Raw genomic sequence first — 280,956 nt, forward strand, 5'->3', positions numbered from 1 at the left:
CCAATCACTACTCCAGGAGTAGTTTACTACCCATATTCTGAAAACCAACCCATGATCTGACCACAGTTTCAGTGGGGTAGTTATTAGCTTTCTCACTTGCATCTAAAATGAGACAAATCATTAATTAACATATAATTATTTGAATATTAATTGTTATATCTTCTAGAAAAACAGGATCTATTTATTTTTTTTAAAAAAGTTCAATATAAAAAGTATTTAAAAAACATTTTTTTAAGTTTAAACATGCTTAAAAAAACAGATCTGCAGCCGCTGATCCGGGAGCCCCACGTCTAAGCGAAGGAGCCCAGACTCATGTTTCACGTATACTTTCTTTGTCTTAAAAAGACTAATCTGGATAACTATGTCTAGACTGTGTTCCACGTATACTTTTTTTTTTTTTGTCTTAAAAGGCTAATCTGGATAACTATGTCTAGATTTTTTATCGTAGGTAAAGTCACGTAGCCACTTTTTTTTTTTTTTTACGGAGGGAGTGCCGTGGAGAGAGCACTGGAGCCCGGACTCTGCAGGGTCGGATCGATCACCGGTGACTGATCCGGGTTGGTGCGGCGCCCTGTGGCTGTTGCTTACTTGCTTGTGCGACGCGCGCGCGGGGCAACGGCGCAGCTGCGCGAGGCAAGAAAATGTTTGGCCAATTTCTTTTTCTTGTTTTTCTTTTTCTGATGAGCTGCACCATTGACTGGGCGGCAGATCAGCCAGTTGGTTGGAGGTGGCTTCACCACCAATGGCGCGCGGCAGCATGGCAGCTTGCCTTCCTCTGATGATGAGATGGTGATGATGATGATGATGATGCAGCCGGCCGTACAAGTTTAGAGCTAAGCAGAGTACATGGCGGATGGCTACTCCCTCTGTCCCAAAATATAAGTATTTTTTAACCCTGATATAGTCTTTAAGATACTATTTTGACTAACAATATATATAAAAGTAAGATGTTTTAAATTAAAAGAGTTGTATATTATGATAGTTTGTTTAATGATAAATCTAATAACATCAATTTTATATGATTGATTTTTTTTATTTTTTTATTAATGATCAAAGTTAAAAATGTTTGACTTATCACTATGCTAAAAATGCTTATATTTTTAGACGGATGGAGTACTTTTTTTTTTCCCTTATTGAGATTTTCGGAGATCGAGCATCTGCTCTGCTCGAGTGACGATGTGCAAAAGGACAAGGATCAGTAGCAGTTAAAAAATGCGAGAGAAGAAACAAATAGCACTAGATTTCGAAGGGAAAACCGAGAATTCGAATTCAGTGGGCAGCGGCAGGCTCGATCACGATCGTATGCTCATGTAGACATGTACTTAGTACTTTGTCAATGGTCATGATGGGGAGAATTTAAATCCAAGAAACGGAGGTATAGTACATTGGTACGCAATAACGCAATGGAGCAAGCCGATAAGGCCATGGCGTGGCCTTCCTTTTGCCAAAAAAAAAAAAAAAAAAAAAAAACTAGTCAACACAGAGCTACGTGCGGTCATCTTTTGGTTGCATCTGTCCTGCGAGATACTGACGGGCCGGCCAATCACCAATGTGACATGTCTGTACAGTGCAGCATGAAGAATTTCTCCATACAGAGGAGTACTCCACAGGGTATACCACTATAGCTTAGCACTAGCAGTCGCACAGCCACAGCTCAGTATAAACGCATTGCATTGCCATAGGAAAGTACCCAGAGATTAATGTGAGACCCAGAGATTGCCATGTCTCTCAGGTCAGGTCCCCGTCAAAGACTAATAAAATAAAATCCTGAGCCAGGTAGATCGGAGTTGTCGTCTGATCAAACCTGATTTTCACCATGGGTTCATCGTTTCGTCCACGGTAGCTGCAAGCAACAAACTGCTGTTACAAGTTCCCAATCCTCTCAAATTCAGACAGCCTTTTTTTTAAAAAAAAATTGCAGGTCAGGTACGCGTCGGCTCGCTGTTTGGGGATCACCATTAGCCTAGTCTTGCTGTTGCAGGTTAGCCATGGATGCACTGCACGCAGTCACCCGAGAACACAATAAAATTGCAAAGCATATGCATGCTCAAACTTGCAGGCAACGACATGCGCAGCTGGCTGGGACGCTGGGGTAGGCGCTTTGCATTCATGAAGCTGCAGATCCGATCGGCGTGCAGGGGGGGTATAATCCTTGCTGGTGATGAGTGACTGGCGTGCACCCAAACAAACAGTCCGAGGAAATTGAGGGGCGACGTGCAGTGCAGGCCGGGCATGATCTCACTCTCACTCCAGTACCTGTACTGCTCTGTGTGTTTATTGCCTGCGGTTACATGTCTGGATTTGTGGGTGGACTTGGCGTGGAGTGATTGGGAGAGATGAGGTCGCCCTTGCCTTAAAAAAATTGGAGGATTTTGCCGTAATGCCATATGGGCATGCACGGTGGATGCAGGCATGCAGCCCGAAATTAAGTACTCTCCGTTAAAAAAAACAATTTCTAAGAGTGTATCTGAAATATATTCATTTAGATTCATCTGTATAAGGTTTTTTTTTTTTTACATAGGAAGTATAGAACTATTTAAAGACTTGAGCAGGTTTTGTTGCGTGTAGATGGTCTAAGAACTCGAAATGACCAGAGGACTCTGTGATTGCTATTGGTGAAAAGGCACGGATCGATTCTCATCTATCTGTCGTATTTGTTCGGAAAATGTTTTGAAACCATGCATGGAAGAATATATGGTGCACGGTACAAACGCAAGCGCTCGCTTTGACGTGTATATCACCTATCACTGAAAGAATAATTAGTTAGCTGTAAATACAATTAACCGTGTCAAGTTTAGGACATGAACTCAGGTGGTAAATATATGGTTTAATTGGTTATCGTTTGCATTTCAGCTTATCATTCACACAAGCTTAATTTTGGACTTATGCATCTACTATTATTTACTACCTCCGTCCCAAAATAAGTGCAGTCGTGGAGATCCGTGTCCAACGTTTGACCGTTCGTCTTATTTAAAAAATTTATGAAAAAAAACTAAAAATAAATAGTCACCCATAAAGTATTATTCATGTTTTATCATCTAATAACAATAAAAATATTAATCACAAAAAAATTTCAAATAAGACGAACGGTCAAACGTTGGACATGAATAGTGCAAAACTACACTTATTTTGGGACGGAGGGAGTATGTTAGTTATATAAGTGTTAAAAAACTAAATTTAATTTTTTTCAAGCTTAATTTCATACTTAATTTTGATGTTATTTGTTATAATTTATTCTAGCATTGACTTTTAAGTCCATAACGACACACATAAAATTTTTATCTATAATTATTATTTTTCCTCCAATAAACGTTAAGTGTCTTATAATCAGTTGTAGGATGTCTTTTTGGAGAGAACGTTCACATACCTAACCGCAAAATATTGATTATAGTCTCGATTCTATTTTTTTCCTATTCTGAATTTCAGTTACAAATACGCTCTCATTGAGCGTCTTTAGCAGGACCCCTAAACACAGGTCTCAAACAAAACAAAAATTGAGGGTTAAGGTTTAAAAACTAGATCCATCCCTACTGAAGCCCCTAAATCATCTCGAAATTATTTCATGCCAAGCCCCTCAGTCTTAAGGGGCTGGCGACTGTGGATGGATCTTGCGCAACTCCGGATCCTTTGCCCCACTCTAGCCGCCGCGTCTCTCTGACCTGCTCCAGCGAGGATGGAGCCTAGTTGATGGATTGAGATCCTCTGCCTTCAAAGACACCATTCCTTTGTCACTGACAGGACAGGTGTATCCATGATTCATTGAACCCACATGTTAGTGACAAAGGCACCTATCTCTGAAGGTAGAGAAGCCTGATCCCTAGTCGATCAGCGTCGTGCTTGGAGCATTGGCCTGATCATCGATGAAGCATAGGCGTTCTCTATATGGACTCTATCTTCTTTTGGTTTTCATTTTTGTCAGGTCATGTATTTTCTCAAGTGAAATTGCAAGTATAGGTGTGACGAACACACACAATCAACCATGTACTTGATCAAGGAGCTCAAATCAACCTAGTCTTTGCAATTTCTGTAGCTAGCACTGGCATCATCACGAACTCCGGCACAACGATCAGCGCATCGTCAGGGTTTAGAGGGACAGGAGATGCAGAATCAGATAGCTAGGTTTGCTATGAGATCAGTCTGCTCTGAAATATTCATCGATGTATACTTTCTTGTTTTGAGTAAACCGGCATATGTCGAAATAGAAGAAAAAATAAAATGAAGACTGAGAAATGAGAGCTGTTACCGGACTTAAAAGGTGATCTTAGGGTTCTCACAAATGGGGTAACCCATATATACATTTTAACAACTTTAAAATATGAAATATTGATGGAGATGCTCTAGACTGGACTTCTTTCAAAGCCTTATATATCTCCTTCACAGGACTCCTCGTCTCTTCGTCTCATCGCCTCGACCTCTTGTCTCCTCGCTGCTGCCATGCCGCCACCCGAGCAGGCCGCCGGAGTGCCGTGCGGCTGCGAGGAAGGCGGCGGCAGGGCTTCGGCGGGACCTGCGACGGACAGTGGGATTGGGTCTGGGGTTTGCCCCCAGATCTGGCGGCGCGCTAGTGCGAGAGACGGCAGGGCCATGGGCGGCGGTGGCAGGCCAATACCTGGTTGCGCGTGGTAGCAGAGGTGGTCAGGAGAACAGCGCCGTGGCAGGTAGCAGCGAGCCGTCGACGACGCCACGGCGGTGTTTCTTTGGGAGGCGGTGGGCGCTGCGGAGGACGTTGGCGGCAGGTGCGACGGAGGATGGTGGCGGCGGATGCGGCGGAGGACGGCGGCGACCTAAGCGTCAACGGCCAACCCTCGGCAGGGAGAAGGCAGATCCGACGAAGGTGGTTCCGTAGGTAGCAGCGACCCTAGGGGTGGCGGTGGCCTGCGAGTCCAAGCAGAATACCTCCTCGGCTGTGGCGGCAGCGGCCTAATTGCCAGTGCAAGGATCTCGGCAAGGAGGAGGCGGATCAAGCGGAGGAAGATCTCATCGGTAGTGGAGGCCTGGGAGTCTGAGAGGCAGAGGAGGATTCCGACGATAGTGGCGGAGGCCTAGGAATTCGGTGAAGCGGAAGCGGATCCTTTCGGCTCGCGTTTGGTCGGCTAGTTCTGACTGAACGATGACGGATGAAGGTGGCCTTATCGGCGGAGCGTGGCATCAACTCACTTGAATCGGATGAAGATGATATGAACTGAGTTTTGCAGCGACAACGCACTAGGGACGGTGGCGACTAGACGTCCTCCACTCGTCAATTTTGGCCGTTTAAGTAGAGGATGTCAAGAAGCAAGGATGTGGCGAGATCGTAGGTTTTTCTTTTTTGTTGTGTGTTCTCCTTTTTAATGAGGTGTGAGTCTAAGTGCTCTTCTATCATTTTGACTGTGTATATCCCTCGTGTTTATAGATGCCGGATTAATGAATTTAGAATCCATTATTAGAAAAACATATCGCCTTTACAGAAGAACAAATTATAATGGAAAGAATTTTGGAAAAGGGACAATGACACTAGCAGCTTAATTTTCCTTTGTTTATCCGCGTGCGAAACGGATGTAAAGTTGATAGTATTTGGACATGTATATCCGTGTCGTGTCAATGGTTTTCAAATCATCTCATGTTTTCATTACTATCTGAATCATGCTTTTGAGATGGTGCATGCCGTCATGCGCCAAAAATAATATACTCTCAAGTTACCCGGTTCCTTTTCAAATACTTAACTCTATTGACCAAACACATACATATCCATCTAGCCAAACTATATATTTCATGTTTTCATTACTGTATTATTTTTACCATGCTTTTGAGATGGTGCATGCCGACATGCCGTCATGCGCCAAAAAAGTACTCTCAAGTTACTCGGTTCTTTTTCAAATACGTAAACATATAACCATGCAGTCATATTTTAGATCTACAGAAAAGAAAATAAAAGCTCCACAGTGTCTCAATCAAAAAATAACCAGGAGTGGGTGATATAAGCTGGGAAATGGAAATTTTAAATAAAGTGATTTTGGAAACACGCAATGGAAGCAGATCTCTTACTCATCACCTCAGCAAAAACTAGTTTTTCTTAGGAATGGACATGCCTAGGATGTAAGCGGGACGACCTATGAACCTATTTATATGTTAAATAAAGGGTAATCCGCGGGTTTTCATGTTATGGCTCAGCTTGCCGCGTTTGTAGAAAAGCAAGTGGGTTAATATATAAACCTATTTATAAGTCAAATTAGTAGGTAATCCACGAGTCAACCCGTGGGTTACTCACTAATTTTGTCTATAAGCGGGTTCTCGGGTTGGCCCACTTACATCCCTAGTCACAGTACAATTAAGGGATTTGACTAACATAACAACATAAGTCATGCCGTGTAACTACAGCAGACGTATCAACTCCAAAATGAAAATGATTAATTAGATTTATGCCACTGTAAATATTGAGGTTTTGAAATATGCCATTACAATTTACGTATTTGTAACAATGCCACGGTCACTTGTTTATAATTTCAGTTGTACCATTAAGATACGTATTTTACCTGTATTTGATAAAAATGTCCTCACCCTCCGGTGGTCGAGCGGGACAGGTGGACCGGCGGCGAAGCTCTCTCGAGCAGATCAAGATGATGGAGCTCGAGTGCGACAGGTGGACAATGGTGCAGCTCCAGCGCGGCGGCGCTTCCAGATCCGTAGTTGGGGAGGCGCGGGCTCTTTCTCTCCTCCCCCCTTCCTCTCTCATACAGACGGCAACCACGTTCATACCAGTGAACATTAGATACACGTGTTCTACCCAAAGGCCAATCCTTTCGATGCTCTATCAACTTGCTGCCATTATTCTGCTCGACTACAAGAAGAACAAGCTTGTCAGGATGTATCATCAATCCATCCCCCGCCGGCGACCCAAGGATTTGTCCCAACCCAGACTCGTCGGCATTACTCCCATTGATGCCATCCCCCCACCGAGGCCAAGCTAGATGCTGGAGTGCAGCAGCGCGCGCGGTGTAGCTCCGGTGACGGTGGTGGTGGGTCTTGGGCTCGCCACGTTCTCGCGGATTTGGCGGCGGCATGCCCCTGCCCCGCCACCGCCGCTCCTCCCTTGGGAGCCCATCGCCGTCAGTTCCAACTTCCACCTACTGCTTCGAAGGAGAATGAAGATGAATATGTGAGATGGGGAGAAGACCAGGAAGAAGACGTGGGCAATTTTATCCTAAAATTTTAGAAAATGGTTGAAGGGATAGGTAGTGAAAAAAAACGTATACTACACAAATTATAATGGCATGGATCCTGTTAAAAGTGGTGAATAAGATTGATTGAGCGAGAGGGATTGAGCGAGAGAGAATTGCACACAAGAATGTAGGGAATGAATGAGCGGAATCCTTTATTGATCAATGCGGTACAATATATAGATGGGGAAGGGGTGGCAACCGGAGACACGATGGTTGGGAACCATCACGTCCGTTGCCAAGGAGCGCCTAGGGAAGGCGCGGTTGCCTTCGGTTGCGATCCATCCTTTTATATGGATGAGATCACCCTGTTGTTTCATAACACTCCCCCTTGATCGAATCCAGCTTTGATCATTGCTCTTTCACTGTTCCAGATATCTGTAAAGATAATCTTAGAAATAATTATAGTTAAATACATCACGTAAAACTCCTCGAAAACCCAGTGGGAAAAATAAGGAGAGAACCGTGATATATATTATTGACTATTTTAGATCTATGAGTAAAGCTCATAGTATGATCCAAAATAGTATAATGTCTACGGTTATCATTTACTAAAAACTCTAGTGGGGAAAAGCCAAATGATAAGACATATAACTTATGTTGATATTACCTCGTTAAAAACTTTGGATGAGAAAACCTAAAGGGTAAAACTCATACAAAGGAAAAAGAGTATAATATGACGAAAATAGGTTATTTTCCAGAGGAAGATACTCCCCCTGAATCCTGCAAATTTTTAAGTCGTCTCGTACTAATTCCTTCGACACATTTAAAGAATGTGGAGTATGGTAGAGATTTTGTGAATAAATCAGCAATATAATCACATGACTTAGTTTGCAAGATGTTTATCTCTCCATGTTGCTGAAGCTCATGAGGATAAAATAATTTAGGAGCAATATGCTTAGTGATGTTGCTCTTAATATAACCAGTTTCCATCTGAACAACACAAGCGGCATTATCTTCATAGATAATGGTAGGTGATTCCAATGAACTAATACCACAAGATGTTAATATGTGGTTAACCATTCTGCGAAGCCATACACATTCACGTGATGCCTCATATAATGCAATTATTTCAGAATGATTTGTGGAAGTGGCTACCAGAGTCTGTTTAGAAGACTTCCATGAAATAGCAGTTCCACCTTGTAAAAATACGAATTCTGTTTGTGATCTAGCATTGTGGGGATCAGATAGATAGCCAGCATCAGTATACCCAATTAAAGTTGAATCATGGTTCTTTTTAAAGAAAAGTCCAAGATCTCTTGTGCCATTAAGATATCGAAAGACATTCTTAACTCCAGTCCAATGGCGTTTGGTATGAGCAGCGTTGTATCTTGCTAATAGATTTACCTGGAAAGCAACATCTGGCCTCGTACTATTTGCAAGGTACATCAATGCGCCAATAGCACTAAGATATGGAAAATCAGGATCAAGTACATCCTCTCCATCTTCCTTTGGTCTAAATGGATCTTTCTCCACGTCTAGAGATCGAACCACCATAGGGGTTTTGGAAGGATATGACTTGTCCATATTAAATTTCTCCAAAATTTTTTGGGTATATGCACTTTGGTGCACAAGGATTCCAGAAGGTAAATGCTCAAGTTGTAGACCTAAGCAAAATTTGGTTTGACCCAAATCCTTCATCTCAAATTCCGTCTTTAAATGATGACGTGCTTCATTAATATCTTGTGTATTGCCAATGATGTTGATATCATCGACATATACCGAGATAATACAAAATCCTGTGGGGGACTTTTTGATAAAGACGTACGGGCAATCATCATTTTTAGTGTATCCCTTTAGCGAAAGGAATTCACTTAATCGGTTGTACCACATCCTGCTCGATTGTTTTAAGCCATAGAGTGACTTCTGCAACTTAACACAATACATGTTATGATTTACCTTCTGATTCGGGATGTAGATTCCATTAGGAACCTTCATGTAAATATCATAATCAAATGACCCATAAAGATATGCTGTCACTACGTCCATCAACTGTATAAATAGACGATTTTATACTGCCAATGATATTAAATATCGGAAAGTTATACCACTCATAACTGGAGAGTAAGTTTCGTTGAAATCAACGCCAGGTTTTTGCGTAAAACCTTGTGCTACAAGCCTTGCTTTATATCTCACCACCTCGTTGTTTTCATTCCGTTTCCGGACGAAAACCCATTTGTATCCCACAGGAAAGATACCACGAGGAGTAGGCATTACAGCCGGGAATACATCTCTTTTGTAAAGCGAGGCTAATTCTGCGTCAATTGCGTCCTTCCATTTGTTCCAGTCAGAGCGCTTTTGGCACTCTTTTATAGACCTAGGTTCTGGATCAACTTGGAGGCAATCAACAATTTGTTCAGAAAAATTAATGTCGACAATTGTAGATCTTCTATTAAAAGATTCTCCAGTTTCAGAGTAGTTGATGGCAATTTCATCAACCCTTATAGACTCATCGTGATCTCCCGAAACAATGTGTCTATGGTCTTCCGAATTCCTAGTCTCAGCATTGTGCACCACCAAGCTAGGTTGCAGACTATCACGATCTGGTTGATATATAGTATCAATTTGGTGTGTACCAACTAATGGTTGGTTTGCATTTACTGTCTTTCTTTGCTTATTAGCAATTGTTTCTCGCTGGGTGGCCATACTTCTTCCTCTCTTTTTAGTGAGTGGAAGTTGAGTGGTTTTATTTGGTACCTCCACTCTTTCTGGCGCATTCTGAGTGGGAATGAAAGATTTAGTCACACATTTATAATTGGTAAATGCATCTGGCAGGTTATTTGCAAGTCTTTGCAAATGTATAATTTTCTGAACTTGAAGTTCAATTTCAGTAGTACGTGGGTTTGAGGCTGGAATACCCTGGGCATCCCAATCAATTTCCTGGCATTCTTTCTGGTACTTGAAGTCTCCCCCTAATGCCGGGAAATGTTCCTCATCAATGATAGAGTCAGCGAACCAGGCAGTAAATAGATCACCTGTTAAGGGTTCTAAATACTTTATGATCGACAGATATTTGAATCCCACATAGATCCCTACTTTCCTGTGTGGGCCCATAGCGGTACGCTGTGGTGGTGAGATCAGTATGTATACAGCACAACCGAACTTACGCAAATGGGAAATACTTGGAGGATTTTCACGTACTAACTGCATTGGGAAAGTTTCATTATATGCAGTTGGTCGTAGTTGGACAAGGTCAGCAGCGTGCAGAACTGCATGACCCCAACACAATGAAGGTAATTTGCAATTCATCAATAATGGTTGAGCAATAAGCTTAATTCTTTTGATCAATGATTCAGCCAAACCATTTTGTGTGTGGACATATGGAACAGAGTGCTGAACCTGAATTCCCAATGCCATACAATAATCATCGAAAGTATGGGATGTAAATTCGGCAGCATTGTCCATACGGATTGATTGAATCCTATGTTCAGGGTAATTTGCCTTCAGTCTTATAATTTGAGACATTAATTTGGCAAAGGCATGGTTTCGTGTCGATAGAAGACACACATGAGACCATCTTGTAGATGCGTCAATCAAAACCATAAAGTACCTGAACGGTCCAGATCTTGGCACAATAGGGCCACAGATATCTCCTTGAATGCGTTCAAGGAATTTAAGTGGTTCGGCTCTAATTTTGAGATAAGATGGTCTCAAAATCAGTTTCCCAGTAGCACATGTAGTGCATACGAAATCAGAGGATTTGAGAAATTTGTCAGTGATCAAATGATGACCAACAGAGTTGCCAATAATTTTTCTCATCATCCCGATATCGGGGGTGCCCAAGTCGATCATGCCAAGTGTGGAATGCATCAACATTTTGAAAAATTACTTTATACGCAACATGTGCAATGGGCTTAATGTATGTATAGTACAATCCCGATGTGAGAGATGGAATTTTCTCGCAAATGCGTTTGCCATATCCGTATTGTTTGGTTAAGAGAAGAAATTCTTCTCGATTATCCATATGGGTTTCAATGTGAAACCCATTTTGACGGATATCTCTATAACTTATTAGGGTACGGGTTGAATCGGGATACAATAAAGCATCCTCGATTGTAATTTGTTTACCCATTGGAAGTGTAATAATTGCTCGTCCTGAGCCAACTATCACAGTATCACGCCCAGCGATAGTCAAATCTTGGGTTCTCAGAAGATTTTTTGTCCTTGAGGGATTTTTGGTACAAGAGAAACAAGATGTTTCGGGATGCGGCAGTCTTTAGCGACATGAGTGTCAGATCCACACCTGTTGCAATGCTTGTTGCCATTGCTACGAGTTTGTGGTGTCTTACCCTTCCCTTTTCCTTTCTTTCAACCCTTGAATTTGCGCCTGTTGTTGTTGCGTTTGCGCTTTCCAGTCAGATTCTTAGGATTATTTGAAGAATTTCCCTTGAATCCTTTCTTATTCTCAGCATTATTCTGTACATTGAAGTGCACCTCAGGTAGTGGAGTAGAGCCCGGTGGGCACTGTTGGGCATTCTTTAAAGAAAGCTCATGGTGTCTTTCTGCCTGAGTCAATGTATGTATAAGCAGAGAATGTTTCTGGAAATTGTTAGCGCGATACTGTTGAGTCGGTATCCTATCCTCCGGAAGCATAGTTGATAGAGTTTTCTCTATCTTCTCTGCCTCAGTTGGCTCTTGTTCGCAAAGCTACAACCTGGAACAAATGTTATGAACAGCATGGTTGTATTATGCCACAGTTTTAAAGTCCTCTAGGCGTAAATGAATCCACTCATAATTAGCCTCAGGCCAAATGAGTTCCTTTTGCTGATCATAACGCTCTTTTAGAGCTTTCCAAAGGTTGAGAGGGCTCGTCTGATCCTTGTGAATGTAGAGTCTCAAAAGAAAAAGGGCTGTATTGAGCTTCCTGGGCTCAATTTCCGGGTCCCCATCATTGGGTTCCTCAATTGTATTTAAAATCCCCCGAGAGGCAAAATTGATTTTGATATCAGAAGCCCAGATGGGATAGTTAGTCCCATCGAGGGCGAGTTCGTCGAACTCTTTTGTTGCCATGTCCCTACAATCATGGTTAACATTAACAATTTACAGAGGTAAATTAATAAAAACATGATATTAAGGTTGTAATCTCAATGCGAAATGTAAGACTTCATATTTTGTAATGTTTCAAAAAAATGCAGGTAATGGACCTGACAATTTGAGTTAGAATTCGAAATTAGGTGGCACAATGTGGATAATCTCCAAGTAATTAAATAGTGGAGTAGATCTCTTAATAGTGGGCAAGTTATACTTACTGCCTAAAACACGGTCTCCAGGCAAATATATTCTGTTGAATATACCGCAGCCAATGTTTAGAACTCCACTACCTTGTGCTCAACCAAAATTCAAACAATCTCATTTTTCAAAACTTATTCTTGGACAATAACACATGTGGGTAATCATCGTGAGATGTAGACCTCTGTGAGATGGGCAAGGTGCTCGCAGCTTAGGTTATGACTAGTGCGGCCAATTTATAGGACTCCATCGGGTAATCATCTCAAAATGTAGACCACTTGATGATGGGCGAGATACTCGCTGCCTAAGTTATGGTCGATATGACCAAATTATAGGGCTCCATCGACATGTGATTAATTTTCGAGTCAAAATGTGAAGTGGAACATGCATTAAATCCTCCATTAATCATGTTGTACATAATTAAGAGAATTTACTAAATCAAAGTACAAAATTTATAGAATTTTGTAAATGAATAAAGCGAGAAAATAGAGCATGTCTTGAAATAAAATGCAAAAGGCATGTTATTAAGACAATAAATTTAGTGAAACAGGGTATTTGAATAAACACCTATGTTAATTAACACATAACATCAGCGGTCTGTAGGACCATTACATAATTGCTTGTACAACTGATGAACTGTTTCGACTAAATTATATAAAACACAAGGGACTAAAACGAAATTGCTGCTAAATTAGTAATTAAAACTAAAATTAAATGATAAATTAGGTGGTGGGCCGAAATCTAAAGGATTCGGCCCACCACCGTGTGGCACTAGGCCGGCAGGCAAGGGGGGGCGGTGGGCCGGCCCATCCGGCCCGCAGCAAAAGGCAGGGGGGAGCCGTCGGGGGTGTTAGGGTTAACCCTAACCGCCCCCACGATTTCGCCACCGCCGCCGTTTTCGCCGCCCACCGCCGCCATTTCGCCGCCGACGCTGCCAGTTCGCTGCTAACAACGCCACCGTGGGGCGCCAACGACGCCGCCGAGGGAGCGCCGAGGGGAGGGACCGCCGAGGGGGGCGCTGCCCTTCCTCCGCCTCCGCCGCACCATCTGCCGTCGCCATCTCCCCGTTGCGGCGCCGACGCGTGATGCGCCGACGTTGCTGCCTCCATATCCGCCATCGTCCACCACCGCCTGCATCCACAATTCGCCACCCACCGCTGTCGCCATCCACCATCCACTGCCGCCACGGCCACCCCTCCGTCCGCCGGCGGTTTGCCGGCCGGATTAGGCCAACGGCTCCCGATCCTCATCGGAATCGGAGGCCGGCCGAGCCCGGACGCCATTCCCCAGCACCCCGTTAGGGAGTGTACGACTAGGAGAGCCATGGGGAACGACGATGAAGGTATGGCGGAGGCCGGGACGGCGAGCGGCGGCTTCACCGTCATGACGACGAGACGAGGACGGATTGAAGAAGGGCGGCTCCCCCGTGCGCGCAGCCAGGGTACTGGTCCCGCCGGACCCCGGTGGCGCGGGAATAGGGGAACGGTGTCGGCGTCGACTTGGTGTCGGTGGAAGTGGTGAAGGAGCGGTTGGTGGTGGCGGCAGCGACTCCATCTCCGGGGAAAGATCGCATGGCTCGCCGGGCCGTCCATCTGTGGTAGGCGCAGTACTGCACCCCCTGCACACAGATACGGCGAGGCACGGCGGCAACCGGAGACGGAGGCGGAGGAGGAGCAACCGGAGTAGTGGCCACCACGATGCGTCGGCGAGGGTGGTGGCGACGACCACCAGCCCTAGCCCGACGTTCATGGTATTGGTGGCGACCGTGGTGGTGGCGGCGACTCCTCTCCGATCGACGGAGAAGATGGCGAAGGCGACGGACGCGCTGATTGCGAGAGAGGCCGAGAACGGCATCCATAATCCAATGAAAGGTAGGCATCGTACCTTCTTTGTTGATTCTTCTGTTCGCTTTTCTGTTAGATCAAAAGCGATGTTTCTTCCTTCTTTCACTTCGCGATCTCCTTCGCGAGAGCGAAAGTGCTGATAATGTGTTAAAAGTGAATAGATTGATTGAGCGAGAGGGATTGAGCGAGAGAGAGAATTGCACAAGAATGTAGGGAATGAATGAGCGGAATCCTTTATTGATCAATACGGTACAATATATAGATGGGGAAGGGGTGGCAACCGGAGACACGATGGTTAGGAACCATCGCGTCCGTTGCCAAGGAGCGCCTAGGGAAGGCGCGGTTGCCTTCGGTTGTGATCCATCCTTTTATATGGATGAGATAACCCTGTTGTTTCATAACAGATCCAAATGAAAAGGCACCTTCAAGCAATAAAGAAGACGCCCTACTTTGACTGATAGTTTAAGTGTTTAACCTTCACCCATTCCTAAAACTTGGGTGTTTAATGAGTTAATTACACCCTCTAACAAGGCTTTTAAAAACACCACCACTCCGCGAATCAAGTTCTAAACGTCTAAGCTAAGCTAGTGTTTTACGCCTTCAGAAAAGGTTTACGTAGGGCCTGTTTGACACAGCTCCAGCTCCACCCCTCCTGGAGCTGGAGCTCAGCCAAACAATTTCAACTCCACTAAAACTGGGAGTGGAGCTGGGTTGAGCTCTCTCACAAAATGAACTAGAGTTGTGGAGCTGGATTTAGGCAGCTCCACAACTTCACTCTAGACCCAACTCCTGAAGTTAAATTTAGGAGTTGGAGCTGTACCAAACGTGTCCGTACCACCATTATCCGCCTTCTCGCTGTACTGGCAACCGTATACCTGAAGGTAACACAGGTTATACAGCACAAAAACCGTGTTGTTAATTTCGCAATTACCCCCTTAAAAAAATCCGTTGACCGAATCGGAACGTGATTAGCGAAAGCGTTAACGCACCCCACCAACTTCCTCCCGTTCCCCACCGAATCGACGAATCCTACCCGTCCATCCCATCCGCCAGACAGAACGGACGGCCCAGATCGAACCAAAATTTCCCCAATCCAACCCTTTCGCCACGAAGCATCCTCCTCGCTGTCTCGGAGTTACGCGAGAATGAGAGAAAAAAAAATCATGAAAATTAGGTGGAAAAATTAAGAAACAAAAACCCGTAAAAATCACCAAACACACGCAGCCACCGACCGACCGATCGAAGGACCCCTCCTCCGCCGACGTAAGCAGCGGGGGGCTCCCAGATCTCGCCGGCGGCGGCTGCGGCGGCGGCGGAGGCGGAGGGGGAAGGGGGGAGATGGCGCTGAACATGAAGACGCTGACGCAGGCGCTGGCGAAGGCGTCGGCGGTGATCGAGAAGACGGTGACGACGACGGTGCAGGAGGTGACGGGGCCGCGGCCGCTGCAGGACTTCGAGCTGCTCGAGCAGGCCGGGTCGGGGGGCCCCGGCCTCGCATGGCGGATCTACACGGCGCGGCCGCGGGAGGGGGCGCCGTCCGCGCCCTACCCGGTGGTCTCCGTCTGGGTGCTCGACAAGCGGGCGCTCGCCGAGGCGCGGGCGCGGGCGGGGCTCACCAAGGCCGCCGAGGACGCCTTCCTCGACCTCGCCCGCGCCGACGCCGCGCGGCTCGTGCGCCTCCGGCACCCCGGGGTGCTCCACGTCGTCCAGGCGCTGGACGAGACCAAGGCCGCCATGGCCATGGCCACCGAGCCGGTGTTCGCGTCCGTCGCCAACGCGCTCGGCTGCCTCGACAACGTCGGCAAGGTGCCCAAGGAGCTCAAGGGCATGGTACGGAGCGATGCTGCCTCGCTTATTTTTTGTTAGGTTTCCGTGTGCCTAGATGTCCACTTTGGCGATTGCTAGTAATTAGCCGCTCTAGAGTCCACAAGATCTGTGATTTGGTTTATTTTGGGCATGGGATGTTTGCTAGCTCAAAAGTTCCTTCTAATTAACATGTTGAAGTGATTAGTGTTACTGACAGTGGTAAACTGGCAACTGTACCATTTGTGAGTTGGGATATTTAGTAACATTATCTAGATTTGTGCGTTAGAACATAATTTGAGCTGAAAATTGACATAAGGCTTTGTCTTTTGTATGCAACACTTTGCAGTGCCATATCCAGAAAATTCATTAAATGGGATCATTGGTACTTATAAACATTTGCAGCGAGCTTTCTTTGCAGTTAACTTTCTAATGCAATCAATCTGTCTGAAATCTGCCAAGTTTCCTGGGAAGGCATATAAATTGTTACGTGGTACTTAGAATACATTCATTTACAAAAAGTGCCGTGGGTTCTATAAAGCATGACGATGTGTTTCAGCTGTACTGAGATTTGCTTGTTTATTGTTATGTTTCAGGAAATGGGGCTACTGGAGGTTAAACACGGGTTGCTACAAGTCTCAGAGACACTAGACTTTCTTCATAACAATGCCCATCTTGCCCATCGAGCTATATCACCCGAGGTTGAATGCAGCACATTCTTCAACTCATAGTTTCTGCATGAATGTTTCATGTTATGGATGTGCTTTGTCATAAATCTGTTAGAATCCTTTTTCATTTTACCTGTTTTATTTACTTTAGTTAGTTTCTCAAGTTTTCTAGTACAACAATATAATGTTCTTTGCCTTGGAGTTGTCTCTGATGAATGCTTAGCCAAGTCCATTCATATCATGCTGTGATCTAGGCTAGCCGCTCAATTTTATCGTGCTGTTTTTTGCGCACTTAACTATGCATGAAATGAGTTCAAAAGAATCTGCTGCACGAACTGGTGTTGCGGGAACACATAATCTAACACTGCCTGCCAATGATCATGCATATACTAGTTAATTTTTGAATCTGTGATTTCCCCTGCTCTTGCATGATGCATTTAGCCTATTTGGTCTTCATCTGCAAGTCTTATGTTCTGTCGTTGTAATAATTTGATTTCTTTTGCAGACGGTCTTTATAACTTCGAATGGATCTTGGAAACTTGGTGGGTTTGGTTTTGCTCTTTCTGTCGACCAAGCCACAGGCAGTTTGACATCAACACAGCAATTCCACTATTCGGTTAGTAAGTAATTTATGCTTAGTTGTGCATTATGTGATAGCTTTTAAGCTGTGTATTTGTTTTACCATTTTGGATACACTAACTAATTGGAGCAATAGCATAAATATTTCTACTATAATTGATAAAGATTCTCTTAGCTGACCTGATTGCACTCCACGATAAAGCACATCATTCTTCTTGCTCTTTTTTGTTTAACTCATCAAGCATGTACAGCTACTGTTATCTGAGTTATTTCCACATTCAATGGAAGTGCTTTTCTTTATAATGGCACAGATCATTTCCTACTTAAGTACTTAGCAGTGAACAAGTAAACATTATTTACAACTTGGCTTCCCCTGTAATTATTTTTGCTAACACTGTTTGTCAATGTAATTAGCTGTTTGTGGAACCTGCTTTCTAATACCCATCATTGTATCATTTCCACAATTTGAATCATAATCTATTTGTCTGTTTGGTTCCTCTAAAGGACTATGATGTTGAGGATACAGCTTTACCTCTTCAACCATCTCTGAATTATACTGCACCAGAATTGGTCCGAAGTGGAGATTCTAAAGTTGGCTCGGCTTGTGACATATTTAGTTTTGGATGTCTAGCTTATCACCTGGTTGCTCGTAGACCACTTCTGGATTGCCATAACAATGTGAAAATGGTATGTAATCTGGATTTTGACATTTTACCTATTCTTAATGCTATTTTTTTTTTTGAATTTTAATTACCTGATCTCTGAACTGCTGTTGGTACATGTATGTAGTTTCCCTTTGGTATGCAAACAAACCATCTGTTAAGGAATTAAGGTTGCATCTGCTGCAATGTTAGCATTTTTAAAGATGTGTTGATGTTTCATTTTGTTTTGCAGTATATGAATTCCTTGACGTATTTAACAAGTGAAGCCTTTTCTAATATTCCTGCTGATTTAGTGGTGGATTTGCAAAGGATGCTATCAGTTGATGTAGCATCACGCCCTAGTGCTATGGCGTTCACAGGTAAAGTATCACTTATCATTTCTTTATCTTGGGCATAAGATCTTCCAGAATGGAGTGTTTGGATGTTCTATTTGACTGGAGATCACCAGGTTACCTATACTTACATGAAATTCTTTTGAAATGTTGCACCTTCTGTCTGATAGGCTCTTCCTTCTTCCGGAATGATACGCGGTTGCGTGCTCTTCGTTTCCTTGACCATTTGCTTGTATGTGTCTATTACTCCAGTTTCTTTTCACAGATAAGTTAGTTGCTTGTTTCATATATATGCATATCATAGCTTGCTTATTTTCTATCTGAGAATCTCGTTTGCCTGGCTTAAGTTTCAATTGTACGTGGGAAGACAGAACTAGGAGCTTTATCTGCTTGACTGTTGTTTGTCTAAACAGACAACATACTAATTTGTTACCTAGAAATGGTTATAATCTTGATCCAATATCGTCTTCAGGAGAGAGACAATATGCAGAAGACGGAGTTTCTGAAGGCATTATCGGATATGTGGAAGGACTTCGATTCCCGAGTTCTTCGGTATAAAGTATGAGCAATCCATTATCTCCACTTTTCATATCAAGTGTGGTCTTATGAAATTATGGCCACATTTTCTTGGTTTGTGTGCTGCTTCATAGAAGATGTTAGAACCTGCTAATTATCTAATTATTCCATGTTACTTATTCCCAGTTGTCTGATAAGTATTTTTGCATCGACAGCTATACTATACTCATAAAATTAACAGGAAGTCCATCTTAAATTTTCAATTCAATATCATTGCCCAATTCTTTGTGCTATTGAGCTCATCAAGATCACATAGCAAAATTTCAGTGTGTTCTAGTTATTTTGCCAAAAAAAAATGTTGAGACACTGAGAACTATTGGTTGTAATATTGAAAATAAAAAGATAACATATACACACCTCAATGTTCTAACTTCCATTCCTTTATTACATAGGTGAATCACGCCTCCTGTTTGCTTTTAGAGAGGAATCACTTTTGTTGATCCTTCTATTAGCATTATCACTTTCCTTTTTTGTCCTTATCTACAGTTTTGATTCAATGAATTAATGAGAAAAATCCAAGAAATGCCATTGACAAACACCCAAATCCAAGAAATTCCATCAATGAGGGCGAGTTCCATAAAATGCCATCGTACAAACGATTTTATCTCAGAAATACCATTGCTGTTAGGGTTCCCCCAATCCCGCGCCGTTAAGTGCACTGTTCATCCTTAGCACTTAACGGAGGGCTGCTAATGGAACCCTAACGGCAATGGCATTTTTGGGACAAAGTTGCTTGTATGATGGCATTTCATGGAACTCGTACTTGATGACATTTCTTGAAATTGAGTGCTTGTCAATGGCATTTCTTGGATTTTCTATTAATGTATTGAATTTGCGCAACTTACTTATGTTTGCATATGTGTGCATGCGAATTCTTTCTATCAGAAGGAAAAAAAATGCTGATTCACAATGTTACTTAATATATTGACTATCTGTAAGCTGACTCTGTTTGCAACCAGGTTCTTCCACCTCTCTGTGCTGAGTTACGCAACATGGTCATGCAGCCAATGATTTTGCCCATGGTTCTAACAATAGCGGAATCTCAGGTCATGTTCCTTGTGTTTTACGAATACCTTTTTCTTAAATATTTTATGAATTCTATTCTCTGTTCAATGATAGTAAGAACTTATCTCACTGATTGTTAACTAATGGGATGATACCATGGTTCTGTAATACCACTTTGCATAATGTGAAGTACCATATTTTATTTGACTGTTTTTCATCTGAACTTGCTTTTGACTGGAGTAAGTCCAATTTAATGTGGTTGTATCATTCTTGCTGCAACACAGAGTCATCCACAGTACTAACACTCGAACATTGTTATTTGTTTGTTATGCTTCAATTTCGTGAGTTCATAGAGTTTGTAAAGTGAAATACATTTAAAGCTATGTTATATGGTAATGTTTCTTTATGATGCAAATGCTATAATTTTTTTTCTGAAAATTTGTTCTCTGCTCTCTGGCAGGACAAAGGTGATTTTGAGCTTTCAACACTGCCGGCCCTTGTTCCGGTATTTACTTCAGCGTCAGGTGAAACACTTCTTTTGCTCGTGAAGCATGCGGATCTTATTATTCACAAGGTAACTAAGTTACTTTTATAAATACTGCACTGATTCATTGTTTTTGTTTTTGCTCTTTTTATCTCTATAGTAAATGCAATTATAATCTAAATTCACAATGGTACCAACACAATAGTTGTAATTACTGGAATTTTCCATGGCCAGATGACCTAATCAATTTCTTTACCATGCTTCTCTTTTCAGGCCACACAAGAGCATTTGATATCACATGTCCTTCCTATGCTGGTACGGGCTTATGATGACACTGATCCCCGACTACAGGAAGAAGTACTGCGACGGACAGTGCCATTGTCTCGTCAGCTTGACATGAAGGTTAGCATTGAAATATATTCTTAAAATGAGGATAAACTATATACTGTAGCTTCATTTTCTCCATCACAATTGAGAAAGCCACTATCTTTGTCTCTCGTTGAGTAAGGGCTCACTTGACAAATTAACTTCACAATGACAAAAGAATCAACAATTCCACATGAACCATTTTTGTACTCACTCAGTGATTTCTTCTTGCAGCTACTGAAACAGTCTGTTCTGCCACGCGTACATGGATTAGCCTTAAAGACTACAGTTGCTGCGGTATGCATAATACATGTTTTAGTTTTATAATTTGGGTACTTTATGTGTCAGATTGTACCATATTAATACACATTAAAACACACAAATAGCATGTATGATGAAACAACTTTTTTTAAAAAAAAGAATAATTAAAAGGGAAAACTCCTGTCTCGTTTGCACATAAAATAAATAAACAGAAATATAAGAGCCATGAGATGTTGAGTGTATGGTTTTTCTATGTAGCTACTCCATCCTATAGCTTGTTATTGATCAAGAGTGTTAAGATCTTAGATGTTAGTGTCACTATAGTGCTATTATATAATTCTTCTGTATTTTATCACCCCCTATTATAATCCCGCCTAATTACCAGGAAGGCAGCCTTCTGTACCTTATATTATTTTGTGTTTTATGTTTCTTTGTTCTGATCTTGATTTTGAATTGTGACTTGAAAATATAGGTGCGTGTAAATGCCTTGCGCTGTTTAGGGGATCTTGTTCCATCTTTGGATAAAGAAGGCATACTGGAGATCTTGCAAACTCTTCGGCGTTGTACAGCTGTTGACCACACCGCACCAACACTTATGTGCACCCTTGGAGTGGCTAATGCAATTTTTAAACAGGTTTGTTCTTGATATAGTTTGTTTCAGTATTGCTAAATCATGAACAATTATTTTTTATGCCAATTGATTTTTCCTTGTAAAAGATATCTTATTTTACTCATTTGCCAATGATCCAGTGTGGTGTTGAGTTTGCTGCGGAGTACGTGATTCCTCTCGTCTTCCCACTGCTCACAGCACATCAACTGAATGTACAGCAATTTGCTAAGTACATACTATTTGTCAAGGATATCACAAGGTACCTTTTGTCCCACCACACTTGCGATGCGTTAATCAATATGCCAACTAAATTAGTGCCTACTTCTACAGCAAGATTGAGGAGAAGCGTGGTGTGACTGTTACAGATAATGGGAATACAGAGGTAAAAGTATCATCCTCATTGGCTAATGGGATTCATTCTGAGCCATTGTCACGAGGTGTGGGACAAACTGAACAGATACAAGCTGCAAAGGGCGCTGCATGGGATGAGGACTGGGGCCCTACTAAGAAAGCAAGCACTCCATCACAGTCATCTGATTCCAATGCACGGATGAAGCAACCATCAGACCCTTTTGATTTCAGCACTCAAACAAAGCAACCCTCGGCACTTCCTTTTGATTTCAGTACTCAACAACCTAAGCCATCATCTGCAATCCCGCAAGTGACACCAGCTACAATTTCGCCTGCACCATCACTTCCATCACTGCAATCTCTTGCACCAAGCTCTGGACCCCAAACTTCTGGTTCATGTGTTCCTGTTGATATTGAGTGGCCTCCTAGAAAAAACACATCATCTGACTTTAATGCACCATTATCTGTTAGTGAGCAAAGTAAATCTGGAGGGCTATCTAGTGATGGTCTTGCTGATATTGATCCTTTTGCCGACTGGCCCCCAAAAGCAAGCAGTGGTGCCAGCATTTCAGCTGTTGGACACCTGTCAAGCACAAGCCAAAGTATTTCTGGACTAAGTACAGGAAATATTGGGTTCAGTGGCAACAGTGGTTCTCTGGGACAAATGAAAACCAACCAAATGAGCTGGTCAGCGAAACCGAACACTACTAATTTAATGGCCGTGAACTCAACAGGCAATTACTTGAATCAGGGCAACTCAGCTCTTGGATTTGGAAATCCAATTGGAGGACGGAGTACAGGGTCATTGTCAAGCAGCACAACACAGGGTCCACCCAGGCTTGCTCCTCCTCCATCTGCTTCTGTTGGAAGAGGGCGTGGTAGAAATCAAGGGCAATCGGCACTTTCACGAGCATCACGTACTCCTCATTCCAATGTTTCATCAGAGCAGCCACCTATTCTAGATTTACTGTAGCAATTGAGGGCCCTCTATCTTCGTTTTGCAAATGTTGAAGTTCCTATATGGTGAGCATCATGCCTTTTTCTTCCCAACCTGCTTGCGGCAGTAGTGTATTTACATGTCAGTTTTGCAAACTGGATGGTCTGAGACTGAGGCCCCCAAATGAAGCTGCTTCAGAGCCTTCCAGAGGTTACAGAATGTTCCCTTTCTCAGGAGTCAGGATGTCTTCTTCCACACTTGGTCCTAGTTGGACAGACGAAACAGGAGAAATTCTATTTGTGTATAATATATTTGTTCAGACGGCTGTAGATTGTAGAGTTCATGAATACAGTCAACATGTTTGTTGGGATGTTTTGAATGCCCAGAATGTGCCACCACTCCACCAGGTTTAATGGGCCTCGTGCAAATGGACCCAAGGTGATTTACTCAGATACTCCCCTCCCCTACATGTAATTCATTTATTCTGTGAAGGCCCCATGTTGTGTAGTCCAGAAGTATAGGCCCATCAACACAACAGTAACCGTTGTCGATAGAAACCCATGTCTTCTGTGAATTGTGATTAAAGTTGTTGAGGGTGAACGTGCATTTCTTTTTTTTGGGTCAGGTCACCACCTTGACCATTAGTTTTCCATAGCTTATTCTTCTTGGTGTCAAGTGCCCATGTTAGCGCTAAAACACTCTTCTCGTGTAGACAGACTAGCTTTGTTTGGGAAGCTAGAGATTTTAAGTAGTTAATAAATATACAACTAGTTGAGAATTTAGAATTCTGGGTACTAGTTTATTTTCTAAGGGCTTATTCGGTTTGGTGGAATTTTAACTCATAGGAACATGATAAATGGAGGAATAGAAATGCATGTACACTTTAATCCATAGGAATTTTCCAAGAGATTTGAATGGATGGAAAATTTTGTTCTCTCTTTTACAACTTGTTGGAAGGGGATATTTTCTCCTTTTTTTTTCAAGGGACAAAGGGGAGGATTTTTCTTTGGTTTTCTACACATAGAGATTAATCCTTATGAATTCAAATCCTTTGGTTTTCCTCCAAATCGAACAAGCCATAGTTCCTGTAATAACTATTGAGTTGGAGAATCAAGAGTTATGATCTGAATTGTTTGGGAGAGCCTGAGATTTTGAGTTGTTGCATCTACCAGAAGTAGAAGATCCCCAAACAGGAGCTATACCCGACTGTAGCCAACCATTATGTTTTTACTTGGTCCATGGACTTGATATCACGGAGCATCCGTCCATCGATGAACCATGTGAAACATTTCAGCCACATCAGAATGCACACACACTAGCGACTTAGCGAGCAGCTGGGAGCTGGCTGGCTGGCTTTCAAACTCCACTGTGACGGTCGCTCCATCCAACCATATGCATGCTCGGGGTCAACATCCATCCGGCCGGCGTGCTCCCATCTCCATCATGCCCTATGTGTCCTCCCATCCCATGATGGCCTCACCCTCAGAGCAGGTACAATAGCAGGCTATAAGCCAGCTACAGACATATTTTAAAGAGATAAGTGAAAGAGATAAGAGCAGCGGGCTACAGATTTGTAGCCAGCTATAGCACGGACTTCAAGGCGCAGTGTGTGTATGACAGATGAGACCATGTATTAATAGTGTAGTATGTAACTATAGTATAAATGAACTATTAGATTAGCTATAGATGAATTAGAGCTAGTAGTTGGCTATACTATTAAACTTGCTTTCACTACCCTCTTGCTCGATCGGTAGCCTGGGGGTGGCTAAAAGATGGGCGCATCGTTTGCTACACACGAGCCCGTGCGACCCCTCCAAACTGCAAGGCGAAGGTGACTACGCATTGATTGTGATATGGTGGCTCTTGTAGCCGGGGAGGGCAAGGCGCGGCGGGATAGGCCGCGAGCAACCGGCATGGGTAGCCTCCTGATCGGGGGAATACTGCGAGATAGGGTGCAAAGCGGATGGATGGATGGATCATGGCGTGCCGTGCATGTGATCACATTCATGGTGGGGGGGTAACGGATGAAAAAAGTAAAGGCAACGCACACGCATGCATATACATGGATTTTCTCTATCCAAAAAAAAAAACAGTCTAGTGGAAAAGTGATTTTACGTAAGACAATGAATCTGGACAATTTTTTATCGCATCCTCACATAGATTTATTTTTATGAGATAAAGGGAGTACCTACGGATAGGACTATAGGTGTAGTGTTTCCTTGTGCAGTACAACGAATCTCGGTTAATGGTTTTCTGCTGATCTCTAAACAGTGTGGTAGTACTTTGTAATTAACCACCTCATCATTAGATAAATATATAAGTTTGTTTAGGTAGGGATGAAAGATTCCTTTTTGTCATGTCATTGGTCAAATTCTAAACTTTGAATTGTTTGGATTCGTCTCCTAATAAGCACTTGATGGGCCAAAAATACATTGATTTACTTGGAATTAGTTTCCCAAGAATACTAATATTGCGTAGTTTGAGAACGGATGAATATCTTGTTTGGTTTGCTATCATTTTGAACCCTATAAAATTATTTGCAATGAAAAAATTTGGTAAGTGACAACCTGAATATACATATATATATATATATATATATATATATATATATATATATATATATATATATATATATATATATATATATATATATTGCTGCTCTAAAAAAAGTAGTTCCGGAAGTTTTCACTCAAATATTATAGAAATATGGCAAGACTTCAAATCAAGCGCATTGATCACAACACTGCCAAAATTTGGTACTCCACATAAATGTATGAACATCTAGAGCTTAAAATTTCTTTAAGAACTAGCAAACATATCCGTGTGTTGCAACAGGTGAAAAAACTAATGATAACATACGTTTTACATGTATAACCACGTCAATGACAAACAGAAAATTAGAACATCTTAAATGTAATGGCCCAACCTCGATGATGGCAACCTTACCGATGTCTGCTTTACCTAAAATAATTGGATTATTCATATTTGCTTTACTTAAAATAATTGGATTGTTCATATGACAACATGCATATAATCTAAAATATTCTTTTAAACTCATTCTTGCAACCAATCAAATTCTAGACTGCCTCGCATGGTCAAGTCTACACAAAATAGAGTCATAAACTGTGCACTATTCTCTAAATAACAATTAAGTTATGTTTATTTTCTAATATTATTTCCATATAATATGTTATCAAGAATAGTAGCTATTCTTCATAAAAATAGTCTGATAATTGCCTACAGAGATGTGCAGGGTCTCCAATACAGGAGAATAGATGACGAAACAAAAAGCAGTGTAGGAGATGGAAAAAATCGATGATCCTATACGACCAAGCATCCATCAATTTAGTTTTTTTTCTGACAGTTTTTTCCTCGTATGTTTTTTTTTCTTTTTTTACAGACGATGGAAATATTTTCTCACATGTTTTTTCGACTACGGAAACCTTTTTCTCTAGCGCGTTTTCTTTTGCGCTTTTTTCTGACATTTCATTTTTTAAACCATTTTTATTTTCTCGTGCATTTTTCTTTTTTAATATATGATGGAAACTTCTCTTTTTAAATAGTTAGATTAGATTAAATTAGAGATAGATAAGAGATATATATGGACTACTAAAACTGCGAATAGAAATTAGACTTTTTTTGCCGCGCTTTTTTCCGCCCTTTTTATTTTTTTCCTCGTGCGTTTTTTTACGAACAGTTTTTTCGCTACTCTCTTATAGAGTCTGACCTTTCTATATGTGTTTTGGTTTTTTTTATTTTTTGCGGATTTTTTTTTGTTTTTCGCTTTGTAGGAATCGGACTTTTTTTTCCCGTTGTGGGAATCGGATCTACATTTCTTTTCTCTTTTTTTTGCCAGGAAACGGATTTTTTTTCTGTTTAGGTGGGAATCAGATATATTTTTTCCATCTACGTTTCTTTTTTTTCGCCAGGTATCGGACTTTTTTTCCCGTTTTAGGTGGGAATCGGATCTTTTTTTTTCGCCAGGGAATCAGATTTTTTAGTTGTTTTTTCGCTGTTTTTTTTATGTTGACGGACGACGGAAACATGTTAAATTTTTTAAGTAGTAGAGATATAAGAGTATCACCGCCTACTTTCTCATTTGAGGCCTATTTGTTTTAGAGGAATTTCAAAGAATTTAGATTCCTAAGGAATAATTCGTATGAATGTCATTTGGTTCATACGAATGTAGATATAGGAAAACCAAAGAAAATTTTTCTTCCCTACAAGTTACAAAGAGAAAACAAAAGGAAATTTTCCATCTACACAAACTTTATGGAAAAATTCCTATGAATTGAAGTGTGCATGTATTTCTATTCCTATGTGCTGAAGTTACTCTAAAATGAATAGGCCCTTCAACCAGCTATTTCTTATTTAATTTTTCCTCATCTGCTTCCTAATCTCAACCATTGACCACAATCCCTCATCTGAACCATAATCTTAAAAAGAGAACTTTGGTTTGGGCAGCAAACTACAAGGCCCATATTATTATGCCACCGTGTCTAGGTAGTACTGTCTATATCCATTCGCAAGAAGATTTCTCTTCTTGAAAAAAAGAGGTGTGCATGCATATTTTATACTGGCTGTCTCGCCGTGATCTTTGGCCTGGCCATGATTGGGCAGCGGAACAGTGGAGGTGGCTCATCAATCCATCAGTACCAGCTCGCTCGTCACAAGAAAGTTACTCGCAGTGCACGCATGATTGAGTGATCACGCTGCAGTCGTCGGTCGAGAACAATGAATTTTAGAATCATCATCATTTTCTTCTACTTCTTCTCGGTGAGAACCAATGCGCTACATGTATATGTATACGTATACACATTCAAGTCTTTTAGATAATATTTTTTTATTGATCCGACCTCTATATACATACATGTATATGTGTATAAGTTGGCACGTACCTACAGAGCTAGCCACCATGGTTGGTCCAATATGTACTAGTACTACTTTGCCAATCATACATGGGATCGATCCCCGGGTACAGAGAAACACTGTGCAACGTTCGGACTTCGACGGCTTAGCCACTGTAGCGCATTGTGTTGCGCCACCATTCGCCTACTCTACTTTTAGCTACTCCTTCACTGGTTGCCGGACCATGATGCGATCGATCGATCGATCCAACTGCACGACGAGACGTTGAAACTGTTATAAGTACCTGCCAAAACGATATACTATCTCCGTCCCAAAATAAGTGCAGCCGTGAGTTTCCGCGCCCAACTTTGATCATTTGTTTTATTTAAAATTTTTTTATAATTACCATTTTTGTTGTTATAAGATGATAAAACATAGATAGTACTTTACTCGTGACTTATGTCTTTAATTTTTTTCAAAAAAATTTCAAATAAGACGAATGGTCAAAGTTGAGCGCTGAAAACCATAGCTGCACTTATTTTGGGACGGAGGTAGTAAGAACCTAGAATCAGATGTGATATTTTTTATACTACAAATCCAAAAAGGTTGAAATGTCTCATCCAATTCTAGATTCGTATAGTATTTTGGAACAAATAGAACACTCCGTGAGTCCCATAAAAACTAAAAAGAAACATTGTTCATAATATAACATAAAAACTAAAAAGAAACATTGTTCATAATATAATATAACTAACTGTTCAGATTGATAGTACTGAGATATGTCGTATTCGGTATTAGGTTCGTCTTTCGTGGGACGGATAAAGTAAAACTGATTTAGGGCATGTTTAGATCCCCTGGCAATATTTTTCACTCTGTCGCATCTAATGTTTGGACACATGCATGAAATATTAAATATAGGGAAAAAAAACTAATTACACAGATTGTGTGTAAATGCGAGACGAATCTTTAACGCCTAATTGCTGCATGATCTGACAGTGTGGTGCTACAGTAAAACTTTACTAATGACGGATTAATTAGGCTTAATAAATTCGTCTTGCAGTTTATAGGTGGAATCTGTAATTTGTTTTGTTATTAGTCTATGTTTAATACTTTAAATGTGTATCCGTATATCCGATGTAATACGTCAAAACTTTTGGAAAGATCTAAAGACAGCCTTAGCCTACTACTAGTCTTTAATCATTCCCGGATTACATATTTGTGTGGTCCGACCGATGTATCGATCGATCGATCGATCGAGAGGTACGCAGTATGCACACTGCTGCGCGCAGTACGTGAGTGAGTAAATCGCGTACGTACGCGAACGTACCTACCTGGGAAGGCGCGCCGGCCTATAGATTTTGGACACATAGTGGTGGCGTCGTATGACCGTAATAACAGCAGGCTGGCTCCCAACATCTGGACCACGAGCTATAGCTCCCTCACGCCGCGTCATGCATAATCTATCTAACGAGGAGAAGGAGATCGGGAAGATTGGAAAGATACACAAAACAATGTAAGTAATTAGCGTATAATTAATTGAGTATTAACTATTTTAAATTTTAAAAATAGATTAATATGATTTTTTAAAGCAACTTTTCTATAGAAAATTTTTACAAAACACGCACCGTTTTAGTAGTTTAGAAAGCGTGCGCAGGGAAAACGAGGTGTTTTCTCACCCTGTCTCACGAACGAACGCAGCATAGTGATCCCTCTATATCGTTTTGAGATAGTGATCACTGCATACTATGCTACGGTATTGATTTGCTGAGGGGGACAGATTAAATTCATCCATGGCAAAATCTGATCCGAGGATTTATTACCATGTGTGTATATGCACGTAATGTTGGATGTGTACATGATGAAGTAGCGATCGAGCAGACGATCAACGACGGCAGAGATGGGAACAATGGAATATCGATGCGAGGAAGAAATGGATAGTGGCATTGTGACATTGTGTGTGGCTGCAGAGAGAGAGGGGGAATCCAATGAGGAGAGACAGGTCCCCCTCTCCTCTGTTCAAATCTATTGGATGCTCTGCTTGCATTTGCATCGCTTCTGCTCATCGATCTCTCCAGCCATCTCTCTCTCTCTTCCCACTCTCCTGGGATTAGTTCTCATCATGGGTGACGACAGACTAGTGAAAGTCTGAAAGATAGAGGATGAGAACGTAATATGTGTTAGGTTTAGAAATGAAATAAAATGGATTAGGTCCATCAGTTGGAATGATTCTATCTACTTACTTCTATTTGATATTTGAGACGAAATGATCCTTTCTTTTTTAAAATGAGAGGGATTGCAGTCTTAATTTTTTCTTTAATAAATGAGAATTATGTGTAGCCTATATATCAGTGAGATAAAGGAGGTGAGTTGGATTAGTCGTTTAATTTTTTTTTATGGAATTGACTCAGATCTAGAGATAACATTTATTTTCAAAAATAATACTATTCTAACCATATTCCGAAACCAAACTTTCAAAAGATAGATTCATTCCAATCCGATCTATCACATCTCTCCAACCAAACACTATAAAACACCATGCATAAACGGCGTGTGCAGCCAGCTCACGCGCACGGTGGGGGTCTCCGCCGCCTGCCGACCGGCCCCGGCTGGTCGTCGAGCGAAGCCCCGCGCGCGCATGGTGGTCGGTGTGAGTCACGACGACGTACGCGACGTCGCACGTACGTCCGCCGCCGCGCCCGCGCGCGCCAAAGCGTCGCGTCGCGCGGCCGCTCACAGCTCACTCTCTCACGGCCTCACCTACGTACGCTAACACGCACGCCGCTACGCGCCGCGCGCGATCCGCGAAAATCCCCTGTGCGCGCGGCGGCCGTGCGTACGGAGGCGGAGGCAGAGGTAGGAGGCCAGATATTGTGCGGCGGCTACGGAACATGTGGGACTCACCTGTGTCTGCTGTCTATAGCTACTTACCCGGCCTCCTCTTTTTCACCCGTACGTGTTAGCGCGCGGGGGAGAAGATTAATTACACCTGTTCGATATGGTGAACTCTAGCTCATCGATCTTTTTGTCATATGTGATTACCTTTTGTTAGCCACTAGAACCACACAAGTAACATAACATCTCGCGTAGTGTTTATCTTTTTTGTTAAGAGTCGGACAAAAAGAGAATTGCATGGATGCTAAGTGTAACAAATTGTGTGGTAGGTCAAATTATAGATGCAGGGAAGTGCTTGTGTGTTTTTATTACGCTTGGTACGGAGAGATCAGCTAACCATGTCCAATGCACCGGTACAGTATACATTTATTTCTCAATTGCCGCACATGAATAATTCAGAGCTATTACCTGCTTTTGTTTGAAGCACGGAGCCAGGTAGAGAGGGCATAAAAGGAACGATTTTGCAAGTAGGCCCCACTCTGTGGGCTTTTGGCGAGACGAGTACACATGGGCTTTTCGTGGGCTTTTTTGTTCCCTTCCGCTGCAAAACGTTGGCATCTCTGGTTTGAGGCAGGCAAATGCCTCTGCTGTTGCCAACACCACTCACTCACCAGTCACCATCGGCTCAAAGAAAAAGAAAAACAACACTCACTAATTCACCATCCAATCCAACTATGCATGAGAAACATGGCCGAAACCAAAAAACCGAACCGAACTAACCGATACCGAAATAATCGATAATGAATATTTCGTTCAGGAATTCGTCGATTATTCTTACTAACTGAAATTAATTTGGTCATTAGCCTCGGCTAACTTAGCTAATCAAATAGAAAATGCCAATACGCCCTTGTAAATGTTCCAAAATAATGTAGCACTTGAATTTTGTAACAAATACTATAAATTATCAACAAAACTTTCTTTAAAAAAATTCTAGAAATATAAAAAACGGGAACTACCTTGTTGAGGGCTTAAAGTGGGGGATAAAATCTCAAGATGAAGAGAATATTTCTTGGGGACAGTCTTGAGAGTACAAAGAGGATGCATATGGTAGAAGGGAAAAGGACTTGTCAGGCCCGGTTCTGCTGTGTGACCACCTTCAATCAGATGTTGAGAACCCAGCCAACCCAGGGTGCTTGTGACTGGTTTGAGGCTACTCCCAACTTTGTCACAAGCCCCATTACATGGTAGTACATGTCAAGGAGAAGAGATCAAGGCAGTAGTTGCCATGAGCAAAGCCTTTAACTCTTGGTGGTTGGGGCTCATGTGGATTGGACGGATGCATCTCTCCTTCTCTCTTTTTTTTTTCTGCCTCAAAAACCACAGGAGAACAACCTATGCAGAAAGCCATATTTTGCTTGCCATCATGGATCTGTGAGATGCTCTCTAGCTACCTGAAAAGGTTGCAATTGGGGTGTGTCTTTTTAATGAAAAGGCTGCAGCCTTTTTTTCTTTTTCTTTGCCCTGAGCACATTATAGTACAGTTTAGTGGCAACTATCATCAAGAGCAAATAGATGCTGCACCTGCACAAGGGGGGTGTCAATGCAAGGATGGTTAGATTGGGTCAGGGAAGTGAAGTAATTGTAGCTGTCTGCGGACTAATGCAACATGCATGTATGTTTTCTATCTCCCTGTGCATATAATTGTGTACTTACAAGGCTTCAGATCGAAGGAGAGGAGACAATAAAAGCACTATGAATTTGGATCATGGTACAATGAAAATTATGTACCCTGGCCTCACCTAATGCTGTGTCATCTTATGCTTGTTATAATCCTTTTGTTCCTACTATGCTTTAGTAGTTTCAGTTTTCACTCTGACAGCATTAAAGCTTTGCTTGCCTGCATCTCATAACACCACAAAGAAAGAAGAAGCCCTCAACATAGAACAAAATTGAACCAGAACAGTGTGATCTGAACTTCTTTTCATGACACTGGACTTCTTAAAAATACTTGACTTCACAAACACAAGGTCTGCAATTAAAGGATTCAACATAATATTTCTTTATACACAATCCAAGTAATCAAATATTCTATTTCAGAAGGTTTGCAATTGGTTAATACTACTTAGGATTAGCAAAAAGAAGGTTACATAATCAAATACATAAATATCCACAAATAAATACAGTAAGCTGTTGCTTGACTGCTTGGGGATTGGACACTACGGAGTAGTTAAATTTTACAGAATTTTCAGATGAATTATTTAAATTCCCGCAAAAACTTCAGGAAATCTGACACCCAAAGGACACCTAAAGAGATAGCCTCATCCATTTTCTTAATGTTGAACTGACCTACATTGCTTGCATCCTACTACAAACCAACCATATCCTAGGGCAAGGACTCTGAACAAAAAAAGGAAGGAAAAAAAATATTACTCTGGCTGGCTTGGTCCATGAGGACAATATATAATTCCCAATCAATAACTACTGAATCCCGATCTAACATAGACCAATCACTCTTCCTGGACTAGCCAGTACTACTACTAGTCCTAAGCAAGATCTATCCAGTCTAATCTCCTTTTTATCTTCTCCTATCCTGCCAAGTTACCATTGCCACAAACAGCAGTACGGTCAAACAATTTTTACTGCACATGCCAAGATTTAATTGTGGGGGTGTTAAGTGAGCCAATAGCATCCAATTTAACTGTTCCATTGGATGCTTTACTCCCTCTCCTTGTTGGTCCTTGGCACATCTCTTCAGACCAAATCTAAGCTTAGTTACTAGTACTTACTAGTAGTACTTATTGCCATAAAGGATAACTATAACAATTCTTGTTTTGGGATCTTGAGACACAATGCAACATTTGACCCCCTAGCTTCATCTTCAGCACAACCATGTTATTTACTCATGTTTGAACATACATACAAAGCTCACAATTGACAAGTGTGTGAAAAGGGAAACATGTGAGGTTAATAATTCAGTTCAATTCTATGGTTTTTGTGCCATGTGACATCTGAGTCCAGCAGGCAGTAGGCATGGGGTGTAGTGGTGGTTGCAGGCTCATCAGAGGGTTCACCAAGTACAAACTCAGTTAGGTTTGAGTTGGAAGTGCAGATCAAATCAGAGGAGGAAAAGATGAAACAATGTGGCGGTGATTTGATCCAATGGGAGTACCAAGTAGGAGTGGTAGCTAGGTAGTGTGTGGTGTGCCATCATCCGTTGATTAACCTGTGACCCCAAAGCATAGATGTGACTGAGTGAAGAATCATCTGATCATCAGAGAGGATGAAATGATAAACAAATGTGGATTGATGCATCACACACACACTCACAGGTGGATGGTGATCTGCATTAAGTAGGACAGGTGTGCAATGTGCAACCCCATCTACTTTTCTCAACTCTTTAGTTTAGGGGTTCACAAGAGGGGTAGGGTAACCCCCTTGGCAATATTGGCTCTCTTTCTCACACATCTTCTCCTCTCATCAACATTTATGCCTTGGCCACTCAGCTCACATGCTGGGCTGCTGCTTGCTTCTGCTGCAACAACCACCACCACCACCACCATGGCCATAAACATCCCTTGCATTGCATTGCATTTCATTGCATGACAACTTTTATTGGCATTGGATAGATTTTGCCATGGCCTCAATCTGGGTCAAGCAGACCTGCTCCCTTTTAGTATGCTTGCTGTTGCCATGCTCCAATTGATTCACCTTTTGTGCTATCTATCTATCTGACCTTGAATTCAATAGTTTTCTGAACGTCCACTCTGCCAAGGTCAAGAACTGCAATGGCTTCAAATCCTCTCACACAGCACATATATATACATATATATATACATATATATATATATATATACATATATATATATATATACATATATATATATATACATATATACATATATATATATACATATATACATATATATATATATATATATATATATATATATATATATATATATATATATATATATATATATATATATATATATATATATATACACACACACAAGAATCTGTAGTGTGCAATAATAATAATGGGATGCAATGATTAAGGTGGCGCTTTATCTTTCCATGGAGGACAGACAGACAGGCCACAGGTAAACTATAAATATGCTCTGCACAAAAGAAGAGCTTCTTCATCAGCTGCATACACTGAACCTCCCACATGAAAAGCTCTGAACCTTATTACCATTGTGCAAGCCAAAAGCCACCAAAGAGAGGAGATACTGTCATCCCAAGCACACAACTGATCAAGGCCATCCATCTCTGTAATCACTTGCTTTTTCTCACTGATTAAGCAGCAGCCAGAGCCAATGGCTGGCCTGCAAACTCTGTTTCTTGTGCCAGGACGATTTGTTAGATAACTAATTATTTTGTGTTTCCTTTTGTGTTTTGTGAGCACAGCATGCACAGTGCAGTGGAATCTATGGAGGTCTCAGTTCTGGTAAGTGCACAGAATGAGGGTGCAGTTATCCCCTCTCTTTGCTGACAGGATGCACATGGCCTCTTGTTGGATCAAATCCATTTGTTTAAAACCTTGCAAATCTTGCAAACATGGTGGCTTGCATTGCCCACACACACAGGCACACTAGGAGTACTATATTGCTGGCACTCATACCATATGCCCAACTAGAACTGATCTTTTGGTTAATTAACTCGGGTGCTTTTCAAATGCTCACAGATCAGAGACAGCTTAATTAATTGGCTAAGAGAACACGTACAATGACTTCATCTTCCATGTGAGCTGCTATAGGCACTTGAAATCACCATTCACCAAGAGAGCTGTAGTGACTACTCTGATACAAGCCAAAATGAAACTGCTCCCTCAAGTTATAAATATATAGCATTTATGATAAGATTTGATCAAACTTTGAAACTTTGATCACCAATAACATCTGAAATGCTTAGTTTAAAAACAAGAAATAGTATTAGTAGATTTGCTTAAAAGAATTGTCATGATATCATAAAAATTATTACATTTTATAAATTATTGTAATGTCAAAATTTAAATTTCAAAGAAATCATGTTTTGAACATAAAAAATTCCTTATCACGGAGTATTAGCAAGACATGTAATTTGCTTTACGATTCGTGCAGTTTTCTTTAAAAGAGCAGAAACAGTAACTGTTAGGGACCATGCATGGGCTGGTGTGAAGCATTTGTTTTTCCTTCTTAATTATAGTACATTTCATCTGTCTGAGAGGAGCTTGATTATTGTAAACATCATGAGTTCAGCACCTAATCTGCAGCCCTAATTTAAACTCAGGGACAAGACAAGAACCGCACACCCACACACACATGATTCTCCTGCACTGGACACACCACTACAGCAGCAGTACATGCATGCATCATCCGATCAATGGCTCTCAACACCGATCTCGAGGAGCAACGGACGGCCCAGATCCATCCACTCACATAACTTCACCTCTAATCTCCATCAATGAGTGCCCTAATTAACTACTAACCAACTAATGAACCATCCATGCATGCACCTTGTGAGTGATTTGATTAATGTGAAGGGAGGAGATTATAAGAGCCAGTGTCAGCTGGACTGCACATGTGTAGTACTTCTGAATTTCTGATCCTGCCTGCCTGTAATATTCCATGCACCTATCTTGCATGCCCAGCCTTGTGTAGGCTCGGATTAATCAAATCATCAGATCGACGCTTTGGAAGATTTGTCTCATGAGAGAAGAATTAAGATTAATTAGAGAGAGGAGCTTGTTAATTAGCTTAATACGGCTTGCTAATTGAGGATTAAGGCGTGCTCATGTTTAATTACTGCAACAACCGACCAAACCGAAAGCAGGAGGGCCATGGGGGCTTGGAGATAATCTGTCTCCTCTAAACAAAACACGTACACGTCCATGGATGCGACAACCATATGTACTACGTACTCATGTGATTATTATAAATCAAATCACTGGATTTTAGATTAGATAGTCGCATTGTATACTGACTGGGCTAGCTACTGGCAGCACCTACTGTATTCCCTTGACTGTTTAAAAATGTGCTAAGTACATTACAAGTACATTACGTTGCTTTAACATTGGGCACCGTCGTATCGTTATAATCTTAATGGACCGGCTAGTTAAGTTAATCAGAGACAACAATACATTGTTCACACTCTAAATATGAGAACATAATCATGATAGCAAAGGTTGTCTTTTCATGACAACTAGGAAGATAATCCGCGCATTAGTTTGTTTCGAAAATAGTTCTAACAAAAAAAAATAAAATTAAAGTAACGTATTTTCAATTTTGAATTGAGTGTTCTTTATATATCTCTTTCGTGAAGAAATATCAACAAACTTTCATTGGTTTTTTTTCATTGGTTGAAAGCATTTGTACGGAGTTTATTTGATTTTTACTATATAATAGATAGTTAATATAGTATTTCTTATTGTTTATGTACTGAGCTGCTATCTAGAAAATTTGGATAAAGAAGTGAGCAGGTGAGATAATAGGAGATAAAATGATGGGTCCACCATGTTAAGTGAAAATCAATGATATGATGTTTTCCTTTTTTTTCTCAAAAAGTTTTAGATTTCTCTAATTTATTAGAGCGCCACGTGATGGCTTAGTAGCGTTTGTAGGAGTCACGTGACAGCTTAAAAGCATTTGTAGAAATTTAGTGGACTTTTATATATATTTGGTTTTTTCGCTTTATGCTTTTTAATTTCCGATCATACGATCTTACATTACGTTCATATAAACGTATATCATGTAATTTTTTTTTTGTTTTTTTAGGTAGTACATACGTACATTCCTCTCCTTCCATATGCATCGCATATGATTTTTTTTTTCTGTTTACAAATAGTACATCGTACCTTCCTCTCCATGCATCGTATCTATATTAGAAGGAATGATTTTAATAGATTTAATCTAATGTCCTGAAATATTAGGTCCACCAATTTAAGTGAAAATTAAGTGCTAGATGTTTTGTTTTTTTTCTCAGAATTTGTAGGATTTTCTCTAATTTATTAGAGTGCCACGTGGCGGCTTGAGAGCGTTTTTAGGAAGTCACGTGGCTCCTTAAGAGTGTTTGTAGGAAGATTAATGAACTTTTAGTATATAATAGATAGATAGATTGATACAAGTACCTTTAATTTCATTAGAGAGATCAATTTTGGATTAATCACTGGGAAAGTTTATACGCACGTTCCAAAAAGCCACATAACAATAATACTAGTACATTATTACTGTTCTAAATAGGAGAACATAACTAAGACTGCAACAGTAATTTCTATTCTCTTTTAATTACCTGCACGTTCAGGAAAGAGAATGGATGATGTACAGAGGGAGTGTAAGACTATTCGCTGGTTTAGGGAAAGAAAGAATTAGCTAATACGTGGTACGTACTACCTTTGCCAGCTTTTGAGTAGTACTCGTAATTAAGTACTCCCCTTAATTAGTTGTTAAAGCTTGTGTCTGGAAAAAGGTAGTTCAAAACTTGGGCAGTTTGGGTATCAGCACACAGAGATGGCTGGAAACCAGCGAGGCATTTGCTTAATTAAATTGTTAGTGGTTTCGTCGTACGTACTTAACAGTAGGGTTCATGTGTAGTAAGGAATACTCCACGAAATTAAAGCAGCTACGTATTAATGGCTCTCGTGTGCTTTATCGTATCGATGAGTTTAGGTTGAGACACTTGTCGTGTTCTCTTGTGCTGACTTTTCTTTCCTTTTTTTTTCGCCTGTCATGTGCAAGAGAGAAATATGTACCGGTGGTGTGTGGAAAAGTTTGTTGTTAATCGCCTGATTAATCATTGGCGGTAGGCAAAATCATCGTACACATCGTGCACAGAAAGCATCTTAGGCTTTTAGCAGTCTTGAACGCTTAATCACCCACCCCCTTTTTCTTGTTACACACCACCGTTTTATGATCGAATCGATTGGCATGCATGGAAAAGCATCATTAGTATGGTTTGTGATGGTGAAGTCGTGGGAACATATTAGAATTCGAATCTTCTTATCCAAGAATATGATAGTGTACATTTCAGTTTGTACATAGGTCATATAAAGGTTCAGAGTAATACTACCACTATTTTAAAAGAAATAAATTAGCATATACTCCCTCCGTCCTATAATATAAGGCGTACAAGTGTTTTCAAGATTCAACCTATAAAAGATTTGACCAATACTTAATATAATATGAAATAGATTTTATTTGTTAAAAATTATATCATTGGATTGAGATATAAATTTACTTTCATATAGTTATAATTTTGTTGCTACAGACCTTATAGTTTATGAGAAATTATAAGCTAGAGATTAGTTTTGGAGACCGTGCCAACTTTAACCGTGCCTTATATTATGGGATGGATGAAGTATTATATAGTACTCTGTTTCATATCATAAGCGTTTTGATTTTCTTTAAAGTCAAACTTCTGGTTGGGTTCATAGAAAAAATAGCAACATTTTCAAGATATATCAATATTGAATTCAATGGCATTGATTCAATATTATAGATGTTGCTATTTCTTTTCTATAAACTTTGTTAAAGTTAAAAAAAAAAGTTTGACTTTGAAAAAAAAAACAACTTACAATATTAAACGGATGGAGTCTTTGAATATTAATTTCTTTATTCTGCTGAAAATAACTATGTGTATAACATAGATGAAAAGTTACTCGTGCAATGTATACATAATTAATTGTGTTCATCTGAAACCTCGCTAAACCATTCAAAAAAACAAGAAGAAGAAGACTGGAAGAGCTGTTTGTCGAGAAGAAACGCCGATGTGGGTCTCCCGGCCCCGTGAAGGTCGGTGGCTGCATGCGCGCCTATCGCGTGCCGGTGCAAAACGTCACGAACGCACGCAGCTGAGCCGATGGGCAATTACGTTGTGCGGCGCCCGTCCCGTCCTCCCGCGCGCGCCACACCCCATCCATCACGCAGCCTTTCGAGTACCCGGCGCGCGCGTACGTACGTACCGACGCACACGCAGCGTGCATGTGGTGGGCGCGCGGTCGCGGCCGCCCATCACCCCGCATATATGTCGATCGGTCCGGTCGCTATACGTACGTACCCGCGGCCAGCCAAAGGCAGCCACCCAGCCGCCATGCATGCAGCAGCTGCAGCTAGCGCGCGTACCGCGTGTAGCGCAGCTCGCTCCACCTCGCTGGAGAGGTGGGTGGGCGCGCACGGGCACGGGCACGCGGGAGTAGTGACGATCGACGACGGCATTCAGCGACGCGCGCCATCCCAGTATCACCGCATCCAGTCCGCCATGATGCGCGCGCGCGCGGGCCGCGGCCGAGGGGCGAGCTAGCCTAGCAAGCTGCCGCGCGTGCGTGTGTGCGTGTGCGTTCTCGTCGTCGTCGGTCGGGGGGTCGGGGTCAGCGTTCGGCACCGCCGCCGCCACGCCGCGTATGAGCGCGCGGTGGAGGGGGTGGGGGGTGGCATCCGGTATGGCGCTAACCGTACGTGACTCGAGGTCGGTCGTTTACCGTGGGGGGGTTGTTGAGCCAGCGTTGTGTGGCAGAGTAGTTGGCCCCGCGAAACATATACCGGAAGAAACGCCTGTGTGCATCGGGAATAAACGAGTGTGTATATACTGGAGTACTGTACGAGTAGTACTACTAATTACTGAAGAGTATAGGATCACAGCAAATTGCAAATTGCAACTACTGACCGAGCGTATCATTTCTGACCGATATTTTTTACCACATAACGTAAGAGAGGTTTTCTAATTTCTATCTTATCATATTGATTTTTTAGATAATATCTTATCATATTGATATCAATACTAAATAGTTTAATTGATAAATCTGGTTAATTATTGATCGACGGAGCATTGTTTTCGAAAATATACCGTTTTTATCTCCTGGCCTAGGTCCTTGTTGCATCACATCGCCGGGATGCCTTCAGGAGTTTCGCATCGGTCCTCTGCTCTGTTCCCTGTCCGACACACTCAGTATCTGGTATTCCTAATTAATTAAAGGAGAATAGAAAGCTGTGGCCTGTGGCTATAGTAGCTCCATGCACGTCTGACGCCCAGAGTTTCATGGAGCTGAGGTGCGACATATCGACACGGTGATATGCACGGTACATTATTGATACCTTGAACACATGACATTTCCAAAGTCTAATTTAACAGACAAGCCATGTTATCTTTGATGTAAATGTAATCATGCAAGTATAAATAACGCACACTGCCCGGTTGAGACATGGCCGACCTATAATAATTCAAGACGAACATAAACATCTGGTCAAGCTTTTGGCACGTTGAGTGCCCACATTCTTCATAGTTCATACACCCCGGAGAAGAGAATATCAGAAGAGACGAAGGCATCCAATGAGATACATACGGTGCTTCAGGGCTTGTGCCTCCCTGGAAGAAGTGGGTGCTGGAGCCGAGGCTTGTGTCATGGCCTGCAGGCCAGTGAACAGAACAGCTAAAAAGGGGCAGCCTTTGTGTGCAGCCAAAGCGTTTTCCGTGCTCAGATCATGGCCTCTCTTCCTCTGCAAGACTGCAATCCAGAGCCCAGAAAGACAAACACGCACACACATACACAGAGAGAAGAGAGGAGAGAATCTACTACGACTCGTCTACGACCTCCAGGCACATGACATGGCCAATGTGACCTCCTTGAATTCTAGTATTCTTCTTTCTTGCCTTCCCATTTCTCCTTTTCATTAAAACCGCTCTCCATGTGTGTAACCTGGGGTGTATTTAGTTCACGCCAAAATTAAAAGTTTGGTTAAAATTGGAACGATGTGATGAAAAAGTTAGAAGTTTACGTGTGTATGAAAGTTTTGATGTGATGGAAAAGTTGAAAGTTTAAAGAAAAAGTCTGTAACTAAACAAGACCCTATCCTTTCTAGAGCTCCAAACAAGATGCACCAGGAGTTTTACAAGTACAGTTGGGAGAGAAGAGCAGGTTGGTTGCACCTCACCCCTTATTTCCACCCAAATAGATCAAATATTACATATAGTATTATTTATGTAACTAAAAACTGGTTTTATCCTAATCCGACAATGTTATCACTCCTATTTCTCCGACATTGGTCTCATCCTCAATCATCAGGCTAGAACTGATTTTTTTTTTCATCCCAACTTATCGCCAATAAAACAAAAGTTATAGAAGTCAATATTTTCGTATTAATTGCTATTGCGTAGTAGATAATCGAAGAAAGTTAGAACAAACCTGGTACACCCTTTTTCAGGAGAAAAAAAAGATAGTATATGGTACACGTCGTATCTCAGATAACGAAAGAAAATAATACCGGCACGGCGTGTAAACAAAGCCCAAAATCAATATTCTTCGCTCCTTTTTCCATGTGTGCACGACGACCTGGCCTTGGTGTCTCCATCATCATCCGACTTGGCTGGCAACAACACAATACTCCAGCTTTTTAGCTCTGACTTGCACGATACCATGCACGCCGCCACTGTGTGTTTACCGGCCATGGAGAGGCTTTTTAATTAGGATCCAATAGTTGTTGGTCAGTGGCGACCAGTCTCCCCTATATATGTGCGTGGCAAGGAAAGGACTATATATGTAGCCCAAGCACATAGCGTGGTCCGGCTTTGTTTTGCACTGTGGTGTCCTTTTTGAACAGATCAAACCCCCTCACGAGAGAAGAGAATAATATAATTATTGTCCCTCTTATGCTTATAGTGAAACTGTTTATTAGCAATAAAATTGATTTATAAATAAAACTATTTAACGCGTTTTTTTGTAACGCTAGAATGTACAATACGATGAAAGAAACACCCAAAAGTAACTCTGGGATTAAAATTAAAATTTTAAATTTCCGCTTATGCATATGAACTAAAGGCTAAATGATGGGATTGTAAACCACCATCCATGAGGGTTAGCTTCGCTGGTTTCAATATGTGTGCGTATGCAATGGTACGTGGTGGTGGCAGTAGTAGAATGGAAGCTAGCTTTATCATCATCATAGAAAACTTAAGGAATGGAACTACGGAAGCATTGGAAGGGTAGACATGAAGTCCAAGCTTAGGTAGGGATGGAATGATTTTCAGTGTTGCAATTCATCACCAATTAATTTTTAGTGGAGGGTGAATTTAAGTCAGCACAAATATCGTAAAACTTTAGCATGACAAATGCCAAATAGATGACGCGGGGTTTTAAGATATAACCATGATAACTTTTTTTTTTTAAATAGGATCACAGCATGAGCTATTTAACTGTGTCATCCTGAAAGTATTTCCAATGGTAATATACAAATATGGTTTTCGTTTATCTAGGTTACTTAATAGAAAATGATCGAAACTCAAATATTGAAAGTTTTGCTAAAGAAATCACCACATGTTATATAAGGGCATGACTGCATGACCATAAATGATATAGATATGAAATGAAAATTGTCGTTATATACGTCAAACCATCTATGTCATTTATGTTCCTTCCGTCAATGTTTTTGTCATTGTCATAATATTTGAAATCCCATATGCTTACAACTACTTTTCTATGATGGACGTAACATAATTAAGAACTAAAATCCGACGGGCACAATTTACAATTTAAACCGCACCTCTCCATCTCCAAAAACCTCACCATTTTGCAGGTGAATTGCACCGGGTTGAGTTCTGCTGTGCCCATCCAGTACCCTCTCCAACAAATTAAGCACGCACATAAAAACTTCTCTCGGACTTAAGCCACTAATTGCACCGAACATAGCTGGCGATATGATATGATCGGACACATTAAGTACTTGCTTAGCCGGAAATTCCCAGCCGGATTACAGCTAATTGCCGTGCAAAATTTCCCCTTCTCGCATAAAATTTCCGGTGGCTTCGCATGCAGTGTGTAACAAACCGGTAATATAATAAACTAATAATGGTAAAGTTTTGGCCTTTTTTCCCAGAACGGGTAGGCCGTGTACTTGGCGGCCGCTGTGGACGCTACAGGAGATCGCGTCCAGCTGGCACGAGGGCATGATCAAAACGCCACGTATGATGGCATGCACAGTTGCGAGAGTTGCCGGTCAAAATGTTAAAAATGAGATGTACGGACTCATCTTCTCCCTTATATTTATGTTTATATTTTATCAGTTAAATTTTAAATTTTTAACCTTAAATTTAGAGTTGATTTTGAATTTTTTTCATCGTAATTTATTTATCAGCTTTTGCTTTTAGATTATTATAAAGACGTATGTAAAAGTTATATTTACAAATTATTTTTCGTTTGCAAACTCGAATAAGACAAAAGATAGGGTTGTGGTTAGTAGAGGTGGCAGTATTGAGATTAAGGTAAATGCTAGGGGCCAACATGGGCATTACACCGGTAATATAAACGCTGCTGTTTATAATTCAATCTGCGTCGTGTTGCTCTTAATCCTAAACGGAAAGCAGCGGTTCACCTACCTAATTATTTTGTTGGTGATGGTGTTAACGTTTGGCTTGGGCACTTAAACAGTACTTAATCTTACCTATGGCTCACTTTCATAGTGGAATATTGTGTTATGCCATCCAAACCTTATCTCCATTAAAACACTAAAGTAATGGAGATCACTTGTGAACATACGGCCAAAAGGACACATTTAGCAACACAAATAATACATGATTTTCGTAGAAATAAGTTTAATACTCATAAAATTACTCCAAAATTTTATATTTACCCTAACACAAATACTAGTAGATTACAGAGAACTAGCTACTATATTATGACGTGCATGCTTGCAAGCCGTTAAACGGTGCAATTTTTAAAAGAGCTTTATGTATAGAAGTGCTTTTTTAGCAAGTAAATGCAATATTTAAGTTTGTATTATAGAAGTTTTAACATTAATCGTACGTTAATTATCTTTTTAGTAAGCCAAGAGGCTAATCTCTCAATACTCTGAAATGTACTCTGCTCTATTAATCTTTTCAGTTCTACAGAGTGAAAGTTGAAAAGTTGAAATGTGGTCGATTAAATCCACGGAGGCCGCTTAGTCAGGGGGCAGGACTTGCCACGTGGATGCGGAGGGAATATTCCGTCGGGATCTCCACTCCACGGCCGACGTGAAGGTGACGACCCGAGCCTACCCTGAGTGGGGCCCACTGCCCACATGAGGTGGACGTGCTTAGCTGGCAGTGCGGGTGTTCTCCCCGGACGCGCCACGCATGTCTTGCTGACTCTGTCCCGTGGGGAACGTCAATTTACCATACTGCCCTTCGCTCTCCTTTTTCCGTGTTTTCTTGGTTGCATGTATGGTTTGTTGGTAGCGGGTAGGTAAATTTTACAAACATCAACTTAGGGGGGGTGTTTTTGGTGGTGTTGATTCAGGAGTGTAAAGTTTTGGCGTGTCACATGTGATATTATATAGAGTGTTTCATGGAATATTCAGCACTAATAAAAAAACTAATTATAGAATCCGTCAGTAAAGACGAATTTATTAAGCCTAATTAACCCGTCATTAGCACATGTTTACTGTAGCACCAAATTTTCAAAACATAGAGCAATTAGGCTTAAAAGATTCGTTTCACAAATTAGTCGCAATCTGCGTAATTAGTTATTTTTTAGCTTATATTTAATACTTCATGTAGGTGTTAAACGTTTAACGTGATATGGTGTAAAATTTTAGGGTGAGGCTGTGTTTAGTTCCACGCCAAAATTGAAAGTTTGAAGAAATTAGAACGATGTGATGAAAAAGTTGAAAATTTGTGTATGTATGAAAGTTCGATGTGATGGAAAAGTTAAAAGTTTGAAGAAAAAAGTTGAAATCTAAACAACTCCTGAGATCTAACATGCCCTTAGGATTGAGGGCACGTTTAGACTACAATATTCTCACTCCCTCCCATCCTATAATACTGATCATTCTATACTGTTTAGTATAAATTAAAGTTTAAAAAGAAAAGACTGCAATATCTCTTATTGAAATGTAAGTGGGTGAGTAGTGGGGATAAAATGGAGAGAAGCTAGAATAGGAGATGATTGATGGGACAAATAGATAGGATGATATGAACTATATTTTGACGGGGGTTTTAACTATTTGTCACTTTTAGATTTGGCAAATAACTATTTGCCACCCCTATCTCAATGACATATGGGTCCACATGTGTCTATAACATATGGGTCCAGTGGCAAAAAGTTAATTGCCACATCTAAATATGGCAAATGGTTAAATATTCCTGTTTAGACCCAACACAAAGGAATTTCATATGATTTTTTTAACTATTCCTTTAATCCAAAGAACTATATATGCAAATTTTCTATAATATTTCAGGACTTTGTTTCAAAGGAGCCCAAAAAGCCTGCTGAAGAAAATAATAATAATTTTAGACTGAATTACATGCGAAGACCAATTTTTTTTTGTTTTGTATAGTGATACAGTTATAATGAGGAATGTTGTGTTGATGTTTCTCACCAGAACTTAGAAATATATTTACATATGATGACATAGTGCATAGCTTTTTATTTAGTTTTATACAAGGATAACATTGAGACACAGGAAGCGGTTAGGAAGGAATGTGTTCCGGTGTGCGTGGTTGGCAAGAACATGAAAGCGAAAAGCACAGTGTTTGTTGTGGGGGCAGAACGGTCATTTTGGCGTCCACTGGAAATCTATGGTGTGCTGTCTCTTCTCATCCCTTCTCTCTCTGTTTTTGGGAAGCAGATTCTCTGGTTTTTAGGGTATGCTTGCGTATGCAGTGTGAGAGAGAAGGCTGGAAAGCTTCGGGACCAAGCTCCATGCTTCCCTCTCTCTCTTTCTCTCATGAATTTTGATGGCCTCGGAAAATGCAATATGCATCCGTTTTTGAAGATTTCATAAATGCATATTTACATTTGTTTCCTGCATAAGAACAGTGAAAACAGAAGAAAAACATGATTGGTTTTTTCTTCGTTATCATTGAACTGTGTATTTGTTACCATATTATGAAATTTATATATCCCATATAACTTAGATATCTCTGATTAAAGTTGAGTCTCAAGTAAAATTGTGGAGCGTTCTAAACACAACACTACATCTCTAATTCATTTTGTGAGAGTTTCAGCCATCTCCACTCTCTTTTTGAGAAGAGCATAAACTGTTTGGCTGAACTATAGCTCAAGAAAAGTAAAAATGTAGCTGGCACTATGTTAAAAAGACCCTAATACGTGCGGACGTAAAATCTAAACGTGGGCGTAACTGGAAGATTGCCACTCCATTTCAGAAATTGTATAAGAAACCTTTGTGTTGATGAAATATGTTTTTTTTAAAACGTCATGGTGTTACCTAAAAGGTTATGGAAGATTAAGGAATCAATGTAACTAGAGATATGCACGCTTGTAGAAAGCTTATTGCCATATTATCTAATACGTAATTTTCAAAGCTTCTTTGATGTGATCAAACTTTTATATCCCCGCGGACATTGTGATATTAATTAAGGATGGAAAATTTCTGATCACATGATAATGTTAATGAGCATATATGTAAAAAGATAATCTCTTTACACGTATTTTGCTTACTGACTCATATAGACGTCGTGATGATAATAAGGGATAGAAAAATTTAGGACATATGTAATAAAAGATATACGCATACGTGTTTAAAGCTTATCACTATATCAACCAACAACACGACTACAAAACAAGACCAGAACATCATTGACCATGACTTTTTAAGAGCCAACGCTTGTCGATTTCTGCACGACCGACTTTGACATCAGTAGAACACTAGTTGCCACGTGTGATTTTTCAATAAAAACAACGCTAATTAATGATTATGGTTGAACATAGCTGTAAAGATACTCGAATAATGACGTGGCTTATACTTATCTGAGAAAATCCATTACTCACGATAAAATAAAAACGCCGACGTTACGAAAACAACATGAAACTAACCCTTTTTTTTTCCAAACAAACAACTATACCCTTTCGTCTAAATAAACAACTATAAAGAAAAAAAAACTACTAGGAGCCACTCAAACCCAGCTTAAAAGTTTTTACATAACAAGGAACAAATGAAACTCCAGCACCTAAAAACCCAAAAACGGAAGAAGGAAACCAGAAAAACCCTAAACTCCAATGACACTAGAGACCAAAAACCACAAAACCCACACCAGAGATGACCCAAATAACCACACAACATATTTTGCACTCTGCCCCCTGGATTTCTTCCATAATTCCAGGTTAGCCCCTCCCCAAGTCCCCCCACCCACTGCTATTTCTCCCCCCTGCTTCCCCCTCCTCCCCTTTCTTCTTCCTTCTCTTCTCCTCTCTTCTCCCCCCCCCCCCCCCCCCCCCCCCCCTTCTCTTCCCTTGACGCTATCCTCCATTTCTCCTCCTCACGGGGAATCCGCTCGCGCTTTTGCTCGGCGATTTATTGCTCGCAGTTCTTGCTGGGTGGTGGTGGTGGTTCATCTCGCCGCGGGCGCGCACAAGGTGGGGGCAAAAGCTGTGCTGTTCTTGGGGGGGTGTGGTTCTATGCCTGCTTGCTTGCTCGGGATTGGAGGAGGAGGAGGATTTGAGGGGTGTAGGTGGCGGCATTGCTGAGGCGGAGAGCGGGAGATCCGGCGATGTCGGAGGCGGACCGGATACGGGTGCGCGCGGCGGCGCTGGCGCTGGACGGCGGCGGCGGCGGCGCGGTGCGGGACAAGCCGGACGCGAAGGCGGACGTGTTCGCCGATCTTGGCTCGCCGGTGTCCCCGCTGCGGGCGCGGGCGAGCGTGGCGACGTCGTCGTCGTCGTCGTCCGGGTCGGCGAAGTCGCCGGCGCCGTCGAATGCCGGGGCGCTGGCGCTGGCGGGCGGGAGGAGCCACTCCGGCGAGCTGACGGCGGAGAGCACGCCCCCGCGGCTGCCCGGGCACCGGCGGTGCGGATCTGGCCCGTTGATATTCTCCGGTGGGAGCAGCGGCGGGAGCGGCGGCGGCGGCGGGGACCGCGGGAGCACGGCGAGCTCGCCGATGACTAATGCGCTCCCCGCAGGTAACATCTGCCCGTCCGGGCGCGTCCCCGTCGCGGCGGCCGCGCCGCCCCCGCCGCGCTCCCGCCCGGACGTGCTCGGATCCGGCACCGGCAACTACGGCCACGGGAGCATCATGCGCGGCGGCGGCGGCATGGCCCCCGCGAGGAGCAGCATTGACTCCTCGTCGTTTCTTGGACACGCTCCGAGATCTCCGGCGACCTTCCCGGCGGCGTCGTCGGCGAGCAGCGGGAGCCTCCAGGATGTGACCCGCCTGGGCAACGAGTGGTACAAGAAGGGCAAGCACGCCGAGGCGCTGCGGCACTACGACCGCGCCGTGGCCCTCTGCCCCGAGAGCGCCGCGTGCCGCGGGAACCGCGCCGCCGCGCTCGCCGGCCTCGGCCGCCTCGCCGACGCGCTCCGCGACTGCGAGGAGGCCGTCCGCCTCGATCCGGCCAACGGCCGCGCCCACAGCCGCCTCGCCGGCCTCTGCCTCCGGTGAGCTCTCCTCCTCCTCCCGCATTGCTTCTTTCTTGCTTCCGATTTCCTCCGACTTCTTCGTGCATGGTGCTGTTGCTTTCTTGGATGTGGATGCTAAGCTCTTTTTTTCCGCGAGCGAGAGCAACATAAATCTAGCGTCTTTCCTTTTTCCTTAAGCTAATCTGATTTCGATTTAGGATTGCTGCTGCTTTGTGCGGCATGCTTGATCGTCACTGTTGGTTAATTTCTTTTTTTTTTTTTACGCTTGATGATAGGATGATTAAGAATTCCATCTTTTTGCTTACGCAACAATTGATTGGTTTGATTTGTGGTTGTCGAAAGCTACAAGCTTGTGTTGGCCATGAAGTAAATGTGCTGTTAAAGTGGTTCCCCATCACACATTGCTGATGAAAGGGGAGCGTTTGCTTAGCTGTATTTTGTAAGCTTTCTTTAGGTGCATTGGATGTAGGCCACACAAAGCTGAAAATTTTGTCCTAGTTTTGTTCTGACTCGCAAGATGTCTGATTTTACAGTTGGAACAACCGGTGTGATGTAATTTTTGCTAGAATTGTAGATTAAACCGATCGGACCTTGCATTGTCTCAGGTTGGGGATGATTAGCAAGGCGAGGAGGCACTTAACGCAGGCTGGGCATCTCCATCAATCTGATCCTTCGGAGTGGGAGAAGCTGCAGGAGGTGGAGATGCATCAGGGAAGAAGCATAGATGCCAGGAAAGTCGGGGATTGGAAGAGCGCGCTGAGGGAAGCTGATGCTGCCATTGCTGCTGGAGCTGACTCCTCTCGGCTGGTAATGTCAAGCATAAGGTTGCAAGGAATTGTTGGTTTGTAGCAATTCACACTGAGTTTGCTCTTCTGTGCAGCTTCTTGCGATAAGGTCAGAAGCACTTCTCCGTCTCCACAAGTTGGAGGAGGCTGACTCGACTCTTGCAAGTTTGCTGAAATTGGACATCGTGTTGCTGTATCGGATGGGAGCCAACCCGTCAGGCATGCTAGCTGAGTCATATGTCTCTATTGTCCGAGCCCAAGTCGACATGGCATTGGGAAGGTGTGATTCTCTAACCCTAGAATAATGCTCAATTTTCCACATTGCGGTTAAAATAGATTAGCATGAATTTGTTATTCTGTATTCTACAGGTTTGATGCTGCTGTGGAGGCAGCTGAGAATGCTAGATTTATTGATCCTGGAAATGCGGAAGTTGGAATGATTCTAAATAATGTCAAATTAGTTGCAAAGGCTCGAGCCCAAGGAAATGAGCTCTATAAAGCTGCCAAGTTTTCTGATGCATCTATAGCATATAGTGAAGGGCTCAAATATGAGCCCTCAAATCCAGTGCTCTATTGCAATCGAGCAGCATGCTGGGGGAAGCTAGAGCGGTGGGAAAAGGCTGTTGATGACTGTAACGAAGCATTAAGAATACAACCTAATTACACAAAGGCGCTTTTAAGGCGAGCTTCATCCTATGCCAAGGTAAGCAGCAATCATATGCATTAAATGTTTATTTTTGATAGTGGAATTGAGTAATTGGATATTGTTTCCACTCTATGTACATTATGTTGACCTTGTTAACTATTATTTAGCTCGAGCGTTGGGCTGATTGTGTGCGGGACTATGAGGTGCTTCGTAAAGAGCTTCCTGCTGATACAGAGGTTGCAGAAGCACTGTTCCATGCTCAAGTTGCATTGAAGACAACTCGTGGTGAGAATGTATCGAATATGAAATTTGGAGGAGAGGTTGAGATGGTAACCAGTGTAGAACAACTCCGTGCTGCCATAGGATCACCAGGTGTGTTATTCTCTACTAGTTCTTTTTTTTCCCTTGATCTCATACCCTGAAATTAACTCATTGGTGCTGCTCTGGTAGCATCCTGAACAATCCGAAATACTGCCTTCTTTATATTCTTGAAACATATGTGTTTTACTAGGTTTATCATACCAGACTTGCCTATTTTGCAATTGACTGACTATTGAACAATTTGCTATATCTTCAGGGGTGTCTGTTGTTTACTTCATGTCAATCATGAATCAGCAGTGCACACAAATTACACCTTCGGTGAACTCCCTTTGCAGCGAATGCCCCTCGCTGAATTTCCTAAAGGTGAGACACTTGACATGTCTCCAATCAAATACATCCAACAAGTGCTTATAAATGACACTAACAAATCTGCATTGTGTGTGCAAAACAACAGGTAAATGTTGAAGATAGCCCTATGGTCGCGAAGGCGGAGAACGTGCGGATAGTCCCAACATTCAAGATATACAAAGATGGGGTGAAGGTGAAGGAAATGATCTGCCCAAGCTTGCATGTTCTGCGCTACTCAGTAAGGCACTATGCCGTATCTAGTTCTTGAGAAGCAGCTGGTACCGAAAACCCCGATTTCCCGATTTCATTGATGCATAGTGCTCCCCTTTCCCCCCTATAGCCTTTTACTGTCAAAACTTGAGATGATGTTGTCAGCCTCCACCAGTCCCACCTCATTTCACCAGCTGCACAATAATTTCCCCGACGAGCATGAGCATAATGAGCTAAAATTGGTATATGTGGAAGAGCCTCCCCAATTTTCCCCCCTTGCCCCCCATTCCATTCCCCATCTGTTGTTACTCCTTTTTTACCGTTCATATGCCGACCCCATTCAATTCTTTCACCTTCTGGGCTCTTTCACCTCTTGTATTTGATACATTTTGCTTTACCTTATAGTCCAATAGAACCAGCCAACCCTGCTTCTCAAGAAGGGCAAGTTTGTAATGTTGTTTAGATTAGTAGCATATTATCATAGAGGAGAGGAGGGAGGGGGAGAGGGAGTTAGAGAGGGATGATGGTTGAGATTTTCATTACATGTAAATACCATATAGCAAAAACATCAGAAATCCAATTGAAGGATTGCTTCCCTGGAGAAATGGTGGTATCAAAAAAATTTTGGAGGTTGGAGGAGGTTAGTACAGGAGAGGCTAGCTGTCATTTTAGCGAATCAAGAGAGCTTGTTAATTGGTGCAGGATGGGTTTAGGGGTTGGTGTTAAAAGAAAGATTGGTGTCATTTTGCTGCTTCTGCTGCTGGTTTGTGGTGCTGATACATAATGCTACCATTTCCATGAATAAAACAATCCAACATTCTTTTTATCTTCCTCTTTTGGAATTTTTTGCCTTGCTCTCCTTTGTGGTTGTGATGATGATGATAATGATGATGGTGATGTCAATCTCTGCACCTGGGGTGAGCATTAGTAGCACAGCTGCTGATTGTGTTGTGTTATCAGTTATAACCAGCATCTGTTTTTTTTTTCATTTTTGGAACTAGATTTGGTTCTGGGAGTGTGGTGGTAGCTGGGAGTGACACTTGTCTGTCACATCTCCCAATGTGCTTGGGAGTGAGAGAAACAAGACCTTTTCCTCTTTGTGCCTCCTCTCTCTCTCTCATCCTCTCTCAAGATTCTTTTTCCTTATTTATGGCTATTTTTCTCTCTTTTGTGGTGGTCAGATCTGTGGGGTGGGGCCCCAGCTGGTAATGATTTGGGCCCCAGGGCCAAGTCCCTCCTAGCCTGGCAGAGAGCTGGCCCCTCTTTTGAATGGGGTTGTTGGCTCATTCATTGCCTTGAAAATACTCCTACTGCTACTACCACCTCTCCTACCATTACATTTACCTCCCCCCTCTCTCTCTCTCTCTATATAGTACTCCCTCAGTCTAAAAAAAAACTCAAAAAAAAAAAAAAAAGACAAACCCTAGTTTTCGTGCCCAATGTTTGGCCGTCCGTTTTATTTGAAAAAATTATAAAAAAAATTAAAAAGACAAGTCACGCATAAAATATTAATCATGTTTTATCATCTAACACCAATAAAAATACGAATTATAAAAAAATTTCATATAAAACGGATAGTCAAAGTTGGACACGGAAACTCAGGGTTTGTCTTTTTTTTGGGACGGAGGGAGGAGATCTTAGTACTAGCAAGGCTAGCCCCTACACAACAGTACTTAAGCCCTCTTGATAACCATTTAAAGGGCTTTTAGCATTCTGTTTAGCTCTACTGGAGTACATGGGTTCTGATGATGGCATGTGAATATGATAGCCAGAAAAGTCAAAAGAAGGCCCCTGTCCTGCCTGCTCTGATTCTGGGGCTATGTAGGAATATAGTACACTTGTGGAAGGAAGGAAGAGAAATAAACAACGGTAGGAGGCTAGGGGACGGGTCCACATGCAAATACTAGACAAACGGAGGGGGTATACGGTAAGTATGTCGGTGAAGGAGTACTTGGCATTTTGGCTCGAAACAGTGTACACCCTCCGTAAAAATTCAATTCCATGTTCAGGTTTGTAACTAATGTCTCCATCCTAAAATATAAGCACTTTTGGATCTCGACATGATATTTAATATGCTACTTTGACTAACGATATCTATAAAAATAAGATGTTTTAAATAAAAAGAGCTGCATATTGTGATAGTTTGTTTAATGATAAATTTAGTAATATCAATTTTACATGATTAATCTTTTTTATTATTTTGCTATTAATAGTCAAAGTTACAAATATTTAATTTGGCACTATGCTAAAAATGATTATATTTTAGGACGGGGATAGTAGAAATTAATTTTTTTTGGAGGGAATATGTGGCTATTACTCCTATTTGCAGCTCCGTGAAATATTTCCATCATTTTGAATCTTGGCCTTCTTTGAAACGTAGGAATTTCACATTAATTTTAGAGAAATCGAATTGTTCCATGTGAAAATCATGTAAAATTTCTATATTTCAAAGGAGTCTTGGGTATGACACATTATCTCACAATGGTTTTAGTGGAACAATAGGCAATCTCAAACTAGAATGTCACAAATTTCATCTGAAATGCACTTGCAAGCAGGGGTGGATCCGACATAGGGGCGGTGGGGTCTCAAGCCCACTTTGGGAGCCCCACAAAGACCCCGCTAAAATTTCCTGCTATTTGTAGATGGGAGGGGGGGCTGTAAGTTTTATCAAGTTTATTCAGACCCCGCCTACTATCTCTTCCTAGATCCGCCACTGCTTGTAAGAAAATTCTTTTGGTTGAAAAGTATCAAAGAAAAATCTCAAGTTGAGATTTTTTTTTTCATTTCAGTATATATAATCCACAAATTACAAATCGAACAAAGTTTTTACACGAACCATACTCAGCATCTCCTCGGCAACAACAATATTTTGCCGTGTTGTGGCTTGTGAGGCATTGACTCCGTTGCTTACTCGCTAATCTCTGTGAAATATTATCTCTATTCTAAAATATAATAACTTAGAATCGGATTAGATATATCCGTCTAACCAACTTCGTAGTGATATATCCTAGTCCTAGTCCTAAGTTATATTTTAGGATGGATGAATAAGTAGTGGATGCAACATAGAGGAGAGGGCCGCTTGACCGTTGGTGTACTAGTCGCCGTAATGTACTTACCAGCAGCTAATCGTGCGTTGCTTTTTGACCAGGGTCATCCATCTCTTCTGCTGTGTGCATCATCGTCTTGTCGAGCCAGATGCACAGGCGGTGAATGGAACGTGAAGAAGGCCAACATTTGCACCGGCATCACACAGAAAAATATAGAGCGAAAAATATAGTCCCACCACCCACAAATATAAACATTTGTTATTAAGAATGGGAAGTAAAGATTTTAACATCCTTGATCTCTATTATCTTAAAAGCAGAGTTATCCTCATTTCATCTTATTTTCCCACCGCACGCAACGCGTTTGTATGTGAAAAGTAACCACCAGATCCAATGTTTTATTCTCAATCATTCTCCCAACCGATCTTTAATTATATGAGCATGACCCATTATAATGTAGGAGTATGTTACTAGTTAATCAAGAAACAAATAAGAGTGGAATAGTTAATCAAGAACAGATGGGAGCAGAAGGGTAGTGGAGGTGATTGATGGCAAAGGCAACCATCTATAATGCCTATATTTATTTACAAAATTTAAACATTTGGAATGCTAATATCTATGAACAGAGTGAGTATCGTTTGCTGATCAGTTTTGACAGCATTATACATATTACCATATCATATGATATGGTACTCCCCTTGTCTATAAATATAAGCATTTCATGTATTCCTATCTTCCTCAACCACTCTCTACACCCATATACTCCTCTTTTAACGAGAAGAACCAAAATATTTTCTCCAAATGTGCGAGATGGAAAAACAAACGAACTTACCGATCAAGAGCTCATCTACTAACCTGAATTAATTCATCTATCATCCTCGTTTAGTCAAAATGACAGAATTAATTGGAATTGGAAAAGAAGTTCAAGTAGCTATCTTATTCTTGTGTTGAGTTGGAAGTTAGAACTGCTACAATTGACGCTATCTTGATATTTTGTTGTGATTTGTTTTTTTCCCGTAAAACAGAAGATTGAACCAAATCAACCACGATCAAATTATTCTGTCGAATTTTCTCAAAAACAAGGCCGAACCAATTTTTGGCCAGATTGAAAAATGCATATCGTTAGAAAAGCTTATACTTCAATTGTGAATGGAGAGAGTACTCCATTATATACCGAATGCATATGACGAGTCTCGTAATTTAAAAGAGGCATTGTTGGTTAGAGAGCAATTGCATTGATATTTTCGTCACGAACACCATCATTCCCATCTTATAGTTCGGTTGGCTGACTAAGTCAAACATTGCATAAATGTCATTGTTGATGCTAATGATGTGTCTGACATGGCAATGGCATCAACCACAATACATAATGCCAACAAAATAAATCAACCCTCCTTGATGATGGGCCTGATACCAGATATAGGTGGTTGATCCCTTTGCTTCTCTCTGCACATAGCATTGTAATTTGGCGGTGGCAGATTTACAAACTGTTTAGAGGCTAAATGAAACCAACGTGCTTTGCTGAAGAATATATTATATGCACACAATATTTCCGTGTACATACCGTGCCAACAACTAATAAATTTTACCAAAAATTCTGGAACAAATTGTACATGTACTTCCAATAATATTACACTTATGTGTAATGTCTTAATCTCAAATTCATTATACTTCAGCCTAAAAAAGATAAAAATTCTAACAGTTTTAAGGTTATAAATATGTTAGAATTTGCTTTTCTCTCTTTTATATATATATATATATATATATATATATATATATATATATATATATATATATATATAGACACACACACACACAGATGGGGTGCGTTGTATTAAAACACAACCCACACCCCCCACCCCCACCCCCACCCCCACCCCGCTCCCCCACACATTTCTTGTAGTACTGATAGTAAAATGATTACTGTATGAATATGCATTTACCCTATAGTAATGTTGTTACTTCCCGCACATATTAGCCATTTTCTTTACACCTGCTTTGTACGGTTATACCCCGAATTTTTAGGATCTGGGAATGGGCGGCCAAGGGAGCGGCGTCGGCGTCCTCCAGCGGCAGGCAGCGGGAGAACGGCGAAATCGGCCAGCGACGGGTGGAAAGGAGTCGCCGCCGCAGCCGCCGGAGGTCAGAGCCGAGGGGAGGTGGGCGGACAACAACGAGCGACGCCTCGAGGGTATCTTTCCTCTTCTTGTTCTTCTTGTTCCTCTTCTTTTCCGGCGTGGCCCCGGCCGGAACCCCAAATGGGGGCGCGTCTCATTCTCCGTCCGCGCGTCCGCCGCGCCGGCGCCGGCGACAGGGTGTGATGCCGCGGGGGATGGGGGATGGGGATGGAGGCGGCCGCCGTGCCGGAGGAGCTGCGGCACAAACACTCTGACGGCAAGCAGTGGCGATGCTTTCCCATCTCCTGCAAACTCGTGTTCTCATTTACTCAGATCCTGTCTGGAAAGGAGGGCGGCGACGAGCAGCTGTAGCCCCTCACCCAGTTGTCGGCTCATCACAGCCCCACACGGTGGCCGGGGAGAAAGAGGATTGTGGAGGCTGATGTCCAAGAGAGAGGCATGCCTGCCTTCTGGATCCGAAGGCCCATCCTCTCCCCAGCCGATGACGCCATGCCGGCCTCCTCATTTGATTGAGGCATCCTCATCATCAGCCAAAGTGGCTTGCAGAAGGCAGCGAAGTTCAGATGGTATGCTTGGATTATCGTTAAGTTTCTGACAAACGCAACAATTTTGTGATGCTAATCTGTTTCTGCTGCCTGATGCTAGTTGGTTACGTCTGACAATATTGTCGATAAGCTTGCAGTTTCTGAAAATTTTCAATGTAGCAGAGCTATCAGTTGATTAGCCAGCAGTTTTCTGCAATTTTGAATTAGTTCAACAGAACATCACTAGATCAGTCAGCCACGCGATTAGCAGATATGGTACTAGTATCTGAAATTTTGTAGTTCATTTGAGCATTGTTGATCGGGTAACAATTTTTCTGAAATTCCCTGGTTCAGTAGAGCAGTACAAATGAATTTCCTTTTATCCTTCACTGAATCAGTTAGCCATATGATTTTGATTTTGAGATATGAATATACAGGTTTGTGATCTTTTTCGATGTACTACATACTAATTACAAGGACGTTTCCATTCTTAATTTTCTTTCATTTCTTAATACTTTATATAATGTTGAGGCTCTTATTGCTATTCTTCTTGTATCTACGTATTTGCCCAACAGTGCTTCGATCGGGTCATGGTGTGCTCCACTTCGCAGTAACATATATGTGTTCCTGAGGTATGTGAAACAATAAACTGTTTCATAATTTTTTATACTAACAAAAATAACTTAGTTCTTGCATATGTGGTGTTACTGTCATATATCTTTAATGAGTGGGGAAAAAATCAAGGTGAAAGACTGAAACAATGCCTATAATATTCCAAATTCACATTGCTTTGTATTCAGCTGTGCCTCATTATATTCTTCATGTATAGACCACTGTTATGCTAAATCTTGATGGATCTTGGACTTGATATCTGGAATAATCCTGTTATTTTCAAGTTTGTATATTTTCAATAGGTGCAATGTGGGATACTGTATTTGAGGCACGGGTTGATGGCATGTTGATGAGCCAATCCTACTGCTCCAATTGACAGCTTCAAGGGGTACATCAAGAAGAGGATTTTTATTAAAATGTGCTAATTTTTTGATGTCCTGAAAGTGACTAACAGTGATCTCTACATGCTAGGCACTTTCTATTTTATTGGCTTCTAATCTGTGTCATTTAGAGTCATACTGAATGTAAATCGAGACTTCTCGTTGAAACCACCTATTGGAGACACTGGTAAGGACACACGAGCAGGGCCATAAAGATTATTATGCGGCATGGCATAGGACTAGCAGCAGCGTCGGCAAGGAGGTGACTGAGTCTGGTGCCGGCCATATCCATCATTGTTGGTGGTGTTGTAATTTTTTATTTGTTTTTGTGCATTCTACAAATGTATCACATTGCGTGTGTGATCAGACAGCCGTTGTAATTCTAAATCCGTTCAAACATTTGTCGGATGTGCATAAATGTTTTGCTCCTGCAGTCTAAGAGTAATTTATTTACTCAAGGAAGGTGGATGAAGAAAAGCACAAAGTAATTCATTTACTGAGAGAAGACTGGACTAATATATGTTGCTATATCAAAAGTTTTTACTTCTAACTTGAGTGTAGTTTATTTAGTGATAGAACATTGGAGCAAAATTTTAATGTAAGGAGTAATCTAACAGAAGGGCTAAGAACTACCTGTGATAAGGGATGAGAATCTATTTACTAAGTAATAAATTTACTAAGATAAGGAGTGAGAACTACCTGTGAGTAATCCATTTATACTAACACAATGAAACAACTGAGAGTAAAACATTTACTGAGAAAATGACGTGGGAAGAAAAATCAGGTGTGAGATAAGGGTTGAGAACTACCCAGGAGTAACACATTTACTGAAAGATGAAAGAAGAAATAAACTGAGAGTAAATCATTTACTAATAGATGGATGTGTGAGTAATACATTTACTGAAAGAACAAATCAACTGTGAGTAAATCTTTTACTGAGAGAAGGACGTGGGAAGAGAAAATGTGCGAACTGGAGGGGAGGGAAAGGTGCGGGACGGAGAAAATGTGCGAATGGGAGGGGTGGTAAAGGTGCGGGTTGGTGGGTGGAGGGGGGGTGGGGTGGGGGTAGGGGAGGAGGGTGGGTGGGGTTTGTGAGGGGAGTAGTTTAATTATAACGCACCCTAGGTGCGGTTTAGCGCATCCCTATATATATGTGTGTGTGTGTGTGTGTTGAATTCAAGGATGGGACTTTACGAGATATAGTAGTAACAAAAGTACACGTATAATTTTTTTTCAAAATTTTTGGTAAAATTTGTTAGCTGGTGTGTACGGTATGTATATAAGAAAGCTTGTGTATATAGGATAAGTTCCGCTTACAGTTTGCTAACAACATCTTTAAACACCAACATTGTGGCATGTTCATCAGGGTGGTCACTAGTCAGGCCCTAGGTCTACTATATATATATTTTTAAAACCATTTAAACACTTTGTTATATAATTAAGACATAGTTCAGGGAAAAATCACCAGTACATCGTCAGGATGATATATAGGGTCCGTTTGGCACAGCTCCAGCTCCACCTCGACCTCTCCTGGAGCTAGAGCTCAGCCAAACAGTTTCAGTTCCACCTAAAATAGCAGCGGAGCTGGATGGAGCTCTCTCACAAAATGAACTAGAGATGTGGAGCTAGATTTAGGCAGCTCCACAACTCCACTCTAGATCCAACTCCTGTAACTAAATTTAGAAGTTGGAACTTTACCAAATAGGCTCATATATAGAACAAAAGCATAGAGCCACTCTTTGTTTCTAAACTTCCATATAGCATAAAACACATGAGTTCTTTTTTTTTAAAAAAAAAAAGAGAGCATAGAGCCATCCTTTTCAAAAGGAATGTGAACTGAACAAAACAAACCAAATGCAACTATAGATTAGGGATGCAATATAGTGTAAAGCACGTGAACAAATAGCATAGCCACTAGTAAACCTATATAGCAAGCTAAAGACAACTATAGGGAGATCTTTCTCGCCAAGACTAAGAAAAAACAAATCATATAAAAAATAGTCTTTTTCAAGATAAAATGAAGCACAACACACACTACGACTTTACAACACCCGTGAACTTTTATAGGGAAAGATGGACAAACATTTAATATTTTTTTAAAAAAATGCTAAGTTCAATCTCTATGGTGATAACACGAAAATTTTGTAAGTCGTCCACTAGCAAGCCCGAGAGGTTGCTACATGGTGGATACACAGATTATGGTTATTGTACAGAATTCTTAGCGGAGAAACTTAATACCATGATAACGATGGACGCGTGAATTTCTAAAGCCCGAGTGAATAACATGTGTAAATCACATCAAAGGCCCACGCTAGCATTGTGGCTATTTACAACTAATACCTCCTTCCAAAATAAGACCATCATTGTTTTTCCTTATTTGTCTTATTTGTTTCAAAATAGCTACATTTTCATCTTCTGCTTTATTAAATCATAATACACCTGTTTTCCACTCTATCTAGTTTCGATCTATGGCTCATCATCGGTGAGCCTTGGATCGATCGTACGCGCGTCCATGGCTCAAAAGGTCACTGTCCAAAAACGCTCGATCCATCCATGACCGTTTCCATCGTCATCATCTTCGCCATCGCTCGTCCATAAAGCGAGAACAGAAAGGACGCCCTCTTTAATAACTGCCACACAGTGCCGGTGACGTCACATCCAGTTCAGTAGCCAGCACAGCACAGGGGATGATCGCCAGATGCAGCCGCCGACCGGGCCGGCCACGCGGCGCAACCAACGGGCAGGCAGCCAGGCAAACGAACGGCGTCGCCACGCGTTATAGGCTCTCGGCCCGACCAGGCGATTGCAAGGCTGCCACGCGTTATAGGCTCTCGGCCCGACGCCGTGGGATGTAAAGGCGCCACTTGGGGTGCAAGGCGAAGCCGGTGCCCGTACGCGTGTACCGGCTGCGCCTGCACCGCACGCCGTGTGCCCGCACCGAGAAAATGGCCGCAGCCTTAGCCTTCGAAGGTGACTCGAGCTCGGACAATGGCCGTCGACGGTAAAGAAAGCTTTAGAGAGAGTAAAGTATGTCTAGGAGTTATCGCATCAGATTTGTGTCGAGTTTGAGAATAGAGAAAAAAGGGAGATGCGTATTAGACCCTATTTAGATGGGAGTTAAACTTGTCAGTCCCTATCACATCGAATAGTCCCTATCACATCGAATGTTTAGACATTAATTATAAATATTAAATGTAGATTATTAATAAAACTCATTCTATAACCCTGGACTAATTCACGAGATGAATTTAATGAGCCTAATTAATCCATGATTAGCCTATGTGATGTTACATTAGACATGCGCTAATTATAGATTAATTAGGCTTAAAAAATTTGTCACGCGAATTAGTTCTCATTTATGTAATTAGTTTTATAAGTAGTCTATGTTTAATACTCCAAATTCATCCGATATGATAGGGGTTAAAGTTTAGTCCTAGATCCAAACACCACCTTAGTCTTACATATTTATAACCAGCTAAAGTAAAAACTCTAACAAGCTTTATGAGAAAAAAAAATATTAAATCTATAGATAACTATTATATAGGTGAGCGACCAGATTTTTCTTTTAACCTATAAGCTACTAGATTATGGTTGTAGATGATGTGCTAAATTTTATAACTAGAAATCGACTATCCTATTAAATTTGCTCTTGGGAGCAGTGAAAGAATGAAGACGTCCACATGAACGCATAGTAGGTCTAATTTGGAACGAACAATTAAAAAAGAAACCACATAGATTCATTCTATTTTCATAGGAATAAAAAAATTGTTGTTCAATGATACTAGTGCATTTACCAATAATCTACTGCCAACTTCCTTTTCTTCTTTGTTCTACATATTCTCCACGGTCTCCAACGTCACCTTGAAAATTACTATACCTCTAAAAGAATAACGTTTTGACAATGCACGTGTTTTACCATTACTTTCTCAATAATATATATTTATAGAAATATAATATGAAAGAGTTGTTCATAACAAATCTACTAATTAAATACTCACATTTTAAATCCTTTTTTTCCCGACTATTAATGATTTAAGATTCAAGGTTTGGTTGCACACATTCAAAGAGTATATATTTTAGTATCCTTTTTGACAACAGAGGTAGTATATATTTTAGTTAGATATGCTCAACAAAGTCAATAAAAAAATACTATAGCATATGATGTCACCTGCACATGAACGCCCAAACCGAAAGGTGCATATACTCAAAATGCATCAGCTAAAACCACTAAATAACAGGGAATACATCAGATGCCACAGAGATCTACAAAGACGACATACCTACCCAAGTAGTGCGGTTTCATGTTTAATTCATATGCGAGGAATGAATAAGGCATGGATTTAATTCGGCCTTGCGTCAATATATTTGTCTCTCTTCTCAGCTCCCTGAATTCGACACCTTGGCGATAGCCTCCTGAGGGGGTGGGTGGTCGAACTTGCACTGCATACCAAACTTGCACACGCCAGTCTTCATGTAGAAGGCACATACCACGGCATCCTGCATATCAGCATATGCATTAGTTTAGGCATCAAAACAAATGCTATCCAGGAGGATATTCATGCATGACTACATTCCGAGAATGCATCTATGTAGCTAGATGAAAGGGTGAACAAGTGATAACACCTCTTCTTATATGATGATGAAAAAAGCAATCCAAGGAACATCATTAAGATCGTTACAATATGCAGGGTGACGGTTACGATATGCAGCTTACTATATCATCAAGATCAATGCTAACGGGAGAACATATGTAAAAATTGAAAGGACTGCAGCCCAAAAATAGTAAGATCATTGGAACGAGCGGAGTAGCCAAGGTATTACCGACAAGCTTTGAAATGTTACCTCTCTTCTTGGTAGGCCAGCAAGAGTAAGCTGCACAGACTCCTCAGCAGGCTCCCAGTTTGCAGAGGGATCGGGAGCAGAACGATCAATTGGGTGGTGAAACTTGCATCGGTCAGCAAACTTGCAAAATCCTGTCTTCATGTAGAACTGCATTAAGAAAAGAGCATAACGCTGTAGAGGCACACCCAGACTATATGCGTAAAGTAGTTGATATCAATCAGCTAGTTAATAATTCATAGCGAAGAGACTGTCATACATCACAAACAGTTGCTCCAGGCCTCTGGGGATAGGTGACTGGCCCAGGTCCAACCTGCATTTTACAAAAGAGCATATCAACTTGTGTATCTCACAGCACCTATTTCCAACTTTAATTTCCTTTGTTTACTCTTACAGGCATGTGTGCCGCATGAAAATCAAAGCCTTGCATGAAGTTTGCAGATGAATTTAGCAGCATGGATTCCGGAGTAGGGAGAATGGTTTGACCCAGTGGAAGTGGAAAATTTAAAACTGCATTGAGCACCAAATTACCATAAGAATACATGTCGAGTCATAAGATTCAATTCATGTAAGAATCATGAACACTATCAAACTTGTTTAATTTAGATGCAATAACAGATATGGCAGAAGAGTGCGGCTATCAGATTGAAGGTGTTAAGTTCAAGGCATGGACAGTTTTGAATGTTGAATACAATACAAGCTTGTTTGGTTCATATGGCAAGTTCTCTGCTTGTTTTGGCTTTAAAGGTACAGTAGAAAGGACACGGTCTTAAAAATAATGTGTCCAAAAAGAAGAAAAGAAAAAGTTAGTAAAACCTGGTTAGTATTTGTCTAATGTCTTCAGTATTCCAGTCAACCGTGCTGCAACTCATAACAAGATCTGATCATTTATTCATTTCATAATATTTACATCAGATATAAGTAGCTTTACATTGCCCCATACTTGAACTAATGAATTTTAAGAACCTTGAAGGTACCTAGAGAATGAATTCATTCCTTCTCTTATTCTTTAATGCATTGTATTCCTTCTGCCTCGCAGTATAAGAAACCATGCAGCGGCATAAGAAAAGGTTAATGGCAACAGATACCAATTTCTATTGTACTGCCACATGGACTTGGGATGAATAAGCTGAGGTTTGGTGGATAATAACAGATTAGAAGGAAGACAGGAGTCTGGATGGATCAGATAAAACAGGGAGAAATAGAAGTAGAGGTAAATAAACTTGTTTATTCCTTGCTGCCAACTAAGGGTTGTAGAGATCCTTTTTCATAGCCACATAAACAGATAAGTTCAGCCAATGCATCAGCTCACAAACTATATCTCCAACAGATAAGCCTAACAACGTATCTGAGAACTAACAAACTAATTGTTGAAAAACAGATAAAAATACTAGAACTGATAACACAACCACCACCACTCAAGCTCTTTTACAGCAGAGAAGTAGGGGGTGCAACCGAGTGGAAACTATGCCACAAGTACACCCTTGATTTCTGCAAAATATTATGAAAAAAATGATCCTAAAGAAAATGCACTAATATTATGAAAAAGAGGAGTACAAGGCTATTACATAAGTGCTCTATCCAACCAGGGCAAATTGCAAGTTAAATTATGCTATTAAATAGACGAGCAGCTAGATGATGGTTGCCACGCTCCTTCTGAGAAGTGGAAGAAGGCCAAAAGGATCTTAACTACCTCAAATTCATGTCATGATAAATTTAACTTTGTGAATATGGTTAGTTGTGACCATGAGTGACAAACCTAGACGATCAGGATGGTTGAATCGACAAGTAGAACCGAACTTGCAACTGTAGAGGGACAAAAGGAAATGTGAGATTCCAAGTATCTCCAAACTCATGCAGAAGTGCCAAAGCCAACAGAAAATAGTGTTATTCTGCTTAAGGGGATACCTGCCCATCTTCATGTAAAAAGGACAATCAACTTCACCCTGCCATGAAGGAGAAGAGAAGGTATTAAACAAAACAAGCAAAAGGTATTTCACCTAGAATCATGTAAATAGACAAAAAGATTTCACTATATACACCAGTATATTGATAAAAATTTCAGTCTTATCAATACCCCAAAAAACAGAACTTGTTGAGAGGAATTATGTACCAAAACCATGTACCAGGAATTGAGTACAAAATACAGATGTGCGGAATCTAAGCATAGAGCATCCTCAACATCGTTATCTTGCATTACATAATTCACAGGTCTTCTCAAAATGGTTTACGAATGAAACAAAGTTATCAGGCACTTGATAAGGACATACTGGTCTCATAGGCAGCCCTTTAGAGTTAAACTCTTGCGCAGCAGCAACTGGAGTTTGCATCTTCGCTGAAACTGAATCAGCTGCTGAACCAATATCCGTTTCTCCTTCAACAGTCACTGCACTTTTGGGTTCATTTTGACTTGAAGGTATTTCAATATCCTTGGGATGATTGAACTTACACATTGCACGAAATTTGCATTTGCCTGTTTTTGCATAAAACTGAGGTACAAAAGCACAACTGAAAATCGGTTTTTAAGCTTGATGCCATACAAAAAGGAAAAGAAGGTGCAGTAGCTTCTTACAGAACAAAGTGGCTCAGAAGGCCTCACTGGTAAGATAGAACTATCAGCAATTAGATGCTTCTGCAATTTCATAAAAGAGCATACAGGTTGAGACCTGAGCGGTTGAGATGATGACATGTTAGTAGTTTAGTAAGTAAATGGAAACAACTTACATCATTGGTTTTTCCAGACGCTAATGCATTAACCTTTTCCTTTGGATGATTGAACTTGCATTTCGATCCAAACTTGCATTTACCAGTCTTCATAAAAAACTGCATCATCAAGAACAACATTATGAGCATATTTGTCATATTGATTCTAAAATAGGGCTATGAACTGCTTACAGGACAATCTGGTTCCCCTTGTTGTTCTGGATAGGATTCTTCAACATTTGCAGCCTGCTAAGAAGTTTTAAGAAAGCAAACCAGAAGGGATGAATTTGGAGGATAAGAAGACACAATTACAACCACAAACATCACAATAAATATTTCGGAAACCTTAAAAACACCAAATTGCATAAGGTAATTAACCAGAGCCAGAGCATTTTATTAAAAGTGGTCTAGAAAAAATATATCTACTGAAAACTGTAGTCGTGTCTTTTTTATAACTATATACCCAACCCCCCAAAACACTCAATTCCGATGTTTATTGGCAGTTGAAGACTTGATGTACAGATGGGCATTCATCAAAAGATTAAAAGCCAACTACTATTAAACCTATGACTGTGAAGAGAAATGTTTAAAGGCAAGTGTGCAAATGTTTGCTGATTGGTCTACAAGAAAACAAGTTCCTCTAAGACACTGCAATGCCGGTACACCCTGAGTCCCACACCAGCAATACATTTGTCAGATGAGTCACAGCATGCTTCATTGCTTCAGCCAGATCAAACTATATATTCTCCATAAAAGGAAAACTAAGCAGATGTATGCAGTTGCAACTGCAAAGAAATTATATGTCATAGAGTAACCAAACAGTGCTTAACACTGACATATGCAAGAACAAGAGCCACCCCTAAGCTCAAATATATAAGCCACATGATCAACAAAGAATATCAATTCCATGTCTTTATTGTGAAATTCACACTTGGGATAGTCCTACTCACAAATCTTGGCTGGACTCCTAGTGCTGTAAGGTACCAAAAAACATGGTGTTGACACGAATTGCCAATATAGCCCTTATACAAGATCAGCGTGTTATCCAATGCTTCAAACAGCAGATGCTAAAGCAATGCAGCAACAGGAGCAGACAAATATATGCCACAAATGTTTAGTTCACACAATAATTTTTTTTGTCCAAAATATCCGGTTTCCTGTCACAACTGTTTTTCACTTAAGTACTGTCAATCCAATTAATGAAAGCTTTGATTCCTAAATTCTTTCTTCTAAGGTTCAAGAAACACACATAATTAACACCACCTGCACTCTTAGATTCTTTCTTTCCTTTTTGCTACTAGCGATGCTAACAGTAATACACTTTTGGTTTTCAAAGTAACATATACACCTTAAAAATAGTATTATAATATACATTACTATAAAATATAGACCTCTATAAATAATAACATTGACAGGTGATCACCTCTTTCCAATTTGGAATCCCACCCTCTGGAACCCATTGTGGATGGTCAAATTTGCAGGAACCTCCGAATTTACAGGTTCGGGTCATCATATAGAAGGCACAGTCCTTTTCCCCCGGTCGCTGTGGATATATAGGAAGGCTGCTTTCAAGCCTAGGGCGTTTGGTCATAGTATTTGAAGAATACAAAGCCTCAATCTGTTCAACAGTACTATGGCTTCCCATAATTGGCTGATGATAGAGAACTATAGTAGATATACAAAAGAACTTTATAAGCTACATGTATTAGACAAGAACAAAAGCAAGGATAATAGTAATAGTGAATAGGTAGTAATAATAGTAATAGTAGTATAGAGAAAAGGATCAAGGATGACAACTGATTACTGCACTAGTGCACTACATAAGAAAACAAGACAAGTCCAGTTAACCAAGGATTGAGAAACTATCATGATGGTAAAATGACAAACTGCACAAAGCTCTCACTGCTAGAAGCACACCAAGTCCAAAGGACTACCAAGTAACTTCCTCCAAGTTGGACGAGCAACAGAAGCATGTCAATGAAAACAACTAAGCTCAACCTACTCAAAGAAGATCTATCAGAAGCTTCTCCGACTGAGAAGCTAGTGAAGAAGATCAGTGGTGGAGCCAAAGCTCTAACTTTGTGGTGTCAGATGCATGAAATGTGGGACCAATTCCCATAGATTTAATAATGTTCTCTAGGCATATCCACTAATCCATACATGCTTTTGCTGTATGTTGCAAAAAACTGTAGGGGCATTTCATTTCAGTCGACCACACAACTTTAACATGGCTCCCGCAATGGAGAGGATAGGTTAGTGATCCTGAAACGCTTCCATCACACAGGAACAAAACAGTTCAACCTTACTTGCCTCAGCCTCAGCCATTTTTAATAATTTAAAACCGACCGACCACGAGACAGGCATGGGGATTGGTTAGTGCTAAATTATGCTATGATTTCCACGTAGCCATTCTCCGCTACATTCCAATTGAAATTAAATATCCAAATGGAGCGCATCTTGCGGTAAAACGAAGTAAATCGTACGTGTTGGGATATAATACAAGGTAACAGAACCCAGCCACAATTCTCTCTACCAACAAAATGAAATGATCTGCACTAAATGCTGCAAAGAATCCCCCCTCCTCCTCTTTCTTGTCAGCCTAACACCGACAACAAGCCGCCATAGCAAACGTAATCAACTCTCGAAATAACAGAACACGCTTTATCAACCAATCCGTGCACCTATACGATTCTCGAATCAGTGAGCATCATCCAAAGGGAACCACACCCGTCAACGGACACAAGGGCAGATGATGAAGGGGAGCTGGCTCTCACCTCCCATGGATCGCCTCGCACCGGCCAGCCGCGCGTCGAGGTCGGCGGCGGCCGAGGAAGGGTTGGCGAGCGGGCGGCCGCCGTAGCGGGCCGCGATGAGGTCGACCTCGTAGGACGAGTACCCCGCCGCGGCCGCGCCCTCGCCGCCCGCGGCGCCGCCGTGGCCGTGCGGGTAGAAGGGGTCCGACATCGACGCTCCCCCCGACGCCGCCGACGCGGCTAGGGTTTTCGCGGACGGTGGTTGCCGGCTTGCGCTCGCGGTGCGTGCGTGTGTGTGTGAGAGAGAGAGAGCAAGTGGATTCGCACGCCACTTCAGTGTCACGCCTAGTTGTCCGCACGCCGCTCTCTTTCATGAGATCTCTCCTCTCTTTTTTTTTTCATTCTAGGTTTGCACTTTACTTTCTTATATGATGCACATGCTTTTGGTCCTCGGTCAAACTAATTTATGGTGAGATGTAAACAATAGTACTCTAATATATTCTTTCTATCCCAAAATATAGAGCGTACCTGCCCTGGACGCGGAGACCAAGAATGCGTACATGTCTTGCTTGTCCCAACGCGCAACGCTTCGATTCACGCGCACCCTCGGCCTTCACAGCGAGTAGCCCGTCCCACGCTTTATTTTCGCGCGCGTATCCCATATCCCACGTCCTATTTTCGTGCGTTTGTGAGACTTCTCGATCGCTCATGCTTGTCCACGCGCGCGCGTTAATCCTCGGCCATGCCCGCTGACTATGAAAATTCGGAAAGCATCAACTAAAATTAGTGCCATGCATGTCAGTTTGATCGGAGATTTGGAAGGCGCCATCAACAGGCGAGATCCATCTACGCCTATTGCCGCATGTCGACGGCGTCGTCGCAGAGCACTTGGGCACGGCTGAGCTCTACTTGTACTTGCCGCCGCATGCGGACGGCGTGGATACAGAGCGAGCACGCGCGGTCGAACTCCATCTGTGCCTACTGCCGCATACATATAGTGCTTGCGACCATCGACTCGCCAACCTGCCGCCTCGCATGGTTTCGCATCTGGAACTCCTCCCGTGCAGTATGCTCTGTTAACACCATCGTCGGCCACCATGGTAAGAGCAAGATTTATTATTGAGAAGAAAGGCTCGCGCGTAGTGCTGGGAGAGAGAAGCATTTTTAACTAACCAAACTCATCAGCATATGTTGCATGTGCTGTAAACGGGAGTTGAGGAGGTAAGTCTTGAATGCTTGCATGCATATGTATTGGAACGAGCAAAACTTCAATGCTTGCATGCGTTTAAACGGCTGCCGAGGAGGTGCCGCCTTATATTGTGGGATTTGAGAAAAAATACAGGTGCGCCCTATATTTTGGGATGGAGGGAGTACTATAGTACTAGTGTCTATCTAGTTAGATGATATTCTCGAATACTGGTACATAAAAAATTTTGATCTTGTGCTCTGAGCGATGGCTAATCGATGGCAAAAAGTGGCGACATCATAAGGGTTGGAGGTAAGAAGATGAGCTCGACTCCTCATCACCAGTTTATTGTATAAAGATAGTGACAATGGGCTGAGAATGGTGTGAAGCTAAGCCAAGTTGGTACTCCAAAATCTCCAATTTTATGTTGTTTCATATCTTTCGTATTCTCGTTAAGTATGTGGGTTTAGTGGATGAAAATAAAGACAATTCTATCCTTGTTCAAATGAGCTATGTTCACAAGTTGAGTTTTATTTTGCTAATTTATTCGAGGCTTGATAGGATAAATTAATAAGACTGTAAAATGTTATTTTAATAATTATGACATGCTAAATAAATGTAAGACTTTTCATGCAAATTTTGCGTAGCATCTTATTTGCAGAATTGTTGCAATGTGGTTTTTGAATTGTGCCATGTGTTATTGGTCACACTCTGGCTATGACACATTTACAATTTTATCTTGGATCCACCACTCAATCAATATATGGCATATTTTTTCTTAAAAATTACTATGATCTAAAAAAAACTACAAGGACTATAGATTCATTTTTCTACACCAATTTAAAATAGAAACATAGCGTGACACAACATAACAAACCAATGCAATGTTTTGATGTAGCCACTTTCCAGTTTCTGGCTAAACGTTGAGATATATAACCATTCGTATCCTAGTGGCTCAAATTTTTAGCGAGGAAGCTTGATTAAGAAACTTAATTCCACAAAATATATGTAAAATTGGCCGATTAAATATGAAATTACTATACTACACTAAGAGTGTGTTATAGCTAAAACGTGACTCAAAGTAGTAAATTTTTAACTATGAGGGCAACCATCGTCAAATACCCCTATTGAGCCTGTTAGGTTTTGAGGACGATATAACTAGACTGTAAAAGTTTTGCTATGAATGCGCATAGTTAATGCACACTCAAGATACTTTTTAGTGCATCCGCTATTAAATAAACACATATTTTAATAACATTGATTTTGTAAATAATGCAAGGACAAAAAAGAATATTTGTTCCATTTTATATATTATAACGTTTTGATTTTTCTTTAAAAGTGAAACATTTTAAAATCTGTCCAAGTTTACAACATTTACAACCCTAAATTAGTTTAAGTAAATCTAATACTGAATATATTTTTGCTAACATGTTTGTTTTATATAAAAATATTAACATATTTATTCGTAAAATTAATTGTAAATTGTAATATGATAACAAGGCCCAACAAACCGTTTTCCAGGCCCATGATAGCACAGCCTACTCGCCCTGCCGCCGCCCGCTGATCCCCCGACTCCCCCCAAAACCCACGCTGCCGCCGCCGTCTCTTCCCTCCCCTCCCTTCTCCGCCGCAGCCGCCGTATCCCCCCTCTCTCTCCGGGAGCTGAAAGCGCCCGAGGAGGAGATCAGGTAGCCTGTTTATTCTCACCCCTAGTATCCCGACGCATCTTGTTTTCTTCTTCTTTTTTCGTTACATTTTGTGGTGGGTGTGGACGTTGTCGCAGGTTCTTTGGCCATGGTGGGCTGGCGGGCGGCGGGCGGCGCTCGTGTCGTTCTTCGCCGGCTCAGCGCGGCGGCGGAGGCGGCGGCGAAGCAGGACGGCCGTGTGTTCGCTGCCAGCTATAGCGGCAGCAGTGGCGGCGTGAATGCTCCGTTTGGCTTGGGTGCGTGCCCGTTTGTCTCTAGGTCTTAGCTTTTATTTAGTTTTGAACTTATACATGATCCGAATGCTCATCAGAAGTACAGACTTTAGGTGATTTATAGTTGATGTTGATAAGAATGCTGATTTTTTTAGGATAAATCGCGTTGTTTCTGTTAAACTCTAGTATTAATTTTGGATTCAGTTGTTATTACACCCTTCAGTATGTGTTTTTTATCAGTCGCACTCCGCATTGGTACTTGTAGCTTTGGTATTATCAGTTCTTTTTATAAGCTCTGATATAATTTGAAATGATATGGCGTGCTGTCAAGACTATGTATTTGGGGGGAATGGCTGAATGCATAATTTCATTTTGCTTAAAGCTCTTCTCTTTATTTCAGTAATTAGTATAGCGAGAACATTTTGGTCTTGATATTCTCGTTACGTGCTAACAATGACTGCCACCATGTAGGCCAATATGCAAACCTTTTGAGGGCACAAGCTTTTGCATCCAGGGGAGTCGTGCTGAACTTCCATCAGCTGATCCGCAATGCTGTAATGCACTCTTCCCCATGTGGCCATGCTACTTCATCTTCTTTTGCTTTTACATTTCTTATCTCTACAAGTTGATCTCCTGTTAGAACTAAATCAATCCTTTTACAATTGCCTATGTATGACACTGATTGAATTTTGAAGAGCACCTCAATAAGTAGCTGATTTTGTGTCTGTTCCATATTGGAGCCACATGTATATATGATCACATTGCGTTGCTTTGTAATGGAATATATTTTGCTTGTTCCGTGTTTGACAGAAAATTAAATTAACTGAACTTCGGTCACACTCTTATTTACATGGGTATTTGGCTCTTCTTTTTTTTTTCTGTAGGGAATATCTACCACAAGGAACCTGCTTGCTGCAGATGATGCTATGGTTCCTGTTTCTTCTCCTTTGACACCTCCACTTGGTGATGGAGAACAAACTGACAAAAAGGGAGCAGTTGTTAAGCGGCTGAAGGTCCAAGCCATCAAGAAGGATATCAAGCAGGTGAAGAACAATGAAATACTAACTATATTTCCCCCTAAAGTGATTACATATGCTGTCACCAGCAGTGAAAGTTTGAACGTGCAGTGTGTCATGCCTTTGCTGCATTAACTCTTTTATGTATCCTCTAACATGTTTAAATGAGACTTTCAATGGTTAGTGGCAAAGCACATTTAAAAGTAACATAATGAAAGCAGCAACATTTCAATGTCTGATGCCCCTTTTTTAGAAGCTGCAGGTATTGTTTAGTATATGTTTTTAGCTTCTCATTCATAACTTAATGTTATATAGTTGGTACAATTGTAGTGTTCACTGAGCTGTTTCCTAGTTATGATCCTGCTTGATTAGAGTAAGCATATGTTCATGTAGGTTATCAATATATCGAGATAGTAGTGTAGCACAGACTTTCTTTATCTTGTTTAGTGCACATATTCTTTTACTACTATCATCAATAGATGCTCATCTCTCTATTTTCCCTTTTTGGCTGTTTTAGAGCCCCAAGAAGGTGAATCTGGTAGCAAAGCTGGTTCGAGGAATGCGTGTGGAAGATGCCCTGTTGCAGTTGCAAGTGACAGTTAAAAGGGCTGCAAAAACTGTATATCAGGTTCTGTAGTTAACAAAATTTTGTCCTGCAACTGCTCCTTGTGGTAGATAGGGTCAGGTGTGACCAATATTTTTCATGATCATTCCTTTCTATCAATCACTGCAGGTGATTCATTCTGCTCGTGCCAATGCAGCTCACAATCACGGACTGGATCCTGATAAACTTATTGTGGGTAAGACCTTAAGACAACATCCATCTCCCCCTTAGTCCCTCCAATAGTCATTCGTAATGGTTTCAATCTCATTCCTTTCTTTCCACTTACCTATCATACCACAGAAGAGGCTTTTGTTGGGAAAGGACTTTACCTGAAGAGGTTGTCCTACCATGCCAAAGGGCGGTGTGGCGTCATGGTGAGACCGAGGTGCAGACTGACAGTAGTGGTTCGAGAGGCTACCGCTGAGGAAGAGGCAAAGATCGCGAAACTCAGAGTCAGCAACTATAAGAAGCTGACCAGAAAGGAGAAGCAGCTAATGCCGCACCGTCTTATCGAGGTTAGCCCGAGGTGGGCTCGCAAGAGGAAAGAGGAGGCTGGTGCTGCTGCGTAGCATGGCTTCCCATTTGCAGGATGTCTGCCTTCATTGGCCTTGAAGCGGTGAGTAGCCGCATATGCTGAAATTTACCCAAGAACAATTGTAGCTCTCTCAAGAATGAATTCAAAGGTCTCATTTGTCAGGCCTGTCTTTGTTCTGTTTGTTTCATCTGTATGAAATTTGTCTCATGAAGCATAGGAAACTGTGGCATTGCCCACGATTCTACTCAGAATGAATAATGTCACCTCTGATGTTTTGTTCGGCCTGCCTATTTTTATAGTTGTCTTCGCTGAAGATCCGTATTCAAAGTTAAACTATTGTTATAATCACAAGTCAGATTTGTTAATTCCGTTGATCTCGGTTCATGGAATATGGTGTGCCAGTTTCGGGCTCCTTTGGAAAAGAGGAATTTTCGCGGGAAATTTTGATGAAACAACTAATTCCTATAAAATTCCTTCATTCCAAGAAAGCCGTTGACCAATTTACATGACATCAAACTACAACAGTTACCGGAAAAGATTCAGTTGAATTTCAGTCCATCGAATCAATTTCACTAGTACGATGACTGACTTTGTTCAAGCAAACGGTCACTTTTGATCCACTGAATTGAATACAAAATTTCCTACACAAATATATAAGAGAAAACCCAAGAAATGTCATTGACAAACGTCAAAGTCCTACAAATGTCATCGAATGAGTGCGAGTTTCATGAAATGATATCGTATAAACGACCTTGTCCCAGAACTATCATCGCCGTTAGGGTCATTTCCATCTTGCATCGTTAAATGCATTGTTTATCCTATAACACTTAATGAATGGATGCTAACAAAATCATGCTAACAGAACCCTAACGGTGATGGTATTTTTGGAACAAATTCACTTATACAATGACATTTTATGAAACTTGTACTTAAATTTCTTAGAATTGTGCGCTTGTCAATAGCATTTCTTGAATTTTCTCAATCTGTAAACGCAAGGCTACAATATTTGGGCCGCAAAATAGACTCCAGGCCTCCAACGCGGGCCCGCCTCCTCCCAGGCCTCAAAATTCGCTCAACTCGCAATAAAATTTGCCAAAATTTGGCAAAACCCGGAAGAGTCGCGGTGCCTAAACCCTAGTACCAAACCAGAGGTCGATCCGGTTCCCAGCCATGGCCACCGCCGCCGTATTCTCCGCCTCGGCCCGCCGCCTCCTCTCCACCGTCGCCGGCGGCGCCGGGGCCGGATCCGCCGCCGAGCTCCCCGTCTCGATTGGCCACCTCCGCAGCCTCGCCCGCGCGGGCCGCCTCGCCGACATCGACGCCGCCCTCGCGCCGCACCTGGCGTCCCACTCCGTCGCGGCGGTCTCCGCCCTCTCCTCGGTGGGCCTCCCCGACCGCGCCTCCGCACTCCTCGCCACCATCCGGAACCCAACCGCCGCGCACCTCAACGCGCTCCTGGCCCCGCTCCTCCGCCGCCACCGCCTCGTGGGCCTCGTCCCCACCCTCCTTGCGGCGCACCCCTCCGTCCCGCGCGACGACGCCACGGAGGGCATCCACGCCAAGGCCCTCTGCATCGCCACCGGCGCCGACTCCGCGCTCCACCTCCTCCAGCGGGAGTCGCCGCCGCCGTCCCTCCAGCTCTTCACCAGCGTCATCGACTCCTACTACAAGCAGCGCAAGCCCCACCGCGCCGAGCAGCTGTGGCGCGAGATGGTCGAGGACCACGGCATCGTCCCCGACGCCGCCGCCCACAACGTCAGGATCACCTACAAGGCCGCCACCGGCACGGTGGAGGAGGTCAAGGAGCTGATCCGCGCCATGCGCGAGGACGCCGGCCTCCAGCCGGACATCGTCTCCCACAACGGGCTGATGCGCGCGATGGCGCGGCACGGGAGGGTGGACGAGATGATGGAGGTGTACAAGAGGCTGGAGAAGGGTAGCGCCTCCGCCGCGGCGGAGGGCAAGTCGGCGCCGGACTGCGCGACGTACACCTGCGTGGTGGCCGCGCTGTGCAAGGCGGGGCGGTGGTCGGAGGCGGACGACGTGTTCTACGAGGCGGTGAAGCGGAGGAAGCTGGCCGACCTCGGGACAGCGCGCGTTCTGGTGCGAGGCCTCAAGGAGGCCGGCAAGGGGCGGGCGGCGAGGCGGGTGGTGATCGGGCTGCGCAAGAAGTTCCCCGACCGCTTCGACGGCCCGTGGAAGGATCTCGAGGAGTTGGCCGGGATCGCCGGCGAGGATGAGGAGGGCGATGTCGAAGGGGAGGACGACGAGCAGCCGCCGGCGACGACGACGACCACTGCCGCGTGAGCTCTCGCAGTAATTTGGTCGTGTTCGTGGTTTTAGCAAATTTGCATTCGTGGTAATACGAAGACCATATAATGGTTTCGGATTTTAGGGCTGGATCAATAAGAAGCAGATTCTGAGGATGCGAGAATCACTCAAATTTTGTCAAACTAGCTTCTTGAATCACACCATAAAACTTCTTTAATGTGATGTCTCGTTGTAATGATTGATCTTGTTTCTACATCTGATGGCTTTGTTTTGTTTCCACTAATTTCACTCACAAATACTTTTGGATGCTGCTGGCTATTTGGTAATTGCCAATTTGATCAAATCATGCAGAAAAAGCTACTCCATCCGCACTAAAATATACTTGACCGGATTAGATAGGCTCCCTGTCCACGCTCTAAAATGTACAATCGATTTACGACCGGATTAGATAGGCTCGTTGTCCAGACTATTGTTACTGTCAAATTCGATAGTACTAGGATTCTAGATTACTGTCAAATTCGATACTAGATTGTCATTTACGGCTGGGTTGGAGTGAGTATTAGTTCGTTCTTAGGTTAAACACATCTCCCATCCTCGAACTTGGCACGGTAAGTTTAGTTTTGTGCCTACATTAGAGAGGAAGATGGCAAAAGCTTACGCAATCGACGCATAATTACAAGTTGTTGACGATGTGAGTGATAATGAGTTTTCTATTAGAGGAAATGCGCCATGTTTCTCACCTTTAAGCGCATGTTAGGATATCTTGCTTTTTAGCATAAGCTGCACATTGTTTTCCGGAAAAAGTACACCGAAGGTCCCTCAACTTGTCATCGAGTTACAAAATCGTCCTCGAACCACAGTTAAAACTGGATACAACACATCTCTCAACTTATAAAACTAGTGCAAAGTAGATCCCTCGGTGGTTTTGACTCCGATTTTATCCGATGTGGCAGCTGACTCAGCGTGGGTCCCACGTGCCAGCCTCCTCTTCACCCCTCTCCACCTCTCTCCCTCTCTCCTCTTCTTTTCTCACCAGCAGAACAGCGACAGCCGGCGGGTGGGGAGGTCCGGGAGGAGGCCGGTGGGGGAGGCGGGAGTCCGGCGGCGGCGGGCCCGCGCGGATGGATTTGGGCGGCTGCATCGGCTTCGCGGGGGGCAGCCTTCATCGCCCTCTTGGCGCGGGCGGGGCGAGGGGGGAACTGCGCGCCTTCTTCTCCCACTTGGCCGACGCCGCCGCCGCCGACGACGCGGCTTCTTAGCGGCGGCGGAGGGGCGCGGGGTCCTCTTCCTCTTGGCGCCGACGACGCCCTTGGCGGCCGGGCTGCGGGCAGCGAAGCAGAGACGGGCGAGCGCGGCGGACGAGTTCGCCGTTCAGTGAGGGAGGCTGCCGAGGAGAAGAAGGCGACGGCGGCCAGGTCCAAAGCCAAGACGGCCGCCAAGGCCAAAGCTGAGCAAAGCTCCGGCCGCGACCGCGAGCAAGATGACCATGGAGCCAAGCCGCTCGCGCCTCCCTCTCCTCCACCACTTCTCGCTGCTCGCCTCGCTGTGTTCCGCGCGGTGGCGAGACGACAGCCGCGGCTTCCTCTGGTACCCCGCCCCGCGCCCCCCTCGGCGTGGCCCGCTTGCTATCGTAGTCTACGCTCATGACGAGACGGCCATGTCGCTGGAGCAGGAGGTAGAGCTAGCAACTTATATGTTTAGTGATGCTGCTTGGAGTTTCCAACTTTCCTGAATTGATGTTGTTATGGTCTGGTTGCAGGATTGGGAGATCGATGGCATAGACAGATCGGGTTTGGATGCTCAGGTTGCTGAGGGTGCTCCTAGCCTGCTGTATTTGTTGTCTTGTGCTATGTTCAGCATACAGTGCTAATCTAGTGCAAATCGCCTCGCCGCGGACGCTCCGCCCTGTGCTGGTGCTCACGCCGGTCACCGCTGACGAGGTGCGCGCCTACGTCGTCTGCTGCCGCGACCACGGCCTCACCGTCCGCGCGCGCAGCGGCGGGCACGACTACGAGGGCCTCTCGTACTGCTCGCTCCGGCCGTCCGGCAACGGCGAGGGGGCAGCACGTTTCGCCGTCGTCGACGTCGCCGCGCTCCAGGCGGTGCGGGTGGACGCGGCGAGGGGAGTGCCGCGCACCAAGGCGGGGGCCACGCGCGCCGTCTGCCGCATCGGCGCCGCTGGACTCCCGCCTCCCCCACCGGTCTCCTCCGGAAACAGATCTTAAGAGGGATGTACTTCGCTTCATCAGCGTCCATTCCGAATCCTACGGCGACGGCGCGATTTCCTTTTTCGTCGTCCTTCGGCCCAGTAGCTGTCCAGCGTTCGGCCCAGTTGTCAGTTGCGGAGGCCGAAGGGGAAAAACAGAGCAGCGAAAATGAACTAGAAAATGAAACAGAGCAGGGAAAATGAAACGCCAGCGACCGCCTCCTGCGCCGACCACCTCTCGGCGCCGCTCGTCGCCTCCTGTCCACCGGCGCTGGCGCGAGTGGAGTAGGTACCCTCAGCCGCGACGCTCTCGCCTACCCTCAGCCCCGCGTCCTCCCCGTGCGGGAACTCTGCTGCCCCTCCATGGATGTCGAGGTCTGCCGTCTCCGTCGACGACGTCGGCCTCAACGCCTCCTGGTTCGAGGCCACCACCATGGGCCACTGCCGCGCCACCGTGGGAGGGAGGGCTGCTGCTGCTGCCAAGCTCACACCACCGCAGGAGGAAGGGCGGCCACCACCACCATGGGCATCTGTAGGAGTGCGACGGCAAAGCCACTGTAGCAGCTTGAGAAGCCAAGAGTGAGATTGAGAAATGATATGAATTGATGTTGTAAATTGATTTGAATTCATAATGTGGCTCAAAACTGATTGAGAAATTATATGAATTGATATTGGATGTGTTTGTCAATTTGGTATGGCAAAAGAGATTGATTCATTATAGCAGAAGAATCAAGAATGTCACTTGTGTTGCTGTTGCTGCATTGAACATATGTGATGGCTGAGTTTTTATACATATACAGATTTGGTTCCAGAATGTTTGCTTGCAAAATGGCAAAAGAAGGCTAAACCTGACTGTTGTGCTGTCAATTTGTGAGCAGATCTGAACATGCTTATAAACTAACTTCTCCAGGGCAGACTTTTTTGCTTGCTTGCAAAATGCCAAAAAAAAGAAGAGCACAACTGAACATGCATACAAACTAACTTGTCCAGGACAGACTTGTTTTCTTGCTTGCAAAATGACTAAAAAACATAAGTACTTCACCAGGACACAAGCTCTTCAGTAAAACCATCATCTGTGATTGGTCACTGTAAAAAAAACAAAAATAAGTAAGATTTTTCTAAACATTATCTCCTCTAGATTTGTAAACTAACTTACTGTCAACAGTTGAGTGAAGCTATCAATGGCCTCGTAATCTTCAGGCTCCTTCCATTTATCCATAGGAGCACTATCATCTGCAAGTTGTTCTTCTGCATCACCTACCTCTTCCCTAACCTTTTGTATCTTGCAGACATAGAAAATTTGAGGGTTTAGAGAAATAATGGACAGAATGATAACACTGGAAACATAATTGTTCTTCAGCAACATACCACTGATTTTTTTTGTTTTGTTTTTTCATTTTTTCCTCTCTTTTCCTAGTCTTCTGGTTTTTATCGAGCCAACCTCTTGTTCGTTTTGAACTTCTTGTTTTGACCTCCTTTTTCTTTAGACGTGCATTACTCAACAAGTCATTTGGTGGACTAACATCTGTCTGAACTGTACATGGATCCTCAGAAATGCTTGTACATGCACTGATTTTGTCTTCAATTTGCTTACCAAGGATGTCAAGTGCACTGTCTACTAACATGGTGCACTCTAGAAAGTTGGCTGCTCGATGTGCTAAATTGAGAAATTTGTGGGACATAAACCTGTAGCGAAGCATAGCATCCATGTTTGGATTTACGATTATATTTCTCCCCAAATTGTCTTGTATAGTTCCACACCTTGCTTCTCGTGTCCATCGCTTCAGCACGTAGTGTGGTGGTAATGACTTGATATTCATCAAATCAAGAACTTTCAGAGCATGGGCACACAATATCCCAATTCTATCGAATCGCCTGCAGCTGCATTGAACTGTTTGCTTCAAAGGATCTCCGATAACTTTGTACTCCTCCTCATAGGTGAAATCTCCTACTAGATATTCATTGTTACCATCCAATTCCTTGCTGCAAGCTGCCAAGGATTTTTCATATTCACCTTGAAAAGCTTCAAATATAATAGGTGTATACAACTTGCTAGCTTGCACCAACATAGTTGGTGGCCTTCGCATACAGATTTTAGGCAACTTTTTCCTTGATTCAAATTCTGAATTCAGTTTAGTATTCCTTTTTCCTTGCACCACCCTTTCAAAATGCTTAAAGAACCGGATGATATCAAAATCAGATTTAAAATGGTTTTTCAAGTCATTATTTAGACTTTCACTCAATTGTGTACTTCTCATTCCTAATGTGAAGACATCTTTCATATAGCATTCGGCCCATTTTTCTTTCAACTTGTATATACTATCCAACCAGGTTTGCTTGCTCACTTTTGCCCTCATGATGTCAAATTTTTGTTCAAATGCTGCCATGTCTTCGTACTCATATATGCATGCACTAAAATCTGACAGAACACTTGTGTCTTCATTGCTCTCCTCATTCTTCACTCCACCTAAATGTTTGATTGCATAATGTGGAAGGTGCATAATCCATGCCACGCTTTTGAAAACACTTCTGCAACTGCCTTTCCCATTGCCAAATCTTGGTCGGTATAGATTGTTTTAGGCTGCTGTCCATTATGAGCTTTTAGAAAGGTCTCAAACAACCATTTGAAGGACTCAAAATCTCATCATACATGAGAGCAGCACTAAAAATTACAGTTTCTCTAAAGTGATTGAACCCCACAAAGACACCAAAAGGCCTACTCTCATTGTTTGTTCCAAAAGTAGTATCAAAACTAACAACATCACCAAAACGTGCGTAGTCTGCGATCATTTTAGCATCAGCCCAAAATATGTTCGCTATTTGTTCTTCACAATCCATTTGCAATGCATATTGGAATGATGGGTTCTCAGCAATTTTGTCTTGAAAATACTTAAGCATGCTACCTGCTTGGCCATATGCCATCTCCCGTTGTCGCTTGGTCCGTAGATAGTTCCTGTGATCTCGGAGTGTGTAGCTAAGGTTGAGGGATCCACCAACTTGGCGACTAGCCAACTCATGTGCCGCTTTCGGTCCTATTCCTGCATCATCGGCTGTTTCAATTTGAAAAGCTTGCAAATCTGAAATTTTTCTTTGTGACACCATTAAATGTATGGTTTCCGGCAAGTGTAGTGCATGGTTGTGTTCCAATATCAGATCAGACACTATATAATTTCCCTTCTTTCTATTCATTTTGAGATTCATGTGGACTTGACAATCGGTTCTAGTTTCAGCTCGAGGACACTTGGTTAAATGATCCCTTTTGTCTTGCAATCGATGACCTTCATTTGCACAAATAAATCTACATGATGTAACACTGTCATCCGACTTGCTTCTGTTTGTATACCTTTTTCTAACCTCAAAACCTTTCTGCCCACTGTAGCTAAGCCAAAATGCCCAAGCCTCATATGAATTTGTAAATTCCATGCCAACCCGAGGTACCAAACCAGGCATCAAGTTATCTCTGTATTAAAAAAAACTAATGAGTATGAAACTAGTGCATACATATGCTGACCAAAAATCGCCAAAACCATGCTGTAAACATTGATTACATATTAGCACACATTACATGCTGTCCATGGCCTTGTATAATTGTATTACACACCTATGTGCTTCCATCGCAGGACTGTTTGACATTGTTTGATGGCAGGTCTCGACAAGATTTTCAGCTAGCTCCTTCTTCCATGAGAAAAGGGGAAACTTGATCGATTTCAAAGCAACCTAATGGTGGAAGTTTGATTCAGTGAGCCATTCATGAGAAGTAGAGGCCTAGAGGGCATAAGAGAGGGTTTAGACTTACAAGATTGAAGTGCAGAAAAGCTCCTGTCCGGCGATCACCTCCTCCACTCACGCCAAAACTTAACAAAACTATTCCATCTGGATACGGCGATCGCTGCTCATTGGCCGCTCGCGCCAAAACGCGCGAGTGTGTTTCTTCTCGCGCGCTTTGCCGCCAATCCCTTCCACTGACGCGCCTTTTTACCTCCCTCCGCATGGTCTGCAAATGGGCCGAAGGGAGCAGCTGGGCAACGCTGTTGGGCCGAACAATATAGAACCGAGCAGCTGAATGTACGAACAAAAAGGAAATCACGCCGTCGCCGTCGGATTCGGAATGGACGCGGATGAAGCGAAGTACGTCCCTCTAACGTAGATGAATCTACGTTAGAGGATCTGCTTCCGTCTCCTCCCCACCCAGCGGCTGTGCTGCAGTGAGCCAGTGAGAGAAAAGAAGAGAGAGAGAGGGGGAGAGGGGGAAGAAGAGGCTGACACGTGGGACCCACGCTGAGCCAGCTGCCACGTCAGATAAAACCGGAGTTAAAACCGTCGAGGGACCTACTTTACACTGGTTTTGTAAGTTGAGGGATACGTTAGTATCCGGTTTTGCGGTTTGAGAACGATTTTGTAACTCGATGACAAGTTGAGGGACCTTCGGTGTACTTTTTCCTTGTTTTCCACTGGCGCAACTTGTGTAATAAAACCGCGACATCTGGGACGTTGATCGCCGATCTGACGGCTCTGCGCGTGTCTGCAGCCACTCTACAAGACTACAACTACTGCCAATCCCGGCCCACGGCCCAATCCAGCCGCGCCTCTCCGTGGCCCAGAAGATGCTGCGCCGCCTACCGCTCCGCCTCGCGCCGACGCTCGCCGGCGGCGGCGGCGGCGCCATCCCCCACCGCGTCCTTCGCGGCGCGTGCACCGCCGCGCCAGCCTCCAGGCCCCCGCCCGACCCGCTCTCCCCGTCCGACCTCGACGCCGTCTCCGCGCTCCTCCCGCGCCTCGTCTCGGCGGGGAACGTCCCCGCCGCCGGCCGCCTCCTCACCGCCGCGCTCCTCCTCCCGGGCTCCACGGAGCGCCTCCCGTTCTCCCCGCTCGCCGCGCACCTCGCCTCCATGCCCACCCTCACCCCGGCCTTCGCGCTCCTCACCGCCATCCGCCACCACCCGCTCCGCCCCTCGCCGCTGCCCCTCGCCACGCCGCTCCTCGGCCACCTCCTCTCGCGCCGCCGCGCCCGCGAGGCCGCCTCCGTCGTCCGCTGGCTCTGCCGCCCGGACTCCCCGCAGCGGCCCGACAGCGCCACCTTCGCTGTCGCCGTCGCGGGGCTCTGCCGGCTCGAGGACCCCAGGAACGCGCTCGCCGCGCTCCGGGAGATGGCCGTGGACGGGATACGGATCTCGGGGAAGCTGCGGGAGTCGGTGCGGGACGCGATGCTGCAGGACGCGAGGATCGAGGAGGCGTGGGCGCTGGAGGCGGCGATGAAGCAGCCGGACTCCGGCAAGCTGGCTGAGCTGGTCCAGAAGCTTCTCGAAGAGTGGGAGGACTGAGACATTGCCGAGGTCGAAGGATCTTGGTTCTCCCTTGCTTCTCGATCAAGGTAGAATTTCCCAATGCATTTTTCTTCGATTTGTTCAATGTCTAGTGCAACTGAGCATGTGATGTTATCACTGAGAAATTAATTAGTGAAATACTGATATACTCCATGTGGTGATATGATCTTTGATAGCATCTGTAAATTGTTCGCTGAGCAGTCGATAATCGTGTCAATGCGATTCTCTAAATTTTCGCAAACCTGAAAGCTTCACCTGATAGAGTTTGCAAATGGGTTGGGAATAGCATATCTATGAAATTGTGTCGACATTAGTTCATATTGTTGCAGCATGAGAGCCCAGAAATTCATATGGTGGAGATTTTCGCAACAATTTTGCAGAGTTTCTTGAATCCAAATACGAGAAGCTGATTTTGCTACAGGTTGATGTAAAAAATGGATTTGCAGTTTGGTGTAAAACTGGATGTGGTGTTCAAATTTTGCAACCATACCAAAGCATACTTTTCATTATGAAAGATGGACACCGGTGTCTTATCTATGCACAATTCTTAAAAAGGAATAGTAAGAAAAAGAGGCAAATGGTCAGACCTACTAGTAGTTATATGAGGGTATCGTTTGTTGATGGGAACTCTCTGTTCATGGTCTGAAAATTAACACAGGCAAACTTTGCATTCTTGCAGGCACAACGTGTTGAAAAATGGACTTTTTTCAGAACAAAGAACAGACAGTTCTCCCTAAACAGAGAGTACAAAGCTTCGGGTTTATAAGAACTTGCAAGATTAGGATTACAAAGCTTCTAGTTTATAAAAACTTGCAAGATTAGGATTAGCGATTGATTTATCTATCAAAGAGATGTTTATAAGAACTTGCAAGATTAGGATTAGCGATTGGTTTATCTATCAAAGAGATGGTTTATAAGAGATGATAAGTCACCTGTACAATGTCGTGATTCTATTCTTTTAGGGTGTGTTTGGATAATAAAAAATGGGGGATGGGATTAGAATTGGGAAATGAATGAAGGGTTAAGATTAAATGAAAGAGGGAGAATGAACCGTTACGATTTAAAGATGTCTTTTCGTAGGTGGGAAATCATTTCCCTTTCCCATTAGCCGAACACTGCCTTAGCTGAAGTCATTTGGGTTCCACATAATTTATCTACATCACAGTGGCTAGTTTTATAACTGACTGGAACTTTTCGCTTAGGCTCTGTTTAGTTTCCAAAAAACATCACATTGAATCTTTGAATATATGCATGAAGCATTAAAATATAGATAAATGCAAAAAAAAACTAATTGCACAGTTAGGGAAAAAATCGCGAGACGAATGTTTTAAACCTAATTAGTCTATGATTAGCCATAAGTAGCCATAAGTGATACAGTAACCCACATGTGCTAATGATGGACTAATTAGGTTCAAAAGTTTCGTCTTACGGTTTCCAGGCGAGTTATTAATTAGGTTCAAAAGTTTCGTCTTACGGTTTCCAGGCGAGTTATAAAATTATTTTTTTCATTCGTGTCAAAAAACCCTTCCGACATCCGGTCAAACATCTGATGTGACACCTGAATCGCAAAAGCTAAATTGCATGGGCCGGAGTCTTGTCTTCTGAATTATTTTTTTCAACTCCTGGTTACCTTCTGGCTGACAAGGCTTTCTTTGAAGCAAATCACAAAAGCTAGGGTATTGATTTACAGATGCCTCAAAATCTGAGGTTTAACAGATGAAATTACCAGAGAGTGGCCTGCGCCGAGAGTGGGTAGTACCAGAACTTTTGGCCTGTTTCGTGAAGAATTTTGAGGTTAATTGGGTGTAGAGTTGTAATATGAACATCATTTCAACGTGCTAAGCCCTCATAAGAAGAGAGTAAAGCCAGGACATTGAGCAAGTTTCAGAATATCCAGTATTATGAGAATAATCACGCAAAATTGGCAGACAATCTGGTACAGTAATGCAAAAAACGTTTAACTTGTTTGCAAAAGCACAAAACTGCCAAAGTACAAACTGCCTAACATCAATATCCTCTGTTCCAGCGCAGCATTTATCAAGCAAAAAGAACAAAAACATCCAGCATTTCTTTTCTTTCCAGATATACAGCATGAGAACTCTTCTTACCCACTTCTGCCCCCCTTGGCTTACAGAAAAGGGTAGGGGCGAACACGCAAACCACAATCTCACACCTTCAATGAGATTCAGCCCGGTTCCTTCAAAAACCCACCGAACGAGCACCATCCTTCGCACAGTCCGCATCGAGCACAAGAACATTTTTTCTTCCTCGAGCGACCAAGATTAACGAGGCCAGCCACGACAAAACTGATGCAATTCAATAGAAACAGCAAAAAGGGAATGTGTAAATCCTTAGGCCACCTACTGAAGAACTAGGCATGCACGCCATTTCCATTGGGATAATATGTTCCATTGGAAAGACCATTGGCAAGCTTCTTTGCGTGCCCATTTTGGTGTACTGTAGATGTGTAAGCACCATTGCTCAGAGAATGTTTAGTAGAAACCACGTGGCCATTGCAGCTGCCTTGCAGCAATCTATCCAGTTGCCCAGATGAGGCAGCAATTAGTCCTGCAAAAGTGTAGTGATGATTAACATGTAGTTTCGAAAGCTTGTGTTTACACTTTACAACACAAAGTACAATTAAAAAGGTTCGTGAACAAGCATACTGAACCAAACTACAAGCAGAATATTATTTGGCATCTTACCGACAAAGAGTGGAGACGGTTTTGAAGGTCTTGACTTGAATTCAGGATGGAATTGTGCACCAACAAAATATCGGTGATTGGGGATTTCAATTATCTAGAAATAGCAAATCTGTCAAGAGGTAACAGTGGCAAAAAAGGAAAAATATTTAAGCAAGTCTCAGTTTTAGTCGAACCTCCATTCTCCTTCCAGTCTCATCTTTCCCAACAAACTGAAGTCCAGCATTTTCAAACTCTGGCACCATATCTGGATTCACCTGTGAAGTTGTAGATGTTTCAGTCCATGTTACAAGAAGCAAATAAATCGAAACTTATAAGAGCTTAAAGACCATACAATACATGGAACATTTCATAGCATTTAGATGTACATCTATGAACCGACACAATGTGATCAACAGACCTCATATCTGTGCCGATGCCTCTCATCTACATAACTGACATTGCCATACCTACAGCAGAACACAATTATTTCAGGGGATGCAACAAATCGCAAGGACTCTTAAGCACTGGGGCCATAATGGTTATGCAGAAAGGCCTATATGTGCACTCACAATTTAGCAGACTTGCAATCAGCAACCTCGAAAAATGTCCTCCTTGATCCTAGGCGCATCGTGCCACCCATATGTGTTTTAGAACCCTGAGTTAACATACATAAAGATTTAATTCAAGGGAAGGCAGTGGGAAGTTGACTTTAAATTCAAAGAGGTTCCCAAAATAATTACCTCAGGCATAAAAATAACACATGGGGTCTTGGCATTGGGATCAAATTCTGTGCTGTTTGCTTCAGGGAGATTCATGACACTTCGAGCAAATTCAACCACAGCAAGTTGCATTCCAAGGCATATGCCAAGATATGGTACATTGTTTTCACGGGCATACTTGGCAGCCAAAATCTTCCCTTGAATACCTCTATCTCCAAAGCCACCAGGTACTAAAACACCATTGGCACCCTGAGATGACAACCGTTCATAAAACCATGACAGGCAATAATTTATCCATTATAACTCATATATGCAACAGCATTACAAGTTTTTCAAAACGCCAAAATAATTAAAAAAAAAAACCTTACCTTCAGTAAATCCCATGCTGCTTTATAAGCATCAGGCGCCTAGAAATTTAGCAAGGAATGATTAAGAAAAGAAAACAGCTCAAATTGGTTTGAATTATGCTGCTACTGCCTAACCTCAATGGCAGTGGAGTCTTCGAGATCAGTAGAAGCAACCCAATCAACAACAAGCTTCCTGCGGCAATCAACAGAAGCATGCAAGAGTGCCTACACATATTACGCAGCACACTCAGATGTTAGAAAACAACTGTCAAATTTATAAAATACAAGCATATTATCACCATGGTAATCTAGCTCACCTTCAACACAGAGAGGTATGAATCAGATAGACCAGTATACTTCCCAACCATAGCAATCCTCACCTGAAATGAGAGCATTAGTCAATGGGAACTAAGAATAAAAAGACCAAATGGGAAAATTGAAGTAAGAAAAAACTAACAGTATCCTGAAGTGCCTCAAATAACGTAGCTCTTGCGACCCATTCATCCAACTTTGGCCCCCGAGCAAAGCTGCAAGTTTATAAATAAATATCCAATCACATCAACTGCCTCAATACACAATAATATAGGTTGGGGAAAATTTAAATGACTAGATATATCGACAAACCTATCAAGGTTCAGCACTTTAAGAATGGCTTCATGTGCCTTTTGGTCCTAAATGGCAGAAATGAGATATACACTGTTAAAACAGGATGTGGGATACGCCAAAAAAGATTTTTTTTGTAAGGGGGAAAAGAGAGATGTGACGTACCCGTAGCAACAAAGGAATACGCCAAATGTTGGAAACATCATACAGAGTGACAATGTTAGCTGCCTGCAGAATGCCAATAAATAATGAGCTAACAGGAGCAGTTTTAGCTGCCAAAGCTTATTGATCAATCCTGACAACATAAGTTTACAGTACATTACCGGTACATGGCAGAACTGAGAGAGTTTCTCCTTCACATTTTCTTCCAGTTCCTGATAAATAATATTGCAGTTCAAGAAATTTAGTCTTAAGAAAAGATTCAGGGACTACCAAGATACAGAATAAAGGTAAATGCAAATTTTCAGCTAACCTTAGTACTGCGACAGGCTAAAATATTTGGTGTGAGCCCAAGACCCCTTAATCCACGGACACTATGTTGAGTCGGCTTAGTTTTCTACAAGAGTAAATAGCATAGATGTAGAGGAAATTGTCAAATGTATTGCGACTGCACCAACTTACCAAAATAAGACCATAAAAGCCATAAGATGGATTAATAAACAGTACAACATAATAAATGAATCAACAGTGTGGTACCTGTTCACCAACAACATTCAGAACTGGAACAAGACTAACATGCACCAAACAAAAGTTACCAGGACCTGACAGCCAAAGTAATGTCCAACAAGAGATTATAATACCAGCTACATAGCAAAAGGTGAGCACAGTATATTTAGTATGCATGTAACTGTGCAAGGTCCTCACCAACACGATATGAGAATTGGCCCAAAGCTTCGATAAATGGCATAGATTCAATATCCCCTGCAGGAGTAACAACACAATCAAGCTACAAGAAACCAGTTCTAAATTTTCTATTAGGACAGCTAACAACCAAAATAAAAAAAAAAAAACTAATTATCTCATGCTCACCTATAGTACCCCCAAGTTCTATCACACAAACATCAGCTGGTCCCTCCTTGCCATCTACAGGTACCATTGCGACACGCTCAATCCACTCTTGTATGGCATTTGTGATATGCGGGACAACCTTGAGAAAGAATCATTGAATGATCAGAACGAAAAGAAACATACATGCAGAGGTTACTAGGACAGACAGAGATAAGTTCACATCAAATGAACCACACCTGAACAGTCTTTCCCAAGTATTCCCCCTTCCTTTCCTTTTCAAGAACGGACTGTCATCGAACATATAGAAAGGCAAAAATAAGTGTCAGAAAAAAGTCAAAGCAGTTTGTTATGCAGGGAGCAGCAACTGTATTTACGATGTCACATATTTGACACGATATTAATCTTGTATATCCTGGTGGTTAAAAAGTTCGCCTGAGCCCTTAATACAATCATCAAGTCACATAAGACAACAATGGCATCATTTTCCTTCCTATGTAAAATATAGTAACGTCGACATCAATTGAACCAATTTAAAATTATTCTGAATGTTTGTATACCAAAGAATGCCGTAAAATAGCAATATTTCCAAGCTCTTAGAATTTATAAAGAGAATTAAGTATGAGACTTTAAATTGGATATATTAGAAGTGCCAAATATAAAACAAAAGACCATGTAAATTAAGCTTTTAAGAGGAGAAACTAATTTGTTTACCTGGTAGATCTTTCCTGTGGTTATATTATTGTCCCTGGTTAGTTTAATGTCAAGAAACCTCTCGTAATTCCCAAGATCCAAGTCCACCTGCAAGATGAAAACGACAACACTCCTTGAGATAAGTAAAAATGTGCTAATCCTAGTAAAATCTGATTTGGCCACATCTCAATACCTCGCCACCATCATCAAGCACAAAAACCTCACCATGTTCAAACGGGGACATGGTCCCAGCATCTGTGTTAAGGTAAGGATCTGCACATTCAGAAAATGCAAAGAGAACATGTCAACCTCAAGAAGACAAAAGAAAGCAACTAGAGCATCTGAGCAAGTATTAGCTGGCTTGCCGCCACAATTTCTACAAGGCACAAGGTAAAGCCAAGTGCAGCAACAGTACAAAAGTCAGAAGGCTACAACAGCAAAAACAAAGCAGGGTTTAGGTGATATTGGATAAGAAAAACAACGAGAAAACAAACCACGTAACATAACGTTGAATTAAGTCAAAGATTCCAATGTGCTAAGGTGGCATCCTATGGTTTGAGAAATGATATCTAAATCATCATTCACAGCAGCGGATATCTAAATCAGCATTTGCTATCCCTCTACAAGGCATCTGATAGACAAGGATGGGAGGGAAAACCTAGTCTTTTCCAGCTACCTTGTTTTCATGGCACAGCAGGAAGGAGTAGCAGTCAGTCTAATCTAAACATGATACTTATAGCAAAGTATAACACATCCAATTAAAGCATATGTTGCCAAGTATCAGGAGCTTGCTCGTGCGACTTTCACAAATATTAACAGGTACCATGAGGTTAAACCCTTTAGGCCAATAGATGCCACAGGTAAACGTGTAAACCAGTAAAGTATAAAAGTCAGAAGCTAGTATAACATTAGACCCAATCCTGCATGGGGCACACCATTTCTTCAGACTTCAGACCTCTACCTTATTACAAGCAGATGATACCCAAATCACCAGCAGACAAAAAAATCAGCACAAAACCCCCCTGAAAATGATATCCTTCTAAGTGTAAACACGGGAGGGCATATCAACTTATCGTCTTCTAAGTGCAAACACGGGGACATGTACATGTATGCCATTAATCCGTAGTGTAATCTTTAGAATAGGTGACAAAGCTCTCTCTGTTGGCAGTGAAGAGAACTCAATCAAAAAGGCAATCACGAATCTGCCTCTCACAGCGCGAACGAGACAAGATTTCAACAAGCTAATCGACATCACATCCATTCCTTCTCCCTTCAGAGCCCGGCCGAGCCCTAAAACCCCTACAACGGGGGCCGAAACCGAATGCAACGGCGAGTGGAAGGTTCAAAAGAGGTACTTTTCAGTTTTCACCAAACCCAACCAATGAATCTCAGTCTCCCCTGCACCTACTCTCCACCCACACCCCTCACGCCCGCACGAATCGCTCGAAAGCCCAAATCTTCCGCCCCTGCCCGCCCGGATCGACCTCTCAGACCCCCTCCTCCCCTCCCCCGCAAAATCACCCGAATCTCAGGGGGGGGGGGGGGGGGCGGATTCCCGGCGGGGCACGTACCGATCTTGATGGAGGTAATGCGGAGCCCGCACGACTTGAGGACGACGCCGATGCTGCTCGCCGTGACGCCCTTCCCGAGCCCGCTCACCACCCCGCCGGTCACCAGCACGTACTTCATCTCGCGCCCCCGGGAGAGAGAGAGAGAGAGAGCCACGGGCGGCGAACCTTCTTCCCCCTGAATCCCTCCGGAGTCGAGCGCCGCCGCGCAGCCCGAGGAGGAGGGAGGAGGAGGGTTTTGGGGGGAGGAGGAGGAGGGCGCGCCGCGCAGCCGCCTCTCGACAAGGGGAGAGAGGAAGGGAGGAGGAGGGGGGGCAATGGAGGCGGCAGAGGGGATGAGGGCTTTGGGAGTATTTATAGTGGAAAAATCTCTTCTTATTTTTTTGCCCATCATTTTCATTTTCCTTTCATTTCCTTTTATATATATATTATTTTAATATTATAAATAGTTGTTTATTTATTTAGTACTACTATCTCTTGCGTTCTCTGCGGGTGTTTTTAGTTTTAAGTGGCCGTTGTTTTCGTGTTGAGGGGGAGGGGGGGTTGGTTTTTCTGTTTCGGCCAGATCTAGGGAAAATGGGAAGTAAAGGTTTTTTTTTTCTGTTTCATTTTGGTTGCCTATAAAAATTGTAGTACTCATTCCCTTACTGAGAACTGCTAAAATACATGTACTATTGCACATGTGCACATGTCACACGCTCTAGTGCATCACACTTATATAGTGTAATTTCAACCTTGTGGTTTGAAACGTGTATTACTTATTCTTTTTTTACTATGTCATAAATATTTAATGTTTATGATAAGTTTCGATTAAATTTTTAACCATTAGTACGTATGATATTCTCTCCCATGTGCTTTCTCATTGCCAATTTTACAATCGATTTACACAAGAGGCCCAACCTTTGTCATGGGGGTGCAAAGGTTGCGAGCCCCTACTATCAACCTTGGGACTATGGAAACCCCCCTCCCTCCCTAAACCCTATCTAATTTTCTTTTGTCATATATCTATATAAAAAGGGCTGAAGTTTTGTCTAGTTTCTTTGGTTCCACTTGCTATCTTTTACTCGATCCGCCATTCATTTCACTCTAGATCAAATCTGTCCGTAGCAAGGTATATAATTTTCAAGTACTTAAAGATATGTGGCAAATGTCGATACTATAGAAGAATTTCGTCATGAATACCAAATGTTCAAATGAAAAACTTTTTCAACAACAAGGTACCCAAAGTTCAACCAATCCAATACCCTTCTCCATGCATACTCTCTCATGATTTTTCAAGTGTCGAATCTCTACTAGTGAAAATTGAGTCCTACAATACTACCAGGATGAGCCACATCATTTGATTAATATCAACCGTTAGGTTCATGAAGTGACAAAATAGATAGAATAAATCTCAGCCATTGAATGAAAGAGGGTATACTAGAATTTTCTGGTACTCCCTCAACGTGGCAAAGAGATAAGAATAGTAGACATTAGAGAGAAAAAAATTGAATTACATGCTACAACACCGTCCATGTCTCACATCCCTACACCGAGTCAGGGAGCCTGATCCTATGCCCGGTCGATTGAGTTAGCTGACCGACAAATAGGTTTATGAATGTATATGAGATTTGTTTTTTATACGTACGATTGATCTGTCAGTGATATGGGCCTGGGGTATCAGGTTTTGAGGGAGGAGGCTTCCCCCGATGCCACGTGGCCCTCCCCCGAGGGAAGTCAGGCCCGAGGTGGGGTGGCGGCCACTCCTTCCCCAAAGACTAGTCGGAGGAGGCTGCCCCCCGATGCCACGTGGCCCTCCCCCGAGGGGAGTCAGGCCCGAGGTGGGGTGGCGGCCACTCCTTCCCCAAAGACTAGTCGGAGGAGGCTGCCCCCCGATGCCACGGACGCCATGTGGCTCCCCCCGAGGGGGGATCGGGCCCGAGGTCGGGCGGCGGCCGCCCCCTCCCGTGACTAGGGGTCGGGCTCCCCCGACCCCTTCTCTAGGTCACCACGTACGGTGGGTTAGGTGTCCGCCTCTAGGTACCCACCTACCCACATTTATGGTGTCCCGAGCGGTCGCGCCATGCGGCGTGCAGTGCACTCAACCGGTCTGTGACCGGTCGAATGACCGATAAGACTGGCTAGTGCGCATGTGCGCTGCTCGTGTGTCAGGCGGCGTGCAGCCTGACATGTCCCATCAAAAAATGATGGTGAGAGGTTCTCATCCTCTTATCCCAGCCGGAGTCGGTCCTCCCGCTCTGGTCAAATACAAGGCTCCCGTTTCCCGGTGTAATAGGAGCCCAGAAGTCTTCATCCATTAAATGGTGACTGACAGGGGCACCCCCCGTGTCAGGCAGCAAGATTTGACAGGCCCCATCATCAAGACGACGTGTGCTTGGCTTCCAAGCACAGAGACAAGACATGCATTTAATGCAAAGATTATAATACTTCTCCACCGGAGCTAGGTTAGGTTGTTGGGCCCATATGGTAACCCCTTGAGGTATAAAAGGAGGTCCAGGCCTAGTGGTGGAGGGGGGGGGGGGGGACTTCCGGGCGAACTGGGGCTTGGGTCTCGCAACCCCAAGCACTTGTGTTCTATATTCAATCAATCATGCACAGGAGTAGGGTATTACGCTTCTCAGCGGCCCGAACCTATATAAACCTCTCTTGTCTCATCGTTTTGGAAGGGCCTAACCCCCTCAAGATCACACAGCTCCGCTCACCAAGCCCTCGAATCTCACCCGCTGCCCCAGGCCGAACTCACGAAGGGGGGCCTCACGGTTCCCTGGTGGAGGAGTTCATTCTCCGACATGATCCCTAAGAAAAGGGCATACTAAACGAAAATCCCAGATCTCACATCAAGAAAGTTATTATACTATCTCAATGTGAAATAATTGGATACCACTAAAATTTACATACACATCTCTATTCACAACTGTCGTTTGAAAAGTGCTGCTTCTCATCTACTCCGTCCGTTTACAAATATAAGGAATTTATGAATGATAGGTGTGATCTTTACTAAACAAGGTACCAGAGTAATTCCACCTTAATCTTAAACTCTACTAAACAACATAGGACCAATTATATTTGTGGACGGATAGAGTACATAGCTTATAATCAAACGTGTGAACTGACCACATTACAACTTAGAATGTATATTTCATTATTACGACTATGCTTCTTGTTGTTCTAAGAACACCTATTTTAACTAATTACTATAAATAATATTTAACATGTTTCACGGAGGGAGACTATGGTCGCGCAAATGCGTGACCTAATAGGCTAGTTTAATAGAAAAAAAAAAAGATAAATGGATAAAATCCACAAAAGCTTTCTCTCGACACAGTCAGATGACCTAAAAAAACAGTTATAAGAAAGTACATTTGCAAGGATATAAAGAAGGCCTTCAACTTCAACGGGATAGGGAAATGATTTCCACTCACTAAAGGATAAAATTTTTAGTTTCAACAATCCTTTCTTTTGACCATCTCATGCTATCCTAACCATTCATTCATTTTCCGGATTCAAATCTGGCCTCTCAAAACCACATTTACCAAATGGGACCTCGTTGATTGTGGTTCCGGTGCATAGAACCTATAATTTTTCCAAGATTTATATTAATACCTCAAATTATCCACTAGGTTCTATTGCCATGCATGGAGCTTGAGAAAGTCCTAAAATTAATCTTATTCTCTTAGGACCAGTGAGAGCACGTTGTTTCTGCTCAAACTATTTTCTCTTCAACACGTACTGTGGCTCTTCGTCGGAATCCTCATCCTCTTCCTAGTTCCTAGTCATGGCCAGCACACATGCTGACATGCATATATTGGTAGCTTCACCAAATTAGCATCAATGAACAAAAGTCCACCATAGGTAATGTCGTAATTAATGAGTAGGAAGCATGTCCTTCGAGCCTAATAACAAAGGGATTTTACTTTTCTCAATCTAATTGCAATATATATAATGTCAATGATTTTCTTAATATATTGTTACACAGCACACTGTACGAGGGGAAATTGGCTTATATATGGTCAGATGACTAGGATACTAGTGCCAATAGTTTCTACCAGATTTAATACACAACTTGTTTCTGTACTACCTCCATTCTCTTTTATTTATTGTTTGGACATCAACACAATCTGCAAATCACATGTTTCACACCGATTAAAATCCTCTAACTTATTTCTCTTTAACTTATGCCACTGATATGTGAATCCTCTATCCAGCGAGTCTATATGTCAGACTTTAAGTCAGGTGGAAGTAAAGTAGAGAATACTCTCCCGTTCCACACAATTACCTTTTCTAACTACTCCCTCCATCCCAAAATATTTGACGCCGTTAACTTTTTTAAAAATATTTGACCGTTCGTCTTATTCAAAAAATTTAAGTAATTATTAATTCTTTTCTTTCATTTGATTTATTGTTAAATATACTTTTATGTATACATATAGTTTTACACATTTTATAAAAACTTTTGAATAAGACGAATGGTCAAACATGTTTTAAAAAGTCAACGGCGTTGAACATTTAGGGAATGAGGGAGTATTTACTTAAAAATATTAAAAATGCAATTATATGAAAGCATTTTCCATCATAAACTGCCAATATATCATTCAACATTTTAAATCATAATATTTTCTATAATATAATGATTTGCGATTTTAAGGTTTGACTGCATGTATTTTAGCACGTCGTCTATGTAACAGAGAACAACGCGTGAAAGTATTAAATCTGGGAGTACACAAAATATGCTCTACCTATATATGAAGATTTCGATGATTTACAAGGATGTATATATATATGTAATGCTTACGTCCCCTTATACCTCAAAACATCAAATTAAGCCCTCTCTCTAGAAACCAAAAATATTAGACATCACAGAATACGTACAAACTTTGATGTTTTATCCACATATTATCGGTTGTCGCGGCCACACAGCACCCGCAACCACGATGCCGCGCTAGCTACTTCTGTAACATCCAGGATATGCTTTTCTCTATTCTAGCTTAGGTCCCAGTAAACAAAGCGAATGCGACGTCTACCGTGCGAAGGAGTCCTCTTAAAATAAAACGCCGGTTTTTGGCGTTAGTTTGGGCGTGGCCAACGTCGTCCATGTCGCCTCTGAAAACCATTGGCCGACCAGAAAGAATAGCCATGTCTCTGCAGCCTTGCTTGCAGCTCGTGAGCTAGTAGCTGATAATTAAAGCAGTGGAAGCACTCAGCGTATAGCTAGGAGCCAATTATATGTGCATGGCATGGCCTCCCCGAAGTTAAGGGCAGAGGTGGTTTGCCCCTGTTCAAGTGTTCAGTTCAGAGCATGTGAGCACATCTTCAGAACGTGCGTGCATGTCGATGTGTGGAGAAAAGGGCGTCACTTAATTTGTTTCGTGTGGTACACTTGGTGATTGGTAATATAATATCGCCTTCATAGTTGTTTGATTTTTTTCCTAATCAAACTTTATTAAGTTTGACCAAATTTATAAAAAAATTAGCAACATGTAAAATATCGAATTAGTTTTATTAAATCTAACATTGAATATATTTTGATAATATATTTGTTTTGTGTTAAAAACATTATTATATTTTTCTATAAATTTAGCTAAACTTAAAAAAGTTTGACTAGAAATGTCGAACGACCTATACGAAACGGAGGGTCAAGGAGTAGTATATATAAGTATGTTTGTTCATTCCTCTTATTCAGGAATTTGATTTATACAAATATGAAGAATATAAATCAATCATATTTAAAGTATATATTTAATGATAAAACAAGTAAAACGTGATATATGTACACACATCTTGATAAAAACAAATACTCAAACTTATGTATAAAAATCAACAGAAATAATAGTTGACGAAAGTCACGAAATGACGAATCAGAATACCATATCAAAAAGCGGAATGACTTTTCGTACGCGACCTACTTCTGTTTGGTTTACTGCAGGATGTTTTATTTACACAAACATGCTGTGCCTGCGTATATTATTTGGAAGCGTGAGATCCTTGCACCGTGCACAGTATGATATATAAGGAAGGATACACGTGGGGCGTCTACTTGTTGTTTGTCTACTCTTTTTAAAATATCAATTTTGAGTGACTAAGATTGCTCCCATAGATTCCCATACCAATTTATAAGGTTGCCCCATTTCTTATCTTCCTCCCCTTCCAATGGTTGCCACCGCCAGCATTGCCTCTCCCTCCACTTGGCAGTGTTGCGAGGTGCTCCGCCCATCTTTTTAGTTCATCCACACAATAGCATGCTCTATATGGTAAATGGGTGAGTGTTCTCGCCTTTCCACGTTAAAGGTCGTAGAGCCATCATCTCGGGTGGAGCCATGCCTAGCCCAATAGAGAAAAAATGGTTTCAAGTGAGACTAAATGGTCCACGAAGAGATTTGGTAGTTTAGAGGGTGAAAAGGAGAGGTGACGGAGAAAAGATCGGTGGCACACGGATATCTAGCACCCAACGAGGAAGGTAATGGCATAGCCAGCCGAGACTGTCCGTCACTGTGAACGAGAACAACCATCATGGAGCAGATCATACTAGTGAAGGACTCTAGCGAGCAGATCCATTGTTAAAAGCAAATCAAGCCACCACCGATATGTTGTCGTAGAGGAGGACTTGGAAAGTCGCCACACCGGGTCATGCAGGACTTTACCGTCGTTACTGCCATTAAGAAGGACTTGGGCAATGGTGTCACCATGGTCAGGGGGAGGGAGAGTAGGAGGCTTGGATCCACAGCAATGATTCCATCGACAACGTGGAGGGTAGGGAGGAAGAAACCATGATTTGGGGAAAGTGATCGCCGGTGGGCGGGCGAAGGGTTATATGAAATTCTTTTGCATCTGTTTAGAATAGATAGCTCTAGAAATAATTGTAAACTAGAATAAAATAATGCCTAGTGTAAAAAATTAAAGGGCTGAAATGCACAATTTTTTTTTATCTTCCAACGAGAGTATACTATTTATTATATAGAGGGAGTGTCCTTCTTGGCTAGAGAACCTCTTATTACTGGGTTCACATCCCCTGCCTTTGAGGCCAAAGGCAAAGTTTGCCGTTGCTGCCATCCAGCCCATCCATTTCCTATTCAACGGTCGCATGTTTTTCTTTCCTCAATTAATGATGATTAACAGCCAATTAATTGATAAAATCAATTATGCTGGACCAATTTAAAAGACAATTAATTGATTAATATTGCTACATGTACTTACTTAAAAAAATCTACATTTTACTCACACCATGTCAAATAAAAAAATTTCCCCTATAGCCTTTTCTAAGGATTAGCAGTGTCTATTACTTTTATTTTTACAAATCAACAAAATATAGTCTTGTACAATGAACGGATACCAAATGGTTTCAAAATATAGTTCTTATCTTTTTTTCTTGATATTCTTTTTGAGAGTAAATTCTATCATTAAATAGCAGGTACTAGTTAGTCCCGGAAGGGGTCTTATAACCATGTAACAGTTGATCACAAAATGAAGGGTGTGGATGGCAGCAACGGCAAACTTTGCCTTTGGACTCAAAGGCAGAGGATGTGAACCCGGTGCAAAGGTTAGGAGTTATATTTCCTCTAATTTCATATATACCGTCATTTTGAACATAATCGTATTTACCGAGGAGTAATTAATTAGGAAATATATTTCTAGTTCTACCAAAGTTAAAATAACTTTGAACTCATCGTTTATCTTACACTGGAAATCAAATTAAGCAACAATAACTACATGGGTAAACTTATCCAAAGCGCTTGCAATCTCTTTAAGGGCAGTTTAATAGTAGACTATAAGCAAACAATACTTATGTAAATGAGAGAAAATTTAAAAAAATAAGAAGAGTTGTCTCTCAAATAAGAGCTAGCTAGTCACACACTTTAAAATGAATACATTAAATGCATAGGTGAGAGATTGAGAGAAAAGAAGAAAAATATAGATAATTTTATAGCCTCTCAACTGTATATGTTAACTCTAATATATATTATAAACATATAGTTAGCTCTATTATTAAACTTGCTCTAACGAAACTTTTATTGAACCTAGAAACACTAGTAAAAACAATTTTTCAAGACAGCTAAAAGTGATTTTTGCATACGGACCTCCGGCCTGCCTTGGAAGGGTTTGCGAAAATCCAAAATTTCCATGCAGGTGGCGCACCCGCGGGTGCTCATGTCGTCGCGTGAGAAAACAAAAATCCGAATAAAACACGCAAAAATCACCTGTTGGCCACCCGCCGCCCCCGCCGTGCTCCTCCCGCCACCGCTGAGCTTCTCCCGCCACCGTCGGATCCGCGCAGATGTAGGAGGGGACAGCCGCTGTTGCCGCCTTGTTCCTCCGCCGGCCTACTGTCGCATGCCACTCGCCGACTTCGACTCCCACCGCCCGCTACCGTGCTCCCGCCACCGCCCGAGCTCCTCCTGCTGCCGCCGAATCTACGCGAATAAGGGCGGGGGATAGCCATCGCCGCCTTGTTCCTCTCGTTGGTCGACTACCACATGCCCCTCGCCGGTTTCAACTCCCACCGTCCCACGATGGATCCCCGCCGCCCACCCGCCACCACCAAGCTCCTCCTCCCGCCGCCAAGCGGATCCGAGAGGGACAACTGCCGCCGTGTTATTCCTCCCGTCGGCCGACTGCAGCACACCCCTCGCTGACTTTGGGTCTGTTTGGGTGGAACTTCTAGCTGCAGCAGCTTCTCATAGAATCAGAAGCTCCTCCAAATAATCCAGCTTTTGGTTTAGATTCCGAGAAGTTACAGTTGTAGAAGCCAGTAGTCGGGAAACCAATCTTTTCTAGATTCTCAGAAGCTGGCTACCAACCAGCTGCACCTCAGAATTTTAAGCTCCCCCAAACAGGCCCCTTGAATCCCGTCGCCCCACGCCGGATCCCCGCCACCCGCCCGCCACCGCGCGCCCGCCGCTGTGCTCCTCTCGCCACCGCCAAGCTCTACCCACCGCCAGCCGGATCTACGTAGATCTACGGGGTGGGGGGGGAGAGATAACCGCTGGCCGACTGCCGCACGCTCCTCGCCGGCTTTGACTCCTCGTCGGTCGCCCGCCGTCGCCGCCATGCTCCTCCCGCTGCCGCCATGCTCTCGCTGCTACGCGCTCGGGGGAGAGAGAGAGAGTATGAGAAGGAGAGGATAGGAGAGGACGAGGTAAAGAGAGATACTCCCTCCATTCCATAATATCAAATATAAGGCACAACCACTTTTCTTAGATGTTCTATAATATAAGGCATGCATACAAGCATGCAATTAACTATGACATATTCTCCATTAAATTATTACTATTTTAAATCCTCCACTCACATGTTATCTAATCCTATTGGATGCATGCCTCATATTTATTAGGATGATCCAAACTACAAGATGATAATAATTATTTCTTGGTCTTTGGGTTAAAGGTGGTTGTGCCTTATATTTTGGAATGGAGGGAGTAGATAGGATGACTTAAAAATCTGAAGTGCTAAAGAGGGTAGGAGGAGGTAACTCAGACTTTTGGGCGAACCTTTAAGAGGCATGTCTGCGAAAATATATTTTTCCATACGGTCGTTTAAGAGGCTCGTCTGAAAAATAGCTCTATTTTTGCATAGCTCTTTAAGAGGACCGTTTGCGAAAATAGATTTTTGCATGCATGTCTCTTAAGAAGCCGTATGTGAGAATGTGAGTCGATTTTTGGAGACGCGTGTGGACACTTATGATCCATTTGCAACCTATTGAGATGTTTGTCCAGAAAAATCATTTGTGTAACAGTAAAAGGGCTTCAACCAATGAATTGAAGTATGGAATTGAGGGCCTGTTTAGTTCCCCTGGCAACAACTTTTCACCTTGTCACATCGAATGTTTGGATACATGCATGGAGTATTAAATATAAAAAAAAAACTAACTACATAGATTGTTTGTAAATTGCGAGACAAATCTTTTAAACCTAATAATTGCTCCATAATTTGACAATATGGTGCTACAGTAAATATTTGCTAATGACGGATTAATTAGGCTTAATAAATTCGTCTCACATTTTACAGGCAGAATCTGTAATTTGTTTTGTTACTAGTCGATATATTTAATACTTCAAATATGTGTTCGTATATCTGATATGACTCACTGGAACTTTACATCCATATATCTAACCAACCTCCTGAGGGGGTAATTCGATTGAGAGAGGAAAGAGCACGCCCAGAATAGTACTCCGTTTCATCTATGACCCTATTGAGTATTCGGTTGCTCAGTGTAACTGTACCTGCTATGTGAGTTGGCTGCACCACGGTAAAAATAAGCTCAGGCGAACGGAGACATTAATTAGAAACAATGAATATGGACATCTCCAGAGGTCTGAAGAGTCGGCGAGACCGTCCGTGCCGGCCGGCCAGTGGCTGATCACGGTCACGGAGCCGGCCAGTCGTCGGCTCGTCGCAGCCGCAGCAGCAGCATTCCCCATGCACACGCACCACCACCACCACACGAGCAGAGCAGAGCAGAGCAGAGCAAGCAGGACAGCAGGTGCGGTGCCGTCAATCTCGAGGCAAACCACGTGCCTGCCGCGTCCCGCCCCGGCCGGTCCATCCTCCCCCGCCCCGCCCCGCCCGTCAGAGGCGGCAGCGAATCTCTTCACCAGGGTAAGTTACGCCGCGCGTTTGCATGCCTATGCCAATGCGTAGCACCACCGCGCCGGCGACCCCCGATCGATCATGTGGCTCACTGCCTCTCGCCACTCGCCAGCACGCGCGGTCACGGACTTCTACGGAGTTAGGAGTACTCTACCACAGCACTTCAAAAAGGTACTACTACTGTTGGGAAGGTATCTTCCACAGTGTTGCCTCTGTGCAGGCCTGTACCCCGTCTTTCATTTGACAGCTTATATTTGAGTTGGGAACTGGCTATAGATACCGGTTCTATAGCCGATATCTATTGGTCGACACTTTTATTTTAAGCGTTGGTTTTAGAACTGACACCTATACTATTTAAAAAATAAATAAAAAGATGATGGCACCTACACTACCGCCGGCCGCCACCTTGCCCATGTCGGCCTTCTCCACCACCACCACCACATCGCCCGTCCTCCACGTTGCCACCACCACCTCACCCGGCCTCCGCGCCGGCCGCCACCTCGCCCCTGCCGGCCTTCTCCACTATCGCAATTACCGGAACTGGAGGAGGAGAAGGGTGGGAAGGACGGACACAGAGAACAAGGGAGGGGCCCCTGGGAGAGAGAGCCACCGTCGAGGGATCCGGCGACCACCACCTCGCCTGTGTCGGCCTTCCCCACCGCTACTGCCATCATCGTATCTTCGAGCTGGCTGCCATCATCGTGTGGTGGTGAAAAAAGACCCATAAATATCGGTTTTAAATGAACCGGTACATATGAAACCAATCTCAAGGGTTGTAGCAGTGATTCGAGTCGTAACATCGTAATTCTATTGTGAGTTCCACACCTGATCGTCTCGATCGCCGGCCAGACGCTGGATCCGCAAACTGTATTATGTGCATGTGCGATGTACTAGGTATATATCGTCCCGCCGGTGCATCGATGGATTGATCTGGTCAAAGAGATAGGAGCACACATGCTCGCTTGCTCTGCGTTAATCATGCGTGGTCATCGAGGCCGTGATCATATACATGGGCTACGTGCAAATATGTGCTACTCCCTCCGTTTTATAATACAAATCTTTCTAGCATTACTCACATTCATATAGATGTTAATGGATCTAGACATATTATTGCTCACATTTATATAGATGTTAATGGATATATCTAGACATATCCATTAACATCTATATTAATATGAGCAATGATAGAAAGACTTGCATTATAAAACGGAGAAAGTAACATATGCATGCAACAGGCGGATCCAATTAACCTGACCAACAGACCGGGCGAGATATATACTCCATCAGTTCGGGAAAAATATAACTAGTAAGGGATATGATTCATCCTAGTATAATAATTAGATAACTTTTTGTGTAAATTTGTTGTACTAGGGAGGATTAGTATTCCTTGTAATACTAGAAGATGTCACATCCCTTCCCTTCTAGGTTAAGTTTTTTTTAAACGGAGAGAATATATATGTGTGCATATGTCAGGAGATGATGTGCGAATCGGTTTATTCTTTTCAGGGAGCTACTACTCTGACAAAAAAGATAAACTCTAACTACAAAATGGATATGCATGTATTTAGCTTCGTAATTAGAATTGGAATTTTTTGGGCCGGAGGGAAGCAATTTGCTGGTGTTTTTGAGTAATAATTGAGAGCAAATCACATTATTGGCAGACAAATCACCAGGTGATAGAAAGCAAATATAATGGGACCTCTAATCAAATACACAGTACGTTGGCTAGCTAGTAGTACTTCTTTTTCGGACACGAAAATGGAACACAGATCGATCGATGTGTCTTCACAAGAGAATATTATAACTCTTCTTACAGTTGCTTTGTTCCAATTCAAGCGACAAACCGTACATATATCTGAGTGGATCTACGGCCAATGAAGGCATGCTTTTCTCGCAAAGAATTTCAAATGGAATACACCAGCGTACAGAAATGGTTGCAACTTAGCCGTCTCGCATAAATTAAATTGTCTGAGATGGTTTTGCAAGGAAAAAATGTCTCTAACTGGGAAAGTTAAGAACGGGATTAATTGCTGAAAATGATACAGCAACTCGAATCGCACTTAACGGCCCAACTCACATTTGTCAAGATGGTTCCGTAAGAACTGTCTATGGTTGGACTCCGTGATCGTTTTCATTAAAAAAGCATAACTGTCTCTGTAGAAAATATCTCATACCACTCAATTAAAACTGATTTGATTTCTTTTTCCTCATTTCGACAAAATTTTCTTTAGAGTGGTACACAAGGTCTTCTCCTCTTTATTCTCCTCAACTAGTTTTTCAACTCTTCTCTCTTATCCAAAAAATCTGAGCTTAGCTATAGTCTCCATCCGCATTCGGATTGATAATACTTGTCGTTTTGGTCAAGAGCACGGTCTCTAAAAAGTAATTTTAACAATTATTTTCTATTATAATATATATAGAGATATCAATAAATATATGCTTTTATTGAAGTATTTTTTAAGACTAATCTACACATATAGTTTACATATTTTTAAGATAAATATTTTAGAAATTATTTATAGTTAAAGATTTTAAAGTTTGACTTTACACTTATTCAAAACGACTAATATTATTAGCCCGAAGAGACTAGCTTTAGCACTTTCAAGTTTCAACATAGAAACATGAAAGATTGATTCCATTGCCCGTGTAACCAGTAGCAGAGACAAGAGGGACGGCCAGCGGCCAGGCCCCCTTTCAATATTTTTTTAAATAGTCAACTAATTAATTAGGTAACTAAATTAAGTAAAAATAACGTATTAGGCCACTCCAAGACTCTTGGGCCTATCCCATGTCTGAATTTTGACTCCGCCGATCGACTGTCAGAGATGTTTATTAACCTAAACCATCTTTGATAGTCCATTATCAAAGAGGTAGTATACTATAATTAAAAACCTATTAGTTAATTTACAGACGACTATAAGCTAGCATATTTAGGCCTTATTCACTTTGATGCTATTTTCAACCTTACCAAATTTTGGTAAAGTTATCAAAAAAAAAAAAGCTACATTTAGTTTGCTACCAAATTTTGGTAATTATATAAGAAATCCTACCAAAATTTTGGCAACTATGCCAAAATTTTGGCAATGACAAAATTTGGTAAGGTTTTTTTATTTGGTAAGGTTTTCAGAGACGGTAAAAAAGGTGTATGATAATGCTACATCATGGATGGAGATGGTTCACAAACCCGTATGTGATGACGCCTTCCATGTACTGATAAAAATAACACCACCATTTTTTATTTACAACGTAGTTATTGTTTTTATTTATTTAAATATTTGCATTTTCTTAAAATATTTGTGTAAGTGGGCAATCATTTAGAAAAACTCGACCGGTGGGGATTTACTGTCCCCACGACTTTTTAATTAAGAAAAGCCACAACCCCCTCCCCACAAGCTTATCCTCTATGAATCGCTACTTAACCCATGTTATATATAGACAATTATTCCATGTATACTTATACTTTTGATGACAGTTGTAGCAATTATATTTTCACTTTAATTAACTAGGTAATTGAATAAATATTATTAACCAAAGTTCATAAAAAAAATCAATTAATTGCATCATATATTAAAAAACAGAGACAACAATTTATAATGCTTTTAGTTGTTAAGAATAAATTGTAGTATACTATATCAAAAATTAATAATGAAAGGTGATAATATGATGTTTTTAGTTATTTGTTAGAATAAATAACTTTATTTTCGCTATCTGAACACAAAGGAGATGAAGGACAAAAAGACTAAAATATCACTTAGTAATAGAAAAGTAGTTTTGGTGGGTGGGTATATAAAGATAGAAAGGGGTATTGAGGAATAAAACTCATCTATTTGTGATTAGAAATAAGTAGAGGAAAAAAGTGAACTTAGTTTAAGATAGATAGTAGTATAGGTTAAAAATGAAGTTATTTTTACACGAAGTAAGTGTATACGATGATAGCAGTCTAAGTTCTGAATCATATCCTGCTCATAACTGGAAAAAGTACGAATTACCCCCCTCCCCCGAAGTATCGCGGTCGTCTGAATTACCCCCTGAACCATAAAACCGGACATTTTTCACCCCGAATTATACAAACCGGACAAATTACCCCCCTCGACCTAATCCGTGGTGGTTTTAGTCTACGTGGCGTACGCGTGGCAGTCCAGTCAGTATTCTATATTAAAAAAAATGTAGGGCCTACATGTCACACGCTCTTCTCTCTCTTCTCTCTCTCACTCTCCTCACTCTTCTCACTCCTCCTCTCTCTCTCTCACGGTCGGGCACTTGGGCAGGCGGGGGCAGCGGCTGAGGGCGGCGGCCTCGGCACGGAGGCGGCGGCGGCGAGCGGCGGTGCGCGGGGGCAGACGCGAAGGCGGCTGGCAGCGAGCGGCGGTGCACGGGGGTGGACGGGCGGCGCGGGTGCGCGGGGGCAGACGTGGAGGCGGCTGGCGGCGAGCGGCGGTGCGCGGGGGCGGACGGTTAGTGGGCGGCGGTGGCGGAGGTGGGGATGATGGAGACGGCGGCGCCCCCGCCTCTCTCTTCCCCTCTCTCTCACGGGCGGTGGCGCAAGCGGCAGCGGCGGGCGCGGCTGGTAGAGGGCGACGGCGGATGGCCGGACGGCGTGCAGGGACGGGTGGACGGCGCCTCCCAATCCACCTCTATCGTCGCCGCCCCTTCTCCTCCTCGCCGGAGAAGCTCGCCTCGGATCCCTCCTCCTCCTCGTCGTCATCGTCGGTGCTCGGCCCCCGCGCACCGCCGCCTCCGCGTCCGCCCCCGTGCACCCGCGCCGCCCTTCCGCCCCCGCGCACCGCCGCTCACCACCAGCCGCGCCCGCCGCCGCTCGTCGCTGCCGCCTCCGCGCCGAGGCCGCCGCCCTCAGCCGCTGCCCCCGCCTGCCCGACCGTGAGAGAGAGAGGAAGAGTGAGAAGAGTGAGGAGAGTGAGAGAGAGAAGAGAGAGAAGAGCGTATGACATGTAGGCCCCACAATTTTTTTATATATATAGAATGCTGATTGGACTGCTACGCGTACGCCACGTAGACTAAAACCACCACGGATTAGGTCGAGGGGGGTAATTCGTCCGGTTTGTATAGTTCGGGTGAAAAATATCCGGTTTTGTGGTTCAGGGGGTAATTGAAACAACCACGATAGTTTGGGGGAGGTAATTCGTACTTTTTCCTAGCAGTTATACCAGTTTGCTGGCAAAGAATTGTCTAAAAAGAAGTTGCTGGCAAAGAACAAAAATATCATCTCAGAATCCAAAACCTATGTGACGGGCACATCATAATCCGAGACTGACAACAAATTAATGTGGCCATAACATAACCATACGTTGTAATCATAATCTCAAACAAGGTCATGTTGTCCTCTGGACAGCTACGCGACTTATACAGAGAGCATGATGTGACCACCAAGTCCGTTAAATCCGTTTACTTACAAATAATCTCCAGTGTAATGTCCGTTTCATTGATATCCCCAAAACAAACAATAAAAATATCGCGTAGTTACATCATTACTACACATGTTGTGGTTGCATCATTATATACATATATTCTTTAAACGAACCGTATAAGATAGTGTGAGCTTTCATATGGATAAAGCATGAAAAAACAAAATCATAAACCTGGCGAACTATAATAATAATAAAAATAACCAAAACAAAACACTTCATGCGCCTACAATATAAACATGCACTACTGGTGAACAAACAGAAGCACGATATCCCGACGCACTCAACTTCATCCACGCCTGATTTGAGAGGAAGAGGAGCGAGTGATAATAATGGATCGATCCACTTTCCATCACCAAGGTCCACCAATGTGGCTAATGCCCTTCCGCAATAGAACATACAGTTTATCTGAAGAATAGATTGGGAGGAATTTGGTCTTCAAACGATGTCTCCATGGAGACTGCCATGCTAATGGCGTTTTCGTCGCCCTTGCAAGTTGCATCATTATATATTATATATAGTTGTCAAGCCAAAAACATTATTCCAGTGTTACTTGTTCATTCATGCAGTTAACCTCGATTGTTAATTATTTGTTTATACGTGGGGATTGATCGAGCGAAACGAGTTTTGACTTGATATCTTGTAGTTTAATTACTTTTTTAGAGCCCGGTCATTTTAATATCTTCCGTACGAGAAGCATTGTTTCTTCCATCGTCAACTCTAAAACCAAGCGTATATATGTTGTTGCAAATTGCAGGAGTACAATGGTGTAGTTTCATAAAACTATATAGACGACGGACACACTCATTGCCACGTGTGTGTGATCTTAATTTGAAATGTTAATCAAGCCAGTGGACGATATTCGGTAACAAAATTCCCTTTGCTTTACCAAACCCAGCCACATCTTGTTTTAGATGGACCCGATCACCTTTGTTTTGTCCAAGGTTTAGTTAATTTCTAGGACCCATAAATTATTTAGGCTGGACATTAACCAGCTAGCTAGCTAGCTGCTCGATTGACTGGAGCCCAAGAATGGAATTAAGATGTGAACGTGTTTCATATCCTATCTTACTATAAAGTTAACCCCCACTAACTCCTTAAGCTTAACATTGAAAGATGCCACATCATCATCCACTAATTAATAAGATGTCACATCATCATCCACTAACAATCATCACATTTCAACATCATGCAAACATGCAATATCTTTATAGTTTTTATAATTTAAGAGCTTTTCAAATACAAACATGTTAAATTATCATCCAACATAATTCACATAATGTTTCAATGTATATCTTCATGCAAAGATGCCACATCATCATCCACTAATTAACAAAATGCCACATCATCATCCACTAACAATCATCACATTTAAACATCATGAAAACATGCTATATCTTTATAGTTTTTATATTTTAAGAGCTTTTCAAACACAAACATGTTAAATCATCATCCAACATAATTCACATAATGTTTCAATGTATATCTTCATACTAAATTCCCGCAGCAATGCGCGGGGTTTCACCTAGTGAATTGATTATCCAGATAATCGAGACAAGTACACATTAGACAATCTCGCATTGTCTGATGCGTGTCGTTTAAAGGAAATAAGACCTTCATTATGTGCATCAACATACACATAGGAATTGTGATTGATTTCTGGACGTCCACTCTAATTACTATTCTCTACGATGACCATAACGTTTGCATTCAGCAGCACCGTTAATTTATTAATTGATTGATATGATTGATTGATTACAAACCGTGATGATATAGGGAGTATTATTTGTAATGCATCGAAAAACTGTTGTGACTAAGACACAACTCGCTATCCGGGCCGTAAGTATACTCTAGATCGACCACTAGGATTATTTTGGCTATACTCTCAGTCTCTATGCATACTACTCCCTCCATTTTAGGTTATGAGATATTTTGACTTTGGTCAAATTCAAATTGTTTTAAGTTTAATTAAGTTTATTGAAAAAATAATAATATTTTTGACCCAAGATAAATTTATTATAAAAATATAATTAATTATTAATTTAATAAAACTAATTTGGTAATGTAAATATTGCTATATTTATCTATAAATTTAGTTAAATTTGAAAAGTTTAACTTTGACCAAAGTCAAAACATATTATAACCTGAAACGGAGGAAATATTTATATTATTATGGTTGCAGTGTTTGCACTACTGTGTATTGTCAGTTAGCTTGTCTAGAAACCGAACAGTGTATATATACAAGTTGCACACATATTTTTGGATGGAGTAGGACATATATTGGATCAGATCCATGGATCGATCAGATATACCAATGACATTGCTGCAACATTAATTATCGATGACAAAACTGTATTATTCCGCTAGCTCCCATTCAATCTACATTTTTCTTTGGCAAAACAAATAAATGAGAATTATGGTAGGCACTGTTCATGTACAGTTCACACATTCCGATCAAGGTTACATTGCATCAGGACGTACGTACTAGCTGTGTCGTCAATTTGTGTCGTTGTTGATCATTCACATCCGGATGCAGTTATACCTAATAGGGAAAGTGATTAATAAGTTTAACCAAACAAATTAAACGACCCAGCCATACATTTATTTTAGGATGTGTTAAACCCCGCCATACCCTGTCATGATCACATTCGGATGCACTCAGTGTCTGATTCATTTGAAAAATTAATTCAATATAGAAAATTATGTAATCTGAAATCTTGAAGGTACAATTTGGAATGTGATGTCTAGAAGTTGATCTTCTCAAACAAAATGTAGTAGATGATTTCACACCTCATACATTTCATCGTCACAAATGAAAATAATCATGTGCTGCCATACCACCATGTGCTAGGGCAGGCGAAAATGGCTGACGTGAGTCGTGAGGTCACAACAAGCCGGGCGGCTGGGTCCTTCTCTTGCCACCTCTTGCCAAGGTAGTTGCGTCATCCACGGAGGCTACTGATAGGTGGAATTTGGATCCATGGTCTAAATTCATATCGGATGTTTATACATTAATTAGAATTATTAAACGTAGATTAATAATAAAACTAATTGCATAAATGAGAGCTAATTCGCGAGACAAATTTTTTAAGCCTAATTAATCCATGATTAGCCTAGGCTCAATATATTCATCTCACGAATTAGTCCAGGGTTATGTAATGAGTTTTGTCATTAGTCTACATTTAATACTTCTAATTAGTGTCCAAATATCCGATGTGGATCCAAACAAGGCTGTTGGATTTGATTTCGTTACACATTTCAAATTCGTGTTGCAATGAAGCTTTTCAAGTGTTGCAAATGATTTTATTCAGTGTTTTAACAAGTATACTATGATGTTTTACTAGTTTATCTTTTTTTACAATAGATCTTTGTTTGAATGTTGCACGTTAATTGTGTTATTTGGATCCAACAAATGTTCTATGTTGCTTCACAAGTTTATTTATAAATATTGCATTTGATGTTTTTTTAGATGTTTCAGGAAGTATTTTTTGTTATGTTTCAGCATTTACACTTTGTTATTTCAAAGGAAAAAGTATGAATTATCCCCCCCCCCCCGAACTATAGTCGTCGACCACATTACCCCCCTAAACCTGAAAACCACAAATAACACCCCTAAGCACTGTTTTGAGTTGTTTTCAACTTGAGCTTGTACACATGGCGCCAACGTGGCAATCCAATCAGCAAAGAAAATTAAAAAACTCTTGGACCCACCTCTCATCCCTCTCCCCTCCCAATCCCTCTGCTCTCTGCTCTCTCTGCTCTCTCTCTCTCTCTCTCTCGCTCGGGTGGCCGATAGCGGAGGCAGAGCTCGGGCGACAGGTGGTGGTGGCGGAGGCGGAGAGAACTCGGGCAGCCAGCGGCGTCGCGGGATGCTGCGGTGGGAGGAAGGCGGCGGCCGACAGCGGCTAGGGAGCGAGCTTTGTGCCGGTGGAGGAGGCGGAGGCGATCGGGCAGTCGGCGACGGAGATGGAGGCCACCCGCTTTGCCGACGCTTCCGGCTGCCGCCCGCCTCACCGCCATGGTCGTCACTGTGCGCGGAGCGCGCTCCCCTTCAACCTACCCTTCCACCTCCATTTCTTCCCCCATCCTCTCGACGTCCCCGCGCGTGCCGCTGCCCATAGTCCGTCCTTGCTGAAGCATCTAGGCCCCCGTTGTTAATTTTGGTAATTAATGACAAGCACTAATTGTGGACTAATGTTCTCTTTGAGATATGTATTTTGATTTAGGTTCACATAATGTATATGCATGGATGTTTCCCGAAGGATCAAATTCGAAGACGCAAAGCAAAAAGGATTGAAGCTGGTAAACTAGTGTTCTAATTTTAAATTGATCGAGGAGTTGGGCGATCAAAATTTGCTAGTTTATTTTTAGCTTTGCCGTACTATTAATAGGGTAATGACCTAACAAAGAGATTATTCATATTGCCACATTAGGTCATTTGCATTTAGACTCTATCTCAATATGTGCTTGCCTGCTGTATGACCAGGGTCGGTATGACCAAGCCCCTAGAGGCGGTCTGACTGGCATAAGTCGGTCGGTCTGACCGGCGGGTGAACCCTGGTCTGACTGGCTGGCCATGTGCCCTGGGTGGTTTGCTCTGGGGTGGCCAATCCAGAGCCGCCAGAGCTGAGGTTGGTCAGACCGAGCCGAGGCCGGTCTGATCGACCCCCAGTGATAGGTTCAAATTATTGCCTATAACGACTAATTTTCTAGCCGTTACAAAGTAGCACGGTCTGACCAGCCACACAACGGTGGTCTGACTGGTAGTACACTGAGTTGGGGGATTCTCCCCCAACGGCTACTTTTGGTGGGTGGGAGTATAAATACTCCCCCGCCAGCAGCAAGGGGACTCTCTTGGCACCCAGTTCAATTGCATACACCCCTTGCATCTCTCCCACACTCACTTGAGCTTTGTGTCCATCCACTTAGTGTGTTTGAGGGTTGTTCTAGCCAAGAGTCAAGTACATGCTTCCATTGTAGAGCTAGTGTGGCACTTGATCATCTTCGAGCTGGGTCATCGCTTATTACTCTTGGAGGTTGCCGCCTCCTAGACGGCTTGTGGAGGTGTTGTCCGGTGACCTCTCCGAGGAGATTGTGGAGGAGGCCCGGCGCCGGTTTGTGAGTGGTTTGGAGTTTATCACCTTCGAAGTGAAGGAAAAACTACCCCTAGTGATCGAGGCTTGGGTAGTCCTCTCCGTGGGCCGGCTCTCGCCTTGCCCACCCCTTGACGAAGGGGGTGTGCAGTGGCTTCGTGGTTGAGCGGTGGAGTTGGGCTCGCCTCAACAGGGATTAGGAAACCGGCGAGTTTCCGAATCTCGGTGAAAAATTCCTTGTCTCTTGTCTTATTTATTTGTTGCATTTACATTTGTGCAATTTACATTTCATGGAGACATATTTGAGCCACTATCACCCTAGGATTGCAAAACATAACTTAGTTGCTTAGTTAGACTTGTCCCTCACCGAGCCTAGCAACTTAGGCTAGTTTTGATTAGGTATCATTTAGTTTTAAATCACCTATTCACCCCCCTCTAGTCGACATCTCGATCCTACACCTGCACGATGCCGTGCGCGCCGACAGCCAGCCCGCCCCTGTGCGCAGCTGCCCACAGGCGCGGCCTACCACCCGTCTCCGCGCTGCGTCGTGCGCGCCACCACCCACTGACCACGTATGACATGTGAGTCATGTGGAAGAGAGGAAGAGGGGATATGACATATGGGTTCGACCATCTTTTAAAAATAAAATGCGAACTGGATTGCCACGCGTACGCCACGTATGACAAAACCGCTCTGGATTAGGTCGAGGGTGTAATTTGTCTGGTGTTGAAAGTTTAGGGTAAGCGATGTCCGGTCGGGTTTAGGGGATAATTCGGTCAACCACAATAGTTTAGAAAGGTAATTCATACTTTTTCTATTTCAAAAGCCATAAAAATGTTATAATTAGGAGTGCAATCATATATATCTATTTTATCATAAATATAATTAAGCAAGATGTTGACGTGAGGATTTAATGATAATATATATACGATATAATTATTATAGATCGGATAAATAAGGTGGAAGAAAAATAGTTTGGAGTTTCGAAAGGAAAGTGATTAGAGGAGAGAGTGGGGTAATGGAAGAGCATCTAGCAACCGTCTCCATGCAACAGTAGAGAAGCATATCTATCCATGCATATGCATCCATATGACTGCATATCTATCTTTCCATCCATGCACATTTAGGAGTAGGATATATATATATACATACATATACATATATATATATATATATATATATATGTATACATACATATATACATATATATATATATGTACATACATGTATACATACATATATATATATATACATACATACATATGTATACATATATATACATATACATACATACATACATGTATGTATGTATGTATGTATGTATGAATGTATATGGCACCATATATAAAAATTGCCGATCGATCTCGATCGTACGCTGGACCACGCCGCTGGCTCTCGTCGTGTAGAGCGACGTGATTGTACAAGGAGATTGGCGCCACAAAATATCTCTGCTAGCTTTGTGTCGAATTACCCCGCACTAGAGGCAAGACCACAACAGCATATATCTACGTGCATATTAGCCATACAGGTCAATGTCATTAAGGTGGTAAGGGTATATAGTTAAATGAGATAATTAACAGTGACAATATTAGATAATGACCACTGTTCAGTTGCAGTAACTAACCGTCCGTCTAACGGTAGATGCATGGCTAGTGGAATAATCCAGGGTTCAATTCGATCTCTCTTGATTTCCTGAGGGTGAACTGATCGATAGAGACAGTACAATCTGAATATTACTTCTAACAGAGCCGATGAGAATAATCAATTTTAATTATTTCCAAGAACATTTTGATAGCTAGACTACAGAAGAAAATTGACTAATTAAACGAGCTGTGCATCCGAGCAGGTACAATAGCAGGCTATAAGCCAGCTATAAACATATTTTAAATAGAGAAAGAAAGAGAGAGAAGAGCAGCGGGCTGCAAATCTGTAGCCAGCTGCAGCACGGACTACAAGACGTAATGTGTTTATGACAGGTAGGACCAGGTATTAATAGTATAGTAAGCAACTATTGTATGAATTAACTATTACATTGGCTATAGATGATTTGGAGCTAGTAGTTGGCTATACTATTAAACGTGCTCTCACACGCCATCACGCAGGCGAACCAATCAAAAGCCATCGCCTTTCGCGCGCGTGCTTCTTGATGACTCGCAAAATTAATTAAATCGCAATCGCCACCACTAAAGATAGGAATAATAATAAGAAAATTTCTATACATACTAAATTTTGTTATACTACATGTAGATTTTCTATATGTAACTTTTATCTATTTAAACTAAATGGTTGAGTTGACGATTTACAAGAATTTTGTTTAAAAAAAATTAGCACGTGTAGCAATGTTCAATAATAATCCAGTGAGAGCATCAAGCGGATGGCTATACGTGTGCTAACGGCATAGGAATTTGAAGGAGTACGTGGTCCATGTACGCACGTACAAACGATGGCGGCGCCTGGACGTCCTAGTCGGACCGTGTCGTGCCATTTGCGTGAGTGGGCCAGGGGCGGGATGTGTAGTGTAGCGCCGCCAAATGGATAAGGGGAGAACGACTCAAATGGCCATCTTGTTCTTCTTTTTTTTTTGGTGGGGGGGGGGGGGGGGGGGGGGGGCGGGGGTACAGTACCTTTAAAGGCTTTCTCAAGTCAACTAAATCGGTTTATATATGCGCGTTTGCTAAATTGCTAAACGATATGTTTATTGAAAAAAAATCTATACGAAAGTTACTCTAAAAAACATATTAGAATTTTTTTTAAAAAAAAAAGTTACTCCATTTAGCGTGTTTGGGAGGGAGTTCTCAACTCCCAGTCACGAGCACAACCTTATAATACTAGTTACACACTAGTAGCAGAGTTAAGGGTGCTATCGAGTCTAGACGATACGAAGAATGTTTTTTATCGGACCTGTAATTTTCTTTGAGTGATGTTGGGAGTTGATAGTAGATATATATATTAGCGGTGAAGCCCTACCAACAACCTAACCAGCTCAGGAGTTAGGTCTACTGCTATTTCGTACTAGCGTGCATTATATATTTTGTAGAGGTTCTCATCGCTTGTTGCGGTCGACGGTGAAAACCTGATGCGATTTTTAGGGTTGTGTTATGTTTAGAAGTTCAAAATAATATGTGAGCATAGTATTTGTTAGCCATTAGTGATAAGCTATCTCCAGATCCCTATCCTAGTTGTCCATGCCAATGCTGCATTTGTCTCAAGCATTATGCATCTAGATTGTTGATCTGTTGTTCCCTCATTTTCTCGACCATCTTAGTTTGGTAAATTTCACTATCACTAAATTTAGTTAGGTCTGGCTTGTAACCTTGTCAAAAATTAGTATGATTGAAAGTGGTAACAAACAAAGCATGCACTCCATAGTTCCACGTGTTTTCCATCTCAGTACATAGATGTTGCGTACATATATGGAAATGATAATGATCAACACATATTAGTTAGGCTAAAGTCCAATTCAGATTTACTGTTGCATAGCTATGCTGTACTTATGCAGAATCAATCCCAGCTTTCCTGTTGAAAACCCTTCCTGCTCAATTTACACCATATGAACTTGGACCACCAGATAGATAAGCATTGGCCTAAGTATACGTAGAATACTAATCATACTTTTTTTTTTATGCATCGCATAGATGTTTGAGAAAATTTTTCTGTCCCCCTGAAAATTTACCTAATTTCTTCTGTACCCCTAAGATTTGTTTATTTCCTTGCATACCCCGCTAATTTTAGTTTGGATTCCTTATACACTTTTCATTCGTTGACCGTCAAATTCTTATAAGAAAGTCCATTTCGCCCTTTGAATGAAAAAACATATAAACTTATGAAGTATATTATTGGAGTATTGATCTCTTTTAAATGAGACTATTATATTTATGAGTTTGTTGTGCAGTATATTATTTATGAAAAAGAAATTTATTAGATATGACATAAAAATTAATATTTATTTTTTAATTATTTATAAATATGTAGCATATTTTTGTTGATTGTACTATAAAATTTTTGTTTTATAAGACAAATTTATTTATATGCTACATAATAATTTTTAATGACTAATAAATAAATATTATTTTTTATTTCATATCTAAAAATAAATTATCATAAATAATTATAGCATAACAAACTCATAAATATAATAGTTTCATACAATAAATTTCTACACTCTAACAATATACTCCATAAGTTTATATGTTTCTTAATATAAAAGAGTAAAATGGTCTTTTAATGTCAACTAACAAAAAGGATATACAAGGAAATTAAAGGAAAATTAAAGGGTATATAAGGGAATGAGCAAAACTCGCAGCCATATATAAGAGATTGGGTATTTCAGGATTACATAAGGAATTTCCTTTATGTGTTTTGATAATGTGGAGGAAAGATAGAGAAGGAAACTGTCTCTTAGTGAAGATGCAGTTTATGTGGATAACACCGCTCGTCTTGAGCTAATGGGCTTGTTGGCTCTTCCTTCCATGACCTGTAGCACACATGCAAAAACTAAATACTGGAGATAACTTATAAAAGAGATAACCTATAGTATATTTGTCTTTGTACTAGTAATATGGAAGAGCTAGCTAGTGTGTTAAACATAGTGTTGTTGTCTCTCCTTCTGGACACAATGGGTTTCGCCGTATGCGTCTGTACTCGCATATACATATATATGTAGATTGAAAATGAGATTTGTAACAACCCGTGAAATTAAAATATAACGTCTCAAAACACTTAGCACTGTTTAGTTTGTAAGATCGACCGACTGAATGCCGCCAGCCCTCCACTACTGCTTATGAATGAAAACGAAGAGTTCACTTTCCTTTAATTGTACAAGTTGTTTGTACTAGTAGTATATTGTCCCTAGCTAATTCATAACACAAATTAAACGACGAGTTTAATTAATTATGTTACTTGCAAATTGCAATAGTCTAGCTTGGACCTTCGCATGAAATCAATACTCACTATATTTTATATTATAAGACGCTAATTAAACGACGAGTTTAATTAATTATGTTACTTGCAAATTGCAATAGTCTAGCTTGGACCTTCGCATGAAATCAATACTCACTATATTTTATATTATAAGACGCTTTAACATCAAGCTATCAAGTTTATAGAAAAATATAACAACTCCTACAACACTAAATTAGTTTAATTAAATATATTATTCACCCCATCTACTTTTGATAGTTATATTTTATCTTGGCACACAGACCAAGGATAAATAATTCTACTTATCATCCATTTAAATATATTACTAGTCATTCCTCGTAAACAAGCGATTCATTAATACTTACATTTCTCGATGGTCATGTAGCCAATCTTGTGTGGAAGAATGGACAGCCATGTATTAAATCCGAGAAATTCATTAAGATGATAGGTTATTGGATTAAAATATGCCTATGAAAAATAAATTTTTTAGATTTGGAAATATAAATATGACTATCAAAAGTAGATGGATGGAGTATTATATCGAATATATTTTGATAGTATGTATGTTTGCTATTAAAATTATTGCTATGTTATTTTACAAATCTGGTCAAACAAATTTGACTTAAAAAATAAAATATGAAACATAGCTAGTAGAATTAATTTAGTGGATAAAATTGTAAGCCGTGTGACACAATGTGAGTACGACTTGATATAGCTTCGACAAGAACAGCACCCCATGGTCCACTGCTATGCTACAGCTGGGCCGACAGAGGCAAAGCAAAAACACGTACGGCCGTTATAAACCGGGAGTATTAGATTAGAATAATCAAATCCCCACTGCCTCGACAAATATTGCACAAGCTAATCGACATGGAATCCGATGCCGGATAATACTGAAACATATTCGGTTCAATTTTAATTAAAGCCCTCGGGGGTTGTTTTTCTAACATCTTCAAATAGATTAATTTACAAGCATGGGAGAATGGGAGAGAGGGCCATCCTGTCGTGCCAGTCTAAGACAGAGGAAAACGCCATTGAGACTGGCTTAATGGACCTTTTTTTTTAAAAAAAAAAGGCCGGCTTAATGGACCTTAATAAGAAAAAAGAAAGATCGAATGGCTCTCCTTATTTTGATGACTAAAGTGTGTTTGAGAGGAGGAAAAAAAATATTAGAAATATAAAAAACGAGATGAGTCATAAGCATAAAATTAATTAAGCATTATTCTTTTTCAAATTTGAAAAGATGAATATTTATGACTTTTAAGCAACTATTTTGTAGAAACTTTTATAAAATAGTAATACCATTTAACAATTTAAAACTTGTGAGCACAAGAGATTTTTCCTCCCTTTCTCCTCTTAACGAATGCTGCATAAGGTTTGCCCTCACTCTCAGGACTGCTTTTAGTGCTTTACACTCGTAGTTAGTGAGTTATACTTATCGCAAATGATACGATGATGTGTACAGGAAGCTATACATAGCTAGCATTTCACTACCAGATTTGAAGATATCCTATGGACTACGGTGTTATATATTCTCCCTCCGTTTTTTTAATGAAAAACACCGTTATTCTGAAATACATATTTGATCATTTGTCTTATTCAAAATTTTTATACAAATATATAAGATATAAATTATATTTAAAGTATTTTGAGTAATAAAACAACTTATAATAAAATAAATTATAATTACGTAAATTTTTTGAATGAGACGAATGATTAAAACGTATGACAAAAATTTAACAACGTCATCCTAAAAACGAAGGTAGTTATATATTTTTGGTCCGAATAAAAGCATAATCAAGAACTATGGGTGGCCGTTGATGGGCCGTCGATCCTGGACGCTAATAAGCGACTGGCGCGTGTCTAAACACCACGCGCATGCACGCCACGTTCGTAGGAAGAGCACACGCAGGATGGCCTGGATGCCCCCCCCCCCCCCCCCCCCCCCCCCCCCCCTCCCCCCTCCCGGCTGCTTCTGTGATCTCCCAATGCTTGGCCTCCGGCCAGTTTTGTATTGGGATTTTGTGTTGGATTGGCAGCATCAGGATCTCTTTACTAAGTGAAGGGGATGGTGCTAAAAGGATTTATTTTTAGAATAAGATTTTTAAGATATATATTTATAAAATAAGCTTTCTAAAAGAACCAAAAGATAAATATTCAGAAAAAAAACAATGGAGGTTTTTTTTTTTTTTTGCAATTCTGTTTTATATCATACCATCCGACGTTCCAGCTAACTGGCGTCACGTCCAGTGAGTTCATGTGACCAGGTCTGTCCGATTGTCCCTAAGGGTGCGGGCCATGCAATCGCATAGGCCCCTAAATTCCAGGCCAATAGACAAATTTAAAAGTTTAAGGAGAAAAAACTGGAAGTTTTTCTGCAATTCCATTTTGTATTATACCATCCGGTGATCCAGCAGCTACCCGACATCACGTCCAGCGGAATTTCAGTGAACAGGGCCGTCCTGTTCAGGGCCCCAAATTCCAAGGGGCCTCCACTTTAGGACTCTACTCAATTAGCTGGCTAGCAGGCCCAATAGATAGAAGAAGACGAAGGAGGAGGTCTAAAATAGGAGCGGAAGCGTTCAGCGCGCGTCGTTTCGTTCTTTCTTTCTTTTTCTTTAAAAAAGAAGATGAGGCCCCCTAGGCTAAAGTTGTTTCGTTCTCGTCGATCTATTTTTGATCGACCAAATAGCCACAGCCCTTCGACGCGATGGTCGTTTGGCCCCGAGTCCCTAACGCCTGACGGCGGCTTGGCTGCAGTGCCTGATCGATGGCCCGACACAGCACCCGCCCACACGGCAGACTTCGTGCGGGATTTGCACCCGTAGCTTGTGGCTGTAGGGATGAGTTCACTAAATTAAATTTCGTTTTCCATCTTTTATCTACATGTGCTATATCTCTAATATTTCACCTTTCAAGCCATATCATCTTCAAATCGGATTAAAGAATATATCATAAACTTGTATAAATTACTGTTGTTTTATTTCACTGAAGTTTAGGATTTGATTCTCAAAAACACTCAGGGCTCTTCTGGTTAGCTCTACAAGATGGTGGGCTAACTGACTTGGGTTCGAAGAATTCACCCTCCTATTTATTTGATATTAGATCCTTCTCTAATATTCATGGGTTTTTTTATGATTCGGTTAGGAATTTTTGCACAAGGCCTTCAAATTTCATAGGATGGCGGCCCTGCCTGTAAAGTGTGTACAATCCAGTCATCCAGATAGTTCGATCGTGTGTGCCTGCAACAGCAGCACGCGAGCAAAGTTAGGAGGAAGTGTGAGACATTTGTGGGATACCGCCTGCACATCATCTCACGCGTAACGTTTCTCATGCGCGACCAAGCACGACCACCGGTGCTCTCCTCGATCGATCTGGCTCGCGATAGAGGATGGTGGCTCCCATCGGATGGCCTAATCAGTCAAAGAAAAAGCCAAATTTTAAATTTTCAAGCTTAATTTTGAGATTGATTTTGAGATATTTTCAACGTAGTTTCTTTTACAACATTGGCTTTAAGTCACGAATAACACATTTATAAAAGTTTTACTTATAAATTCATTTTTATTTTCTAATAAGCCGTTTTGGCTTATTAGATTGTTCATCGATCAGGTTGTTCATATATTCCCCCGTCTCAAAAAAACATAACTGATTTTAGGTGTTTTAAATTCATAATACTATGATGTATCTCATCCATCCAAATTTTCTTATATTTTAAGATGGAGGGAGACCGTACAATCATGACGTCAAAGGTTAACTAGTTATGTACTTACGTATCACAATGATTTTAAATAACACGCACATGGGGATGGGGAGGAGGAGCATTGTCTAATTAGTACTCCATCCATTCCATAATATAAGGGATTTTGGATAGATGTGGCACATCCTATTATGGGACAAAGGTGGATGCGATACATCCTAGTACAATGAACCTGTACAGACCATAGGGAGTAGAATAGACCAGCTGCTATATTTATGGGTGTAATTTTCCAATCCAGATTCGGTACTGCAAACTCACATGTGGACCCAAAGGTCTGTTGGGTCCGTGGACCATGTAAATTTGCCTCTTATCATCCCAAATTAAAACTTCAACTTAATTTCAGAGTTGATTTCAGGTGGATTTCATCAATAATCTATTTTCAGGCATTACTTTCTAAACACAAAAAGCACAGATATAAAAGTTTTCCGCAGCTTATCAGCCTATCTCAACCAATCAGAATATGATATAATCGTATTGCCCATGTAAAAACCAAATTAGCATTCCAGAATCCACGATAACATCCACAAAACAGCTCGACTGATTGATTGTTGCATACCCAACGTATTGCACACACGAAACACACATGGTTAACAATGGCCATTATTTGTCAGGACAAGGGGAATACAATATCAATGTCCCACACGAGTTAACTATTTTACAGCGCCAAGGATCAAAAGTTGCAAAATGAGGGGTAGGGCAACCCCAAGTACATCCAACTATTGCAAAGAACATATTCATGATATCACAAAAAAAAAAGTTTTTGAGATTATACCTGTTTTATGCCAAAATTTTTGCAGTCCAAGGAGAGCGACTGAAAAAACCAACCGTGCAACAAATTCAGGGTCCGCTGCTTCAAAAGAATGTCACGCCCTGATGTAGCCAGGCAGCAAACCCCGGCAAAGCCTCATGGGAACTGGAGATGAAAGGTTATCCTTTCACCATCTACAAGATGACAACGAAAGGTACAAGCTGGAACTCAGAAAATCACCAGAGACCGAAGAGATCTCAGCTCCCAATCAATAATATATTCCAAATGAAAATCATCAAGAAGTTCCTCTTTGCAGTCTAGCACTTCGCCTCTAGATCTCTCGTCTTCTGTGTGCACTCTTGGTTAATTAAGCACTGGCTCTAAAATGTGTTCTGTTCCAGCTGTAACCAGGTACCCTGCTTATGGCGCATTACCTAATGCTTAGATTGCTCAGTTCATCCACAATATGCACAGTTCCATTCAAAGTGCATGTTTCTCCGTCTGCTGATTTCATTTGCGCATTTGCTACAATTCCATTTTCTGATGAATCCTCAAGACTATTGGCAACAGAACAATAGGCAGCACTAGCACTCTTAATGCCTTCAAAGTAGGTTGAGTATGGGAAATATTCAGCGCATCGTGCCTTCCAACCTGTAGAGATAGTAGGGTTAATCCTGATAACTGCATCACTAGAGACGTTTCAGTAACATAATCAATTGGTATGGTATGAGTTTGTGTAACGTCAGGAAAATATCACATCAAAATATGTATTGTGCTGTAGCAGTTTAACAACTAAAATGTCCATTGGTATTATCATGATACAAATAGGCATCTCTACTACTTAAATCAGAGTCATCCGTCCAGCCCCCACTTCGCGCGCAGCGCTCAATCACCGCCACAAAAAAAAAGGTGGTTGGTTAATTAAAAAAAGGGTGAATCCAGTGCTTTATGATCAACTCACCCCCCCCCCCCCCAAAAAAAAAAAAAAAAAAAGTTCACCCCCATCGATGGACCCATGCAGCCCAGCATATTACTAGTTTCAATAAAATGATGATGGCATCACACGAAATTCTGACTCTGAGCCATGCCATCAAAAGAAGTATGTAATAAGTGGTAACAGAACGTCGCACCCAGTGATATGCAATGACAGAAGTAGCAGATTAATGCCAGCGAGCACTAATACAAGGTGAAATAATTTGGGTATGTCAACATTGGAACTTACTGTTTGCCACATCCTGGTCACCAAAGATTGTCTCCAGCAATTTGTGAACATCAATACAGTCTTGAATTTTCCATTCATTCACAGGACCAAGCACACTGTTTCTGCATAAAGTCCAAGTATTGTTAAAACTATGTAAGCAGGCAGATAGAATCATAGGTGCTCTTTTGTTTGTAACATCTTTACCCTGATGCTGTGCTGTTTACTGAATCTTCAATTAATTTGATTGCCTCAAGCTTCTTATCTGGTTCCAAGAGGTACATCATTTCAGCTGCTGCTGCTCTGTGCGTCAAAGAAGCTAGCAAAACACATAATTGTTGATAAAGTAAGACCTCTGTGCTTGTATTTGCTTTACTTCAACAAAGCATAAAAATAATAATAAAGGTATACCACTGTGCTTTTCAAGGAAACTTCTATTTACTTCAACAAGAGACTTCCCATGCAACTGCCTGCAATAACTTGCAAGTCAAATAAACCGAAAGAAGTGCATATTGGCAATGCAAAAACCAGCTTAACCTTAAATCTGGACGCTCAGCTTCCAAAACATTCCAAATTAGCTTTTCAGAATCTGTCCCTGGAGAGGGAAGATTGTTTATCTTGTGGAAAAACCTTATCTACAAAATCCAACATCAAGCAGTAATAAATTATAAACAACCAAGTTGAATGGATATAATTGAAATCGTTTTTAAAATATTAAAAAAGCAAGGAAAACTGAATAAATGTATGCACTCCATGCCAAATTCTTCTATTCCGATTTGACTAACTGTCAAATAGTATACCCTAAGCACCCTAAGAATGACAAACTAGGAGCACACAAAGGTTGTCAAGGTAGGATGTTGACATTCAACTCCCAAACAAAATACTTTTGAGCTTTGAATCAAAGATATGTGACCCTGATCTTATATGAAACTAAGAACTTATGAATTTCTCAACTTTGCAATGTTGTATTAGTTCCTAACTGGGTGTTACTAGCACATAATGGACAGTGAATTTTGCTTGTCAACTTCCACCTGAACCAACATAAACATGAGCAGAAGGTATGCTAATTGAAATGCGCCCAAGGTCTACAGTCAATGACAGTACATATAGCAACATGAATAAGAAATGCGCATTCCACATTTCCAGTAAAGAAAATATCTTGCCAAGCAAATGTAAAATTGGATCATATTTTTCTGTGGACCAAAGATGTCACTCAAGGCATTGATCTCAGGCCCATAAATAGACTTGCAAAGGAAAAATCACTCTGAAATCTAACTAGTAGGTACAGTACATAATTTACAGGTCGAACAAATTTTATCACGACTGACAGAATATACAAATGAATAGCTTAAGTGAAAACCATATTTTTTATACTCACCAAACAACGATGACTGTCAGGGCTATTTTCATCCAACTTAATGAGCTGCTTGACTGCCTGGAATCAAAGAAAGATAAAAACATAAATATATGACAAAGAAATGTCCATTTAAGATAATATAGCTATTCATTGTTCATTAATACTGCCTTACTTGTGCCAAATACTGTTAAAATAATTAAAGCTTCGACCAACTATGTAGGTTGCTACATGAAAGTCTTAAGTTGGCACAGTTGAACAATAGATGTATCACTCTTTGTATCAATAATTTTTTTTTTGAAAAGTATTACAATGTTATCGTAAGGGTTGAATGCGAAAAGGTGTGTATTAAAGATACTCTATGGCTGAAACAACAGTTAATTGCAAAAGAAAAGTAGTGTGTTAAAGCATTTGCAGCACAGAACTCACTGTGTTCCATTTTTCAAGCATCCTGCCCAAATTAATGTCCAGTGGTTTCAAATCAATGCCATATACATTTCATTTTACCATGACAGACAAAGTAAATATGATGTAATTTTTGCTTCAAAAATCAAATCATTTCTTGCATAGTTTATTAATATACACGCTGCTATAGTTAAGGCGTATTTAGTTGAAATAGCATTGCCAGGATGAACAATAAGTTCATTAGGCAATTCTGATATTTCATAAGCATAAAATGTAAATATACTTCAACTATTAGTTGTGGGAGTCCAGATATTCCACAGAGGAGAATTCACATCTCAGTATATATTTTTTGTCAAGGACACAGTTTTATGAGCATCAAAGATTTAGCTAAGCAAAGAGGCTTCCATAGTTACAATCAGAAAAGCGTATGCTAACTGGATAAGCTTGCCATCAGCAAGGAGAAGGGCAAAACCGCAAAACCGAAGCTCCAGATATTCCGAAATAATTAGATATTTTGTAATGGCCACATTTACGCAATAGGAAAGAAACTAAATACCTGAAAAGCAAGTAAAATCTTTTGTTTTCTCATGTTGAGTTCAAATGAAAGTGTATGAGTTTCCAACGAGTCTGATGAGTTATTCTGCAGAAGCTTCAAATACTTTGTTCCTTCAGCAAGTGGGTTTTCAATCTGCAAAAGAGGTACATAAATTACGAAAATAAGAATAGCAGATCCATCTTCAAGACTCTAGCTTGCATTATGCAGGCATGGATTAAACGAAGAACAAAAAAAGCACAGTGATAAAGTGACTAAGCAAAAGCATGAGTGATGAATACCTGCACTAACTTTTCACCATGTGGATCCAAATCAACTGGTCTTGCGTTTTGTTTCTTCCCAGATTTTGAAGTGTGAGATGAAGTTGTCTCATCCTCCTGTTTCTCTTCAGCCTCCTGCAAAAATTTGTGGGAAGAATCAAAATATGTAACAGCTATTGACTCAATACTGAGCTTTCAAGGTTTACCCTTTTGGCACGAGCTTCTGCCTTTTTCTGTTTTTGTCTCAGTTTCTTCCTCTGAGCAGGTGGCAATTTCGACATTTCATCATTCTCCTCAGTGGATGATTTTGATGGTGAATCATGCAATTTCATATACCACCTACAATATATGCAGCTCAGTTTTATCAGACTGCCAAATGAAGTACATAAAACTACTAAAAGGAAAAAAGTTCAGTGGCATCTCCTACCTGATAGCTCCTGCTGCAGCCTTGTGGAAATATTCATGAGCATGCAAGCGATCTTGAAACTTCAGCATAGAAACATATGCCCTTAGTGTCATTTTCCGTAAGCAATACGAATGGAAGTCAAATTGATCTTCAGTCATGTCAGCATAATGCTTCTCAACAGCCAAGAAATTTTTGAGAGCCCTGCCGAGATCACCTTGACGATAGTAACTCTCACCAGAAGCAAGCTCATACCTTCAAGGATATAAAGATCAAGAAATAAGATCAGACAGGGGAGGATAGAGAGGAGGGGGGATACTAGGATGAGAGCAAATACCACATGCACTGCATGTCATGGAGATTATTGTGCTGATCGCCGTCCTTAGTAAACAAAACAGCTGTCTTTTCAGCTAGACCAACCTTCACAAATTACAAAATAAGCAGTTGAAATATATACTATAACCAAATAACAGAGGACAGCTTGGAGCACACTGCAGTAGAAAAGGGTTTCTTTTTTTTTCAGAAAGGCTAGTGAGACTGTAACAGAAGAAAGTTCTGATACGCATATAATCAATTATTATTGTACCTGGTCAGCTTGGAGCATCTGCATAACACACTCGCTGTTTAAATAACGATCAGCGAGATCCATTGACCTAGCTTCATCCGCCAATGCTGCAGCCGCTGAGAAATTGCCAGCATGCTGCAATATCTTCCCCTAAAGTAACAGCATGCACAATAGCAATTGAATTAAGATAAAATTGTATGGATAATAGTATAGCATAAATTAACATAATGTGAAATGAAATAAAACAACAATTAATAAACCATCCTGAAGCTAGTAAGTACATTTAGATAAGGTAAAACAAAAGTATATGGATGGAAATGAAGAGGAAAGAGATGCTATGAGTAACATCATGGTAATGAAACCATAGAATTGAAATTAAGATTATTATGGCTTCATGCAACCGCAAAGAAAATACAAAGACAACAATATGTTAGACAAACTGCCAATACAAACATATATAAGGGGAAACTCAGGTAGTGTGATGCAGGAGGGTGTGAAGAAGGAATAGGGAGAAACCTTTATTGAGTATAAATCAATTACAGTTGGCGTGTGTGAAATAGCCTCATCAATTTTATCTAGAGCAATATCATACTGGCCTCTTCTGTCATAGTGCTGCATCATTCAACATGTGAAAAAAATTGACCATGTGAATTCAAAAGATAAAAAATAAAAGCAATTAAGGAATTCTAAAATTTTAGCTTGCAAGGAAACACGAAGTGCTCAATGCTAACCTGAGAGATCAAAAACAGAGTCCACAGGAGTGTGGATGGAGGTTCCGTATGCGAACTGCATGAAGAAACAATTCGATCAACTCCATACCAACATTTGCAGATTGAAAGGAGTACAGTAAGTTTCATGCAAAATTACTAGGCTAATTACAAGATAAAGAAACAGCTAATACTAATAACTCTATTACTAAAAACATAGCTATGACTAATCAAATCATTATTTTACAGTTTGGCATGTTTACACATGACACCTTTGGATAGGAAATCGCTTACACAGGAATTTCAACAATAATCTTTTCATACATTAGAAATACTCTGCTAATAAATCCATATTATTATCTTCAAGAATATTATGGCTAAAAGTATTTCACACACGTTGAATTGGAAAGTTACAAAAACAGACAGGGTAGTAGAAGTGCAATGCATTCTAAACTTCTTCAAAATAAAAATTTACATTTATTGTCAAAACAGTCAGGGAATCTGGTTCAACACACAGTTTTTGCCCAAAAAGATGCCAGAATTAATCAAAATTACAGTTTGAACAAGCAAAAACAACAGTAAGGATGGATGGTGCATATGGAATGACGGCCAGGCATACCTTCCTGGGAAGCATCCTGAAGTCCTAATTGAACGTTCTAGCTTAAGAAACAATTCCTCCAATATGTTTGCCTGTCAACAGGATTCATAACTGTCACACTACGAACAGAGAAAAATAAGCACAAAAAATGATTTTGAGTAGCATAACTGCTATTACCTTGCCAGGTTGCTCGTACAATGGGCTAAGATCAGAAAATAGTGATGGTACTCCCTAAAAATATGAGACATGTTAATCAATTGCAACAAAGAGAAACAGTATGCTGCCTGGCAAATTGTAAAAGGATATAAGGCTGTACAGTAAAGAGAAACAAATGATTACCATAAACGAGACACCTTTTAGAAACTAAAAGTATTTCCTAAAAGTTGCTAAATTTACCTTGGTTAATAGGGGTCTGACATAATTATCTGCTGCCTCCTGAAATTTCTCTCCTTCCAGGAAATCAAGGGGTATGCGCTGTTGCAATTAGAGACAATTTTAGATTCACAGCTTCTACAGTGCATGCCCCACTTACCATATATATGGATAGACAACTTGGAATTCAGCAAATTAGTGTTGCAATATAAAACAAATAAATACTACCAATATCAAGATACTGACGTGTGTCCGGAGAGCTCAACAATTTAACATCAAGGAACAAAGAAAAAATAAAAACAATTTGAGGTGGTTTACCTTAACAGCAGATGACCAACCATATTCTTCTTTAAGTGAGCTATACAATTCGCATAATCGGTCAACATCATCAGTGGAATACTGACCATTCTCTGAGTATAGACCAAGGCACTTTTGAACAGCTATGAAATACCTGATTAAAACCAGTGAAAATAAATTAATCCCTAGAGTATTAACAAGAAGGGGTACAATGTAAGTCAGAAGAGTGCTATAGACGCAAGTATCTATAATATTTCCCCTGAATACAAGGGAATTCCAAAATTGAGTTGATATTAAGTCATAGAGGAAGATTGTAGCACCAAAGATGCATCAAACTTATCCTAACACTTAGCCTTACAGCGTCACTCCACCTAAAGGATGAGCCCAGTTGGCATGGATGGTTCCGCAAGTTTTATATGCAACTATCTAGTGGGACTAAGCCAACCAATAAGAGCAGGCACATGGATGCCTATTGTTGTGACCTTGAGTTTGCGAAACCATATAAGCACCTGTAAGGTACTTGCACTGAAAGTTTGGACTCTTAGATGGATGCTTTGCTGACATGGTATACTAAGCACCTCCCTTCTTTGCCACTTCTTCCATTGTACAAGTCTTAGCAGACAGAAAATTGGTTCATATCGGGCCACATTTCTCATACCATGTTGCATACCAGGTAAATTCTGCAAAACCAGAGGCTCTCATCCTCACTTATCTTAAAAGGGCAAGCCAAGTTGGTAAGCATGATTTTCCCATTGTTTATATGGGACTATTGGGTTTAAACCCACCACCCACCACGTACCAACTAGAACTAAGAACCCTCCCACAGGCTAAATTTGCACCATCATGTTACAGAAATATAAATGGTATAGCTCCCCTGTCCTCCTATGAAGAGCATGTGATATACATATATCAAGCAAAGAGAGCACAAACACAAGAAATAACTTAAATCAATTCCATGCAAAGTTTTGCAACATGAACATTAAATACGTTAAGGACTGAAGGGTCAGAATCAGTCATGATAACATATGATTTCTGCCTCATGTATAGTTCATGTGGTTGCAGACCAGATTGTTGTCACGATTAACTACCAAATGCAAGTACTGATAAAATTGGTTGAATTAGCCAAATTGACCAACACTTATTTATAAAATAGAGCTAGATTATCATATAACTCATAAACTGGGAGAGAGTATTTTACAGAAGATCCTAAAGCATGCATAATTACAAAATTAAAGATTTAAAAATAACAATAATCTAAAAATAAGGTATTAATTGGAATAAAAATGGAATGTAAACAGCATATTAGAATAAGTCCATGTTGAAATTCAAAACCCATACACACTATTTTCAGAGTTTACCAGAAGACGCTAAGAAATTTAAGTGAGGAAAAAAAAAAGCAGCACAGGTGCCTCACTTGTAGTTATCAGGATTCATGAAAAGCAGGGACCTATATGTTTTCTCAGCCTCCTCAAAGCGGCCAAGTTTCAACAAAATGCAGGCCATTTGTTCTTTGAACGATAGCTTGTCAACCTAGAAGAAAAAAATAATTATGTGCCCCCATCTTTCTGAGTAATATTTTTCCTCTTTACATGATTGAGAAAGATAAGACTTACAATTTTGCTCTCCTTCTTCTGCATCTCCTCAAGAGCTCTGTCCAGCATCCCACATTCCTCGAACAATGAAATCTGTGGAACAGCAATAACATTACATAACAAGTAAAGATGAAGTGAGTATTAAAATAACGCAAATTCTTTCCACTTTCTAGTTTCCAGAGCATGAAAAGAACTTAATACATAAATAAAAGTGATGGCATAAAATCAGAACATAAGTAAAGAATCAATTTCATTCAGAAAGTTAGATTGTTTGAAGAAGAGATGGCCGGCAGCAAGTTTTCAACTAATATGAACCAGAGAGTGAATATAAATCATCATTCGAACACTTCGTATTTACAGACAGCATTCTGCAAAACCAGCATCAAAATACAAAATACAACGCTACACAAATTACAGTATGACCAACGCATATAATCCAGACAGATATCATATATGTCCTGATAATTCGTTGTTCATGAAAGTGTGAATGTGTATAAGTACAGCATTGCTACCGCAATCATATCCCAGAAATACAAGAGAATTTTGACAGGCACCTTATACAGAAGCATTTCACTGTGTTCATATCGCTCATTCTCTGGGGGATAATCATCTTCCAGTGTCCCCTCATATGCCTCCAATACTTCTATTGCCTTGGAAGAACTACAAATATGTGATGGAAACAAAATGACAAATACATTAAATGGAATTGTTTTTATACTATAAATGACTATTTTAATCCCACAAGTGCGGTACCAAGCAGGTAATGAATAAACAGACAAGTTAACCCTGCATGTAATACATAAGAAATAAAATACAAATAGAAACTAACACCGATATGCCAAAGGCATACGACAGTTGTGCAAAGAAGTTCCACCATAATATTGCAAAGTCAGTTTAATAGCCAGTGCAACACTGAAATCATAGATCAGCCCATATTTGACACTAAGTAGTCAGTAGTCAGTACTGCAACACCGTTGTTCACTGTGGACATGTTGTGTCTCATGACAGGCCTCAGATTTGATAAGATAGTCTGAGCAAGTCAAGTACTCAAAAAATATATTTTAATGACAATATCTAACAGAAAATAAGTTAGCATACTTGGAACTTAAATGGTGAGCTACAGCAAAACCAATCCAGTTCATGCGGTGATTTGGCTTCAGTGTTAAAAGTTGTTGCCTAGTCTCAACAAAGCCAGACAAGTCCCTCATTTGTGCCTGTGGAATAAAGATAGAATCATTTATTAGAATAAACAAAACACTTTCTGCTTGTAGCACACTGGAAAATGATGCTAGTAACAAAAAAGAACAATAATTGGTTATGTTCCTCGATGTTCAATCTTCTGATAGTAAAACTCTTGCAATATCAAATGTTTAAAATCCAAATAGGTGCTTGAAATTCAGCCAAGTGCAACTACTTGAAATCCAAATAAGGGCAAACACTTATGGACCAAAGCATGAATAAAAAAATACAGGAAAAATTACGTGAGCAATAGGTAAGATTAAACACAGCAACGTATTAGGTTGGACAAGTCTGTGTGGAGGTCAATGTTTTAAAAATAAAAACTAGCTTAAAGATAGGACAGGGGAAAATAATATTCATGTCCCACCAACCTGGAGAAGTGACAGGTCACGTAGAATTTCTATGTTATCTGGATCAATCCTCAGAGCATTTCTGTAACATTTTATGGCTTCTCTGTATTCTCTGTCTGATCGATAAAGCAAGCCATAGACATGCCAGCACACATGACTCTTCAGATCATTCTGCATATATCAAGTAAAATCAGTTCCATTTCTCGTACAATTGTAAGATTTAGACAAAAAAATACTCAAAACCGTATCACTCATACATACCTTCAATCCACGGCGAACAAGTTCATATGCTTCAGATTTCCGATCCATGCAATTTAGCGTCAAACCTTTCATTGATAAGGTTTCTACAGGGGAATAAGACACAATGTGTGAATGTGACTAACATATATATTGCAGGAAGTAAAGTAACACGAAAGGAACTTAAATATATCTTTCTGCATACCGCCATGCTCAGGGAACTTCTTTAAAATGGAATCTGCTGCCTTCAGGCCCTTCTTATATTGCTTTGTCTCATAGGATTTCTGTATGTGCAAACATGAAAACATCATGAATGCAGCACGTGAAATGATAACCAATTTAACAGAATGACACAAATACACACTGTTATTAAACAGAGCATATGATGAACCAATCTTTCACGAGCATCAAATGTAAGTGCAGGACATCACGAGAGTTGAGACTAATGTGAATGTTCAAGACTGCATATTGATAAATGCAAACAATCATCCAAAAACAATCTCAAATCTGCAAAGTGATGAAGGATAGTTCCAGGCTCCTATAAAATGTCAGAGACCATACATGCATCTTAGTCATACTATCACAAAAGCTCCAACCACATACACTAGAACAAACTGCATTCAGTCTGTGTATTACCATACTATACTAGTGGCCAATATTGAGATTTTAAGTCCCAATAGCCACATCAAGTCAATCTCCACATCCCAGCCCAGCAATATAATGCAGAGTCAATAGTGCACTCCATAGCATGGTAGATGATACTTAACAAAAGGACCTGACATCGCATTAGATGCAACATGAAACAGAAATCCCTCAGCTACAATTACTCCGATAGAACTCCAAATCCCAATCATCGGGTTTTAGCACCAGCAACTTCACCAGACTCGAGCAAGCACAGCGAAGCTAAGCTAACGGCCCAACTCAAGCACTTTCCACACCACGGGTAAAAAAAACCACTGCTCCCGTGGCTCCAGGCTTACCACCAAAATACCAATCTCACACCATCGCCGAACCAAAGCAAAGCTTCACAGTCGTGACAGCACAAAACCACACCGATCCTGGGGGAGTCACCAGGCAGTGGAACCCCCCACCGCAGGGCGGCGCACCTCCCAATCGCCAGCCCGCCCATGTCCAGAAAGCCGAATCGGGCGGAGCGCCGCAACGGGGGAGGGGAACGGATCGATTCGAGACGAGAGGAGAGGAGAGGCGCGAGGGGAGGAAGAGGAGGAGGAGGAGGAGCGGCGGCGGGGGATGCTTACGACGATGACTTTGAAGAGGTTGGCCTCCTTGGCCGGGAGCGAGGAGCCCATGGCGGCCGCGGCGGCGCGGGGCGGCGACGGGAACCCTAGGGGGAGGAGGAGGAGGATGGGAAGGGTTTTTGGAGGCGCGAGGCGGAGCGGAGGGTGGACTGTCTGTCTAGCGGTGGTGGGCGTGCGTGGTGTTGTGTAATGGTTGGGCGAGCGGAGCAGGCGCCTGTGCGTGGCCGCTTCCGTCGCAAGGAACCCTACCCGCCCGGCCCCTTCTGTCGCTAGGAACACAGAATCGCAGATGGATTTTCTCTTTTCCTCGGTTGGTTAACATGCCTTTAATAAGAAATTAATAATGCCTCCAATTTTACTCCTCCCTCCAGTTTCTAATTTGTTATATATGTACTAACGAGTAAATAAACTACTCCCTCCGTCTCATTTTAAGCCCATCCATAAGTTTACGTATGCAATATTGATGTCCATCTTATTTAAAAAAATAGATTAGTATTTCTGTTGTTATTATATAATAAAACATAAATATTACCTTATGTGTGATTTATGTTTTTAATTTTTTTTTAATAAAACATAAATATTACCTTATGTGTGATTTATGTTTTTAATTTTTTTTTAATAAAACATAAATATTACCTTATGTGTGATTTATATTATTTTTAAATGGATGATCAAAGTTGGACATAAAAACTTATGGTTGCGCTTAAAATGAAACGAAGGGAGTAACTAAGAATATAAGATATTTTAGTTTTATTATAATTTGAAGTTTTTAAGTTCAATTGAAGTTATAGAAAAATATAGTAATATTTAAACACAAAAGATATAATATAAAAATATTTAATGGTGGATTTAATGAAATTAATATGATATTGTAGATGTTGTTATGTTTTTTAAGTTCATTATTCCCTCCGTCCCAAAACAGCTCAACCTATGATGGGGCTTGTCGAGTTATTTTGGGATGAAGAAAGTAGGAGTATAACTTTAAGGGATAATTGTGTTCATGCCCCCACTATCAATTTCAATTACTATTTTGCTCTCACATTTTAATGTTTTGCAGTTTTGCCCCTATTTTGTTAATGAAGCAAAGTTTTGTCCTAGATTTGGACGGTTGGTTTATATGTACGAACTGCCATAGTTTGCTATTTTGCTCTCACATTTTAATGTTTTGCAGTTTTGCCACCATTTTGTTAATGAAGCAAAGTTTTGTCCTAGATTTGGACGGTTGGTTCATATGTACAAACTGCCATAGTTTGATGGAGCTTAAGATTCTGAAGAGCGGTTGGGTGGTAGCTAGCTTACGAGAATCTCCATCTTCTTCTCGCTTTTAATTTATTTTTCATGTTCTGTAACAACATTATCTTAGAATATGAATAAAAATATAAATGGATTGTGGAAGAAGCTGCAATTATCATAAGCTACCTCAAACACACTAATCTCTAGGGGTTTCGTATGATACAATTAAGTCACGGCGGTACATGCCCATTAACTAGCCCTTTATAACATTCACATATATGAAGGGCATAGGAGGACTGGAGGAACATCATTGTTCACCAACAAGTGCTAAACTATACGTTTTTTAAAAGAAAAGGCAAAGGGGGCATGCTTGCTGGTTCAGGGCTCACAGGCTACAACACTAAGGTGCTAAGTAAGAGCTAGGCAAGAGCTAGCCTAGCTAAGCAAGAGCTATCTATAGATTCAATTGTACCTTAAGAATGTGTTTGGTTGCCTATACGGAGCCTAGCTTGTACCCGCGTGTGGAGAAGAGCAATGTGTTGGTAGCCTGCATGTCTCTTCAACAATCTAGGCTTAGTCATGCAATTTGCATCACCACAAAGCAGGCTAACAGAAACACAAGAATTGAGCTTTGTTTGCGAACCATGCCCGCTCAATGCAGACGAGCGCGCATCCGCGGTAGCAGCTCTGCACCCGTCTGTGTAGCCTCTAAGCGAGGGTTCACCGCTCCCCACCCATTCACTCCTCATTTTGTGCTCCCTCCTTGTTGGAGCCTCTCTCCTTCTTTCACATCTTCTCCTCTAGTGATACCGCTTCTCCTCCTCCTCCTCAAGCTAGGTCGGCTAGATACGCCGACCGAAGCTCGTCGCTACCAGATCCGATAGTAGGAGCATCGGGGGAGCCAGGGGAACCACACAATAGGATGGTTTATCGGTGACCAGCTTCTCTCTGACTCGTCACGATTTTCCATTTTTCCTGACACAGCGACTGCAGTGGCTCAGCTCCCAGCTAGAGATTACGACGACAATGAGGAAGGCGCTCGCTTGAAGCAGCAAGGGGACCAAATGAGGGCTCGCTTGGGATGGCCACAAGCGATGGGCTTACCGCTCGGTGGACGACCAGATCCAGAAAATTTTTATTTCTGTTATCCCTTTTTCTTGGCTGATTCCTGGTAACATAAATATGTAAACAATTTTTTTTATGCGGTGAGTTTTCCTATAAACAATACACCTTTTTTCTCTTGCCTAGTTCCCTTCATGGTACATAAGCACATACTTCCTTCATTTCAAAATGTACGATGCTAATATAGGCAGCATAAATGATAGAGATGATGATATTTCCAGATATAATAAGTGCAATGTAGTGACCATATATCACCTCTCTTTTGCTCTGGATCATTCAAGAAAAATAGTTAGCTCAGTTCAATAGCAAAACACTGCATAATGGTTTGAGAAAAAATAAAAGGGGATATGGATTTGGCGCACAAAAGTAATCCTGTATGTTTTTTTCCATAAGAAGTAGCAACAACAAGGCAGATAGAAAGTAGAGGACAAAAGATATACCCGAAAATGATAGCAGTTACAAAAGCTGATAGAAAAGCTTACTGTCAATTGATTTAAATAGAGCGAGAGAGACCTGGTTAATATGTCTGTTGGATTGTGGACAACATAGATTGTTTCTGTACATTTCAATCTTCATCAGCACTTAACATCATAAATGAGGTTATGTTCGATTGCTAAACTAGACCTATATCCTTTAACCCATGCTGTCATCAATACATGTTACAAGAATAGACCATTTACTATAAGCATCTAATGACACTATCAAACAAAAAAATTTTCAGAAAAGGACATATAGCTAGATAGGAGGCACAAACCAGAACTAAGTCCCCATCACACAAGAAGGCCAAAATAAAAATGACAAGCACGATTATCTGGTATGAGCAGAGGATGGCAATGCTACTACTAGATGATATTACTTGAGGATCATAGTACTATTATTTGAAGGGAGAGCTGACCATTTCAGGTGGCAAGATGACAATAAGTTAGTTCAGAATTCAGAATAATTAAAGTATAATTGGTTGTTAACACTTAAAATGTACACAGTCAATGACATAAAATAAATCCTAAAACATGTTACTACGTACTCCTTCCGTTTCAAAATATTTGACACCGTTGATTTGTTAGTACGTGTTTAACCATTCGTCTTATTCAAAAAATTTAAGTAATTATTTATTATTTTTATATCATTTGATTCATTGTTGAATATACTTTTATGTACACATATAGTTTTACATATTTTACAAATTTTTTTAAATAAGACAAACGGTCAAACATCTGCTAAAAAGTCAATTGTGTCAAACATTTTGAAACGGAGGGAGTATTTAGTAAAAACATCTGCACAGCAGTAAAATGGAGTCCAACGATAGCAGCATATTTGGCAGATAATATCAGACATTATAGCAATGATGACATCACGTACTAATTAGTGGCTTCACAATATCACGCAAGTTGAAATTCAAAGGTTTCAAATGATATCTAGAAGAATGTCGTGGGGAAATATTTTAGCGTTCTGTTCCGGGTCGCGACAAAGAACAAATCCTACAGACTGCCAATTCATTACACTCAGCATTCCAATGCATATTGAAGAGTTGAAGTCTTTTACAACAGTGCATATGGCAGAGACAATCACAACTCACAACCACGACACAAGACATACCAGTAGGGGTGAAAACGGTACGGAAACGGACGGAAACCACCTTTATCGTTTTCGTTTTCATATTTTTTTCGAAATCAGAAACTCCAGATACGAAAACGGAATCGAATATTATCGAAACCGAAAACAGAGCAAAAATGAACCATCACGGATACGGTAACGAAAATTTATCGGAATAAAAAACCCTTCAAACTGATAAATCCAATTCTCAAGTCTCATCAGTCAACAATTCATCATAAACACAATCATATAAGACTAATTTTTAAGTCTCAACCGTACATCACAAAACACAATCTATGGAATAGATTATCTATGTTTAAGAGAGTAATGTTGTTGATAAATCTTAATGCAGGAAAAAAAATATTCTTATGTAACTCTAGATTTGCATAACAACTATTTTTTAAAAAATAATAGCCAAACACCATGGTATTCACTCTTCAGTGCTTAAAAAAAGAATCCAGGGTATTTCAGTCACAAAATTTCCGGAAATTCCAAGAAAATTTCCGGAAAGTTTCCGACCGATTCCGAGTTCCGACGGAAACTGCCCTTATCATTTCCATTTCTGTTTCCGAGAAAATATTTCCGAATTCGTTTCCGTTTCCGAAAAATTCCGACCGACAGATTCCGTTTTTGAAAATAGGTCCGGAATCTGGTAAGTTTCCGTACCGTTTTCACCCCTACGTACCAGCACTATGCATTTGAAATAGTGAGCAAGCTGCAGACCTCAATAAGGCATGCCAACTGCAGTGCTACATGAGCCTTCATCATTCTGTTCCAAACTGAATGGACTTTTCCTATAATATTTGTTTTCTGATTTTTCATCAATGTCTTTTGCACTGTGCATTGGTTGCCGTTTCAATCTGTACCATGTTCCTTCATTGCAGATATGAAAGCCATTAAGGTTACATTCACATCTGAACATTTGTTGTTTTGCATAGAAGAATCATTATTAATCAAGGGATTGCAAAAGTTCCGAACTTGAACAATGTTTTGAAGAACAGTCAAGCTGATTAGTTACTAAGTGAAATGAAATAGAAACTATTTTTGTTTAATCAGTCAGTTAATGCTGTTTACAACCATGACGCTCGGAATAGAAGTCCAACTATCTTTGGATAGTAAAGAACGCATATCTAATAGGTTAGACCTTCAGTCAGGTTAAACATTCTGAGAACTACAAAGCTGGCAGGTAAAATATGGTACTAAATAGTAAGGTTCAGCGATCACAAATTCACAATGGACAGATGACAACATGTCTGCAATGTATAGTTCATAAACATTGATTATGCATCAAATCATAGACAGATGCAATGATCCTTCGTTAACTATGTAGAAGGTAAAGCATAGTGCCTAGGCTAAATTCCCAGCACAAACCCCCAAAGCCAAACAGCCTATGAGTAGATACGACAAAAGGATCCAAAAGGCCAGTCTTACTTTTCCTTGAGATCAACTCTGCAAATTAATTCTGTTGGACTGTATTTCCAGATTTCTTAGCCAAGACTCAAGACATAGCAAGGAAGACATCAAACAATTAATAAGATTAAATATGATGTTGACATTAACACTGACATCAAACAATTCAGTTTTAGCTGGAGTTTCCCTGCAACACTTATTGCACAGAAAAGTTCAATTGTTTCTATACGATATATAAGAAATGATAGGTACTATAGTCACAGAATTTTGAGATGGCAATGCCAATCCTCAAGATATAAATACCTTTTAAGTGGAGAGAGAGAGAGATTCACTCCTAGTGTGAGAGACTGAGAGTACTCACAAGACTCAGTAAAAATTAGTCAGAACTCAGAAGAACGAGTGCTCAAAATAATGAAGGGTTTTCAGTTCTCATGCCTCTCTCTTTGTTCCTTCTTCATAAAACGGAGTGCAAAACAAAGATGCCATCCGACCATTGCAGTGAAGTTAAATGCCAACACCCAGAGTCTTCATTTGACAATATCAACAGTTTTAGCGCAAGATATCTCTCTAATTTTAGCCTTAGGATGTAATATCTTCTCCTCAATCAGCATTGCTGCATCCAACTGTTAATTCACCAGCAGAAGAAAGAGAGCTCATAGATGGTGTCGATACTTGTTCTAGAAGGCAAGCTTCCTTAGTTGATGTTTAGTACCACGGTATGATTCTGCTCCTCACTCAATGTAGAGTGACTCAACTCCCGAGTCATCGCCACTATCTCCACCATATTCACCATCAACCTTAGTATTCGTTCTCCGGTCACTCGCTTCACCAAGGAACTCCTCCCTCAATTCTGCTCCCCCACGACGACCGCCACCAAGCTCATCCCATCCACGACCCATGCTAGTGAACATTCGGTCCAAATTCGCCTTCTGCGGGTTCAACATGAGCAGCTCTTCCAGTTTCCGCCTCGCCGCATAAATCTCATTGGGCTCAACGAGTTCACCTTTGTAATACGCCTCCCGAAGGAACACGGTGTGCAACTTCCCCTGGTTTCCCCTCGTGGATATGTAAAATATGCCCTGGTACTTGAGCAAGAACTCTTTGATCTTCTTGGGCACGCCGAGAGCATCACGGAACAGTGCGAGGCGCTCTAGCGTGGTTCGCTTCTCAACTGTGAGAGATAGCAGCTCATGGACCGCAGCGACCGCGCGCTTCTCCATGCGCCGCCGCGCCTCAAGCGAGCGCAGGTCGTGGCCGGAGACGTCAGCATACGGCGACGCGTAGGGAAGCCGCTGCCATTTCCAGACCGCGATGCGGAAGTACTTGCCGATCTTGAAGCCTGGCGGGAATCGGGTGGGGAACGCGAAGCGCACGTCCTCCTCCCCGGCGCCAGGGTTGCGGTGCTCGCGGTAGTGCTGCTCCCGCGCGCGCTCGACGGCGGCGACGGAGAGGCCGGGCGGGTCGGAGGGGGAGGGCACGAACTCGACGAACTGGTCGGGGGTGAGGCGGAAGAGGGCGGGGTGGGCTTGGATGATCGACTCCGCGAAATCGTCGGGGAGGCCGAGATCCCGGCGGAGGAGGCGGATGTGTTCGAGGCGGAGGCGGTGGTGCGGGGGCGCGAGGAGGAGGAGCTTGCGGATGCGGACGATGGAGGCGGGCAGCGAGGAGGCGACGGCGTCGGCCTCGAGGCGGAGCGCCGCGGCGGCGCGCGGGGTGAGGCGGGCGTGGAGGACGCGGTGGACGGGGTGGAGGAAGAGGTGGAACGCGTGCGGGTGGCGCAGGAGGAAGCGGCCGGCGTCGAGGGGCGCGAGGCGGAGCTGGCGCCGGGCGAGCGCGCCGAGGCGGGAGAAGGGCACGGACACGGCCCCTCCCCCGCCGCCGGCGAGCGCGGTGGGGGCGGCCGCGTAGAGGAGGAGGGAGTGGAGGGCGAGGAAGCGGCGCACCCGCTTCTGCACCTCCATGATGCCGTCGAAGGCGTGGTCCCGCACGCGCTGCTGCTTCTGCGGGAGGGTGGTGGACTTGGATGCATATCCCGCCGCGGCCGCAGCCGCCCGCCAAGGCGACGGCGGCGGCGGCGGCGGCGGCCGGAGTGCGGCGATGCGGTGGAGCATTGGAGGTTTGGGGGAGGTTTTGCAGGGTGTGGTGTTGACTGGGGGCGTGATGTGTGTGTTGGATCGGGTGGTTGGTTGGTGTGGGCCTAATCGGCGTGAGAAATCTTTTGATTTGGGTGGGCTCGAGTGGTTGTGATGTGGGCCTCGTAGCATACAATTGGGCTCTTTGACCGTATAAGGCCCATTGCAGCAAGGCCTACAAGATATTTCATCTCATTTATGTGTTTACACTTTATACTTGTTATATTTAGGAATAAGTTCACCGGAGGTCCCTCAATTTAACAGCCAGATTTTTTTAGGCCCCTTAACCACAAAACCAGAAATATGTACCTCTAAACTCACACAAACCGTTTAAAGGAGGTCCCATAGCAGTATATGTGGGTGGTTTCACTGATGCGGCATCCTAGTCAGAAAAAAATTAAAAAAGTACATGGGGCCCACATGTCAGTAGCACTTTTTTTTTCTTCTCCTCTCCTTCTCTTCTCTTTTATCTCTTCTCTTTCTCTGAAATCTCCTCTTTCTCTTCTTCTTTGGTGAGTGAGGCCGGCGGCGGAGAGGGCGGAGCGGCGATGGGCGGGCGGTGGGCGAGCGCGGCGGCGGGTCCGCGCGGCAGCCGAGCGGTGGCAGGCAAGCACGGCTTGCGGGCAGAGCAGCGGCAACACGAAGCGGTGCCGGGATGCGGGCAGAGTGGTGATGGGCGGCGGCGGGCGAGCGGAAGGCAAGCGCAGCGAGCTGCGGGCAGAGTGGACGGCGGGCGAGCACGGTGGCGAGCGAGCGGACGAGCACGGCGGGCGGAGGAGGGGGCCGCAACGGCGGAGGTGGCCGAAGGAGGAGCGTGGCTGCGGTGGGCGAGCTCCGCCGGCCTACTCAGCCCACCATGTTGCCGAAGAAAGGAAGGAGCATGGCGACGACGGTGGTGAGGCAGACGAACTCTGAGCGCGAAGGGCCCCACACGGCGCTCCTTGGCGATGAACGCGCTGTCCGGCCACCGGCAGGACGCCCAGCGCTCGACGAAGACGAAGATTGGTTGGAAGAACACCTGGTAGGCGCCGACGAGGTGCACGACGTTGGCGACTTCGAGTAGCCAGAAGGACTCGTAGAACCCTAACCCCGTGAGGAGGTTGTCCGGCAACGCGTAGCCCATGCACCCACACAGCATGTAGAACACCGTCGTCATCACCACGCTCAGCCTCGTCGCGCTCTTCATCACCTTCACCTCCGACGGTGGCGGCGCCTTGATCGTGTCATGAACAACAAAACAAAGCAAGCAGCGGTGAGCAAACAAGGTTTGCTCAGAGAAAAAAAACAGCACAAGTTAACTTTGTAGCTAATGCCTAATGGTGTCAGTCTCACTCACTTGGATCTCGATGAGGATGTTGGAGAAGGAGTAGGCGAAGGCGATGTCACCGAATGCCTGCAGGCTGCGCCACACCTTCTGCGTTGAGCTGACACCGACGCTGATGCTGATGCCGGTGAGGCTGCCATGGATCCCGCCATTGGCTGCAAATTCAGAGCTCATCACGGTAAGCAAAGACAAATTAAAGAACCAGATTATCTGTATGTGACAGAAGAATTAATGGACGTTACTCGAGCTGCGGCACGGGTCGCCATGGCCGTTGTGGAGTAAGGGTTACTCGCGCTCGTCCGCTCGCCCGCCGTCGTGCTCGTCCGCTCTAACCGCCGCCGTGCTCGGCCGCTCGCCCGCTGCCGCACTCGGCCGCTCGCCCGCAGGCCGCGCTCAGCTGCTGCCGCCCGCTGTCGCTCGACTGCCGTGCTCGCACGCCGCCCGCCCATCGCCGAGATAAAGAGAAGAGAAGGAAAAGAAAAGAAAAGAAAGAAAATGTGCAACTGACATGTGGGCCCCACGTACTTTTTTATTTTTTTCTGACTAGGATGCCACGTCAGCGAAACCACTCACATATACTGCCATGGGACCTCATTCGAACGTTTTGTGTGAGTTGAGGGGTATACATTTCTGGTTTTGTGGTTAAGGAATCTTAAAAAAATCTCGCTGTTAAGTTGAGGGACCTCCGGTTAACTTATTCCTTATAGTTAAGGTTTGTTGTTGTTTAGTCAAATTTTGGCACGACAATAAACTGAACATGATTTCATCATTACAGCTTTACCGAACTCCATCAAAATTTGATAATTCCGAAACCTTCTATTTATAAAACTACACCAAATTTTGATAATGAATCAAACCAGACAACACATTTGCATCTTTATATTGGCAACATTTGGCATAGGTGGTGTTTGAATCTCCTGGAGATGAAGATGAAGATAAAGATTAAGTGTTTCACGCAAAACAATATGTTAATAACGTGTGATTAGTTGAGTTTTAATTACTATAAACTTAAAAAATGGATTAATCTTACATTTTAGAACAACTTTCATATATAAAGTTTTCACACGAAACACACCGTTAGCAGTTTAAAAAGCGTGGCACGAGTATCCAAAAGTTTATCCAACTTTTGTTGGAGAAAAGAACAGGGCCTATCAATCTTTCGCTTTACTAATAAATAATACTCCCTCAATCTAATTTTGATAGTCATATGTCCAAATCTGAAAATTTTATTTTTGATAGGCATATTTCAATCCAACAATTTATCATATTAATGACTTTCTTGGATTTAATGCATGACTCTTCATTCTTCCACACATGATTGGCTACTTGGGCATTGGGAAATGTAAATATTAATGAATCGCTTGTTTACGAGGAATGACTAGTAGCATATTTAAATGGATGATAAGTAGAATTACTTATCCTTGTTCTATGTGACAAGATAAAATATGACTAAAAAAAAGTAGATGGAGGGAGTAATAATGTTTATTTTAGCAATGAAATGGATAGATCCTCGGACCCTGAACCATTCGCTGCAATAAATAATGGTAGGGTTTATTTTGGCAACGAAATGGCCCATTGGCTGAAATGATCACATCATTCACATCGATTCGGAAATGGACGACGGAGTGATGAACAATGCAACATTAGTTCAGTCCTGTAAAAAGAAAAATATTACAGTGGTTCAGTCCTGTCAAAGAAACTGTAGCATACAGTTCAGCTTTGCGTAATCCAACATTGTTTAGCTCCGCGTAATGCAAGCTCAACAATAAACTGGAGTAGGAAGGTTTCTTTGGCGTGTAGGAAGTAAGATCAGATTGTTTAGGAGTAAGCTCAATGATAATATGGATAGAACCACCGAGTAGCATAATCCCTTTTGCTTAGGACCAAAATATACCGCTGCTGCTGCTAATAATAAGTTTATGACCGTCGTACCCGCACAGATATTCTCGTTTTTTTGATTTTCTTTTTACTCCTTGGATTAGCCGACACATTATTTTCTTTGGGTTAAGAGGAATTGGCAGCATGCAGTTTCAACGGTCAATACATTGTTCCCTATACTCTTTGCGCTCCCCTCGTGTCCGGTGTGGGAAACCAGGAATAGGCAGTTGAGGCATGCATGTAAGCCGCGTATATCCCTCATGGTTTTATAGAAAAAGGCCTAATATTCCGAGAAATCTAGAAGCAACCCTCCCACCACTTCTACGGAGGCAAGCTTTGATGGGCATGTTGCACGCATGGAGCTCCTCCTTGGTGAGGGGATGGTTTTAGGGTTATGGGTAGCCGTGGAAACGTAAGGCCACGTGCTTGGAGACCAAAGTAGTAGAGTGCACCGGCTGTGTGGCCGAGGCGATGGCTGGTTCGGTCGAAAAGGGCGCCAGTGATGTGGGGCTTCTCAGCTCTAGCAGAGGGGAAGGAGATCTGTATATTATCGAGGGGGTCTATCGAGGGGGTCCTGATTGGGACCTTGGACGGCCATGCGATGGCCTGGAATGAGCTAAAGCTACCATGGCTGGTGACGGCAACAGGTGAAAACGGTCGTAAACGATCAAATTCGGTAGCATCTTTTCAAAAAAGATGCTCGATCAGCCGGTAATTGACCATATTTATCATTTAAACTACTCAATATCGATATTAATAAGATGCAGAAAGAAATTAGAAAAAACAAAATTTAAAAATAGCTAAAAACGGTATGGTTAGAAACAATACCCCTTATAAAAAAGGGTGCTCGGGTGATAAGAAACTTTCCGTGACTGTTTTTACCCCAGTAGACGGCGGCAAGAGGAGGCATGGGTGGAGGGCAGGGCAGGCTTCTCACAATAGCTAGACCCTCTCTTGTGCCTCATCAAAGGCCAAGCCTTCGACTTTTTGTAACCCGTCTGCCCCGCCATGTGGCCGTGTCCCCTCGCCGACGAAAAATCTCTCGCAATCGCTAAAAAAGAAAAAAGAAAAAAAAACCGAAACCCCTAGAGATGGCAATGGGGCCCCGCGACCCAAAACCCGTTGGGTTTTTACTCTATTAGGGTGTATAAACGTTCCAAACATCATACCCATGGGTACGTTAACGGGCAAAACCTTCACCCATCGGGTACACGAGTGTGGGTACGTTCTCCTGTCACCCGAACCCATTAACCCGTGGGTTGAAAATACTCGTAGGCCTAGCCCAATATGCACATGGCCCAAGGCCCACAACCATCAAAACCCTAGGTATAAATCCTATTTTCCTCGCTCCTCTAAACCCTATTCCCCTTCTCCTCCTCTCATTTCCCTCCTGTCTCCGTTTCTCCACCGCCCCCATCCCCCAAGCGGCCAAGCCACGGCCACACCGCACGAGCGCACGCCACACGCCGGCACGCCACCGCGCAGGTGCGCACGGCCGCAGCACCAGCCGCTAGCCAGTCTCGGTCGAGCTGATGGAGTATGGGCGCCGCTGTGCGGGCAGCCGCCAGCGTGGAGGCGGACATCCACCGCGTCGGTCGCCGCCTGGGGCAGGGTCCAGGGAGCCAGGGACGCCGCCTCCTGGGGGCGGGATAGCCACCGCGTCGGTCGCCGCTTGGGGGCAGGGACGCCGCGCGCCGGTCAGCTATCGGCAGGAGCGTTGCCGCAGGTGCAGTGAGGTAGGTCGTTGAATCCGGCTGGGGCTGTGACCGTGAGTAGAGATGACTTGCTGTTGATTTTGCAATGTGGATGGCTGTATGTATCCCGTATGGTTTGTTTGAGCCTTAGTTTTTCAATCTTGCTGTGTACATATCATTGCAGCCTATAACCTTATTGAGTTATTGTTGTGCACAATTGAAATTGTTGCAACGGGTGTGGGTACGCAATGGGTACTCATCACCCGTGCGGGTGCGGGTATGGGTTTTTTAGTGGACAGATTTAGTTTCAATGTGTGTGGGTATAGGGAGTGGAAACCGGTTGGGTCCATACCCGTTGTCATCTCTAGAAACCCCCCGTTACCCCTCGCCATTTCGCCAACCTCCCGGCTCCCGCTGCCAGTTTCGATTTTTGAAACGCACACCACAGGGGGGCCAGTTCGTTCCAAATCGCCCCCATTCCCCGTTCCAATCCTCCATCCCCCACCCCACCCCCACGCTCGCTGGGAGCTCTCCGCCACCCCGCGCGGCGGCGAGATTGAGGCGCCGCCGCCGCCGTATGGCCTCGGCTGATCCCTTCCTAGCCGCATCGTCCCCGGCGCACCTCCTCCCCCGAACCCTCGGCCCCGCCGCGCCGCCCGGGACCGCCGCGTCCCCCTCCGCGGCCCGCGGGGCGCTGCTCGACGGCATCTCCCGACCACTGGTACGCTCCCCCCCCTCCCCGCGCTCTCTAGAACCGAACCGATGGGTGTGCTCGTGCGCGGCTCGATCTCGCTCGGAGTCTCCTCCGAGGGTTTTGCTGTTTTTTTTTCCTCCCCACCCCTTGTTTTTTCTTTCTAGTTTTTTTTTTTTGAGGATAATTCTTTAGAGGAGAAGTGACGAACTGCTGTTCTGTTTTTGTGGATTTTGCTCGAGCTAACATCACAAATGTGTCAATGTGCGGGGCAGAAAGGGTCCAAGGAGCTAGTTGAGCAGGCTAGAATGGCGATGAAGGCTGTCGGGGACATAGGGAAGCTCTATGGCGGCGATGGAGCGGGGGTGGCTGCCGCCGCTGCGGATGGCAAGAACAACCAGCTGGGGAGAAGGCCTGCGCCGGACCGCAAGCGGTTTCGGCTCAAGACCAAGCCCCCCACGAAGTAAGCTACTTGTTTGTTCTACTGTTGTTTCCCTCGGTAGCTTGTTCATTAGCTAGCTACATTTTGCTGTAAGTGGTGGTTCGAGCTCAAATTACTTGGTTCCTTTCTCTTGTTCTCCAGCAAACCGGTGCAAAATGTGGACTACACAGAGTTACTGAACATTGAAGATCCTGATGAATACTTTTTGACCCTGGAAAAGCTCGAAAGTAATCCATATCGTGGCATTCAATTTTGGTAGCTAGCAAAAGCGTCAACAACACTCTAACAACCGTCCATCAATGCAGGAGCTGATAAGGAGATTAAAAGGTTAAGGGGTGAGGTTCCAACTGAAGGAACATATAATAACCGAGGCATTGAACCACCTAAGCTACGACCTGGGCTGTTGAGGTTTGCTTCTTATTTCTTTCCAAAACTCGGGTGACTAAATAAAATTTATGAGCCACATGGGTATATAACTGCAGGAAATCTTACTTTCTTTCTGCTATATAGCATCTTGTGTTATGCACTTAGTTGATTCAAATGTGTTTCCTTATCATTTGCTCCTGCTTATTATTGCTACTGATTGAGACAAACAGTGGGAGTGTATTCAGCTTCATTGTTTGTAGCTACTTTATGCTAACTATCGTCACTCTACAAAGGTTACTTATTACTGTAATGTACTTGAAGCATCTGCCTGAAATAAAAAGGGAATTGATCCGTGTGTTATTGGTGGTTAATTACCAGGAGAAAATCAGTCCATTCTTACAAGTTTAGCGCCAGCTCTGATGCCCCAGATGCCATTGAAGCACCTGCTTCCCAAACAGAAACTGTGACAGAATCACAGACTACCCAAGATGATGTGCATGGCTCAGCTCATGAAATGACAACAGAGCCTGTTTCTTCAAGATCTAGCCAAGATGCTATACCAGATATCTCAGCGAGAGAAGGTCACTTATCTCCTCATTTCCAATTTGTTAGTCAATACTTGATTGTATATTTGCTTAAATATTTTCCTCTGTACAGATTCATTTGTTGGGAAGGATAACAGTTTCACCTTGAATTACTTACTCTCCGCATTCAAAGATCTGGATGAAGACGAAGAAGAAAATTTACTCCGAAAGACTTTACAGATTAAAGAAATAAGCATAGGAAAAGTTTGTCTCCCTGACTTCAATGTTCCAGGTGACACGCCTGCAAGCAACACTACTGAGCAGAAAAATCCCATGAGTGATCATGCATTAGAAAGAACTGCACCTGGAAGCAACCTTGCTCGAATTTCACAATTGGAGAAACGCATTTTTGTTGGAGATGCCCTGGAAGATAAACATGCAGATCTTTCAAAAGACGATGAATCTGATGGGTCTCCGGAAAGTCTGCTGTGTAAACAATCACCTGTGCGACGTTCATCTGATGCAGTGGGTTTGATGATCAATGAGGGCTCTACTGCAATGGAGACCCCAAGTCCTAGCATCAAATCTCCAGAGCATGTGCTTGAATCTGAATCGAACCCTCCAGATGGTGTAACAACAGATGAACAGCCAACAGAAAATTCACCAATTGGTGTGGACAGAGATAGTGAACTTGTCAAAGAGAAGGGCACATCTTCCAGGCATAGTGTTTCGTTAGAGGTAGTTGTTACTAAAACTTGTTCTTCGGACTTATATTTGCTATGGAACTTCTTCTAAACCGTTGACTCTGCTGCATATATTATGCTTTATTTTAAACCTCAGGAAGATGTTATGCCAATAGATTGCACGGTTTCTCCTCCCGATCATTTGGAAGGTGGCTCGACTGAAGTGTTGACGAACACTACAAGTAGAAATGTATCTCCATTGCATCATGGAGATGGCAATTCTGAACATCAGGTAAGTTCCTGGCTCCCTGCAGAAACAGTTATTGCCAAATTTAGATCCCAGCATGTGTAATGTATGTTAAACTTAGTGTGTTTAATGCGTACGGAACTTTGATTTCTCTATTGTGTGACAGGAAATAGTTGGAGGTGATGTGGCCCAAGGTACTCATTTCCCTTCTAATTTCAGAATATTACCTTGTAATACTTGCAACATTTTGTCTTCATACTGCACAGCCACGGCAACAAACTTTTGCATATAATTTAGAGTTTTAGACTTGATTAAAAAATCTTGAAGTTGCGATGGTCGACTCAGAATGGTGCTTTTTTTTTTTCGACATCTATCCCAATGACTTTTTATGCAATTTTCGATCTTTAATCTCTCTTCCTCTCAGTATTATCCTGTGGAATCGTTTTCTGTTGTAACCGTGAAATCATTCCTATCATAAATGCAAAAGTTGCTCGATAGTTGCCTGTTCTGTTGGAATTCTTTCTTGTGACTGTAGCAGTGGACATTGCTATGTTTTACTGCTTAAAGAAATGGATGGTAGTGCATATTCTGCAAATCAGCTATTTATTTTGTGATTGCTGAGATATTTAAAGATAAAGAATGATAACACGTTGCTGTTATTTTGTTGGCGTGTTGACATATTAGTGCCATGGAATGATGCTCTTCTGGAAATAATATGTAGAATGATATTAGTAGTTTATAGTCAAACTTCCTTCTTCCACTTGTTTATTTATTTATTTGCATATGCTTTCTGAAAATGAATGCCATTGGACAAAAACATATTATTTGCTGCATGGGATTGGAAGATTATTTCTAGCTAGTATATGGACCATGACAATTCATCCCCTCTTAGAAGCATCATCATCTAGAAGAATCAGCTTCATTATTTTGTTGTTATAATAATTTTGTACCATACTACAAACAAATCCTGCATTTATACCAGTTCATTCAGAATTCAGATTTGGTTTGTTCAATGTAATGCATTTATGTCTTCAGCAATATGTTTTGGAACCTAAGTTTGATAGCACTATGCTTACCGTTCTTACTAGTTGCATGAATTTGAAAATGTTTGCCTTATATAACCATGGCCTTTAGTTTCTTACCATGAAAATTGCGTAGCACCTGGTATTTGCCACTGTTTGATGAACACCCCACAATTCATTGTGTGGCATTTACAACTGCAGAAGCTGTCTTGCTCTGCAAAGTCCCCCCCTAGCATTACTTTGCAGACTCTAAATTACAAACATTTGAAAACTTAGGAAATAGACATAAACCGTCAGCCATAACATTTTATTACAAGCTAATAAAGTCTCTGTTATTCCTATATACTCTTGCTTTCATCTCTTATCGACAAACTCAATCATGGTATTCAAGACATTAAAATAGGATATGCTTTTGTCAAGCACTAATATCTTACTTCTTTTGGAAACTTGTTATGTTGTAATATCAGAGGGGACTTTGCAAGGAATACCTTATGGGGACAAATGGCACAAAATAAGTTGTTTTTCTTTCTTCTTTTTCATGCCATAACAACTGAGAATTCTATTTTCCAATTTCTAGTTTCTTCTTCTTTTGTTGAGGTTTAAAGCACATTTTTCTTCACAGATAATCCGATCCATACACTGGAAACACCCCCAGAAGATACTCCACAGAATCAATCTGAAATACATCGTGGAAGCATTGAGGTAAGTTTTTCATCATTGTAATTCTTTGCGTTTGCCATAGCCTTTGAAACTGCTGTAAATATTCCTACTCGAAGTTAGCAGCAGTAGTTGATCTTTTATCTCTCTCTACTGCACCAATATGGATGACATATCACTTTGTTGTCATGTACATAGTGCTGGGAAGGCAGGAACTGGCAGAGTTGCAATGATTTGTCATATTCCCTGCATCATGTGCATACTTATCTCAGTTTATTTTTGTTTGTCTTCTCCTTTTACATGTCTTCTTTGGACTTCCAGAAACTGGCAGTTGATAAAAGCAACGCACTCTCCCCAAGTCAAGGGAAGCAACATAGAGGCAAAAATAAGAAGCAGCCATCGAAGAGAGGAAAAAGAAAGACAGGTTTGTACCTATTCTACTTTGGGCTTATATTAGTAACTTGTAATAAATGTATGTTGAAGGATTGTTTTGACCTACTATCCAAATAGTTATGTCCACAAAGGACTATTATCCAAATAGCTATTTGGGCACAAATGACTGTTCTTACCTATGGTTGGCTGCTTCACTAGGCATGATCGTACTCATTACTTTGCAGAATCTAAATTGCATACATTTGAAAACGTAGGAAATAACCCTAAAACGTCAGCGAAAGCATTTCTGTCACAAGCCAATAAAGTTTCTCTTATTCCTCTTGTCTGTACTCTTGCTTTCATCTCTTATCCACAAACTCAATCATGGTATAGCTGAGAAGACATTGCAATAGGATATGCTTTCGTCAAGCACTAGTATCTCACTTCCTTTGGAAACTTGTTATCTTGTAATATCAGTGAGGACTTCGCAAGGAGAACCTTATGGGGACATAAATGGCACAAAATAAGCTGGTTTCTCTTTCTTTTTTCAAGCCAGAACAAGCGAGTTTTTTTACTCCCAAATTTTCTTTTCTTATTCTTTTGATTTTTAAAAGCATATTTTCTTCTCAGACAACCTGATCCATACACCGGAAATACCCCCAGAAGATACAGACAACACAGTACATACACCGGAAATTCCTCCAGAAGATACTTATCCACAGAATCAATCTGAAATACATCGTGGAAACACTGAGGTAAGTTTTCTCATCATTATTATTTTTTCTGTTTGCCACAGCCTTTGAAACTGCTGCTGTAAGTATTCCTACTCGAAGTTAGCAGCATTAGTTGAACATTTGTCTCTCTACTTTATTGATATGGATAACGCATCATTGTTGTCATTTACGTAGCACCGGTAGGCATGGGCTGGCAAAATTGCAATGACTTTTGCCATATTGCCTGCATCATGTTTATGGAAATGAGTTGCTTGTTTATTTGTCTTCTTTTTTTACATGCTTGACTGTTTTGGAATTTCAGAAACTGGCAGTTGATATAAACAATGCACTCTCCCCAAGTAAAGGCAAGGAACAAAGAGGAAACAATAAGAAGCAGCCATCAAAGCGACAAAAAAGAGCAGCAGGTTTGTACCTATTCTGCTTTGGGCTTATATTTACTCATGATACATGTATCTTGAAAGATTGTTTTGACCTAGTATCCATAGCTATTTGGCCACAAAGGACTGTTCTTAGCTACGGTCGGCAGCTTCACTAGGCATGACTACAGGCCTTCTAAGATGGGAATTCAGCATCCTTTGGTTCCATATAATGCTGGAAAGATTTGATGAGCTATCTCCAACTGATTCAAACTTTATTTGTCATTATGCTGTATTTTTGGTGAAACACTGAAACCTATACGCTTTCTGCTGGTTCTATGGGATGGGGTGGGACGCGACGGTCGAGCCCACTTTTGAGGGTGTTTGGTTCGGGGACAGGTGGAACGGGATCATCTGACCCCTTCCCTCAACCAAACAGATAGTTAGGACTATCCCATCCCATAAACAGGGATGAGTCTAACCCATCCCACCTTGTCCCCACACCAAAGACACCCTAAAATGTTTAGGGCACATATTATGGCATTAATAGTCTTATTCCGTGTGGATTACTGAAGCACATTTTCTTCACAGGTGAGGCAGGTGATTTGGAAACACACGCACCAAACTTTGAACCAGAGATTCAACCTCATGTGCAGGACACAGATGTTGAGGTAGATTTCTTTCCTTGAATATTCAGTGAGCATCTTGTTCTGTATTTCTGTAAAATATCGTATGGATAGCATGCGAATAGACAGCACAAAAGCATTGGATGACTTCTTGTTTATCATGTCATGCATATGTTATTGAAGGCCATAAAGGTACATGTAACATGCTTGAGCATTTAATACATCACCCATGTTGAGGTAATGAGGGATGAGTAGTTTCGTTTTATTCAGTAGGTTAAGATATGGACTTGTTTAGGCCCCTGAAGTCACACACAGCCATAAACAAGCATCACACAGACTGACAACTTCTGTTAGATAGACATATTCACCTTCTGTTACATGGATTAATTTCATATTTGCTTTTGGACTTCCAGCAACAGCCAGCTTGTACAAGCCAGTCACCATCACCGAGTAATGGTACGAGTAAAAATGAAGTTCGAAAGAGAAATAAGAAGCAAGATTTGAACAGAAGAAAAAGCTTGGCAGGTCTTACTTCTGCAGATTGCACCATTTTTAGATTTTATTCAGAAATAACAAACACAAATACACAAGTATAAGTAGGAAGCCTGATATTTCTATTTTCATGTGTTATTATTATCAGATGCGGGTCTTACTTGGCAAGCGGGTGTTAGACGAAGCACACGAATACGGTCAAAACCTTTGCAGCATTGGCTTGGTGAAAGATTTATATATGGGCGTATACATGGAAGTAAGTATAATGATCATGCCAACAGTTTTTTGAGGGGAATCAACATCAACTGTTTTTGTGTGTGTTCCTGTCTTTTGCTGCTTCTTCTAGGCAGGAATATATAACTGGTGCTAACCAGACCTTCCGGTTTGGACCATGAGGTTCCATACTGTCTGGAAAGAAGCTCTTTTATACCTATTTTAACAGAACCTTGATGTTAATGCTCACAAAATTAAATACTCATATTCCTGAGGAAAAGTATATGAAAACAATAGTGCAAATAGTAAACTGGAATAGGCCGTTAACAGCCTGACTACAGCCTACTGGCCTAACTCCAGTAAGTTCTTCAAAATCCCTTTTTTTTAATCAAATCTGCTGCTCAGAAAATGCTGCTAGTCGGAATAACTTTTTTTTATTAGTTACTATATTTTAGTTCAGGCAATTTTGTTATTTCCTTGGTTCCTCCAATGCCTCCATTCTCCAGCTGTGCTGGATAGTGTTTTAGCGACTTACTAGATCTCATTACGGTTAAGTACTAATGGAACTTATATCACGATATAGGTAAGACAAACATAAGTAAGCTAACTTTTGTCTTGGTGGCTATGAGAAACTGCCACATGAAAGCTCCATTTTTCATCCTGCTAGTTGTCTACTTGTCTGTACATTGATAACTTGTGGAGAGTAGAAAGCTCCTGCTTTGGAAGTGGAAGACAGTGGGGGAAGTCAGGGTAAATTACAATTGGATACTGGGCCAGAATCTAATACTGCTATAACAATGCTTAACTTCTCTTTGGGGTTTCATCTGCCTGTCTATGTACTATTTTGCATGCACCCTCCTGATGGTATTGTTAATAAAATAACATATGATACCAACATTAAGCAACAAAGTTTGATTTGAACTACATTCTTTTGCAGCAATGGCCACAGTCATCGGTGTTAAATCATTCTCTCCTAGTCAGGAAGGCAAAGGCCCATTGAGGGTGAAATCCTTTGTTCCTGAACAGTTCTCAGATTTGTTAGCCGAATCTGCCAAGTACTGAGGTCCTGGCCCGGGAAAGTCCCTATCTTCCTTTCTTTGGACAAGTTGCATTCTTCGACATGCATGGCTCGCGCAACCTGTGATCTGTTCCGTATCTATGTGTTACTTTTGCTGTTAATTTTTCGTCATTTGAGGTGCTTCCTCCTATATTGTAGAGCTAACTCTGTGTAGAAGTGTTTGTATCTGTGGAGTTGCAGTGTAATGCATACATGCTATGAACTTGCATACATGATTTATTTTTTTTTAAAAGGAAGCTGCTCGGAGTCGGGGCCCGGGACTGCCCATTTTCATTTGTAGCTGTTGTGTGTTTTCAAAAGGTAATTTCGCATGAGCGCTGTATATGGCGCTTAGGAACGCCCCGATTGAACAGTGTGTGCTAAAATCCTTCTCTGCAAGGTGTTGCGTGGTTCATGTCCTTTTTTTAGTTTGCAGACACGTGTTGAAGTTGTCGTCATGAAGCTTTTAACAACACATACGGAATTATCGTCTTGAAGATTATATAGATTAGATTGTTGACATGGATTCAGATTATTAATAACAGCTAATACCGACAACACAACATTGTAGATGCAAGTTTCAGTTGGAATTTAGGTATAATTTTATCTTGGAAGTACAATTAATTCATTAGATGTATGGCATGGACTCAGACTATCAGACAATTAAACAAATACATGAGTATTCGTGAACATTGATTTCAATGTATATGAAACAAAATCAATAACTCGGCTCCAAGGAACTAAAGGGACACGTATAGTCGTATAGATCAGAACTGGCAATACTGCTGCGCAGTGTATTCCCCAAGTAGGGCCTTGACATGCCATCATTTGGCCCTGACGAAAACAAATAATCCTAGCTAACCTCAGCATTCTACAACAAAATACAGTAGGTAATTCTGATATCTTGATGTCTGTTCTTCAAGCTGCCCTGGTAGTCTCAGTCCCATTCTGTAGCACAACCTTTCTGAAATACTAGCACAACTCCCTCCCCTTGGTTTGTCAAAGATGACAAGGATCCTAGTTAAGAACAACGATCTTCTGCCGTTTATTGGGCTTCTTTCCTTTTGATGCTTGAGCCTCCGGTTCATCCGCATCTTTGCTAGACATGTTTGTTTCATCACCGCTGTCTTCGTCACTACCATCACTATCATCTTCAGAGTCAGATGAGCTGCAAGCGAATGACCTTCCTGAAGGTGGGAAGCCGTTCATTGTTGCTTCAGCTACTTCTACAGCTTTCTCTGAATGCAAATCAGCTACACCAAGAAGCAAATCCTGGAGATAGAATTATGTGCTCACCAGTTAGTACTAGCTGCACCCTGCATTCCCCTCCATCATGTTACTAAGAGAAAATCTAACTTACCATCTCAATATATTCCTTCTCGTTCCCTGTAAGCGCTTCGATATCATACTCTTCAGGACGCTTATTCTGCAAATATATTACACAAATATTATCTTTAGGAGTTAATTAACAGCATGATCACTCATCTAACGTAATATCAGCTAGAGGCATACTTTTACATCGAGATGCAATTTCTCGTTCGCCTTTGCCATCTCTCCCAAGAAATCTTTCACTCTTCCAAGAACTGACCTCCATTACAACATCCAAAACAAAGGAAAATCCAGTGAGTAAGTGCATAAACTAAACTGAAGGAACTCCTCTGCGTGCAAATTACAACCCATTCTGTCCAGTTCCAGCCAGTGGCGGAGCCAGGATAAAATTATAGCGGGAGTTAAAACAAAATGACCAAGAGCAACTAAGAGAGATTTAGGGATGGGTTAGGATTTTTTTGGGCCTTCTTAGCCTTTTGGGCCCTCATCTATAAATATATGGTTTAGAATTTTAGGAGGGTATTATGGGGCTCTAATGGTATATTAGGGGGTAGAGGGGTCTAAAGAACCCCCCCTCCCTGTCCCACGCTGTCTCTGCCCCTGGTTCCAGCCACAAAGAGCAATCCCACCTCAAAGCATTTGTTTCTTTTCTGGTAAAGCTAATAAGCTAAACTCAGACTACGATTTGATTTTCAAACTAGCAGGTGGCTTCGATATCGGAAAAGATATCATGTACACACAAGCCTTTCGTGTACACGTCGTGCACACCAACCAACTGGCAAATCAAATCGTAGTTGATACTCCCTCTGTTTCATATTATAAGTCGTTTGACTTATTTCTTAGTCAAAACTCTTTAGGATTGACTAAGTTTATATAAAAAAATTAGCAACATCTACAATACCAAATTAGTTTCACTGAATTTAACATTGGATGTAGTTTGATAATATGTTTGTTTTATATTGAAAATGTTAGTATATTTTTCTACAAACTTGATCAAACTTAAATAAATTTGACTAAGAAAAAAGTCAAACGACTTATAACATGAAACGGATGGAGTATTACACATAGATGTAATAACACTAAAAGCACATACAACTTTCGGTGATACTACTTGCTAATTGGTGTGTGTAAGGTCTGTGCATGCACGGGGAGGCTTGTATGTATAGGATACGTTCCCTCGATATCGTCGGAATACTACTACCTCCGTTTCAGGTTATAAGACTTTCTAGCATTGTCTACCTTCATGTAGATGTTAATGAGTACATTCATTAACATCTATATGAAGGTGGACAATGCTAGAAAGTTTTATAATCTGAAACGGAGGAAATAGTTATTAACCCGATAGTTCAAGCGAACAAGAAAAAAAAAGGTTTGTGTGATTTGTGTCAAATCAGCAAACTCAATCATGCGGCAGCTAAGCGCAATCGAGAACACCTGCACAGTCTTCCAATTCGAGCTGTACGGCGGCGGCGGCAAGAAGAAGAAGAAGGATACCTTGGCTCTTGGGGAGTGGATCGGTGGGAGGCCCCGCCTTGCACTTCCCCTCCTTGTGCTGCTGCTGTTCTCTCCTCCCCACGAGAATCGACTCTGCAAAAACCACGTAGATTCCAGACGTCAACGAGGACGGAGGAGACCACGAGAGGGATTCGGAGGACAAAGGGACGCGCACCGATGAGGGATGGCGGCTTGGGCTCGGAGGGGAGGTCCAGGAGCTCCTTGCTCGGTTCCCCCATGGCTGTCACCGGCGAGGCGAGGCGAGGCCTTCTGGACAGAGAGGACCCAGTAATCTGGATGGCCCCGCCGGAAGGGAAGAAGCCTAGGGGAAGATGAGCTGCGCGGCGAGCGGAGACGGTGGAGGCGGCGGGCGGGCGTGTAGTAGGGCTCAGGAACGCTGGTAATAAACGGGCCTCGGAGTATTTTGGTTTCATGGGTTGGGCTCCCATTGTGTTGTGGGGCCGGAATGTGAGCTACTCCCTTCGTTCGAATGCAACTGCGACTCGTACTAATGCAAATCCTAATACTATAAATCTGAACAATAATTTATAATTTATGATACGTCATATATATACTCTGTTTGTTTCATATTATATGTTGTTTGACTTTTTTTAATCAAATTGTTTAGACTTGATAAAAAATAACAATATCTAGGGCACCAAATTAGTTTCATTAAATTTAACTTTGAATAATTTTTGATTCAATGTTTGTTTTATATTGAAAATGTTATTATATTTTATTATGAGACGGGGTGAGTAGTTTGTAATCTAGTATGCGCTCACATTATATAATGCACCTTACAAAACATTACTCGCATGAATTACGGAGTCATTATGTTTTTTTTCTTTTGGTTTTCACTGCACGTTTGGTTTTTAAAATATTTAGGGCCTGTTTGGTACAGCTCCAACTTCTAAATATAACCCTATAAGTTGAGTCTGGAGTAGAGTTGTTGAGCTGCCTAAACCCAGCTCTATAACTCTAGTACATTTTGTGAGAGAGCTTCACCCAACTCCACTTCCAAATTTGGTGGAAAGGCTGAGCTCCCTGGAGCTGGAGCTGTGCCAACTCATGGTGAAGTTGGTGTGGTGGTTAAGTAGTGGTTGCACGATTTCACTCACTGGGTTGAAAATCTTGGTGGCCATAAGTAAATAAGTAATACCCACACGTAGTTCAGCTGTCAAAGCTTTAATTTCACAAGGTTAGATCATTGCACTCCGTCTCTTCGTCTCCTCGAGCGCATATTAGGGGATGTATTCACGTGGGGGTGTGTGAGTGTGGTACCTGTTTCTTTTTTTAATCATGAGAAAAGTAGAAACTGCTCATGATCATTCTAGTTTAGATACCATTCCGGGGAACTTGTATTTGTGAAAAAAAAATCTATTCTGTTGTATTATGATATTATATATATTTTTCTTCGAGCATGTGTTGTGAGATGTATTATGTTGTGCTTTGTATTTTTTTCCTGTTGTATTCACAATATCTTTGCATAAATTTCACTAAAAAAAAGTTGAATTCTTTTTTTTAGATGAAAAAAAAGTTGAATTCTTGGAGCAAAAGGCCACTCCCCATGTTTCCTCGCATTTCAGCCTCAAGGCTTCAGGCTAGCAGGAGTCTTGTCATTTGTTGTAGCTTTTCTTTCCCCCCCACCAGTTTGCATGACAAGAGGTGGAAATAAATACTGGTCTCAATTTCATTATATTTCATTTATAGTGGCTTTATATGCCAAAAATCCTATTGTAATAGTAGTATACGTGACAAGCTGCAGAGATCTTTTCTTCTTCTGTAGCAAACTGTTTGGATAGAAAATCCAGCCCTCTCCCGACTCCCGAGCGAAGCAGCGAGAGGCTAGAGGCAAGGAAGGAGGCAGCAGCAGAGCAGAGCAGCCATGGCGGCAGCTGCTCTTCTCTCCCCTCCTCCCTCTCCCTCTCCCTCCCCCACCCCGTCCTCGCTCCACCCCAGGCAAGCCCTCCGCTTCGCGGTTGGCACAGGAGGAGGAGGGCGCGCGCGCGCCACGTCGACGGGGACGAGACGCCGCGCGGCGCTCGTCCCGTGCTCCTCCAGCGTGAGCGCGCGCGGCCCCGCTTCGGGAGGCGACGGGTTGGCCCTGGAGAGGAGGCGCCTGCTGCTGTCCGGCCTCGTGTCTTCGTTCGTGCTCGTCCTCCCGGTTTCAGGTGAGCGGAATCGAAATCGACGAGCTGTGGCTTCTACTTTACTTTTTGCCTCTCGACCGTGAATGGAAACTGTTAATTGTGGGCATGTTTAATCTCCGTTTAACTCGTATTACGTGACTGATGATCTGTCTAAGTGTGGCAATTTTAGGGCATATCATTTCTAAATTTCAGAGTGAAATTGTGAGCTGTATTATCATTTTTCTGAAACTGAACTATTTAGAATGGAGTACTATGGATGATGGGCTCATGGGCATGTGCCACCTGCTGTTCTCTTTCTACTCCGTATTTCATTATCCAGTTTGTACTTTGTATGTGTTGGTGAGTACATTGCTGATGAGTCATGATGATTCTGTAGATTCGCATGCTGTTGCCGAGATGGATGAAGATGTGAAAATGGCTACGCTAGTTGACCCGATCAATGCATATTCTTTTCTTTACCCAGTTGAATTGCCAGGAAAGAAATTCACATTCAAATGGTACTGCAATTTAAAAAATTCTCTGTTCTCCCCGCGAGGCTAATTTTGTTGTTTTGCCATTCTGAATGGAACTTGCTATATATTCTGTTTCCAGGGTAGAATCCAGAAAACCAGAACGATATTCCTCTGCTGCACCACTATCTCGTGAGTAGCCTCTGGTATAACAATAATTCGCAATGTTTCTTTTGCCTTGTTGAGCGCAGGATCTTCCAAATTTCGCATCCTTTATGGTTCATGATAAAAGCTGACTGGAACTTTATACAGCTGATGCACGGCAACGTATTGTATCGGAGCGAGTTGACATGATACATAACGTTGTCATCTCAGTCTCGGTAATTCTTCAAATACTATCCAGTACTAGAAACTGTATAGATTTGCAATGTGCTAGGTTTATACCGATTCAATTGAATTCCGTGGGTAGTTACGATCACAATGTTACCATTTGGCGCAAACTGTCATGTTACGAAACTATCAGTAGGGATCACACCAGTTAAACTGTAACAGTGCAATAAATATATCAGCATAGTAATGTACTAATGTGCATCATTTGACTGGTGCAGATTGGGCCGCCAAATTCACGTTTTCCGCCTTCCAAGGACAAGAGCAAGTGGGATCCAAAAGATGTTGCTGATTGGATTTTGGCTGAAAAATCTTCACTGGTAATTTCTTGTGTTCATGTAAAGGACAATTGCGATTGTGGCTTTGCATGATCCCTATTTATTTCTATAACAAACTGTATCCCATTGCAGAAGGTGACGACAGGCCAACGCATGACAGAGAGTTCTGTCCTTGATGCACACTCTTCAGATGTAAGTTTGATCAGTTTTGCCTATTACCTCTATCCTCATGATACAATTATTCTTCCAAAATAGATTTTGTTTCCTGCAATTGAATGCATCTATACATCTTGAATTTTATTTGTAGGTCGATGGAGAACCATACTGGTACTATGAGTATCTAGTTCGGAAATCTCCTACACAATCTGTAAGTTTCTGGGATGTATACATCTGTAAATAAATGTAGGGACATACAATACAAACTCACAAAGGCAATACAGATAAACTTTTCCTGTTATTGTAGTATTAACAGATTGACAATCAGATAAGTGTTCCTAATGATTACATTTGTTTCTTCAGGCACCAGAACCAAATCTGTTTCGCCATAACGTAGCCTGCACTGCTGAACGAGATGGTATCATTTCATTTTTCTAATTTTGATCATTCACTTCATCCATACATTTGAAGGATTGTTCTGTTCACTCTCCTTTTCTTTGATTAGGTTACTTGTACTCCTTGAATGCTTCAACACTCAGCAAGCAGTGGGAATCTGTGAGTTTTGCATGCCCTGGTGTTTGATTTCATTATCGTTGTTGCAGTTACAGGAGGAACATGTTCTGAGACTGTTTTTTGTTTAGATTCTGATCAATTAATCAAATGTTTGCTACGCAGATGGGGCCTTCTTTACAGAAAACAGTGGCATCCTTTCACCTCCTACCCCCTACAGAAAATTATGTTCCTCCATACCAGGATCCATGGAGATTTTGGTGACATTGCAATTCGTTTCCTCCTTTTACTGTTTCACGTTTTAGGTGATCTTGGAACATCAGGTTTTAGAACATATTTTCCTGTAATGGATGCTTCAGTGATGTCTGCACTTTCAGTTCTACAAAATGAAGCCTAGTTCAGTTGTGCAAAATGAAGCCTAGGGACATAGTTTGCTTTTGGCAGTCATCTCAAATTTTTTATCTGATTATTCAAATACCAAAAGTATCTTTTAAATGCATATTAAGACAATGTAGTCTTTTTTTGAACGAAAATTGGGACAATGTAGTCGGATCTTCAAAACGACAACAAAATCATTAGCAGGACAGCAAAAAAAAAAAAAAAAGGGCAGCTTGATTCAGCAAAAAATGGTACTCCTATAATTTCATTTAGATCAGAAACTGAAACTGAACATGAAAAAAGGCTATCGGTTGTAATTTGATTACATAATATATATTTTTTTTGTGTGTAAGAATTCCCAGCACAGAGTTGCTAATTTATAGGACAATCCACTACGCCGCCCATGAGAAAGAAGGGGCACGTCGCCCCGGACACCGCCGTCCAGTTGCCGCAGCCGTAGAAGCACCGCCGCTGCGTCGACCCCGGCATCGCCATCACCCCTCCCGTGCTCGCCACGCCGCAGTAGCAGCACACCGCCGCGCCGCACGGGACGAGCAGCTGCTGCATCTCCTGCTGCTGCTGCTGCTTACGAGCTTGCTCAAGCGGCGGCGGCGCGGCCGGCAGCGAGCCGGTGATGGAGATGGGGACGCCGCGGCGCAAGAGCTCGACGAGGAGGCGCGCCGTGTTGCAGGCGTCGTCGAGGCCGCAGTGCAGGCGCCCCACCCACTCCAGCCCCGCCGCCCTGACCGCCTCCTGCAGCTTCACCCGCCGCCCGCCGCGGCCGAACGCCGCCTCGAAGTGGACCCTGAGGTCGACCCACCGGTCGAAGTAGGCCGGCTTCGCGATGCCCTTGAACCGGCACTCCTGCTCCAGCATGGTGCGGCAGTCGGCGTCGCCCCACGTGACGACGGCGAACCGCCCGCCGCCCTCGACGACCCCGGCCGCACGCAGCCACTCGTCGTGCCTGAGGAGCGCCTCGGCGAGGCCCACCCCGGCGTCGACGTCGCCCTGGGCGATCCCCGTGAGCTCGCGGCAGAAGTCGGTGAGCCGCGGGTGGTGGCGCGGGCGGACGTAGGCGCGGAACGCGGACACGAGGCGGCCCGTGGCGGCGTCCACGAGCACCGCGGGGAACTCGATGATCTCCTGCGGGTAGATCCGCCTGCCCCTCTCGCACGTCGCCTCGAAGTCCACCACCACGAAGTGGTCGAACTCCCCTCCTCCGCCTCCGCCTCCTCGAGGCGGCGGCGGCGCCAGAGCGGCGGCCACCGCAAACGTCGGCGCGAACATGATCGGTGGGTGGGTGGGAGTACTAGCGAGTTCCTAGCGACCTTTGGGTTTGGGTTGGGTGCGACCCGGCATACGTGGCGCGGTTAGTTGCGAGAGGTTGGCGCGGCGCGTGAATTTATAGCTGGCTGACGAGGCCGACTCCGTGTCGAGTAGGAGTACTCGAGAGAGGATTAGCGTGCCATGCACGTAGTACGGCGTTTATGGCCGAATGGGAATCGGTCACGGATTGCACGGCGCGTCTCACGTGTGATTTTAATAGCCTGCAAGGCGGATGACCACAGCACCGGTGCCACGGGACGCCGTTCGATGGATTTTCTGTTTATTTAACCTTTGTTATTCAGCGTACGAATGAAATTAGAAAAAAAAATCATGTAAAAAAATAGAGTTTTTTTTAGAAACACAATTTTACAACGCGTCCACATTATCACTGTAAACGCGCGCACAAACATACCCTATTCATATAGAGAGAATCTATTCTATACCACTGAGTTTGTTCGAGTTCAACGATTTGCCATCGACATTATCTCCTTCTATAATATACCAGTGACTTTATCAATTGTTCTACAGTACGTCATTGGACTGGACACTATTTTCAAAAATACCTGAAATACCCTTATGGACATACAAGGTTACCAATTAATTTATCCTATTAGAAGTTTCAAAAAAATATAAAAAAAATTATATGGCCTACTTACACAACATGGAAGTTTGTATAGAAGTTTCAAGTTTTTTACATTTTTTTTAAAAAAAATATATAACTCATTTGTTATATGCTATATAAAATACATTTTATTGATGTTTTTTATATAAATCATCTTTCGTACACTACATAAGATATTTTTGTGCTATTATCTCTCGTATAAACAAATTTTCACTCATATACCACATAAAAATATTATTTTCTAAAACCTAAATATACCAGAAAAAACTTGAAACATGTATACAAACTTATATGTTGTGTAATGAGGCCACATAAAAAATTTTATATTTTTTTGAAACTTCTAATGAGATAAATCAATTGTTAATCTTGTATGTCTCTAAGGGTATTTTGGGTATTTTTGAAAAGAAGTCCCAGCCCAATAGCGTATTATAGAACAATTCATAAAGTCGTCGGTATATTATAGAAGGAGACAATGTCGATGGCAAATCGTTGAACTCGATCAAACTCAGTGGTATAGAATAGATTCTCTCATTCATATATGTCTTGGGCTTGACGAAGTGACGATAAACGGATAATAATTAGTCGTAAATATAAGCGTCCGAGTCAACCCGTACATTAGAGAAAATCTCAGGGTGCGTTTGGATCCAAGGCTAGATCAAGGGTGTTCCTACTGCGCGCACACGCGCTAGAACGGGAAGCCGCGCGCGTTCCTACTAACCCTAGCACTTACCATGTAAAAAAAACGGTGTGCGTTTTTTTTTCATGTTCGCACCTTTTTTTTTTTTTTTTTTGTCTCTGAGCGCTTTTTTTTCCTCCGTTTCTTTCTGATTTTTTTTAATCTTTTGCATACCTCCTTACAAATGTAGAATTGGAAAGTTTTTTATTTTGACTTGAAAGTTTTAAAATTTTGTATTGAAATTTTTTAAATTTGAGTTAAAAGTTTTCAAAATTGACTTGAAAGTTTTTAAATTTTATGTTGAAAGTTTTTAAATTTGAGCTGAAAGTTTTTATATTTGAGTTAAAAGTTTTCATTTTATATTGAAAGTTTTTAAATTTGAGCTGAAAGTTTTTATATTTGAGTTAAAAGTTTTCAAATCTGGCTTGAAAGTTTTCAAATCTAGGATGAAAAGTTTTAAATTTGGGATGAAAAGTTGAAAGTTTTCAAAATTTAACTTCAAAATGTTTTCAAATCTAGGTTGAAAGTTTTCAAAACTGGGTTGAAAGTTTTCAGAATTTGACTTCACGTATAGATTTCTTTTCAATCTATTACTTAAAATAATCTTCGGAAAAAAGACAAATCTTATCTTAATTATTATCATTACCTAGAACTAACCGAATCAGTTTTATACGTATAGAGAAAAATTCCGAAAAAAATAAACGCGCGTCTCGCCAGCGCAAGCGCTGAGAATGGCTGACGATGGGACGTGTGGGCGCTGAGAAAGCGCCGAGGGCGCGTACGCGCCAATTATGATTTGCGCTAGATCAAACCTAGCCTAGCCAGGCAAGACCAGGCGTTTGGAATTGTGAAAAAATCCTAACTTTTGAGGGTGAGCTGGCCCGCAGGGGCGAGAAAAGGCTGGCTCATGAGGGAGAGCCAAATCGGCTCGCCTCCGACGGCAAACTCCTCGCGTGAAAAAAATAGCGATAAGATGAAGCGATTTATTTTCCTCCGAGACACGTGCAACTTTCTTCAACAACCAGGCTCCATTCTTGCCGAACTATCGGGCTAGCAAATCGTGTATCTATTTCGCTGCCATCTTCTTGTTAAATCACTCCATCTTTCCAGTCATGGATGAATGCTAAAAGCAAACGAACCAAACGGACGGGTACGGCAAACCTAGCAAGCAGGCAATGAGTTGGTTTGCCTTTGCCTAGCAAGGCTAGCTAGGCAAGGGAACCAAACGCTCCCTCAGTCTCCAGTGGCCAGGGCATCGTCTTCACAAATCACTGTTTTTATGTACTGATACGCGTCTGTGTAAGTACACCCATTTTTCAGTGTGCATATACATCTGCTTGCCTCACAAATTTGTTGCGAACATACAACCGATAAACCATACCTTAAGGGCTTGCGTGGCATCCGCAATTCGCCACAATGGTGGCAACTAGAGGCATTGCCATTGACTTAAAAAAGTGTGGTGTGTCACAATTATGGTATTAATCAGTTTCAGTTGGTTAAATTTGCTTGCCACAAGTGTGACAGAATTAGCCAATTAGCCACCAAACCAACGAACACTCCACTTTCAGTCTATACAAGGACTAAAAGAATGCAGACATAAAAATTGTGCTTAAGCAAGTTTTATATGTTTCGTGAAGCTCTCAAAGGCGAGTGGAAGTGCAGTAATTTGTTATTGGCAGTACATTATTAGAACCGCAGAGAGCATTCACAAGGCATACATTTAACACCATCCAGCACATACGCAGGGAGAATAGCAATCAGGCAATATCTTTGATATACTAATAATTTTTTTAGCTTTACTTCTTTGGAGTGTCAGCATACTTCCAGGTGTAATGTGCAAATGAGGTATACTGTCTTCCACCAGCGACATCTTCTTCGCGTACCTGGCTAGAGATCTCTTTCAGGTCATCATCCATGAGGTTCACCTTTAAGGAGTCAATGTTGGCATCTAGGTTTTTTATCTTGGTTGTTCCTGAGAAAATGTAACGAATTGTTTCTCAGTGATGGATCAATCACGGCATATTAGAGCATACAAACAACGAGCTTTGCTGCTTATGTCCGTGCTTGGGACTTGAAGAGTTGAAGGTAACAACAAGCATTAAGAGGAACAATATTGTAGAATCATACCATTTTTTGGAGCCACAATTTTTTTTGGGCTATAGATTAGTAAAAAAAGATGCATCACTACAAGTTTGAAGTTAACATCATGTAGCACAAACTGTGAGGCAAAAGAGGGGTGTTTCTCCTTTGTTTTACAACCAAATAAACTACTACAAGTATATCACAATTGAAACCTCAATGTTACCATGAAATGCTTCGCAGCCATGTTTTTTTTCCCCGAACAAAACACTATCACAAATTCACAATTAAACTACATGCTTATCCGATTATATTATCTCTTTGTGTATCTTGCTCTATTGTCAGAACTACACATTTCACTAACAAGGAAAGAGATTTGAATATCCATCAATCCCTTTATCTCAAGGTAAAAAAGAAAAGGGAGAAAGCATTGGCCATATAGATCTGCATTGTGCACTATCAGTTACATCAGGACGGGGTTATAGCACTCACCTGGTATTGGGACCACATCATCCCCTTGATGAAGAACCCAAGCTAAAGCTAGCTGAGCAGGGCTGCACTGGTGCTTCTTGGCCAGCTCTTCCGTTTTCAGATAAAGCTGTTTATTCTTCTCCAAATTTTCAGCAGAAAATCGTGGATGTCCTTGCTGGAAAGAATAAAACAAAGTTCATACCTAAGTAACTGAAAGTAATTGTATGCTGCAGATCAAGGAATGGCACTTAGAGTAGAGTGTACCAAATTAGATTCAGCAGACAATTGTTCTGTCACTCCTCTCCCTCCGAAAAACCCGCGGGCGATAGGGCTGTAGGGAACAATTCCAATGCCCAACTTCCTGGAATGGAGTCCATGGATTGCGATGAGTTTACTTGCATGAGCAATCAATCATTAGTAAAACCTGCGATGCGGAATTCACCTGCAGAGCGGCACAATTTCGGGTTCAATGTCACGAGCCCAGAGAGACCACTCCATCTGAACTGCAGTGATTGGGTGCACGGCATGAGCTCGCCTGATGGTGTCAGGGCTCGCCTCCGATAGCCCAATGTACCTCACCTTCCCCTCCTCCACCAATTTCTTGAGCTCACCAATCTAGTTCAGCACCAACCCGAATGGCAATACAAGAATTTACAAGGTGTGTGTGAGGAAGGGTAAAGAACTGAAGAAAGAAATCAAGAAAGGGGGCGAGGTGGAGCAAGAGACCGTGTCCTCGATGGGGATGGTGGTGTCGACGCGGTGCTGGTAGTAGAGGTCGATGTAGTCGACGCCGAGGCGGCCGAGGCTGGCCTCGCAGCAGGCGCGCACGTACTCCGGCCGGCCGCACACGGCGCGCACGCCGTCGGCGCCCCGCCGAATCCCGAACTTGGTGGCCACCTGCACCTGCTCCCGCGGCAGCTGCTTCAGCGCCTGGAAATCCGAAGGCGATAGGGGTTAGCTCGTCATCATCCAATCCAACCACAAGAAACCAAGAACGAGAAGGAAGGGAAGGGCCCCGACCTTGCCGAGGAGGATCTCGTTGGCGAGGGGGCCGTAGACGTCGGAGGTGTCGAAGAAGGTGACGCCGCGGCGGAAGGCGTGCGCGATGACGGCGGCGCCGGCGTCGTCGTCGAGCGGCGAGTTGTACGCGCCCGTGAGCCCCATGCACCCGAACCCCAGCTTGGACACCTACAGCAAGGTCGTCGAATTCAACATCCATCGATTCACACTCACTGTCACTGGCCGATTCAGCGCAAACCGAACGAACGGAAATACGGGGAAGTACGAATTGACGATCGAGCAAGCGGGCATGTTCACCTCTAGGCCCCGGGTGCCGAGCTTGACTCGAGGCATCGGCGCCAGTGGAGCTTGCTCCGCCATGGCCTCTCGGCGGCGGTCGCAGGGGGAGTGAGAGTGAGAGGAGGAAGGCAGTGGGGAAGGGAGTGGAAGTGAATCGCAGTCTCCACTTTTGTTCTGTTCTCCAACGCCTCTGGCCTCTTGCTTTGGATATTTAGGTGCTCAGTCACTGCCACAACGCCACGTGCCATTTGCCAGTGTTTCATACGGTTCCCTTGATTTGATGATGAGAGTGATTTTCTCGTGACATCATTCTTATTTGCAGGTAAATTTAATAGTTATAAAAAATTAAACATTTTAAGAAGAGGTATTAAATGTGATATATCACTCTACAGCCATATAAGTTAAAATTGATTTCTTTTCACACACACAAAAAAAATCAAATTACGACTAGTTAACGTATATTTCTACGGTCAAATTTGTTTTTTCTTTGCAACATTTTGAAGTTACATTTGACATCGCATGTTTGTGGAGTGGTCTATCGCATATTAATTTATCTTGTTGATTTTTTAATAATTATTTAAGTGAGATGTAAACAACAAGTAAATGTCTGCTCGATAGTTTAGATAATTATCCTTTGACAATGATGATGTTTTATGGAACACGGTAAAAAATTTAATTAGAAGAATCGGCCTTAGTAAAAAAAAAGAATTTTAAAACTGTTGGGTTATTAGTTCGTTATAGTCTGTTTTCTGACATTAGTTGTTTAAACCTTAATATCACAAGTGGTTGCTGTATTTATTTTTTACAGTTTAACAGTCGTATCTCAAACCATTAAAATATTTTAGTTACTACTAGACTTTGAAAGACAATTTTATCCAAAAATATATGATCAAAGAAATAAAAAAGTATTTTTAATGGTTAATACTTACTTCGTATATTGTTAGTTGTCTTATAGCATCACCAACAGATTTGCAATAATTTATCTCCAAAATTTAAATTTTAGGTTTACTAAATTGAAAATCGGAAGTGGAAAATCTCCTCCTCCAAAACATAGGCTAAATTCAATTCAATCCCAACATCTAAAAGTGGGCCTTATGTTAAACTATCAATAGAAATTTTTGTTTTTTTTCCTTCCACGCGCATAGAAAGATCGATCGCCGCTCACGCGGGAAGCACATGAGAAATGCGCAAACTAGAGATTGGGAGTCGCTCTCTCGCCCTCAAATCCAAAATACAAAATATATAGGGATGAGAACTCCAAAACTAGTGTAAGGCCTTTGGGGATATGTTGGATCCGATTTTTTAAGTAAAAATCCCCAAATCAATTTTGGGAAGGAAATAAGATAACGGTTGGTGATGCTCTTAAGGGTCAAATCTTAGCGATGAAAATGGAGGAAAAAAAAAGCCCGTAAACTAATTTAAAAATTTGAAATTGGTTGCCCTTAGTTGTTGTATAAATCGATAGAAATTTTGCACTCCATTAGTTGGTAGGATCCCTTTCTCACGTCACATGCCGACATGCTTTTGTAATACTTATTGTACTGAAAGTATTAAAATATAAATCTGCTATACATGCTATGTGAAACACAATAGATATCTATATTTTATTTTTATTTTGTTTAATATAATTACCTCTTTTATTATCACCATCAGAATATGAGTAGATTAATAACCTTGCTCTATATAAAAATGTAGTTTTATGATAATTTTATTATTAAATATGTAGTTTGTGGTACTTAGCCTTAAATTTATAGTTTTATAATGAATTTATTGTTAAATATGTAGTTTTACAATAATTTTATCAAACATCTATAATTTTGTAAAAAAAATTTACTTTTAGAACAAATGTAGATTTGAAATTCTCCGACAGCCGACAGGTGACAAACCTATTTTTGTGCAATTGCAATGAATTTTCCATTACCATTTACGACATATATATTGTAGCAGTGCAACGTATTTTGTTTTGCTGCCCCCGTTTGCTCTCGTTGTACGCATGAATTTTTTCTGGTTCTTTGATCTTTTAATTTTGTTTGTTTGTTTGTTTTGAAATAGCTATGCCATGTTCAAAAAGAAAAGCTCTGCCATTGAATTGGTAAGGCCGAACAGGTCTGTCAATCCAGCCCATGCGTGATTAGTTGCGGGGCCGAGCAATCCTGAAAAAATCCCATCGTAGAGTCCTGTTGGGCCCACCTGACAGGGACCAGCCGCCGCTTCCACGAGCCCTACCAGGTCAAACCGTCAAACCCCCGCGGCGCCCGGCACTCGAATTGTCCCCCCACCAACACCCGCATCACTGACAAATGGGCCCACATAACCTGGTCCCACTATCCAGTGACCAAAATCTTCCTGGGCCAGCCCACCAGGAAAAGAAAAGGGGCAAATATGAGGAAACTTGAATCGAAGAAAAAAAAAGAAGCTATTTCTCCCTTTTATAGCCTCGTCTCGTCTCCTCCCTTCGCTTGCAATCGCTTCGTCTCGCTCCCATCCCTCCCTCCCCCGCGTCCAGCTCAGAGATGAGCTCTCCCACCTGTACGCGCGAATCTAGAACCTTCTAGATCCTCTCCCCTTCCCGATCCGCTCGCCTCGCCTCGTCTCCCGCCCCACCCCGATCCGATCCCCCGAAGGTCCGTACGCGCCCGCATTGCCCAGTGCCCACGCCGAGATGTGGCGTGTTTTTGAATGTGTTACGAGCGAAGGTTTTGATTCTCTCTGTTGCTTCTTCTGCTAGGTCTCGGGGTTGGGGGGGGGGTGCGAATCCTGATGGCGGCGCACGGCGGTGGCGGCGTGGAGGAGGATCAGGCGGGGTCGAGCTCGCTGTGCCCACCTGCTGCGGCGGCTGCGGCGGCGGCTGCGGCGGCGGCGATAGCGAGGGCGGCGCGGCCTCCGAGGCCGGGCAGGGACAAGAGGCTCGGCGTGCGGCACCCGCTGAAGCACCGGAGGTTCTGCGCGGGGGGCAAGGCGGCGGTGGCGGCCGGCGCTAGGGAGGTCGGGGAGGCGACCACCGTGGCGGAGGCGACGGCGACGGGGCCTCCGAAGGGGAGCGACGAGGATGACGAGGCTAGGTACATTTGCGGCGGATGGAAGAGGTAACCTGTCATTTCACGGCGTTCTGTTCTCTAGCTTACCGGGTGGTTTATCCTACTGTTCGTTTTAGTTTAAAATAATTTTGGGTCTGCGTTAGCGTGGTAGCAAGTTACACTTTTACACTTACGTCTGATTTTTTCAAAATTGGAATCGTCTAGATTCATGTAATTTGTTTGTATTCATTGGTGTTGCGTAGGAGTAGCAACTTACAATTAGGTCTGATGCTTTTCCGTTTGTTGATTGGAACTGACCTATCATTTGCACGGCTTCCTCCGATTGTTGATAATATATGCAGTTGCATCCAGGCATGTTGGTACGGTTAAAGTAATACATTCACCAGGGAAACCCGTAGCTTTTGATCCTTATCACTTTGGTTATAAGCTGGAGAAACTTGAGCACAATGAGATCATAACTCTTCTATGTAGTTCCTAACTCTTGCATTGAATTTAAAGCTACAAACTTACTGATTCCTATAATGAAAAAAATGGCCAAAGGATATAATTGTTCATGATCACGTGCATATATACTCCCTCCATTTTTTATAAATGTTTGCCGTGTTGACTTTTAGGCATTCATTTGGCCATTCGTCTTATTCAATAAAATTACGCAACTATGCAAAAATATGAGTCATGCTTAGAGTACTTGTAATGATAAACAAATCACAACAAAATAATTACATTTTTTTGAATAAAACGAATGGTTAAACTTATGTTCAAAAGTCAAGAGCGTCAAATATAAAAAAATGGAGGGAGTAATTCTTAGTACACCAATAGGTCTAATACCACATGGGGATGTTAGTCTTAGATGCTTGTTTGTAAGATACATAATCATGTACTAGTTCCATTAACTGCTTGAGTTACCGTTAAGTAGTGAGAATCAAGACCTATATTTCTGCAATAATATTATTATCTGAATAACATCAGAAGAAAAACACAAATGCTTAAAAATCAGATTATGAAAAGCTTTAAAAAGTCACTAATTGAAGTCATGTCTGTGGAATGTGGAATGGAAGTTATCACTGGCCCAAAAATCATCGCGCATAGCGTGAATGATAAATCATCATACATATTAGGACCTACAAATATATCATGAGTGGCCCATTACCTGCCACTTATTTATGCGTTTTATGTGCAGTAATACATAAAACGATTTTTTGATGCCTAGGGATTTCGTCACGCATGTGGAACAAATAAGCATTAGGTTATGCGCTTGTGCTGGGTTTATCACTTCTGAGTGAAGCTGTGGGCATTAGCCTTTTAGCATCTCAATACTTAGTGTTTATGCTATTTAAAAGGCTTCTCTAGCCGCAGTCTGCTTAAGGTTTTGCAGCTTCTGAAGATTGACTGCGCTTGGTTTATGGTTAAGATAACTGGATTGGCTAACCTTAACGCAGCTGTCTATCTGAACCCAAACTTGTGTTTACAGCTAACACATTTATGACATTGCATTTAGATACAGATGCTAGCAATGTGGTACAGTGGCAGTGGCACCTCAAGCACATGCAAAATTATGCATCAATTGGAGATGATCTTATCACCTGTCACCTGATCACATGGATTGTTTAAACTTGAGCGTGCATGGCAGCATAAGTCAATTTATTTGTCTATTAACTTTCTGAATTCTTCTCTCTGTGAGTATCTGTGGTTACAGTGATGATGGAAGAATGAGTTGTGGATACTCAAGCTTTAGAGGGAGAAGAGCAAACATGGAAGACTTCTATGACATAAAATCATCAAAAGTTGATGATAACCAAATAAACCTCTTTGGAATATTTGATGGTTAGAGATTTACCTTTCAAACACCATAATATATATGTATTCATTCAAACTAAAATTCTTTATCATTATAGGTCATGGTGGTTCACATGCTGCTGAGCATTTAAAGAAGCACTTATTTGAAAATCTTCTGAAACATCCGTCATTCATCACTGATACAAAATCAGCAATAAGTATGATGTTAGTTCAGATAACGTTATTTCAAGATCATTTTGTGCTTCTAGTAGCTAATCAACAGATCTAACTAAATGGTATTTCCCAGGTGAGACCTACAGAAAAACTGACTCTGATTTCTTGGATGCTGAGACTAATATTAATAGAGAGGATGGGTCAACTGCATCAACAGCAATTTTCGTTGGTAACCATATCTATGTGGCAAATGTTGGTGACTCACGAACTGTGATGTCAAAGGCTGGCAAAGGTGCAAGTGCAAGCTTTTTTTTTTTTCTCAAGATTTGTTTCTTAATAATAATGCTTAATACTTGAATAGCATTGAGGGGCATGTCTCATTTGTGAAAGCAGCATTGGAGTTTTCACCATGGATTATATCATAATTCAGGACTATGTGTTCTTGGTGCTAGTTAATGGTGATGGGCATGCGTTGGACATGTTAACAATTGCAATGAATCCATTATTCCTGTTGTTTTTTTTAATTGGAAAGGGTTTCATTGTAAGAGGGATGGCAAAGATGGTAGAGAAAACATGTCTGGAATAGTGGAATATATTACTTATCAATATGGTGACATGATTGAAATACTTTGTTTTTCAGATGAAGTAGGAATACAGAAAATAAATACAGCAAAGTAGGTGTCAACCTTGTTTCGATGGAAAATAAATCATCATGCTTGTTTGTTTCAAATCCTTTTATTCGAAAATGGTACTTTCTTTATGACAATGGGGTTATTATTGGACAATACTGAGTTGAATTATGTATGTCGTAAGTGGATTTGTGTAATGCAAGTGATGACAGAGAATCCTTTTGTTTATGATTTACATATGCAGTTATCTTTGGAAACTGTATGTGAATGATGTACAAGTATACTTTCTTGAGGAAGCTGCAATTGAATAAATATTTTTTTGCCATCATTTCTTTGCCTTTTCATTTATTGAAAGAATTTGGTGGATGCCTTTAAATTGTTAATGTCATTTTTTCCTGATTTCCTTCTTTCAAGATGCATCCTATGATATGCTGTTAAAGCATTTTTAATCTCTTTTTTTAATTACTCATTTTTTGATCTATTCTTTGCAGCTATTGCACTCTCTAGTGATCACAAACCAAATAGAAAAGATGAGCGGAAACGGATTGAGAATGCTGGAGGGGTTGTGACATGGTCTGGTAAGTATTATGCCTCTGGGTGGAAGTTTTTGCTTTTTCTGCCTATCCACTTGGTTGAAATTCAATCACACGCGCATGGCAAATGATTTTCTGAAAGATGTTTTAGCCGATAATAGAAATGGGTTTTTTGCAGGGACATGGAGGGTTGGTGGTGTACTAGCAATGTCTCGGGCTTTTGGTAATCGTTTCTTGAAGCGATTCGTTGTTGCTGAGCCTGAGGTCCAGGTGATATTCTAATCTTGTAATGTTTATGATCTTCCTGTTCTGTTTGTGTTAAAGATAGAACAGTATGATATTACCATGGAACCTGGTATTTTATTTCATGTATGTACTTCTCATGGACTAAAACAGTACATAATGACCTGCAAAATTCTGTCAGGAACAAGAAATAGATGATGATTTGGAGTTTCTGATTTTGGCTAGTGATGGGCTGTGGGATGTGGTGTCCAATGAGGTTAGCATGCCCAATGCCAAATTGGATACATTATATGTTTTTCCCCTTCATGAGCATCTGTATATATACGCAAGTAAAATCCACACTGCTCTATCTTTCGTATACTATTATATAAAATAGATGAATGGGTGGCACTGTTTTATGAGTCTGTACCACTGTTTTATGCACTTCTTTGAAGCAGTGCATATCTGGTGTAACTATTGTTTTGGTTCAGTTAACAATAGCTAAAAGAAGGATCGCTTTGCTGGATATAAAGTGTTGATTTAATCATGTTTGTAGTTATTGCCAAACAGTAACCATTCATATTGGACCCTTTCTACTGATATTTCCTGAAACCAGTTAGGAAGCTCGCATGGAAAAGATTTAGAGAAAATTTGCTTTGTAAGCTAGCAATAAGTTTGACAATGCAGGTCATTTTATGATTGAAAACCTCCATATCCTCTGTTGATTGATGTGTTTGCTTTCTTGTATAACTGATATCTAATGTTGCGTATACTGGTGTTTTCATCAACATTCTTTCTGCTTCTACCTAAACTAGGAATAATTGCAACCAAGGGCTGTTCCCTGTTCATTCCCAAGTTTGTTCTGATATAATGAATTTGGTTGTTCCAGCATGCCGTTGCATTTGTAAAGGCGGAGGAGGGCCCTGAGGCCGCAGCCCGGAAGCTGGCAGAGATTGCTTTTGCCCGTGGAAGCACCGACAATATAACATGCATCGTTGTAAAATTTCTCCATGCTAAGATGGCCGTAGATTCTGCCTCGTCTGGTGAGCGAAGTTGATTTCTTCTGTTCTATTTCTCTTGTTCATTTTATCATCTTAATCTGGAGTGCTGGCATCAATCACGGTGCAACCTTAACTATACGGCCTTCATTGGGCGTTTATATATTTGTTTGTTCATTGACCTTGAGCCTGTCTACTTGCTTTGGGATTTGGTGTCTGTGCAATGCCGCAATGGATCCGTTCGCTGGCGCAGTTGCTCGTGTGAACTGCGGTACTTTTGGTTCACTACTTCGCTTTGCTAAGCCACATCTTAGTCAATTGTTAGGTAGGTGTTTATTTCGCCACCACAACTTAGGCTTGCCATACTTTGGGCCCATCAGTCATTCATGAGGGGCTATTTGGTTCACTCCCTCACTTTGCCAAACTTTGCCACACTTTCTAGGATACTTGTTTGTTTCACTTCCAAAGTTGTGGCATGCCAAAGTTTTTCAATTCAAAGGCCCACATGTCATACACCCATCTTTTAGCCAAAAGTTGCCTAAGGTGTGGCCATCAATTTATAAGCCACAAATTTGGCTATGTTTGGCATGGAGGTTTGGCAATGTTTGGGAGTGAACCAAACAACCCATCACTCTCTTTTTTTTTTTTTCAAACCATGCCACACTTGTGGCCTACTAATTTATGGCCACATTTTTGTGCCATGCCACAATTTACCTAAGGTTAGTTGTGGCAAAGTTAGTCACCAACCAAACCCCTCAGTGTTACTTCGTTCGGTTCTCAGAGCTTGTCCGACTTATTATTAGCTAGCCAGGTCATGTTTACTGTGGTATTTCAGCGATGTTAGTAATGATATTTAATTGAAGCCTTAGATTCGGTTTGACACAATAGAATACAAGAGGAGATTACTACTACAGAAAACATTATTGGTGTAGGTTGGGAAACCCCCATAGGTGCTGGATTTTTCAAACGGCACCACAGAGGTTGACGCTGATGATGGAACCTCATCGGTAACGAATTGACAACCGACACCTATTAGGGGGCAGAAATTTTTTAAAAAAGTCGGCTCAATGAGTCGGCTAATGCTGATTGCTCCCAATCCTATTGCCCCCAATTCACAAAATACATGAATCACCAAATCATCCAAATGCAATCACAAATCGAAATCAAGAATCCCCACAAAATCAACATCCCAAATCAAACCACTGCCTTGTGGTGGTTACTAAATCAACATCCCAAATCACAAAAATCCCCACAAAATATTCACAAATCAAACCACCGCCGTGCCGGAGAGAACTGTCATTGGTTCCATGTTGGGGAGGAGGACAAACCGCCGTCGCTGCTGGCACACCGAGGAGGGGGGAGTATCAACTATCGCCATCTCGGGGAGGGGAGCATCGCCACCACCGCTTAGGATTTGAGGAGAGGGGAGAGGAGGCGAGAGAGGAGTTGAATAAAAAGAGAGGGTGAAAAAAGGGGTGTGCGGACGTAGAAAAGGAAAGGAAAAGAGAGGGTGAAAAAAGGGGCGTGCGGACGGAGAAAAGGGAAGGACAAAAAAAAAAGGAGACGCGTGTAGGATCGAGATGTCGACTAGAGGGGGGTGAAGCATCTAGGCCCCCAGCGTTGATTTTGGTAATTAATGACAAACGCTAATTGTAGACTAACTATTCTCTTAAGTTATACATCTTGAGATATGTCCATATGATGTGTATGCCATGGATGACTATTGAGGATTAAAATCAATGGCGCAAAACAAAAGGAATGAAGACGATAAAACTGGCGGTTTTATTTTAATTGATCGAGGAGTTTGGACGATCAAATTTGCTAGATTTGTTTATAGCTTTGCTGTACTATCAAGAGAGTTAATGACCTAAACAAAGAGATGATCAGAATGCCACATTAGGTCATTTGCATTTAGACTTGGTTCACTATTAAAGTTTTATGTGCTTCTCTGTCTAGGGCTGGTCTGACCGTGGGCCTCAAGCCGGTTTGACCGACGTGTCTTGGCCAGTCTGACCGGCCCCCTGAAAGGTGGTTGTGGCCTGGTTGGTGTGCTCTGGGGTATCAGAGCTTGGTATCAGAGCTTGGTCTCTCTTGATTAGACTTTATCGCCTAGAGAGAAGATGTCAAATAAGGTGAACCATGTAGGAAAGACTCCTATGTTTAATGGCACTAATTATTCCACTTGGAAGATTAAAATGTCTACTCACCTCAAAGCCATGAGCTTCCACATTTGGAGTATTGTTGATGTAAGCTTTGCTATCACCGGGTCGCCCTTGACGAAAGTTGATCAATGCAACGTCAAACTTAATGCTCAAGCTATGAATACATTGTTCAACTCTTTGAGCCAAGAGGAGTTTGATAGAGTGAGCAACCTTGAGACGGCATATGAGATTTGGAACAAGTTGGCAAAGATTCATGAGGGCACAAGTGAGTATAAGGATGCCAAGCTCTATTTCCTCAAGATCCAGTATGAGACATTCTCTATGTTGCCTCATGAGAATGTGAATGACATGTATGAGAGGCTCAATGCCATTGTAAATGATCTCTAGGGGCTTGGGGTAACCTACACCGACCTTGAGGTTGCCCAAATGATGCTTAGGGCTCTACCGTATAAGTATGAGACCCTAGTCACCATGCTCATCAACTCCGACCTGCCAAGAATGACACCTGCAAGCCTTTTGGGGAAGATCAACACCAATGACATGTACAAGTTAAAGAAGAAGGAGATGGAGGAAGCCTCTCTATCTAAGAAGTGCATTACTCTCCAAGCCGAAGTGGAAAACAAGGGCAATAGCTAGGTGAATGAAGACAAGGGTGACTTGGAGGAAGAAATTGTGCTTCTTGCTAGAAGATTCAGCGAGCTCTTAGGAAGGAGAAAGGGAAAGGGAAAGGACTCTAGCTCCTATAAGAGAAGAAGTAGAAGACCCAACAAGATCCTCTCCAACTTGAGATGTTTTGAGTGTGACGAGAAGGGGCACTTTGCTTCTAAGTGCCCTTCCAAGGAAGATGAAGGTGACAAGCCATCCAATAAGAAGAGTGGAAGCTACAAGCTCATGAAGAAGCTCAAGAAGGAGTGAAAGAAGATTGAGGCTTTCATTGGGCAATAGGTCTCAAATGAAGAGAGCTCCGCTTCATCTGGGTCCGATGCCGAAGATAGTGATGATGATGCAAGCTTCAAGAAGAAAAAGATGGCCGGAGTTGCTATAAAGGAGGCTCCATCACTCTTCTCTCATGGCAAAGGGCTCTTCTAAGGTAACATCTAATAGTGATAGTAAAGTGATGATGATAATAATGATGTTTCCTATGATGAGCTTGTGAGCATGTTTGAGGAACTCCTTGCATATAGTGAGGGGGAGATTGTAAAGTTAAAGGCTCTAAAGAAGGATCATGCTTATTTAGAGGCCTTGTATGAGGAGCTCTCTTCATTTGAGTCCTATTACCCAATGAAAGCCTCAATCTTCTTTCTCTCCTTCTTGAGCTTCTTCATGAGCTTGTAGCTTCCACTCTTCTTATTGGATGGCTTGTCACCTTCATCTTCCTTAGAAGGGCACTTAGAAGCAAAGTGCCCCTTCTCGTCACACTCAAAACATCTCAAGTTGGAAGGGTCTTGTTGGGTCTTCTACTTCTTCTGTTATAGGAGCTAGAGTCCTTTCCCTTTCTCCTTCCTAAGAGCTCGTTGAATCTTCTAGCAATAGCAAGAAGCACAATTTCTTCTTCCAAGTCATCCTTGTCTTCATTCACCTTGCCATTGCCCTTGTTTTCCACTTCGGCTTGGAGAGTAATGCACTTCTTAGATGGAGAGGCTTCCTCCATCTCCTTCTTCTTTAACTTGTACATGTCATTGGTGTTGATCTTCCCCAATAGGCTTGTGGATGTCATTTTTGACAGGTCGGAGTTGATGAGCATGGTGATTAGGGTCTCATACTTGTCCAGTAGAGCCCTAAGCATCTTTTGGGCAACCTCAAGGTCGGTGTAGATTGCCCTAAGCCCCTTGAGATCATTGACGATGGCATTGAGTCTCCCATACATGTCATTCACATTCTCATGAGGCAACATGGAGAATGTCTCATATTGGATCTTGAGGAAATGGAGCTTGGCATCCTTATACTCACTTGTGCCCTCATGAATCTCCGCCAACTTGTTTCAAATCTCATATGTCGTCTCAAGGTTGCTCACTCTATAAAACTCTTCTTGGCTCAAAGAGTTGAATAATGCATTCATAGCTTGAGCATTAAGTTTGACGTTGCGGTGATCAACTTCCGTCAAGGGCGACCCGGTGATAGCAAAGCCTATATCAACAATACTCCAAATGTGGAAGCTCATGGCTTTGAGGTGAGTAGTGGGAAGGTTGAGGGGTTGAGGACCCTGCCAAGTGTGGTCAATAGGATTGTGTGAGCCACAATTCTCCCTAGATATGGAAACAATGATGATAAACCTCATGATGCAAGAGATTGCCATATCAGAGGGGACCTTTGGACAATGTATCTATTATGCCCCTTAGATTATGAGGTTGATTCAAAACAAGCTTTCCGATGTGGGAGGAAACTTAAAGCAACACAAGCAATATAAGCCAAGACTTTAACTTGCTTCTGCAAGGGGTACTAGAGTGTGGACTTCCACTTGTAGGGTCGAGATGTCACTAGAGGGGGAGGAGGGAATAGGCGATTTAAAACTAAATGACACCTAATCAAAACTAACCTAAGTTGCTAGGCTTGGTGAGGGACGAAGTTATGTTTTGCAAACCTAGGGTGATATAGGCTCAAATATGTCTCTATGAAAGTAAATTGCACAAATGTAAATGCAATAAGTAAATGAGACAATAGACAAGGAGTTTTTTTTTTCACCCGAGGTTCGGATCGGTTTCCTACTCCCCGTTGAGACGAGCCCAACTTCATCGCTCAAAACCACGAAGCCACCGCAAGCCCCCTTCATCAAGGGGTGGGCAAGATGAGAGCCGGCCCACGAAGTGGACTACCCAAGCCTCGATCACTAGGGGTAGTTCTTCATTCACTCCGAAGGTGGTGAACTTCAAACCACTCACAATCGGCGTCGGGCCTTCTCCACGATCTCCTTGGAGAGGTCCTCGGGCAACACCTCCACAAGCCGTCTAGGAGGTGGCAACCTTCATGAGTAACAAGCGATGACCCGACTCGGAGATGATCAAGTGCCACACTAGCTCTACAATGAAGCAAATGCGCTTGACTCTTGGCTAATCATCCCTTAATCACACCAAATGGATGAACACAAGCACTAGAGTGTGTGCAAGGGATGTATGCAAGTGAAGCAAGTGTCAAGAGAGTCCCCTTGCTGCTAGTGGCGGGGAGGAGGGTAGGGGTATTTATACCCCAACCCACAAAAACTAGCCATTGGGGTCGAAATTCCCCAACTCAGTACATTGTCGGTCAGACCGCCGAAGGGTGGCTGGTCAGATCGACTTTTCAACGGCTAGTTACCGTTGCAGGGCATTAAATGCACTGACACATGGGGGCCGGTCAGACCGCAGTAGTGTGGCCGGTCAGATCGGCCGTGGCTCGGTCAAACCGCAATCGGCTCGGTCTAACCGATTGCGGCTCGGGTTTTTCACCTAGAGGCCGACCAACCAGCACAGGGTCGGCCGGTCAGACCGGCAAGGTCTCCATGGTCAGACTAGCCAACACTCGTCGGTCAGACCAGCATAAGGCCCACGGTCTGACCGGCTCTGGACAGAGAAGCAGAACAATTTAAACAGAGAACCAAGTCTAAATGCAAATGACCTAATGTGGCATTTTGATCATCTCTTTGTTTAGGTCATTATCCCTCTTGATAGTAAGACAAAGGTATAAATAAATCTAGCAAATTTTGATCATCCAACTCCTCGATTAATTAAAATAAAACCTCTGGTTTTACTGTCTTCGCTCCTTTTGCTTTGCGCCATTGAATTTAGTCCTCAGTGATCATCCATTCATACACATCATGTGGTCCTAACTCAAAATGTATAGCTCAAGAAAATAGTTCGGCTACAATTAACGCTTGTCATTAATTACCAAAATCAATGACGGGGGCCTAGATGCTTCACCGGTTCTAATGTGGGCCCCGCAACCAACAACCCTGATGAGACATACGGGTTTTAATTGGAACAGACACTTCTATTTGACATTAAATATATGTGTCCGTTCCAATTAAAAACCGGCACCTATTTGTACTGCGTTTTTCTTGCCATTGGCGCCCCCTGTGGCGCGTGTTTGGTTGGGAAAACACTATAGGTGTCGATTTTAGCTGTTCCGACACCTGTAAGGGGGGGGGGGCAAAAATCAGCAAGTAGGATAGTTTTAGTTCCATCTGCCACCAATAAAATATAGAAACATGCAAGATAAATTCTGTCTATACATGGAGAAACAAAAATGGCAAATCCAAATGTGACTGCGTTTTTTAGCCCAATTCTTTCTTTTTTCCCCCTAATATGCAGACATCTTTGATCTTTGATCTTTGATCTTGTTCATGTTTGTATATGACATCATAATATATCTTGTCTCATTTGTCTAAGATTTTCCATAATTATATTCGGATCACATCCAATAAACAAATATCCTTATGGGCTTAAAGCACTTAGCGAACATGCACACTCCTGAACAAAGACAGAGAAAAAGAACAGAACAAAAGTGCCGCACCGAAGTTCTGTACAACCACAAAAGAGCATGGGGGTTACGTTAAACTCCTGGAGATGGAGATGCAGTTTCGATTAGCCCTTTTGCCGTGGCCACCATATCAGGCAGAGGCAATCCACGCTCCAAAACCACCCCTGCATCGCCGAAGAAGAGCCTGTATCTCTCCACCTTCGACGGCGTCCTCTTTACCTTGGAAAGCGCCTCCACCATCCCCTTCTTCCTGAAGTCGGCTGCATAGCCGTACAGAAGAGTGCGCGTTTCTACTATGGAAATCGCTAGCTCGACTATTGCTCTTCTCATCCTGGGGCATTCAGGGCTCGGCTTCTTGCTGGAGTTGAGTGTATCCACCATCTTCTGAACGAGTGCCTCCGCTGTATTATTGGCTAAGGATTCCAGTGCATCTTTAAAGCAGGCAGGCATGGCGTTGTGAATCTGCGCTGCGAGCCCAATCAGGACCTCTAGCTGCTTTCCCTTGGTATTCAATATTTTCTCCAAAATCTGCGTGTGGTTCACATTAGCTCTATAAATCATAATTATCGTCTCTACGGCGATGTATGGATCATATTATGCACACGCTGTACACTTAAAGCGTGTGTTGTTTTGGGACTTGGGAAATATTCGTGGGTGTGTGAGTATGATGTGCGTTATATTTGTACGTGTATTTGATGCTATGTTAACTTGAAAAAAAAGAGAGAAACAAATAGAGAAAATGCTACAATTGAGTAAGATCAAATCCAGGAGAAGACTCACCACTTTCAAGGCGGATGCAAGATGGTCGCTGAAACCAATATGGCGCAGCTCGTCTCCGGAGTGCGCGCACAGATTCTGCAGCAGGCTTGCCGCACATCGGCAGCCATCCTCGTCCCTAGCCGAAATCATGTTCTTGAGATCGTTTACAAGATCGCAATATTTTCCCTTGAATTCCTTGAGGATGGCCGAGCAGTTGCCGGGGCTTTCCGTTGCCAGCGTCGCCAATGCTTCACCTGCCGCCAACCGCAGCTGGCGATCATCTTGTGTACTGCTCGCTTGTTGGTCTTGCTGCGAGGGGAAGAATTCTTGCACCAATCTGGTAATGATCGCCGCGATTTCCCCGACCTCCTGCCTCGTATCGGCGTTGACACAGAGCTTGGCGAGGATATCCATCGCCGGCGCCCATTCCTCCGTGCCGGCGCCGTCGTCCTCCAAGATCCCGGCGAGGCTGCTCACTAGGAAAGGATGGTCCGATATCTTCCGCCGGAGCGTGACGCCGATCTCCCCCTTGGCGCCGGCGAGCTTTGCGACTAGCTTCAGTGACGAGGCGGTGATGGGTCGTCGATTCCGCTGTGCCTCGTTGCTGGAGCAGGCTATGAACCCTATCACCTTCGAGACGAGGTTAGCTGCCCTCCAGATTTCTGCGCAGTTTTCGGGATCGGAAGCAAGCTTCTCGAGGATCAGCATCCCCATTATCGGGAGCGCGTCTTCGTCGTCGTCGAGAGGCTCCTCGTCTGGAGCTGACCATAGATTCTTGATTCGTCGCGGGCAACTGGGCTTGGGGAAGCAACAGCAGCAGGTCGAGTCAGTATTAACGTTGCCTGCAGCTGCTTTTGTCTGTGTTGAGCCTCCACTGTCTTGTTCTTTCTTCGAGCAAGATGGAGCATCAAGGAGTGAAGATATCAGCTGCACGGTGCCAGGGAACCTGGCGATCCGGAGCTCACCGGCGACCTCGCCGATGACCTTCGCCGCGAACAGCCTGATTTGCCGGTCTTCTTCGGCGCCCCATCCCAGCATGCCGATCAAGGTGGCAATGGCGTTTGTGGAGGTGATGATCTTCGATGAAGCAAGCCGGGCCTTGGAGCCTCTTCGTTGCCGGAGGAAGCAGTGAAGGACGGTGACCCCAGCAAGGACCCTCTCGCGGCTGCGGCTGGGTTCGCCGGAGCCGAGGGAGTCGACGGCGAAGCTGACGATGTTCGCGTCCTCCATGGCGAGCAGGCCGTCCTCCATCCACGCGTCGTAGGCGTGCTCGTAGTACAGGTCGACGGACCTTGTCCCGAGCTTGCAGCGCCGCGCCAGCCATCTCCGGAGGAGGACGGAGAAGGGATCCGTCAGGCACGCCACGATGTAGAGCGCGCCCTGGGCGAGCACAAGCCCGTAGAAGATCTTGAGCGACGGCACGAGGTTGACGTTGCCCGTGCTCACGCGGTCCACCCTGCCGGCGAGGCGCGCCGACGAGATGGCGACGCGGGCGACGGCCGCCGGGATCTGGAAGTTGCCGAGCGCCACCGCCGTGAGCACCACGTACAGCCCCAGGAAGCCGAACGTCGCCGTCAGGAAGGCAACCATCAAGGGTGGGCAGACGACCAACATAGTGTTGGCGAGCACCAGCCGCGCGCGCTGGGCAAACGACGGCGGCGGCGGCGAAGCCTCACCTGCAGCCGTCGGGCGCTGCAGGGGCGCCGGTCTCTTGATCTTCTCCCGCACGGCTATCAGCTGCTGGCACAGAACGAACGTCATGAAGAGCAGCAACACGGATGCCAGCGCCGTCACCGGCGGAGCGCCGTACAGCAGCACCAGTGAACAGCCCAAGGCCAGTATCGCGGCCAGGGGGGTCAGCCGCAGTACTATCGCGACGACGCGGCGCCCTGACCCTGGTCTGTTCGCTCGTTTGAGGAGCCAGATGATGGGGAACCTGGCTAGCAGCACGAGCAGGGCAGCCAGCACCAGCGGCACGTACCGTTTTTTCGGGAATACGTGGGTTAGGACGACCGTGAGGATGACGGAGAGGCACAGCATCACGATCACCGCGTTCAGAAAATACAGCAGCTCCAGGGTTGAAGACAGCTTGAGCATTCTGATTCCTCCCGTGGTCTTGAACAAGAATTTATCGTCTGATTTGTTTTGGCGGCTGAACACCCTGAGTCCCCCAATGACACGGTCCCAATGACACGGTTAGCAGCGTTGTAGACAACCAAATTTGGTACTAGGACAAATTCATAGTAGAGGTCAGACTCACCCATGAATGACCAAGAACTGCGTTTGGTTCATAAAGCTTATGTTTTGTCACCTCAAATTTTTTAAGTAGTGTATTAGTCATATTTTGTTCCTCAGAAACATATTATGTACACATGTTATTACACCTATGTACTATTATACCGATGTGTAAAGTCTTAAACTTAAATTCATTAATTGTTTTATGTAAACAAGAAAACAAAATTCCTTATAGTTTTAGAAGTATATATATATATGTCAGAGTTTTGTCTTTTTACTAGTGATGTGATAATTATTAGTTGGTGTGCATCATTTTTATACGTAAGCGTCCTCTATTTGAACATGCCCAAGAGTGTAGTGTGATGACGAGAGAACGTACGTGAAGTGCTACTACTTACCTGTAAGCCTCCAGGAAGACTATCGCCATGGCGTACCAGAAATCCTCGCGCAGGTCCGTGGAATACCCACCGAGCACGACGACGGTCGCCCAGGTGAAGGCCAGCGTGCCGACGGCGTTGCCCGTCCTCTCCACGAAAGCGACGACGCGGACGAAGCGGTTCAGCCACTTCTGGGCCGTCTTCCACGCCCCCTCGTCCTCGTCGCCGCCGCCGGCCAGCGCGGCTGGCTGTGCTGCAGGCTGATCATAACCCGGGCCCGGGATGGCTATGCTACGCTCATTTGCTGCACTTGTTGCGGCCATCCTACTTCCTGCGAGCTCTCCTGCGGTAGTACGTGCGCTTCTACAAGCTCAAGGACATTGCATCTTGGAGTTAGACGAGCTATAAAAGATTTTTGTGTCTTGCTATTACTGGTTCAAGTTAATTATTGGAGGAGACCGAGGTAAGGTAGGTATCTTAAGATTCTGTTTACTTTGGGGTAGGGACTTGCTTGGGGCCGAGCACTTGGAATCATTGAAATGATGAATCGTACCAACCAGTACCACAATAAACACAACTTGGTACGTGGTTGACTGTTTATTGTGTTTTGTCGAGAGCATTAGTGCTAAAGTGTTTCTTCGGCTGGTTTCGTTGTTCACAAAACGATTCTTTTTAGAACGTTCTTTTTTGACACCGGAATTGGCGGGTTTGAGCTGCCTGAAACATAATATTCTACTCATGTGTGTTATGTTATTCTTTGTTTTAACTTTAATTGGGGAAAAGCTCGCCCTTCTCCTCTCATAGCCTCGCTCCCGCCCTTATATATTTTGGATGGTACAAGTTATATCATCCATTCTTCATCGGGCTCCGCGTCCCTCTGCTCGTTATGAGGTCCTCCTTAAGGTGGAGTCAAGAGAGGTCTTGAGCATTTATCGTGTGCCTCGGTGATGCTTTCTTGCGCAAAGGGGCTTAATGGAGGAGACGGTCATCCACAAATGCCATCCCATGGCCTCACTTGTCGGCGTCTAGGTAGAGTATGTGGAAAATGGTGGGACTAAGTAAGACACATGAAGTCATTCGTCCTACCTAACAACCCATGCCGTATGACAATCCATACGTGGCCTCGAATGATAGGTGGTAAGGCATGTTTTATCTACTGTGTCAGTTGCCTCAACGGGCAGGTATCAGTTACATCGCCTTTTATTGGGAAGGGACACCTTGCCTCAATGCAACCTTTTTCGGGACACCTTTTCGGGGTCGCTTGTCCCGAGCAATTCAGGATATGGTCTAGATTGGTGCTCGGGGACAACCACTAGGAGTTTGAGTGTCCAACCTTAAACCTCAGTTCTTCGCTAGCCTTGGAGGTTGCAGGCAGCTCTTTGGAAAGACTCGTTGCCTCAAGGAGCTCATAGGACAGCGATGTGGCGCCAAGTTGCCATGTGCCACCCCGTGATATTGCTTCCCGCCTATATTTTATCAAAATTAATCAAAGAGCAAGACAAAAATTTATTATCTTATATCGTGTTGATCCAAACTATAATGGTGAATATTTGTAGCAATTCCAGTTCTCAAACAAACAAACAAAGAGTTATAACTATACGAATCTAGTCCATTCCGTTTCAAATTATTTGTGGTTCTACATTTTGTTCTAAGACAAACATGTATATCTTTAGTCAATAAATTTTAAATTTTAGAAGTCTGTGTATGTTATCATGATAACATGTGAATTGTATATTATGAAAGTATTTCTTATAGTGAATTTAAAAATATAAATATAACGATGTTAAATTATATGAGTTTATAGAAATTGATGGTAAAACAATAATAAAATGTTTAATTTAGTATAAATCTAAAACAACAAATAATTTAAAATAGAGCAAGTATTATTTTTATAGAAAAAACAAGCTTCCACATTCGCTCCAGATGACCTATGCCGCTTATTATATTGTAGGGTGGATCAAAATTATAATAGTTTAGATTAAACCAATAAACAGATAAAATCCATATAGAAATACTAATTAGAAATATATGGCACCCATATGAGAAAAGAACTAAGAGGTGGCAGGTAGATTACTAACTGAATTTCGGAATAAAATATAAAATTAATCAGAAATTGATTTTTAATTGGAATTTAAAAGTAAAATTACAAAATCATTACTACTAAAATTCTAAATAAAACCTTTTCTCTTGAATATTGCAAGCTAGAGTTTTCTACTATTCGGCCGTTTAAAACCCCCTCGGATATCTTATCCTCTCGTCGCCGCGCGCCAACCCGCCACAAAACCCTACGCCTCCGCTCATCCCTATCCCCACTCGCCGGAGATGGCCGCCGGCGACCTCCTCCTCCGCACCCAGAGCGGCCTCCCCGTGCTCGCAAGGGCCTTCCCCAGCTTCCTCTGCCTCCGCGTCCCTGCCCGCCGCCGCCGGGGCGCTCCTCCCCTGACCGCCGCCAAGGTCGACGTCGCCGACGCCGTCGGCCGCCGTGTCAGGTCGGGCGGCGCGGCCGTACCGAAGCGGCGTCGTAGCCGTAGGGACGCGGAGGAGGAGGAGGAGGAGGGCCTCGCGTTCTCGAGGGTGGTCACAGGCAGGGGAAGAGGCGTCCGCGAGGAGGGCGTGGCGGAAGGGGAGGCTCCGGAATTCGATGCGGCGAAGAGCGGTGACGAGTCGGGAGGCGTGGATGGCTCGTACCTCAGCGACACAAGGTAATCGCTTGCCTTGCGCCGCAAATTGAGAGTTATCTCTTCCCCTGTAGAAATGATTATGGTTTGGAACTGTAGAAATGGCGAGTGCTTTATTTATGTAAGAGTATTTTCGAATATGTGGAAATGGTTATGTTTCCAAAACAGAAATGGCGAGTGCTTGTTTCCAGTATTTTCCAGATGAGTAGAGCTTAAAGATTTTAAACGTTGTGTTAGGGAGACGCCAAATCATGTCTGTTCTACTAGAATTAATCAGTTTTCACTAAGTTCTAGCAGCGTGCTGTGTTTGTATAATTATTTATTGCTGTAAACCAACTGTTACTGCCTCCTTCAAGTAGCATAATGCTCATCTGTAAACAATCATTTTGCTAATCCTCGACTAACTAGAATATGAGAAGACTGCTCATCCGATTTGTATAACAGGATTTACAAATGTACTGCTTTCGTAATTTAGAAATGCTATTCATATGCAGGTTTGATCAATGCGCTATTTCTCCGTTGTCACTGAAAGCCGTCAAAGATGCTGGGTATGAAAGGATGACCCAGGTGCAGGAGGCAACTCTGCCAGTAATCCTTCAAGGTCAGGGAAATGGCAATGTTATTGTTCCCAGTCCAGTGAATGATACCAGTATTTTTTGGTGGGAGTCCTGAAACTGAATCTGCAACATTTTGTTCCATTTTAGGCAAAGATGTTCTTGCAAAAGCAAAGACAGGAACTGGGAAAACTGTTGCCTTTTTGGTACTTATCCTTAATCCCAATCAAATTATGGCATTAGTCGCTATCACCTATTAACGTATTGACTAATGAGTTAGAGTATCTTGTTTTAGCTTCCAGCCATTGAAGTTCTCTCCGCATTACCTAATTCTCGGAGGGATCAACTACGTCCATCTATAAATTTGCTGGTGATGTGCCCTACTAGGGAGCTTGCAATCCAAGTGGCTGTTGAGGCCAAGAAACTTCTCAAGTATCACCGCTCACTGGGGGTGCAAGTTGTAATCGGTGGCACACGATTAACCCAAGAGCAACGAAGCATGCAAGCTAACCCATGCCAGGTTGTACCCATGAACTACAGACAGGTCATATCTTGGATTCTTAGTGCAAGTTATGTATACTAACACTGTGCACTGATCAAACAGATTCTTGTTGCTACACCTGGAAGGCTTAAAGACCATGTTGAGAACACACCTGGTTTTTCTACCCGACTAAAAGGTGTGAAGGTTCTTGTTCTTGATGAAGCTGATCGCCTGCTGGATATGGGATTCAGAAGAGACATTGAGAGAATAATTGCTTCCGTTCCTAAAGAGCGACAGACATTGCTATTTTCTGCTACTGTGCCAGAGGAGGTAAACTCTTTGTATTATTAAGCTCTCTTTATATAAAGTTAAACCTCTAACAAACTATCTTTTGAACGTTTATATTTAGGTCCGCCAAATTTCTCATATTGCAATGAAGAAGAATTATAAGTTCATCAACACCGTTAAGGATGGTGATGAGGAGACACATGCACAGGTTTAGACCTGTCATTTTTTCTTGAGCATTTTATGCTAAATGCTAAAGTTTTGGAGCTCATTAGAACATTGCGCTGCTTCTATATCAGGTGAGTCAGATGTTCATGATCGCGCCACTAGATCTACACTTCTCTATCTTATATGATGTATTGAAGAAGCATGTTGCAGAGGATGCAGACTACAAAGTAAGTTTCATATCCAAACTGTGAACCTATATCTTGTGGATTATGGATGTGTCATTGTTGTTCAATTTTACAGGTGATTATATTCTGCACTACTGCGATGGTTACCAAACTTGTCGCTGAAATTCTTTCCCAACTGAGACTGAATATAAGAGAGATTCATTCCAGAAAGTCACAATCTGCCAGAACTAAGGTCTCAGATGAATTCAGGAAGTCAAGGGGTCTGATATTGGTTAGTTCTGATGTATCTGCCCGCGGCGTGGATTATCCTGATGTCACCCTTGTCATACAGGTACCTGTTATTATTTCCCCTCACAAAATTCTTCTTGTAAACTGATATTGCTATATTGTTGTTATTTATTTTTCTTTTCTTTATGAATGTTTGGAAAACTATTTCTGTTGACCAAAATATGGCAATGCAAATATGCTTGCAGTTTGTTGTGTTCTGATAAAGTTTTTTCTCCTTGAATATTTGCTCTTGCAGGTTGGGGTGCCAGCTGATAGACAGCAATATATACATAGACTTGGTAGAACTGGACGGAAGGGAAAGGAAGGGCAAGGCCTATTACTGTTGGCTCCATGGGAGAAGTACTTTCTTAGTAGCATTAAGGATTTGTCAATATCAGAGGCTACGGTACCTTCTGTTGATTCAAGCACTCAGACAATAGTAAGTTCATAATCCTCTCATCTATTTCGCCATGCAACATAGGTCAGATCTAGCGCAAATTTTGCAATAGGAAGTCCATTTTTGCCTGCTCAAGAAATCTCAAGTACTCTTGTTTCTGCTTTATTTGATAGGTCAAAGACGCAGTCCGGAAAGTTGAGATGAGGAGCAAGGAGTGTGCCTATCAAGCATGGTTAGGATACTACAACTCTAACAAGACCATTGGCCGAGAAAAATCCAGACTTGTTAAGCTCGCAGAAGAGTTCAGCCAAAGCATGGAGCTTTCAGTTCCGCCAGCTATACCCAAGCAAATTCTTCGAAAGATGGGACTTAACAATGTTCCTGGGCTGAGATCTACATAACCCTGATGCCTGAAATTAAGGTCCTTGTGCACTTTGTGCTAAAAGCGTAGAGCACACTATCGACATTTGATCCATCACTGTGCTCTCTGCTGCGTTTATGGTAAACTTCAGGCGTGATGTACCTCACTGCTGCAGATATTTGAGCTTTGCAGCTCGGTGGGTTGATATTGGTCAGAAGTTTGGACGATCAACACTATGTATGATCACAGATCACTTCTCTCGGAGGTTCAGGAGTTCTAAGTTCAACTATTCAAGCATGACTAGGAGTCTTTCTGGTCCTCTACAAATACAGGTTCAAAAACAGACAGTGATTCTACAGAAGCTCATATAGTGCAACACACGAAGATTTTTATTTTTACCTTGTTCTGATCCATTTTGAGATGGATTTACTTGAGACACTAGATGATCAGATCGTTTATTAAACCCATGCTTATATATTATTTATCAGATAGTAGCATTCTTTTGCTACCATCATCCAAAACTCCAAGTTGAGCAAGTGAAAAGAGATGATATCAGAGTGTCTATTACACCCGTGCTTCGATTGAATTTACCGCTTTTAAATTTGAATTTCTCGAAAACCATTCGAACTCGACTAGTTCCTCCGCGCCGAACTCACCAAACGAGAACATTGTACACGAAAGGTTCGAACAGCAAATAGGAAGAGGAATCAAACCCAACTTGAAAAAAACGAAGAGATTAAACTCCAACGTTCCTTCTCAAAGCACGTTGAGCGTTGATGAGATCCTTGCTTCTTGCGATGGGATTGGGCCAGGTTGGGCCATGGACTAATGGGCCGATGTGATGGGCCTTCAGCAAGCATGGTTTGGAGGCCCACTACGGCCCACCTAGTCTATTTCCTACTACTAGTAAACTCGTGTTGGGGATCGCAGAGGCATAGCGCGTCTTTCGACCGTTCGCCGCCGCCGCCGCCGCCGCCGCCCGCGCCGCCGCCGACGCCGCCGACGAGATAGAGATCGTTCGCCGGGGAGAGATGATGTCTGGCGGCCCCAGCGACGCGACCCACCGGAAGCGGCGGCGGAGGCGGGGGCCGAAGGGCTCGGGGGTCGACGGGCCCTCGATCCCCAGGGCGGTCACGACCAACGGAGCAGGTCCCGAAGAGGAGGAGGAGGTGGTGGAAGGGAAGGCTATGGAGTTGGATGCGGGGATGAGCGCTGCCGAGGTGGGAGGCGTGGTTGGCTCGCATCTCAGCGAGACACGGTAAATTAATGGGCCTTGTTCTGCAAATTAGGTTACGAATGTGCTTTGATTTTTTTTTTCCATTTCTCAAATTGTAGAAACTTAGTATAGAATGTTCTGTTGTTGGTGTGATTTTGAGATTATAATAGGCATCGCATAGTGTTAGATAGCATGAAATCATAGCTGTTATCAGACCGGGATTAGTCTTACTAATCCACCAAATTTTAGTTGGTTGTTAGTTGTTACTCTAAAATCGCCATGTTCTTACTAAGTCCTGGTAGTAGTAGTAGTAGTAGTAGTAGTAGTATTAGTAGTCAGCCAGTCAATGTCCACTATTCGGTGTTTTCTTAGATCTGTTATAATAAAATCAGTTTGTGTTACTCACTGTTTGTTCAAATTAGTCTGTCTACCATGACTTGTAGTTTCTGAATGTCATGAATCGTGTTAGGTTCCTGCAAACTTATTTAATGTTACCGTTATGCATGTTACAGATTTGATCAATGTCCTGTTTCTCCGTTGTCATTGAAAGCAATCAAAGATGCTGGATATGAAAAGATGACCCAGGTGCAGGAGGCAACTCTGCCAATAATCCTTCAAGGTCAGCCAAATGAAATATATAGTGTCGCTCAATTGCTCCACAGCATGATACCGATCTCTTGGGAACCCTGGAGATAATATGTGTGTTTGTTTCCTGCAGGTGAAGATGTTCTTGCAAAAGCAAAGACAGGGACAGGAAAAACTGTTGCCTTTTTGGTATTCTAGTCCTTTGGACCCAACTTGTCAATTCATGGCACTACTTTATGCTTTCATGGGACTAACCAATTTGAGTTTCATTTCTTGTTTCCAGCTTCCAGCCATTGAACTTCTCTCTACATTACCTCGTTCTCCATCTATAAATTTGCTTGTGATATGCCCCACAAGGGAGCTAGCAAACCAAGTGGCTGCTGAGGCCAGGAAGCTTCTCAAGTATCATCGCTCACTGGGCGTGCAGGTTGTAATTGGCGGCACAAAATTACCTCAAGAACAACGAAGCATGCAATCTAATCCTTGTCAGGTTGTGCCCAACAAATTTAGTGCGCTCATATCTAGCTTTAGTTTTATGCACTGATAATAATACTTGGGAGTTGATTAACAGATTCTTGTTGCTACACCGGGAAGGCTTAAGGATCATCTTGAGAATACACCTGGTTTTTCCAACCGAATTAAAGGGGTGAAAGTTCTTGTTCTTGATGAAGCTGACCGCCTATTGGATATGGGATTTAGAAGAGACATTGAGAAAATTATTGCTTTCATTCCTAAAGAACGACAGACACTTCTTTTTTCTGCTACTGTTCCAGAAGAGGTATCTCCTATTTGTTACTATACCCCGTTTCTATAATAGCAATTTGATTTCTTTTTTAAATGCTTACTGTTAGGTTCGTCAAATTTCGCACGTTGCAATGAAGAGGGGTTACAAGTTCATTAATACTGTTAAAGAGGGTGATGAGGAGACACATTCACAGGTTTATAAATGTCACTTTCATGTGCTGTTGGGTAAATTTTAAGTTTTGCTGCTCGCATGACCTTACGTTTTTACTCTTGCATCAGGTAAGTCAGATGTACATGGTTGCACCACTTGACCTGCACTTCTCTATATTGTACAATGTACTGAAGAAGCATATCGCAGAAGATGCAGACTACAAAGTAAGTTATCTCAATTTTCTTCTTTTTTTTGAGCAAGTTACCTTACCAGACCAGCTTATATATTGGGGATTTGTCCATGTGTGCCCCATCCAATTTTTCAGGTGATTGTATTCTGTACTACTGCAATGGTCACCAAACTTGTTGCTGAAGTTCTTTCCCAGCTGAAACTGAATATAAGAGAGATCCATTCGAGAAAGTCGCAATCAGCAAGAACTAAGGTCTCAGATGAATTTAGGAAATCAAAGGGTCTGATATTAGTGAGTTCTGATGTATCTGCTCGTGGTGTTGATTATCCTGATGTCACCCTTGTCATACAGGTGGGGTCGCATGATTACATCTCATACCAAAATAATTCATCTCCATTTATTGAAATTTGTTTGCCCTCGCAGGTTGGGCTGCCAGCTGATAGAGAACAGTATATACATAGACTTGGTAGAACTGGACGGAAAGGCAAAGATGGGCTAGGTCTCTTACTGTTGGCTCCCTGGGAAACATACTTTCTGAATAGCGTTCAGGATTTGTCTGTATCACAAGCTGTGGTACCTACAATTGATTCGAGCATTCAGACAGGAGTAAGTATTATGTACTTGATATCAAGTTGGCTATGTGATTCTGTCAAGGGTTTTTACTCTAGTTGAGCAATCAACATGGCTGCTCAAAATATAATGCACTTTACGTTTTCTCCTTTTAATCTCTGCTTGATTTGATAGGTCAAAGATGCACTCGGAAGAGTGGAGACAAAGAGCAAGGAATCAGCCTACCAGGCATGGCTAGGGTACTACAACTCAAACAAGGCTATTAGTCGAGACAAATCCAGACTTGTTAGGCTCGCAGAAGAGTTCAGCCAGAGCATGGGTCTTGCAATTCCGCCTGCCATACCCAAACTCATTCTTCGAAAAATGGGCCTTAACAATGTTCCTGGGCTGCGATCTGTGTAACCCTTGTGCTGAAGGTTGACAATTTTTTTACTGCCCCCAAGTTTGACAACCTCAGTTCTAAGATGACTGCTGCATCCTTTTTTTGAAGCCAGCTCTTGACCAATCTATTATCATCACCGGGCAGGTTCAAAGCTGAAATGAACCCAGTGATCCTTCATATAGGAGTAACTATTTTTTTCACAGTTGTACTGACCTACATCATGTGGGAGCATATTTTTTTCCTTCACCATAACTACACTGGGCCCCAAGTCCTCCCGAGTATGGAAAATGAAATGTACCTGTTCTTGCGGCGCCACAAGACGCCACACCACATAAGCAGTGGCGTAATATAATGCAGTCATATTGTTACATTATATATCAACTACTCGTAATAGTAGAATCATTATCTTGTTTCAATCTTGCTATGCTTTGCTGTATTATTTTTTATCTACTGCTCAATGGCCAGGGTGGCAAAGGTCGGACCATGGCAACCTGTATCTGCCTGCCTGTCGCCTGGTCACCGCGATGAGATTTTGCTTGTAAGTTTGGCTCAGTTTGATTTTTTTTTTAAAAAAAAACTTTGGAGTATACTACCATATCAAACAATCTCTTGGGTACGGATGGTACAATACAGTTAGGTGCTTTTAACATCAAGTGCCGTACGTATCGGCTGCTACTGATTTCTTTGTGTGCTTTTTTTCGTGATGAGCATCGCCGAGAGCGTGGAGAGATGGCAGGAAAGATTGGAAGATGCAGGTAATACGAAGGCGTGGCTGGTCTAAATTAAGTTGGTGACTTGGTGTGAGACTCCTGCCGTATCATGCAGGCGCCGTGGCCTGTGTTGCCTTCCCTTGCAGGTGCGTCACGGTCAAAATCACATCATTTGCGTGGTTGGGGACCTAAAAAATGCCGTGGTCGGAGGCTCGGATCAAGGATCCAGGGTTGGAAAAGCAGACATTTTTTTAATCAGCACGAATTTCATACTGATTTTTTTGTGTGTTTTTGTTTATGACATGCATTAGGCGAGGGGTGCTCAGATCAGGCCAAGTCAGACATCATGTAAGGTAAAGGTAGCGACAATATCTAACGAAGGTTAATGTCACCTTTGGAATGGTGAAATTTCAACGAAAAATTACTGTTTTAGGGGGATCACCCCAATCAAAATCCTATGAGAAATTGAGAACCTTGTGAAAATTCCTGTATTCCAAAGAACATCAACCTAGGAGTTCTTTTGAGATGCAAGAAAATAGTTCGGTTTTAGAGCCAGAGAGTGTAGTCTTCCAACGAGCATTTGAAAAGATTCTACAGTATTCTCCTGATTAGGTACTCGTTTCCCAAAGATCATGCTTAAATATTTCTTAATGAGTTATAAGATAATTAGATTTTTATAGGTAAATAAAATCTCTTATAAAATATGGACAACATAAAATCCTTTATATATATATATATATATATATATATATATATATATATATATTAATCTTTAGCCCAATCTTTTGTTGCTCCCAGGCTTCCTTTATAAAAAAAAATATTTTGGACATATGTACGTTCTGTATTAAGAACAACAATTTGAAAGTGCAGCCACATCTATGGTGTTTCTTTACGGGTAATATCATCTGGCAATCTCAACTCCAAGCATATTTTATCTTGAAATGTAGTTGTCTTTTAATCATCCGTAGATTAACAAACCTGATGAAAAGGAGAGTGGTACTACAATATCGTAGTACAAAAAATATATGGCGCGCCAGCCTTGCGGAACCCCGGGCCAACCTGTCCGTTGCCATGGGGCGGTGAGTTGCCCAAGATGCGCCGCAAGTGGTATGCAGGTGCGCGCGAGCTACTACGGCAATCATACGGTCCGCAAACGGCAAAACCACCCACACCGCGCCAGCCAACAGTCCACCACTGCATCTGCATGCAGCATGCGTCGAACCGCTCGTCGCGTGCGGCTTGCCAAGTGGCTTGCGCGCACCAGCAGCCGCCCGCATGCAGCGCACCACCTGCCCATCCATCCATGCATGAGTACACAGCTCTGCCGTTTGCAGCAGGGGCCGGGGCGTAGGCTAGCGTTCGTCGTTCATCATCAGAGAGAGCCTGCAGCTGCAGTGCAGGCGAGGCGAGTACTGTACTGTGTAGTTCAATGCGTTGTGTACTGCGGCCGGCCACACACACGGTTCAACTGCTGTTACAACACCACGTCTCCGCGAGTAACATGGCCAGCCTTTATGGTGCACGTACCTAGAGTCCAGCGTAGCGCTGCGTTCATTCATGTGTCAAAGTCATTCAAGATTGGTGGCTTGGTATTCAAACAAGCTTAAATACGGTGCGTCGGTCTATCAACACTTGTCCATCATAGGACGTGTACAACACTATACAATGCACGCATATGGAGACCCGTATGCATGTGCCATCGACATATACTGAAGTACATGTGACATGCTGACATCTCCCTATGCGCCTGCAATTGCAAATTAGGCTGTGTTTAGATCTAAAGTTTGGATCCAAACTTCAATTCTTTTCTATCACATCAATCTGTCATACACACATAACTTTTCAGTCACATCATCTTTAATTTCAACCAAAATCCAAACTTTATGCTGAACTAAACACAGCCTTACAGCAAATGGGCCAAGGATTAGGAAGCAGGATCTGAATCCAGGAATGTGTTCTACTCTGTTTTCTTTTGCTTTTAAGATGGCCCGCACCCATTCAAGGCGAGTAGAGTCAGAGCAAGATCGTGATGGACCGACCAGTTGAGCATCAGGCAGAGCAGAGAACACATGACTGACCACGTGTACACTCCTTGATCAGCATCTCGATATGTACATAAAAAATGCCATTTCTTTAATCTTCTTCACACTTGTATGCACCCGATGTAAGAGAACGGACCATACCGATTAACCAATTCAGCCTTGCAGTTAGCAACAAGACAAGACAAGACTTTGATTTCTCCGGCTCGCCCAGTAATTAATCACTCTCAGGTAAGTATATATACGAGCTAGTTACAGGTCTTTTTTATTCTTTTTTTTCCATCGTTGGCGTCCACGCAAACGACGGCGTTTCCAGCCTTGTTTTCCTCCTCCGAAACGTTTCATGGGAATTTTCTTCGCGAGCCATTTGCTACCTCCTCTCGGTCGATACAACTCTCGTTGCTGAAGAAAGCTCAGATTGTCAAATTGACCCAAAGCATGAGGTTAATTTAGACGTCACCGTTGTCCGGAAGAAACGACCTGGAGGAGTTTGGTAGTGGTAACAAACATAATGGAGCCAAAATTAGCTAGCATGAGCCGTGCGTGTGTTAAGAATAGAAGAGTAACTATCGGGTGTTTTATAAAGTGCACCCGATACCGATATATTCCATAGAAGTTCACAACGCATAGCAAAGATTCCTTTGTGCTAGGCTAGCTGCTAGCTTCGTTTCGTAGGATTACAGATCGTCGGTGGCTGAATGATTTTTATAAAATTATTTGTGAGTACAAATTAATAGATAAATCAAATATTATAAAGGTAAAAAATAAAACAATATTCCCAAAATTCATCCATAAATAATAAGTTTATAAAAATCGAACTGCCTAAGAACTCAGGGAAGTATACGTGTGTTAATCTATTATTTTGTACAAGAATAATAATCCTTCCGTTTTAATATATAAGGATTTCTAATACTTAAATATTGTTTAATTTTCTAATAAGAAACATCGAATTTTTTTCTTCTTAACATTAACCTCTACTATTTAAAAAAACTTATATTTTGAAATTGGGGCACGGCCAAAATGGGTGTAACTACGTACCACATCCATAAAAAAAACCAATCCTATCTATTATGAATCTAGATGCATGTATGTCTAGGTTTATTGTTATGAGGTTTTTTTTTTACGGAGTAGTACGGCAGTGCTGTGAATAAATCCGGTGCACCGATCGGGACAAGAGCCGGTTAACCGATCGATCGCGCGAGATCTCGAGGTAATTGTGCAGCGCGCCCGCGCGCGACGACGCGACGTGCGCTCCGCGCGTCCGTTCCGGGAGAGATCAGCGCATATGAGAACGCATATTCGTGGTGCGCGCGGGGTCGGTCCGCGGCGGCGGCTGCCTGGCTGCCCTGCCTGGCGGAGATCCCAACGTACGTGAACGATCGGCTCGTCGCTCGCGCGCCACGCCGATTTTTCTCACCCCGGCTGCTTTGTTTGCTGTGACGACGACCGGGAAACGTTTTTGTGCGTTTTTCTCCCTCCTCTCCTGCCACTGGCGTACGTTTTCGCGGAAATACCCTTCGGTTGTACGTATCTGTGTGCACGGTAACGCATGGCAATTGGCAACATGCATCTAGCTAGCAGCGCTGTTCCGTGGAACGCATGCCGTTGCACTGAACCACTCGTCAACGCGTAGTAGTACGCCTCAACGAGTCGACCGCGACACGCAGACAATATGCGATTAATTCCACCGGTTCTATCGGGCAGTCGGCACAGGGAAATTTAACTATTTGCGACATGGCAATTAACGATTTGCCACACCGTGTCTATGATATGTGGGCTCTCATATATCTATGAATGTGGGCTCTCATGTGTCTATGATATATGGGTTTAGTGGCAAATCTTTAAGCACCACTCATAAGAGTGGCAAATAGTTAAAAGCCCCGTCGGCACGGAGGGCTCTCCGTATGGGCAGTTGATGTTTTTCTCGTTCCATTTATTACTAGATTGGTGACGTGCGTAGAGCTGGTAAATTAGGTCTGCCTTTATGGGCGTGTACTTTTTTGTTAATAGTCGTGACTTTTTCTTTAAATATTGTTTTAGGCTTAGAAGAGGTGGTCTAATTTATCGGGCAACTGATTCTTTTGACAGATGACAATGCGATAATTTTGATCTTTAGCATAGAAAATAGATGGGTACCAAAATAACATAAAACTTCCGTTACAAACGTCGTTAAGGTCAAGTGTTTTAACCACGAGTTGAGACGAAGAAATACCAATTTACCCTTGCTCAACAAAGACGACTAGCGATGGCGGAGGGGCTCATCGATGGTGGACTGGCCGCGACGACCAGCTGCTTTTGCATGGCCTCGAGCTCCAACTGCCACTATAAGCTGAAGGAGGCGGTCGACGGGTTACGCTGTCCTAGTTATTAATGATGTTATTATTACAACTAACTACTAGATTGATCGGAGATGCTGTCATTTTTTTATAGCTAGCAGTCATTGTTGCACTATTCTTACTCTATCAATTCCATAATATAAATTACAACTTTTTTTAATGTCCGTAATATAATATGTGTATGTATATATGTATACAATTAACTAGCACGTCTTCTTCACTAATTATTATTATTTTAAGTATTTCATCGTTAAGATCTTTAATTCTATTTGATGCATATATTATATTTAAGAGGATAACCCAAATTAAGAGATAATAATAATAATTTCTTGATCTTTTAAGTTAAGAGTACTACTACCTCCGTCCCAAAATACTTGTCGCTTTGAGTTTTTTTTATAACGTTTGATCATTTGTCTTATTCAAAAAGTTATAGAATTATTACTCCCTATGTCCCAAAATATAAGCATTTTTAGCACAGTGACAAGTCAAACATTTTTTACTCTGACTATTAATAGAAAAAAAAGATCAATCATATAAAATTGATGTTATTAGATTTATCATTAAACACACTATCATTTGCAACTCTTTTTATTTAAAACATCTTAATTTAATAGATATTGTTGGTCAAAGTAACATCTTGGAGACCATGTCAGGCTCTAAAAATGCTTATATTTTGGGATGGAGGGAGTATTTATTTTGTTTGCGACTTGCTTTATTATCAGAAGTACTTTAAGGCTGTGTCCGATGCATGGGATTGGGAACCCATCTCTTCTGCACGAAAAACGGAAGGATCCATTAGCGTGTGATTAATTAAGTAGTAGCTATTTTTTAAAAAAAATAGATCAATATGATTTTTAAGTAACTTTTGTATAGAAACATTTTGAAAAAATACACCCTTTAGTAGTTTGAAAAGCGTGCATGCGGAGTAGGGGGAGAAGGGTTGGGAACCTCTCACCGGAATGCAGCATAAGTATGACTTATCTTTTTATATATATTTGCACTAATTTTAATTTTTTAAATAAGATGAACCGTTTAATATTATAATAAAAAGTTTAAGTGACCACTAATTTAGAACTAATGGTATTTTGAAATGGAGAGAGTATTCGAACAAATCGGCCAATACCACGGGGCCTCATGGCCATTTCCGCTACCCATCCCATCAGTAATCACGCCGTCGTGGGCTTCACCGCACATCCAAATTTTCCCTCGGTTTCGCCCGGCGGGCCGGGCGGTTGACCTGCTTATACTTACTGCGTGCTAGTAGTACAACTATTAAGACCTCCATCCCCCGTTCCCCCCGGATTCTCCCGTGCTCCATCGGACGCACGGGCTCACCGCCCCCCGCCCCTCCTCTCCACCAAGAAACTAACCAACGCAAACGCAAACGCCAACCACCGCCGCGCCAATCGCCTCTTTCGTTGCCCTCGCCGCCGCCGGGGACAAGGAAGGACACAGAGGGAGGCACCTGTTCTCATGGTGGCGAGCGTCGCCGCGGCGCACGCGGCCGCGGCGTCGGCCGGGGGGAGGCGGGCGAGGAGGGAGCCGGCGTCGATGCACGCCGGGATCAGGCGGTCGCGGTCCGAGCCGCACCTCCGGTGCTCCCGCCGCGGGGGTGCGGCCGGCGCGGCGCTCACCACGAGCCGGTCCATCGGCGTGTTCCCGTTCCAGTTCGGCGCCGCGCCGCTGCGCACGCCGCCGCTCCCCGACGGCGGCGGCGACGGGTCGCGGCTGCTCACCGTCGCCGGGCCCGACGACGAGCCCGACGACGCCCCCGGGCCGGAAATGCCGGCGGCCAGGCGGCGGCCCGACGCCCACTGGCTCGACCGCCTCCTCGAGCTCCGGTCGCGCTTCCACGACCCGACCAAGCGCCACTCCTCCGACAACAATGGCCTCATCTTCCAAGACGACGACGACGACGACGACGTCTACCACCTCGACGGCGACGACGGCTGCGGCGTGAACTACGAGGACGACGACGAGCAAGTGGATGACAGGTGGGACCGGGAGTCCTTCAGCAAGCTGCTGGCGCGGGCCCCACTTGGCGAGGCACGGCTGTTCGCGCAGCTGGCCTTCCTCTGCAACATGGCTTACGTCATCCCGGAGATCAAGGTGAGCCCGACACCAACACACACAAAAAAACGTAAAATCCTCGCCGTCCGCCGACGGCCGTGATCAGCTGATCTGGCCGCTGCGGCAGCTCACCTAACAAAAACGTTGGCTTTTTTTTAAAAAAAAAATTAAGCGAGAAAAAGATGTGAGTCCTCGCACGTACAGGCTGGGATGTTCGTCGACGTCGTCGGTTCAGCCAGGGGTTGAACTGAACTAATTTCGCGTAGAATTTTTTCGGGTGGCTAATTAATGCGGTTTGGTTCGGAGAATGGCTTTAAATGTTTGCCGGATTTTGGTAGCAGTAGCAAGAACCCCGTCTTAATTACGCTCGCCGATTCGCTTTGAATGCTTGATTGAGTTTAGAATATATAAATGGCCTCATCATGTTCCGATTTGTCCATGCACACAAGACTTATTCCGTCTCGTAATTAGCGACCCCACCAAGAAAAACAACTTTCCTTCACACACAGCTTCACTCCCTCGCTTTGGTAAAAACATACAGTATTTTGGATACATTCTGCGCAATTTTGGCAATAACTTGTTTGCAAAATTGACACGGTCGCCATCTAATTTAAATTTGATTAGTAATTTGTCGCATACCAACATGCGCTTAAATGTATATAAATTCAGTGATTAAAGTTTTTAAAAGTTCGATTTGACGTATGTCCAAACTACGTTTTTGGGACCTGACTTATTTGCAAAATTTGGGCAATAAATTGTTTGCAAAATTGACACTGTCGCCTTCTAATTTAAATTTGATTACTAATTTGTAGCATACCAACATGTGTCTAAATGTATATAAATGCGGTGATCAAAGTTTTAAAACTTCGATTTGACGTATATCCAGAGTATGTTTTTGGGACCTGACTCCTAATGAGGAGTACCTTCTGCTTTATGTGCCCTTAATCCCTAGATCGACGTATAGTTTTCTGGAATTAAGGAGAAAACGGCCACGTAGTTCTCTGTATTTCTCTCGGTGGTTGGCTGAAAAGTTGTCGTGGATTAGCAATTTAGGAGTAGTTGTACTGCCGTTCCTGCATTTAATCATAGGCAGCTTGTAAATTCCATGCTTGCACGATGGTCATCAATTTCAAACCTCGAGTCATGGTTTTGCAAAGAAATGAATTCCCAATCGAAATTTTCAGTTGGCAATGTTAATCTGAACGACGAACTAGATTAATGGACGTGAAATGCGAGTAAAATACCTGATGACTGATGAATGAAAGAACGGATTTTTGTTTGGAATTCAAGGTTGAGGAGCTGAAGAAATACTACGGATTGCGGTTCGTCACGTCGTCGCTGGAGAAGAAGGCCGAGGCCGGCGAGATCCGCTCCAAGCTGGACGTCGACTCCACCCGGCCGCGCGCCGCGCCGGCGTGCGAGGCGGCGGCGGCGACCACGTCGGGGCCGCAGCCGCGGCGGCCGATCCGGTCGCACCTGGCCTACGAGGTGGCCGCGTCGGCCGCGTCCTACGTCCACGCGCGCGCGCGCGGGCTGCTCTCGTTCGGCAGCGCCGGCGGGCAGCAGCCGCGGGCGGAGGAAGGAGGGCATGGCCGGCTTTACAACTCCGGCGTGGCGGCGTACGTGGCGGCGTCGACGGTGACGGCGGTGGTGGCCGCCGAGGACGAGGCGCGGCAGGAGGCCGCGCGCGACCTGCGCTCGCCGCTGTCCTCGCCGTGCGAGTGGTTCGTCTGCGACGAGGCTGACGCGCGCACCCGCTGCTTCGTCATCCAGGGCTCCGACTCGCTCGCGTCGTGGAAAGCCAACCTCCTCTTCGAGCCCACCATGTTCGAGGTATTCTTCTTCTTGATCAGATCAAACAAGAGAGAGAGAAAAAGAAAGCTTGAACTGAACAAATCCATGGCGAAGTAGCTAGTGCTGATTTCTGACGGCGTCTCGATCGATCAACTGTTCAGGAGACAGGGGTGCTGGTGCACAGGGGCATCTACGAGGCGGCGAAGGGCATCTACGAGCAGCTGATGCCGGAGATCGCGGCGCACCTGGCGGCGCACGGCGAGCGGGCGCGGCTGCGGCTTACCGGCCACTCCCTCGGCGGCAGCCTGGCGCTGCTGGTGAGCCTGATGCTGGTGGCGCGCGGGGTGGTCGGCCCGGAGGCGCTGCTCCCCGTGGTCACGTTCGGCGCGCCGTCCGTGTTCTGCGGCGGGCACCGCGTGCTGGACGCGCTCGGCGTCGGCGAGGGCCACGTCCGCTCCGTCGCCATGCACCGCGACATCGTGCCACGGGCCTTCTCCTGCCGCTACCCCGGCCACGCCGTCGCGCTCCTCAAGCGCCTCAACGGCGTGCTCCGCAACCACCCCTGCCTCAACAACCAGGTGAGGAGCCACGATCGCCGCCATCGCGCAGCTAGTTTGTATCTGTCACCGTTGCTGTGGCCCCCTAACGCCCGTTGCGTTGTGTGTGAGCAGAGGATGCTGTACACGCCGATGGGCACGACGTACATCCTGCAGCCGGACGGCGCGGCGTCGCCGCCGCACCCGTTCCTGCCGGAGGGGGCGGCTCTGTTCCGGCTGGACCCGGACGGGCGAGCCGAGCGGCCGGCGAGGCACGTGGTGGCGAGCGCGCTGCGGGCGTTCCTCAACTCGCCGCACCCGCTGGAGACGCTGAGCGACCTGTCGGCGTACGGCTCCGAGGGCGCCATCCTCCGCGACCACGAGTCCAGCAACTACTTCCGGGCGCTCAACGCGCTCACCAGGGTGCCGCGCCGCCGGAAGCAGCCGGAGATCGTGTGGCAGCTGCCCGGCGTCGAGCGGCTGCAGCAGTATTGGTGGCCGGGGATCGCCGGCACCGTGTTCCCGGCGGCGGCGCCGGTGTCGGTCCGGAACAAGGAGCTGGTCTCCGAGGCCTGAGGCATTGATCGCCATTTGTTTTGCTCGCCTGAGCAAGAGTGTACATTCTTTGGGTTCTTTTGGTTCTTTGGTTGGTTCATCGAATCGTACATACAAAAGGGTATAGCCTCTCTCTTGCTGTAGGTTTTTTTTTTCTTTTTTTCATGTGTAAATTTGTAAGGAAATGGTAGTAGTGCCTGTCCCGGTGGCTTGCGAAGCTCTGCAGGCTGCTGAATAAAAATGGCAACTGTTCTTGCCATGGGTTCATGTGGTATAGTGAACTCTTGTAAATCTGCTGCTTCGATGAGGAATGAAATTTTATATTACGGATTTTAGTGCTGGCAATCATCTTTTGCTCTCTAAAACTATTTTGTCAGATTATTTATCCTTTTGAATCTTTTTCACCTCACCGTACAGTGGCGAAATACTTTTGGGGGAGTGATATGTTTATACTTTATAAAAGAACAAAACCCTTCCTACCTGGTAGGCTCAAGCATAACGTTAAACGGGCCTAATTCCACACCCACATGGTTCGAGGATTAAAAGCCCAAACTATCTATCTACAACACCTGGTAGTCATCCTCCCAAAGCCCCAATAGTACCACCTCGCCAATTTACACTGGAAGCCACGCACTTATAAGGGTAGTAGTTGGCCCCCCTTATCACGAGCACATGACGAAGTGAGCGGGCTCTTTGAAGCCCTGGAAAGTCCCCGGGCCCTCAACCGCAGAGATGCGGCCGCGGAGACGCGGAAAGTCTCAGCGCTCGCGCCCTCCTCTTCGCGAGGGGGCAGAGACACGTGTGGAGCCCTTCGGGCGCGAGCCGAGATCATAATGGCCAATTACACAGTTATTCACTTGATCCATCTCCGGATTAACAGAACGGGGCTTACGATTGTGTGCAAACCCTTTTTTTTTTGGTCTATTTGCAAAAGTAAACGCCTGATTGTTCACCTGAATTTGTTTGGAACAGTAGGTTTTGAAGGATTCATCTGAGATCCGGGTATCACCAATTCACCATCTGTTGTATGCACGTTTTAATTACAAAATTAATTGGGTAGAAAGAGTCTAAGAAAAATGTGATTTGCAAATATGCAAATATATATATCACAAACACAATCCTACAACGCCAAACATGCAATGTTACAAGTTCCCAAAAAAATTACACTTTCACCTTTTTTCCTAACTAAGCTGAGTATGAACTTCTCAACCCAGGAGCATTGCTGCTGGGCAAAGATGGGCGCCACAATGAGCCTCGCCACAGTAATAATCGGTCGGCGTGCAATACCTTGCAAAACCGGTCTTCCCATCTTTTAAAACTTCCTGCCCGTTTGCGTGGTGCAAAACTCCATGTGATGCACCCCGATTTGCTAGATGGGAGAAATGAAAAGAGGCTTTGTGCTATCTAAGGCGCCAATTACTACTGTACATGGATTTACAGCTGGGTCTACTGCCTTGATGCAACAAAAAGGTCCTCCTTTAAGTTAGCGCAAAATCCTCTTCTTGGAAAGAAAGCTGCGGCTCTTCTTGGTAGGGATGAACCACTTTGTTTATCTCATCTGCGGTGAGTGTTTCACGCTCCAGCAGGGCGTTTGCTAAAGCGTGTAATTGCTTCTCATGCTGACAAGAAGTTTGGAAGGATGATTCAGCACTTGTAGTAAAAGAAAATAAAAGGTGAATTTGTTCTGTGTTTAGGCAGGGGATCAAAGCATCATTCTAGGGAAAAACTCCCATCAAGATTGAGAAACATACCTTCTTCAATAAACGCTTGACCCGCCCATAAGCTTCTCTTAAGAGTTTGACGACCTACAAGATCATCATATGAAAAATAGATCACCATCCAATGCAGCATAGTTTTACTAAGGTTGGCAATGCAGACAATGGCCTATGAATACTGGATTACTGATATATACTACAAAAAGGAGCAACCACAACTTGTAGTTGTGATGTACTCATGTGCTACTAATTACTATGCTAAAGATGCTCGAAGGAATTTACAACAGGAGTTAGCATGACAAAAAAACATTAGGAAAGGGAGCACCTTAAACTAATGCCTGGCCAAATGAAATAGCCAAACTATAAAGAATATTACTATGAAAATGTACCTCAGCATCTATCCTTGATTGCATCTCAACACTTGGCCGTTCTTTCACATGCACAGGACCAATAGCATCACTCATCCCACAATTTGATACCTACGCAGCAACTCAGTTAAGCTATTTAAACACCTAACAAGAAAATTTCACGGGTAATAAAATAATTACCATGTACTGAGCAAGCTCTGTTGCAGTATGAAGATCATTTCTTGCCCCAGTTGTAACATTGTCTTCCCCAAAAATGAGCTCCTCTGCAACCCTGCCACCCATGCAAACATCAAGACGTGCCAGCAGCTGTTTCTTGCTAATAGAAGTCTCATCCTGTGAAGGAAGCTGTGTGACCATTCCAAGGGCAGAGCCACGAGGCAGGATAGTAGCCTTGTGAATGGGGTGGGCACCCTGGGTGTTGAGTGCAACAATAGCATGCCCACTTTCATGGTAGGCCGTAAGCTAAATAACAAAAATGCATAATGATCAGTGTATTGTATTTCACATTTCTGCATTTAAAAGCATATCGACAACAATGCTGGTAGTAGAATACTAACAATAGAGACCACCATAACGGCACTCTATAGGTAAACATAGGCACTATAACTATTAACTCTCTTAAAATAAAATAAAGTAACTTGAAGAGGCATGCCTTTTTGGATTCGTCAGATATGAACATTGATTTCCTCTCAGTTCCCATGATAATACGATCTTTCGCAAATTCCAACTGTGCAGCAGTCAACTTGTCAGCACCTTCAACTGCAGCCTTAATTGCTGCAATGTTTACTAGGTTTGCAAGGTCTAACAGAAAGAAATAAATAATTAGTATGAGTCTTCCTACATGTATACGTGTAAAAATTTATAGTGCCTCCAAATATTGATACGAGGAATACAAGCAAGTTAGCACTTAATAAATGATGAAAGGAAAAACCAGGTGACAGGTCAATGTAGCAAGTAACTTTAAAATGCTTATCTTCATGTGAAAAACCTCATAGTCAATGCTTATTAAATGGAATTCAAGATAACAGTTTAAGATTGTTCAAATTATAGTAGTGCATACCAGCTCCATTGAAGCCAGGAGTACTGCGGGCAATCGCATTAACATCCACATCACTGGATACTGGCTTATCTTGCAAATAGAGCTCGAGAATTTCTTGGCGTCCCCGCACATCAGGATTGGGGACAACAATCTAAAGCAGCTCAAACAAATAAATTAATATGGAATATTACAATAAATATGAACTGCTGATAGTACATGAGAAGAGTAACAAATATTTACTCAGTTACTTACATGCCTATCGAATCTACCAGGTCTTGTAAGTGCTGGATCAAGAATATCTGGCAAGTTTGTCGCAGCCATCACAATTATTCCCTGCAAAATCAATAGAAAACACAATTTACATAAAGTCCTCTGTGTGATGGACTGTTAAATATGTGATAAGGTTACCTCATTTTGTTCAAAACCATCCATCTCGACAAGAAGTTGATGCAATGTTTTCTTTGTGTGTCCTTCCCACTGTTTCCTAGTTGAACCCACAGCATCTATTTCATCAATGAAAACAATGCATGGCGCCTGTAAAGAGGGAAACTATGAATGTTTAACAAGGCAACACACTACGATCTAGAAATCATAAGGGCAAACTGGGTGAGATTAAGCTCAGAGCAACACATGTTTACAGAAAGGGCTCAGAAATCAGAACCTTCTTCTTTGCAGCTTGAAACAATGACCTCACTCTCCGAGCACCAACACCAACAAACCTGACAAGAGAGAAGGTAAGTTCTGATTAAAAACAAGAAAAACATTAGTAGGAGAAATATGCATTTATCAGTACAATGCATTCAATAGTAAATACAAAGTTAGTAATTCAATATTATTCCAGAATAAACCTGAATAGCAAACATGTAGATAAAACCAATACTTTGAAAAATAACCAATAATTGCATTTTATTACTCAACGGCTAAACAAGACCAAAAAATATTATTCACAAGGAGATCTTACATTTCCTCAAATTCAGAACCTGCCCGATAAAAAAATGGCACACCAGCTTCTCCAGCGATAGCCTAAAGCACAAAGTTAACTCCAGTAAGGTACGAACTTATGAAGGAAATGAACGTTGGAGAAAAGAGTAACTAGAAAAAAAAAGAGCTTTGAGTAAGTCTGAAAGCATGAAAATGTTATCTAGACTAGATGCATTGACAGAAGAAAAGCACAAAACAGCAGAACAGTGGTTACCACTACTTTATACATGTATTAATATTTGATAAGAATATGTGCAGACAATGAGAAGGATATGCCAAAGATGACAGTGGGAGAAAGGATGTAAATAGAAAATTCAGCAAACCAAATGCTTGGGTGGACGGATTTCTTTCCTCTACAAAATCTCAAAGATCAAACACGTGAAACAATAATGGAGCACTCTGAACTAGTTTACCTTAGCAAGCAGAGTCTTCCCAGTTCCTGGAGAACCAGTCAAAAGTATTCCCTAAAAAGACAAATTAAACATCAAGGTTTACATCTATTGAAATTTCAATCAATAATAATATAGAACACACAGATATGTATCTGGAAGATTCCGCGGAGCATGATATGGAACACAAAGAATGCAATTTGCATATAGAAATTACCTTCGGTAGTTTTCCACCAAGCCGAGTAAACTTTGAAGGGTTTTTTAGATACTCAACTACCTCCTCGAGTTCTTTCTTTGCGTCATCACACCCTTTGACATCTTTAAATGTCTTGACATTCTGAATAAAAACACCATGAGGGAATAAGGGATCATCTGGAATACATAAATGGATATTTGCATAACTAATAACAAATGGCATATATGAAAAAAAAAAAAGAGAGGAAAATTTGAGATGTGCTAAACTGCTAATGCAGTATCTGTCACTTTTATTAGTGGAAAAAAAATATTTCCCTTTTCATATACTACGTTCTACTTCTATATATTGCAATATCTCACCTTCTCCGGCATGATATCCTTATTCAATTCTTTAGGAGAATATGATGAACTGGAACCAACACCAGATGCCCCTATTCCACCTAAGCTACCAATATACTTTTGAAGAGCAGCAGCACCCATTACCCTGCAAAATATGAAGCACCAAAACAAAGAAATTATCTCAATAAGTAACTAATCCAAAAAAAACCCATGCAAGAAGCACTGAAAATGATATTTCGGCAAGAAAGATACAATGGGAGCAACAGGAGTTTTCCTAATTCTCTAAATGCATATAGCTCCATAGTATCAGCATTACAGCACCAGATGTAACAAACAATGTTATTCATGCCTTAAACCACCTGAGTAGGGGGATCACGTTTGTGTTTAATCTACAATTCATCATGAAACTGAAATTATAGTCTCATTGTGCCAACACAACATAATTATGTAACATGATGAGTGACTCAATCAAGTAAGATAATCAAACAAAGAAGATTGACATAAACATGTTGTAGACTGGCAGAAGAAAACATATTGATAAAACTAACTAGTGTCATGACAGGTTGAACATACCACATTAGTCCAACAGCAATTGTAAACAGCACAGTCGAGAAGATTTCTTGAGCAAACCGGGTTGATCTACCTGTAGCTTTAGGGTCAACCTAATAATGGAACACAAATCCAGGAATAAAAACATTATCAGGAATTCAGAAGTACAAATTTGAAACAATACCTGTGTCCCAGCATATGAAAGTTGTTACAAATAATACTTCATGTGGAAATATATGACGCGTTAGAAAGCACGCAACATAATTTCCATAATCTTCACTACTAAAATATAAAATACTATCGATCATGGGAAAACAGTACCATTCAATTTGCCATGAAAAAAAAACTTCAAACATATAGTGTTTTACCAACATCCTCATACAAAAATAAATAAATAGTATAATAATCAAAATTGGAGGCAGTACCAATGTCCAAGTCATCACATTTTTAAAAGAGAGTTCTATAATAGCATGATTGAAAGATTGAGTGAACTTACCATAACTACATGTAATGGTTGCTTTTCTGATATGCCGGGATTCATGAAAGGCTTGTCCTCGTTCCCAGATACACGTTGCTTCAATTCTTGCAGCTACTGACATTAATGCATATTATAGCGAGTGAAGAGAGGTCACAAACCAACAACTTGGTGACTGGTTATTAAAAGTATTATGCAGGAACCAGATAGGAATTGATGCAACAATAAAAACATAGTAATATCAGAAGGTTATAAGCTTTAAGTTTCTTCTGTTCGACATAATAGTAATGCTCGTCTAGATGATGAAGCTAACACATTCTAATTGAGATGACTGTCTCAAATAGTGCAATACATCTGTGAATATTCCAAAAACATGGATGTAATCATGTAAATAGGAGTATATATTGTGTGATATAATAGATGGATTTGGATGTTAGTTTCCATGCAATGATATAGACAATGCAGCATAAATAGAAGGATTTGGATCTCTGATGAAGTTTCCAGGTAGCATGGTGTTGGGGATATTTTATGCAATTCAAGTTTGAAGATGCGTCAACTGACAAGTGACAAGCATAATGCAGAAAATAACAAAGTGCCATAAAAGAGTGATTTCAAAAAGAAAATTACCAGGGCTGGCAGACTTGCAGACCTCCCAGACTGCTCGTCTGGAAGGTAATCAGCTATGCCATTGGTGAGAATAAGAGCCCGAAGGTATTCTGCAACACCTCTGCTGTCCACAGCATGGCTTCTTTGCTCGAACCTTTTGATGACATCTTCTGGGCTGCCATCGATTTCATATACCCAAATATAGGAAAAAAAAAGGACCCTATCATTCTCTAAAATCTAAATAGGGCATCAGATCATAATGCAATTGACAAACAAAACTAAAAGAACAAGTTTTTGTTGCTCTAGATAACTGTTATGGTAGTCAGACGATGGCAGGGAAAAAAGGAGCTTATTCCATATCAAATATCAACACCACCAGCATTAACTCATTATGCATGTTTTAGCTACGAATTTCACTTTTTATTACTACATTTGAGCTTTTCTACAAGTTGACTGAACTGTATGAATCAACAAACACAACACGCATTGCTTCCCAGTAATAACTAATTGTGCGAATCTTATCAATGCAATCCACCCAAATATCTTAACAATGGGAACAGATAAGCACCAATAAATCAAAACCATGCTACAATCGAGCTTTTAGGCAAGTTAATAGTTGAGGAATTGTGGTGTTCGGCAGGTCAATAGTCCGAGAGTATAATCAGCTACTCATACCTAGCCAATCCAAATTGCATTTTCCCCAATACCCCACTGTAATTCCCATTTGAGTTTACTAAGCATAAAAAAAGACAAGCAGTAAACGACTACTCTTCTGGGGGCGCACCTGAACTTGTTGAGCTCGTGGAGCAGCGCGCTCTGCTTGGCGGGATCCGCGGGGTTGGCGTCCGCGTCGTCGATCAGCCGCTGCAGTCGCCGGTCGGGCCGCCAGAAGGGCCACCAGCTCATCCAGTCCCCGGACACCACCCAGTCGAAGAACCTCCTCGCCGCGGCCACCACGGCCGCCGCGAGCGCCAGCACCCAAGCCCTACCCTTCTCCACCAGGTCCTCCAGCTCCTCCTCCTCCACCTTCCCGCCCCCCTCCGCGGCCGCCGTCCCCACGACCTCCTCCGCCTCCGGAGCGGCCGGCAGCTCGGGCGGCGGCGGGTCGGGGGCCGGGGAGGGCGCCGGCTGCGGGCCCTCCGAGGCCAATGCGCGGAGGGGCAGCGGGAGGCGCCGGTGGTGCCCCGCCCTCGGGAACGAGGCCGAGGAGGAGGGGAGGGGCAGCCGGCGGCGCGGGGGCAGCGGCGAGGGGAGGGGGCGGAGGAGGAGCGAGGCCTGGAGGGCGCTCATGGCGGAGGCGGTGGCGGTGGCGGAGGAGGCCGCGTCGCCGGCGAGGTGGGAGGCGCGTGCGCTTCTCCCCCTCCGTTTCCCCCCCTTCTTCTTTTTTTTGTTTTTTTTTTCTCTCTCTCTCTTTTTTGTGGGCTCGGGGTTCTTGTATTTCGTGGACACGAGAGGTAGCCTTATCGCGAGCGAGCGAGCGCGCGCCGGACGGCGGAGGCGAGGCGACGCGAGTGAGCGAGTCGCGACGGGGGAGGGACAGTGGAGGGTTGGTTGGTAGGATTCACCGGGGGCCGTTGGTTTGGAGACGGGGGCGATGGGGACGGACGGCTGGGGTCGAGCGGCGACTTGACTCGGCGCGGCGTTGGGTTTGTTCGGTCGGCGGTGCGGTGCGGCGGATGGGTGGGTTTGGGTTGGGTTGGGTTGGGTTTGGAGTTGGGACCCGCAGTGCGCGAAGGCACTCCGGTTGAAGCAAGGGACCGGATGCTCGAGCACACGAGCAAGGGAGAGGGAGAGGGAGAGGGAGAGAAGAAAGGGATGATGGGAGGGGGCAGCTTTAGGGTATGTAGGGAGGGACAAAAGGTAGAAAAAAAAATGTACTCGTTGAATCTCATATAAAAGGATGTTGTGGATGGCTATTTTATAAACATAGTATAGTATGTATGCATCATGCAGGTGTTCGTATTATTATAGTGTTAATTTGATTCATGTCATTACTATTTATTTATTTGGAATCATGCCGTTACAATTTCACATTTATTCACTACCACCACCTACCCTTTCAGTGTATTTTGTAAAAAAAAAGATCAAATTGCACATGGGTTCTTCCTTCATCTCTCCTTCGCTCGATCCAATCGAGTCATCTAGCTCCACATCATTATTCACTCGATCCAATTGAGCTCTCCAGCTCATCTCGGTCGGTGGGGTTGAGGAGCGCACCCCAACATAAATCAAAGTCGATGTCATGGTGTCCTCCATCGTCGCTCGCGGGTTTCCAAGTGTCGAGACAGAGTCAACATCAGGGTGTCCTCCGTCGGCGCCTCCTCCTCGGTCCTCATGTCAGTCCGTTGAGCCCGGAAGCCATTCCTCGAATCCATCGCCAGACACCTTTGCCTCGGTAGGTCTAACTAGTCACCAACCGGCGTCCGTCGCTAGCTGCCATGGTTGTTCGTCACAAACGTAGTGTCGAAGGGCGTGTTTGGGTGGTGTCCCCACTTTATAAAAGCAAAGGCTACACAACTTTGATCAAATTAGTCCTTTGTTTGTTTTGTTGTAACATATTTGTTATGCCACATTTTTGGGTTTTGTGTCTCTATTCATCATATGTACATATCTTTTTAGCAAAACTTGTTTAATTTGTGGCTAAGAATTATTAACCATCCAAAATGTGACATGTCTAGTGTCGATTACTTGAAAACAGGCGAGTTAAATATACTCTATCCATGGGCTCAAAAGTAATGTATTGTGATGCCAAATTCATCGTTGGGTTTAGCATAAAGAACAAATTATGATCTTAATTAGGGAAGGTGGTGGAAATTAAGAATCTTTTCTTGGATGAAGGTGGGAAAATGTTGGGTGAGATGCTAAAAGTGAATGCATGCATCATATCTAGAACACACGCATGGGATTATGCCCGCTGGCATGGATTTATAATTGGCTAAATCCAACTTGCGAGATACAACTTGATCACATGGAGTTCTTTCTCCTTTGTTATGCTTTAAAGTACATGCTGAGGTTCCCTTCTTGATGCATTCAATCATATCTCTTCCAGAGCTTGAGCTTAAATTTGAAGCAAACCAACAGGGTATTAATTGAAATGAACATCCGAAGAAAATATATATTTTTACATAGTGCACAAACCCAACCCACCTTTTCTGCATATGCTCATTGGAAATCAAGAAGACAACATGATTACATGACCAGTTCGATGTAGGCTATGAAAATGATCTGACTTCGGTGCTATTAGTTGGCGTATAGAAGACCGAAAGATGGATTATTGGAAGGTTCTAAAAGATAGTTGATCAGAAACATAGACAAACATATCAGGCTGACGTAATGCCGTAATGGCCACACCATTATGTGTTGTTACCTCCTTTCATCTAGCTAAAAGAAGGAAAAATAATGTGAAATGCTAAAAGAAGGAATTTAGGACCTATATTAATAGTCTCTTTGTTTTAGATTATAAGTCGTTTTGACTTCGGTTAAAGTTAAACTACTTCAAATTTCACTAAGTTTGTAAATAAATATATTACTCCCTCCATTGTATATTATAAGACACTTTTTTCTAGTCAAATTTTGTTAAGTTTGATCAAGTTTATAGAAAAATTTAACATCATATAACATATTAAATTAGCATAATTAAATCCAATATTAAATACATTTTCATAATATGTTTGTTTTGTGTTGAAAATACTACTATATTTTTCTATAAATTTAGTCAAACTTAAAAAAGTTTGACTAGAAAAAATGCCAAACGACTTATAATATGAAACAGATATAGTACTATTTGTAACACCAAATTAGTTTTATTAAATCCATAATTGAATATATTTTCTTAATATATTTGTTTTGTGTTAAAATATTACTACTTTTTTCTATGAACTTAGTTAAATTTGAAGCAGTTTAAATTTAACCAAAATCAAAATGACTTATAATCTCAAAAGAAGGGAGTAAGAAAATTGATGAGAAAACTCGTGTCCGATATTGTTGGTTAGATGGCCTTATACTTTGCCTAGCCAAACGTTGGGCACGTCAAAGGTTCTTAGGCGAGTGTTTGGTTTACTATCACAATTAGCACACTTTTAGTCTATCCGTCATGCACTTAATTGTTTGTCAAATCTTATTTGCGAACTACGAGCAAATGGTTATCATACTTATGACAAGGTTTGGCATAGAAGTGCGGCTACACGCGGATATCATCCAAATATACCGTAAAGAATGCGAAATTAATGGTTTGAAACTCAGGAATAGGACAGTTTAGTTATGTTTTGCTTTGGTGAAACTAGCCCTCTTTATCATTGCTTACGCTGTGTAGTGGAGTTTCCCAAAAAAAAAACATGGTAGTTTATTAATGTAAAATTAATTAAGTATTAACTTAAAAATAAGTTAATAATATTATTTAAAATAGCTTTCATATAGAAAATTTTTATAAAAAATGTAAGGTTTAGTAGTTTGAAAATGTGCACGTGGAAAGACGAGTTTGGGAAAGAGAAGAAAAGATCTCAGCCCCGATCCTTTTGATTGCTCGATCAATGGCTTGTGAGTCAAATCAGGCCCAAGTTCAGTGCAATGGTTTGGGCGAAGGTGTCTGTAACTTGTAATAATAGGCCGGCCCTTACTTGGTTCTGTTTTAATCAGGCCGCTCATGCCCCAGTCTATATAAACCGTTCAGTCGTTCAGAGATACGCTTATTTCGGTGTTAGTAACAGTTTACAGGCTAACAGCGTTGATCCTTCATGGCAAAAATTCCTTTCTATAGTACGTTCAATGCAAATTTCCCAGCAAGAAATTCTCGACAGTGTATAGCTGTGGAAATAACGTCCGAAACGAGCTGAATTCCGGTGACCAAAATCCAGCTACTAGTATCATGCCAGAGTGTGTTCGAATGAAGCAGGTTAACTTGGGTTTTGGAGGACCGAGGACAAAGCACGGTGCACGCAGCACGCTGCGTTGAAACCGCACGTCAATGGACCAGAAGGCAGAGGCCTGTGACAGCGTGAGTAGGCCATTGCCTTCTGCTGGCTTCTTGCGCATGCCGCATGGTTCATGGATCTGGTCCGATCCATTCCTTCCATTTTCTCCGACACAGCCTGCAACTATAGTCTTTACCCAATTGATTAATTATTAAACGACTGTAGTAGTAGCACGGCATTTCGCGAGGTCGCAGGCAAGCAGCAACAGCATCAAGACTATCAGTATAAGGCATGGATCCGTAGTCACAATGGAAACTTTGGGGCAACTGAACAAGTAAGGATGACGTTTTCCCTGGACCGGCACGGGAGACATCACAGGAGAAAAGTGTAAAGCGTAAGATCAAGTGGATAAAAATGTACATGCCAACTTGTCACAGAGATCTTGAGGTGCTTGATTTAGGGTATGTTTAGGTCCTTAGTAAAATTTTTCACCATGTCACATCGAATGTTTGGACATATACATAGAGTATTGAATATAAACGAAAAAAATAACTAATTACACAGATTGCGTGTAAATTGCGAGACGAATCTTTTAAGCTTAATTGCTCCATAATTTGACAATGTTGTGCTATAGTAAATATTTGCTAATGACAGATTAATTAGACTTAATAAATTCGTCTCGTAGTTTATAGGCGGAATCTGTAATTTGTTTTGTTGTTAGTCTACGTTTAATACTTCAAATATGTGTCCATATATCCGATGTGACACGCTAAAATTTTATACCCATGAATCTAAACACAGCCTTAGAAAAATTCACGATGGTTCTATGTTTACGATGGCTATGACATGAATGGAAGGACCCAAACAAATCATGGGATAGGGGTTGGAATTGTCGTATAATGAAGTATACAATTTCTCTTCGCCACGTCAAGAAAAAAAAACCATTAGGGAAACACAATGCGCTTTGTGGGATTCTCTTAGGATAGAAGGGCATAGGCCAAAGGACCTCATGCCACTGGTCTACGCAATCTTGAAGAACAAAGGGAAGTCCCTGCGTAAGGGAAAGTGAAATGATGTTTGGATTGATAACTTAGACCTTGAAGCCAATCCACCAATTCCAGTGGACCTTAGTAGTCAGCTAATCACCTGTATAGATTGTTGTACGAGACATCCATCTAAACGAGGAGGAGCATGATCAAATTATATGAAAGTTCACAAGCCATTGGCAATGCTCAGTGGCATGGCTTACTATGCACAATACCTTGGGGGCGTCAAACATGGTCTTCGATTCGCTCATCTAGAGAGTTTGGGCGTGGACAAATTTCACACGTGGCTAGTTATCTAAAACAGGGTCTGAACCTCTAACCGGCTCGCGACTAGAGGATGGTAAAACAATGGGCTCTGCCCTCTCTCTATAGAGAAGACGGAACAACACTACATCTTGTTATCAGCTGCAAATACATGAAAATAATATGAAGCCTAGTAGCTGCTTACCAACAACTTGACTCTGGACAATAGGAGACGACCCAAACTATAAAACACTAGTGGAAGACACTAACAAACACAACAAAACTTCCAAAAAGTGAGATTCACACTCATCCTCCTAGTCGTTTGGAAGATCTATAAGGAGAGGATTCGACAAATATTTGAGCATAAGAAGACTACATCGTCATTCCTTTCCACCAAAATCAAAGAAGAAACGCGGATATGGACGATGACAGAAACAAAGCGCTTACGTGATATTTTGCTTCTCTCTTTGTAGTGTATATAGTTTTTTCTTTTTCTTGTCTTTAGGGATTATATATTCCTCATGTTATATTTAATGAAAATGTCCAATCTCACGTGGTTTTCCTTTTTTTTTTAAAAAAAAAGAAGACTACCGGCGCAGGCGCAGCAACAGCAACGCTGGTGAAAGTGCGTCTGCCACTCAGCCGGTGGCCTGTGCAGCAGCAAATGCGAAATAGGTAAGCTGCTGGCCATTTCCCACTGGAATCCCGCGATGTACCTCTGCTCGGTTTGGCTTTGGCATTCCCGCGAATCTTCGCCATTGCAATGGTACCTGCAGCCAAAATATTGCCGTGAAGGCGTAAACTCTCCATTTATAGCAGCACACAGCCGGATAACCGAAATACCGTCTCCTCCACCGCACCGCACCGCACCACACGCCACACGCTGCTACTCCATCTGGTCCCCCCACCAAAACAGACGTACGCGCGCGCCCGCACGCACGCGAGGCGCGACCCACGGCCCACCGCGCCGCGCGCCGGGCCAAACATGGAACATGCCCCTTGAAAGTCGAAAGCAACACGCCTGTCGGTCACTCCCTCGGTCATCCCCACTCGTCATCGGCAGCTCAGCTTAACACTGCACTGCACACACACTCGCAGTGTGCCAGTGCACAACAGCACAAGCAAGCAAGCAAGCCTGCGCTGCTTTCCCCACGCGCTCCCCCACTAATCTCTCTCTCTCTCTCTCTCTCCGAGCTTAGCACAAAAGCCAAAAGCCAAACACCATCGAAAGCCAAGTAGCCAACCCAATCCATCCATGGAGCTGTAGCCTGCAAGCTTCCACAGAGAAGAGAACACTTGGGAGGAGGAGGAGGATCGAGCTGTAGATCTTTCTCTCCGTTGTACTCTTCTCCTTGGCTTGGCTTCCGGACCAAACTAATCACGGGGGGCTTTCGCTTCGTTAGCAACGGTAATCTCACGTAAATCCATCCGCAACGGAGCTAGCGGGCAACTTTTCCGGATGGATTGTTCGCTCCTTTCTTGGCGGCTGGTATTCACATCGATTCTTTTGTCGCAGCTGGCGAAGCTTCTTCCGGGGTTCTAGAACCTTCTAGAAGGAGTGTGGGGTTATGGGGAGGCAGCGGTGGTGGCTGCTGCTGGCGGTGGCGGCGGCGGCGGCGGTCGTCGTCGGTGCCGGGGCGCAGGAGACGTGCTCGGACATGGTGCCGGCGGCGCCGCGGCGCGGGGCGTGGATGTCGCTGGCCAGCTTCGGCGGCGGCGGCGGCGACGGGCGGACGCTGAGCACGGCGGCGTTCCAGGCCGCCGTGGCGAGCATCGAGCGGCGGCGCGCGCCGGGCGGGGCGCTGCTGTACGTGCCGCCCGGGGTGTGGCTCACGGGCCCCTTCAACCTCACCTCCCACATGACGCTCTTCCTCGCGCGCGGCGCCGTCATCCGCGCCACCCAGGTCAGCAAACCCCATGAGCTATGGATCCCTTCAATGCCCAAGAAACCTATCACCATTATAGCCTAGTTCTCCTCTGCTCAACTCAAGGTGGCTGCAGACATTGTTCTTCGTCTTTTGTGTCCTTGTTTGATTTGCTGCCATCAGAAACAGAGATCTCTAGTCTAGTGTTGCAGTGGATTGAGAATCCAAGTGAAACACTTGAAACAAGCCATCTTTGTGGATTCTACTCATGGTGGTTTCTGATTTGTTGGTGATGTGTTGCTGTACTTCTTGTTCTGTACATCTGCAAACAAAGATTGAATCTTTGTCGACTGATAGTGTTGAGCTCTGGTTGGGTTTATCTGTTCTTCTTTGCAATAATCTGTGTGCATTTGGAGCAGGATACGTCAAGCTGGCCGCTGATCGAACCATTGCCGTCATATGGGAGAGGGCGTGAGCTTCCCGGTGGAAGATACATGAGTTTGATCCATGGCAATGGCCTTCAGGATGTTGTCATTACAGGTCATTACTACTCTTCATGCTCCAACACTCTTGGGCTCTTGGCATTTCTATTCATAAATTCCATCACAGGATGTTTACTGTTTTTAGGGAGGGGTATTTCTCAGTCCATCATGTGATGGTCTGCTAGTTAAGAGATTCATGGAAATTGCTTTTATTTGTGCAGGCGATAATGGAACTATCGATGGCCAAGGCAGTGCGTGGTGGGACATGTGGAAGAAGGGCACACTACCCTTCACTAGGCCTCACTTACTCGAGCTGATGAACTCTTCTGATGTTGTCGTCTCCAATGTGGTCTTCCAGGATTCGCCGTTTTGGAACATCCATCCTGTTTACTGCAGGTGAGGAGAACATGTTGCTTTCTTAGATTAGATCACATATATCACAATCCTATGTTTGCTTCCTAGGAGTTCAAAGAGAGGAAGAACACTTGCAAAACAATCACAATTAAATTTTTAGATAATGGAAGTGGATTACATCTCCAGCTTCTGTCATATGACACACATCAATCACAATTAAATGTTTCACCTTTATCTTACAGTACGACTGCTTAGCTTTTTTTTACCTCATAAACTTGCTTAAAGGGTACTGCAAACTTATAGCAGGATAACAGTTCATTTATGTACTGCCTCCATTTGCACCATCATAGACTTTATATTAACTCCAGTCTGGATACCTGCCTTGTGATAAACACATAATAGTACTGCATTGATTGGTTCTGGTGACTAGTGAACCACAACCAAAGTACAGAAGTTGCTATACATGACCAAACGATATCAGTACATTCATGTAGTATTGTGTTTTAGTAGTTTGTAACTATAGTAGTAATAAACCTGTGGTCCAAAAAATGTGTATTTATGGATGTTCCAGCTGAGAAATAAATGTCCGGATCATCTCTTGTGTGTGTGTGCAGCAATGTGGTGATAAGAAATGTGACCGTACTAGCTCCACATGACTCACCCAACACTGATGGAATTGATCCAGGTAAATTTTATTCTTTTCCTCGTTTCCTCACCAAAATTTTGTTCTGAATGTATGTTCAAGAAGATAAAAACAAATGCCGTTCGATCTTGAATCTAGAACTAAGCTCTGAATTATGCAGATTCCAGCAGCAACGTCTGCATCGAGGACTGCTACATCTCGACAGGAGATGATCTGATCGCCATCAAGAGTGGCTGGGACGAGTACGGCATGGCCTACGGGCGCCCCAGCTCGCACATCACCATCCGCCGGATCACCGGCTCCTCCCCCTTCGCCGGCTTCGCCGTCGGAAGCGAGACGTCCGGCGGCGTGGAGCACGTCCTCGCGGAGCACCTCAACTTCTTCAGCTCGGGGTTCGGCATCCACATCAAGACCAACACCGGCAGGGGAGGGTTCATCCGGAACGTCACCGTCTCCGACGTGACGCTGGACTCCGTCCGCTACGGCCTGAGGATCGCCGGCGATGTCGGCGGGCACCCCGACGACCGCTACGACCGGAACGCGCTCCCCGTCGTGGACGGCCTGACGATCAAGAACGTCCAGGGCCAGAACATCAGGGAGGCAGGGTCGATCAAGGGGATCGCGACGTCGGCCTTCTCCAGGATCTGCCTGTCCAACGTGAAGCTCAACGGCGGCGCGGCGGTCCGGCCGTGGAAGTGCGAGGCCGTCAGCGGGGCGGCGCTCGACGTGCAGCCGTCGCCGTGCACGGAGCTGACCAGCACGTCCGGGATGAGCTTCTGTACAAATTCGCTGTGAACTGAAACTGTCAAGCGTGCATGTTCAGGGGCCAAGTTGTTCTATAATTATCAAGGCGGTTTTTTTCTATCGATGAGGCAATGAGCGTGTTATGTTGGTAACGCCCATCAAAGATATGCTAAACATTTAATCATTCGTCAGAGTATATGAGTAATTCTCCGGAAAAAGTGTGTTCGGGACTCGGGAGAGAAGTTTAACTTCTATCAAGCACACGTAAAACAGAATAGTTTATTAACGTATAACTAATTTAGCTATAGAAGAATATATTAACATAATGAGTGAATTGCATCATGGGCCAAATATTATTGTCTAATTTTCATCTTGGACCAGGCCATATACAACATTTTCACTTTAGGCAAGGATTTGTTACCATCTAGTTGTACATTGGGTCATCATTCGGTCAATCTGTCAGTCTCTTCTTTCCCATCTTCTAGCCGACTCCCACCACTACCACACTATGCAAGCGGCAAGCCGTTGCTTCTTCAGGCATTCACCACTCCAGCAATGCATCCAAGATAGAGAGAGAGAGAGAGAGGGGAGCTAGGAAGGAGAGCGTGGCACGCTCAAATGCCACCACACTGGGCTAGAACTGAGCGGAGGTACGATCGAGTGCGAGGCTGCGAGCACGTGCATCGGGCCAATTCGCCTAGAGATGGAGCTTCGGCCTTTAGCTGAGCTTGAGTTAATCGGCCAGAGCAGGTGAAGAACGGCTGCAGCTCATGTGTCGACCAGTTATAGGCTTCTGTTGATCAATTGAGGAAGCCACCAATACTTGATGGCAGCTCAATTATACAGTAGAAAGGGAGGAGATGTGTGGATAGAGGCTAGCAACAATCGTGTGGAAGCCCTCACCGCACCTTGGCATCCTCATAGTGATGGCGCACATGGCAACAGGTCGCCGGAGTTGGAGATGGTGGACAGGTGGTCCAAAGTGAAAAGAATGGTAAAGTTGTATGGTCTAAAGTGAAAACTTTGTATTAGGGCTGGTCTAATCTGAAATTCTGGCAAATTTATATGGCCCAATATGCATACACTCAACATAATTTTAAAGTAACGTCTTTGTAATTTCTTTTTTTTAAAAAATACTACTATTTAGCAATTTAAAAATTTTGCAGACAAAAAATGAGAGTAGAATTTAGAGCCTGTTTACTTTGATGCCATTTTCAACCTTACCAAATTTTGGTAAAGTTACAAAAAAAGTGGCTACATTTAGTTTGCTACCAAATTTTGATAACAATATAAAAAATCCTGCTAAAATTTTGACAAGTTACCAAAATTTTGGCAACTTTGCCAAAAAAAAAACTGCCAAAATTTGGTAAGGTCTTTTTTGGCATCAAAGTGAACAGGCCCTTAGGAAGATGTAGGGCCTGTTCACTTTGATGCCATTTTCAACCTTACCAAATTTTGGTAAAATTGTCAAAAAAGTGGCTACATTTAGTTTGCTGCTAAATTTTAGTAACTATATAAAAAATCCTACTAAAATTTGGGCAAGTTGCCAAAATTTAGACAACTATGCCAAAAGGTTTTTTTTGGCATCAAAGTGAACATGCCCGTAGTATTATAGCCCACCCTATGGCCTAAACATGTTTTTTTTCCCTTGCAATTCGAAGAAAGATGACAGTGCTCAGCAACTCATCATTAATCAGAGAAATTCTGGATTGTTAAACTAGTAGTTTCTACCACATCTCTCCACCAAACGATTCCACAGCATCAACTACTGTGCCATACCTCACAACAAAATGGCGGCAGAGAGGCAAAAGTACATGCATCGTATATGACATGTAACGTAAGACTGAATCAACAGAGCAGCTAATGGCTGTTATAAGGGCGAAACGGGTGCTGCTGGCCTCCTCCCTGCCCAGCAAAGGGCATCATCATCTGGGGCCCCGTACCAGGAGGAAACTGCTGGTCGCCGTACATCGGAAACTGCTGCGGCGGCATAGGTGGCCTTGGACCTTGCTGAAACTGCGGCTGGCCTCCATAGCCTGGAGGTAGATGCTGCCCTCCTCCATGGCCATGGAACGGCATTGCTTGTTGCCCAGGTGCGTCTTGAACTGGACGGCCTCCGTCGCCAGGGTACTGCATGAACGATCCTGGAGGTGGTTGATGGTTCATTTGGCCAGGCATCTGCTGGCTTCCCTGGACTGGATGTTGTTGATGCATTTGAGCTTGAGCTGAGCCTGGGGGAAACTGTGGAGATCCATAGCCTGGAAATTGTGCAGGAGGAACACCAGGGGGGCCTTGAAGAATTCCCTGGCTAGTGTACAGCGGAGCTCCACCAGAGGGAACGGCAGGAGTTTGCGGAAGCGGCTCGCTGGATGTGTAAGGATGAGATGGTGCTCCAGGTGGAGTGAGAGTAGTCCCTGGTGGCACTACTGCACCAGTCGCTGACAAAGGAGCGTTGTTGTAAGCACCGGAATATACTGGTTGAGGACCAAGAATGGAAGGTTGATTGCTGGTCGGTGCAGTGTTCCCTCCAGTGTAATCTCTACCACGCTCATTGTTAACCTGAAAGCAGATCACTTGATCATGTCATCCACCACAAACGGAGCATGTATTATTTGTAAATTCTGAAATTTCTGAATGCTGTAATGTTTAGTATGCTTACACACTGACTATAGCAATTACCTTAACATTAAGATCGGTATGGCGCGAAAATGTGAGATGAAGCTTGCAATATCCACCTTCATAGATGCTGTGCCCTTCTAATGCTTCTTTTGCTGCAACTGCGGTTTGAATATCTACAAGAGAAGCATAAAAGGCTTTGAGGGACAACTCAGGCAGCAAAAGTTTGACTTCAGTGTAGCTGCAACTTACCTGGATACTGGATTAATGCCTGGAAGCCAGAGTTCTTCTCAAAGATAGCAATCTTTTGCACAAAACCAAAAGCAGAAAAGACCTGCAATTACAGGAGTCAAAAGATAAGTCCAAGCTGTGTGCACAAGATGATCTATAACATCAGTGTGAAACACATTACCTCGTGAAGCACATCTATTGTAACAACATACTGCATGTTCTCAACAGATGCAAGCAGAACGTTGCTCTCTGCTTCCTGCTTCTTCCCATCCTGCACAAAACCAAAATAAAATTAGCCATAAGAACAAAAATATAAACAAAACGCGGAAAGGCTAGAGGTGTTACCGGTCCAGATCCATCTATAGCAGAAGGAGCAACCGGAAGGTACGGATTAGTGTAGTCTCTGAAAGAAAGAGTAGCCAAATATAAGTGGGAAATCTTTCTTAAGGGCACAAATGGTGAAATGGCGAAACTTGAGTTTCATATTTTTGCCCATGTTCAAAAAGGAATAAATAGACATGTAGAACATATAAATCGTCCATAAAACAGCATAACAAACAAAGTAATACAGATTAACAAGAGGGCAGTTTTTACCTACTCCTGTGACTTTGAAACTTGACATTTAGAACAGTATGTGCTGAATAATTTATTCTCAAAGTGCAAGGCACATCAAGTTCTGGAAGCAAATAGCTGCAAGGTAAGCAAAGTAAATTATCCATTAGCGTGTAAAAAGGAGTACACCAGAAATACGAGTGTCTTGCAAAATACCTAGGAATGCATCTACCATCCAGAGCAGCTTTGGCAGATGATGCAGTTTCAGTATCACAGAACTGTATCAATGCCTACAAGCCAGGGAAACATAACTCAGATAAAATCAACCAGGACAGCGACCAGATAAGACATGTTACCAAAATACTCTAGTAAAAGTAAAACCATTACCTGATAACCAGATGCCTTCTCAAAGGTGGCAATCTTTTGAACAAAGCCAAAAGCAGAAAATACCTGCACACACGAATTCTGTTGTGAATATGACAAGCAAATTGATAAGAAAAAATGGATCGTGAACAAATGAAGGTTAACTACATCTGAGTGCAGAAATCATTGAATCAAATAGAGGCCTTCTAAAATTACTAGACAGTGGAAATGAACTTATCATGTCTCCAGGCATAAATACAAATTGTAGCAATATAAGCTTTTACTATGTCAATAAAAAAGAAGAAGTTTATCATGTTACAGGCTACAGAGTCAACACTAAGCATTTTCTAGTATTTGCTAGATGACCTATGAAAGGAAGGAGTCACATCTTTAGGTATATCTATGCAGCAGTAATAGAGTAAAAATGTTGACATTCTATATAAACAGATCATCCATATGTTTGACCCCAGAAGCTCATTATAACAGAATATAATATAGGTTTGGCAATCCTCAACACTACAGAGCATAAAGATAGCAAAGAAGCATACAAACAAGCCAACATTTACACCCAACGTGGCAAAGGAAGTTTATGGGTGTGGAACTAAAGCAACATAAGAAAACAAACAGTTAATGGACTCCAGTGATGTTTATTTCGTCCTTATTGAACAACAGTTCCGTAAAAAGTATGATCACAATATGAGAGATTAACTGTTTGACTTATTTTATCATCTTTTTTTTTCTATAATCGGACTTCAGTTATGCTTATTTTACCGTTATTGATCTGTCCCATAAAAAGTAGGAAAAGTTGGTTTTATAGCACCAAAATGCAACCTGTTTAGTCTTATACCACAAAAAAATTACAGTTCGTTTAGTTACCACCCACCCAACCGACTTCCATTCCCCAATTTACCACTGCCAACATGTTTTAATAGCACTGTAACATCATCGGAGACAAGCCAGAAGCGCAGAACAAAGGCATTGAGGTGCTGCTGGTTGAGTAGGACATGAATGGAAAGGAAGAGAAGAAGGAAGAAAGGGCTAGTTTTTAGGTATTCACAACTCTATTTCTCAACCACAAAAAACATAAAATTGCTAAAAGGAAACAGAATAACTTGGTGGTGCTAAATCGGGTAAATAAAAGACTACTGGGAAGGTATCAAAGTGAACTTGAAAATTTTGGTGGTATAAAATAAAACAGGTCATATTTTGAGTTTTCTTATGAAAAGTATGATACCAGTATGAGTTTGACGTCTTTATTGTCATATGGCTATTGCCATATTTAAATCCAGTCTTTTGAGGTTTCCGCCTACGCAATAGGTGGCACCCTCTACCCTCTTCCCAGCTTGTAAATTTATCCCCACCAAGGGAAGCCTATTCAGTGATTAGGTATTGACGCACTGATGTGCTGCCCATCTAGCACCTTGTGCCTTTGGTAACTCAACAAAATAAAAGGAGAACACATGAAGTTAATTGTTGGCAGTCATTCAACAGGAAAACACAAGCCCATATCTTTGTGTTTGTTCCAGATGGCTTTCCTGAGATGCTCATACTAAATAAACAGGACATATTTTTCCTTATTTCAGTAAGCATGGTGTCCTAACTACCTTGGATGCATCATGTCAATATATTGTATCTCAAATGGTTAACGCAGACATAACTCCAGTAATCCAGCAATGAAATTTTAGTCTGATAATTGCAGCACTTAGGGCTCAAGTACTCTCCTTTGAGCACAAGAGAAAAACCACTTTTTATGCCACTAGTTATTACTTAACCAACCATGATGCCATGGATAACGGACACGAGTGAGGGAGGGATAGTTGGGGTGAAGGGAGAGAGGGAGGGAGGGAGGGAAGAAAGGGAAGGGATAGGGCAGGCGATGAGTAAGGGAGAGGAAACAAACACACACATGTGTTCCGGATGCAGTAGCCTGCCAGGATGCCATGAAACTCCGTGACAATGGCCTGCTAATCCATTCAGATGCGAAAAAATGGACTACAAGTTACTAACACAGTCCTGGTAAATAAATATATTCCTGCATACAAACATGAACTGAACAAAATTAAAAGAATAAACCCCACTGTAATTCTTATTTTCCTTACCAGGTGTAGAACATCGATGCTCACAGCATCTGGCAGAACACCTTCCATCGACACTAGCAAAACATTGCCTGCAGCTTCCCCTGAACTCTTGCTGTTGACAATCTCTTGTCTATTGGAGTACTGAAGGTACACATTTTTCCCTCTTACCTGTGCAGGCTCAGCTGATGATGCAAAATATGATATCATAGCAATTGCCTGATTTTGGTCAGCCTGCAACAGAGCAAGAAGTAAAAGAAGTGTTCAGCAATTAGTACTTTTTTTCAAGACAAATTCTTTCCCACAACTTCCATCCAATGATCTCCTCACTAAACCTCCAAATAACCATATATGGTTTCAAGACACATTAAATATGAGCTAATAACTTGTAAATTTCTCCACTGGTTTCAAATTATCGTGCAAGAATCTTGAAGAAACAGAAAGTATGACTAACTTCAGATGAAAACATATTCAAATCCTCAACATCCGGACGCAGAAACCACATCATACCATACATACATCCACAAAATCCATGAATAGACTCGAGCCTAGAGTAGTTTGAACCACAGCCACTCAGCTGATTTAAATGGGCATAAACCAGCCAAAATAGCATCCCTTCCTAAACAAATTATTAGCTAAAAGTCACGTGTTCATAGCTCCACACCCTAGACCCGACGACACGTAAGCTAAAAAAGCCTAACTCCAAAACCACCGATTAATAATTTTATACATGTGACAAATCGTTTTTGCAATCCACATAATACAGAAAGGAGACGGATACTCACGAATTCGACGAAGGCCTGGTTCCGGTTGGCGCCGACGTTGCATTTCGTGTTGACGACCTTGCCGAAGGGGCTCCCGAGCTCGACCAGCTCCTCCTCCGTGCAGTCCCACGGCAGGTTCCTCAGGTGGATCACCTTCGACGGCGGCTGCGTGTACCTGAACTGCGGCTGCCCGGAAGCCATCCCCGCACCCACCCAAGATACGCCTCCTCGCCTCCTCGCCCGTCAATCTTGCCCCACCCACGCCACGCCACACCATCACGTCAGCAAAAAATCGGCAAACGCAGGACAATACCGCGCGATGACGACGAAACGAAGGAACCTCACCTTTGCGAGAGCTGCGAGTCTGCGACCGCCGGCGGTGGCGGCGATGGGAAGAGGCGAGATGCCGGAGCGGAGGAAGACGGCTTCGATTTCTCTCTCCTCTGTCCGTATCGGTGCGGGTCAAATCTGAGGCCTAGGGTTTCGTGCCAGGGGGCCTCTTGTTCCTCGAAGGTTTGGGTTGAGGATGAGGTGAGAGAAACGAACTGAGCCGTGGGCCCGTTAGGCCCAGCTATTTCTGACTAACTTGAGTGGGCCTTCTCTTGCAGGGTTCGGCCCGGAGGGGCCCGGGGGGGAAGCGATCACGTGGCGGCGATCCAACGGCTCATGCAGGGCCGCGTCGCGGGAGAAACCGTGGGGCCCACCTAAAACGTTCGTAACGTCGGTCTGGTGACTGGTGGTGGTGGAGCACATCTTGGATCTGTCAATTATGTTATGGTCGGAGTTCCACTCATGGCGATCTGGTCGAATTGGGGGAAGCTGTAGGTGTTATTGCGGGTCAATCTATTGGGGAGCCAGGGACTCAACTAACATTAAGAACTTTTCATACTGGTGGGGTATTCACAGGGGGTACTGCCGACCTTGTACGATCCCCTTCAAATGGAAAAATCCAATTCAATGGGGATTTGGTTCACCCCACACGTACCCGTCATGGGCAGCCTGCTTTTCTATGTTATATAGACTTGCATATAACTATTCAGAGTCAGGATATTCTACATAGTGTGACTATTCCTTCAAAAAGCTTGATTCTAGTGCAAAATGATCAATATGTAGAATCCGAACAAGTAATTGCGGAGATTCGTGCCGGAACGTCCGCTTTGCATTTTAAAGAAAAGGTACAAAAACATATTTATTCCGAATCAGATGGGGAAATGCACTGGAGTACCGATGTTTATCATGCGCCCGAATATCAATATGGTAATCTTCGTCGATTACCAAAAACAAGCCATTTATGGATATTGTCAGTAAGTATGTGCAGAGCTAGTATAGCTTCTTTTTCGCTCCACAAGGATCAAGATCAAATGAATACTTATTCCTTTTCTGTTGACGGAAGGTATATCTTTGGCCTCTCGATGGCTGATGATGAGGTAAGACATAGACTGTTGGATACTTTTGGTAAAAAAGATAGGGAAATTCTTGATTATTCAACGCTGGATCGAATCATGTCCAATGGTCATTGGAATTTTGTCTATCCTTCTATTCTTCAAAATAATTTTGATTTGTTAGCGAAAAAGCGAAGAAATAGGTTCGCCATTCCATTACAGTATCATCAAGAACAAGAGAAAGAACCAATATCCTGTTTTGGGATTTCGATTGAAATACCCTTTATGGGTGTTTTACGTAGAAATACTATAGTTGCTTATTTTGACGACCCACGATACAAAAAAGATAAAAAGGGTTCAGGAATTGTTAAATTTAGATATAGGACCCTAGAGGACGAATATAGGACTCGAGAGAAAGACTCAGAGAACGAATACGGGAGCCCAGAAAACGAATATAGGACCCGAGAGGAAGAATGTAAAACCCTAGAAGACGAATATAGGACTCGAGAGGAGGAGTATGAAACCCTAGAAGATGAATATGGGATCCCAGAGAACGAATATGAAACCCTAGAAGATGAATATGGAATCCTAGAGGACGAATATAGGACTCGAGAGGAGGAATCCGAGGACGAATATGGGAGTCCAGAGAACAAATATAGGCCCCGAGAGGATAAATATGGCACTTTAGAGGCAGTCTCCTCCTCCACCACCAGTCACCAGACCGCCGCCGCCGCCAGAGAAAATACTACCGGGGACGAGGTCGCCGGAGGCGCCGCGACCCGTCACCGGAGACATCGTCCTCGCGGCATTTCCTAGGTGACCCCCCGCTGGTGTGACATTTCTGGTTTCCTTTTTCTTTTTAGCATGTTTGGTTTGCTTCCGCGAGAGTTTAACGGCGGTACTTTCTTTTTTTTAACTACTCGCACGAGACGGTGTGAAATTCTATCAATAGAGTAGGAAAAAATTATAAGATTACAACCATAGAGGGTCGTAATCAGGAAAAAAAAGGAAAAAATATACCACCACACACACACCGATAACGCTAACACACAAAACCAGGAGAAGGCTAACATCGAACCGGCCGCCGCTAAGTATGACCGACCACCGCTAGACTGACAAACGGTGGTGCTTTCGAAGTTGAAGCATGAACAAACGATGCTTGTATAGCCCGTGTTAATAGTGATTTATTGCAGACTATGTGTTGTAGAATAAACTTGGGTAGAGCAGTGGAATTGTGGCACTATAATACTTGTTTTGCGGGGACATCTTATAATACTTCGCCTGATACTTTGTTGTATGCTACATGCAGTTCAATTTGTTAAGCATCTGCCCCGGCACAAAAAAAAAATGTTAGGCATCTGGGGAAGGCCTCTCATTTGGCCAGTTAAATACACATAACCAGTTGAGATTAACTTTGTGTTATCCCAGCTCCGATGAAAGAGTTCAATGATCATGACTTGGGACCAGATCTGCTGCAGTTGACTGACTATTTTTTTTCTCTTGTGACAAGATTATATGAACTCAGGGCACCTTTGAGTTGAATAACACAGTATTATTCAAAAACTCTATTACAAATTCTTCTCGCACGTAAGGGCTCTGCTTCTCATGGGCATTCTCACAAGATATTCCTTGGCATCAATTTTTAAGGGAACAGTTTTCTCCTGTCAAAAGGTACATGCATATGCCTTATCTTTCCCTCCCTAACAGTTGAAATGGAGAAATAACCGTTTCGTGTAACCAAGCGAAACAGAAATTCACCCACGTTTTCTTTACACCATGGTGATTGAATTTCACTTGACTAGTGACACATATTGAGATAAACATCATGATATGTTTGTGTTTTCACATCATATTATGTAGAACTTTCCAAGCGCCAAACATGCATCAGCCCAGGCCCACCTAACCCATGTCCCGTCATCCCACTCCTACCGTCGTCGGAGTAAACTATTTATTCCTATCACGCGCATCAACCACCAACCTTTATTCGAGTAAACAATTTACTTCGATAATAAAAACAACTCCCCTGCTTCCGATCACACACCACGTCACGCATCGTGCTCCCACAATTATCGGAGTAAATGATTTACTTCGATAAAAACAACTTCTCTGCTTCCGGTATATATTCTATTTTTCCTATACCCAACCAACTACTCTCGCCCCCACTTTATTTTTTCCTTTTTTTTGGATCTAAATCGATCCACCATACCAGCCCACAGATCAGCGACACACCATGGAGGAGAACGACGACACCGTGGCGGTTGATGGTGGTGGCCGACGAGCGGTGGCCAGCGACGGTTGAGGTGAAGGCACTGCTTTGGGCCTCGCTGCCGGACGCTGGGCAGCACCTTAACCAGCAATGAGGTGTTCACCTAGGCCAATAGCAACAACCAGCGGCTGCTCCACGTCGGTGACATTGATAGAACAAGAAAGTAAGAAAATGACACTCTGATTTGCATCTGCATACTCTCCTTCAACTTAACGCATGAAGCCCCATTTTTTTTTTTGCAAATCAAATTAAGGTGCAACCTTCAATATTACCTGATCTCAATTGATGGGCTGCACCGGTCCTACGTTTGCACATCGTGCTCTATGTGGCTGGCCGCAGAGGATAGGGTGGAGTCCGCCGGTGATGGAGGTTGTCTGCTATTTTTCTTTTCCTCGTCATCTCTATTGACATGAACGAGAATGTTTTTTTGTATTTTTTTCGTGCTTGCTAGATGATGGATGGTTGCTACTGCGCAACGTCGAGCTCATCTCTATACCACACTGCTACATCCTTCCATGATTCCATCGTCGACTACTGCTCGCCACCCGGTTGCCCTCTCCGCTACTAGTCACAAGAGATAGACCATGCTCTTCATCCTTATAGCAAGATCCAGCAAAGCCACCAGATGGATTTTTGGCTGAATCATTTTTTTTTCTTTTCTAGTTTGATTCACCTGTGAGTAATTTTATCGCTTGTGTGTGATTGAGCCTGTAATTTTTCATTCATACGACTATTTTGTGATACAGATCAACAATACTCTTAGTATCAGTTTTTACTCTCATACTGTATATTGAACACATCAGTAAACATATTACTACACGGTGGCTATGAGATCATGGCTATATTGAGAGGAATGTGGTAATTGTTTTACTCGCAGACCATGAAATCTCAGTTTTTACTCTTATACTGTGTATTGAACACATCAGTAAACATATTACTACATGGTAGCTACGAGATCAAGATCATGGCTATATCAAGAGGAAGGTAGTAATTGTTTTACTCACAGACCATGAAATTTAAATGATATTTATAATGTTGGTAAAAGAATGACAAGCGTTGTAAGCTGGTAGTAATTCTTTTACGACCATTTAGGTATGTGGTCATAAGATGTGGAGGCATTCAACAGTTGTGGGAGGCTGGGAGTAAATGAAAAACTCCACGGAATAAATTCGTTACTTTTGAAATGTGTGAAGATACTAGAAAAATGGAAAACTCGAAAAGAAAAACTAGACGGTAAGTATTTTACTAAAACGCGAAAACAAAAAAACTACAAAGAAGGAACAGAAAATAGTAAAATCTGGATGGTTAATATTTTACCGGGCCTATTGATGTAGCACGGATGAGATGTATTTTACTAAAACGCGAAAACAAAAAAACTACAAAGAAGGAACATAAAATAGTAAAATCTGGATGGTTAATATTTTACCAGGCCCATTGATGTAGCACGGATGAGATGGAAAAGAGAAAAAAGAAACACGGAAGGTGGAGTGGTAAAAAACGAAAAAAACGAACCGAGAAAAGGTGGGAAGCGGAGGAAAGGTGGGGTGGTAAAAAAAGGGTAAACCGGAAGAAGAGAGCTGTGCGGCGCTGGTAAAAAAAGGGAAAACCAGAAGGAGAGAGCGTTGTGCGGCGTTTGAACTAATATTCCGTGCTGTAGAGCACGGAATAGTGCTACCGCATATCATGTTCATATTTATTAATAAACTTACATTTGGTACACCGTACAATGGAATTTTAGTTATGCAACTGTGCAATTGCCAGCACTGATAGTTATGCAACTGTGCAATGGAATTTTTTTGTGGGCCAGCACTGACATGAAGATCTGCTGGGCACAACTTGTGATTCAATTCTAATAGCTAGAAAGAATAATAGTTATCCATGCAATAAACACATCAGTAGTTTTCTATTCAAGTTGTCCTCCCTTTTTGCTTCAGGCATATAAGACTTTGGTATATAAACTTGGTTGAGAGTTGAGACATTTATTTCCTGATACATCCTTTGAAAATTTCTGTGAGAATTTCCATGGTAAATTAAAAGCTACTTTTGGGGCAAACATCCTCTTTCTGCTATCATGTGGCTTGATGTTTAATTGCCCAGAACTTCTCTACTTCTTCTGCTGTCCTTCCCGGTATTCTTCCAGCTATAAGTTCCCACCTAAACATCATAGAAGGAGCAAAGTTAGGGAACTGCAAATAATGTATTTGCCTGGAACAGGCTGACTTATGGATTTCATAAACTTTTCATACTATGAAATAATCATAGTATAAGCTAGATCGATTAAAAAGACACTGTCTTCATTTTCACTTGATGCACATTACAGGTATGTGTATTAGGATACCTGTTCCCGACAAGCCTGTGCATTCTGAAAACAATATCTTCCTCTTCTTCTGTGAAATGAACAAAATTCTGCGCAGTGCTATTAACTTCTGCGAATTTACAAAAAATATGGTGACCAGAGTAAGCAAAATAGCCCAGTAGCCAAACCATCTTGAAATATGTTTCAAGTTACAATTTTATGGTTTATATTACAATTTGTATGTCCACTAGAATTTTTCAAATTGCAAATTCCTTGTTTCTTTCTGACTTCTCGTTTCCTTTTGTTCTCTCCATTGACATAACCAAAAAAAGCATCAAGATGCAAAGGGTGACAGTAAGGTATTCTACAGTTTTTTAGAAAGTACATTCAAATACCTAAATTTTACATTAAAATTTTTGATACCTTGAGATACCTAGTCCCTAGAGGTACCAAATTTTACACTAGAAAATACGGTACCTCTAGGTACCTTCTCAAGGATGGTAAAAATACCCATGTGACAATAGGCAGGTTAAATATCAGTAAACATTAACAAAATGACACTAGTAAAATGATATACACCTTTTCTGGCATCTTCATTTTCCCCTTTTGGACATAATGCTACGAAATGAATAGCCGTAATTAAGAGAAGCAAGGATGAAGTGGCTAAAAGGAAGAACAAGAAAACAAAGATACAACTAACCTTTTGTTTCACGACCATCACTTGTTTTGGAATTCTTTCCCAGCTGGCTTCCACTGCTACTTTCCATTAGCGTGAAAAAAAAATGCCGAGTTAAGATTTTATGGTTGTTTAGAGCCTCAGACCCTTGTTATGACCTTGTTTTTTCTATGACCCTTCTCTTGGTATAGATTTGCAATACTGTGGTTTATAAAGAGATGGGAGTTGGTAGTCACCTTTCTGGACTAGGTGTACTGAATGGCTTGCTGTTAGATTTTCCCTAGTCTTCCATTGGTTTCCTTATTTGGCTGTGTTTAGTTCACACTGAAGTTTAGAAGTTTGGTTGAAATTGGTACAATGTGATAGAAAAGTTGTGTGTGTGTGTGAAATGTTTGATGTGATGGAAAGTTAGAAGTTTGGAAAAAAAAACTTTGGAACTAAGCAGGGCCTTTGTGTGGATTGTCTTTCTTGCTCATTCGCTCTCCCTCTCTATTTCATTTATTTTGCCTTGCTCTCCAGACTCAAAAGTTTTTTAAATTTAGTTTTCTGGACAATTCCTTATTTGCCAACGAAAAATTCGTACACTCTAATATTTATCGCTGATGTCACAGAGAATTGTTGGCGAATAAGTGAAAGGGTAAACTTTCGGCAGTATATTAAAAAAATATCCTCATTACTATTCCTCTGTTTCATAATGTAAGTCTTTCTAGCATTGCCCACATACATATAGGTATTAATGAATCTAGATATATATGTGTGTCTAGATTTATTATCATCTATGTGAATATGAGCAATGCTAGAAAGTCTTACATTATGAAATAGAGGGAGTACAAAGTTTGATATTCAGCTTAAAGTTCGGGGTTCTAGACGTGCTTCTGTTTATAGTTTTGGGCGGTAATATGGTCTTTTTTTATTTTCGTGATACATCCTTTATTTACCATCACTTTGTAAGTTTTTCCCTCCACAAGAACAAATAAAAACAATACGAGACTTGAGAGCGATATCCTTGTTTTGGCCCTTTTCAAATACCATTGAGAACTGGTGGTGTTCTGTAGTATTAGGTTCTTAACTAGTTAACCCTTATTCTCGTATGCTGTGGTGTCTGAAACTGTAAAAAGAAATCCATAATATCGAAGAGGACCATCAAGGTTGGTTGAGAAACACATCAAGTTTGGACGTTTAATACAAGGCTCGCATAGTTGCACGTTATGAGTTGTGTCCAACTTTTGCTCCCTATTCATTCTACCGTGTGCATTTATTTGTCACCACACATAGAGATAGATACCCTCAATCATCTTTTCAAGACAATCATAAGAGGATACGTAAGTCATATCCTCTGTAGCCTGGTCAAATTCATATCTATACTGGCCATTTGGTCGTGCGTTGCACGACTTTACACTACTAAAAAAAGCATTTTTTCCGACGTGGGGTCCATTTTTTCGCAGGCGGATATGATCCTTAAAGCCAAATGACCACCTACAAAAATATAAATTGGGGTGAAGTTCGCTGTCTGCCTGCGACGCAAGCGGACCATTTAAGCGACGCCTGCAAAAATTGTACCTACCAAAAAAAAAATCTTAACTCTACCCTTATCTTCTCCTCCCACCCCTCCCCACCACTCATTTCCTCTCAACTCTCTCTCTCTCTCCCTCAGCAGTCAACTCTCTCTCTCTCAGCTCAGCCCGCGCCCCTCCCCTCCCCTCCCTCCCCTCCGGAGGGGGAGCGACGGTGGCTCCCAGCACCTAGCGCGCGGACGCGGCGGGGACAGCGACTGCGGCGGGGACGGCGTGCGGGGCGGCGCGGCTCCCCTCCCTCCCTCCCAGATCTGGCCAGAGGAGGGAGGGGGGAGGCTGGCAGGGCGGCGGCGGCGGCTCCCCTTCCCCCTCCCTCCTAGATCTGGCCGGAGGAGGGAGGGGGAGGCCGGCGAGGGCAGCGGCGGCAACGACGGTGCGGGGTCGCGGCGGCGGCTCCCCTCCCCACCTCCCTCCCAGATCTGGCCGGAGGAGAGAGGGGGGAGGCCGGCGGCGGCGACGGCGACGGCGTGGGGCAGCAGCGACGACGACGCCCGGTGCGGCTCCCCTCCCCTCCCCTCCCAGATCCAGCTGGGGAAGGGCGGCGGCAGCGGCGGCGGGGCCGCCCACAATTTTTTTTGTTCGTTCTATGGATTTTCGCAGGCGGGCAGTTGCCCCGACTACGAAAATTGATGATTTTCGCAGTCGTTGGGCTACAGGCGGTCTAGCCCCCCGCCTGGAAAAATCACTTTTAGCCGCCTGCGAAAATACTTTTTCTAGTAGTGTTAGAAGCCCGTATAAAAGCCCTGCATATGTACATACTATAATTATGATAAGGGAAATTTTGCTACAGGACATTGATTATATGTGGTTTTAGCTCTACGACACTGCCTAAACTTACTTTTGGGGGAAAATATTCTATAAGCATGGTAATTTGCCAGTGGACCGCGTCGATTAAAATAATAATATCCAGTTGAAGAGGAGAGAGAAATCGCATGAAATATCAAAAATACCCTTGGGCCCACATGTCAGCACTCCTATATCTCTCCTTTTCTCTCCCTATCTTCCTTCTTCCAGCGTCGCTCCAAGAGGCGAGCCGGCATGCGGAGAAGCGCAGCGCGGGTGCGGTGGCCGTGCGGGCGGCGCGGCGAGGCGAGGCGGCGAGTGCCTAGCGCGGGTGCGGCGTCTGTGCGGGCGGCGCGGCGTGGCAGCGGCGTCTGCACCGTCCGGCGGCGAGGTGCAGTGGCACGGTGGCCGTGCGGACACCGCGACAGACATCGTCGTGTAGGCGCGCAAGTGCCCCCGACAGCGTGCCCCACGGCATGAAGTGCGCGAGGTGGTCGTGGCGCAGATGGAGCGCTTGCCAGAGCGACGGGTCACCAGCGGAGCGGCGGACGCCAGCTCGTCTAGGTCCAGCCGCCGGAACACGAGCACGAGGCAGTCCGTCAGCAGCTCCGCATACTGCGTCGACGGCGGTGGCGAGCGCGTCGTCCGGCGGCGCTGGCCTTCGCGCTCGGCCACGGCGCGCTCCTCTTCATGCTCTCCTTCTCCGTCTTACGCGTTCGTCTTCCTCCTCTCACCGCGCGGCCTCCACCAGACGCCCTACGCGATCCTCGCCGCCGTCCTGGCCGTGCTCGCCACTGCCGACTACGTCGCGCTCGCCGCGGCGCTTGCCTGGACCGCGAACGTCTCCGAACGCTGGTGGGGGCACTTGCGCGCCTCCACGACGACGTCCGCCGCCGTGTCCGCACGGCCACCGCACCACTGCACCTCGCTGCCGGACGCACCCCGCACGATGTCGCCGCGAGCCGCCGCTGCTGCCACGCCGCCCGCACAGCCGCCGCACCCGCGCTGCGCTCCTCCGCACCCCGGCTCGCCTCTCGGAGCGACGCTGGAAGAAGGAAGATAGGGAGAGAAAAGAAGAGATATATGAGTGCTGACATGTGGGCCCAAGGGTATTTTTGACATTACATACAATTTCTCTCTCCTCTTCAACTAAATATTATTATTTTAATTGACGCGGTGTCCACTGGCAAATTACCACGCTTATGGAGTGTTTTCCCCTAAAAGTGAGTTTAGACAGTGTCCTAGAGTTAAAACCACATATAATCAGTGTACTGTAGCAAAATTTCCCTTACCATAATTACAGCCTACTTTCAATTTGAACTTTTTTGCAAAATCACAGGACATGATAAAAAAATAGTTAAATCTAGATGAACCTATATTTCCAACAAAAAGTTCAGACGTTATATTCAAGATCAGCCCTCTTGGTTTTGGTTCCACAACAATGCTCATTCTAATGCTATTACAGGATTAAAGAGAAGATGTTGCCTGCACATGTAACAGCAGGATAAAAAAAGCGCACAGTGGAGGGAATCAACAATGCTCTATCTTCCTTCAGTCAAGTTGAAAATGTTACAAACTAAAATTAACGGCAGAAATAATAGTTTAATTAGTAAGAAAAGGTCACCATTTGGTTAAGTCCTCTAGACTTGGACCAAGAAGATCGATGACCATGATATTTATAGTCCCCATCCACTCCATACAATTTTAGATGAGGACTTCTAGTTGAAATTTATAACCAAAACATGAAATTAAAATGACTGAACAAATTTAATAAATAATTTCTGGTAGGCAGGACAACAATCTCTTTGTTCACCTTTTGGAAATGACATGCAGGAATTGAGCATAAGGAATTCTCAAGTACCAGCTAAATGCTAACCTGCTATGGCCTGAGACTTTTATTTGCTAATTGGCTGGTAAAGAATTAAATCAATTCTGTGTGGTGTATGCAGACGTGCCTTGCAGTATTAAAATCTGTTTTTCCCCTACTGTTCATACAGATTGATAAGCATTTGGATAGTACTAATTTTCTATATCTAGCTGATGACCGATATCCAAACCTGACCAGAACATTAATCCATTACCCTGAAAGAATATCTACAGCCATCACAAACAAATCAGGTACTCAAATTCTTTTTAACTCGTATAGTATGCAAGAATATAATACCTTGCTGAGTTTCTACGCTTGTAGGAATTGGAGTAGAAAGAATTGGCAAGCACATCATCTGGGTGACATACGCACCTCATCGAGTAGTAAAAATGTTTAAATTTAGTGGATCATCATTATTCATTAGTGTTAGATCGAGCAGGACATGGAGGGTGTGGCCTTGACAGCGCCTTATCACCGGTGCGGGCATGGAGGGCAGCGGCGCAGCGCCACCAGTCGGAGCCGTTAGGAGTATCGGGAGCGTACGGGCAGGGAGAAGAGGGCCTTTGGTGGCGGCGGTGTCCAGCGCAGGGTGTGGAGGGAGCTGGAGCGTAGGGTGTTGATCCGGACGACAGATGCTGGTGGAATGAGGCGGACATGGCGCGGCACCTGGGGTGGGACTGGGAGTGGCCCACAACTCCGAGTTGGACATCATCCCCAACTGCTCTAGCGGCAAATCGGGCGATGGAAAGGAGGGAGCCGGCGACGATGCGGAAGCGGGAGGAGGGAGTAGTTGGTTGGCGGCACGTCGCACGCGAGGAACCGGACGTCGATACGGCGGTTTTTTTCCCTTCTCTGTCGTTCGCTTCTTCCCGACATATCCGGAACACTCTTGGACCATTTTGACTCTTTTACGGAGCTTTTCTTCACACGCTGAATTGTACGGTAGGGATTTCAGTTGTGTTGCATCCAACGGTCACATTTAATCTGATGACGTGGCGCAATATGGTGGTGAAAAACTTTACTTTTTTTCACTACTTTAGATTACTAAAGCTGGCTGGTCCTCCAACCAGATTATTGGAACACGTGGCACATTTACATTTAGAGATAAATAGATGGATTAGCACCTAAAAAAATTAAAAAAAAGAGAAAACTTGCAAGTTTCTTAGCAGTTGATTGGTGGTTGTGGTGCACAATGAAATGCTGACACGTGTTACTTCTCCCCCTCTCTCCCTATCAGTTTGGGTAGTGGATCTCCTATCATAAGTGATGCAAGGAATAATAATAATAATAAATTAAATCTATATATTTCAATGAACTCAACATCTAGAGAACTCTGGCCTGGTTGATCTTATGACAGGAGATGGTAGATAAAAAGATTTAAGACATTGGCAGTAGCATGGAGTGTTCTCTTTTATAAATAAAACTAGATGATGCCCCATGCTTTCTTGTGGGATATATGTTAGATATTGCAAAAATGATTAAATGATTTGGATTGAAATATTGTGAAAATAATTTGAGAATGATGATTTAGCATGTGTATTTTTAGTTTTAGAATGAAATAAAATGTAGATATAATTACGATATGCTTGCATGTTGAGCTTTGTATGTTTGAATCTCCTGAAGATAAAGATTAAGTGTTTCACGCAAAACGAGGTGGTAATAACATGTGATTAATTGAGCTTTAATTATTATAAACTTGAAAAATAGATTAATTTGATATTTTAGAACAACTTTCATATAAAAAGTTTTCGTACGAAACACACCGTTTAGCAGTTTGAAAAGCGTGCCACGAAAATCCAAAATTTAATCCACTTCTTGTAGTGGAAACGAACAGGACCCAGTGTCTGGGTTGATGTGGCATGTTTGTATGTTAGGCTTTAGGAGTGCTAACAAATATGACATCCATTTCAGTTTATAAGACTTTTTTAACATTGCCCACATTCATATAGTTGTTAATGAATCTAGGCACACATATATGTCTAGATTTATTAACATATATATGAATGTGGGCAATACTAGAAAGTTTTATAATATGAAACGGAAGAAGTACTATGCTTGCATTTGAGTTTTAGGTGTTTAGTGAGCATTAACTTTATAAAAAGAAGGGACATTTTACCTCTTTTGAAATAAATGTTTTTAATTAAAGTAACTTACATATGTAGTACACCTCACAATTGAAACATAATTTCAAATCCATAATCAATTCATTATCTAAAAAATCATTATCAATTTGAATTTCTTTATACAAGTTCAACATTTTAAATTTAAATACTAAATACATTTATCTGTTGAACTCTGATTCATTCTTTAAAATTAAAAACAGACAAAAAAAGATTCATTCAAATTAAAAATATGCACGGGCTATCAAGAAGACACATTATTATACACGATGTAAATTAGGCGCACCTATTGGTGTGCCCATTTTCTAGTCCTTTCTAATCCTCGTACAAATTCAACTTGTGCTTGAGTTTACCGGGTGCTCTATGTTTAGGATACGCGTAGGCTACGATAGCATAAATCAAAATTTTCTATCGCGTAAATCAGGAACCATGCAAGTATTAGATCATAGATCGTTACCACTCGACGCGCTATGCAGTGGAAGAAGACGCTGAGAAGTCGAAGGAACTCTCGCGAAGTATCGCGCGTCGATGTAGAGGAAGTAGTCGATCGCACCAGCTCGACCTTCTCCTCCTCGTGCGTTCTCCTGGCCGTACTCCCACGCCGATCAGCACCGCAAACCAGCGGCGCCTCTACCGGTATCTACACGTATAGGGACGGAACGCCACGCGCAGATGTGCTAGCACCTGCGCACGGCTATGGTTTTGCTCGGGAAGGGAAGTGACGGCTAGGGTTTCTCACATGATGCAATGCCTCCGCCGGTCACACCCCTCACGAATATATAGGATCCATCACTCGGGCCTCCAAGGCCCGTAGGACTCCTATTCGGATCCCTATCCGAAGTAAGCTCATATTGGATCTCCATCCAATCCCCTTATTCTGACCCATTAAGCGTGCGACCCTGTAGGTTCATATATACTCGGCTGTAACCCGAAAACTCCTTTTCGGTCCACGCGCCAACAGCGGCCCCTAGCAGAACGTATTGACCCACCGGGCATACATAAAGATCATATCAGATGAACCTCTAGTGTATACTTATATGAACCCCTTTGCCTCACAATATCGATTAAGCTCAAGGCTAGATATGTGCCATCCTCTAATAGCTCAATCATTCACTCGAACCTGTTGATAGATTATATAACTTGTGATTGACTCCTCAATCACCTTTGGCATGGCCATGCACTTCCATAATCTACAACATCGAGGGGCCCAGAGATATCTCTCCATAGGAGGGGCAAATCCCATCTTGATTATTCACTACATGTTTCATAGCATACCCGAAAACTACTTTTATAGCTATCCATTTACGGAGTAGCGTTTAGCAATCTCTAAGTAAGCTACTACACATGTTGAGAACCATGATAATCTCAGGTCTAAGGGTTCAACACCAACACTAAATGAGATCACTGATGACACAACACATATGGCTCTTGCGGTGTCTCAAGTTGGGTCTATCCAACAACATGTTCACCAACATGTGTCCACATTATTAATTTGGTATCTCTATACTATGATCTATGAGACATGATCATCAATTAATACATGTGCTGATCATATAAACATATTTGTTCCACATATGATATTTGATCAGGGATCCTTTAGAAATAGTAACAAACAACATAAAGAGTCTCATGAAAGAATCACATATTCATTAACCAATAAGGAGTTATCTATTTCAAGGAACAATGTCGGATAAATATGTAAACAAAGTATGTGATACAATCATCTCTATGATTGCCTCTAGGGCATATCACTGGCACTCTACACAACAGTTATGTTATATTTGAGGTTTTTGGAGGCTCAGCTGTTCTTCAAATTTAGGAAAACATTAAACTAAGGGACTAGTTAATTTAATTATTTAATTAAACATGCTTACACAGAACATATACTATTCTGCTGTTCGGTGCAAGAAATCTTTTATGATTGGAGTTACAAAATACGGATACGACATTTAATACAGTCCATGATTTGATGTTGGTTGTAGTTTTTGTTGGTATACGAACTTTGTCTATTTCTATCCCTTTTTTTTAAAAAAAAAATCGTTGATTTGGTACTGTCATGCACTGTATTTGTAAATGAACAGATCGATGTGATCAGTGACTGCTAGAGCCAGCGGCCTCTATTCTCATGCTTTTCATCGTTCTGTAAGGATATCTTTCCTACTAGTATTATATTCTCATACTTTTCATTGCACTATCCTCTTTTGTTTCTTTTTTTTAAAAAAAAACAAATTTATCTCGCATCTTCTATATTTATAACACATCCGAATTGCATGGTGCACCAAATATTATCCAAATAATTTTTATATGCTGTCTAGTTGAGCAACATGTTCTTTATTTCTTTTCTGTCAATAGCCTTAGTTTTTTCGTCAAATCTTTATGAAGAGCTTATGAAATGCCTGAATGATAAATGTAGTCAAATGGAATTCTTCATTATTGGCAAGAATGTTTATGGCCAATAGGACAGGTAATTTGATGTTAGATTTTCCACGCTTTTCTTCATCCCAATCACATCTTGTATGCAGATAAGGTAATAACTGTCATTTGCGTACACACAAAATCTCTTACACGGTTACACCTATTATTTATCTAAATGTTAAAAGTTGTATTTGCTACGGAGATACTTCAGTGTATTTACGATTCACACTTTTTTGCTGCATGCTGCATGGGCGCTTGGCAGATTTTCTTTTTGTGACTGGGTGTGTTCATTGCTGATGGATGGGAACATATAACCCCAGCACGGAAAACGGGAACATATAACCCAGCACGGAAAACAGAGCGATCCACTAGCGCGTGATTAATTAAGTATTGGCTAATTTTTTTAAAAAAATGGATCAATATGATTTTTTAAGGAACTTTCGTATTGAAACTTTTTTAAAAAACACACCGTTTAGCAGTTTAAAAAACATGCATGTGGAATACGATGGAGAGGGGTTGGAACCTTGGGGTCCGAATACACATACACATCTGCAAGCATCTGGGTAGCAAAGCTATCACTAAAAAAACAGGGGTTGTTTAGATTGATACCATTTCAAATTATACCATTTTTTGGATAAAGTTGCCAGATATGTACATCCATTTAGTTTTTTACCAACTTTGATAAATACATAGGAAAATCCTGCCAAAACTTGGCAATATTGTCAAATTGCCAAAATTTTGGCAATAATCTAAGCATGCCCTTAGATGTGGCTTATAATCCAAAGCAGAGAGCAATCCAGGACTTCCCCAGGGAATCTCAATATCACGCTTAATGAATTTACATATCTCTACAAGTGAAGTGAAAGGTAAAACTCAAAACGATCCCAAGATACACCACATCATCAAAATAATATGAACCATTCGATTTATAAAGAATGAAACAGGAAGAAAGATCCCAGATGTCCAATAAGTTCTCCAACAAAAGTTGGATAAACTTTTGGATACTCATGGCACGCTTTTCAAACTGTTAAACGGTATGTTTCGTGTGAAAACTTTCTATATGAAAGTTGTTCTAAAATATCAGATTAATCCATTTTTCAAGTTTGTAATAATTAAAACTCAATTAATCACTCGTTATTATTACCTCGTTTTATGTGAACCCTTAATATTTATCTTCATATTTTATCTAGTAGATTCAAACACCACCATAAGTAACTAGATCCTTTCGGTAAAAAAAAAAACACCGTAAAAAAACCTCCTATCCCGGGCCGCATCGCCCAACTCCACCAGGCGCCAGCCGACATTGTTGCCTCGCCTCATCTTCTAGATCCAACATCTCATTCCCTCTTATAACTCTCCTTTGGATCCTTGATGTAAAACTCAATGGATCAAGCCAACGACAGGAGTTCACGGCCGGGTCTCCACCGCCTCCCGATCCCAACAGAGAACTTGAGAAAGAACGAGGAAATGCCAGTGGGAGAGAGGAAAATAGGAGTTGTGGGTATGGACAGATTGCTGGAAGCCGCTAGAGAAGCATGTACCGCGGGCTAGCCACCGGCGATAAAAAAAAATGAGGGAGGAAGAGAGATGAGCGAGAAAGAGATAGGTGAGAGGATGACTAGATTGTTAGATGGATCTTCCTTCCCTCGAGCCCAACGGCTAAGGGGGTTTTGTCCCACGCCCTGATCGGGGGCGCCCACCCAATAGCTGGTGGGCCCCTGTCACACTGCACCATATAAAAGGGGTGGAGGCCGGGGCGGCTCACGATACAAGGTTCGTCGCCGCCGCCACTCCACCCCACAAACCCTAACCGATCGAGAGGGGGCGCAGCCAGTGACGGGAAGACGCCACCGCCGTGCCACGCCTTATCGTCGGGATCACCTACGACCACCGCTACCACGACAACCGCCGCCGTCGAGCACACCGTTGCCGCCAAATGGGCGAGCTGAATGCTCTCGTGGTCAAGCAAGCATGTTAAATCTTTACCTATTATATAACAATTTAAGATGTTTTTACCAGGTATTTTTATCCGTCGCTCCTAAGTCTCACACGGTTATGTTCCACTCACTCTTTGCGTTGCATCCAATACGCCTCTGAGTCTTGCACGGTTACGTTCCGCTTACTCCGCGTTGCATCCGTATCGGTATCAGGAAGGCAACATAGTGTCCGGTAATTTCTCAACAGCCATGCAGATGACCTGATCGGAAACGGAGGACGACGACGCACGCGGAGTCCCGTGCACCCGTCAATTATCCAGTTTGCTTCTAGCTCAGCTTCCCACACGAGCTATCGCTAATTATTTTGGTTCCAATGAATTCTCAACGTGCGGAACTTAATTTGCTTCAGATCATGATTAGCCCCCGTCCTGGTCTAAGAGGTTGCACCAGCGACTCGGCGTCGAGCATGTCCGCCGCGGCCTGGGATTCATCGGTGGCTGTAGCCTACACCCGATGCAAGGGGCAGCTTCGCGTCTTATTCTTATCGAATTTCTGATGGTGATTTGCCCGTAGTGCATTTAAGTCAACCTAGCTTGATCTTCATAATCATGGACCCGTCCTTTCATTCACTATTTTACCCTATATTTAGGCCGAGTTTATTTCTAAACTTTTTCTTTAAACTTATAACTTTTCCATCACATCAAAACTTTTCAATACACAAACTTTTAACTTTTCCATCACATCGTTCCAATTTCAACCAAACATCCAATTTTAGCGTGAACTAAACACACCCTATGTTTGAGCCCTCCAGTTCTCACTCTTCAGATTATTCAAAGACGGACATGAGAAATTATACTGGATCTCCTGTATAGAATGTCGAATGCGGATGACCTCTCTTCTTTATCTCTATTTCCATCTATTCTCTATCTCTTCTCTATCTCTATCTCTATATCTACTATTATAAAAATTGAAGATGTTTTTGTTGGTACTTTGGTACATCATCTGTGTATGAGTCGGTTTTTAAGTTCGCTCAATTTTGAAAATACATATCCGTATTTGAGTCGGTTTTTAAATTCATTCGCTTTTGGAAATATAGAAGGAGTCGTATAATAAATCTCTTTGAAAAAAACTCGCATGTTAACTTAAAACGATCGGACTCCTAATTGCAACTCATGATTTTCTAAAAATATATACTCCTATACCCAAGCAAATTTCCACAGCGAATTTCACCTTAATTAAACCGTATAACAATAATAAGAAATAGCATTCACCCGTTGCAACGCACATGCATTTTTTCTAGTTAATCTAAAATATTCTCTATCTCTTCTCTATCTCTACTATTATAAAATTTGAAGATGTTTTTGCTAGTACTTTGGTACATCATCCGTGTATAAGTCGGTTTTTAAGTTCGCTCAATTTTGGAAATACATATCCGTAATTGGAAATCCTTTTTACAAATCTCCTCCTCAGAGCGCCCTGTAACCTTACCTTTTCTGAATGGTACACCTTATTTAAGACATTCAGAATAGAAGAAGAGCAGTCGTTGATTGATTGAAAGTGGATTGACGGCATTCATCAGTTGATTGAAAATGGACTTTTCTTTTATGATCGAGCAAGGTCCCTTTTGGGCTTAAAAGTCCTTTGAGCCGTGGAATCCCTTTTGTCTTGATTTAGGAGAATAGGCGCATTGATTAGGTTACGTGGTTTGAGCAATATGCAGGAAGTTTATTTTTTTCTTTATTATATATACCATTCATATTTATTATCCTATATACCATTCATATTAAAGTAAGACGGATAGGGCATATTTGACTAGGAAGCAAGCAAAGCTAGTCCCTAACCCGTGGGCGGAGTCGCCCTCATCCCCCATTGCTCAGTGCTCCCTGCAGCTTCGCTGGGCTTTACCCTCGTGGACGTAGGCTTCTATAAGAGAATGAAAAGCTCTCTCTTTATAATAAAACGCGAACCGCATGGAGCCCACCCTTTTTCATTTTCTGCCGCCACTGGGTGGCCGCTGGGGAAACACATCCCGGCCGCCTCTCGGGAAAGGGGGGTGGGGGATGGGCCTACCTATCCCGAGGGAGCAGTTGAGAGGTTCCATATGCCGAGCCGAAGGGCAGAACTTCAGTGCGTGATCGTAGTATGTCACCTCGTCTCGTCCTCGCAGCATCGAAGATGAGTCGGTTTTTAAATTCGTTCGCATTTGGAAATATAGAAGGAATCGTATAAGAAATCTCTTTGAAAAAACTCGCATGCTAACTTAAAGCGATCGGACTCCTAATTGCAGCTCATGATTTTCTAAAAATATATACTCTTATACGCAAGCAAATTCTCATAGCGAATTTTACCTTAATTAAACCATATAACAATAATAAGAAAAAGCATTCACCCGTTGCAACGCACAGGCATTTTTTCTAGTTAATCTAAAATATAAAGAAAAAGGAAAATATTACTCTTTTGCAAATAAAAAGCTAAAGTAATTAAATTCAATTAAATTGAAATTCATCAAGCTTATTGTTTCCAAACCCATATTCAACAATATAAAACAAACTAAATTTGGTAAACGTATGTATCACAAGCTGCAATGAAGAAGACGGTTACAAATACTCAAAATTTTACTCCAAAACTTTATATATGTTGACAACACAACGGAAAATAAGAAGATAATGAACATATGGCGTCGAAGAAAACGAAAGGGTGACAACGCACAGATGAGTGACGATAATGTCAAATAATAGAGAATAAGATGATTATAGTTGTGCGAATGGGCGACTTTACAAGCTAGTCACAAACCTGAGGTTGCTTGTTGAATATAAAGCCCACATGTTAATCTAATGAGTTGTCGCACATATGAAAGACCCCAGTCATCTTTCCAAGATAATCATTGGGGGTACCAAAGTCATATCCTCCGTATCTCAATCAATTTCATCACCTTTTCTAATCCTTGTACCAATTCTAGCACCTAAGGCTGGGTGTAGGTCCAGCGGTGAAAAATTTTACCATGTTAAATCGGATATACGGATATACATTTGAAATATTAAACATAGTCTAATAATAAAATAAATTACAGATTCCGTCTGTAAACTCGAGACGAATTTATTAAGTCTAATTAATCCATCATTAGCAAATATTTACTGTAGCACCATATTATCAAATCATTAAGCAATTAGGCTTAAAAGATTCGTCTCGCAATTTACATGTAAACTGTGTAATTAGTTTTTTTTCTATATTTAATACTTCATGCATATGTCCAAACTTTTAATGTGACAGGGTGAAAAAACTTACCAAGAGGTCTAAACAGGCCCTAAATCACATGCATCCTCCAGCTTTCCTTACAGTAGTTCAGTCTTTTTTTTAAGACGCATAGCCTAGGTAGCTCAGTTTGGTAACCTAGCCCACACAAACATTACGGCCTTGTCTAGTTCGCGAAAAGAAAAATTTTAGGTGTCACATCGAACGTTCGATCGGATGTTGGAAGGGGTTTTCGGACACAAATAAAAAAACTAATTTCATAACTCACCTAGAAACCGCGAGACAAATCTTTTGAGCCTAATTAATCCATCATTAGCACATGTAGGTTACTGTAGCATTTTATAGCTAATCATGGACTAATTAGACTCAGAAGATCCGTCTCGCGATTTCTATACAAACTGTGCAATTTGTTTTTCTTTTTATCTATATTTAATGCTCTATGCATATGTGTAAAGATTCGATGTGACGTTTTTAGGAAAAAAATTTTGGGAACTAAACCGGGCCTACATATTCGGGCTGTGTTTGGGAGGCAATCTAACCTCCTAACACGGAAAACAAAGCAAAATGATTAGAGCAAGATTAATTAATTATTAACTAAAAAAACTTGAAAAATGGATTAATATGTTTTTAAAACCACTTTTCTATAGAAAACTTTTGCCAAAAAATATACCGTTTAGCAGTTTAAAAAGCGTGCGCGCGGAAAACGAGGGATGGCTTGCTAAAGAAGGGAGAAGAACACAGGTTTCAATCATTGCATAATGTCTCACTCAGTTAAAGTGCCTGCTGCACAGATTTACCTGCCCTGGGAGGCACCTGTATGGACACCTCAACATCATCTCCAATGGAGGGACCTCCTCGACCCTCAAAGGTAAGCTTTAATTTGGTCGGATCCGGTCCTCCGCAGTTGAACTACTAACGCCGAGTTTAGTTCTAAACTTTTTCTTTAAACTTTCAACTTTTCTATTTCATCAAAATTTTTCTATACACATAAATTTTCAACTTTTCCATCACATCATTTCAATTTCGATCAAACTTCTAATTTTGATGTGAACTAAACACACCCTAATGTAATGTAGTACTTAGTTACTTGAGTGGTCAGATTAAAACCAGACGATTCAGATCGATCCGATACTGTAGCATCAATATTTTACCTTATATCTTAGTACTATCACATTTGTACTCTGGATGTTGATCATATGCCTAGGACATGAATGGATAGTGCAGATATGCAAATTACTGCAGCTCATCTGCATTTTGTACTCTAAGTGAAGTTTAATTTGATGTGAAAATTCAATTGGTGATGATTTGCTTCCTCTACTATACACTAAACAAGCTCACTTACAGGTTATTGTTGGAAAACTAAGATTTTTGCTGACACTCAAGAAACTCCGGTTGGCTATAAATCTTTTTTTTTTTTTAAAACGATCAGCACTAGACAACGTAATGACGTAAAGATTCATTGAATAGAATAGGAAACAAAAATACAAGGCTAGAACCCTGGGAGGAAAAAGCCAGGAAAGAAAAAATTAACCACCACCTAAACACTGATAACACAAACACAGAACCTAGGAGAAGACTAGCACCGAACCGACCGTCGCTAGGTCAACAAAAAAAACTGAGATCGTCCAAAACCTAACCCCAACCCTAAGGATGTGTTTAGTTCTTTGGGTGTAAAGTTTTTAAAGTATACAAACACACATTTGAAGTATTAAACGTAGACCAATAACAAAACAAATTACTTATTCCACTTGTAAACTGCGAGACGAATTTATTAAGCCTAATTAATCCATCATTAGCAAATATTTACTGTAGCATCAATTGTCAAATCATGGCGTAATTAGGCTCAAAAGATTCATCTCACAATTTACATGCAAACTGTGCAATTGATTTTTTCATCCATATTTAATGCTCCATACATATGTTTAAATATTTGATGTGATGTTTTTTACCAAAATTTTTTGGAATCGAAACAAGGCCTAACAAAGATTGGCTATATAAATCTTGTCTGCTGCTAAACTGATGTTTTCTAACCTGATACTTTTGGTTTTCTGGTGGGTCCAGGTTTCGCCGGCACGACCACGTGATTAGGCTGCAGCTTCACGTGATAAGTCGTCGATTTAACTAGTTTTTTTTTTTTAAGAAATCGACGGTTAGAGTTCTACCGGAATTTATAGAAGTAGAGAATTGACCTGTTTATAAGGAAAACCGGGCCCGAAAACCATATAACTGCACAGTTTTGCTACAGGTAAACCGGCAAAACCCCACACAGAATATAAAGCGAAAAGCCTACAACAAAACAAATATGAACCACAGAAATAACCGAGGAAGAAGCAAGACCTTTAAGGCGAGGGATGCAACGACAGAAGCCGCTACCAACGTCCGTTCAAAAAGGGCTGGGTTTTCACCCAAAGGGAAAGAGAGTCAAAACAAGACGACATCTCCAAGGAGGATATGGCACCCGCAGGTGTCGATGTCACCGAACCTGGAAAAACTAGGCAGGGCTTTCGCCCGAGACTCCCAAGAAAGGTGCAGGACCTCCAACAGCCAGAGCGAGAGTGCTAAGAGTTATTGTTGCCCAACTCAACGGCTAAACCCAATGCAGCAGCTCCGACTCCACCTAAGCACTAAAGCTCTAGCACAACAAAGGGCCAAGCACCCCTCTCCATACTCGTCACTACGATAGGTTCACTAAGACGCAGGGCACTTGAAGCACAAGCGAGGCCAAAGAGCCTAGACAACAAACAAGGAGGACCAACTTCGCGGACGAACACAACTCCTCAACCATCTAAAGACTCCACGACCAAGGTCTGGAAGCAGACCGGCCAACAGAAGAGAGGAGCATCAAGGAAGGTGAGGAGGTTTGCCTCGCCGGAAGAGGAACTGAAAGATGAAGTCAGGACAACAGAGACATCGGAGTCTTCCATGTTCCGACGAGATCAAGATGGAGGCATCTCCACCAAGAATCGCCGGGCTTCTCGGGAACACCCCTTGCAACTGCGACGATCACTTCCAACTTTGCCACCAACACAGAGAAGAGCTGGGGCGAGCAGAGCAATAGAGCAACTAGACAACTAGGAGGGAGGTGGTAGCAGAGGTGGGGGTAGGGAGGAGGGGGCGGACACCACGGAGGTGGTGCCGGAGTCGCCGACGCGCCCCGCCGACGACCACCCCACCGGGCCACCGAGAGGGGGACGCGCGCCGCCACGCATGCGCTGGCCTCCTGCCTGCGCATGTCAGCCACCGCCACCCGCACGCGCCGGCCTCGCTCCACCGCCGGTCCCGCGCCACGCCGACAGACCGCACCACCGCGCTGCAACCCGGCCTGACCAGATCTAGCCCGGGGCAAGCCAGATCTGGCGACGGCAGAGGCGGATCTGCCACCGCCTGGCCGGGAAGGCACGTCGTCAGCGCTCACCGCCTCCCCGCGCCTGAGAATGCGTCGCTGTCGGAGAAGGCCCTGCTGCCACCCTCCTTGCTCGCCAGCCGGCTTTCCGGCGGTGAGCTCCGGCGGCGGTGAGGTGGGAGGAGGAGAGGGGGACGACGGCGCAGGCGTGTTCGCCCCCCATGTCGCCTGCACGAGGGCAACGCGGGGGAGAGCTGATCAGAATCTGACTTTGTTAGATTTTCTTTCGTTGATTTAACTATGATAGTAACCTTTCAACAGCAATGTCTTATTGTCTACTACTCTACTGTGCAGTTGCTGTCGAGATACTCAACTAGTATAGTAAATCAGCCTCCAAATTGCCCGAATTAAGAGGCCCTGAAGGATCCAACGGGACTGTTGGCTGGTAGGGGACCTGTAGATGGACTTGCAAAACGTTGCATGACATCCAATGGGATTCATTTCCAAGCTTTCATTCGGCAACCGGGTACCAATAGGCACCAATCACTTGGGTTACACCACGGTTTACATCATTCATAATTGCATCCTATCTAAGTCTATACAAGATACGAGGACAACTGCACTGTTGTAGCATCCATCAGATATATAGACCAAAAAAAATAGGTTAATTGGATATATGCCATTACAATTTTCTATGGTTTTGATGTATACCATTCCTATTCAACTATTTAGAACCATGTCATTATAATTTCACCGTTTTCAATATGTGCCACTACTTACCCCTTCAGGGTATTTTCTTAAATATTTTGATTGGAGTGCCCTTGTCTTCTTCCTCTTTCCAGTTTATCTTCTCCCCACCCTTATCCTCCTAGAAGCAGCAGCTCAAGTCATAGCAGTAGGGTAGTCGGGCCACCGGCGACGACATGGGCATGGCAGCAAACGATGAAGCTCTAGCGGATCTAGAGACCACGACCACCTGAACAACGCCGACCACCTCCTTCTGGCCAACTCCGCCGTCCAGGACGCGAGGATGGCGACGGTGGGAGGAGCAGCCGCCTCCTGTGGCGAGGATGAGGACGGGACGGGCCGGGATGGGGACCTCGAGGTTAGGCAGTGACGAATGGGATGGGATCGACAACATCGGGTTGGTGCCATCCATCGTCGTTGCCATCTGTAAACTCAACTTCTTCCTCTGTCGTCCACAAGCTCATGGGCAACAATAGTCGCTGCCTTGCTGAGAACCTCAACAGGGGGAAGGCTGGATCTCGAGGAAACTCTCCCATGCGACCCTTCTCACCAAGATTTAACCTGACAAATCAAAGAAGAACTCAATTAAAAAAAATGGGGAAAAAATCAAAGAGCAATCCCATAAAAACCAGGAGAAAAAATCGTCACAAAGATTTGACCGGATGAATCAAACAAGAACTAGAGCAGGAGAAAAAATCGTAGGGAAAGAAATCAAAGAAGAAAAAAAAAGGAAAAAAAATCATGGGGAAGTTCTCTACTCGCTGAGCCGTGTCCTCTTCATGGATGCAACCGGGTTGGATGCCACCTGCCCGGCGCACCACTGCCTCACCGGCCCTGCCACCGCCGCCGCTTCTGCTTAGAGCTGCAGCTCCATGGAGAAGATGATTGGGAGGATAAATTTGCATATGTGCCATCCTAAAAAACTGGCTTCGCTAGTATGCCATCGTTAGAATGGGATTCGCTCGAATGCCACTCTCAAACCGTGGACATTGGCTACAATGCCATTTTCATTGTTTGTTGCATTTGCCAAACATTTTTCATCCAAATAATTATTTCTCAGACGTTTTTGCCCCTGACTGTGGTTGAACCAAACCACATATGCCATCTCTATCTGGAACTAGAAAATTGGGATTATACCATCGCAAAAAGTGGTTTCACTGGAATATCGTCACTTCAAACTGATTCACTATAATGACATCCTAAACTGAGAGGTGTTCACCAAAATGCCATTTTTATTCTTTTTGGTGAATATAAATGTTTTTGCTCAATTTTATTTTTTGCCCGGACCAAAATACCCCTGAGCGGGCCCCACCTTGTCATACTCTTTCACCTCTCTCTTTTCCCTCTTCCTCTCTCTCGTGGGTGCAGTTGGGAGCGGCGGTGGCCGGGAGGCAGGTGGTGGTCGGCAGTGGGCGTGGCGGGGAGGCGGGCGTCGACTGAGCGAGCGAGCAGCCATGGCGATCTCGTCGGCAATGATGGCATCTGTCACGCCCAGAAATTCACTAGTAATTTCCGAACTTATTTGTGCATAAAATGCTCATCCAGGAATCAGCCGAGATACATAAACTGACAATTTAATATACAAATTCATCAAATTAACTAAAACGATAAATACTTACTTAAGAGGCACTTAGTCCTCCCCATGAAGAAAACTGCAGCGGAAAATAAAATCTAGCGAAGCTCCGGCTCCACTCCCACAGGCAGCTCAACTGGGGTATAAGCCAAACGTCTTCTCCTTCACACTTGTCTTCAACTGAGGTTTGATTGATTATTGCAAGGTGAGCATATGACATACTCAGCAAGCCACAGAACAAATATGCAAGTGCACAATGATACCAAAGGATGGCATATTATAAGGCTCATTTGCAAAAGCAGCATTTAGCAAACAATTGAGAATTGTAAATCAGTAGAGTAATTAATCATCAATATTAATCAACACTGAACAGCACACCCATGCTGCACAGGCCCAACCATTCTAAACAACCATACCCGGCTGCATAGATCTATCTCCAAACCAGGAATATAACATTCCAAACCAGGAGCTAATCAAATTATTACCAGTTATAGCATCATTTATTATGGTGAGAAGTGTGAGACTAATCACGAAAGACATTGTTAGACCCGCCCATGACCGCGGGCACGGCTATTCGAATAGTTTTACTCTGGCCAGAGGTGTACCACTGTATCCACAAGACACAACCCACCAGCATGTTACCATGTCCGCGCAGACACGTCACCATGTTGAGTGATTGTGACAAGACCCCTCGCATAACTCAACTCAAAGCAGTGCACCGTTCCTGGATCATAATCACCCCCTTATAAAACAAGGCATGGACTCCCTAGCGACCCCCGTGGGCTTATCTCTGCCACTTCTCAGTCTGGTGCTCCGCAATGAGCCTTGTTATACAAAGTGTCCAGCCGTTGCCCATTCTGGCTTGTGGTTGGCACGGTTAATGTTTCACAACCGAAAATCGTGAACCGGTCCTTAATTGTCATGAGCACTACCATCAAAACCATGTGCTCACAACCCACCATTATCAAGTTTTAGTTGGCACATTAATTAATTAACCAATCACGATTGACCATCATGAGCTATTATTAAATATCCATCATTAAGTAATAGTGAAACATTAGTTATCCTAATCGTGTGCTAATGTTTCTAAGCATGGCTAAGCAATTATGTCTAACATCTAGCTGAACCAATATATAAAGCTCAACTAGTCAAATTGTAACCCAAGGTAATCAAGAAATAAGGTAATCAATGCAAATTGGCCATAACAAAGGAATAGATTCACACCACCCAGTGACATTTGAAAATAAATGCACGGTTGAAATAAATAGAGAATTTAAATATAGGATCAACATGCTCAAAGGAATTGTGTTTGGGATCTGTGTGACTTGCCTTGCAATATTCGGTCTTCAATTAATCTTCTTGAACACTTCTGACGCACTCGCGGACCTTCGAAACGACGGAAACGACAAGCTAAAACGCAAAACGAGGAAAACGACTAAGAAACTCCAAATAAACAGTACATATAAAGTAAACAAACATGTAGATCATAATTTTAGATGAATTATGAGACTTGAACGGCCTCACTCTGACTTCATATGAATTAATTATGAATTTTACAAGATTAAATCTAATTAAAGCCCATTTAAAAAAATAAATAAATTTAATTCAATTTATGGATAATTTTAATATGTAGCTCTTTATTTTATACAACTTTTGCAACTGGAACCACATTAAACTGAGTTACAATGAATTAGTTATGAATTTTTAAAGATTAAACCGGATTAAAGCATTTATATGGATTTTAATTGAATTATGACGCAATAATGAATTATTTTTGAAAAGGAAAAGGGAATTATTGCGTCATCGGCTCAGGTTTACGGTGGACCAGGTGCACAGCGGTGGCTCACGGAAACGAACGGCCGAGATCGATCCATCCAAAACGAACGGCCGAGATCTATCGGCCCACGACCGGTCCATGGGACAAGGCGACGATGACGTCGGCGAGGTTGAAGCGGTGGCGGTCTTCGGGTCGACGGAGACGGCGGTGCTCCGGCGGTCTTCGGCGGCGGCAAAGCGGTGGACGGGAACGGCGACGACCTCACGATGCCGATGGTGGCGACGGCGACCGAAGGCGGCGACTGCAATGGTGGCGCGGCGCGGCGGAACCGACAACAACGACGGCGACGGCTAAGGCTACGCGGAGGCGGCGCTACACGCGACGGCGGGCTAAGACAAAGGTGGCGGCGGAGAGAGGAGGTCCCGGGGATCTTTTTATAGGGGCTAGGAGGCGGTGATGGAGGCCCACGGCGACCGGCGGTGAGAAGGAAGGTTTTAGGGTTTGGAAAGAGAAGCTAACCAAATCGGCATTGAATCCGACGATTTCCAAACGAATTAGCTCGGGTTTCCTAAAGAGAAAAGGAAGAGGAGATCGAGAGGATTATTTCCCCTCAATTGATTTGGCCGGAGAAGGAAAGAGGCGGCCGGATTTGGAAGGGGATCAGTGGCTGCGCGGCAAGGCTGGGGCGGCCGAAGGTTGAAGACGACTGACAGGTGGGTCCCACCTGTCAGCGGCACCGAGAGAGAGAGAGGAGGGAGGGGCGGCGGACTGGGCCGGCTTGGGCCAAGCACGCGCAGGCCGAGGAGAGGGAGAGAGAGAGACTTGGGCCGACTTTTGGCCCAAAGCCAAAAGGGAGATTTTTAAAACCTTTTTCAATTTAAATTATTCATGAAATGCAATTTCATTGATTAAAAAATACTTCCTTGGCTCAAATAAATCCCAGAAAAATCTAGGAACTATAAAAATAAGAGAAGTATTTAACAAAATTTTATCTAGCCCACTTTTATATTGAGATTTAACAAATTAAAATTAGATCTTCTCTTTTAGGCTTTTAAGATCATTTCTAATAATTCCTTTTAGACAACAATTTATAATTTAAAGATTTTTAAACAAGAAAAGCACTTAACATAATTATAATTAGATCATTAAATGATTAACTAATTACTGACTTGTTCTTTGTATTATTAAAATTAGGAATTGAGCTCTGAAAAATCCGAGAAAATTTCAGAGAGTATAATTAATCATGGAGAATTTAATAAAAATTAAATCCATCCATGCTTTAGATTTAGGAAATTTTATTTCCCACATTTAACTTCACTTGTAAATTAATGAACATTTAATATAAATTCTATTAATAATTTATTAGATAATTTATAAATCCTAAAACGAAAATTCTATTAATAAATGTTTTTGCTTAATTTTATTTTTTGCCCGGACCAAAATACCCCTGAGTGGGCCCCACCTGTCATACTCTTTCACCTCTCTCTTTTCCCTCTTCCTCTCTCTCGTGGGTGCAGTTGGGAGCGGCGGTGGCCGGGAGGCAGGTGGTGGTCGGCAGCGGGCGTGGCGGGGAGACAGGCGTCGACCGAGCGAGCGAGCAGCCATGGCGATCTCGCCGGCAATGATGGCATCCGCCCCGCGCTGGAGCAGCAGCTCGACAACCTCGGCATGCCCCTCGCAGGCGGTGATGTGGATCCCCATGCTCGAACCCTCCTCCAAGATCTCCACCACACCTCCACTGCCGCCCAATCTCCGCAGGAATATAGCTGGAGAGGAGGTTGTGAGCCAGGAGCGCCGCGAGCTTCTGCAGCGTCGTGATGGCGACCGGGATCTGGCCGGCAAGCTGGTTGTAGGGTAGCGACAACTCGGATGGGAGGTAGCTCGCGAGTGAGAAGTTGGCGAGCTCCACGCCGCCGACCCTGCCACCGCCGCCGTCGTCGACGCAGGTGACACCGGGCCAGCCGCAGGGGTCATTGTCGGCGTCCCTCCATGTTGAGAGCACACAATTGGGATCCTCTGACACCCTCACCACGCCCTCGCCGCGCCCGCTATCGTCTGCTGGCACCACAGCTCCGACTGCGCCCACGAGAGAGAGAGGAAGAGGCGAAGAGGAGAAAGAGAGAGGTGAGAGAGTATGACGGGAGGGGCCCTCTCAGGGGTATTTTGGTCCGGGCAAAAAAATAAAATTGAGCAAAAACATTTCTATTCACCAAAAAAGAACGAAAATGATATTTCAATGAACACCTCTTAGTTTAGAATGGTATTACAGTGAATCAGTTTGAAGCGATGGCATTCGAGCGAAACCACTCTTTTGCGATGGTATAATCCCAATTTTCTCCTTGTAACACGCTGCTCACACTGCTCACGACCAAGACTGAGCTGAACGAGAGGGGGAAAGGGAGAAGGGCCGCCGCCGCCGCTCGCCAGACATGCCGCCTCCTTCCCAAACCAAGCGCGCCGCTTCTCCTTCCCCACGCTAGCAGCCCGCCCTGGCTGGGGACGACGAGCACGTCGGGCGAGCCGATCTCCCTCGCCCTCGCCGCCACGTCCCTCAGGCTCGCCTCCCTCCTCGCCACCAGCCTGCTCGCCGATTCCGGATGAGGCCCATGACGAGGATGACCTTGCCGGCGACGTCCTCCATCGACGCGGTGGCGAGCGCGAGGAGGCGAGCCTGTAGGCGAAGTAAGGCGGCAGCATGAAGACGGCGAGGAGGAGCATCGAGCGGCGCGTCCCCCGCCCAATCCATGAAGGTGTTGACGAGGTCCGTCGCCGCCGGCGTCTCGCTCCGCAACAATGTGTAGCCGCCGGCATGGGAGGAGGTGGCGGCGGGAGCAGTGGAACGGCGCCTAGATGGCTGAGCGCTGCTTTTTGTTTTACCTTACTTTCATCCAACGGTGTATTCTTTCTTACTGACGTGGCTCATCCTAAGATCATCTCATGATTAACTTTTTCACTTGAAGAGATTTTTTTAGGAACAAAACCAACCACGTCCATGAAATAATTGATTAGGCTGCGTTTAGATTCAGGGGAGAAAATTTGTTGCGTGTCACATCGGATATACGGATACACATTTGAAGTATTAAACGTAAACTAATAACAAAACAAATTATAGATTTTGCCTGCAAACTTTGAGACGAATTTATTAAGCGTAAATAATCCGCCATTAGTAAATGTTTACTGTAGCACCACATTCTCAGATCATGAAGCAATTAGGCTTAAAAGATTCGACTCGCAATTTACACGCAATCTGTGTAATTATTATTTTTCTATATTTAATATTTCATATATGTGTCCAAATATTCGATATGATACGGTGAAAATTTTGTTAGGGATCTAAACATGCCCTTACAAAGACACATTTTGGAGAATTTTGAAACAGGAGCATCACCTAATTGTCCTGTTTGCCCAGTGCGGCCGGTGCAACTGTGCAAGTACCTCATTCCCTCAAAGAAAGAACAAATATTGGTTTATTTGGGAGCCGGCGATTCTAACAAATAGTGTTTATTTTCTTTGGATAGAAATCTACGCTCTATATCCACATATGGATATACACGACCAAACGTTACAAACATGAGGACATAAACTTAGGAACACAACAAAACAAGAAAGGGAGAAGACTACCAAGAGAAAATTAGAAGGCTAAACTTAATTGTTTTTCTATGTCTTTGCTTGGTCCTTGCAGCCACAATCCATCACATCACTTCAGGTAGTATTTGGATCAGGGACTAAATTTTATTCTATGTCACATCGGATGTTTGACACTAATTATAAGTATTAAACGTAGACTAATAATAAACCTAGTTGCATAAATAAGAGCTAATTCACGAGACAATTTTTAAGCCTAATTAACCCATAATTAGTACATGTTTACAGTAACATCATATAGGCTAATTATGGATTAATTAGACTCAATAGATTCATCTCGCGAATTAGTCCACAGTTATGGAATGAGTTTTGCCAGGGGCCTCTTGATTCTTGAAGGTTTGGGTTAAGGATGAGGTGAGAGAAACGAACTGGGCCGTGGGCCTGTTAGGCCCAGCTATTTCTGACTAACTTGAGTGGGCCTTCTCTTGAAGGGTTGGGCCGGGGGGAAGCGATCTCGGGGCGGCGATCAACGGCGCACGCAGGGCCGCGTCGCAGGAGAAACCGTGAGGCCCACCTAAACGTTCTCGCAGTCTCTGCTCCACCACCAGACCGCCGCCGCCGCCGAAGAAATGCTACCGGAGGCGCCGTCGTCCCGTCACCGGAGACACCGTACTCGCGGCCTTTCCTAGGTGACCCCCCGCTGGTGTGCCATTTCTGTTTTTTTTCTTTTTAGCATGTTCGATTTGCTTCCGCGAGAGTTTAACGGCGGTGCTTTCGAAGTTGAAGCATGAACAAACGATGCTTGTATAGCCCGTATTAATAGTGATTTATCGCAGGCTATGTGTTGTAGAATAAACTTAGGTAGAGCAGTGGAATTGTGGCACTATAATACTTGTTTTGCGGGGACATCTTATAATACTTTGTTGTATGCTACATGCACTTCAATTTGTTAGGCATCTGCCCGGCAAAAAAAATAAAATAAAATAAAATAAAAAGTGTTAGGCATTTGGGGGGAGGCCTCGCATTTCGCCAGTTAAAAATTCAGGTACACATAACCAGTTGAGATCAACTTATGTTATCCCAGCTCCGATGAAAGAGTTCAATGATCAAGACTTGGGACCAGATCTCCTACAGTTGGCTGACTAAATTGATACTATTTTTTTCTCTCTTGTGACAAGATTATATGAACTCAGGGCACCTTTGAGTTGGATAACACAGTATTCTTCAAAAACTCTTCTCACGTAAGGGCTCTGCTTCTCATGGTCATTCTCACATGATATGCCTTATCTTTCACTCTCTCACTGTTGAAATGGAGAAATAACCGTTTCGTGTAACCGAGCGAACCAGAAAATTCCCCCACGTTTTCTTTACACCATGGTGATTGAATTTCACTTGACTAGTGACACATATTGTGATAAACATCATGATATGTTTGTGTTTTCACAAAAAAAATAAGCATCATATTATGTGCATATTTATGTAATAAACTTACATTTGGTACAATGGAATTTTAGTTATGCAACTGTGCAATTGCCATTTTTGTGGGCCATCACTGACATGAAGATCTGCTGGGCTCAACTTGTGATTCAATTCTAATAGATAGAAAGAATAATAGTTATCCATGCAATAAACACATTAATAATTTTCTATTCAAGTTGTCCTCCCTTTTGCTTCAGGCTTTGGTATATAAACTTGGTTGAAACAATTTATTTCCTGATACATCCTTTGAAAATTTCTGTGATAATTTCCATGGTAAATTAAAAGCTATTTTTGGGCAAACATCCTCTTTCTGCTATCATGTGTCTTGATGTTTTATTGTCCAGAACTTCTCTACTTCTGCTGTCCTTCCGGGTATTCTTCCAGCTATAAGTTCCCACCTAACATCATACAAGGAACAAAGTTAGGGAACTGCAAATAATGTATTTGTCTGGAACAGGCTGACTTACGGATTTCATAAAATTTTCAAACTATGAAATTGTGGAGATTATGGGTACCCCATATCCACACGGCATGGTTATCCGACTAATTATAGAGGATAACTTATATCTATAGAATATGTAACAGATTATGACTTGGGTATTACGTTTCCTTGTATATTACGGAACGGCCGAAAGTCCTGATTTGATAAGATTGTAAAGTAGATTTAGGAAACCGATACTGTATTGGTTAAGGTTTCTATCTTGTAATCCTGCCCCCCATCCTATATAAGGTGGGCAGGAGGCCTTCTAGGGGGCATATGAGCATATATGATCGTCAGATCTATACTACACCCCGGCGGATTCAAATCCCCAAACAGGAGTAGGGTATTGAGTAGGGTATTATCTCTCATAGAGAGGGCCTGAACCTATCTAAATCCTTGTCTCTGCATCCATCCACTTTTTGGTCTCGTGCGCTACCCCTTTTATTATTGCCGAATTCATGTTTTGACAGTTGGCGCGCTAGGTAGGGGAACACCGAGTTATCTATCAAGAAGTGCGATGGAACAAATCTCCGACGTTGCCGGATTCATATTCACCCCAAGCCTCTCACTTCGGGAGTTTCGATTTCCTCGTCCACGAGTTTGGAATTTTCTGCTTCTGTAATTCAGATGCAAATCAGTCGGGAAGGCTCAAGACCTCTTTCATCTCGTTGGATCGCCGCCATGTTTACCGGTTTTATTGAAGAAAGTTGGCATGCTGTGTTTATCATCTGGTTCAATCTGTTCAGCGATATCAATGCAACGGATCAATTCTCAACCGCCAGCATTTTTTTTAGAAGATGTCAACTTTCCTAGCGATACTCAATTACCAATCCAAATCGGAGTCAGCCTGAACTTGGAGCCAATCGATCAAAGCGGTCGTCGCCGAGTTATTTCCCTGATCAGCAATACTCGAAGACATTAATCATGCAAGTGTATGTTTCCATCTGATACATGTGCAAGCGAACGTGCATGGCAATTTGGTCAATCAATCAGGAGCTGCCACGTCATCAGCAACCAGGAAAGGAATTTGATTAGTCAAGTGATTTATCTATCTAAGATGCATACATGCATTCAGTCGACCAGGGGGCCTCCACCGCATCAGCACCACGGACGTCACCGCCAGTCGCCTCCATCTCACGTGCATGCATCAACAATCACTCATTCATAACTCTCTGAGCGTCGGTCACGGCCGCCGGACTTTTGCAGTTTTTGTTTGCCATGATGATCTGCACCTACCATGGCCTCGACGACGCGCACACACATGCAGAGTTTTTGCCCTCTTTGGTGGTTTCATCTTTGTTCAGATCAATTGGGCCAAACTCGACGCCATGCAATTTTTTTAGGAACAATGCAATACATCAAGTCATGTACATAATGTTCATCTATATATTCGGCATGGCTGCCTAATCATGTTGGCTGTCAGCTAGGGCACCTTTCCGGGATCAGTCTTCACTGATGGCCGCGGCTGCCTTCGCCGCCACCGATTGGTGTTTTCGCCTGCATGGCTGGTCTATTATGCCACCGATGATGGGCGTCTACGTCTTCACCGACCGGCCACCTCGTTCGCCGCCGACTGGTGTTCTCGTCTACACGGTTGGTTGGTCACATCACCGTTGTTGGGCATCTATGTCTTCACCGCTGGCTGCCTCACCCGTCGCCGACTGGTGTCTTCGCCTATACGGTTGGTTGGTCACACCACCATTGTTGGGCGTCTACATCTTCACTGTCCGGCCGCCTCATCCGCCGCCGACTGGTGTCTTCGCCTATACGGTTGGTTGGTCACACCACTGTTGTTGGGCATCTACGTCTTCACCGACCGGCTTGATTTCGTCTGTCGCCGCCTGGTGTTTTCACCTTCACAGCTGGCCTGTTATGCCGCTGATTGATGGGCGTCTACGTCTTCACCGTCGGCTTACTTTCGTTTGCCGCCGACTGGTGTTCTCGCCTATATGGTTGGCGGACTCTGCCGCCGTTGATGGGCCTCATCGTCTACACCGGCTTGCCTTCACCACCGTTGCCCGGTGCCTTCGTTGCTATTGATGGACGACTTTGTTCCCACATTAGCCGCCTCTATCGTCGACGAGGGGAATACAAAAATAAAAGAGTCATCATTATTTTTCTTTATATGATATTTTCCTTTTCCTCTGCCTCACTACATCAACTGGTTTGCCATTGACTAGTGAGTCGGGGGCTACAGATGTTATATCATATTTTTCAAGGTTTTTCATAATATTTATCTTGATTGCTTGCGACATAATCCGAGTACAAAGGTGCCTTTCGAGTTATGGAGTTCTATCTTCCTATGCTTTCCGTTTGGTTTGTCGATAGATAGTTGCCTTTGGGCCAATTCCTAGCACCCGGGGGCTCGTTGGATGGACTGAGTAACACAAGGTGCTAAGTATTATTCGGAATAAATCAAAAGTATAAAGATAAGATAAATTTATTTTCTGCTCCTAACAATTGCAAAAGTACCTGAGTAGTAAATTATAATTCGTGAAACTTTGTTCCATTAATGACGAACTCATGTCACTCATATGCATGTTTGGGAAGTGCCTAGGCCGACTTCCAGTGCTTGGGGGCTATGACTAGTCCGGCAAAGTGTTTAAACGTAAGGAGTCATCTGCTCGATGAAATCAAAATTGACAAGAGGAGAAAATACATATTTATAAACATTTTAAAATACTTGAATTTTTCTCGAGTATTATATTTACATCAGATACTACTCATCCTATATGTTTGTTCTATAGGATCCAGATCCAGATATGCACAATAGGGATTCATGGCTTTAAGATTATTTCCTACGCTTCAGGAATGGATCAGTCAGAACATCACCACCGGCTTGCCTTCGCCACCGCCGACTGGTTTCTCCGCCTGCACGATTGGCCTATTATGCCGCCGTTGTTGGGCATCTACGTCTTCACCGCCGGCTTGCCTTCGCCGCCGCCGACTGGTGTCTCCGCCTGCACGGCTGGCCTATTATGCCGCCGTTTGTTGGGCGTCTACGTCTTCACCGACCGGCTTGCCTTTGCCGCCGCCGACTGGTGTCTCCGCTTGCACGGCTGGCCTATTGTGTCGCCGTTGTTCGGCGTCTACGTCTTCACCGCCGGCTCGCCTTCGCCGCCGCCGACTGGTGTCTCCGCCTTCACAGCTGGCCTATTGTGCCGCCGTTGTTGGGCATCTACGTCTTCACCGCCGGCTCGCCTTCGCCGCCGCCGACTGGTGTCTCCACCTTCACGGCTGGCCTATTATGCCGCCGTTGTTGGGCATCTACGTCTTCACCGCCGGCTTACCTTCACCGCCGCCGACTGGTGTCTCCGCCTGCACGGCTGGCCTATTATGTCGCCATTGTTGGGCGTCTACGTCTTCACCGCCGGCTTGCTTTCAGCGCCGCCGACTGGTGTCTCCACCTGCACGGCTGGTTTATTATGCCGTCGTTGTTGGACGTCTACATCTTCACCGACCGGCCGCCTCGTATGATGCCAACTGGTGTTATCGTCTTCACGGCTGGCCACGTTGCCACCACCGCAAATAGGCGTCATCACCTTCAACGCAAGCTATCTACGTTTGCTGCCGACTAGTTTCTTCACTTCCATGGCTGCATGATTCTACCAGTGTTGATTGGCCTTATCGTCTTCACCGCCGGCCTGTCTCTGTCGCTGCCGACTGGTGTCCTTGCCTATACGGTTGGTTGGTCACACCACCGTTCACGGGCATTCATGTCTTCACCGACCGGCCGCCTCGTCCGCCGCCGACTGGTGTTCTCGCCTACACTGTTGGATGGTCACACCACTGTTGTTGGGCATCCACACTTTCACCGACGGCTGCCTTTGCCGCCGCCGACTGGTATCTCCGCCTGCACGGCTGGCCTATTATGCCGCCGTTGTTGGGTGTCTACGTCTTCACCGCCGGCTGCCTTCGCCGCCGCCGACTGGTATCTCCGCCTGCACGGCTGGCCTATTATGCTGCCGTTGTTGGGTGTCTACGTCTTCACCGCCGGCTGCCTTCGCCGTTGCCGACTGGTATCTCCGCCTACACGGCTGCCCTATTATGCCGCCGTTGATGGGCGTCTACGACTTCTTCGCCGCTCATGGTGTCTTCACTTTCACGGCTGGCTTATTTTGCCGCCATTCAAGGACGTCTTCGTTTTCGTCATCATTCTACTTCTTCCGTCGCCGACTAGTTATGTCGCCGCCGACTGGTGTTTTTATCTTCACAACTACACGTCTTCGCTACCGGTTTACTTCTGTTGGTGCTGACTCGTGTTCACTTCATCACGGCTTTGCAACTTTGTCACCATGGTAGAGCGACTTCATCTTTATTATCTTCAACACTGGCAAACTCAATTGCCGCTACTTCGCAAGTTTTGCTACTTCACCAGCCATGACGTCTAGAGGAGTTTCGACATCTCGGCATGCATCAACAAATCTAATGCCGTGTTATTATACTATAGCAAGTGGTTGTACAATTTTCACGATTTCTATTCGGACATCTTCAATATTTATCTTCACTCAAGCAATGAGTACTCGATGACAAGAAGCTACAGTTCTCGACTCTATGTTCAGTTGTTTCTCAACTAACCAAAGAGTCGGGGCTACAAAAATATAAGACTCTCAAAATTCGACAAGCTTTATGTCAATATGAAGCAATCAATCAATCAATGAGTCAACTCTAGGAGTTATTATCTTCGTCTGCGCTTCAGAGCCGGCATTTTTACACCGGCAGCTATAGCACCAAGTTCTACTGCCATCTTCATAAATCAAGAGGCGTTGCATCAATCTTCGTCACACACATGCCAACATTAAGAAAATACTTGAGCATGGATTTCTTCTCAACAGTTTGATGGATTGTCGTTACTAACATCATCACTAGCACATCTACTTCATCGGCCCTGATGTCTCCTCCATTGCTAAGGGGTGACTACGTCCTCGCCGTCGGTTGCTTTTGTCATCACAGACTTTCATCGCCGACTTGTTATTTCGTCTTCACGGTTGACCTACTATGCAAACGCTGATGAGCGTCTTCGTCATTATCATTGGCTGCTACACCGCTATTGACTGGATTACCGACATCGTCATCTTCATCAACATCCTGTCAAGCCTCTTCAACATAGCCCACTCTACTGCTATTGATGGGAAACTTCGTCATCATATTTGATCATCTCTATTGCTACCAATCGTCATTACCATCGATTGCATTCGTCGTCGTCGACTATTTCCTGCATTTTCATGATTGGAGGATTTCGCCATCATCGTTGATGCGCGTCTACGTCTTCATCATCGGCTTGTTTTCATCGTCACCGACTGATATTCTCGCCTTCACAGTTGGCTTATTATGTCGCCGCTAATGGGCGTTTTCATCTTCTTCACCAGTTGTATCGTCTGTCTCCAACTGATTATTTCGTCACCATGGCTACAAAACTCTATCGTTATTGCTGGGTGCCTTCATCTTCACTGCTAGTTGATCTGACTGCTGCCGACTGGTTTCTTCGCTTCCATGCCGATTGCATCAGCTATCACCGATGGACAATTTCAACTACTCCAAAAGGATAAGCTATATGCTCAGGGGCTTATGAGCTCAAGCACAAGGATCATACCTTCAAGTTGGATTTTGTTCTAGATACAGACAACATGCACTCGTAGTCCTGAGATTATTTTCTATGCTCGAAGACTGGACCAATCATTATTCCCCGTAATGGCTATCAATCGAATACTTGCGCCAGTCGGGATTCAATTTTTATATCTATTTTGGAGTATCCCATAAGGGATAATCACTCAGATCAGAAGCTATTCATATGAGCTACACTTAGTCTATATCACCCGGAAGATTTATTACTCGGGAGCATGTTACATGCGTCATCCTTTAAAGGGTGTCGAAGGCATATTTTTTTGGCTTAGGCCTAATATGTCTGCAGCCCATATTTTAAGGTGTGGCCTGTCACGTTCTTTTAGGGACTTAGGCACTTTTTGCTTAGGCTAAAGTGCGCGTGATCAAGTGCCCAATACCTTAAAATCCTTTTATACCGTAGTTACTCAACTTTTTAGGAGTTGGTACAATGCATCTTAAAATGTGTCAAACAGTAAAGCTTTATATAGTTGCCCTGCTGACTTTTTTATATAAGTCAAGGTGCTGTTTGGGTTTTTAAGCAATTGATTGGATACAATATCATTGCTTTTTGCCACGTAAGTGTGCATTTTTATTGACCAATATTATGGCTTAGGCTGATTATATATCTTGCTCATTTTCCAGGCGGTTGGTAATCTTTTATGAGTTTATTTACTCGGATTTTACACCACGTATGCCGTATATTTCCAGGTGTGGTGAAACCATGTGTCTTTTAGGGACTTAAGCACATCTGTTAAAGCAGTGTGCGCATGGCGTATGCCCAATACTTTCGAAATTTCTTTATTCACAGCATTCAAGCTTTTTTATAGCTGTTTTGCTATGTGAATTTTCAATGATGTAGTCAACTTTAGGTTGCTCGTATCAATTTTTACAAAGCAGTCGGTATATCACTTGGATCATGTTATTTGGGGGATTCACACCGCATATGCTATATGTTGATATCAAGTCGCTTGGTTGATTACAATTATCAAAACCACTTGGTTGGTTGGATTATTTATTCCTTTACTATATGCTTAGTTTGTTCAGCTAACCACATAGTCGGGGGCTACACCTATTAGGTGCTTCTAGTCGATGCACCTGACTTTATTTTTCAGCCCTCCACAGTTTTCATATTTGGTAAAAGTACTCGGGAGACCATGGCAAAGATGATTGAAGCACTTGGCTTTGGAGTAATCTTGTTCGAGAGAAGATTATCTTTTCGACTGTGAAGGTTTCAAGGGCTACTGTGGAGATTATGGGTACCCCATACCCACACAGCGTGGTTATCCGACTAGTTATAGGGGATAACTTATATCTATAGAATATGTAACAGATCATGACTTGGGTATTACGTTTCCTTGTATATTACGGAACGGCCTAAAGTCCTGATTTGATAAGATTGTAAAGTAGATTTAGGAACCGATACCGTATTGGTTAAGGTTTCTATCTTGTAATCCTTCCCCCCATCCTATATAAGGTGGGCAGGAGGCCTTCTAGGGGCATATGAGCACATATGATCGTCAGATCTATACTACACCCCGGCGGATTCTAATCCCCAAACAGGAGTAGGTATTACCTCTCATAGTGAGGGCCTGAACCTTTTTGGTCTCCGCATCCATCCACTTTTTGGTCTCGTACGCTACCCCCTTTTATTATTGTCGAATTCATGTTTCGATTGAAAAGACAATGTTTCTTCATTTTTACTTGATGCACCTTGCAGGTATGTGTATTAGGATACCTGTTCCCGACAAGCCTGTGCATTCTGAAAACAAGATCTTCCTCTTCTTATGTGAAATGAACAAAATTCTGTGCAGTGCTATTAACTTCTGCGAATTTACAAAAAAAATATGGTCACCAGAGTAAGCAAAATAGCCCAGTAGCCAAACCATCTTGAAATATGTTTCAAGTTATAATTTTATGGTCTATATTATAATTTGCAATGTGTCCACTAGAATTTTTCAAACTGCAAATTCCTTGTTTCCTTGTCAGTATGCTCCTTCGCTGCTACTTTCTGACTTCTCGTTTCTCTTTGTTCTCTCCATTGACATAACCAAATAAAGCATCAAGATGCAAAGTTTGACAATATTCAGGTTAAATATCAGTAAACATTAACAAAATGACACTGGTAAAATGATATGCACCATTCCTGGCATCTTCATTTTCCCCTTTTGAACATAATGCTATGAAATGAATAGCCGTAATTAAGAGAAGCAAGAATGAAGTGGCTAAAAGGAAGAACAAGAAAACAAAGATACGGCTAACCTTTTGTTTCACGACTATCACTGGTTTTGGAATTCTTTCCCAGCTGGCTTCCACTGCTACTTTCCATTAGCGTGAAAAAAATGCTGAGTTAGAGATTGTGGTAGTTTAGAGCTTCAGACCCTTTTTATGAACTTGTTTTTTCTATTACCCTTCTCTTGGTATAGATTTGCAAAACTCTGGTTTATAAAGAGATGGGAGTTGGTGTTAGAATAAATGGGCTAGGCCCGATTTTTCTATTAAATCTCAAAGGCCCACAATAAATGTTTAGGATAATAATATCACCTTGGGAATTAAACGATGAGTATCTCAACTTAAATAGGGAGTTATTGGAGGCTCCCTGTTGACCGGTTAAGGTGGGGATCGGAAAGCCACGCGCGCGCGCCGAGCCGAGCCGGCCGGGCGGGCCGTGGGCGAGGCGAGGCGTGCGTTGCATCTCTATCCTTTTGCAACGGATCAGAATCCAACCCCGAGATTGCCTCCGTAACGGGCAGGCGATTCAATACCCATTGATCGCGTCGTTACTACGGCAACGGGCGGATCTCTCTCCTGCGCTATAAGGAAAGAGGCAACCCGATCAGATCCTGTCGGTTACTTTCCAAACTCTGGTGTTCTTCCTCCTCCGTGCGCCACCGCTACCTGTGCTACTACTGCTCCCGAGATTGCCTCTGGAACGGGCAGGCGATTCAAATAACCATTGATCTCGTCGTTACTGCGGCAACGGGCGGATCTCTCTCCTGCGCTATAAGGAAAGAGGCAACCCGATCAGCGGTTACTTTCCAAACTCTGGTGGTCTTCCACCTCCGATCAGAATACAACCCCGAGATTGCCTCCATAACGGGCAGGCGATTCAATACCCATTGATCGCGTCGTAACTGCGGCAACGGGCGGATCTCTCTCCTGCGCTATAAGGAAAGAGGCAACCCGATCAGATCCTCTCGGTTACTTTCCAAACTCTGGTGTTCTTCCTCCTCCGTGCGTCGCCGCTGCCTGTGCTGTTACTGCTACTGTTCTGCTTCCCCGGTTTTGATCGCTTGCGCACACGAGAGATCGGAACGAGCAGGGCCTCCGGAACCACACCTTCGACTGTACGTCTGCATCACCCATGTATGCCGCTGCCGCACCTGGAGATGGCACGCCGGGAGCCGGATCTGGCGCTGCGAACGACAACACCAACGGAGGCAGTTCTGCCTCACAATCCAGCGGAGGGACATTCACAGGGTATAACTGTAAGTTCAAGTGCCTTAATTTGGTTTCGGTGATTAATGACAAATCTAATTATATGAGACTAACGTTTTTATGAGCCTTTCTTTGACTAGTCTCATTTGGATATGAAAGTAAAAATGATGAGAGGTATGTATTAAACTTCACATATTCTAACTTGGTCTCTCTTGTGGATCCAAAATATAGTGTGAGCTTCCTATTTGATCTTTATTGATTATGTGCATATGCGTTCCTTCATATCCATATGTATGCACATCTTGAGGGGGAGCTTATTCTATATTTTGTTTATTATAAGATTTCTATCTTGATTTGAAATCATTTTTCATCTCATCTCTCTATATTGTTTATATCGGGTTATTATCAATCACCAAAGAGAGAAGATTGAAAGATCTTGGATTAAACAATTTGTGTAATTCTTACTTTGGTGATAGATGATAAACCGATGTTTATGGGATTAACTTCTCTTTTGCATAAGTTGTCTACTAGGTTATTTCCCGATAATGAGATGTGGAAGACATGCATTCTTTTGTGATGGACCTTAATCATGACAAGGATGAAATGCATGGAGATAAAATGATATGTACCACTTCTTATCTCCTACTTTTTAATAGGTTCATATATATGATTTCCATGTTATTGATATATAAGTGTGAGACTAATGTTTACTCGAATGTTATCTTATTTAGTCACATTTACATTGAGAACATGGAGATCATGAAGGTATATGTTTTATGTTGGTCTACATCATTACTACATATGCCTTCTCTATATGTATAGGATAAACCCCCATTGGTCATTCTCTAATTATGCATACACTTGCATCTCTTGTATATTTATTTGTATGCATATATTTAGGGGGAGCAAATCCTATACATTTATTGTGCATGTTCTAGATCCATGTTGTTCACCTATTATTTATATTGGATCTTTGCACTTGAGCTTGCATACGAGTATATGACACTTGTGATGTTAATGAATACTCAACAAACATATCCATATCTTTCATATGCAACCGGTTGGTCATCAAGTGAAGGATGACAACCGATTTGTTGAGACTAATGTTCTCCTTTGAGGTGTGAAAAGGAATAGGTCCCACTACGATGAGGCTAATGAATGACACCATGGGTTAGTGGTCACCAAGCCAAGGACATCGTCATGTTGGCAAGAATGAAGTCAAGCTTGCGATGAGAATAAAGTCTTGACAAAGGATGGACAAGACCTCGGCAAAAACATGGTTCAACCGGATGGTCACAAGTGTTGATCTCGGCTCAAGCTTGACCCCAAGATGGATGGCGCAAGGCAAAGGTATAATGTAGCTAAGAATGTTTTCTTAGTCTTTTCCCGGTCTTGGTGTTTGGTGTAGACTGGATTTGCTAGATAGGGGCCGTACTATCAAGAGGGGTCTATGAAGCGAGCTTGTGGATGATCTTGTGCCATATTAGTTCATATGCATGTAGGTGCATTTTGTGGGCTTGTCTAACCAAGTGTGATGAGTTTTCTCAAGTCCTAAACCAAGAGAGAAGTGGGCATGTCCAATAGGAGTGAGTGACATCTTGTGGGTATGTCCGGTGGATATCCTTTGGAGTGTGAGCCCTTTATCCTTAACTTAAGTTGTGTTTCCTGGATGGATTTTTCATGGGTTGGATGGCCCTTTGAATAATCTTTCCATAGTGTCCAAGAACGCCAAATTCCGAGACCCGAGTCAAGAGATATCGCCGTTTTACTAACGGTCGGTTGAGCTAAAAAGTGACCTGCGGTCTGACCGTAGGCCTTAGGCTGGTCTGACCGGGTCTGTTAGCCGGTCTGACCGGCGTGGTAAGGCCGGTCTGATCGGCCCCTCTGGTCTGTTGCACTGATCTGGTTTTTGGTGGCGATACAAAGCCGCCAGAGCCGCAACCGGTCAGACCGAGCCGACGGCGGTCTGACCGAGCCGTGGACGGTCTGACCGGCCACTACACTGTGATCAGACCGGCCAGGTTGAGTGGGCTCAATGATTGCCCTGTAACGGCTAGTTTTCTAGCCGTTACAAAGTGGTCCGGTCTGACCGGCCTCACAACGGCGGTCTGATCGGCAGAGCATAAAGTTGGGGATTTCGGTTCCAATGGCTAGTTTTGGTGGTTGGGGATATATATACCCACTCCCCAGCAGCAAGGGTAAGGTTTTGGCACTCCATTGCATTATCTTGAACCCTTGCAAGAGCTCTCACACCCTTGTGCACTTAGTTTATCTAGTGAGGTGTTAGAGAGTGAGTTAAGCCAATCCAAGTGCATTGCTTCATTGTTTTAGCTAGTGTGGCACTTAATCATCCTCAGCAAGCATCCTAGACTTGTTACTCTTGGAGGTTGCCGCCTCCTAGACGGCTTGTGTAGGTGTTGCCCGGTGACCTCTCCGAGGAGATTGTGGTGGAAGCCCGGCGTCGTTTGTGAGTGGTTTGGAGTTCCACCACCTTCGGAGTGAAGGAAGAACTACCCCGAGTGATCGAGGCTTGGGTAGTCCTCTCCGTGGGCCGGCTCCCGCCTTGCCCACCCCTTGACGAAGGGGGCATGCGGTGGCTTCGTGGTTGAGCGGTGGAGTTGGGCTCGCCTCAACGGGGATTAGGAAACCGGCGAGTTTCCGAACCTCGGTGAAAAATTCCTTGTCTCTTGTCTCATTTATTTGTTGCATTTACATTTGTGCTATTTACATTCATAGAGACATATTTGAGCCCATATCACCTAGGTTTGCAAAACTTAACTTAGTTGCTTAGTTAACCTTGCACCTTACCTTGTCTAGCAACTTAGGTTAGTTTTGTTTAAGTGCCATTAAGTTTTAAAACCGCCTATTCACCCCCCCCCCCCTCTAGTCGGCCTCCTTGATCCTACAATAACCCTCTACTCTTACTGTTATTTCGGTTTTTGATATCTCTGTTAGTCGCAATTTTATTGCGTTCTATGTATGATGATGATGCTTATTCTATCTTAAGTATGCTCCTGTTTATGTTTGATTTTATCACTATATCACCCCACATTGTTCATGCCATGATTATTGTCTTAATATTTTGGATTAAAATATGCCGATATATGACTATATTTCCAACAATCCAAAAACCTGATAGGTCATTTTCGGTAGTTGGCTTTGCTGCTGCGCTGAAACCACATGCTTTTGATGGTTCTAATTATAAGAGGTGGAAAGCACGTGCACTACTGTGGTTGACAGCGATGCAATGTTTCTATGTTTCACGGGGCAAACGAAGTGAACCACCTCTCTCTCCTGAGGAAGAGGTTAAGTTCGAGGCTTCGGATTGCCTCTTTCGTGGAGCATTGATCAGTGTACTCACTGACAATATAGTACATGTGTATATGCACATGCCTTCAGGGAAGGACATGTGGGATGCACTTGAGGCCAAGTTCGGAGTTTCCGACACCGGCAATGAGCTGTATGTCATGGAGCAGTACTATGACTACAAGATGGTCAATGACCGTTCTGTAGTAGAACAAGCTCATGAGATTCAGATGCTGGCTAAGGAACTTGAGAACAACAACTGTGAGTTGCCGGACAAGTTTGTGGTGGGTGGCATTATTGCCAAATTGCCACCTTCTTGGTCGGACTTTGGCACTTCTCTAAAGCACAAGAGACAAGAGTTCATTGTTTCTGATCTCATTGGCTCTTTGGGTGTTGAAGAGAAGGCGAGGGCAAAGGACAACGGGGGCAAAAAGGTTGAGGGAGGTTCTAGTGCCAATATGGTACAGAAGAAGAACCCTCATGCATCCCACAACAACAAGAAAGTCAAGCCTGATGTCAAAGCCAAGGCTACAGCCAATTTTAAGAAGAAAGGTAAGGAAAAGGAAAATGGAGACTGTTTTGTGTGTGGCAAGTCTGGGCATTGGGCCAAGGACTGTCCTAAGCGCAAAGACAGGAAGTCTGCCAACACGGTCATTAGCGAGGGCAGAGGAACATCGGGGTACGGTAAATTATTACCTACAGTTCTCTCTGTTTTTCATTCACCTGATTGGTGGGTTGATACTGGTGCTAATATTCATGTATGTGCTGATATTTCCCTGTTTTCTTCTTATCAGGTCGGGAGAGGTTCCTCCTTGTTGATGGGAAACGAGTCACTTGCGGCTGTTCATGGTGTTGGTACGGTCGATCTGAAGTTTACTTCGGGAAAGACCATGCAGCTGAAGAACGTGCAACATGTCTCTTCAATAAAGAAGAATCTAGTTAGCGGCTCTTTACTGTGTAGAGAAGGTTTTAGACTTGTGTCTGAATCCAATAAATGTGTCGTATCTAAATATGGAACTTTTATTGGAAAAAGGTTATGACAGCGGAGGCTTGTTCCGCTTTTCTTTGGATGACATGTGTAATAATAATAATGTTGTGAACCATATTAGCGAGAATGATGAGTCCAATGTGTGGCATTCGCAACTCTGTCATGTGAATTTCGGTTGTATGACGTGCTTGGCTAACATGAGTTTAATTCCAAAATTCACTTTGGTCAAAGGTTCCAAGTGCCATACTTGTGTTCAATCGAAACAACCTCGCAAGCCTCACAAGGCATCTGAGGCGAGGGATTTGGCACCTCTACAACTTGTTCATTCCGATTTGTGAGAAATGAACGGCGTATTTACTAAAGGGGGCAAGAAATATTCATGATACTGATAGATGATTGCACTAGATTTTGCTATGTGTATCTATTGAAAACAAAGGATGAAGCATTGCATTACTTTAAGACCTATAAAGCTGAGGTAGAACACCAACTTGAAAGGAAAATCAAACGGTTGAGGTCTGATAGAGGTGGGGAGTATTTTTCCAATGAGTTTACATCCTTTTGCGAAGAGTTTGGAATTATTCATGAGAGGACGCCTCCCTATTCACCCCAATCAAATGGGGTAGCCAAAAAAAGAACCGTACTCTAACTGAGATGGTGAATGCCATGTTAGACACTGCAGGACTTTCCAAGGAATGGTGAGGTGAGGCAGTTTTGACTGCGTGTCATGTCCTGAACAAAATTCCAATGAAGCATAAGGAAGTAACACTATTCAAGGAATGGGAAAGGAAGAAATTAAATCTCTCATACCTATGAACATGGGGCTGTTTGGCCAAGGTAAATGTACCTATAGCCAAAAAGCGTAAACTTGGACCGAATACTGTTGATTGTGTGTTCCTTGGTTATGCTATTCACAGCGTAGGTTATAGATTCTTAATAGTAAACTCTGGAGTACTCGACATGCGTGTTGGTACAATTATTGAGTCTAGAGATGCTACATTCTTTGAGAATGAATTTCCCATGAAAAATACACCTAGCACTTCTAGTCAAGAAACTGTCATACCCCATAAGCACTTTGCACTGATAGAACACAATGATCAAACGCCTGAGGGAAATCCTGAGGAGGATAACATTGTAGATACTCATAAGAGTAAGAAACTAAGGGTTGCAAAATCCTTTGTAGATGACTACATTGTATACCTCGTGGATAACACTCCAAGAACCATAGAAGAGGCATATTCATCTCCTGACACTGACTACTGGAAGGAAGTAGTACGCAGTGAGATGGACTCGATTATGTCTAATGGTACTTGGGAAGTCGTTGAGCATCCATATGGGTGCAAGCCTATAGAATGCAAATAGGTTTTCAAGAAAAAGTTTAGGCCTGATGGTACAATTGAAAAGTACAAGGCAAGGCTTATGGCCAAGGGTTATACCCAAAAAGAAGGCGAGGATTTTTTCGACACCTACTCACCAGTTGCCCGTTTGACCACGATTCGAGTACTACTTGCTCTGGCAGCCTCTCATGGTCTTCTCGTCCATCAGATGGATGTTAAGACAGCTTTCCTAAACGGAGAGCTAGAGGAGGAGATCTATATGGATCAACCAGACGGGTATGTACTAGAAGGTCAGGAGGGAATTGTGTGTAAACTGTTGAAATCCTTGTATGGCCTTAAGCAAGCACCTAAGCAATGGCATGAGAAGTTTGACACCACACTTACATCTGCTGGCTTTGTTGTGAACGAAGCTGACAAATGTGTGTACTATCGCTATGGTGGGGGAGAAGGAGTGATCTTGTGCTTATATGTCGATGACATATTGATCTTTGGGACCAGCCTCAATGTGATTGAGGAGGTCAAGGACTTTTTGTCCAAGAGTTTTGAAATAAAGGATTTGGGAGAGGCTGATGTTATTCTTAACATTAAGCTACTGAGAAGAGATGAGGGTGGGATTACACTTGTGCAATCCCACTATGTGGACAAGGTTTTGAGTCGCTTTGGATATAGTGATTGCAAGCCAGCTCCTACTCCTTATGATCCCAGCGTGCTATGAAGGAAAAACCGAAGAATAGCAAGGGATCAATTGAGTACTCCCAAATCATTGGTTCATTGATGTACTTGGCTAGTGCAACGAGGCCTGACATCTCATTTGTTGTAAGCAAGCTGAGCCGGTTTGTCTCAAATCCGGGAGATGATCATTGGCAGGCTCTGGAAAGAGTAATGCGCTATCTAAAGGGCACTATGAGCTATGGAATTCACTATACCGGGTACCCAAAAGTACTGGAAGGGTATAATGACTCAAACTGGATATCTGATGCTGATGAGATAAAAGCCATAAGTGGATATATGTTCACACTTGGAGGTGGCGCTGGTTCCTGGAAGTCTTGCAAGCAGACCATCTTAACGAGGTCAACAATGGAAGTAGAACTTACAGCACTAGATATTACAACAGTTGAGGCCGAGTGGCTTCGTGAACTCCTGATGGATTTGCCGGTGGTTGAAAAACCAGTGCCAGCTATCCTAATGAACTGTGATAATCAAACAGTGATTATTAAAGTGAACAGTTCAAAGGACAACATGAAGTCATCTAGGCATATCAAGAGAAGACTGAAATCTGTCAGAAAGCAGAAAAACTCCGGAGTGATAGCATTGGACTATGTCCAAACGGCTAAAAATCTGGCAGATCAGTTTACCAAGGGGCTACCACGTAATGTGATAGACAGTGCATCGAGGGAAATGGGCTTGATACCGATCTAAGGTTGCATAATAGTGGAAACCTGTCCATTGTGATCGGAGATCCCGTGAATTTGGATGGCGAAACAAACTATTGTGTGGCTGAGAGAAGAGACCCTTGAAAAGGGCTCATTTTCATGATGTACTTCTCTTCTACTCTGCATGGTAGGATGGCTTATGCCTTAATGTGATCCGAGTGGCTTTTCCAAGCAGAGATGTTGACCTGCAGAACATCTCAAAAGGAACACAACTATATGAGTTCAGAACACAACTATATGAGTTCGGCTGCTAGTCACAGTCTATGAGATTTAGATGATCTCTAGATACTCATGAAAGGGCCTAGAATTTGACTTATATGCTCCAAACAGAGGGGATGCAAATGGCAGCCCAGTACCAGTCAAGGGTTTGAGTGAAACCTGATCACACAAGACTAACAATTCAAGGCATAGTCCATTGTTCAGTGGTGGTCTGATGTAGCTCATTTCCTAGGTGGAAGTTCAACTTAACAGTCTCCACCAAAAGACTGATATATCAAACAGACACAACTTTGAGAACATTTCTTATGAGTCATGAAATTTGGTGGGGATTGTTAGAATAAATGGGCTAAGCCCGATTTTTCTATTAAATCTCAAAGGCCCATAATAAATGTTAAGGATAATAATACCACCCTGGGAATTAAACGAGGAGTATCTCAACTTAAATAGGGAGTTATTGGAGACTCCCTATTGACCGGTTGAGGTGGGGATCGGAAAGCCACATGCGCGCGCGCGCCGAGCCGAGCCGGACGGGTGGGGACGTGGGCGAGGCGAGGTGTGGCGTGCAACGGATCAGAATTCAACCCCGAGATTGCCTCCGTAACGTGCAGGCGATTCAATACCCATTGATCGCGTCATCGTTACTGCGGCAACGGGCGGATCTCTCTCCTGTGCTATAAGGAAAGAGACAACCCGATCAGATCATCTTGGTTACTTTCTAAACTCTGGTGTTCTTCCTCCTCAGGAAAGAGGCAACCCGATCAGATCCTCTCGGTTACTTTCGAAACTCTGGTGTTCTTCCTCCTCCACGCGCCGCCGCTGCCTGTGCTGCTACTGTTCTGCTTCCCCGGTTCTGATCGCTTGCGTGCACGAGAGATCGGAACGAGCAGGGCCTCCGAAACCACACATTCGCCTGAGATCTGCACCGGGTAGGCGGGTGATCAGGTTTTTGGGGAGTGCTTCCGCACAACTGCTCCTCGTCTTCGACTGTACGTCTGCATCACCCATGTATGCCGCTGCCGCACCTGGAGATGGCGCGCCGGGAGCCGGATCTAGCGCTGCGAACGACAACACCAACAGAGGCAGTTCTGCCTCACAATCAAGCGGAGGGACATTCACAGGATATAACCCTCTACTCTTACTGTTATTTCGGTTTTTGATATACTTGTTAGTCGCAATTTTATTGCGTTCTATGTATGATGATAATGCTTATTCTATCTTAAGCATGCTCCTGTTTATGTTTGATTTTATCAGTAGATCACCCCATATTATTCATGTCATGATTATTATCTTAATATTTTAGATTAAAATATGCTGATATATGACTATATTTCCAACAGTTGGTAGTCACCTTTCTGTACAAGGTGTACTGAATCCACTGGCTGGTGTTCGCGCACCTACAACCTCGGCAACAAGGGCGCATTCAACTCTGACTCCATGGGGAATAGCCTAATAGGGAATATCCTGCCAAGACAGTCAGGAGTTCGATTGTCCTTGAGGGTTAATATTTGCTTGCAGAGTTGCAGTTGATTTGTGTTTAGAAGGGAAGACAACCTCTTATGGTTGCGTATCATGTGGAATGATCTGCTCAATGTGGTGGTTTACTTGGGGGCAAATGTGGCCCGTGTTGCTCGTTGCCTCGCTGCATGAAGCCACACGACGGCGCTGCTCACGGGATCTCGCGGCCATGGCGTCGCGAAAACTGCCGCCGCGCGCCGCGCCGCGCCGCGAATCCATCGCTTGATCGAGGGGATCGATATGAATACGGGATCAGATTTTTCTAAGGACAAAATTGCCCCTTTCTAACAGGGATTACTCTGTTAATATCACTTTTAATCCCACCATCGATGTGCTTTAATTTCTGTGTCAGTTTTTATTTGAGGAGCATAGAATCACTTCCCATCATAATTGCATCCTACGTAAGGCCGCCTTTGATTCAAAGGAAATTCATAAGAATTTTAGAGGATTTTATTCCTATAGAAATTTTTCCTACAAAGCCCTTTAAATTAAAGGAATGAACCTATGGAATCCTATAAAATTCCTATGGAATGGCTCTTCCTATACTAGTTTTGGAGGAATTTTAACAAGAGGTAGAACCTCATGAAAAAAATCGTTTGAGTCTTTATCTCTCCTTAAATTCCTGTGTTTTTCCTGTAGTCCAATCAAACGGTCATTCCTACGTTATTCCTGTGTTTTGCAATCCTCTGTTTTACACTTACATTAATGTCTGAATCTTATCTTATGTTTTTCCTATTCCTCCATTTTTTCATTCATGTGATTCAAAGGGGCCCTAAGATACGAGGACAGTTGTACTGTTGCAGCATCCATTAGATAGAAACCCAAAAAAAAAAGGAAAAAAACAGTTAGATCATCCTTAATAAGTATTTTTTTAGGAACAAAACCAACCACGTCCATGAAATAATTGATTAGAAAGAGACCTTTTGCAGAATTCTGAAACAGGAGCATCACCAAACTGTCCTGTTTGCACAGTGCGATCACCAATCGTGCAAGTATCTCATTCCCTCAAAAGAAAGGACAGACATTGGTTTACTAGGAACGGGCGATTCTAATAAATGAGAACATATATATCATATACACACAAATTTTCCGTTCACACCCCGTATACACAAATCAGTAAATGTCACATAAAATTATACTCCCTCCGTTTCAAAATGTTTGACACCGTTGACTTTTTAGTACGTGCTTGACCATTCGTCTTATTCAAAAAATTTAAGTAATTATTTATTCTTTTTATATCATTTGATTCATTGTTAAATATATTTTCATGTACACATTTAGTTTTACATATTTCACAAAAAAATTGAATATGATGAACGGTCAAACATGTGCTAAAAAGTCAACGGTGTCAAATATTTTGAAACAGAGGGAGGAGAAAAAATGAACACATACTTTCAATAGTTATACACTATCTATGACATCTTATGTTCAAATTCATTATAATTTAGTCGTAACAAAAAAGACAAAATTCTAACATATTTTTACTCTTCATTTTTTTGTTGCAACTAAAATATAATGAATTTGAATATAAGACTTTGTAGATATGTCTAATACTATTAAGATTACATGTCAGATTTTTTTTTTAGAATTTTTCGTGATATTTGATAGTTGGTGTGCATGAGAAGTTTACGTATATGGGATATGTTCCTTAATAAATAGTGTATCTTTCTTAGGGTAGAAATCTGGGCTCTATATCCACATATGAGTGTGTAAACATGAGTACATAAACTTCAAACTTTATAACTTAGGAGCACAGGAAAACAAAAAAAGGTAGAGGACTACCTAAGAAAAAACTAGAAGACTAAACTTATAATCTTAGTGCTGTGGGGAGTGGAGGGGCGGTGGTTGGAGGATGGCGTGCTTGGGCGCCCCCTGCCGATGGTGGGCTTATTCGGCCAGCGTGGCGGTTGATGAAAGTCCTCGTAGGGTTCTTGATCTACTACTTCCGCTACATGTCCACCCGAGAGAGGCTCTTCTACCTACGCGCTACCAAGGGGGAGCTCCTAACCGCCGTCCACCTCATCGAGGCTGATCGCTGCACGCGTGAGTTCGATGCTGGCTAGGGTACCACCCGAACCGCACTCCCCTGTGCCGCGGGGGGCCGTGGACCATGCCGACATGGATGGCCTCGCCACGGCCATGCTCCCGCT

The 280,956-nt window shown here is 42.9% G+C and overlaps 25 protein-coding genes and 1 pseudogene across 30 annotated transcripts; 14 read left to right on the forward strand and 12 right to left on the reverse strand.

Annotated features, from left to right (window-relative positions):
• The first annotated feature begins 15,464 nt into the window (after positions 1–15,464).
• On the forward strand, positions 15,465–23,553 carry LOC127778998 (SCY1-like protein 2 A). The gene is made up of 14 exons (XM_052305652.1): positions 15,465–16,099; positions 16,669–16,773; positions 17,246–17,356; positions 17,824–18,006; positions 18,214–18,340; positions 18,484–18,545; positions 18,786–18,872; positions 19,849–19,935; positions 20,355–20,468; positions 20,652–20,780; positions 20,979–21,041; positions 21,478–21,639; positions 21,756–21,874; positions 21,946–23,553. The coding sequence occupies exons 1-14, from the start codon at positions 15,608–15,610 to the stop codon at positions 22,937–22,939; spliced, it is 2,835 nt and encodes a 944-aa protein (XP_052161612.1). The 5' UTR covers positions 15,465–15,607; the 3' UTR covers positions 22,940–23,553.
• Positions 23,554–47,769: 24,216 nt separating this feature from the next.
• On the forward strand, positions 47,770–52,036 carry LOC127760088 (TPR repeat-containing thioredoxin TTL1-like). Its single transcript, XM_052284298.1, has 7 exons — positions 47,770–48,918; positions 49,506–49,707; positions 49,781–49,965; positions 50,055–50,388; positions 50,499–50,703; positions 50,909–51,015; positions 51,107–52,036. Exons 1-7 carry the CDS (start codon positions 48,035–48,037, stop codon positions 51,266–51,268), a joined length of 2,079 nt encoding a protein of 692 aa, XP_052140258.1. The 5' UTR covers positions 47,770–48,034; the 3' UTR covers positions 51,269–52,036.
• A 4,192-nt stretch (positions 52,037–56,228) lies between these two features.
• Positions 56,229–58,380, forward strand: LOC127759912 (uncharacterized). Of its 2 annotated transcripts, XR_008015026.1 has the most exons (3): positions 56,229–56,958; positions 57,492–57,548; positions 57,813–58,380. XR_008015026.1 is itself a non-coding variant. In XM_052284126.1 (2 exons), exons 1-2 carry the CDS (start codon positions 56,289–56,291, stop codon positions 57,545–57,547), a joined length of 726 nt encoding a protein of 241 aa, XP_052140086.1. In that variant the 5' UTR covers positions 56,229–56,288; the 3' UTR covers positions 57,548–58,380. The 2 variants fall into 2 exon arrangements, 1 of the variants encoding a protein (XP_052140086.1); XM_052284126.1 differs by having other exon boundaries at positions 57,492–58,380.
• Positions 58,381–62,014: 3,634 nt separating this feature from the next.
• LOC127786142 (zinc finger CCCH domain-containing protein 8) lies at positions 62,015–68,509 on the reverse strand. Of its 2 annotated transcripts, none has more exons than XM_052313483.1 (12): positions 68,225–68,509; positions 66,874–67,115; positions 65,643–65,696; positions 65,472–65,570; positions 65,320–65,379; positions 65,018–65,236; positions 64,656–64,693; positions 64,507–64,553; positions 63,142–63,257; positions 63,007–63,060; positions 62,751–62,897; positions 62,015–62,405 (listed from the first exon to the last, which is right to left on the reverse strand). In XM_052313483.1, the coding sequence occupies exons 1-12, from the start codon at positions 68,412–68,414 to the stop codon at positions 62,286–62,288; spliced, it is 1,386 nt and encodes a 461-aa protein (XP_052169443.1). In that variant the 5' UTR covers positions 68,415–68,509; the 3' UTR covers positions 62,015–62,285. The 2 variants fall into 2 exon arrangements, with proteins under 2 accessions (XP_052169443.1, XP_052169436.1); XM_052313476.1 differs by having other exon boundaries at positions 65,643–65,699.
• A 2,415-nt stretch (positions 68,510–70,924) lies between these two features.
• LOC127763779 (uncharacterized) lies at positions 70,925–73,771 on the forward strand. The gene is made up of 7 exons (XM_052288578.1): positions 70,925–71,077; positions 71,173–71,331; positions 71,779–71,861; positions 72,192–72,350; positions 72,841–72,951; positions 73,057–73,123; positions 73,228–73,771. Exons 2-7 carry the CDS (start codon positions 71,184–71,186, stop codon positions 73,494–73,496), a joined length of 837 nt encoding a protein of 278 aa, XP_052144538.1. The 5' UTR covers positions 70,925–71,077; positions 71,173–71,183; the 3' UTR covers positions 73,497–73,771.
• An 801-nt stretch (positions 73,772–74,572) lies between these two features.
• LOC127760553 (pentatricopeptide repeat-containing protein At4g36680, mitochondrial-like) lies at positions 74,573–75,950 on the forward strand. Its single transcript, XM_052284833.1, has one exon. It carries the CDS (start codon positions 74,633–74,635, stop codon positions 75,767–75,769), a length of 1,137 nt encoding a protein of 378 aa, XP_052140793.1. The 5' UTR covers positions 74,573–74,632; the 3' UTR covers positions 75,770–75,950.
• Positions 75,951–76,797: 847 nt separating this feature from the next.
• Positions 76,798–78,708, forward strand: LOC127760554 (berberine bridge enzyme-like Cyn d 4). The gene is made up of 2 exons (XM_052284834.1): positions 76,798–77,408; positions 77,493–78,708. The coding sequence occupies exon 2, from the start codon at positions 77,530–77,532 to the stop codon at positions 77,956–77,958; it is 429 nt and encodes a 142-aa protein (XP_052140794.1). The 5' UTR covers positions 76,798–77,408; positions 77,493–77,529; the 3' UTR covers positions 77,959–78,708.
• A 3,815-nt stretch (positions 78,709–82,523) lies between these two features.
• LOC127755623 (uncharacterized) lies at positions 82,524–84,442 on the forward strand. Its single transcript, XM_052281317.1, has 2 exons — positions 82,524–83,310; positions 83,943–84,442. Exon 1 carries the CDS (start codon positions 82,544–82,546, stop codon positions 83,258–83,260), a length of 717 nt encoding a protein of 238 aa, XP_052137277.1. The 5' UTR covers positions 82,524–82,543; the 3' UTR covers positions 83,261–83,310; positions 83,943–84,442.
• A 703-nt stretch (positions 84,443–85,145) lies between these two features.
• On the reverse strand, positions 85,146–91,204 carry LOC127780818 (uncharacterized). Its single transcript, XM_052307796.1, has 21 exons — positions 90,886–91,204; positions 89,508–89,587; positions 89,336–89,422; positions 88,861–88,911; positions 88,646–88,763; positions 88,481–88,537; positions 88,313–88,377; positions 88,089–88,172; positions 87,940–87,990; positions 87,782–87,844; positions 87,638–87,684; positions 87,471–87,540; positions 87,331–87,393; positions 87,149–87,238; positions 87,035–87,073; positions 86,688–86,915; positions 86,517–86,602; positions 86,366–86,414; positions 86,142–86,222; positions 85,969–86,062; positions 85,146–85,831 (listed from the first exon to the last, which is right to left on the reverse strand). Exons 1-21 carry the CDS (start codon positions 91,001–91,003, stop codon positions 85,635–85,637), a joined length of 1,818 nt encoding a protein of 605 aa, XP_052163756.1. The 5' UTR covers positions 91,004–91,204; the 3' UTR covers positions 85,146–85,634.
• Positions 91,205–121,174: 29,970 nt separating this feature from the next.
• LOC127775582 (N-terminal acetyltransferase A complex auxiliary subunit NAA15) lies at positions 121,175–132,960 on the reverse strand. Of its 2 annotated transcripts, none has more exons than XM_052301852.1 (26): positions 132,795–132,960; positions 131,741–131,819; positions 131,560–131,642; positions 131,320–131,469; positions 130,808–130,923; positions 130,264–130,369; positions 129,731–129,802; positions 129,532–129,647; positions 128,139–128,271; positions 127,845–127,922; positions 127,626–127,679; positions 127,470–127,540; positions 126,875–126,929; positions 126,660–126,755; positions 126,165–126,293; positions 125,916–125,998; positions 125,603–125,833; positions 125,382–125,514; positions 125,197–125,310; positions 124,919–125,050; positions 123,982–124,038; positions 123,141–123,238; positions 123,015–123,073; positions 122,811–122,922; positions 122,628–122,722; positions 121,175–122,056 (listed from the first exon to the last, which is right to left on the reverse strand). In XM_052301852.1, the coding sequence occupies exons 1-26, from the start codon at positions 132,843–132,845 to the stop codon at positions 121,836–121,838; spliced, it is 2,724 nt and encodes a 907-aa protein (XP_052157812.1). In that variant the 5' UTR covers positions 132,846–132,960; the 3' UTR covers positions 121,175–121,835. The 2 variants fall into 2 exon arrangements, with proteins under 2 accessions (XP_052157812.1, XP_052157804.1); XM_052301844.1 differs by having other exon boundaries at positions 122,628–122,728.
• Positions 132,961–137,684: 4,724 nt separating this feature from the next.
• LOC127764383 (protein ROOT PRIMORDIUM DEFECTIVE 1) lies at positions 137,685–140,299 on the reverse strand. The gene has a single exon (XM_052289266.1). It carries the CDS (start codon positions 140,261–140,263, stop codon positions 138,884–138,886), a length of 1,380 nt encoding a protein of 459 aa, XP_052145226.1. The 5' UTR covers positions 140,264–140,299; the 3' UTR covers positions 137,685–138,883.
• Positions 140,300–141,130: 831 nt separating this feature from the next.
• LOC127781189 (amino acid permease 4-like) lies at positions 141,131–141,782 on the reverse strand (annotated as a pseudogene).
• A 3,833-nt stretch (positions 141,783–145,615) lies between these two features.
• On the forward strand, positions 145,616–154,020 carry LOC127777385 (uncharacterized). Its single transcript, XM_052303967.1, has 16 exons — positions 145,616–145,901; positions 146,147–146,334; positions 146,455–146,540; positions 146,619–146,721; positions 147,058–147,260; positions 147,337–147,941; positions 148,044–148,178; positions 148,300–148,327; positions 149,778–149,857; positions 150,134–150,236; positions 150,815–150,939; positions 151,220–151,322; positions 151,866–151,945; positions 152,314–152,425; positions 152,541–152,648; positions 153,543–154,020. Exons 1-16 carry the CDS (start codon positions 145,758–145,760, stop codon positions 153,665–153,667), a joined length of 2,328 nt encoding a protein of 775 aa, XP_052159927.1. The 5' UTR covers positions 145,616–145,757; the 3' UTR covers positions 153,668–154,020.
• Positions 154,021–154,332: 312 nt separating this feature from the next.
• On the reverse strand, positions 154,333–156,853 carry LOC127777395 (uncharacterized). The gene is made up of 5 exons (XM_052303978.1): positions 156,661–156,853; positions 156,486–156,578; positions 155,175–155,245; positions 155,023–155,088; positions 154,333–154,934 (listed from the first exon to the last, which is right to left on the reverse strand). Exons 1-5 carry the CDS (start codon positions 156,722–156,724, stop codon positions 154,680–154,682), a joined length of 549 nt encoding a protein of 182 aa, XP_052159938.1. The 5' UTR covers positions 156,725–156,853; the 3' UTR covers positions 154,333–154,679.
• A 1,402-nt stretch (positions 156,854–158,255) lies between these two features.
• On the forward strand, positions 158,256–160,832 carry LOC127761408 (psbP domain-containing protein 5, chloroplastic). The gene is made up of 10 exons (XM_052285699.1): positions 158,256–158,656; positions 159,012–159,132; positions 159,227–159,276; positions 159,397–159,464; positions 159,693–159,791; positions 159,882–159,941; positions 160,057–160,116; positions 160,269–160,323; positions 160,411–160,460; positions 160,581–160,832. The coding sequence occupies exons 1-10, from the start codon at positions 158,371–158,373 to the stop codon at positions 160,677–160,679; spliced, it is 948 nt and encodes a 315-aa protein (XP_052141659.1). The 5' UTR covers positions 158,256–158,370; the 3' UTR covers positions 160,680–160,832.
• A 194-nt stretch (positions 160,833–161,026) lies between these two features.
• Positions 161,027–162,152, reverse strand: LOC127761416 (uncharacterized). Its single transcript, XM_052285710.1, has one exon. It carries the CDS (start codon positions 162,078–162,080, stop codon positions 161,166–161,168), a length of 915 nt encoding a protein of 304 aa, XP_052141670.1. The 5' UTR covers positions 162,081–162,152; the 3' UTR covers positions 161,027–161,165.
• Positions 162,153–165,035: 2,883 nt separating this feature from the next.
• On the reverse strand, positions 165,036–167,455 carry LOC127760776 (probable aldo-keto reductase 1). Its single transcript, XM_052285075.1, has 7 exons — positions 167,285–167,455; positions 166,988–167,155; positions 166,694–166,897; positions 166,410–166,582; positions 166,232–166,328; positions 165,989–166,142; positions 165,036–165,389 (listed from the first exon to the last, which is right to left on the reverse strand). Exons 1-7 carry the CDS (start codon positions 167,345–167,347, stop codon positions 165,214–165,216), a joined length of 1,035 nt encoding a protein of 344 aa, XP_052141035.1. The 5' UTR covers positions 167,348–167,455; the 3' UTR covers positions 165,036–165,213.
• A 2,257-nt stretch (positions 167,456–169,712) lies between these two features.
• Positions 169,713–174,823, forward strand: LOC127776687 (probable protein phosphatase 2C 7). The gene is made up of 9 exons (XM_052303197.1): positions 169,713–169,890; positions 169,995–170,352; positions 172,001–172,128; positions 172,200–172,298; positions 172,388–172,546; positions 173,375–173,461; positions 173,595–173,686; positions 173,841–173,915; positions 174,528–174,823. Exons 2-9 carry the CDS (start codon positions 170,027–170,029, stop codon positions 174,693–174,695), a joined length of 1,134 nt encoding a protein of 377 aa, XP_052159157.1. The 5' UTR covers positions 169,713–169,890; positions 169,995–170,026; the 3' UTR covers positions 174,696–174,823.
• Positions 174,824–178,216: 3,393 nt separating this feature from the next.
• On the reverse strand, positions 178,217–185,001 carry LOC127776678 (uncharacterized). The gene is made up of 3 exons (XM_052303185.1): positions 184,643–185,001; positions 182,031–184,170; positions 178,217–181,778 (listed from the first exon to the last, which is right to left on the reverse strand). The coding sequence occupies exons 1-3, from the start codon at positions 184,942–184,944 to the stop codon at positions 181,323–181,325; spliced, it is 2,898 nt and encodes a 965-aa protein (XP_052159145.1). The 5' UTR covers positions 184,945–185,001; the 3' UTR covers positions 178,217–181,322.
• A 1,864-nt stretch (positions 185,002–186,865) lies between these two features.
• On the forward strand, positions 186,866–190,564 carry LOC127780005 (DEAD-box ATP-dependent RNA helicase 25). Its single transcript, XM_052306951.1, has 10 exons — positions 186,866–187,323; positions 187,794–187,900; positions 188,004–188,059; positions 188,149–188,373; positions 188,458–188,664; positions 188,744–188,830; positions 188,919–189,014; positions 189,088–189,303; positions 189,496–189,678; positions 189,810–190,564. Exons 1-10 carry the CDS (start codon positions 186,944–186,946, stop codon positions 190,035–190,037), a joined length of 1,785 nt encoding a protein of 594 aa, XP_052162911.1. The 5' UTR covers positions 186,866–186,943; the 3' UTR covers positions 190,038–190,564.
• A 372-nt stretch (positions 190,565–190,936) lies between these two features.
• LOC127780011 (DEAD-box ATP-dependent RNA helicase 26) lies at positions 190,937–194,251 on the forward strand. The gene is made up of 10 exons (XM_052306966.1): positions 190,937–191,255; positions 191,726–191,832; positions 191,932–191,987; positions 192,082–192,288; positions 192,370–192,576; positions 192,650–192,736; positions 192,822–192,917; positions 193,019–193,234; positions 193,307–193,489; positions 193,628–194,251. Exons 1-10 carry the CDS (start codon positions 191,029–191,031, stop codon positions 193,853–193,855), a joined length of 1,614 nt encoding a protein of 537 aa, XP_052162926.1. The 5' UTR covers positions 190,937–191,028; the 3' UTR covers positions 193,856–194,251.
• A 5,971-nt stretch (positions 194,252–200,222) lies between these two features.
• On the forward strand, positions 200,223–204,210 carry LOC127767716 (phospholipase A1 PLIP1, chloroplastic-like). The gene is made up of 4 exons (XM_052293151.1): positions 200,223–201,029; positions 202,281–202,823; positions 202,946–203,362; positions 203,456–204,210. Exons 1-4 carry the CDS (start codon positions 200,394–200,396, stop codon positions 203,894–203,896), a joined length of 2,037 nt encoding a protein of 678 aa, XP_052149111.1. The 5' UTR covers positions 200,223–200,393; the 3' UTR covers positions 203,897–204,210.
• Positions 204,211–204,943: 733 nt separating this feature from the next.
• On the reverse strand, positions 204,944–211,968 carry LOC127781343 (ATP-dependent zinc metalloprotease FTSH 9, chloroplastic/mitochondrial). Its single transcript, XM_052308288.1, has 17 exons — positions 211,316–211,968; positions 210,553–210,706; positions 209,947–210,039; positions 209,475–209,563; positions 208,923–209,046; positions 208,585–208,704; positions 208,392–208,442; positions 207,959–208,020; positions 207,659–207,716; positions 207,406–207,531; positions 207,250–207,330; positions 207,019–207,148; positions 206,611–206,759; positions 206,139–206,420; positions 205,980–206,069; positions 205,627–205,680; positions 204,944–205,494 (listed from the first exon to the last, which is right to left on the reverse strand). Exons 1-17 carry the CDS (start codon positions 211,819–211,821, stop codon positions 205,354–205,356), a joined length of 2,310 nt encoding a protein of 769 aa, XP_052164248.1. The 5' UTR covers positions 211,822–211,968; the 3' UTR covers positions 204,944–205,353.
• Positions 211,969–217,782: 5,814 nt separating this feature from the next.
• LOC127760013 (probable polygalacturonase) lies at positions 217,783–221,147 on the forward strand. Its single transcript, XM_052284221.1, has 6 exons — positions 217,783–218,138; positions 218,247–218,634; positions 219,015–219,135; positions 219,299–219,473; positions 220,046–220,116; positions 220,235–221,147. Exons 2-6 carry the CDS (start codon positions 218,299–218,301, stop codon positions 220,867–220,869), a joined length of 1,338 nt encoding a protein of 445 aa, XP_052140181.1. The 5' UTR covers positions 217,783–218,138; positions 218,247–218,298; the 3' UTR covers positions 220,870–221,147.
• Positions 221,148–222,479: 1,332 nt separating this feature from the next.
• On the reverse strand, positions 222,480–227,940 carry LOC127786187 (polypyrimidine tract-binding protein homolog 1-like). 3 transcript variants are annotated; one of them, XM_052313524.1, is made up of 11 exons: positions 227,765–227,940; positions 227,441–227,667; positions 226,680–226,889; positions 224,605–224,667; positions 224,434–224,507; positions 224,260–224,355; positions 224,011–224,068; positions 223,847–223,936; positions 223,687–223,768; positions 223,498–223,610; positions 222,480–223,377 (listed from the first exon to the last, which is right to left on the reverse strand). In XM_052313524.1, exons 2-11 carry the CDS (start codon positions 227,618–227,620, stop codon positions 222,679–222,681), a joined length of 1,665 nt encoding a protein of 554 aa, XP_052169484.1. In that variant the 5' UTR covers positions 227,621–227,667; positions 227,765–227,940; the 3' UTR covers positions 222,480–222,678. The 3 variants fall into 3 exon arrangements, with proteins under 3 accessions (XP_052169484.1, XP_052169497.1, XP_052169492.1); XM_052313537.1 differs by lacking the exons at positions 227,441–227,667; positions 227,765–227,940 and adding an exon at positions 226,487–226,541 and having other exon boundaries at positions 226,680–226,834; XM_052313532.1 differs by lacking the exons at positions 227,441–227,667; positions 227,765–227,940 and adding an exon at positions 226,487–226,544 and having other exon boundaries at positions 226,680–226,834.
• Positions 227,941–232,989: 5,049 nt separating this feature from the next.
• Positions 232,990–234,130, reverse strand: LOC127760708 (MYB-like transcription factor ETC3). The gene is made up of 3 exons (XM_052285006.1): positions 234,064–234,130; positions 233,406–233,493; positions 232,990–233,221 (listed from the first exon to the last, which is right to left on the reverse strand). Exons 1-3 carry the CDS (start codon positions 234,128–234,130, stop codon positions 233,137–233,139), a joined length of 240 nt encoding a protein of 79 aa, XP_052140966.1. The 3' UTR covers positions 232,990–233,136.
• Between the last annotated feature and the right edge of the window lie 46,826 nt (positions 234,131–280,956).

Source organism: Oryza glaberrima, chromosome 1 (assembly GCF_000147395.1).
Source record: "Oryza glaberrima chromosome 1, OglaRS2, whole genome shotgun sequence".
Lineage (NCBI taxonomy): Eukaryota > Viridiplantae > Streptophyta > Magnoliopsida > Poales > Poaceae > Oryza > Oryza glaberrima.

What these genes read in the sequence shown, in the direction of transcription:
- LOC127780818 (XM_052307796.1), bottom strand. Translation starts at nt 91,003, where the DNA reads ATGAAGTACGTGCTGGTGACCGGCGGGGTGGTGAGCGGGCTCGGGAAG. An exon ending in CATTACCTCCATCAAGATCG is followed by an intron (nt 89,588 to 90,885) that starts GTACGTGCCCCG and finishes CTGAATGTGCAG; the next exon opens with ATCCTTACCTTAACACAGAT. An exon ending in ACTTGGGAAAGACTGTTCAG is followed by an intron (nt 88,764 to 88,860) that starts GTGTGGTTCATT and finishes TTCTTTCTCAAG; the next exon opens with GTTGTCCCGCATATCACAAA.
- LOC127786142 (XM_052313476.1), bottom strand. Translation starts at nt 68,414, where the DNA reads ATGTCGGACCCCTTCTACCCGCACGGCCACGGCGGCGCCGCGGGCGGC. An exon ending in CAACCATCCTGATCGTCTAG is followed by an intron (nt 63,258 to 64,506) that starts GTTTGTCACTCA and finishes TGCTCAATGCAG; the next exon opens with TTTTAAATTTTCCACTTCCA. An exon ending in CTGGAGCAACTGTTTGTGAT is followed by an intron (nt 62,898 to 63,006) that starts GTATGACAGTCT and finishes TTCTTAATGCAG; the next exon opens with TTCTACATGAAGACAGGATT.
- LOC127761416 (XM_052285710.1), bottom strand. Translation starts at nt 162,080, where the DNA reads ATGTTCGCGCCGACGTTTGCGGTGGCCGCCGCTCTGGCGCCGCCGCCG.
- LOC127760554 (XM_052284834.1), top strand. Translation starts at nt 77,530, where the DNA reads ATGCTCAGGTTGCTGAGGGTGCTCCTAGCCTGCTGTATTTGTTGTCTT.
- LOC127767716 (XM_052293151.1), top strand. Translation starts at nt 200,394, where the DNA reads ATGGTGGCGAGCGTCGCCGCGGCGCACGCGGCCGCGGCGTCGGCCGGG. An exon ending in ACGTCATCCCGGAGATCAAG is followed by an intron (nt 201,030 to 202,280) that starts GTGAGCCCGACA and finishes TTGGAATTCAAG; the next exon opens with GTTGAGGAGCTGAAGAAATA. An exon ending in ACCCCTGCCTCAACAACCAG is followed by an intron (nt 203,363 to 203,455) that starts GTGAGGAGCCAC and finishes GTGTGTGAGCAG; the next exon opens with AGGATGCTGTACACGCCGAT.
- LOC127759912 (XM_052284126.1), top strand. Translation starts at nt 56,289, where the DNA reads ATGGGCGGCCAAGGGAGCGGCGTCGGCGTCCTCCAGCGGCAGGCAGCG. An exon ending in AAGGCAGCGAAGTTCAGATG is followed by an intron (nt 56,959 to 57,491) that starts GTATGCTTGGAT and finishes TTTGCCCAACAG; the next exon opens with TGCTTCGATCGGGTCATGGT.
- LOC127780005 (XM_052306951.1), top strand. Translation starts at nt 186,944, where the DNA reads ATGGCCGCCGGCGACCTCCTCCTCCGCACCCAGAGCGGCCTCCCCGTG. An exon ending in TCTGCCAGTAATCCTTCAAG is followed by an intron (nt 187,901 to 188,003) that starts GTCAGGGAAATG and finishes GTTCCATTTTAG; the next exon opens with GCAAAGATGTTCTTGCAAAA. An exon ending in CAGAGGATGCAGACTACAAA is followed by an intron (nt 189,015 to 189,087) that starts GTAAGTTTCATA and finishes TCAATTTTACAG; the next exon opens with GTGATTATATTCTGCACTAC.
- LOC127760553 (XM_052284833.1), top strand. Translation starts at nt 74,633, where the DNA reads ATGGCCACCGCCGCCGTATTCTCCGCCTCGGCCCGCCGCCTCCTCTCC.
- LOC127777395 (XM_052303978.1), bottom strand. Translation starts at nt 156,724, where the DNA reads ATGGGGGAACCGAGCAAGGAGCTCCTGGACCTCCCCTCCGAGCCCAAG. An exon ending in CAAGCCGCCATCCCTCATCG is followed by an intron (nt 156,579 to 156,660) that starts GTGCGCGTCCCT and finishes TGGTTTTTGCAG; the next exon opens with AGTCGATTCTCGTGGGGAGG. An exon ending in AATTGCATCTCGATGTAAAA is followed by an intron (nt 155,089 to 155,174) that starts GTATGCCTCTAG and finishes ATATATTTGCAG; the next exon opens with AATAAGCGTCCTGAAGAGTA.
- LOC127776678 (XM_052303185.1), bottom strand. Translation starts at nt 184,944, where the DNA reads ATGGCCGCAACAAGTGCAGCAAATGAGCGTAGCATAGCCATCCCGGGC. An exon ending in GTCTTCCTGGAGGCTTACAG is followed by an intron (nt 184,171 to 184,642) that starts GTAAGTAGTAGC and finishes TGGGGGACTCAG; the next exon opens with GGTGTTCAGCCGCCAAAACA. An exon ending in TTGCATCCGCCTTGAAAGTG is followed by an intron (nt 181,779 to 182,030) that starts GTGAGTCTTCTC and finishes AACCACACGCAG; the next exon opens with ATTTTGGAGAAAATATTGAA.
- LOC127763779 (XM_052288578.1), top strand. Translation starts at nt 71,184, where the DNA reads ATGGTGGGCTGGCGGGCGGCGGGCGGCGCTCGTGTCGTTCTTCGCCGG. An exon ending in TCAAGAAGGATATCAAGCAG is followed by an intron (nt 72,351 to 72,840) that starts GTGAAGAACAAT and finishes TGGCTGTTTTAG; the next exon opens with AGCCCCAAGAAGGTGAATCT. An exon ending in CTGCAAAAACTGTATATCAG is followed by an intron (nt 72,952 to 73,056) that starts GTTCTGTAGTTA and finishes CAATCACTGCAG; the next exon opens with GTGATTCATTCTGCTCGTGC.
- LOC127760088 (XM_052284298.1), top strand. Translation starts at nt 48,035, where the DNA reads ATGTCGGAGGCGGACCGGATACGGGTGCGCGCGGCGGCGCTGGCGCTG. An exon ending in TGCTGCCATAGGATCACCAG is followed by an intron (nt 50,704 to 50,908) that starts GTGTGTTATTCT and finishes CTATATCTTCAG; the next exon opens with GGGTGTCTGTTGTTTACTTC. An exon ending in CCTCGCTGAATTTCCTAAAG is followed by an intron (nt 51,016 to 51,106) that starts GTGAGACACTTG and finishes GCAAAACAACAG; the next exon opens with GTAAATGTTGAAGATAGCCC.
- LOC127780011 (XM_052306966.1), top strand. Translation starts at nt 191,029, where the DNA reads ATGATGTCTGGCGGCCCCAGCGACGCGACCCACCGGAAGCGGCGGCGG. An exon ending in ATGAGGAGACACATTCACAG is followed by an intron (nt 192,737 to 192,821) that starts GTTTATAAATGT and finishes CTCTTGCATCAG; the next exon opens with GTAAGTCAGATGTACATGGT. An exon ending in CAGAAGATGCAGACTACAAA is followed by an intron (nt 192,918 to 193,018) that starts GTAAGTTATCTC and finishes CCAATTTTTCAG; the next exon opens with GTGATTGTATTCTGTACTAC.
- LOC127775582 (XM_052301844.1), bottom strand. Translation starts at nt 132,845, where the DNA reads ATGGGCTCCTCGCTCCCGGCCAAGGAGGCCAACCTCTTCAAAGTCATC. An exon ending in AGAAGAAGGAGAGCAAAATT is followed by an intron (nt 129,648 to 129,730) that starts GTAAGTCTTATC and finishes TTTTTCTTCTAG; the next exon opens with GTTGACAAGCTATCGTTCAA. An exon ending in GTAAACAGCACAGCATCAGG is followed by an intron (nt 122,729 to 122,810) that starts GTAAAGATGTTA and finishes GACTTTATGCAG; the next exon opens with AAACAGTGTGCTTGGTCCTG.
- LOC127760776 (XM_052285075.1), bottom strand. Translation starts at nt 167,347, where the DNA reads ATGGCGGAGCAAGCTCCACTGGCGCCGATGCCTCGAGTCAAGCTCGGC. An exon ending in CCATCCCCATCGAGGACACG is followed by an intron (nt 166,583 to 166,693) that starts GTCTCTTGCTCC and finishes GTGCTGAACTAG; the next exon opens with ATTGGTGAGCTCAAGAAATT. An exon ending in TGTCTGCTGAATCTAATTTG is followed by an intron (nt 166,143 to 166,231) that starts GTACACTCTACT and finishes TATTCTTTCCAG; the next exon opens with CAAGGACATCCACGATTTTC.
- LOC127786187 (XM_052313524.1), bottom strand. Translation starts at nt 227,620, where the DNA reads ATGGCTTCCGGGCAGCCGCAGTTCAGGTACACGCAGCCGCCGTCGAAG. An exon ending in ACCAGGCCTTCGTCGAATTC is followed by an intron (nt 226,890 to 227,440) that starts GTGAGTATCCGT and finishes GCTCTGTTGCAG; the next exon opens with GCTGACCAAAATCAGGCAAT. An exon ending in GCATCGATGTTCTACACCTG is followed by an intron (nt 224,668 to 226,679) that starts GTAAGGAAAATA and finishes TCGTGTGTGCAG; the next exon opens with GTATTTTCTGCTTTTGGCTT.
- LOC127760013 (XM_052284221.1), top strand. Translation starts at nt 218,299, where the DNA reads ATGGGGAGGCAGCGGTGGTGGCTGCTGCTGGCGGTGGCGGCGGCGGCG. An exon ending in CCGTCATCCGCGCCACCCAG is followed by an intron (nt 218,635 to 219,014) that starts GTCAGCAAACCC and finishes CATTTGGAGCAG; the next exon opens with GATACGTCAAGCTGGCCGCT. An exon ending in CACTGATGGAATTGATCCAG is followed by an intron (nt 220,117 to 220,234) that starts GTAAATTTTATT and finishes TGAATTATGCAG; the next exon opens with ATTCCAGCAGCAACGTCTGC.
- LOC127755623 (XM_052281317.1), top strand. Translation starts at nt 82,544, where the DNA reads ATGCTGCGCCGCCTACCGCTCCGCCTCGCGCCGACGCTCGCCGGCGGC.
- LOC127764383 (XM_052289266.1), bottom strand. Translation starts at nt 140,263, where the DNA reads ATGCTCCACCGCATCGCCGCACTCCGGCCGCCGCCGCCGCCGCCGCCG.
- LOC127776687 (XM_052303197.1), top strand. Translation starts at nt 170,027, where the DNA reads ATGGCGGCGCACGGCGGTGGCGGCGTGGAGGAGGATCAGGCGGGGTCG. An exon ending in ATTTGCGGCGGATGGAAGAG is followed by an intron (nt 170,353 to 172,000) that starts GTAACCTGTCAT and finishes CTGTGGTTACAG; the next exon opens with TGATGATGGAAGAATGAGTT. An exon ending in CCTCTTTGGAATATTTGATG is followed by an intron (nt 172,129 to 172,199) that starts GTTAGAGATTTA and finishes TTATCATTATAG; the next exon opens with GTCATGGTGGTTCACATGCT.
- LOC127760708 (XM_052285006.1), bottom strand. Translation starts at nt 234,130, where the DNA reads ATGGAAAGTAGCAGTGGAAGCCAGCTGGGAAAGAATTCCAAAACAAGT. An exon ending in TGATGGTCGTGAAACAAAAG is followed by an intron (nt 233,494 to 234,063) that starts GTTAGTTGTATC and finishes GTAAATTCGCAG; the next exon opens with AAGTTAATAGCACTGCGCAG. An exon ending in CACAGGCTTGTCGGGAACAG is followed by an intron (nt 233,222 to 233,405) that starts GTATCCTAATAC and finishes TATGATGTTTAG; the next exon opens with GTGGGAACTTATAGCTGGAA.
- LOC127778998 (XM_052305652.1), top strand. Translation starts at nt 15,608, where the DNA reads ATGGCGCTGAACATGAAGACGCTGACGCAGGCGCTGGCGAAGGCGTCG. An exon ending in TAGTGCTATGGCGTTCACAG is followed by an intron (nt 18,341 to 18,483) that starts GTAAAGTATCAC and finishes TCTGTCTGATAG; the next exon opens with GCTCTTCCTTCTTCCGGAAT. An exon ending in CTAATGCAATTTTTAAACAG is followed by an intron (nt 21,640 to 21,755) that starts GTTTGTTCTTGA and finishes CCAATGATCCAG; the next exon opens with TGTGGTGTTGAGTTTGCTGC.
- LOC127781343 (XM_052308288.1), bottom strand. Translation starts at nt 211,821, where the DNA reads ATGAGCGCCCTCCAGGCCTCGCTCCTCCTCCGCCCCCTCCCCTCGCCG. An exon ending in TTGGTGGAAAACTACCGAAG is followed by an intron (nt 208,443 to 208,584) that starts GTAATTTCTATA and finishes TTGTCTTTTTAG; the next exon opens with GGAATACTTTTGACTGGTTC. An exon ending in ATGGTTTTGAACAAAATGAG is followed by an intron (nt 207,331 to 207,405) that starts GTAACCTTATCA and finishes TTGATTTTGCAG; the next exon opens with GGAATAATTGTGATGGCTGC.
- LOC127777385 (XM_052303967.1), top strand. Translation starts at nt 145,758, where the DNA reads ATGGCCTCGGCTGATCCCTTCCTAGCCGCATCGTCCCCGGCGCACCTC. An exon ending in ATGGCAATTCTGAACATCAG is followed by an intron (nt 148,179 to 148,299) that starts GTAAGTTCCTGG and finishes ATTGTGTGACAG; the next exon opens with GAAATAGTTGGAGGTGATGT. An exon ending in TACATCGTGGAAGCATTGAG is followed by an intron (nt 149,858 to 150,133) that starts GTAAGTTTTTCA and finishes TTGGACTTCCAG; the next exon opens with AAACTGGCAGTTGATAAAAG.
- LOC127761408 (XM_052285699.1), top strand. Translation starts at nt 158,371, where the DNA reads ATGGCGGCAGCTGCTCTTCTCTCCCCTCCTCCCTCTCCCTCTCCCTCC. An exon ending in CTCTGCTGCACCACTATCTC is followed by an intron (nt 159,277 to 159,396) that starts GTGAGTAGCCTC and finishes AACTTTATACAG; the next exon opens with CTGATGCACGGCAACGTATT. An exon ending in TCAGCAAGCAGTGGGAATCT is followed by an intron (nt 160,461 to 160,580) that starts GTGAGTTTTGCA and finishes TTTGCTACGCAG; the next exon opens with ATGGGGCCTTCTTTACAGAA.